This window comes from Nymphalis io, chromosome 8, assembly GCF_905147045.1.
Source record: "Nymphalis io chromosome 8, ilAglIoxx1.1, whole genome shotgun sequence".
NCBI lineage: Eukaryota > Metazoa > Arthropoda > Insecta > Lepidoptera > Nymphalidae > Nymphalis > Nymphalis io.
The window spans coordinates 5,809,476-6,061,341 of NC_065895.1; the positions used below are offsets into that span (position 1 = coordinate 5,809,476).

The 251,866-nt window shown below is 33.2% G+C and overlaps 11 protein-coding genes across 32 annotated transcripts in view; 6 read left to right on the forward strand and 5 right to left on the reverse strand.

Moving 5' to 3' along the window:
* LOC126770288 (serine/threonine-protein kinase tousled-like 2) overlaps nucleotides 1-18,729 on the reverse strand; it is a 22,698-nt gene extending 3,969 nt beyond the window's left edge. For 2 of the 6 annotated variants that reach the window (XM_050489620.1, XM_050489616.1), the window contains exons 1-7: nucleotides 18,257-18,729; nucleotides 11,510-11,595; nucleotides 9,846-9,899; nucleotides 1,930-2,020; nucleotides 1,262-1,414; nucleotides 839-999; nucleotides 14-103 (exon numbers count right to left, since the gene is read on the reverse strand). In XM_050489620.1, coding sequence (XP_050345577.1) covers nucleotides 14-103; nucleotides 839-999; nucleotides 1,262-1,414; nucleotides 1,930-2,020; nucleotides 9,846-9,899; nucleotides 11,510-11,595; nucleotides 18,257-18,329 — 708 coding nt within the window. In that variant the 5' untranslated portion in view covers nucleotides 18,330-18,729. The other 4 variants (XM_050489617.1, XM_050489618.1, XM_050489621.1 and 1 more) reach the window with 4 other exon arrangements.
* Nucleotides 18,730-26,287: 7,558 nt separating this feature from the next.
* LOC126770310 (uncharacterized) lies at nucleotides 26,288-31,230 on the reverse strand. Its single transcript, XM_050489670.1, has 4 exons — nucleotides 30,845-31,230; nucleotides 29,986-30,042; nucleotides 28,174-28,615; nucleotides 26,288-26,979 (listed from the first exon to the last, which is right to left on the reverse strand). The coding sequence occupies exons 3-4, from the start codon at nucleotides 28,519-28,521 to the stop codon at nucleotides 26,383-26,385; spliced, it is 945 nt and encodes a 314-aa protein (XP_050345627.1). The 5' UTR covers nucleotides 28,522-28,615; nucleotides 29,986-30,042; nucleotides 30,845-31,230; the 3' UTR covers nucleotides 26,288-26,382.
* Nucleotides 31,231-33,070: 1,840 nt separating this feature from the next.
* Nucleotides 33,071-38,082, forward strand: LOC126770294 (late secretory pathway protein AVL9 homolog). Its single transcript, XM_050489636.1, has 7 exons — nucleotides 33,071-33,290; nucleotides 33,491-33,688; nucleotides 33,775-33,991; nucleotides 34,088-34,277; nucleotides 35,755-36,473; nucleotides 36,551-36,734; nucleotides 37,014-38,082. Exons 1-7 carry the CDS (start codon nucleotides 33,222-33,224, stop codon nucleotides 37,357-37,359), a joined length of 1,923 nt encoding a protein of 640 aa, XP_050345593.1. The 5' UTR covers nucleotides 33,071-33,221; the 3' UTR covers nucleotides 37,360-38,082.
* A 2,067-nt stretch (nucleotides 38,083-40,149) lies between these two features.
* On the reverse strand, nucleotides 40,150-90,238 carry LOC126770279 (kinase D-interacting substrate of 220 kDa). Of its 12 annotated transcripts, XM_050489581.1 has the most exons (30): nucleotides 90,074-90,238; nucleotides 89,860-89,913; nucleotides 61,671-62,067; nucleotides 60,553-60,687; nucleotides 59,478-59,675; nucleotides 57,707-57,816; nucleotides 56,734-56,954; nucleotides 55,734-55,891; nucleotides 54,262-54,465; nucleotides 53,432-53,575; nucleotides 52,620-52,917; nucleotides 51,917-52,124; nucleotides 51,596-51,733; nucleotides 50,828-50,998; nucleotides 50,579-50,695; nucleotides 50,100-50,307; nucleotides 49,833-50,012; nucleotides 49,401-49,415; nucleotides 48,854-49,048; nucleotides 48,337-48,619; nucleotides 48,025-48,190; nucleotides 47,014-47,192; nucleotides 46,532-46,647; nucleotides 46,144-46,362; nucleotides 45,907-46,071; nucleotides 45,726-45,828; nucleotides 45,556-45,653; nucleotides 45,343-45,360; nucleotides 42,946-43,060; nucleotides 40,150-41,308 (listed from the first exon to the last, which is right to left on the reverse strand). In XM_050489581.1, exons 2-30 carry the CDS (start codon nucleotides 89,898-89,900, stop codon nucleotides 40,497-40,499), a joined length of 5,412 nt encoding a protein of 1,803 aa, XP_050345538.1. In that variant the 5' UTR covers nucleotides 89,901-89,913; nucleotides 90,074-90,238; the 3' UTR covers nucleotides 40,150-40,496. The 12 variants fall into 12 exon arrangements, with proteins under 12 accessions (XP_050345538.1, XP_050345545.1, XP_050345544.1 ...); XM_050489588.1 differs by lacking the exon at nucleotides 61,671-62,067 and having other exon boundaries at nucleotides 90,074-90,236; XM_050489587.1 differs by lacking the exons at nucleotides 61,671-62,067; nucleotides 89,860-89,913 and having other exon boundaries at nucleotides 90,074-90,236.
* A 493-nt stretch (nucleotides 90,239-90,731) lies between these two features.
* Nucleotides 90,732-92,535, forward strand: LOC126770317 (tRNA (guanine-N(7)-)-methyltransferase). Its single transcript, XM_050489683.1, has 6 exons — nucleotides 90,732-90,965; nucleotides 91,473-91,591; nucleotides 91,757-91,941; nucleotides 92,021-92,134; nucleotides 92,206-92,307; nucleotides 92,393-92,535. Exons 1-6 carry the CDS (start codon nucleotides 90,892-90,894, stop codon nucleotides 92,519-92,521), a joined length of 723 nt encoding a protein of 240 aa, XP_050345640.1. The 5' UTR covers nucleotides 90,732-90,891; the 3' UTR covers nucleotides 92,522-92,535.
* Nucleotides 92,536-95,676: 3,141 nt separating this feature from the next.
* LOC126770282 (tetratricopeptide repeat protein 37) lies at nucleotides 95,677-100,537 on the reverse strand. The gene is made up of 2 exons (XM_050489604.1): nucleotides 100,403-100,537; nucleotides 95,677-100,314 (listed from the first exon to the last, which is right to left on the reverse strand). Exon 2 carries the CDS (start codon nucleotides 100,312-100,314, stop codon nucleotides 96,496-96,498), a length of 3,819 nt encoding a protein of 1,272 aa, XP_050345561.1. The 5' UTR covers nucleotides 100,403-100,537; the 3' UTR covers nucleotides 95,677-96,495.
* A 1,204-nt stretch (nucleotides 100,538-101,741) lies between these two features.
* Nucleotides 101,742-132,426, forward strand: LOC126770276 (rotatin-like). The gene is made up of 33 exons (XM_050489575.1): nucleotides 101,742-101,823; nucleotides 101,897-102,084; nucleotides 102,162-102,358; nucleotides 102,443-102,553; nucleotides 102,639-102,834; nucleotides 102,989-103,126; nucleotides 103,204-103,419; nucleotides 103,708-103,877; nucleotides 104,485-104,692; nucleotides 104,833-105,297; nucleotides 105,934-106,078; nucleotides 106,887-107,036; nucleotides 107,487-107,611; nucleotides 107,891-108,108; nucleotides 108,329-108,465; nucleotides 109,182-109,394; nucleotides 109,562-109,802; nucleotides 109,919-110,091; nucleotides 110,552-110,821; nucleotides 112,053-112,273; nucleotides 113,036-113,180; nucleotides 113,756-113,886; nucleotides 125,262-125,370; nucleotides 126,155-126,377; nucleotides 127,401-127,597; nucleotides 128,015-128,179; nucleotides 128,644-128,913; nucleotides 129,708-129,886; nucleotides 129,997-130,195; nucleotides 130,428-130,597; nucleotides 130,811-131,009; nucleotides 131,254-131,357; nucleotides 132,173-132,426. The coding sequence occupies exons 1-33, from the start codon at nucleotides 101,781-101,783 to the stop codon at nucleotides 132,314-132,316; spliced, it is 6,060 nt and encodes a 2,019-aa protein (XP_050345532.1). The 5' UTR covers nucleotides 101,742-101,780; the 3' UTR covers nucleotides 132,317-132,426.
* Nucleotides 120,917-124,201, forward strand: LOC126770301 (cytochrome P450 6a2-like). The gene is made up of 2 exons (XM_050489655.1): nucleotides 120,917-122,420; nucleotides 123,366-124,201. The coding sequence occupies exons 1-2, from the start codon at nucleotides 121,106-121,108 to the stop codon at nucleotides 123,530-123,532; spliced, it is 1,482 nt and encodes a 493-aa protein (XP_050345612.1). The 5' UTR covers nucleotides 120,917-121,105; the 3' UTR covers nucleotides 123,533-124,201.
* Nucleotides 132,427-133,097: 671 nt separating the features above from the next.
* Nucleotides 133,098-198,726, forward strand: LOC126770304 (inositol-trisphosphate 3-kinase homolog). Of its 4 annotated transcripts, XM_050489658.1 has the most exons (5): nucleotides 133,098-133,580; nucleotides 135,395-135,496; nucleotides 135,846-135,899; nucleotides 197,241-197,402; nucleotides 197,594-198,726. In XM_050489658.1, the coding sequence occupies exons 1-5, from the start codon at nucleotides 133,506-133,508 to the stop codon at nucleotides 198,512-198,514; spliced, it is 1,314 nt and encodes a 437-aa protein (XP_050345615.1). In that variant the 5' UTR covers nucleotides 133,098-133,505; the 3' UTR covers nucleotides 198,515-198,726. The 4 variants fall into 4 exon arrangements, with proteins under 4 accessions (XP_050345615.1, XP_050345619.1, XP_050345616.1 ...); XM_050489662.1 differs by lacking the exons at nucleotides 133,098-133,580; nucleotides 135,395-135,496; nucleotides 135,846-135,899 and adding an exon at nucleotides 175,195-175,321; XM_050489659.1 differs by lacking the exons at nucleotides 133,098-133,580; nucleotides 135,395-135,496; nucleotides 135,846-135,899 and adding an exon at nucleotides 176,903-177,162.
* Nucleotides 198,727-200,468: 1,742 nt separating this feature from the next.
* Nucleotides 200,469-202,982, reverse strand: LOC126770295 (protein claret segregational). 3 transcript variants are annotated; one of them, XM_050489639.1, is made up of 2 exons: nucleotides 202,885-202,982; nucleotides 200,469-202,633 (listed from the first exon to the last, which is right to left on the reverse strand). In XM_050489639.1, the coding sequence occupies exon 2, from the start codon at nucleotides 202,631-202,633 to the stop codon at nucleotides 200,738-200,740; it is 1,896 nt and encodes a 631-aa protein (XP_050345596.1). In that variant the 5' UTR covers nucleotides 202,885-202,982; the 3' UTR covers nucleotides 200,469-200,737. The 3 variants fall into 3 exon arrangements, with proteins under 3 accessions (XP_050345596.1, XP_050345594.1, XP_050345597.1); XM_050489637.1 differs by having other exon boundaries at nucleotides 202,815-202,968; XM_050489640.1 differs by having other exon boundaries at nucleotides 202,873-202,966.
* Nucleotides 202,983-203,573: 591 nt separating this feature from the next.
* On the forward strand, nucleotides 203,574-207,603 carry LOC126770290 (7SK snRNA methylphosphate capping enzyme bin3-like). Its single transcript, XM_050489623.1, has 5 exons — nucleotides 203,574-204,924; nucleotides 205,088-205,278; nucleotides 205,590-205,945; nucleotides 206,081-206,305; nucleotides 206,984-207,603. Exons 1-5 carry the CDS (start codon nucleotides 203,879-203,881, stop codon nucleotides 207,527-207,529), a joined length of 2,364 nt encoding a protein of 787 aa, XP_050345580.1. The 5' UTR covers nucleotides 203,574-203,878; the 3' UTR covers nucleotides 207,530-207,603.
* The last annotated feature ends 44,263 nt before the right edge of the window (nucleotides 207,604-251,866 follow it).

Sequence of the window (251,866 nt, forward strand, 5' to 3'; positions counted from 1 at the left end):
CAAAAATACCTACCTGTTTTACAGAAGTGTGAGGTCGCTGTTGTGAGGCGGAACGTAAAAAGTCAGCTCCCGAAGGTAGTAACGATGAAGGTGACGGTGGGTACTACAAAATAAATTTATTTATATTATTATAATTTTATTTCTTATTTTAAAATGTTTTTAAACAACGAGTAAATTATAAAAATGATATTAAAGATGTGCAATTGTACATCAATCTATCAGAATCTAACAATATCATATATTCATTCAATGTTTAGCAACAAGTTCCACATAATTTAAGTAATTTTTATTTGCTCCTGACCAAATATTATGGTATCCAAAAATATAATGATAGGATTTCGGACACAGCAGACAATCTCAAGAGAGATTTGTCAACTTTGTAGTACATATTATGGTGTAAAGTGTGTGCAAACACAGGTGCACTCTATTCCCTAACTCATAATTCAATGGTACGGCAACCCTAAAACCCAATAACTTTATATTGGCCCAACCTTTGATTTTCACCCAGGACCTAAAGGTCTGTGTTCTTATATCTAGCCACTAGACCAACGAGGTAGGCAGGCAGTCAGCCAAAAATATAAGAACACTCTCATAATCCGACAATACCAGTAAAAAGGAAAACATGAATGATTTTATGTGCATTCTCAGACATGGACTCTAAACACAGATAACACAAAACTCTTGTCTTCTCTAAGAATTTCTAGAAGATACCCTCTAGTAACTAGACTGACAATGCAGTTAAACTACATGCAATATATTGTTTACTGATTATTAAATACTAACTGTTTTTAGTAACTTAATACTTGAGAATAATAAAATACAATAAATATTTTGTTACCATAGGATAATTAGCGCCCTGCGGTGAAGGTGACTTAGCTCCGGCATGCCGAACAGGACTGGATGAGGGGTGTTTAGAAAAATATTCTCGAATATTTTTATCTGATGAATTGTGCCTCTGTTTACCTCCACCTCCTCCACCACCGCCTACACCTTCTTCCCCTGGGAAAACATATTATTAAGGTAATTATGAATTCTATCATTTATATTTATCATAAATAAAAACTAAGTATAAACTCAAAATTTTGTATATATTATAGTTATAGTTTAGACTATATGCAGCTTGCTACTAAATGAGATTTTACCCTATAATATACTTTATATCTTATCTCAGATCAAATCAAATCAAAATATCTTTTATTCAAATAGACTTTTACAAGTACTTATGAATCCTCAAGCGCTAACAATATAATAAATACCACACCTTTTCGTTTCCTCTTTCTTTCTGGCATTGCTATAGTAGGTGTGGCACCACTCGGTGGCACAAGAGCACTGCCGGGGACTGCATTTGAACCTCGCATAGCGGCAGATTTTTCAGGAGTCAAGGCATCGACTTCTTTGTCACTATGCGAAGACCCTGAAAGGATGCGCAAGATATTGCTATAATTATAAAGAAATATTATTTTTGACAACATTAAAGGGTACTATAATTTATAAATAACAGTTTATTATTTTGTAAGAACTTAAGAAATAAATTTACCTACACATTCAAAATTAGGACATACAAGAAAATCTACTGGTCACAAGCTCAGTGTTCAGGGAAATAAACATTAACTCACTTTTCGACAAAGAGCTGAGCAGACCGATGTGGTTCACGTTAGTTCCACTTTTATAGTCATGCATTGTGTCACGCAATAGTTTTGGATCACAGAAGAAATAATTACACTTTCACAGTTCCTATCCGGCATTATACACGAAAAGTTGACGTCACAATCCTTTTTTCGATGGCAGTTATCCATAGAAGTTTTAGTCCTCAAAGTTCGTAAATAAGATTAGCTTCCAGCGAATTTGTGAGCGTTTAGTGGCAAACACTAACTTCACTGATCACATCACAAGGTTAAACTGCACTTCTACCACTTGTACACACTTTACCTGTGCTCATATTGGAGTCCTGATTATGTAGTGGCTGCCCCGTGTTGACAGTAGTTTGTGGTGCCATCTGAATTTGTGACCCAGCTGACATCTGTAAAGAAAGATGGCGTCTTTACATATGACTCGCCCAGTTTATTTCTGTTTTCACGTACAGTACGGGCATTTATAATCACAATTAACACTACTCACAAATTATTTACGCGTTAATAAGTTCATTTTTGATAATTTTCTTAAGTTTTCGCTTCAATAGTCCGTATAACCTAACTTGTTTGACAAGTCGTAAACGCCAGTCGTCGGCTCGCGACAATCGGATACGCATCCGCGGGGAGCGTTGAAGCGGGGGGCTGGAGAATGGAGATCGTCACGAAGTTCGCTTCGAATGTAATAATAATAACGACGGGCGAGGCGCCATTTTACAAGGATACAAGGCCAGAAGCATTGTTAATCCAATAAAACATAACACTGATATGGCCATAAATTGAAAGTTTTATATACATGTACTCTGCAAGTTTGGCGTGACCGGTGTAGATCGCATTAGAATTTAGAACGGCAGGTCAACAGCCTATAATTGCATTGTAGGATATCGCAATTTTTTTAAAATAGTTTTTGAAATTAATAAGAAACTTTAATTTTGGTTTGATGTAATACAGAAGATAAGTAGATATGGAATTTGCACAATAATATGCGGAAAGGTTCAGCAAAAAGATGAAATCAAGAATATGTAATGAAAATATACAAAATCAGTCGGAATGAAATCGACTTGACCGATTATTCCCGCAACGAGGTGCGGTGGCAACGGCGGGTGGCGGGCGGAGTGCCACCGACCTGCGGCGAACGAGTACGTGATATCGGCGCTCGTGCCCCACAACAAACTGCTTACTGGACGTGTTACGTAGGCGTCTGTGCCGCGATGTACCAACATAAACAGATATGAAGGTAGGTACGTACTATGTACGTACCTACCTAAATGTACATAGGTATGCCGTATGTGGCCAAGCACCACGCACGATAATCTTTTAACGTAACAAACATTGTAAATAATTATTATTTATAGAGATAAATAAACCGTAACCATAACATTGACTTCAGTTATTTTATTGCTCCTAGATTAAAAAATATAGCATTTCATGTTTTTATCAAATAATAATTAGATACATTTAGTAAATTACATGTAAAACGAAAACAATTATGATAACTATCATGATAATACGCAGGCCAAACTACAGACGTAGGAACTTGTAATGTTACGTACCATCCCGTTTTTATAATTCTTGTTATTACCACGTCTCAAATAACAATACTAATTTTTCACCTGCCTAGAAAAAATGTGATTCACCAAAATCAGGTAGAGCTAAATTTCTTTTGAATGGTAAACAATTTTACAAAAAAATACGGTTTGTTGAATGATTTTTATCTTATTTTAGTTACGAGAAAATATAATTCACAAAACAAAAATAAAATAACAACATCAAGCTTTCGTGCGATAAATAGTACGATCAAATATATTATGTTGCTAAATAAAAATAATGTTAGGAAATTGCTTGAGCTACATTCAATCAGTGTCTTTGTTCTATTGTTCTTTATGTTACTGGAAAGACCGAAGATAACGCATATTACCGCTTTTATATTAAGTCTCATTAAATTTAATTTCATTTTCAAAGTATATGCTGAGATGTGGTCATAAATAAATAATCCTATTAATAAAATTAATTGCAGTCACCAATAATAGTCATCTTGCAAACAAACACTAATTGTTTCAACGTTACAGAGCCTTAAGGTTATTATCATACAATACATTTGCAGTGATTTTTTAAATGAATTGAAAATCGAACCTGAGCTTGCTCATCGGATATTATACTAGAAAATAAAAGGCCGTGGGTTCAAAACGGGGCAAGCACCTTTGAGTTTTCGTGCGTTTAAATCGCATTTATAGCAGATTTCGTATCTGGCGGTGAAAGAAAACATCGTGAGGAAACCTACACAGGTCTGATGAAACTCTGACATATTTATCCACCACTCAAAGTTAGAGAAGCTTGGTGAAATAAGCACCAATCTATTAATCTTATTCTTATCGAAGTGTAGTTTCAATAATACAATAATGTAATAATTGTAGATTGAATTCATTTTAATCGATTACAAGGTAAGCGTTGCTAAAGAAAAGCAATTCGTTTAGATACTATTTCAATATGTATGTTAAAAGTTTTAGTCTAAAAACAAATACCAAATCAGATTTTACCAATATACAAAAGGAAATAAACAGTCGTAGTTAAGACTTTTGCAGCTGACACTCTACTCTGACCAAATAAAAACCGTAATAAATTCAAAGAATAATACCTTTTTTTATTCTTGCATTATTTAAAATTCTTATACATAAACATAGTTATGTTTTTATACCAGCTGCTTCAAAAGCTATGTAAATTTAATGTTTTCTGAACATTGCGACTTTAAAAAATTATAATTGAAATACAACATTAATATAATGTAATAAATATAAATTTAACCGACTATAATGCTTCACCTTATCTTCGCAGAAATACAAACAGCTTATTTCACGAGTCGCTATATAAAGTAAGGTTACGTAACATTTTATTGTAAACAATACACAGCTTCAGTTAGCTATGTTAAATTTCAAATGGAAAATACATAGATTTTATTGAATTCGTTATCGCAAACTTTTTGTAATACTATGTTATCTAATAAAGCGGAGTAGCTATCGATAATAATATTTATAAAATAAATAACGATCACAAAAACTTGTGAGTTTTGGACACAGCGTATCACGGTGAAAACATATCATACGGGCATATTAGTATTATCATCGTAACGTTGCCGCTCTGCACTCCCTCCGGTGCCTCCTGCCCCCGCCTCTTCAATTCAAAGCAACCCACCTCCTTGCTGAACTAACAACTGAGCAATATTTAAGCGAATGCAACGCATTTCGACTGAATCAAATTAACGATAAGAATAATAATGTATCACGTGATGTCGATATGAGTTAGAATATCGACGTCTCATTTTCTGGCAAGGCTAACTGACGTGTGTATCAGATAACAAGCGTTAGAATCAGTCAATTTACAAACAAATTAAAAACTAACATATAGAATAGTCACGTATGCAATTTCTATATTTAACACCAAAAAAATAAAGAAGTTTGTTTTTTTAATTTTTAGATATTATTTACGTAAACATTACTGTTCCGTATAACAGAATTTTCATATCACAATAAATCAAGTTTCAAGGCTTTTTATTATATATTTACATCGTATTATATTTTATGAGATATACTTTATTACTTCAATGCAGTCAAATAGAAAATCGCCGATGAGAGAGTTCGTCGCAAACTGGTTGAACTACATATAATGTATTAATATTTCTCAACTAGAAGTTATGGCCCTACAGAATTACTTTTTATTACATATAAAAAACCTATGAAAATATCAAGTCACTTGACCTTAATTTGTCTAAAAAAATCGAAAGAAAATGAGATTATAATTTTTAAACCTTTGACCGGGCGGTAATTACGTTAAATCATTGCATTTATGTGTTATGGCGTTTATGAGATGTTAAAGGATTCATGCAAGGAGTGTGAATGATATTTTTCCGTCGGTTGATATACTTATGTTTAGGCAAGGGATCACTAGAGAAGAGTATCAGAACTTAAAATACTGAATTTAAGTATAATAATAGCGAAGTTCGTGCGGGTCGTAACTATCAAATATTATATATTAATGTGTAATCATTTAGTTAATGTCTAAAACGTCGAATGATTTACCTCGTAGAACTTATTGTCGTGTCTATATTTAGCACACCTAGCACCAGGCGAATGGAAAGTTAGCGAGCTGGCAACAATATTTACGTACGTCGAAGCATAATATATTATTGGTCCACGTACCATATACCTCGAGCATTCGCATAATTAATTAATGTTAGATTAATTGACATCAAATTCTTCGAAGAAAAAAAGAGTAATAAAAAGTTTATAATAAAAATGCACAAGAGTTACGTAACTATTTCTTAATGTTAACGGTACATTTATAAACTTACAAAGACTGATATAAAATAGTGTTTATCATAAGAAATATTCTTTTTAATTTCCGTTAAAAGAAATTAAATTGTATTAAGGGGTAATGAACACTGCCTTGTCGCTGTATGTTCCAAAAAGTTGAATGTATTCTATTATGCAATTTAATCGATATTTAATAATTCTAGATTAATACATTCGGTCAAAGTGATAATAATAATAAAACAAAATGTGTGGTCAAGGATCAGAAAAACAAGAATTGTTTGGTCGTTTTATAAAATAGCAAGATTGTTAGGGGCGTGTGCATAAACTGCGCCGCAGGAAACTGCGTCTCGATGTTGAAGACAATCAATACTCAGTCACATCTCTGTCCCGCATTCATTGTGGAAGCGCAGTTCCACGGACCCCGAAATCCCCTCTTCCGGTGCGGTATTCAGCCGCGTGCTGTTTAACCCAATTTTCTAGTGCGAGGGGTGTGCAGGCCCCGAGGTGAGAGCGGGCGAGGGAGGGCAGGGCGCAATACCAGCCACAAGTGTGCAACGCCAACGAGGCGCCACAAGATTCGAATCCGACCCTGCACTATTGATTATTTATTGTGCTAGCATTCTATGCACTAACAGCTAACTTCTCATATTAACGTTTTATAGCTTACGAGTTAGTTAACGGTCTTTATTTTATTTTCGCCAAAAAGCTTTCACTTGAGTAAGTTTTTTTGAACATAAATCATTGTTTGATAGTTTAGTGACGTGACTTTATTAACAAACGTGACTTACATTATTACACCACTCTTTTTTTTAAATTTATCTGTTACAGATAAGTTTTATCATCATTTTAGCGATTTTTACATTTCGTAGATATTAAAAATAAACTTGTATCCGTTTTACAATATATATATATATATATATATATATATATATATATATATATATATATATATATATATATATATATATATATATATATATATATATTTTTATAGAATAGGAAGGCGGACGAGCATATGGGCCACCTGATGGTAAGTGGTCACCAACGCTCTTAGACATTAGCATTGTAAGAAATGTCAACCATCGCTTACATATCCAATGCGCCACCAACCTTGGGAACTAAGATTTTATGTCCCTTGTGCCTGTAATTACACTGGCTCACTCACCCTTCAAACCGGAACACAACAATATCAAGTATTGCTGTTTTGCGGTAGAATATCTGATGAGTGGGTGGTACCTACCCAGACGAGCTTGCACAAAGCCCTACCACCAGTAAATATATATATATATATATATATATATATATAGAATAAATGTAAGCCATGTTTCTTTACAAAACATTTTAAGTTAGTAAAGATTTATAATAAATATTTGTTTAAAAGTAACAAGTAGTTGATATTTAACCACAAAAGTAGTTATTTAGCAACTCGGTGATAACATAACTATTCACTTATCAATAAATGAGTAATATATTTTTTAAAGTAACGTGTATTTAAAATTGCGTTACTAAAAAGATTTAAAATGAGTCTGCACTTTGAGATAAAACTTAAAAAAAATTAAACAAGAACGAATCAAGACTTCCAAAAAATGATTTCTAGCTTAAGAATCTAAGAAAGTGAGATAGTTTCTTTCAAATTTACATGAGCGGCAGCATGAGTTTTACTGGTGGTAGAGCTTTGTGCAAGCTCGTCTGGGTAGGTACCACCCACTCATCAGATATTCTACCACAAAACAGCAGTACTTGGTATTGTTGTATTCAGGTTTGAAGGGTGAGTGAGCCAGTGTAATTAAATTACAGGCACAAAGGACATAACATCTTAGTTCCCAAGGTTGGTGGCGCATTGGTGATGTAAGCGATGGTTAACATTTCCTACAATGCTAATGTCTAAGGGCGTTTGGTGACCACTTACCATCAGGTGGCCCATATGCTCGTCCGCCTTCCTATTCTATAAAAAAAAAAAACAATTTTGTTTTACATTATGATTAACAACCGATAATCTTATATTTATTTAGCAAAAACGTGTCTATTATAAACTAAGTTCTATTTTTATAACTTGTTTGGCTAATAACAAGAGTATAAATATAAAATTCTACTACTAATATGATTACGCATTAGAAGCAGTATAGATAAAAGAGGTCACTAAAAGCTGAAATTTTTATTAATCGAAGATATTAATTGAATGTATACATGTATGTATATACCTATATATCTTATTGTCGAATACGATTCGAGTCGACAAAGCAAGTCAAGCGAGCGTAGCGAGCATGCGCGGCGCTCCATTCACAACAAATGACGTGTCGCCTTGGGGCGAACCGGCTGGCTAATGCGCTCTACTTATCGCAAGTTTTTACTACAATTGAAATAAGTAAAATTAAGGATTTGCCATATAAATTTACTTGAAATGTGGTAATCAATCATGTTATATTTGTCTTTATAAAACGGTTTGTATATAGTTATAAGAACCGGCGTTTCAAGCCGGCCGGTGCGGCGCAGTGGGTCAGGCGAGGCGGTACGGGCGGACCTTGCAATGTCGCGGCGTGACGCTCAGCTGACGCATGACAGACCGCCCGCCCGCCTCCGCTAGCCCCGCAGCGCGCGTTCATTGCCTCCGCGGCAGTCTGTACGAGCGGACGTTTCGTATGCAATGTACGTGACGTAAACATTACATTTAAACAATTACGATTTTACTTTCGAAAACACGTCCTATGATGGTAGCGATATATAGTACTGCTAAATTTAATATCCAATTTTCATAATTTGTGCCTCGTGCCTGAATAGTGAAATGTATACCAATTGTTAGTGAGTGCGATTTAGATAAATTATGCTGGAGTGCGGTGACGATCGGTGCGAAAGGTCGGGTTGTGTAAAAATAACTGCGGAACCGGGCGGCTAAGCGTTGGAATGAGGTTTGGCGGCACATTGTAGCCGAGGCGGGGCGAGGCCGAATGCGCCATGTTATAATTTCCCTTCGTGTTGAATGTGCAAACCGACCGATTGAACGCTGTTTTACGCCCACCTATTTTTCTCTATTTCCTTTTAAACGACTACAGAAATCAAATATAAACTTCGGTTTCAAATTTAGGTAACGTGCAACACCCAACATACTTTGTAATTCGATATATGTATTCATAACTGCAATTATGTGTATAGAAAAATATAAATAGATTATATTTGCCTAAAAGTGAAAATAAAAGTGTACACATAAAACAAATGTAAAGGTGTTGTTTACCAAAACAACGTGTGTAATAAGATATTTTGATGTTGCATGTGTATGTTTATGGGGTAGTTGGCTGGTGATAGACAGACGCGGGGCGCGGTGCAGTGTCGGTGACCCCGCGGCCCCGAGCCTAAGCCGCTTGCCATGCTCATCGAGGCCGTCCGCAAAACCGCCGACATATTCTAGCTCTCTTGCACACGCAAATATCTACATTCTCGACTTTAGTTGTCACTCTCGCCAACATTGTCCCCGTGTTGAGTCGACATGTTTTCAATTAATTATCTTTATTTTCATAAACATGTCCATTTTGTATTCAAAAGATAAGATAAATAAACGATAGCAATTAAATAACGTTGCGATGACTAATTTAATATAAGTACCAAATTACTGGACAGCCGTTCTTTTATATGTATATTTGAATACGTCTTAATAAAATACTAAAATATAATTTTACCGTTTTATAGATCCAGTTAAATCGATAAATCAATATTATTATCGGTCGTCGCACGAACCCAATAAAACCATCAAGGTGACTGGCGCCACGCAGTAAGTGTAGCACAGATACAATAATCTAAATTTAGCGTATGCCATCATGCAATAGATAGTCATACAATGCGAGCGGCGGCCAAAGCGATATGTGATAATATTATGAGACGTACGTTTGAAAGTAAAACCAAAAATGGCTAAACTCACCGTCCTGAACTCGGTGACTCGTTGGGTTTCTACTAGTATCGCCCCTGCGCTCACCTGCAAGCACGCGATCAATGCGCTCATGTAAACCATGCGTTTAGAAACCCCTCTATGCTTTAAGAGCGATTTATAATTAGAACTGTTTTGTATTACAATATTCTGAACAGCGTTCCGCATACGTAACAATTTCATTACATAGGTATAGTTCATTTTATTGAGATTTATATCATTTTCTTAAAATCAATTTCATTACAAGTTCCGATACTAAATTTATTGCATTTGAATAATGCAAAGAGTCCAACAGAGCAATGTTCTAAATGTATTACGTAGGCACTTTGCGCTCTGATTCCGCGCAGTCAGGCAGTGAGAGCACCAATCTGTTTGTAGGTTGATAAGTCACAAACGTACATTTACCGGCAAACTATTTATGTCCGTCCGCCATCTTGTTGTCGAATGACGAAATGGTAGTCTCATACCTACGACGCTCATTATAATAGACCGAGAACGGTACGCCATAACAACCAATATAGGTGTAGTACATACATTGCGATAAATAATTAAGAAAATGTGGGTCGACTTCAAATAATTGCAATTGTTAGTTACTCACATATAATGATGATGATGAGCGAATAATGGGCTTATTTGTTAAAAAGAGATCATTTGAATAACCCATAAAGCAAAACAACGTATAAAACCAATGCCCTGGCGCGGCAAAATGACGCGTCAATAGGTCCACGGAGGGGAACAGAAGAGAAGTGCGGGAAGGGGGGACGGACGGAGGCGAGACACATAATGGAATTACATATCTACATCACTTACTTGCCCGAGACCACAATATATGTGTATAAACTATCTATATATATAGATATAATATAAGCGGTGCGACACAGCACAATGATCTGCCGTGGCGTGTAAGCGCAACAGCGGGTCAGGTAATTAAGTTAACCGAAGCCGCCGTATTATCAGAAATCATGTGATTTCAAAATAAGATATCACCAACAATAAAACCAATTTTACACCTACTATTGGTTCATAGACGAAAGATTAACACAAATGATTATAGGAAATAATTAATAAATATTACGGCCGTTACATCGTAAGTAAAAGAATTAAATAAAGAAGTAATAACAAAATGAACGGATATTTAATGACATCATATCGAATATAAGTTGTTCGGGCCTGTTTCTTTCCATAATTGTAGCGATGCGGCCATTTTCTTTTGTACACGTAAGCGTGAGCTTGTGTGCTGACGTAGCCCAGTGATACATAGCAACGTCTCCGCGTTACCGATAAACTGAACTAACAACCTAACTGAGCCACACAGAAATCCGAGAGTCGAGAGAACAAAAGAATCGTCATAAAAACATCATTGTAACTGTGTTCGAAGGCTAATAGTAAATGCAATGATATAAATATTAATTATCTACCTGTACATCTAAAGTTTCCGTTTTATCTTGTAATTGATAGATTGCGGTAATTAAAAGAGAAAACGATACTGACAAAATATTTTAAAATTAAATACAAACTTAATAATTAGTAAATATAAATATAGAAATAGGCTAAAAGCTACCTAAGGTTTTTGTGTTATTTAACTGAAGAAAAGGTTGAAGTCTTATTATTATCAAAAATTGTAAAATAAAAGTTTTTGGAAAAAAATGGATGCTGACCTTGGCGCCCAGAAAGCGAGCTTCCAGCAACTCCTGCTTGCGAGGGTCCAGCGCCGCCTGGAAATGCTCCATCTTGACGCCAGCGCCTAACAACAACACACCATGAGTACACATTAATAGGCGCTGGATAATGTGTTCGAGAAATTTTCTTCGTCCAATAAAAAATATTTTTTTATTAAAAAAAAAATTCTAGACTTTTTGAGATATTTTGTATATATTAATCGTCGTGATATGTATAAAGTTTTACTTTAAATAACAATGATATTAAATGAAATATATTTTATATCCATTTTCTTATTGACGTATAGATTATATATATAGAGGTATACTATTAAAGATGAAAAGATTGAACAAATTACCACACACAAACCACATAGGACCACCGCCAGTGTTGCTACCATAAACAAATTATTTATTAAATTCTCACTTTCATTTCAATTTCTTACAATCGATTGAAAGTGTAGGATAATTCAACAGACGTCGATTAAGAGCTATTATGTGTCCATATGTATTTTAGTTGAGAGAACAATATATATAGAACGACCGCTACACAAATGTTTATTTAATCATACTCTCAGAAATAATTACTATAGAAATACAGGTATTACATATTTAATAATCTATAAAATGGATTCAATTGTAACAATCAATATGATAATTCAATTAACTTTTTGAATGTAATATAGAATTAATATTATAATATTCTTTCAAGTTCTTGAATCTGATAATAAATACAGTAACAGCCTACGAATGTCCTACTGCTGGGCTAACGCCTCCTCTCCCTTTTTGAGGAGAAGGTTAAGGTCGATAATAAATAGATTTTACTGGTGGTAGGGCTTTGTGCAAGCTCGTCTGGGTAGGTACCACCCACTCATCAGATATTCTACCGCAAAACAGCAATACTTGATATTGTTGTGTTCCGGTTTGAAGGGTGAGTGAGCCAGTGTAATTACAGGCACAAGGGACATAAAATCTTAGTTCCCAAGGTTGGTGGCGCATTGGATATGTAAGCGATGGTTGACATTTCTTACAATGCCAATGTCTAAGAGCGTTGGTGACCACTTACCATCAGGTGGCCCATATGCTCGTCCGCCTTCCTTTTCTATAAAAAAAAAAAAAAGATAAACAACAATTATTATAAATACCTCAGGCATGTCATATATATATTCATTTTGAAGTATCAAAAATCAATCACTGTCGATCATTTGGGCTATGAAGTTAGGTAAAAAAACTTGTTTATATAATAATTAAATATACATTTAATTTAAAGTATACAGGCGAAGAGTGTTCAAATAATATATACTATTGAATAAATATTTTCCAATTGCTTAGGTAAATGTATCATAATAAATGTTGTTAAAAATATCCATATCACGCTAATTCACTACAATATACACACATATAAATTATTTTCATACAATTATTTAAAATTACGAGTTAAATAGTGTGCCAATTATACACAATATATATAATTTGTAAGAATCTGATTTGTATCACGATTTTTTTTTTGTTATGAAATGCTCATTTGTAAGTAAGCTGATATTCCATTTCTCGTATGTTTTATTCGAAAGGATTGAAAACACCCAAAATATTTGTTTAATTAAACGATCAAACAATTTACTAAGATGGTTTAACAGGTTTCAATTTCGTAAATTTGAGTTTTTAGCATCGTTAATAGAACACAATAAATTAATTTGCAAATTAAATGCTTTGCACTCGTATCATTTTAAAAACTTTTAGTAGAAAATGGTTGCACACTAATATTCTCAAATCAAATCAAGTTAAGAATCGTTTCCAATATAAAGACAATATTTGCGTATTGATAGTTCAAATTCTACAACAGTTTAATTAAATTTATGAAGACACGGCAATTGCAAGTGAGCGAGTCGACATAAAATATATGTATTTAGAAAATTATTAAATTATTATTGTTTCATATAAAAATATATATTTATTTGAAATCTACCAGAAAGCTTTTTAACAGGTTTGTTATGATGTAAAAAATACTAGTGTATTAAAAAACGTTTATGCGACATTCCTTAACAATTTTTATGAACTGATAATTGTATTTTTATAATTATTTTCTTAGCTCCTGTCATAAAGACATTGGACCGCGAAAGAATTAGTTATCATGGCTAGTCAAGAAAGACAGTTACTAAGTTTATAAGTGGTCCTCCGTCCTCGTATTGATATTACGTCGCAATTTATAGAAAAAAAGGTTTATTTTTATTATAATATTTTATTTATATACGAGTCTACGTTTGGATTCTAAAATGTAGTTTAATGAAAGCATTTAATTAGGCATATAAACACAATTAATTGGATGTTTATGACCATCATGTACGTTCATAAAAATAAAATATTTTTCAAAAATCTACTAAAAAATGAAAAAATAATAATAATATAAATTTACATATTAAATAATTCACTAAAATATTAAAAAATAGACTAAATTTGTATTATTTAGACTTTTAGACTATTTATCTGACTTTCCTGAAGGCCCTGCAGTCCAGTCCAAATATGGATAACATAGGCTCTGTGTCCAGTAACAAAGAACCCTCGTCATGCATTATATTTGCATTTTATGTTTTTAAAATGTCCTATTAATCATTTAAAAATCTAAACTGTTATTATATTCCAGCTCTGAATTATGATAGTAAACAGTTTTCAACGAATTCTAATAATAGTGTATTATAATAGTCTGAAGAAATTACCTCTTAGATATAATTTTTTGTTTAGTAAGTATTGATTTTGATATTAGAAAATCCGAATACTAAACATGTTAACTAAGGTAGTAAAATGGTATTTCATATTAACCTTGTATCATTTTTTGAAAAACAAGTTAATAATAATATATGCAATACATATAAGAAACTATAATATATTTTTTATAAGTAATTAATTTTTTTTTGAGTTTTAAGTGCAAATAAATAAAAGATTGATTTTGGTAATAACTATTAAAATTATGTATCTTTTTTACTGTTTTTGAGAATTTATATAAAAATATAAAAAATATGTGGCTTAAGTTAAGCTCGTCGATGAAAAAAAATAGTTTTAAGTGACTTTGTATATGTGAGAAAATTACTGGAATCAAGACGGACGGATAAGACGTCACGCAAGATTTCGATACGAATATTCTTATATAACAACTGTGTTTATAAAAAAGAATCAGTAAAATAGCATGAGGGGAGGGGAGGACGGGGTTTTGGCGCAGTATCTGGAGCAGACAGTGAGTTGGGAGAAGTTAGGCACCGTTATTTATATAGGTATGTATGTATGTTCAATGTACATATTGATCGCCTCCCCGGGCCACTCGCCACTATGATCTCACCTCCATCCTCTGTGACTCCCTCCCCCGTCGCACCGCCTACCGCATAGCCTGTAAAGCCTACAACGAACTGACTGTCGAACATGGCCAACTTGACGAATGATTAAATATTCTTAAGTTACCTCAAATTTAAAAAACTAAACTGGACCTTTAATAACCATGTTTCAGTTTATATTTTATTATGTGGCTTTTTCTAGTTGCATAACTATTAAATAAATGGAATGAGATTTAATTTAACAAGTTTATTTTTTATTGATTACTTTCAAGTAGGTAGCTGTAGGTAGCAAAGCTGAAGCAGTAAAAGTCCTTACACAAAAAATTACTTCGCCAATTTCTTTCCGATGTTTTGAAAGTTATGGTTTCAGTTTATATAAAGCCTTTTGAAACATTGTACTTTTTTGTTTGACTTGAAATATAATCAAGACTTTAATATAACAGGTAATCTAGTTGACCACACACCTCTGATCAAATGTTAAAAAAACATTTACTTAGTTGTATGTGGAACGTGCTCCTTGCACCTTGCGAGTAATGTACATATGCATAGGTAGGAATTTTAAAATATTTAAAGACTAAGGTCAAAGCGTTTGTACACTTTGGAAATACGTAAAGCAGAATTGTCAATCTTAAAGTATGTAATGGTATAGAAATAAGTGTACCGATATTGTTTATGTATAAAATCGTCACTCAACAATTCAATCTTGCCATGCAACGTGCGTTATAGGCATTTGTTATTAAGTACATAACGGAACCAATGTTAGTATGTTATTAAATACTAGACGTTACCTAGATGGCCCAGTGGATTACGAATTCAAATCTTGACTTTTGACTCTTGCGTGAAATCTTTGTGACTTGTATTTATAATATATCTTGCCCAGCGGTGAAAGAAAAACCCATAAAAGAATCCTGTATCATGTCAAATGTAATTCTATCAATCCGCAAACTAGCAGATGGATGGAATAAGCTCTGAACTTCGATCAAATCCCGACGGGAGAGAGACCTTTATTTTGCAATGGGACAGTTAAGACTTGTTACTTTAAACGTTTCATACGTTACATACGATTCTCTCGAAATAATTATGAATAAGTTTTGTTGATACAGTAACAAGCATCGAACACACATAAACTTAGTATTTATAAGAAGGAAGATTACTATTTTTTATAGCTTAAATTTATCTTTATAATAAATAAATAAATTAAAATTTATCTTCAACAAAATTAAAGTACTTGAGTACGATTTGTTTAGTTTCAAACATTTATTCTATAGAATTACGGCTTTACTATTATAATAAATGTATAACGAGTGACCAGTTACATAACAACTGATTTCTTTCTTTCTGTCATCAGAAGTTTGACATTCGAAGGAGTAGAGCTAACACAACTCGTGCCATAGGTCTCATACGAGCCAACAAAAATACTGTCGAATCCCTGCGCCGAAGGAATGGAATATAAAATTAATGGGAAATAAGCAAGCCAATGATGGTGGAAACATTAGAAGAACGATACTAACGCTATAAGGTCTAAGTAAACGAAATGTAATGTGTATTTTGTTATTGTATGTTATATTTAAGTTTAAACGTCCATAATATAAAACGTTTTTTAAGATTTACTTAGTTTGTTTCAGTGCTATATGTAATTAATTATTATATACATGTATTAAAATAAAATAGTAATCGTTTCATTTGAAATTTACTAATAAATTTTAATGTCTCATGTAAAACTTTAAGCAGAATTTTACTTCCATAATTTACAATAAAAGCGACATATTAACAAGCTGTTTAATAACAATAGTAATTTAGCCTGAAATTAGATCGATAAGAAGTCATTTTTAAGTGAAAGGGATTGGGAGTATTCTATTTCAAGGTTACAATAACCTTTAACGTTTTATATTTTTTTAACCTTTTACCATTTAATATAAAGATTTTACAGAACTGTAAATGTTAAGTACATTGATACTCTCTCTATTGAAATAAATAAATAAAAATAAAACTATTTTATAGATTATACGTATGACTTATGTGGAAAATATTCCTTTACGTACTATTTTCAAAGATAAAGTTTTATTATTACCAGTATAAATGACAATTTTCTACAAATTTAGGTTACTGGTGAAGATAACAAGAAGCACGATTGAAACCTTGAAGGGCTTGAATCTTGATACGTGCGATTTTCGCATATGAGAAAATATTTAACCGGTTTTGATGATATTCACTTGGGCACAAGGAGTAAATAAATACGTGAAAACCTGTTCACGAAAGATGTAAAAATTTCGTTTTCACATCGTACACGAAAAGCTTTTTCGTTTCTTTAATTGTAATAAAAATCTATTTTTTTTTTAATGTAACTTGCGATGATTACCGCGAGAGATTAGGGAGTAAATGTCATAAGCATTGACGTGTTACACAGAACCGTTGTATTCATTTTAAAGTAATAATATTGGCATTAAATAAAAAAATATATTTAATATTAACAACCTAAAACAATTTAAGTCTGGTATTCATTAAGTACCGAATTTAAGAAAAAAAAAATATGATGAGTCTTGTGACCTTGAAAATAACTTCTTTTTACCTACATACTTTTTTTTTTTGTTTTAAGTACATTTTGCAATATTGCGATTATATAATAGATACAAAATAAAATTATAATAATCAATGTCTAAACATCTTTGTAAGAAGTATTTTAATGACAGATGAAGATACCACTGACACTATTGCATAACTCTCGCCTTTTTATGTCAGTAATGAAAACAAAACGTACTAAATAAATAATGTTATTACGTAGATACTAAATAGTTAGCTCTGCCAACAGATTATTTTATATTTTAATAAATATTTAAACAACTTAAACATTTGAACAAATTACTAAATAAGAACAACAATAATATAATTTTAATTTTCATTTACTGTTTAATTTTCTCCAAATTTTTAAGCCATATGCTTATTTAATGTTAATTTTTATGACAATTTGACGTTTTAACCTTACTTTTAAAAAATAGGTATGAAGGTATTTAATTATTATCAATTATTCAAGAACTCGGTAATTAATGTCTTGATTATATTCTCAGATTTACACGATAATTATTTTACGAAGTGTTATAGAATAGACCAAAACAAGTAATATTTATTTAAGTATTAGCAAATACATCTTTACAGTCGTTATGTGCATTATGATCTTTAATATGTAAAACAACAATATCAGAAACAGAATCTTTACGTAGACGTGCGCTTAACAAACGAATGATTGGCAGAAAATAGTGGCTGACAATTATGCTGTGTGTACAAAGTTACAAATAAATTCACCGCGTGAGCGATATGAGTGAGAAGCGAGCAGCTGTTATTGTATACGGACAGTCGTGAGTCGTCGAGAGTTAAGCGAGTGAGTGCAGAGCACTGGCGGCCGTCACCGCAGATAGTAGACACCCACCCTTGCAGCGGGAGTTGCGCCGGCCGCGCTCGTTCGGACGATCGCTCATCGCAAACGACTCCTTGAAATGCATCTTCCAACTCCGCTCCGTACCCCATTCACATTCACGTTTATCATCAGCACACAATCCGAACACTAAAACCGACTACCGTCGCACACTATTAGTTTCGTCTACTGTTAAGAGAAGCGCTTTGCGCTATATTACCGAATTAGATATATAATAGGGACCGATGTAGACGAGGTAACGAAACGCAAGTTTCATTAGGCGCGAACCTATACGACAATCGGCCCCGGGCGTGGACTGGCTCGTGATGCGAACGGCCGTCGCCGTCGCCTCTACCGCGAGACCGGACCTCGCGTCTCGGGGTGAGGATGCGGGAATCGGCTTCGGCGCAATACCCGTCACGAAAATAATAGGAACAGTGAGTGCACCTCAGAGGCGCGACGCGACGCGGTCGGTGCGAGCGAGACGCGGATAAACACCAGACTGTTTACTTACGGTGTTCGAGAGCGGGGCGCCGGGGCGCGGTGCGGGGGCGATTGCCTGCAATCCGCGCGGTGCAATTACGGGCTCGTACTCCACAATTTTATCCTAACATGGGCTCATATAAATATTTCAAGTAAAAGTAAAAAAAGCTATATACCAATGATTTCATAGTTACGGAAATTGCGAAATGAACCCTACTTTACCATTTATAAGATATTCTTAAAAGTACGAGTATAATAATATATAATAAGAAGGAACCCGTTTTTTAATAATCGTGAGAGATTTAGTTACAGAAAATTCACCCTTTATTTGTTATGTTAGAAATACAAATGGCTGGTGGAGTTTTAACAGTAGGTGTAATGGTTTAGTGGTAAGCAGTTAAACGATCAATCGGCGAGCCGTGCATCGAGCGGTGGTGACTGCATTCCGACGCCCCAGCCTCGTCCCGCGAGGCCTCACCCCCCATCCTTCCGGCGCTGGCCACGTGACGCGCCGATTAGCCGTCGAGTGTGCCACCGCGACCAAAATAGAGCGCACGCATACAAATCTCGCATCTCGTTCTACTTCACTAAGCTCTCACGCCTCTTTTCAGTCTCTTGTCTAACTTTTCCCGGCCGCTTGCCATAAACTAGCCTTATAGTTCAACTCGGTGACAAATGTTTGACTTCAACTTTTTATCGAATTAAATCATCCAAAAACTGTCTTTTCAATGTCAAGTCTATGTATATTAAAAACAAACCAAAATTGTGCAAGTAGCTTCGTCTACAAGAGAAGAGATTGGCATGATGGTAATAAATAAATAAACGTAGATTACCCGATACCTATACAGGTTTGTTTGACATATGTAAAATATAACAAGGAAATAATGGCACGCACCCAAACGGCAACACAGTTCAGCGGAGTGCCACGGCAAATCGCTTGGGACCACTCCTGTGACCTACACATTACACATACAATCTGTTCTCTACATACAATTAAATTAAAAATATATAAAACTGGTATTAAAAAATAATAAAAGAAATTCACATTTTGCTGCCATGTTATGTTTAATCGACACATTCACGATATTTTTGTTCGTAACTTGAGTGTTATTGGTACAGACAATTGAGGTTCGTTGTGTTCTTTTGATTAAAATAAAAAGTAATTAGTACTAAATAACCCTTGATTAAAGTAAGTAAATCGTTGGCAATCACGCAGTGTTACCGCATTTAACAAGAAAAAGACGACAGGATCAATACAGGCTGCAAAATGTACACGTGATCGCGTCACTATATAACAACTCCTACCACCGACCGCACCCCTAAACACCCACTGTTTCCCCTTCTACAAAAGTCGACACTAAAAGATTTTCTTTCCCTTCTCACTTATCTGAAGAGTCAGTGCAATCTATAATTGTTACTTTGCTGACATAGAAACCATTAAGAAATAATAATTACGCATTCTATTTCTTTTTATCGTATTTAAAAAAAAATTATTTACTTGCTTTTCAAAGTCAACCGCGGTGAAATCGCAAAAAGGTGGACGTAACCGCGAGATTTTTTTTGTAAACCGACATTAAAAATAAATACATTCTGCGCATAAAGAGTACATTCAAAAAAAAATAGTAGTAAGTTCTCAAAGCCTTACAAAGATGCTGAAAAATGCATGATAAAATTAACAGGATTCAAACAATCCTGAAAAACCATTCCAAATGTATGCGTAATAATGATTGTGTTTTGTAAAACATTGTTAAAATTTACGAATATATCTGAAGAAGACGATCGAGGTGTACCGATAATTTATGTGACCCGTAAATAAGTAGAGGGAGACCTCGGCTCAGTACAAAGAGTTCACTTGTAAATTGCGATCCGGCGGTTTGGGTCGATAAGCTTCGCGTCGGCGAAAGCCGCAGAATGTAACACTAAAATATAAAAATCCAGAAGGCATGCATAGAAAAAATTAAATTATACTAGTACGTTTTAGATTTCACAAAAATTACAACTTATTTCGACTTTATAGAAACCATTATAAAACAGATTTTTAAAAAATATCACTTTTATTTTGAGTTCTTAAAATAGGAGGTATAGTTTGGTTTAATTTCTATTTTCGACAGAAATAGACAGCATAGCTGCTAGTATGGAGCAAGAGCAAGCAATACGATACTATGATATATATATATATATATATCACCAATACATACATAATATTACATACGTACTTATTATTTACAATGGCCACGTCTTGTTTCTCTACTTTCTAGTCCCAACATAGAGTTAACAAGTAAAATATTATGTACATTTCAATATTAAACGCATTTTATACATCTAGATTTTTGAAATTGTCATTCAATAAATACACTGAAGCTGTAATTCAACATTTTGATGCACTATAAATAAATATAAGTTTAATTTCTTCTGATTTATGGGTTTCCCAAAGTTATCGTTCCTTTGTAACAAAATAAAGAGTACATCGGATCAGAACGAAAAGACTAGAACAAACAGAAACTGAACCGAATGCGTCGTCCAATTCAACAGTTCAAATTGTAAATTGCCACCTATTTATTAAACACAATTACTAAGAGTGAGCGCGGCATCAACTTTCTATTGCTAAGTCAACTCGCTAGTCGTTTCTTTTTAGCGTCGACTACTTTTTCACTTGGCTAAGCAGTGAAAAACTGGTATATTCATTCAACGGAATTGGTGGCAGGCAACAGCGATGCGCACAAGAGTATTTGCAACGGATGCAGCAAAATGAACGGTTCAATGACCTCGAGCGGGTTTCACTCGTGCTTGTAGAGCGGCACCCAGCCCAGTTCAGTGGCCCTATTATATGTTAGACTTAGAACTACAATTTTGCTATGTGTAAATAAAATTATGCATTTCGCTACTATGCATTCCTCTACAACGGCACGTCGCGAATCACAATTCGTAAGAATAGCTCGAACATTGGCTGTAATGCACATTTGCTACGACAATTTTTAATTCATATTCTTAAAATGTATCGATATTTAGTAAAACATGCCGTACAACTTTATAAGATATTATGCAAATAAGTATGTATATATGTACTTTATCGAAATTTTAGTTCCCTTAAATATACAAAAGAAATTCTACGCTCTTCCCCTAAGCTGTCACTGGACGTCAAGGTCACAGGGGTGCGCATGTGCCGTGCTTGATTTCAAAGAATAAAGATTTTCTTTGGCGTAATAGATATATCTAATCTTTTATATCACTTTTATGTTTGTAAGTAAAGGTTACTTAAAAACCATTTAAAAAAAACTGTAGTTTGAGGAAATATGTCTTTATTGTCTCTAATTAATCAATACAAATTAAATTAATAAACAGAATAAGAATTGTTTATTTTTTTGTATTTTGTTTGTATTTGAGTAAATATTCTAGAAAATAAAATTGGTCCAACGTTTTAATACATTTAATTTATAATAATTTATATTATTATTATTAAATAAAATTTGTAAAAATAATGGTTAACACTTTATTAAGAAAACGATGAGAGCTCAAAAGACAGATAGAATTGGGAACGAGTCTGCGGGTGTCGGTCCCCGGCATCGATCCATGTCTTATATACCCGTTTTACATACTTCCTCGGCCCTCGCGACTCGCGCTCTATGTAAAAGATCCGACCGCGATGCGTCAACTGATGCACATGCACCGCGTCATAGAGTAAACAAGACCGGTATACATAAGCAGTTGTTTCATGGCTTAAATTCCATATATTTTTCACGCGACCATTCGTATGTGTGTGTAATTGTGTATACAGTCGAACGAACTGTAGCTCCTTTCATTACGGATAATATGACAATTGAGCTTGTTTTCCGTGGCATTAATACGGAGATTATATATTGATAGTTATTTCTCAGGTAATTATAAGGCAACGGCCTTTTTAAAAATACATTGGACAATCGTTTTGTAGTATAATTTTAAAAAAGTATTTTGTTTTTAAATATCCATAGCTGGTCATGGATTTAATAGACCTTTTTACAATTCGTTTAAACGGATAAACTTATACGTTCGAATAATTAACAATTAAACGCTTTCGTAATTAAATACGACTTAGAATTTAAATTATCAGATGCATATAATATACTGTCTGCAACTGGTAGTTAATTAATCGCTTTTATAAACTATCTAAATACAAACATCGATATAACTTTTTCTTTTGTTATTTCTTCTACTTTATTGCTTTTAAAAATAGTGATTAAATAGCACCGATTTAGCAGTTAAATAATACGTATATAATTATAAGCATGTGATATAAAAAATATAAATGATAAATATTTTTAATTTGAATAATATAATTGCATAACTAATATTTAAATTGTCATAAGCTAAGTGAACATGCAAACATACCAAGAAGTGTAACAGACACATTAGATTTACTGCAATAGTAAATTAGTTTTTCGAAAAACACATACTTTAAATATAGCCAAGTTGGTATCCCCCAGCGAATCTTACATCTAGTCACACCATACGAATTGACACTAAGTTATTCTGAATAAGGAGAGACTATAGATCAATAGTCGAGTTGGAACAATCTAGAATCTTTATTGATTCGGGTGACGACTCATCCATGACGCTGTAACCACGTGACATTATGTTAAGGGGATATGTCGCGGTATTATTACCAATTTATAGTGAGGCGCAATTTACGGAGAAGGCGTCGTAGGGTAAATGATAATCGATACGCTGCTCGTTAACCTTGAATTTATCATGTTGCTTATTACAATTTTTAAACGCAATAATAGTAACATGTAAGTATATATACACAATCACTCGGGTGTTATATGATAACATCAATAGAATTCACATATTTCGTTTACACTGATATTACTGTTGGGTCTTTGTCACGTCTACCTACGTCCTACACCCACCCACTCACCTCAGCTTTTCTACTATCACAGTATTTTCAGGCACTAGGCGTAACAACGTATATTGACAATGTACAAACAAAACATTTCCGTATACTATTTCATAAGAAAATGTTATTATCTATGTGCAGAGATTACCAAATGCTAATATGTAGACAATGCTCGAAAGAAAAATTACGACAAATTGACGATTTTTTTATATAACGATATATAACGAAAAAGGTTAATATAATAATGTGCATTTTATAGTATTATAAAATGTTTATTTATTTCAGTCGTGTGGCATTATTATTCGGTTGTAATTAACAACAATATAATTTAATTGATAATTATTATGATAATTTAGTTCGTCCTACATTTAAAATCACCTGCTGAGATGTGAAACATTACAACAAATTAGTAATTTTTAATTACATGCCGATCTCGTTATTTATAAAAATATCTGAATATATATTAATACATTATTGTAAATTACATATGTACCTTTCTTTTAAAATTTCATAAGTTTTTTATAATTTTACCCGACGACAAGGTAATCAAAGAAGGGAAATACGTTTACCTCACTACTATTTATATTTTTTACCTCATTTGCTATATGCTACATAAGCATCTCTCCACTTAAGAGTAGATAGGTATATTAAGTAATAATGATTTAATAATAATTATTATTATTAACAACCAATTTTAATAAAAAAACACCTAAATTATAGAAATTTGTCAGTTTATTGAGCTACATCGTCTACTTGCTTTTCTTTAGTTAGGTTTATATCTTCATATCAAAATTATTGTAACAAGGTCCTGTCAGTATGTTCATTAGTTAAATATTGCTTCTGTACGTTTGCGGACACCACACGCGCATGTACATAGGCTTAACATAATATATAAATATATGCTCCGAGCGAATTCATCCGTGTTAAACGTTACTGTTTCGTTTCCGTGGTTATATATAATATATCTATAACCTTTTATAAATGGGATTTCTGACTAATATTGTTTTAAGTCGGAGTATTAACTCCTGAGAATAGTGTGTTCAAACAAACAAAATTTGCAGCTTTAGATATTTATATATATATATATATATATATATATATATATATATATATATATATATATATATATATATATATATATATATAATCTTAATAAGTATAGATAATGATAATTAATTGTATTATATAATATGTTACAAGTACGCGCAATTTGAAGACTCAAAAACGTCCGAATTGGGACGTTGTTTGACGTTTTGCTATTAATCGAGATCGGTGACAAAAAAAAAGAAAATGCCGTCGTGTCGTGAATACAGAAAGTGTACAAACTATGACGAGGCATCTCATACAACATTTAAACACCAACAATTATTTGTGTATTCTCTTCATCTTTTTAAAGACAGAAAATGTTTTTTTGTTTCGAGTTATTTATCCAAACATAGATCATAAAGTGCATATGCGACATCGTAGGTAAAAAAGAGGAAGTTAATACAAAACAAATATGTTTTCACGTCATGTTTTATTTATGTGTATAATATCTTCCAACATACTTGATTGCTGAAAAATATATTATATAATATCATTGAAAACCAACGTTTCAATTCGATGACGATGAGTACATGGAAATATTTCTCTAGATTTGACAAATTCAACAATCAAGACTACTAAAAAAATATCGCACTATGTTAGTCACCGCATCGCAGAACTAAAAATCGTGATGACACACATTAATTGTATTAGATTACTAAATAATTTTGATAGTTATGCAATAATTAAATTTTCCTATTTTTCGTCTTGGTTAGTCTATGCCAAGAGTGCACTGATTGGTTGGACTGCGTAATACGAATAAGTGACGAATACTAGCCTTATTCTCTTCTTTCTTATTCGTCCTAGTTCTAATACGCCATCTCTTTCTCACGACACGCAACGTAGTGAAATATTACTTACACTAACAAAATGCGCATGTGTGCTCGTGTCGTGGAATATTTCTTTCGTATGTTTTGTTCAGGTATCACATATATATACTTTTTGAAATCATTGTTAATAATGATTGTAATCGTATGTACATAATGTTAAAAGGGCACAAAAAAATCATAAAGTTATTTGTCTAAAATCCAATATTTCCATAGTACCTAGAGTACATTTATGCCATTATGATATAGGCTTTTTCAAAAACGTCGTTTCCGCAACAACAGTCACGTGACACTGATAAACATAAAGCGACAACTGCGTGATGGCAGAATTTAAGTTACACTGCTTTGTTAGGGTTCCGTAGATGAACTTTAAGCCTTACAACGCTACGTTCCAACAGAAATAGTTGGCAATTGTGTTTGCTATTGTTTTTATGTTTTCGTTTTGTTGACATCGAGACTTGTAGACGCAACGTTCATTATTTTTGAGTATGACCAAGTCTTAAAGAAAAAACACACGTGAAGGGATTGAGTTAATATAGTATATATGGATACTTTGAGAAAAGATTACTCGTAAGCTTTACTTCCTAAATGGTTTCTTCATATGACTGACTCCATTTTCTTTTTCACAGAAGTGGTATCACACCTCGAAATGAAATGAAATTTAGACATATGTGAAGAACCAGAAGGGCGCAATTTATTATTATAATTAACAATCATATTTTAACGACCTCATAGACATAAGTCCTAGATTCGATTCGTTGACAAAAATAACCAAAAACGTTTCTAGTAATAAATGTTTTATTTACTTAAAATAATATCAAACAAATCATCACATAGTACGCAATACGGTAAAACAAAAATAATATATTGTATTGTTATATATATTCTGATTTTGGTGATATTGCTGATGCAAATTTTGGCGTAAGTGGTTCATGCTCTATTTGAAGTACAGTGAGTGGTGTATTCTGAGTTTGTTCTGTTGCCTGTACTGGGTATTCTAACTGTGGTGAAGGTGGTGATGCGTATTGTGGCGATGGAGCAAGTGTATGCACAAGCGAGTAACTTGAATTTGATGAATTTGTTGAAAATGGACTCATTTGTCTAGTAGCAGGATAGTCATACTTTCCGATGCTTGCTTCGAATAAAATATTGGATATTAAATGCTCGACTACATTTTGAGCATAGCTTGATTTTAAAGCTTCTATTTTTGCTGCAACATGTTCCCCAAAAATAGTGAATCTATTGCGAGATTTCTTAGTTTTAAGTTCTTTTAATATGTCATAAGACCCTTCTTGTTGTAGTAGATCACAATTTGATACCTTTCTTTTTGAGCCTTTTATATTTTTTCTAACATCTGACACGCTTAAATAGCCTGGTTGCGGATCAGGTATATCATTTGCAATAACTTCATTTGGTAAAGGAGTTTGATTTTGAGAGCTTTCTTCGCCAGTGCTTCTTTCTATACCAGAATCCTAAAATAAATTAATAAATACTTTAAAACATTTCTTTTTGAAGATTCTCAAAAAATGCCGAAGAGGAAAAGTATTGACAACACAGTCAACAATTATAGACTTTTCCATAATGCGTAAGACTACAAGATGGGAAACATGTTATGGTTCGATCACCACAGCGAAAGCTATTTTTTATCTACATATGTTGGTGACGGTAAACGGTGGTGTGGCGATGCATTTTCTTTTCTATTGTTATCTTGGCTAAAATGGCGATAAATCATATGGGATTACTTGTGGTCTTGGAATTCCCCTTAAACTAAAGAAAAACATTTCTAAAACTGTCAAATGACCTTCTGTCTTGGATAGATTGGGAGTGATGTCTTAGATAGATAACATGTGGAATAAAAAGCAAATGCATTTTGCCGAGAAGAGAACGTTACAATTAGTGTGGGGAGAAACTTAATACGAAATAAGTACATAGGAAGTGCATGTAGCTACTGTGACAGAAAAGCTAAAAGGAAACAGATTATCATATGAATGAATAAATGTAATGAATAAGGGAAGCTATATAAATTTATTTAATCATATTGCATTTTTATAGGTTAATACAATTAATAAATTTAAATTATTAATTTTTATTATTTTAGTCAAATTTAAAATAGTACCTCCCGATTCCCACCCGACGCAAAGCTGCCCATAATGCGGAAATGGATGATGATGATGATGAAAATGCGGCCTGCATTTCCGCGCTGTATGGCAATGGACATAAGAGGAAGATCGAAATATATGGAAGAACTGTTTATGTAACATGTGCAAGAACGAAATGAAAATGAAAGAAAAAAAAATATACTGAATTTTAATAAAGAATAGACGAGAAAACACCAGGCTTTCAACCTCAAACAATAGGATAAGGCAGGCAAATATTGATCGTTAATGAATATCCAGTGTTCATGAAAATGATCAGAATAATTACTGAGGACTGCCAAGAGAACGAAGGGGATCAGGAAACATATTCATAGTTTTATAAACACCATAATATAATCTTCAGGAAAATATTGCCACTCGACTCATCAATAACTCAGGCATTTGTAAATGCATCAATTTCATACAAAAAAGCTTACAACTACACGTCACTAAGCATCATGCACTTATGCAAAATGCTTTATTCGGTTGTAGCGTATAAAATAAACAATAACAATATTGTTCCATACTTACATGTATTTCATTTAATCCTTTTTCAACCGATAACCTGGGTTCATTTCTGTCTGTTAAAAAAAGAAGCCGTTGGTAAGCAAACCATCGAGGAGTGTCGGAAGTCGAGGATCCAAATTTATTGTCCTCTTTTAATTTCTTTTTCTCTCTAAAAAACTGTGCCGTCAAATTCTTTATTTTCCTTTGAATTTCTAGTTCGTGTAGCCCCATAATATCGCTAATAGTTTTCCAAGCATCCTTTTTCTTATTTTTATTTTTATAATCTACGTCACTTGAATCCCATAGTAAAGTTTGTTTACGATATAAATCTATTAACGTTTCGGTTAATTCATTCGTCCACGTGATAGACATGTTTCTGTTTCCAACTGATATTCCCAACTGGGCAAGCGTACACACAGTAATTAAATATCTGCAGCAACACGCGTATTTCTTCGATGTTTACCGCCTAAAACGGAAACACGGTTTCTCGACATTTGTTTACTATTTATGTTGACAATTTATGGTAACTACAGAGATATGTCACCAACGCGTGATGATAAGAAAAGTTGCAAAAAGTCTTCACAAAAGTAAATTTGTCACGTGTTGGTGACAAATGTTTATGTAATTACGTTAATTTGTCAACAAAAATTGATAAAATTTTACGTAATTTTTGGAGGTTTGTTTTTTGAAAAATAGCAAACACAGATATTGCCAACTATTTAATTGGGAACGGTCCATAAATAGTCTTAGTTTTAAACAAAACGATATTATCCATATTATTTGTTTCCTATATCCACTATAGATTGGCTAAAGATTTGTAATGTTTCAATAAATAAAGTTTTACATTAATAAGTAATAATAATGAATCATTACAACGAATAGTTTAGTTATTTATATTTTTTGGTACTTATAACTGTTACTTCATTTTTATGAATCTCTCCCATGTAAAATAAATTCTATGAGGCAACAACATATAAGGCGATAAAATATATATATAAGTCGCCTGATAGTGAAATAAATAAATTCCTTGACATAAATAAAGAACTCAACCACACCTCAAATACCAAACAGTGTGGCAGTGCTCCATTAATGCCATAAAATGAAATAGAGATGCATTCGGCTTTAAAATTATTTATATAACATTGTTGTCGGAGTGCCTGCATTATGCAAGGATGAAATATTATTAATGAAAATTTTAAATATTATTAATTTTAAGAAAAACTCCTACTTTAAAATGTTTAAATTAAATGTTATAAATATAGCATAATAAATTTCTATTATTTTTTTCCGCTTAATAATAAAGAACAAATTAATGAATGTTATATAAGAACATAAGCTAAATGGCGCTTTATAGTGTATGAAATTTAAAGCTACACACATGTTATTTATAAAATATTATGTTATACATCACTTGAGATAACAAAACAAGCTGTATTTGGTTATCTCAATATAAATAGAAATTATCTTTACAAAATGCAACTTATACCATTGCTGGTGTTTTTTTTAAACAACTGAAAACTAACACTTATTTATATAGTTTAAAACAGTTACTTAAGGTGTTCATAACAAGAGATTGCATACAGTTAGAGCCGTCTTTTAAATGCTTTTAATATTAATGAAAATATCATCAACGATTCTTTTTTCAATACCATAAAAATTTAAAGAAATTGATATCCAAACAAACATTTCTTAAATATTTGAGAAAAATATTTTTTTAACAACTTGAAGGTATATGGGAAAAACAGATTACCAACATTCATTTAATAAGTGTATGACTAATATAAGTAATAATCACCTACTACATAAATAGATATACTAGTATTTTATTTTACTTACCTGGGTATAGCACCTTTTCAGTCATGCCGACAGATCTAATTTGTTATCCATTGAATCCTGCAAGTGGACAATATCAACTTAAATAATTTATTTAAAACTGGATTTTTTTTTAAATTTCAATATGATTACTGTGAGAATGGAGATGCTATTTAGATAAAACTTTCAATAATATAACATTTAAATTTTTTAACAAATTCAATTAAAATAAACATTTGCATTATTAAGTTTCATTTTATATAAATATGTTAAGTTCACTTTGAAAGCAATTATAAATATTATTTAAAAGAATTGTATTATGATAATTTTATTCACATGAAACCAGAAGTAATAAATGAACCGGTTGTCCTTCAATATGTTAGGGTTGCACTTGGACAGTTTCAAATTTCACATTACTTACAAAAATACAGAAAATGATACTCTATTATTATGTACATTTATTAATATATATCATTTATATAAGATAATTTTACCTAAAATGTGCAAAACTTCTTTTCTTAATGTAATGAAAATGAAAATGAAAAATGGTTGATAAGGTTTAGATAACAACAAAGGTACAAGAACATTTGAATATAAAAATATACTAAATTTTGTGTTAAATACAGAGGTATAAAGATTTCTACAAACAATAAAGAGTAAATTATAGACATACTTCGAAATTTAAATACAAACAAAAATAAATATAAACAGGTATTATAATTTTGACATTTAGGTAATCAACATGGGTAATGAGAAATGTTGACTACATTTCTCATGTGAATTACTTAAAATATATGCTACTTTTGGTTTAAAAGAGGCCTACAATAAAATATAAGTATTAATATCAGTAACTTCGTAATAAGTTTAAAATTAATTTTCTAACCTTTTCTAGGACGTGAGTAGTCAAGAAAAATCCTCGTAAAGGCACTGTGCTATCAAATTTAAATATATCAATCACACTGTCCATTTATTAAAGTATTCTAAACCACGACTTAATAAAATGTCACTGCAATAAGTGCGAAAATGGCGACGCATGGATTTTATTGTAAACAATAATAGTTCTCTAATTCACCATCAAAACACATTTATTTCTGTTAAGTAACAAAAACATAATTAATTTCTCAATAATTAATTAATAATTTAATATGTCTACACTAAGTAACAAAACACTAATATTTATTTGCAAATCAAAATTTGCAACCACAGTACAGATGTCGACAAAATGATATTGAGATAGATGGCCAATGACTATTAAATACAGATTACGAATGTTTTACGTTTCACTTTGAATGGCATTGTGTTATTTTGATGTTATATAATAATGGTAAATGGTAACACTTTTTAGAGAAAACTTTTTTCAAATTATAAAGCTGTTCTTAGACCTATGTTGAAGTAATCTATGGAAGATTATTTGAAAAACTGTAAAACTAAGCTACAACATATCATAGATTGTATGTTGTAAGTTGCCAACCTATAATTTAATGACAACAAGCACTAAAAACATTGAAATAAAATAGAATAGTTCCTGATGTATACATATTATAGAACAAGCATGTGATACTGAATATGTGAATAAGATCAAATGTAATTACTGTGATAAATTAATATTATTAATTTAAATAAAACTGTTTCACCTCAAGTTGTAGACTACATAGAGATTGCAAAAGTAATGATTATTTTATTATATATTTGGCAGTTTTGCTGTGTCTTTTAATTTTGAGTACAAGAAATCAGGATTTGTACAAGAAATCAGGAAATTATCCCGGAGATTATTAATTTTGTTTAAAAAAGTAAAATATTATTGTTTTCAATACTTTGGATAAAACGTAGATTATGAGCTCTACGAAATGGGGTATATATATATGTTATAATAATTAGTATCTATGCAATACTTAGGTATTAAACAATCTATACTAATATTATAAATGCAAAACTTCATATGATTTCTTGGCTAAAGCCGGTTAAAATTAAAATTCAGTTCGTAAGGCCACCATTATCACTAAATGTTAATAAAGCAGAGGAAGAATAATAATATGAGTTTTTATCATAGAATGGACAAGCTCTACGTATAAGAAAAGTTATGGATCGAATCATCGAAATTTAAATTTTTAACCAATATAAACTTTACTACATTAATTTAGGATACTTGATTTAACCTAGTTAGAAAAATGATGGTTTTGTTACTCCTTGGCTAATTACCTAATATCTTTTTTAAATATGTTAAAATTTCCCTATAATACTGATACATAAAAGACAAAACCAAGAAGAAACTTGGCTTTTATTAACTTAAAGAATTGTACATAATAAAGTGATAATATATAACATTTGACAAGATAAAAAGACTAGTATAATTTCTTCATAAATTATACGTCAGTCACCCCCTCTATCTTTTTCTAACACTTTTATTATTTTAAGTAAAGACACAGGCGGAACAGATGCATTCATAATATGTTCTTCAGAGGTAACGTTTCGAAAGATACAGTCTTAAGCCAAAAGTTTCAATACTCTTGAATATTCAGAAATGGATTCATCCGGACGCTGTTTTCTAGAAATTAGTACGTGACGTGCTAGAATTCCATTTTTAGGGTTTATGTGACATTATCAAGTATTTTTATTGCATCTTCGTAAAATTTAAAATCTCGAATATATGAAAAAATAGTTGGAGCTAAATGATTTACCAATAGCATCAGCTTCATAGAATCAGGAGTATTAATAGTAATTTCTTCAGATAAAAAATTTGTAAGCGTAAATCGCCAATGCGTCCATTTTAAATCAGAATTTTTAGAACTCGGTTCTATATCAAATCTGTCAGGTTGTAGATAGCGATATATTACGCTTGAGAAAAAGAATGTGTAGTATCGACAAAATGATCTTGAGACGTATTTTAAGTTAATAAAATTTATACATAAAAGACAAACCCAAAAGGAAACTTGGCTTTTATTAACTTAAAGAATTGTACATAATAAAGTGACAATATATAAAATTTGACAAGATAAAAAGAATAGTATAATTTCTTAATAAGTTATACGTCAAATATTATTTTGTATTATGTACGTACGGAACTCATCAATTCAGTAGACACAAATTAGTTGCCAACACTGATTCTTACGATGTCTCGTCTAACTAATGTCAATAACTAAAAGTCAAATGCAGTCGGTCTGTGACGCAAAGTTATTCACAATTGTGAATTTGTTCTTCAATTAAGTATATAGTAGCGAAACTATGGTTTGTTTAAGTTGGAAAGTTTTTATTTAAACAAAATGTCGATTATAAATGAACCTGTGTTGAACATTATAGTGGTGGGCTTCCATCATAAGAAAGGCTGTCAGGTAGGCGTCATGAATATTCTTTAATCAATACTGTTTTTGGGAAAAATAATAAATATTTCAGTAGCTATCACAATGTTTTTTTATATTTTATGGCAATTTTTTGCGAGGTATTAAATATATTTTTATCAAATTCGAAAAACGGCAAAATATTAACTGGTTACAATGTTTTTCTTGCTCTCTTAAACCTGATTGTTCTACAGGTGGAGCATTGTTACCCTGAGTTGGTTGCTGGTCGTCCATCGGAACTTCCAGCTGCTTGGCGTTATCTCCCAGCTTTGGCTTTGCCAGATGGATCCCACAACTATCTTTCTGACACAATATTTTTTAGTTTACCAGGTTTGACTGAACCAGCACATACGGTATACGGTATATCATGTTTTCGCCAAATTCCATTGGAGGTAAGAATAAAATAATAATACTTTACAATAATGAATTTTACAAATTTGACTTTACAAATTTGAATCTTAATTTTTTTCAATTATAGCAAGTGGCACAAAAAACAGAAGACATGACAAGAAGTTCAGTCCAAAAAAGTGTCTGTGTGATTTGTCGAGTGCCACTTTTTGGTCGGCTTGCTGTCAAAATGGAGTTAGTTGTAAGAGCATGGTTCTTGCAGGGTGATTTTTCACAAACAAAACTTCTAGAGGATGCTTTTAAACATCTCAATAGTTGTCCAGTTCAAATAGATCAAGCTTTTGAGGGTAAGCCAAAATCTAATAAAATGATTAATGTTAAATTTATGTATTTTTTGTAGTTATCCAGATTAGTAATATTGATTCTCATTAATTAATTTGCAGGTTTTTCAGTTCAAAAATTAGTGGAAAGTTGGCGACATAAAGCATTATTGCTATTTAAATTGTTACTATTAAGGAGGAAAGTTCTTATATATGGATCTCCAGCTGGTGCATTGTCAGCAGCATTGTTAACACTTATATCTCTCATGCCACGTTGCTTAGAGTTTGGATTATCTCAATCAGCAAATGTTGTGTAAGTAAAAATCTTATGAAAAGTTCAAAAACCTCACTGAAATTAAAATTATTATATGTAAAAATCATTTAATTTATTTATTATTACATAGATTTTATTATAACATAGGCCAGTGATTAAAATGTAAATTATTCATCATTTAAACATATTTGGTTAAATTATGTGCTTATTTAAACTAAGTCATAGCTCTTATATTTGAAATACATAATCTAAGTGGACAACATAGAAAGCTTATGCTTTCTTAAAGCTTATGCTTTCTATGTTGTCCACTTGTGATGAAATCTTTAAAATAACTGCTTATTTTTTTATTTAGTGTAACAGATCGAAAAGAATTAAACATATACTATTTTTGAACTTAATTCAAAAATGGGTTAATCATAATTAGTAGTGGCTGTTTTTACTTTGTATTTTGTAGATTTGACATTTGAAAAAGAAGACATGTCATTGTTTAACTTATCATTTATAAGTAAGGCCAATTATATTATGCTATACTTTAAACACTACTTTTTCTTTGATAGCAAATGCATTATGATGCTGTGTTGTAAATTTGGCACGAGCACGAGATGACCTAGTGGTTAGAACACTTGAATCTTAACCGATCATTGTGGGTTCTAACCTGATTCTTCTAATTTGAATTTGTGTATATAATTCATCTAGTGCTTGATGGTGAAGGAAAACATTGTGAGGAAACCTGCATGTGTCTAATTTCATTGAAATTATGCCACACTTATGTGAACCTGCATTAGAGCAGCGTGTTGGAATAAGCTCCAAACCTTCTCCTCAAAAAGGGAGAGGAGGCCTTAGCCCAGCAGTGGGACATTAACAGGCTGTTACTGATATAAATTTGTGCATATTGCTAAACTAACAAGCTCAGAAACTAGAGATTTGTTTTAAAACTATATATATATATATATACATAAACAATGTAACAATGGTTTATTATAAGAGGTTATTAGCTGTTGTTCAGTGTAGGTGGGAGCCATTGTAAAGGGATTATTATACTGTAAGGTTTTCTATGACAAACAACCTTGTTCAAAAGTAACTTGAAAATTGATAGTATAAAAGAAAATAATATGTGACTAATACAAGAGAACTTTAAATATCCCCACACAATGTTCTTATAATAAGTTAATTAGCAAATATGCCACCTGATGGTCACCACCGTTAGCACTGTAAGAAATATTAACAGTTCTTGACAATGATAATGATACCCTACTGACTCACTCATCTTTCAAACTGTAACATAAGAATGTTAAGTATGTGGTGGTATAATTTTTTATGAGTGATTGATATGAGATGTAATACCAACCCAGATGGGCTTGCACAAAGCCCTAACAACTAGTAAATACAATTTAAATATGGATAGGTGTAGCGCTGCCAAGACATCAGAATAATAATTTAATTATTTGTCTATCTGATGAGACATAACATTAAATATTTAAATTGAATAAATATAAGATGTTAAAATTTATTTCAGTCTTTCAAGACCATTGTCTCCAATTCCTCCTGTGATACAGGAGGATAAAAAACTGGATACTGCAGATACAGATTCTTTAAAAGAGGCTCTTGTAAACGGATCAAATCAATTAGATGAAGAACTCTCCCCAAAAGAGAGTGGAAACTTGATGGAGGAAAAAGATAGAGTAAGCAGACAGAGTTTTGATGAGTCGGTTTTATCAGATGTTGTTGATCGGCAGGAGTTATCAAGTGGCAGAGAAAAGTGTCACAGCATTGGTGAAAAATATAAAATACAGAAGTCAGTAGTGGAAGCTCAGCAAAGTCCTACAATGGCCAGGGATATGAGCGTAGATGGATTATACAACCTAACTGGACAGATTGACCAAACTGAATGTGGATTCCCATTACCATTGTTCGAGGATGGATATATTTGCTTACCTTATTTGTCTTTACAATATTTGGATTTATTATCCGATTCAGCTGTTCAAGGGTTCGTTGTTGGTGCATCTAATGTACTGTTTAAGCAGAAGAGGCAATTGTTTGATGTGTTAGTTGAGGTCAATGAAATGAGAATAGAAACAGCAGATATGAGCCTCAGGAGGCAGCTAACTCTTGGCACAGAAGATCTTCGATTTGCAGATCATGTAGTGCGCCATGCTTCCACTCAAGGTGACACTTGGATAAGAGATCAATTCGCTAGTTATTTAATTTACTTATTAAGAACATCACTCTTGCCAGGTAAACATTAAAATTTAAATATAAAATAATAATTTTTATAAATTATTAAATATCTAATTGATTTAATTTTTTTGCAGAGGGAAGTAGGGAAATCGAGTCTTATAATATACAATTTATGGCTGCTTTCAAATCAACACCAGCATATGAGAAATGGTTAACAGAAACAAACAATGCAGAAATTGAATCTTTTATAAATCTCACTCCAATGCATCCCTTCTCTGGACAGTTGTCGGTAGCCGATATGAAGCTCAAATTGGCACAGTAATTATTTTTGCTTTTTACCTAACATTTGTACTATAATTGAACCACCTCGCACATGGTGTAATAAACTGCAAACTTTATAGGCAAACAGAGGAGGCCCTATCTCAGCAGTGGGAAATTTACAGGCTGTTACTTATTTACCTTTTACCTAATTTTTACCCTGCGAAATTTAAAAATTGATAATAGATAAAAGTAATAATAGAATCGACTTAGCTACTCATATCAAGTAGAAACACTTTATAAATTTAAAGAAAGATAGTAATGAATTAGTATTCGCAGTACGATGTCGACGACGGAGGGCGGGCGCAAAGTGTCGGCGGCGGTGGCCAGCACGGGGCGCGCGGTGGCCAGCACGTCGCGCGCGGTGGGCGGCGCGCTGTCGCACGCGCGCGGCGCGCTGTCGGGCTGGTGGAGCGCGCTCACCGCGCCCGCGCCCGCCGCGCTGGACGGCGCCGACCCGGCCGACGCGGCCGACGCGGCCGACGCGTCCGACGCGTCCGACGCCGACGAGTACGACGGCGACCTCGAGGACAACAGGCGCCACCCCGACGCCGAGGCGGACCCGCCCGACAAGTTCATCGAGGACGATACGGCCACGAGTATTAGTAAAATACGAGTCATTTAAAGTGTGATACTTAAATTAGTCAATTGTTAAATCGTTCCCTGACGTCGTGTAATCGTAGCACTTTAGTTTAATGTCGCTTACGACTACTCCACAGTGTGATTATAAATCCTCATAATTTTTGTTTTTATTTTTTTTATAAATTTTAGAAATCACTTATCTAGTTAGTTGTACAGCCTGTTAGTAATGACAAAGTTTAATTTATATTTTTAAAAATTAAAGAAATTGAATCTTACACTTTTAAGTATAGTACTTTGTAAATATGAAATAGTGCGAATTTTTATAACTACTGTATTATGCGATGCATACTAGTAATCGTGCTCTGTACTTAAAAAGTATTTGGAAACAAAAAATTCAACACCATCATTAAAGTATTTGACTATTTTTTTGTCTATTGAACAATAAAATGGCTAGCCACTGATATTAAGTTATAATGTAAAGAGATTATGTTTTGTGTTAATTTAATTGTATTTTTTTTAGTTGAAAAATTGGTAAAAAATATTTACACATAATTTCCCGTACTTTTTAATATTGAATAATTTAAATACATGTATAGTGAGCATACCAGAAATTTTAAATATCTTAATTGGTCTGAAGTGTTATAACTGAACATCAAAATTATAATATTGTGTAATAAAATGTAATTGTTCTATTAGAATTGTCTTATTAGAAAGAAAAGGTAAGCATTAAAAAAATAAAAATAGCAAGATGTCTTAAATTAAACGATGTGCACATTTTGATTAGGGCAAGATATTAAGATCGCTAAAGAGCCATGAAATAATATGCTTAAACATAAAATATTTCGGCTTGTCAGTATTTCTAGCGATGTATTCGATCAATATCACTTTCTCTCTTGATAAGTCTTGTGGTCCATCTGATATGAAATTGGTGAAACAATAATAATTTGTTGCAACCTAACGTTACATAAATATGAAAGGAAATGTTTATATAACCGATGTATAGTTATAATATATTTATAACGGCCATTTTACAGGGAATAACTTAGCATTAAAGTTTTATTCAATGAAATTATACCTTTCACCGTGCGTGTACTCTTCCGTTCTGTATCTACAGAAAAAAATAAAATAAGTTTCGTTATTTATAATGTAGACAAGTAGTGATTCCGCTCGTATGTATAATTTGTGATCTCTAATACATAATTATTGTTGATATTTTATTTATAGTAAACAATAAATGTACTTTAATTTAAAAATATTGCATTTTTGTTTTTTTTTTTTACTTTACTATTCAAAACCTTCAATGTTTATGCAAATAGAAGTTGGGAAGGTATTTGTTTCTATGATGCTTCTAATCTTATATTTGCAAACTGTTTTTAGTCTTATTTAAAACCACCGGCCCACCCTGACGCGATGAACAATTATATTTTTCATGCCAATAATGACATTTATAGGATGAAAATTGATGCAATTTTTGTAGGGATCTATAATTGTCCTGAAAATAAAATATAGTCTATTACTAGCTGATAATGTATCTTTCTATTTATGAAAGAACACATACAAAAAATCTAATTCTCTTTTTCATTATAGTATGGATAATTCTAACAAGATATATTACTCAATACAAAACTTTCAATTTAATGTTATACTTGATAAACGTGAGATATGCGTGGAGTTAGTGTTCGTTGATTTCCATACAGGACATTAAGTTCATAATTATACATAGTTGAGTATGAAATTTTATTTGACACAAAGAACAACTACGGTGTTTCTTGCTAACCAGCATAAAAGTCCTTCTTGGTAGAATTTTTATAACGGGTATATACAACAATGGTTGTTAACTATCGCTTGAATCATTCAACATGACCATGATGATCCAAATGTGAGTTTTATGAGACTACCTATCTGCATAAAGTATCTTTTATTTTGATTTATCCAGACGATGTTCACATTCGCGCTGGTAAGACGTCTTCAATTTCCTTCGACAAGCCGAGCTTTTCTTATAGTGTCAGAAAGTCCAAAACTAAATACTGAAATTGACAAAATTTCAAACTAACTTTTTCTTGACAAAGAGAGGGTTATTTTTTTATAGTATAGGTTGGCGGACGAGCATATGGGCCACCTGATGGTAAGTGGTCACCAACGCCCATAGACATTGGCATTGTAAGAAATGTTTACCATCGCTTACATCGCCAATGCGCCACCAACCTTAGAAACTAATATGTTATGTCCCTTGTGCCTGTAATTACACTGGCTCACTCACCCATCAAACCGGAATACAAAAATAACAAGTACTGCTGTTTTCCGGTAGAATATCTGATGAGTGGGTGGTACCTACTCAGCGGGCTTAGACTCAGCCCTACCACCAGTAAAGGTTAGAGTAGTTAGCAAATGTGTGTAGATAATATTTAGCGGCTACCTCCAATATAGTATAACATACTGCACAATGGATAACAGGCTGCGCAATGGTGTTGTTTCCACACTCGGCCACTGGACAGATGAACGCAGCCCATGTTTATAGTTACATTTATTTACTATTTACAAATAAATACGATTTATTGGTTGGATTGTATTGGTTGTATTTGTATAATGCTTTAAAGGACGATTTATAATATAATAATGTGTTTTCTAGTTTCATAAATAGGAAATATTTTACTTACTATACGGATTTCGTCATAAGAGCTAAAACCCACTCTAATGAACATGTTTGAACTGAAATAATATTCTTCAATAGTAACTCATGAATGCGCTCCGCATCGATTCGAAATGATTGAAAAGCAATGAAGAATAGTAGTCATTGTTTTTTTATTGGTGTAGCCAAAATAAAAAGAAGAACGAGGTTACTAACATACATTTCATATGCTACATATTTATTTTTTGTAAACAGAATATTCGAAGAGCTAGTTATACTAGCACATTAAGTTTACGTAGTTCGCGTATGTCTACGCGATTATTTTCTAAGCGTTTTGATTTTATTAAATGTCAAATTAAGTACATGTAATTACTAACATTACAAATTTATGAGTAACGAAGACATTTTTTTAACGTCATAACAACAAAAATATGCGCAAGCATTTAATTTATTGATGACTGGAATCATGCTTTCGATGCACATCGCCGCGGCGGTTTCCACGAGAGCGCCTTTGCGGCGACTGGTAACTCAAACCAAGAAGCGATGCGTATTCATACGGCGGAATCCGGCTCGTGCCAAGGCGGGTCCGAGTCCATTGCGTCCTGCCGCCAAAGACCGCGTAGCCCTTCCGAAGCGCCGTGCGCCAGCAGCCTCATGTTGTAGGGCTCCACCATGTTGTACAGCGCCTCGCTCGGCTCCCCACCGAGACGCGTTCGCGAAGTCGCGCGTGCGCAGCCCTTGCTCTCCGGCAGCAGGTCGAAGTCTGCGGCGCTGCCTCGCGACGACTCCGCGTCAGTCGCGTCCGATCGCGGCGAGAAGTCCGTGCTGGCCGTCGCGTCTCGCGGACTGCCGCACTCCACCCCCACGGGTCGCACGCCGCTCGCATCGCCGTGTCGCGAGCTCGAGGGCGAGGCGCCAGCCGGCGACGGACTCGAGTCCACGGAGCCCTGGGGCGCGGCGCAGGGCGGGGATGCGACGAGGGGCGCCGACTCGTCGTCGCTGGCGGGCTCGTCTCGCGGGGGACTGCGGTCGCGGGAAGCGGGAGCGCGCGACACGATCTTGTCCTTGAGCCTAACGAGTCGCTCCGCGGAGCCTACCTTGCGGAGGACGTCAGCGGTCCGTCGCAGGCCACGCAGCTTGAGGTCGAGGATCGGGGAGCCGGTGCGCGTGGAGTCCTCGACGGAGAGCGAGCGCGCCGAGAGGCGGGCGTCGGGCGCGTCGTCGACGAGGCGCAGCGAGGAGGGCCGCGGGCGGGCCAGCGAGCGGCGCGGGCGCACCCGCACGCTCAGCGCGGCTCGCGCGCCCTCGTCCTCGTTCTCCACGTTGAAGCTGACGGTGGGCGGGCGCGACTCACGAGCCTCGTCTGAAAGCAAGGGGTCGTCAGGCGAGGACGCTCGAGGCGACGCCGAACGCTGCGACCGCGCGAGCATCGACCCTGGGAATCCTCGGGATGAGGTTACTTAAGCGATTGGTAAATAAAACAACCGTTGATTTTTTTAAATCGTTTATTTTTATAAATGTATAATTGAACTACCTACGGAATGATATAATTACTGGAAGTCTATATGGCGAGGAATCTAGCTATCTTATAACTCTTTCGATATTGCTACTGTTTGATATGTTCGTTAAGTTCAGATCTAATATACAATAAAAGTCAGTATACGAAATATCACTAGAACTCCTTTACATAAGTAAAAGAGTCGCACTATAAAACGTTAAAAATGTATTTAATAAGTACTTTGTATTAAATTAGTTAATATAATAGTAAGTACGACATTGGTTACATTCAGAAAACAATTCTATATTTAAATAACAATAACGAGAATATTTTGTTTCTACAAAATTAAAGAAAAGAAGGAACTTAAATGAATTCCTTAATTTAAACAGTTGATTAAGTTCACAATGTAAAGTATTGTGGACATAATAAATCGAAAACAGTAATCCGTTTGCGTTGACTGTTACTATACTGTGCACATATCACAACCGGAAGTTAAGGCGAGACAACCAAAAATATTAATAAAACTTACATTCTACATACTGCAAAATAATAGGAATGACAAATAAAAACTAACCTAAGCAAAACATCTATACAATAATATTTATATAGCCTCAAAATACATGCAAGTCGACTACAATTTGTAAAGAGGAATCTAAAAGTAGTATCATAACAGTGATAATGTATATATAAGAAGTTATCACGTACTTTTTAAATAACATATTAGCAAACATGTTCACACCTCTGAAAAGTTTCCATTTTAACATAATATAATTACATTAAAATTATGCTTAAAATAATATTGCAGTTAGACTGTGTTTAAAATTCTAGAGGAAGTTTACATAGTCATGCTAAATAATTATAATGGCGTAATGAGATCTTGTAAATAGTCTCCAATGTTTTATTATTAAAACTATAATAATAAATAAAACAATTTATTTAAGCTTTATTAATAAACAGCCAGATGCAAATGGAACACTCTCTTAATGTTTTGCTACAATTGTGTTGTGTGTGTTTTAGTGCAAATAATTATGCTGTTACTAAACGGTAAACTTATGTTTGGTATTTTTATGGGTTATCATAAAATTATTTTTAGATTGCCATCAATATGTAAAAAAATGGACAGACTACTTTACATTTAGTAAAACATTTGTAACAGTATATTGTATGAAATACAAAAAAATAGTTTCAATCAAAATATGGTAGTAATCGCAACGTATGTTTTCGAAAAAACGAAGTGGTTTTAAATTCTTATAATAATTAGACAAAATCGACACAAAAAGAACCGTGGCACTAATATCACAGAAATACGTCATCGGAAAGGTTGACTATCACATGTTCGGGGCGCTGCTCGCCCTCCTCCGAGGAGGTGTCGTTGTGCGAGGCCGTGGAGGCGGTGGAGGGGTCGGAGGGGTCAGAGGGTGATCCGGTGGGTGCAGGGGAGACGGAGAGGGCGCGCAGAGGAGTAGCGGGGGGTAACTCGCGGATGGTGCGCATAGCCTCACCTGAGGGCGCAGGGGCAGCAGGGAGGGCTGAGGACTCTGATTGTAGCACATCTTCCATGGCCTCTTCGTTGAGGGTTTGTAGCGCACCACATATCATTTGCTCCTCGAGAGTAACCTGTAACAACAACAACAAATAAGTTATAGGCGATTTTTGATTATAGATTTATTAACCTTACTTATTTAAATATTACTGAAATAGAAATAAAAGCTACTAAACAATTAATTTAATATATAAATAAAAACTTTTTTTAGTGTAACTACAGATACTTGCAAATATGCGATACATAAACAATACCAAAAATTAAAACAAATCACTAAACTAAACATTGTATACAAAAAATGATCAAACATCCATCCATCCAAACGTGACAACGTGATTTTAAAAGTAATACAACTACAGCCGCTACAATTCAAAATGACTCGAAATGTACACAATGGCGGCGATTGACAAATGCCATAGACTAAACCAAAGTTTATAGACGCATAAACATATTATTAATGCATGGTGTAGTACAAGTACTGAAAATTGTCTATGATCTCATCCCTTTGTCCCATGTCTTTCATACTGACAGTTAACTTAGCGACAACGAATACGTAAATAGTGTACAGATGAATAAACCAAGGCAATATACAAACAGTAACAATAATACACATAATGAACCATGTATTATAGTTTTCAATTATAGTTTTTATATCGCTTGTAAACTTTATTAGTTTTTGTTGAAATTTGACATGTTGGTTCAGTTTTGATGAAAATGCATTTTATGGTAAACATGATTTGATACCACGTCCACGATTGGCTCCAAACGAAGAAACAAATTTTGTATGTCAAAGGTTGTTCTTTGGTGATGAAATGTATGCAACATTTCGTTAACAAAAAATAGTAAAGAAAAATTAAAAGACGTTCACCATTCTCACTCTCTTCACTTTGAAATATATAAAATTACTAAAAATATATTCGATATGCAAAACAAAATTATCAGAAAATCTATAACTTTGTGTTTACGTAATGTACGGTTGGATTTTCATTTGAGCTGAAATTAACAACCGGATAGAAGGAAATTAAAATATTAGAGTTAATTGGTATGTAGGATTCTTTTTATAGAACCTGATGGTAAATTGAGAATCCGTTATCAAGACGGAAAAGTTTAAATACCTCGGGTCCGTACTGCACAAGTCTGGTACAGTCGACCACGACGTCAGAACTCGAATAAACGCAGCCTGAGCCAAATGGCTGAAGTCACCGGGGTAATCTGTGATCGCAGGATACCGGTGAAATTAAAGGGCCTTGTGTACAAATGCATCATCCGACCAGTCTTATTGTACGGCAGCGAGACGTGGCCAGCACTCGCGAGATACGTTCAGCAACTTCACGTCGCGGAAATGAAGATGCTGCGGTGGATGTGTGGCGTTACGAGACTTGATCGCATTCGTAACGAGCACATCCGTGGTAGCCTTGGAGTTTGCGATGTAGCGGATAAGTTGCAGGAAAGCCGTCTGCGTTGGTTTGGCCACATTAGCCGCAGACCACCAGACTATGTCGGGAACCGATGACTGGACTTTGTTGTCGAAGGCCCTAGATCCCGCAGCAAGCCCAAGAAGCGCTGGCTCGATGTTGAGGGACGATATGAGAGAGCACGATCTCACTAAGACGGACGCTTTAGATCGGGCAAAGTGGAGGCATAGATGCAGGAAAGCGGACCCTGGCGTTACTAGCCCGGGAAAACGCTAGGCAGAAGAAGAAGAACCTGATGGTAAGTGGTCACCACCGCACATTGACATTGAAATAAATTTTAACCATCGCTTACATCACCAATGCGCCACCAACCTTGAGAACTAAGATGTTATATCCCTTGTGCCTGTAATTATTGCACTGTGCACCACTCGCCCTTCAAACCGGAACACAACAATACTAAGTACTGCTGTTTTGCGGCAGAATATCTGATGAGTGGGTGGTACCTACCCAGACGAGCTGGCACATAGCCCTACCATTAGTAATTACTTTTAGAAATAACAATATATTTTTTTATCATTAAATATAAAACATTAAATGAGGATGGACGGCCCAAAATAACGTGTATAATCAATATATACCCTTAGCCGTAAAGTGAAAATATTGTCAAAAGTTTGTAATCTTTGGTTAAACTAAAGATACAAGTTTTTTTTTATTAAAATAATCTGTGTTTGTGTTTGTGTGTGTGTGTGTATTAATTACGTGCACATAATATTATTAAGTGTATCTTAAGCGCAGACCGTTAATTATAATTATAATTGACTATATACTTGTATAATTGACTATATACCATGCTTAACAAACAACTACTACGTAATATTGAAAAGTCATAATTAAATAAATGTAGTGCCAGTTCTATGTTAAATAAATATAACTCGTCTGACCTGATACTCCGCAAAAAGCTGCAAGTACAAAAATACAAACAATAAGTCAATATTTTTGAATAATCCATAATAAAAGTTTCAACATCCTCCCCTCCTATTTCATCCTTTATTTAACGTAAAAAATTAAAATCTTTGATTATTTAATTCGGCCACAAACGATATCGTCTGTTCCTTTGCACGTATATATTTATAATAATAATTCACTTCGAATACCTGTTTTTCAACATTAGACGGTCGACTTCTTTGTTGTTCCAATACCGGTCGGGGTTTGATGGCGTCAAGTTCCGATTCTACCGATTTATCTGCTACAACTAAAAATAAATACACTGCTTCAGCACTTTTTCTCCGCTACTTAAACATTTCTTTTGTAATATACAACGTACCCGTGACCGAGGGCGCTGTAATGGGCACGCACGCTTCCAGCTCGCGCAAGTTCATTATGAGCATTTTAAACAGCTCCCAGTCACCGAAAGGTAAATCTAATATCTGAAAAGTGAATACAAAGATAACGAACGAGGGTTTCGTAACCGAAAGCCGTGTCCCCCGGCGGGGTCGGCAACGCACCGGCTTGAGGTCGTGCAGGCGGCAGACGGCGAGCACGAGGCCGCACACGCGGTGCGCCTGCAGCGCCGCCGCCGCCGCGCCGCCGCCCGCGCCCAGCGCCGCGCGCGCCACCGCGCACACGCGCTCCACGCTCAGCGCCGACAGCCGCAGCGCCGACGTGTCGCCCTGACAGAGGTCCGACTTTTGGTTTAGTGGAACATTCGTCGACTAGTAGGAGACGCGGTAGGTTTCACTCACCAGTCCAGGGAAAGCAGTCCGGAGCAACGCACTGGGGTTCACTGCGACTGGGGGGACTATTTGTTGGGGCACCCCGTACTCGCCCTGCGTTTGTGAGTAGGGCTGCGCTTGCGCGGGAGGCCCAAATGTATTCGCCCATCCCACCCACAGGGGCGGCTGTGATGGTACCAATGTGCTCGGCGTCCCCGTTGTTGTGGCTTGCGCAATTGTTGTGACTTTCTGTTGTAACAAGAAAATTTCATCTATGTAGAAACTGTTAAGCCCTCTAATGAAAACTACTACAAATATTTCTTAACCTGTTATTTAAACAATATCTAGTGGTGATATTAACATTTATGAATTTGCTCGTTTTATGCGATATGATTATGCTCTTTTTTGGGATGGGTACCTGTTTCTTGTGGAACGGTTTTGAAAGCGGTGGTCGGTTGCCGTGCGGGCCCCACTGCACGGAAGCGGCGCCGCCTGCGCCTATGTCTTCCTCAGCGCCAGCCTGTACTTGCTCCTCTGCAAGTATAAATGCGACCTTTTAGCTTAATCCAACATCGAGCTAGTAGAAGTATAAATAAGCTTTTTTAAAAATTAATTTGTAATAAGAATCATTGGCAACATTAAGCTTCATATAATCGATTATTGATTTTAGTTGAATTGTGTTTTGACATTCCAACATTATACAGTTATCTTTCACTATGCTGCTCAATCAATTTAAGGGATATATTAAATATAGCGACAATCAATGAGAAGTACAATGTGCCGTGGTTTCCAGCAACGTTTTAAAAGCCGGCCGTCAACTAACCTGCTAAACATTGTCAAAGTAGTTTGGCGAGAGGCTAGATTTCTTTCAGTGTGATATATGATGGTAATTTAAAGTACCTTTAATGACTTTCTTAATGTACGGGTCGAGGTTGATTGTGAAGGGCAGAAATATCTTGAGGTCGGCGGCGGTGAGTGTTGAGCGGTGGAAGCTGAGGAATACTTCTAGTTTGCGCTCGTCGCGGTCCAACTCCATCAACGTGCTCGCCTCGCGCAGTCCACCTATTAGTGGTCTTACTCTGCGAATTAAGTTATTATTTTTTAGGTAACATTTGTTGTCTGTGGGTGAAATTTTTACGTTAACTATGTCCCTCCTGCTGAGTACTAAGATGTATGTATATATATATACACCTTGTAAGAGTCGTGATGGCCTAGTGGTTAGAACGCGTGAATCTTAACCGATGATCGTGGGTTCAAACCCAACAAAAGCAAGCACCACTGAATTTTCATGTGCTTATTTGTGTTTAAAATTCATCTCGTGCTTAACGGTGAAGGAAAACATCGTGAGGAAACCTTCAAGTGTCTAATTTCATTGAAATTCTTTCACATGTGTATTCTACCAACCCGCACCGGAGCAGCGTGGTGGAATAAGCTCCAAACCTTCTCCTCAAAAAAAAAAGACGAGAGGAGGCCTCCTCTTCTCCTCCTCTCCTCTTGGTTTGTGGGACATTCACAGGCTGTTACTGTATATACACCTTGCACCAGTCTTTACAGTACAGCTCATTTGTCTGGCAATAGTTACATAATATATACAAAGTATGTACGTGAGTGCATTTTCGGGAGGCACGTTAATATTCTGCTTTCACAAGTTATTACTAATCTATCGTTATTATTTATAACCATAGACTAGTAAGAAATCCTAGATACTACTTATTAAGAGATTCCTCTCCTAATAAGTAGTATCTAGGATTTCTTCTTGAACTATGAAATTATAGCTAATTTTTTATTTTTTTATAGCGATTTCATTGCGTTTTTTGAATTATTTAATGCATTTGCTTATCTATAGATTATAAGTGTGATATTGAGAGATTTCGTCATGAAATAGGTATATGGAATTATTTTTAATCTTACTTTTCGTAAATATGTTTCAGAGAAGTAGAATCATCAATGTGTTCCTCGTACGTTTCGTGATGGTAAATAATCCACGAGGTGCGGAATGGCCACTGCTCCGTCAGATTTACCCAAGACGCCAATTGGTACCAATTGAATTCAATTTGGAATGCTTTTAGAAGGCGACCTGAAATTTAACGAGAACCTAAAATCAATCACGAACTATTTTGATATATGGAGCAATATACGAGGAACAAATATAATATAATATTTATGTAGGAAAAAATCAATATCCGAGCCGAGGCTCATTATTATCGGGGGCCGCAACCGCACCGGTGACGTAGAGCACGTTCATGAGGCGGCGCATGCTGCGCGGGTTGACGTCGCTGAAGTAGTCGTCGGTGAGCAGCACGCGGCCCAGGTCGGCGGCGCCGGCGGCGGGCGCGGGCGCGCGGTGCAGGCCCGACGCCACGGACGACGCCACCGACTCCGACATGCGCAGGCGGCCCGCGCGCTCGCCGCGCTCCGCCCGCTCGCCGCGCTCCCCGCGCGCGCCCTTGATGCGCTCCTGGCTCGACATCAGCTCCGACGTGGACGACAGGCGCCGCGCCGACACCTGACGTCAGCGGCTCGTGTTAGTCGATGGTCCACAGACAAATAATAATTAATCTCTTTCTTTCGAACATTGTACGAATATATAGTACAGGTGGTACGCATCTTTTTTTGTAAATATTTTAATTAAAATTTCGATTTAAATATTTTACTCAAACTTTTAAAATGATTTACTATACTATTATTATTATTTTGTAAATTGTACGCAATGGGATCGAAAACTTTCTTATTATCTTACAGATCGCTGCAAAGAGGTGCTGAAGTCGTCCGAGGCCAGGGTCTGGAAGCGGCGCGTGGCAGTCTGTTGCGCTACCTTCACGCGTCGCAGGGCGGAGTTCTGCAGATAGAAGGGCAGCTGCACCATGTTTCGCAGGTAGTCCCATCCTCCGATGTTACTCTCGGACAACGCTCGACGGCTGTTTATCTCTACTGCCTGAGTGATGAGTTGGGGAGACATTGGATATAAACAATTTTGGGTCACCGAACAGATTATACAAGCTGCGTTGATCGTTTCATAGAGTCAAGTTTTATATAAGACCAGTTTTAAGTAACAGTTTTATGATAATGTATAACGGAAATATTTACATTCGGTAATTTGATAATTCTAATAAATGAAAACGTTTTCATGCAACATCAAAGGCAAAATAATATAAATTCACAAGTACGGGAACAAAATCTAAATAAGTCCGATCATGCAAGCACACGATAAGACATCGACATCGATGTCCGTGGGCACAACACTGGCGGTCGGACGGTCTAACGAACACACCCAACACTTAACTAACCTCCATCCAAGCAACCTGCGCATTTCAAATTTTTGATAAATTACCTATTTTAATGAAAACTATCAAAATTAATTGCATAATACTATATACATTACTTATAACATATTTTGTAAATATTTTGAATTGTCACTAGAATTCCTTTGTCTGTTTTAAAAAGAAATGAAAAATTCCTATACATATAGTGAAATAAACGGACGCTTATGTGTTTCAATTCAATTATGTCTATTGTGTATATTTGCCAATTTATCAATATATGTAAAAATATTTATATTGACAAATTCAATAAATGTTCTCTCTCAACTCAATATAATCATGAGATAATATAGTCGATATTACGTAAATATAATTTCCTACAAATAATTATTACTACAATTTCAGAGGAACGAGATACGTCCTTCAAAGATAAATATGATAGCTTAATTTTATATTTACCTTGCTGATAATATGCGGGTCAATGGCTAGCAGCAGGATGAAGGGGCTCTTAGGGTCCGAGCAGAGCGCGTGCACGGCATTGAGGAGCGCCAGCACCTTCTCCTGCTCGCAGCTGTCCAGCGCGTCCACCACCACCACCAGCCGCGTCTGCTGCCCGGTGAACGCGTCCAGGCACGACACCTAACGAGTACAACATAGTCAGCATCGAAGGGGCGTCCGGCGGAGGAGGCCAGGAGGAGGCCAGGAGCAGGTCGGCGAGCCACTGACCGTGTGCGTGAGCGCCTGCACCTCGGGGCGCAGCGCGGCGGCGTGCGCGCGGTCGCGGCGGATGCTGCGCGCCAGGCGGGCGAGGCGCGCGCGCGGCGGCAGCGCCAGCGCGGCCAGCGCGCGCGCGCCCGCGTACAGGTTGGCGAGCAGCACGGCGCCCGCCGCCGCGCTCGCGCCCACCATCAGCCCCTGTTGCACGTCACGCCGCCTGACACACCGCGGCCCGGCTCAGTCGCGGCGCTCGCACGCAGCGCCGCGAGCGCTGAGCCGGGCTTTTATGGGAAAAGGGACGAAGTCGCCGAGAATTTCATATTATTGTTTTTATTGAGAAAATCGTCGAGCAATGTAATCTTAATATTTTTACAATCGTTACATTCCAATTTTACCAGTGCTAGTATTAATAATATTATCTTGGAACTTATTAGGGAGACTTCAAAGTGTGCTCCTAAAATTATAAATAAAATAAATGTTTTTCTTACGAGGGGTCCGTCTCACTGTCCGTGAAGTATATAATAAGTACGCAAACTCCGACGAGCACGCAGGTAAAGCTCAATTCGAAAGTTATTATGTGCGGAATGCAACAAGCCCGGCGCCATCTGGAACGATAGCTTTATTATTTTTCTTTATTTCGATAATTATTAAATCTCAAGCATAACCACTATTTTCGTATATATATTTTAAAAGACGCGTTTTGCGATCGTCAAAGCGTCAGGGATGCGGTTACTAACTTCCAGCCCGACGTCGAGGACACGGGTCGCGGTCGGAAGGCGCGCGCGAGGCGGGTGCACACGCGGCCGTACTGACACTCGAGCGCCTCGGCCAGACTTCCGATCATCTGCACCACCATCGCCTCGCCCTCCTGTCCCGCGCCGCCCTTCATGCCTTCCGTGAAATGAAACCTGCCACAAGAATTGGTCTATAAATTACCTAATTCGACTTTGAATAATTATATTATCATAATGTATGCCTCTAAGAAGTCACTAAAAATCCTAATTTCAATATATATCTAAAAAAAGTGGTTTACTCTTCCGCCGAATGAGATATTAACCCAAGGGTCGCTTTTTTAGCTTAATACTTTAACAATACAAGAAATAAGTAAATACTTGCCATTACTTTAGTTATTTCGACAATAGGTAATATATATATATACATAATGCGACCTAATTTATTCCTTTTTTGTTATATAGAATGAGCAAATTTTTTTTAATTGAAATGTGTTTTTCTTTAAATATAAAATATCTTAAACGGTCCAAACGGTTAAAGACAGTATATTAGATATTGAAAAACAAATAAACAAAAACAAAAAATGATAGGCAAGTTTTTATGTGTCATGTGGCTGTAGTGACTAATTTGGCATGTATGAATAAATAGAGTGAAATAATAATGATGACTAATTCTATTCCGACAACGAGTTATGAAATAAATAGATTTATATGCCAATAAGCAAAAAGAATACTAATATGGGAATTACGTATATCGTATTGTTCATTCCTTACCTTATTGGCGTAGCGGGCAACGCACGAGGGTCGTCAGGACCAGGCGGGTGGCAAAACATCACCTGAAGCAGTAGCAGCAGAGAACTGAACCGACGTCCCAGTGCTCCCACCATCCCACCTGCCCACCACCATTCGTATCTAGTAATAAATAAAATTTACAACAGATTATTTTATTGTTGTAATTATACTACTACTTTACATTAAAAAATACAATCTTCTCTTTTTAACATTTGGAGATAAATAAAGTCTGTCAAAAAGTAATAATAATGAGTAACACAGGACACGAGTACTATAACAAGATTCATAGCCAACGCCACTCACCTATTACCGAGGTACCACAGCAGATAGAAGGTGAGGTAGAGCGCGGCGAAGAGTGCGAAGAGCACGCAGAGGGCGACGTAGGCCGGCGCGCCCGCCACCGCGGCCACGGCGGCCGCCGCCAGCGACACGTGCCACGCCGCCCACGACACCGCCCACGACCACGCCCAGCCCGTCTCGCTCCATTGCCGGGCGAAGTTCTTCATCTCCTCTGAGAGAACATTGTTTTTAGACCGAATAATCTTATTTTCCCTGTATAGCTGATTGGTGTAGGGATTGGCCTTTATAATCCCACACATAATTGATTTCATCATTCTATTTCCTTATTTAAATCATGCACAAAATATATAATATCTAAGGGGACTTGGCGGCGCATTGACGTTGTAATGAATGGTATATACTCTTCGCAGTGCCAATGTCTTCTAGATACGGTCAACAACTCATCACGAGCTCACCTATATTCACTATACCTACTAACTCGGATAGCAGTTAAGCCGCCGCTTCATATGGTCGCTCCTAGGTTAGATGTTTTATCATTTTAATGATGCACTATTTGGCAAGAATTCCACCCGTCACGAGTCGATTGAATCATTGAGCATACGACTGTGCACCTGTGATTGCATCAATCTATACGTTTTAGATTTATGATTTGAGTGTCTCGTCTGAAAATGCACTTATAGTTTGATGGGATTTTAATATTAATTACCTTTGAGTTTATTGAGCAAGAATGATTTTCCCGATCCCCATCTGGCGTAGAGACCCACAGTGATGGGGACGGAGAGACTCGGTTCAGAGAGCATATCAGCTAAAGCTGCGCTATACAACTCGTAGCCGAGCATGTTTTCATTGTCTTCGTTAGTGTTTAACTTCCGTGCACCGAATATTTGACCCAATATTGTTTTGTTGTAGCTCATGTCGATATTATATGGCGTTTCGTTCATTTTATTAGGTTTGTACAGAAGTTGGCTATTTTTTGGATTTCTCAGTAGAATTTCCACTATGTGCTAAAAGAAAAAAGAAAATTTATTAAGCACATATTTTTGTATATTAAGATATAACAATAATTCAGTAGTAATTATTTTACTGGTGGTAGGGCTTTGTGCAAGCTCGTCTGGGTAGGTACCACCCACTCATCAGATATTCTACCGCAAAACAGCAATACTTGATATTGTTGTGTTCCGGTTTGAAGGGTGAGTGAGCCAGTGTAATTACAGGCACAAGGGACATAAAATCTTAGTTCCCAAGGTTGGTGGCGCATTGGCTATAAGCGATGGTTGACATTTCTTACAATGCCAATGTCTAAGGGCGTTTGGTGACCACTTACCATCAGGTGGCCCATATGCTCGTCCACCTTCCTATTCTATAAAAAAAAAAAAAAAGTAATTATTTTATTCCGATATTTTATTAATTTGTAGGAGTTATAAAAATTGTTGAGGATTTTTAAATTGTATGTATATATTTAAAGATGTAACTTTAATACGTTGCTTTGTGGCATGTCTTGTAGTGTCTGAGACTGACCTTGGAGCGCGCCCGCATGGCGACGTGCAGCGCGGTATCGCCGCGGTTATCTGCGGCGGCCACACGTGCGCGGCGCTCCAGCAGCAGCGCCACCACCTCCGCGTTGCGCGAGCGAACCGCACGCAGCAGCGCCGTGTCGCCGCTCTGTGGACGATGTACACCGTGTTCATTGATATTGCTCTTAGATTTAAATGTGTATATTTGATAAACTTTTTTTTTCAATTTATTATTAACGACTGTTTAACACTTTTAACGACTGTTTGAATAGACATTAAATGAATTATAAAATTATAGAAATTATGATTACGACTATACCCTAAAAATTACATTTATTTTTATATAAATATTGTAACATTTATATATTTGTGAAAAATTATATCCATCATTTATTTATATATTTTTTGGCCTGGCTAGTTAATCTAATTAGCTAGATTTTGATGCTGATCGTTCCAATAAAAATTATAGATGAATATTTATTTTTCAAGACTCAATATTAGTCCGGAGTTTATTGGAAATTTTCATTTCGAAAAGCACTTAATTTTTTTTTTGAATCTGAGTTTTAACTCTCTCTGGTCGAGTCGAATTGCGGTCCCGTTAAATTTGAAAGTGAAGGGGATATAGAGTGCATATATGTTTTGCGTACACACTTGTGCACTATATATCACTATATATCTTCCGAATAGCTGGCAAAAATAATTTGGTAATTTCTGACCCCTTTGGGAATAGCCACATTTGTCAGGAGATCATCGTACGTTTTATTTACTTAATCTAAATTTTAATCACTGTTTTTTTAACAAAATAAATTTGTTTAATTTAAAAAAAGAACTTACGCTAGTACAATGTTCCAAATCAGGATTGGACGCCAGAAGTAGTTTCATTATGGCAACATGTCCTTTCTCCACGGCCGTATACACTGGGGTTTTCTTTTCTTTGCCGGGTAGATCGACGTCTACGTGCTTCTTTAGTAACGCCTCCACTATATTCTTATATCCTCCCTTCACTGCGTATATTAGAGGGGTGTCTTTTGAGTGATCCTGAAAATGACATATACCGATCATTCACCAAGTTTTAGAGGAGATGGAGCAGGGGCTAGCAACGTGAATCTGAAGAAAAAAATACAGATTAAAACTCGTCCAAGCACCACTGAATTTCTAAGCTTGCGTGTGTCTGAAAAAAAAACTGCCACATGTGCTGCTGTCGTATAGAGCAGCGCATTGGAATGAGCTTCAAACTCAAGGAGAAGAGGAGAACTTATTTCAGCTGTGGGCTATTAATAGTCTTATATGTACGTACATTATAGGCGTATATAGACACTTATGAGGAAATAGATTATGAAGTTCACATAATTTATTAGTTCAGAAGGGCAAGTGATATATGTTCAACATTGGATAGAAAATGATTTAATTCGCTTTTGAATTAATTATAGTATATTATTAATTAGACATAACGTATTTAAAAGATGAGTGTCAAGTTTTATAATTCATAACGTATTTGCCGGAAAATTTGTAACACGCAAATGTCACTAGTTTATCGAGCGAAGACTTGAATTTGGCATCGTCATTTATATTACAAGGTCATTGAAGTACTTTTTGACTATAACAACTCACGTATTTATTTATTTTAAGAGAAATTGTCTAATTAACTAGACAAAATAATTGCAATTGATTTTTAAAACAATTCAAAATAATTGATTTTGGAAAAAGTGGCATACCTATTGTTTTTAAAAATAATACTACAGTTATCGAGGAGCAATAATAATTGTATTGTAATCGGTCTGTGTAACAGTCATACGTGTATCACTATGAAATAATCGACTGCCTCGTTGTTTTAGTGGCTTCATGTAAGGCCGCAGACCCGGAGGTAAAGGGTTCAATTCCCAGGCCGGGCCAGTAAAAAGTTACTGGGTTTTCTGTCAGAAAATTCTCAGTAGCAGCCCGGAGTCTGGAAGTGTGTTCCCTTGTGCCTCGGAAAGCACGTAAAGCCGTTGGTCCTGCGCCTGAACTCTTTCCGGTCGTGTCGGATTGCCGTCCCATCGGATAATGAGACTGAGGCAATAGAGAGTGCACTTGTGTTTGCGCACACACTTGTGCACTATAATATGTCCCGTGCAGTTGGCTAATCTCTCTTGAGATTGGCCGCCGTGGCCGAAATCGGTCTGGAGGACATTACTATTATTAAAATAATACACAATTTACTAGTAAATTTTCAATTGATGATCTATCATTAAGTCAAGTCAAGAAATGTCTTTCCCTTGTCAAATAAGTCCAGCAGTAGCTTTGGTTTTTAGTATGAACAAAAATACCTGTACGTTAATATAAGCCCCTGAGTTTATCAAAGCGAGTGCGATATCGTAGAAGCCTTCCTTGCAAGCGATGGCCAACGCCGTGCAACCGTCCTTGTCCAACGCGTTTACATTAGGTTTATGCTCCAACAACATTTGGACAATTTCAAAATGGTTACCTGTAAAATTTAATTCATTATAATATTGAAATATTAAAAACCTACCAAAAATTAAACACGCGTTTGTACTGTATGAACTTTTTTAAAAGTTTCCTAATCTCCTTACACGAAATAAAAACGCTTATTTGGAATTGAAGTTATAGTAAAATATATGTTTAATTTAATTATGTCATATTATAAGAGCGTTGGCTAGTTCTCGTAGACCAAATGTAAATGAATTAATTCGTTTTACAAATATGTAATACGTACTTATAAGAGTACTATTCCTATCTAGATTATTATCATAATTATATTTATTATTTTAAAGATATGCATAAATAGGTGATTATGTAAAACTATAATAAATAAATAAAATGAATATAATTTGTAATATCATAATATATTATTATTATTGTTATTATTATTGTTATAAATATTGTTATTTTAGCTCGTTTTGTATATTTATATTATATAAGTTCTATGCTTTCAGTTTGGCTGACAACCAAGTCAGGCGTAAGTTTACCGCGGTGCTGTCAGAAGTTAATGTTTTCCTGGAGCTTCAGCGACAAAATCTTGTTAAATTGTGATTTTTGGCATTCGAACTCGTCTGTGACTAATACTATTTATATTAAAACAAAACAATATTCATCGCAGAGGGAAACAATTATAATTGCCAAATGGATTTAAACTAAATCATATGCTATTTTAGCATATATAAATAGCGTCTTACTAAATAATTATTTAGATTAATAATTTTATCATTATCTAATTGGAAATAAAAGAAAAATAAATTATCACGGCCGTGAATAACTAGATAAATCATCGATGTATCGAGGGCGTATAGAGGGACTTGTGACTCGGACCGTGGGTGGCCTGCAGCAGTGGCGTCCAGCAGTACATGCCGGTGGTGTTGGGGTCGGCACCGGCTCGCAGCAGCGCGGCGCAGGACGCCACGTCACCGGCGCGCGCGGCCCACGTGAGCGCGGACGTGGCGTACTTGTCGCACGAGTTGGGCCGCGCGCCCGCCGCCAGCAGGCGCGCCACCACGCCGCTGTGACGTCGCCCCGCCGCCCATACTAGTGAGCTACAACAACGACACCATGACCACACACCTCCATTGTAACTTATGTATAATCAGTTTCAAATTCGAGTTAATGTCCTAGATTTTGTAAAATATACATATGTACTTATGTGTAGTGGATATGGCAATGATTTCATTGCAATCAATAAGTGATACTGCCTTTCCTAATGTCTTCTATTCAAATGATTTATAACCCGGATCGTTAACATAACAATACTATAATAAATTCAACAGTAATACCATTGGAGGCTTGTTTACGACCTATATATTCTTCAGTTTTACATTGGATGGGCTGTAAAAGTATGTAATTTACTATAAAGACAGTTTGTTACTTGACCAATTAAATCTTAATATGACAACGATGTATAAATATTCCTTTTACTTTTTTTAAGTTGTGACTTTTTAGATGGTCACAGGGGTCATTCTTAAGGGCGATTAGAAAACTATGCAAGATATATTATAGTATATAAGTGTGTGCGCAAATAGAGTATACTCATTATTCCTTCCAATTTAAGTCCTATAAGCCGGCAAACCGACAAAAAAATCCGTAGAAAGTTCAAGCTCAGAAAAATATCTCTACGTGCTTTCCGAAACACGGAAGTGTAACTTTCTTATTACCGGGCTGCTACTGAGAATAACTTTACATAAATACCAAAAAAAATTTTGGCCCAACCTGGCATTTAATCTCAAGACGTCGAGATCTGCAGCCATGAGACATCAGCCATTAGAATAAGAAAGTAGTGAAAAATACGTACTTGATATTATAGTTTCCATGCGCATGTACATCGGCACCTTTTTCAAGGAGCAATGTAACAACTTCCTCGTGTCCTTTATAGGCGGCCCACATGAGAGGCGACCATCCACCCTGTAATAAAACCTTGATGCAATCCTTGTCAACTAAAGAACTCCATGAAGTTCTAATGTCAACATTAAATTAAAATCTAATGCTTTTTCTTTACGGATGACTTTAAAGAATCTCCAAATGGTAATTTGCTTAAAGTGGCGAGAGGACATGACATTGAGTTGATAAAACGTCGAATTATTATAGTTTTACAGAACTCTGAAATATATTGCAAAAAATTCATATTAAGTGATATAGCCTGAAATTTTATTCAAGAAATGACGTCATATTCATATATTCAAAACCAACCAGGTCGCGGGAGCAGTACAGTACACGATGTTAATCTGAACTTTATGTTTAGTTCGTTTAAATATCAAACAAATGAAACACCGGGTTCTCGTATGTTTACACATAGATCTGACGGACGTTTGTGTACATGAAAACAATTTATTAAATGGTTCGTGTATTTTCATTCCGATTGATTTATTTTTATAAATTCAAAAAAGATTTTATTTTCTTCAATCAATAATTTACAATATATTTACATATATTTATTTTTGAAATCGTGTTAATGAAATTAATTTAAAGTAAATAATGTTGCAGGAATTAAATGAGCGACACATTTCAGATGCAAGTCTGCTGAAGAACAAAGGAAACACTGTACGCAATGCACTTATTAGTCGCGGAAAAACATTCTATAAATACAATGTTATTGTTGAAAGGAGATATATGAATATATTATAAGTATACTTTAACCAGATTTAAGAATGTGGGGATGTCGCTGATTTCTTGGCAATGATCCACCTCAAGTATAAATATACAAATTTTTGGTGCACAGTCCAGAATACACATGGTCAATGCTCTATTATAGTTATCTGGGTCACAATCAGTCATAACATCTTTCAAACTGAACATAATTAAAGGGTTTCCGACTGGTATTATGTTAGATATACGAAAAAATATTATTTGTCGAATATTTACCAAATAAAGCGAATACGAAAACGTCAAAAGAGAAATAAGTATATGGCATGCTTATCCATTGTATAGGTATATTTCTTCTACCACACCCACAAGGAGAAAAAGTATTTAGAATGATAAATAAGAGGTAAACACTAAAAAATAAAAAATATTTCATTAAAAGACAAGTTAAAGTAACTTTATATGTATGTCGTTATGTATCTGTGTCGATTATGTATATCACATCTAGTAAATACATCGTCGTTTTAAGTAGTCAAGTGTAATATAAGTAAGTTATGTTTTATAATTGGATTCATAGAATTAGTTGAATGTGCATGTATTACATACCGTTTAAAATAGTTTATAATAGGTTTAACTTCATTGCAATGCATCAGCAATAGAAGAGATGTGACAAGTGAATGATCACGTATCAAGCTAGTATGCAGAAATTTAACTAATGCTAGTCAAGGTCTCAATACATTATAAAAATTTTTAATCTTGGACACCTGGATTAATCGAACATTCAGTTATCGAAACTATAAGAGTGTTATGTAATAATTGACTAATTTATGAACGTTTGTGGGTTTTAGTGTTTAACTATTGGAGGTTACTTTTAAATTTAAGTACCTACACTAAATAATGATAATAGTAATAAATTCTTGTATTGATGTTTTAATAGCTTGTGTGTGTAATCGGTAGACGTAATAGAATATATAACTATAACATACGCAATCTCTGGAATCAACTTGGGCCCCAGCGTCAAGAAGTTCTTGAACAATTGATATATGGCCCCCTCTAGCGGCAAAAGCAAGCGACGTCCACCCGTCGGTGTCGGCCGCGCAAGCGTCAGCTCCCGCTCCAAGCAACAACCGCGCGGCCGCAATGCGCCCGTTCTCGCTTGCGCACATGAGCGCTGTTGTACCATTCTAAGTCATTAATGATATTTGTTAGTTTATTCTATTATTTGAGTTCATATTTTGTCACATTTATAATTAAAAACTCATTAAGTGAATTTAGTAGAGGTATACTCAAATTTCACTAAAAATAATTATAATCAAATTAAAAACGTGTATCGAATGATTGACTTGGTCAAAGTGAAATCATCTCATGACTTGGTCAAAGTGAAGCCGAGATGGCCCAGTGGTAAGAACGCGTGAATCTTAACCAATGAACGTGGGTTCAAACCCGGGCAAGCACCTCTGAATTTACATGTGCTTAATTTCTGTTTATAATTCATCTCGTGCTTTTCGGTGAAGGAAAACATCGTGAGGAAACCTGCATGTGTCTAATTTCATCGAAATTCTGCCACATGTGTATTCCACCAACCCGCACTGGAGCAGCGTGGTGGAATAAGCTCCAAACCTCCTCCTCAAAAGGGAGAGGAGGCCTTAGCCCAGCAGTGGGACATTAACAGGCTGTTACTGTACTGTATCGAATGATTATATATTTAATAATTATATTTATTGAAACCCAAATGAATGAAAATTACTGTGTTTTCTTTTTTCAACAACAAAAATATATTTTATCAATGTAGTAGGTTAATTACAATTTTAACTTTGACAAATTGAAAAACAAAAATATAAATTGTAAAGGCTAAACAAGTTTTGATATTCAAATATTGCTAGCGATTTAGTTTAAGAACAACGTTATACCTTTTATATTCTTGGAATCATTCGAGTACCTTCGTTCGCATAACTGACAAAACCTTTTTGTACGTTTTACATTTGTTTTAATTTTTGTACGTTTCGATTTATCAAAGTTACTAAAACTAATAATTAAATCGTAGAGATAATAAATAAATACCTCATCCCTGTCGTCGACATTGATGTTTCTGTTGGATGATAGATAGGTTTGAAGCTCATTTCCGTCGCTGTTCACCAATTGAGAGAGCGTCTTGAAGCACGCCAGGGACACCATCGACTCGCTCCGATGGAGACTCTGTTGCCAAAGCAATTTCAATAAATATACAAAATAAATTGATATCTTTATTAAACTTCATATAAACTTTGATAGGATTACACTATCGCAGAACAAATACGCATTGCATTTTTTGCATGTTGTTAAAATAGAACGTAAGTAAAAAGAGAAAAGAAAAACTGTTTTAGTATGGAACTTTTATCACATTTTTTTTTCACAAATTAAAAAGTAAGCTTATCATTTTTTCTTCTATAGCTAAATTTATTAAAATTGTAGTTGTTGTATCAAATATACGAAGGTAAATCGTTACATCAGTAAATAATTATAAAATTTAGTAAATTTTATGTTACACGCAAGCCCAAAACGTCACAATCATGCAAGTAACATTGGGGAATCATTTTATTAAATGCATTGATTAATTATCGATTAAAATAACACCTCAGTCGCTTGCAAACTCCAACGTAACATGGCCACAACACTTATGAAATTCAGAAGTTAGTTAATTAATTTCAAGTAAAATACTCTCGGAGAACTTGTAAACGTTTGCACACTACAGCTCTGAATGTATGTAATGAATACAAATTATAGATATAATGATAAAGAGAGATATCACAAGGCAATTCCATAAACTACACAATAGTGTTTACTGGCTGAAATGACGTTTTATTAGTATTTATATCCTGATATTAATTATGTATTTCGACTGATATGCTAATCTACAGTTGATATTATAAATAATTTATTACAAATCCTTATATATCACCGCAAAATGCTTTTCAGATAAGTACCTACTTTTCTAAATTAAAAAAAAAAACAATTGTATGTTTCGTTATTACAGATTTGATTAGGGGATTAAATGCAATTTTTTTCAATTTTCATTGTGATATAAAACATGCATAAAGTTAGTAGATACAAGGATATTGTGTTTATCGAACACAGCCACTCAGTGTTGTTATTAATTACTAGGCACAACAAACACATTTATCAATGATTTCAGCGCAGACCGTATTTGAGTGACGACGGAGAGCGAAACCATGGAATGGGAACCCATGACTGAACCGGCGATGTTCTCCTGGCGGCGCCGTGACGGTAAACCGAGGCACGTTGAGGTACGGGCCTGCAGACAAGGGGCCTATGTGTTCGTTGCCACTGCCAAATTGCAGATGCATAAATGAGGGCCGTCGCAGCTTTTGCAGAAGCGGCGGCGCCAACATTGCACCCGCGAAGCTGTTACTTTTAGCTCGCTGTGTTGCGGGGCCCTCTTCTGGTTTGTCGAGTTCAGCTACATCGGGCTTGTCAAATTTATCTGATCGCATCAAATCTGATTGACTGCGATCAGTATCCGACGACGAGGCCGACTCTCGAGCCACCTCCTGGAGCGAATCTGGTAACGTTGGGGGCCTGGACACATTTCGCGGCTTGTGTATATTTGCAATGAGACATCGAATATGTACGTATTCATTGTTATCGTTATTTGATGGTTTAGGCAGTTCGGGCATACGGGACATATCGCGGCGGTACACATAATATCACGAGCGCGCTGCAAAACGTCCAGTGACAGATTTGCGAGCGTCGTGACTAAGCCGCGTGGGGAACTCGGACTGTCTCGCGCGATCACGATGGGCGGATACTATTTAGAGAGCCGCGTAGTGAGGGCGGGCGGAGGGCGGATGCGATGAATGAACGCGACAGATACGTACTAAAGAATAGGTACTGTAGGTTCTTAAAGAAAGACGTTTGAAGATCGCGGAGGCGGTGCGATGGACGACTCGCTCCGAGGGTAGCATGTCGCTCGGTGTCCGGACACACTGTGCCGGTGAGTCGACAGTCGACTATGAGATTGATACCAGTGCCAGAGTCAAAGCCCTCCCCACCGACGTTGTTGCCCTCTAGTTTTTTTTTATTTATATTAAGTACATATAGATTTTTTACAGGTACAGAGTATAATGTGAATGAAATGGCTTTTTTGTTATATACACTGTCATGTATAAAAAACCAAAACGAGTTAGGACTACGGTGAACTGCTGTAAGAGGAAAATGATTTTGATTGAAATGAAAGAGTTAATAAATTTTAAATGCGCGTGTTTGCGCGAAAAAACTCGTCAACTTTTTTTTTCAGTGAAATCAAATAAAAATACGTTCACAAAATAATGCTTATCAACATATGTATATATTAGGTAAAATAACAGTGTCCGGCATATCGTTCCGCATTCGTGAGTCACGAAACTTGTAAGACTAAGTTACGTGAGAGGTCAAATAATAATTATTGAAACATCAATTGAACTTGAATCAAATAAAAGTCAACGTACTTTATCACAACGATGCTGTAATAGTCATCGCTTACTTCATACTCATTGTGTTCGTAATAACCAGTTCGTAAGATCTAGTTAGTGGTATCAGAGAGCAAAAGCAAAAAGGTTTTAAGGTGAAGATCCGCAATGCATGCGAAGGTAAAAAGAATAACGGGGTTACAGGATTCCGCCCAGTCGAGCGCCATGCTGTGATCACTCGTCTGGAAATGTGTACCTATTACGTTTTTCATATAATCGTGTTGCATTAATAAATAAAATTATAAAAATAAGCAACAACAAAACTTATTTATATAAACCTCACATTACAAAAACGTGTAATCAATCAATCATTCATAAAAAAATATGAAATAAATAAAATATAAGGTAACTTATTTAATAAAATTCTACATAACAAGACATAATATAAATTTTGACCGACAAAGAGTTTTTTTTTCATTATGTATGTTAGTTTTAGTTTACAAAATACTAATTTATTTTAGTAAATATTTAATTTCAAAATAATTATCCTAAACAAGCAACTACAATTTGGTAGTAAGGTTAACCTTTGCAAATACGTAAAAGGAAGTAATTAATATTTCATAATTAACAATAATTAGGTACTAACCGAGTAACTGACAGAATGTTCTTCTTTATAACTCGGTTACTACTACAGTTACAAATAAAAAACATGTCTAATTTTTATTAATATTTATCTATTTTATATTAACTTCTGTTCATTATAGAATTTTGCTAGAATTTAATGGATGAATAAAGCATCTATTACGTCATAAATGAGCTATGCCGTTTTTTTTATTTAAATCATGATAGGCGGTCAACAAAAAGTACAAGGTAATTAGGAATAAAAGAAGATTAAATGAATTCAACATGTCTTTTTTATATTTATCTCTTAGGAAATTCTTTGTTGTTTAGTATCGTAATAAAAAATCAAAATAAGTACGTCTTTTTTTGTAATAGAATGACATTTGTTTTTTTCTCTAAAAAGGAACGGACACCTACTTGATGATCAAAAATACCCGTCAAAAGCGATACAATTGCAATATTTTCTTTTTTTCAATCGAATAACTTTTTACTTTACAAACTATTAACTACTAAGGAACAATTAAATGATTTCCTTAAAATAACTATGTTTTTTTTGAAAAATTTCAAGAAATAAGAAGAAATCTCCAGGGCATATTTGCATGGAGCCTGTGGCGTAAAATCTCAATCTTGATTCCTAAAACGCAAGAAATAATTTTCAGATAGGTTCCAATTTGACGGACTAACCACATAACTGTTTCCTTGGACAACCGATACCGTTACCTACACTAAAAATTATCGGCTTTCTCATTAAAACGTAAACCGCAAAAATATCATCGTCTGATGAACTTACCGCCATATTAATATCTAACTATGTTTAAATGAATTATAAACCATACAAAGAATATTAGAGTAATACGACGTTGAAAACAAGAAAACAAAACAGTTGTCGTGGTTGAGAGTTAACCATCCGCCATATTGTTAACTTTCCAACGTTGGGTGGTTAATTTTTTAAACATAATAGTTAATTATGTGACCATTGGTATTGATCAAAAAACATTTTGCCAAAATTTGACCATTCGATACTATTTCAACTATTGGTCGAGTTAAGTACGGATCCAAAAAAACGGCCCTAATTTTATTTGTTTTATAATGTCCCAGCTGGGAAGATAGACAGGGTCTGACAATAATTTATGTCATTGTTAATGGTGTCAGTTACTGTAAATATAACTGACACGATCGCTCAGATAAATATTTATATACACATTATATATAGGAGCCATCATTACTCATTTATGGCATTGTAACAGGCAACAGTGACGTTATCTTTAATACAAACTCATTTACCTATACTGAAACATTTTTTTTAATTCACAAACGAATCAACTTCTTCGTCGTTCGAGCGTGACTGAGTAACATACGTTTAAGAATAAAGCTTTTGCGTTTATAATATTAGTAAGATGGTTATCAATCAAAATAACATAAAGTAACAGAAGCTTCGTATTACAAAATTGTAATCATATGTGGCCTTACGTAATGCGTAATAACTGTACAAACATTTTTGTAACGCTGTTGATTACAAGTAAAAATAAATAAATAATAAAATATTTTCATTATACCTGTCCATAAGTCCGTATAAAGGAAGCCGCACGAAGCATTTCGTCCAAGTGTCATCAGACGTTTATCGCTTTAAGCGATGTTAAGGCGATATCTAATATATTTTCATTTCCTATTCGAAACTTATAGCAAAACACAATGAACATGCTACTGGATATTTCTTACTTTTATACGGTAGCTCGGTAAACTCGGATTGTTTATTGTCGGATAAAATCGTTTTCTTTAAACAGAAAGGTTTATCTGATAATCTGATGTTTTCTTGCACCATAATTTACACGTGGCCCATAAAATATAGTAAGATAATATCGTTTACCGTTAAACCTTGGTGAACTGATTACATACAGTGAGCTCTATTAATTTCAATGCCATTATCCGTTAAATTAAACGCTAGTAAGGATTCATGCGCGGCTACAATTACACGGGAGCGACAGATTATAGGCGATTATCCTGTTAACGAACTGGTACTCAGTTGCTTATTTTCTTCCTATCATCATGTGTTCATTTCAATATTTTAAATAATTTTATTTATTACCAAATAAAAAAGCCGAGATGGCCCTGTGGTAAGAACGCGTGAATCTTAACCGATGATCGTGGGTTCAAACCCGGGCAAGCACCACTGAATTTTCATGTGCTTAATTTGTGATTATAATTCATCTCGTACTTTACGGTGAAGGAAAACATCGTGAGGAAACCTGCATGTGTCTAATTTCACTGAAATTCTGCCACATGTGAATTCTACCAACCTGCATTGGAGCAGCGTGGTGGAATAAGCTCCAAACCTTCTCCTCAAAAAGAGGAGAGGAGGCCTTTGGCCCAGCAGTGGGACATTCACAGGCTGTTACGGAATTACGGAAACTACCAAATAATAATAATGTCGAGATTCAAGACCAGGAACGCATAGTAAAATTTTAAAAGGCAATAAATAATGTTGAGTGTTGTAGCAATGAAACCGACATAAAACGAAATAAAATTCACAGCGTGGTGGATAAGGTGGATTATTATTGACATAGATAGGCAGACTGGCAAATGGTCAACCTGATCACACACGGAAATCTCATCCTAAACTGAGCAGAGCTTGTACTATGGAAACCAGACAATTACACCCAAACTCATAACAAACAGACATGTTCATGTACACAAATGTCTGGCCAGGGTGGGAATCGAACCGACAACCTTCGGCGTGAAAGGCAAGTATCTACCAACCACGCCAACCGGCTCGTCAAAGTGATCATCGCCACCATAGATATGACAAATGCGCATAACCTTGGGAATTAAAATATTACGTGCCTGTAATTATACTGGCTCACTCACCCTTTAAACAGGAACACAGTAATACTAAGTATTGCTGTTTGACGGTAGAATAGGTGATGTGTTGGTTGTCCCTACTCAAATGGGATTGCACAAAGCCCTACCACCAAGTAAATGATTGCGAAGTGATTGTGATGTGATAATCAAACAGTAGAGGCATTATAGCTAACTAAACAAATATAAATATAAAACAAATATTAAAACATACCTTGCTTATTCAAGAAAAATTTAAAATTACAGTAGTAAACAAAAAACTGTCTTGAGCGACCTTAATTTTATTAGATTTACAAATTTAATGTACGCGTATATGTATTTTTTTTTTCTTATATAAAACTAGCAAAGCAAAGCGCAGCTCCATCCGTGGGTAATTACAAAATGTATTCAGTGAGATTTAAGCGACACCGGTCGAATCCCAATATGCAATATTTATTAATTTAAATATCTAATTTGTCTTATTAGATTAAGTTGCAGATGACGGGTTGCAATGCACATTGCATTAAAATAGAAAGAAAATACAAAATCTTTTTTTCATGCGGCTCTAAAATACTATAAAACGAAGGTCTACTGTAAATTTAAAGTCCCTATGTACTAAGTATAGTTACGCGTGTCTTAAACGTGCGTAATTGATACTGGATTATAAGAAAACATCAAAAATAGCTATAAGTAATAATACATTATTGGAAAACTATTTGTACGGGTACAATTATTGTTAGAAACGACTATTTCGGCGGTAAGGCATGAACATGATGTTCAAAATGTTTATCTTTAAATCTACGAATAAAATTAAAAAACATATCGTAATTATCGTTTGTAGAAAAAAAAAATTCAAATGTATTTCTTTCATAAAAATATATCTTTAATGTTTTTAAAGAATGTACTAATAATGAGTCTAAAAAAAACTACGTACCACAAACACAAACAACCTTCAAATATACCAATATATATATCAAAGTAGCCGACAAGACCCAATGAATAAACTAAGATGATCTATACGTCTATAATGTATTATTTAATATTTAATCGTACAAGTTGCCGATTATTTTTTATGTATTTATTTGTAGCAGTTTAATTTTTATGATATTTAAATTTGATAATTCGAAAAACTCAGTTTTAAAGTTCATTATTTTTGATTTTAAATAAGCAAATAATGCTATAATATAAATGTATTAGAATTTCTCACTTAAAATTTTACTAAAAAATATAATTAAAAATAGTGTAAATGTCACTAAGTTTAAAATACATAATATTAAGAAGACTGCTTACCGATGAACACTTAAAACACATATTTATAAATGAGAAAACAATTAAAAAGCACAATCACCTCATTGGCTAAAGTTTCGCTTAATGCATCTCTCATAAATCTGTAATATGGAAACACACTTCCATAGCTCCTCGGAACTTTAAACGGGAGGACGATAGGACGCCTCTCGGCAGAATCCGATGAAGAGGCCGCTGTTATATCCGTCCAAGCAGACATTTCACTTCAATTTTCTTTAAACAATTTTCATTTCCACTCTTCACTTTTTATCAACTTAATTAACAATATTAGGTTTTAAAATAATAAACTTATACATTTTTTTTAACGCGTGGGTAATCATAATAAAAAATATACGGCAAGTGATTCCGTCCTGCGGACACTGTCGTGCCACTTGTATTGATAAGAATTGATTGAAGTAATATTTTTAAATTAAACAGGAGTGCTTATCAGAGTTATCATTTTATTTACAGAGTCCTACACGTAGGCACTGGTAATGTTTATAAGTGCTTCATAATATTGCATTTTAACGTAGTATTTTTATAATATCACGTTTAAATCATCTTATAAATTAACATTATAAAAATGTTTAATACATTATTTTAATTTTATATTTATATGAAATTATAATTAATTAAGTATTCAAATTACTATATCACACTTTGTATTACAATTTTTTTAACTTAATCGTTTCGTTACAACCTTGTACGTTATACATAATAATAATTAATGTTATATGATATAATTCATTTTAAAATGATTTGGTCAATCATTATTTAAACGAGATCCTGTCACGTCACGAATAAGAAAAAATAACATAACGCCATCTATCGACGAATGTGTATACTATCTTAAATTATTCATTATCGAACGTTGTTTCGAGCAACTGTACGTTAAATATATTTTAATAAAGCATAACTCAAGCAGATGGCGTTACTAGGTACTAGATATTATCATTGTAAAATTAAGAAACCTAAGAAAATTCTTATGCCTTTGTGTTGTATGTTAGTGAAAGTGCAAGCATTTCACAGGTGACCCGTGACAGTTTCCATAATTAAATTAAGCTATCCCAATAAAAAAAATGATCAAGGGTTGTGAAAAATTGAAAAACGAATAGGAATTAAAAAGTTTCAAACTCAGTAGTTATCAACTATTAACCATTATATAGAAGGTAATTTTCTTTTTAATAAAAAATAATAAAAATACACATAATTTATTATATATAATAAATAATTTATTATATACTAATACATAAGTTTTTTTATTTTAATTTGAAGTGGTTTGATACAAATTCGTTAAATAATGTAAGTATAAGAAAATGGAGTTAAAAATGACGGAGTAATGAGCAACACTAGTGACACGAACCCTCCGATGTCTAGAAACAACAGGGGTCGTCAACATTGGTAAGGCTTGCGGTAAGACCGGCCAACAGAATGCTAAGTAAGGCGGTGTATGATGATGATAATGGTGTATTTTTATCTGTACCTATATTTTTTTTTTAATTTCAAGAATTTTTTAAAATTCCGAATCAAAGAAATAACAATTTAATAAATTTTCATTGTTAACATGTGAGTCACGATTTTCTCGATTGTATGTCAACACTAAACAATTGAAACAAAGCGAACAATTAAGGCTATCTTGCTGTATTCTTATAATTATATGTTATATAGTCTGAGAGGAGTCATAATTTAATAGGGAGAAATTGGGGTTTTGCAAATATTCTTTTCTGTAATGATCACCACATGCCACCGTCTTTACCAGCATGCTATCACCAATTTATGTTTTTTTTTTATATAGAATAGGAAGGCGGACGAGCACATGGGCCTGATGGTAAGTGGTCACCAAACACCCTTAGACATTGGCATTGTAAGAAATGTCAACCATCGCTTACATAGGCAATGCGCCACCAACATTGGGAACTAAGATTTTATGTCCCTTGTGCCTGTAATTACACTGGCTCACTCACCCTTCAAACCGGAACACAAAAATATCAAGTATTGCACGTATATCAATAGTATCATCTATAGTAGGGCTATGGTTGTGATTATTACTAAAATAAGTTTATATAATAAGTAAATATCTCAAAATCCGGCTCTTTCAAAGGATTTACATTAAGCAAATGAGTAGGTATCTAGAAATGATAATTCCTTTTTTTTAGTTAATGAACAGTTTATAAACCATACTAACATATAACCTTAAAATTACGCTTGAGTTGTTTATATTTTATTAACAAAAAACGTGTGGCCATCTATCTCGGATGATGAGAAGAGACGGCCATAATTGTTTGGTGTAAGATGGCCATAATATAAATTTGTAACACTAGGTACCACGTAAGTTGATTTTATTTAATTGATATTTGAATTAGAAATTCAATTCAATATTATATTTAATTTTTAAGTGACAATTTTAAAGTCATTATAACACTTCTTAGATTTGAACCAGCACGTCTTTAAATGTAAAATGTTATGAAGAAAATGACTATGAAACGCAACTTTTTGAAGGCTTAAGATGCGTTGTAAGTAACTGTGGGTGTATGAAAATTTAAAAGCTGACCACCTCACCTTTGCTACTATGGTCATCTCTACCAGGAACTCGGGGAGATATGGTCAAGTGTGATTTGAAGCAAAAAAGTAAATTATGAGAATAATTACGTTTTGATTCGATATTTTTTGTACAATTCATTAAAATAGCGAAAGTTTAATAAAAAGTCGATTTAAAAGAAAGATTGTATTGTTCGGAAAAAAAGTTTTTAAAATACGTATAATGAAAGAACATTTTATTACTAAATTAGCGTATTAAATAAAAAATATAGAGGCATTATTATAATATTTTTATTTATATTATATATATACATAATTAATTAGTAAATAAACTTAATCACTTAGATTTAAACATAGTTAAACTATCCAGAAGAAGGCCTATAGTTTGTACATCATTTTCTTGTCACGAAATTACTATAAGGCAACGTGCATTTTTTAATGAATAATTTAATTTTTCAACACTCATGCGTTGATCAATTCGTCTTACGATGAGACGATTATTAGATACAAAATAAGCAACTGTAATTTCAACGTATTTTATTTGTTTTTCTGGAACGTTTACGGAATAAGCTTGAGCGCCAATAAAGGCTACTTTTAAATGCTCACTCGCGGTGTTAAAATAGGAAATGAATATGCAAATTTTTTATTCATGAGTCGTATACAATGAATGTGAAGATAAATTAGCATCATCATGTGCAAATCATTGTAGCTGGGGAACGTAGACATTTTATTGCAGGGATATAAATAGAACTACAGAAAATATATGTGAGACGTGACATCTATTCATTCACATAATAAAATAATGTTCACATAATCATTGGCAATAAGTTGTCATATATAAACTAAAATAATCATTTTTAAGAAATACTTGTATGATATGTATACAATAATTATTTACATATCGCGGGTAATTCACGTCCAGTTATTAAAGAACAAAGTTACTTTGATATATAATAATCAACGGGTATTTTACAAATTACGGTCGACGGGTTTTTGTGGAATCAAGGCCAGTACTGAATAGTTTTAAAATTCTCAGCTCATTCTCTTAATAAAAAATATAGTGCTTGCAATCAAGTAATTGTCGTTATTTAGGTATTATTATCTAGAAATCCACCGATATGCAGTCTGATTCATGAAGCTTTAAGCCTTGTTTCTTTTCTTCTTCAATGAGAGAAAAGGTTTTGCCCAACAGAGGGACATTTATTTCATTTCATTTTAACTTTAGGTTAGCATACCTAAGCACACCAAACTTGAAATAATAATTTTTAATCAACAAAAGATTAGATCTTGTTGTTAAGTTTTTCCAAATAACGTCACAAGGTTACCAATTACTATCAACTGCGATAAGGAACGACCTATCGATATCAACGAGCATTGAAAGGCACTGATTTATGAGTCTATTAATAATAGACATGACATAGTATCAAAGCGTGATTAGATCGAAGTCTTTGTTTCACAGATAAGTATGTGATAAAAAAATATCGCGTTGGGTGAGATATTTTCTTTTTGCTATTCACGTGTTTATGAATGTGTGTTGTAAAATGTGTGTTATGTATATGTACATAGAATGTATAATGTATATTGTCGTGTGGCAAAAAAAGCCAGATAAGTATAGCTGTAGATGAGTCGAAACATAGCACAGCTAATTCCTTTACCTCGGAAATTACGGATGAAATCAATAAGCTATTATAATAATTAGATATTCAAACACTAACAGATAAATATGTTTATTTATAAGTTATTAAAATTAAATAGTTAAATTATCAAAAAAAAAAAAAAATAGGAGAAGAGTTTAGTGATTTTTTAAAATTAAAATAATATTTATCTTTATTTTATAAAGCTTACTTGTGAAAACAGTGAAAATCGAAGTCGGTTCATTCTTAAGTTACAATTTTATAATGAGATCATTTACAAAGTTATCTTGGCTCATGTTCAGCGATTGCAAGAGTTTGGAAGCCGTGCCCCTTAATTAAGAAACAACGCAACGAGGAATCCTCATTAACTCATAAATTATAATTGTTCTCATGACTATATCTAAGATAATAAAATATTGTTGTTTGATTAACCCAACAAACCCAACTGAATAGCGAAGTACACAGAAGACAATATTGTAGTAGAAGAACATGTATGTGCGCAAACACAGATGCAGCCTCATAATCCGATGACACGATAATGATACGACCTGAGAGATTTAAGCATAGGACTAACGGCGTTTACGTGTTTCTGATATATGGGAAGGTTAAAGTTGTCAACATAGATACATTACTAATAGTTTCTTGGGAGAAAAATTAATAACTTTATAAGAGCCCAATTCATTATTGAAATGAAGAACATCGAGATCTGCAGCTTTAACAAGCTTGACCAAGACCAATACAAAGCAGTTGTTACATTAAAATTATATAAATGGTTTCACGAATGTGTGTCAAACTCAAAGTGTATACATAAACTGCAACGTTTCTTCCTTGTATTTGTGCATACACTTGATTATATCATATTGAATGTTATTGCAACAACAATAAATAGCCGCAATTGTAACTCGTTTATTCCATGGTCATCTTTTTACAAGGGATTTATTTAAGTGCAACAGTAAATAGCGAAGGCAAAATGTAATATGTTTTTAAGGCTATTTCCACCTCAATATAACACTCATACAAAACTATGTCAATATAAATCAAGGAATCAGCGAGAATGCTATTGAATAATATTAACTGTTCATAAGAAACATTTATACTACCTGTAGGCAAATACGACCTCGTTTCTGATTCGTGGAAAATTCGTGTTTATCACCTAAAACAGCCATTAAAACAGGAAAGTTATAAACGTAGGTACAACATCAGCTATTAACCTTGAGAGGACACTGTTCGTATTCGGGACACAACATAAACTTATCTATCTCATGTTCTGCATTTGTAAAATCAATTTCTCCCCTCCCGATTTCAACGGCGTCCTAAGCCGAGGTCCGGCCTCACAGGAGGCACCCTTAGGACGTCCGTCTATCTTGAGCCCTGTGTGGCTCCCAACATCCGGCGGAGTTCAACTCGCCCATCCCGCCCGGTGACGCTGTAGAGGCCAGTAAGGCCAACAGTATTACACAATTCGAAAAAAAAAGTAAAATCAATCTTTTGTCATCGATTCATCGCAAGTGATAGGCACGTGAATGTAGGTATACCGTGAAACGTGTACGTGACGGCACTGCTATTATTTTCGTATAAAATATTTTTACTCATCCATTAAACTATTAGTTTTAAAGTTTATTTAAAGAAAATATTTTAAAATAATCATAAAACGATAATCATAAATCTTGACAAATGGATATTAAAATAATATCTCAACGGAATACCTCAATTTTTATGTGCATGATTCAATTTTAAACAAATCAAAGGGAAGATAGATAAGCAATTGACTGAGTACCCATTGTTGAACATTGCCATTACAAAAGGTATTACACTTGATAAATAAGATTAGTATTATAAAGCAAAAATTTAAACGATTAAAAATGGTTTACATTATGATAATAATAATAATATCCTGGGATATTTTTCACACACGGCCATCTGATCCCAAATTAAGCTTGTACAGAGCTTGTACTATGGAAACCAGACAACGGATATACTACATATACTATTTTTCTTTTGTAAATACATTCTTATATAGATAATTACATTAAGACTCAGGACAAACAGACATGTTCATGTACACAAATATTTGTCCTGGGTGGGAATCGAACCCACAACCTTCGGCGTGAAAGGCCCACAAGGCAAACCACGCCAACCGGCTCGTCGATATTAATTTTATTAATTTCAATTAACGGCCTTACTTAATACATTGTTAAGAGAGTCATTAGTCACACAACGTCGTGTCTTCTTCTTCTTCGCCTTTCGAATGTCAAATCAATAATGAAAGAAAAGGAGAAAGCAGTTTTTAACTAAACAGCTGCTAAGCAACGTGTGTATATGTAAGGCAGTAAATTTTTTCGACTTTAGCCCTTACTTAAATAATGTCTTATAACCTGTCACATGTACGTAAAAATTAAGATTAAGTTTTATTATTGCACGCAAAACGACGGTATTTCCGAATATCTACAAAGAATCAAGGATTTTTGAGTAATACTAAATGTAAAAAAAAAAAATTATAAACATCTTCTTGAAATAAACGTTTCAATATGAGAAGTTAATTTTAATTTATATATTACATAAACATATTTTAGCATTTGTAAACTCATAAAATATTAATCCGTTTTGCCGAGAATATTTTCCAAACACTGGTTACTTCTCGCACACATCGAACACATTGTAAATAACCCATCGCCACACACACTAACAAATACTAACAGCTTCATTTGTCTCGTTTGTTCTATACGCTCATATTAATTTTAAACATTTCTGTAAGTAAAAAATAACATACGTGAGACTTATAGCAAGATATACAAGAATGATTGACCCTCCCATTTATTGTATTGTGTTCTTGAGGTACTAATTATATCATATTTCTGTAAATTGTGTTTTTTTTCAAATAGATAATGGTGTGATTGAACCGGTTTTATTTTATTTTTTTCTATGCGAAGATGAGACGGATAACTGGCTTAAGTTGTAAGCATTGCAATGTATCCTCCCGAGTACATATTTGCTAGTTTATAATTAAGGAAAATGAAATATTCGAACGATATCATATCATGACGCAATTTATCTGTACATTAGGCGACATAAGATACTGTTAAGTATATTTTTTGTGTTACAACCACGAGTCACTGTATAGTCATACGTAAATTAAATAGGATTCATATTTTTACTATTCATAAAATAAATAATAAAAATATTTTTGTTTAATTCAATTTACATCTACTTTCTTATTTGCCAACGAAAGCTTTGTTTACTGTTCATGTAACACAGTGGTCGTAATAGTTATTTATTGCAGCTTCGTCTGGGTAATGGAATTAATTTACTCAGCACCGAACACAAAAAAATAAAATAAAAGTTCTATTCTATAGAACCGTTATTATTAATTTTTTATAAAACACTTGCTTGTAAGTTATCACTACCGCCAAGACATTAGTGCTGGAAACAATATTAATCATCCCTTACATCGCCAAAGACACCACCAAACTTTTTATGATTTTTTTTTTTCGCTAGAAAAAACGCCTTTAAGCGTTTCCCCCATATGAGGTACATACACCCCGTATGTGGGAATCGCCAGCGCTGAAGGCGCCGGCATACCCACTCAAAACCAGCGGTACCCACTCCTTCTTTTTGAAGGGGAGTCACGGGATCGCTTGCGCAACCTACCGTGACGCCCCGACTGTTGAACCGCCTCATCGGGCCTCCATTTCTAGGGGGCTTCACGGGGCACGGAGTACCCCCCTAGCCCCAGTGACGCTTATGGCAGGAGGAGAAGGTACGTGTAGCGTCGGCGCCTCCTCCCCAGTCTTCTTGGTTGGAGTGGGTCAGCGGAGGCACTCGCTTCACGCTCTTGTTCCGCGGCCTCCTTCTGCGACATGAGCAAGCAATGGCAAACTAGTGTGCCACTTCTAGTTACCCAGCGACTCAAATGGGGGCGGATCGCCTCCACTGTCGCCAAGCTGGGCTAGAGACCTAATTCACCCCACCTCTGCTAATCCTGGACGGTAGCCATTCCAGAGCACCAACAACCTTGGGAAATAATATGTTACGTCCCTGTTGCCTGTATCACACTGAATCATTCACCCTTCAAACCGGGCCATAACAATATGAAATATCGATGTTTAGAGATAGATTAAGTGATACGAGATGGGATGATTACCAAGAAGGAAAAATATACATTAAATGTAGTGTAATAGTATTATAATACTTTTAATACATTGAAAAATAATTGATAGGTTTTACATACCTACTTATTCTTTTATAATCAAAAGAGCGATTGGAGATGACTTTACGTTTAAATAATGTAGGTAACATTTTCGCTGACAATAACTATCTTATAATATACACAAGTATATTAGTTTAAATAAACACATATAGAGTTTAATTAATAAATAAATGACGTATTTGCTATGACTTCCCTGTGCCCTTCACCTAGCCCATTAGCCTTCTACCTAACTACCCTAGTGCCTTCCTTCCCTGCGGAGAAGCGAATAGGAAGCTCTTCGCTTCGCCGCATAGTACGTTTGTATATGTATGTATCCATAGATAACACTTTTTATCCTTTTAAGTATGTACAATTTATAAAATAATTTGAGTAATACATATAAGTTACCATTTATCACGTTGTAAATTATCCATTTTCCATATAAAATCGTGAACAGTGCGTGAACCTTTGATCCGCAATACTATCAAGTCGTATATTTTATCAGAAGTTTTATTATGACTGTAATTTATTCAAAAAAATTAAATTCAATTAAAAATAAAAGGCTAATGAACGCAATACAATCCTCATACAGCGTAACGTTATTCTTAAAATGTTATATAAATATTATGAATTAACATTTGTGAACAAAAAAATAACTTAAGCAAACTAATTGAGATTAGCTTGGCCGTTGGAAATCTTAAAATCATATAAAAATGTAATAAAACGGAACTCGCTCGGGTTATCGGTACACGACATCATTACCGAGCTAAAAGACTAAATAATAAAAAAAAAGAGAAAATCGTTTTAAATGGGCTGGCACTTATTCTACTTATGTATTTCAAATAAATTATATTTATTTACAATTATTGCTATTTCACAAAGTGTTATAACACAATTAGGCATTTGTGTGTTGTATTGTAGATTGTAGAGAAATGTTGACGTAAAAATATTTATTGTATTCGTGTAAATTAAAGTTGGTACATGTTCGTTTTTTATTATATTCGTTGGTAATAAATTACTTGATTATTTAATAGAAAGTAAACAAGTATTAACCGCCGGCCCTGTATATTTATGTGTTAGTCTTTAATTAAATTTTCTAATTACTTTCGTCATGAACTAACGCATTTGATAATCATAAAAATCAACAATAGTATTGAATGAATCGGTATACATACATATATATAGTCCTTTTAAGCGAGTGTTTATATCGTAAAACAATTCCCATGAAAATTAATGTATTACAAATAAGTTCACCTGTTTCATATTGTTTTTATAAATTGTGATTTTTACTCAGGTGAGTTTTTTTGTTTCACGTAATATTGTGGTTAGAGATCTGACGAACGAACGAAATTTCTGTATTATTTACTCATGTGGCAGACATTATTAATAATAATAGTACCAAAAGAATCATTAGCCGCGTCTGCCACCATATTACTGCTGCATTGACAATTGACCCCGCGATATTATTTACTCATGTCTGCCTTTGATGCTGAAGTTTAGACTCCTGAAAACGTCGAAAATCGGTGAAGCAGATATTTAGGGTTCGGATTTCTAGTAATCTATTATTTTAGTTTTTTATATATATATATATTTATATATATAATGTCGCACATGGCTTATAACTATAATATAACTGTTCGATTATTTATTGACATTGTGAAAGACCACAGAAAAATGTTATACTATGTATATGGTATACCAGCCAGTAAGTTATCTCTGCGTCGTCTATTTACAGCGCTTAAATATATTAAAAAAGTATGCTACAGGATTTGCTCATGTTTGCCTCTGGAGGGATGTTTACATTTCTTACAAAAACGAAGAAAATCGATGAGGCATCCAGGTCCCTGATATGCCAAAAGCATATGAATATATTTTTAAAGCTCAAAATTAGCGAACATAAAGTCTGCCATATATTTTACGGAAGTAATTACGAAACGAATGGACGCAACTAGAAATCTGAACAAATGAGTTAATAGAGCATATGTTTTTTTACATTTTCAAAACTACGTCTCGCGATAATGCTCTGAATGTCTGCCTCATGAGAGACGGGCGTAGCATGAAATAATTTAGTATCTTTTTATTGTTACAAATATGAAGCGCTGTAACTCAAAAACGATGTAGAACTTTAAAACAGGATTAAATCATGTTTATCTGTATCATAATGATCGCCAGCTACATATCGGTTTAAGACAACTTAGTAGGTTTTGATTAAGAATAGCATAAGTTGTTTATTATAATAACGTAAATTACACATAATTATGTGTTTGTTTTATTATGCCAGCATTATCTGAATACACTAGTATTAGTATCACTTGCAGTTAGCATCATATTTAGGTAGGTACTTGTGACTTATGTCAATATGCGTGGAACTCTATCAAGGCATTGCAATGAAAATAAATTTATATGTTATTACAGTTGCCGTTCTGTTTAACCTTAATTATTCCGATCAACTACTCATGTATGTAGGTTATATATATCATAAGTACGTAGCACTATTGAAGTAATGCGTAATTTATATAGGTAGGTCTCATTTTTAGCATGTATTAATACTTAATATAATGTTTATGAGAAAAAGTGCAAACAAACGACGCAAAAACAAAAATCTACAGGTTCAGACATCTGTTAGACTGATTTAATTCTATAAATTACGGCAAGACTGGGTATGTATTAGTGATCCGAGTTTTGTTATTATTAAAATTTAAACTCGTCACCATTCGTTTAGAGTCGGCGCTGTGTGTTTTTATCTTCTAATATATTCTTAGAAATTTCCTTTTTTATGTTATTAGTTGTATCTTCACAGACACGGACGTTAGTGCCATTTTTCAAGTGTGTTTGTGTTTTTTCGTTTCGATAGTTGCGAATTCAAATCTAAATCTTATCGCGCTTATCCTTTGTCGCGAAATAATAAGTTCCTTCTACATATCCTCCCATACAAAGTATTTATACAACATTTTAAGCTATACTTTATGTCCGTACCATAATATAAATCGGGGCGTACACACTACGCAGGCAGCCGGAGAGTGCTAAGAAATAAGCCCACGCTTTTATACAGGTGTTGCATTCTTTCAAACGTAGGTATTAGATTTTATATACTTACTTTATTACTTAGGTATTATTTTTTATTTAAAAATAATTTTGTGCTTTAGTCAACTCGAAGGAATCGAATTCCAATTATCTTGTGAATTTAACAATTAATTTGTGACTTTTAACAATTAAATAGCTGTATCACATAAAATCCGACTACTTTTAAATATAATTACAAAGTAACTCTGTCTGCTTGTCTTTTCAGGTATCTCAACACGTGTCACTAAACAAATAATTAAACCACTGATTGTAATGAACTTTGGCATAGACGAAGCCTAGGTCTTGGATCCTTACCTAGGTATGTGTTTTAGTTAAAGGCTTATCTTTATTAAAACTATTTTATTTTTAGTGAAACTAAACTATTATATCAATACATACCTACATACAATAATATAACATATTATATACATAGAATTATGTGTAAATATTTTATTTTAATAATAACTGGATATTTTTAAATGAAATGCTGCCCAAAAAATATATTTTTTAATTCTAAAAACTTGGATATTTATTAATTCACCATTTAATCGCTTAACCTTATATTATATGTATAAAATCTAGAAAATATAGATAAACATAAAATATTATTAAGTAATAACTCTAATAATATTGAAATGTGCGATATATTATAATATTTTGTTATCCAATAGAACAATATGAATTATGAAATGAATAAAGATTAAAAAAATGCATGTTATTATAACTCCATTCATTCCACGTTATCTTATCCTGCCCTGCGTCCTTGACATATGCCCGTGTAGTCACGTTACATTATTTACCGCAAGGCTACCCTAATAAAGCTTAGATGTTATTTTCACTAACATAATATATTGTATTACTTTTCCGTAACCGTAACCCGTAATCCGTGAATGTCCCACTGCTGGGCTAAAGGCCTCCTCTCCTCTTTTTGAGGAGGTTTGGAGCTTATTCCACCATGCTGCTCCAATGCGGGTTGGTGGAATTCACATGTGGCAGAATTTCAGTGAAATTAGACACATGCAGGTTTCCTCACGATGTTTTCCTTCACCGTAAAGCACGAGATGAATTATAATCACAAATTAAGCACATGAAAATTCAGTGGTGCTTGCCCGGGTTTGAACCCACGATCATCGGTTAAGATTCACGCGTTCTTACCACAGGGCCATCTCGGCTTTCGAATTGTATTACTTTTACTTTTATATAATTAAAAAAATAGTTTATTTTAAAATAACTTCTAAAAAAAATCATTAGTCTCACATAGTAGCTTATACTAACATAGTTTTTTTAATGTGGTTTTTATGTTTTCACGAGAGCCGCCTAAATATATTCCGCTATAGAAGTAGGTACTGTTATAGTTTTGTATCATTCATTATGTTTCTAAATATATAAAAGATATATTATAATTGGTATTTGGCTAAAGGAGCCGAGCTGAGAGATGGTACAGTGGTTAGAACGCGTTAAACTTAACTAATAATCGCGCGATTGCGATTTCTATGCGTTTAAATTGTAATATAGTAATTGTATCTTGAAGAAACATACCTAATATTACCCATATTACCTAAACACACATTTACCCCACAAAATAATTTAAAACGCAGGTGTTGAATTATATTGAATTAACTTTATTTAAAAAATACTGACGCTCACGTTTAAGCACTTCGAACCAAGTGCGCCTTTTATCAATTTATATTTATTTTTAATTTGTACATACATTAATGTATTTTTTTTAAATGTAAGTAATATTTATTTAATTGTGTAACAGTTTTTTATATATTCTATTAATTCAACTGTAATATTTAACTACCTCGTGAGGTAAGTAGTTACCTTTTTTATGAACATCCCAAACCCGGATTTAAATCCGAGTCGGGCCTATAAATTCAAGAGGTCAAGATATTCTTAGTACTAACTTGACGTTGACAAGTCGGTTTCTCGAGAGTACGTGAACGGAAACCAGTGTTTCTACGTAAACTTGTGCAAATATAATATTTCCTGTGCAGTTAGCCTTTGAGACCGGCGTGCCTGATATTGTTCAGGAGGACATTATTACTGTAATATATAATTAGACATTAGATACACTTTATACAATATTTAATGTAATAATTGCATGATTTTATTCGGTTTGACGTCATAATATATTTAAAAGTGCCAGTAACGCTTGCTTCATAATTATAATTGCAAAGTCAGTTTAACTATGTAGGCATAAAGATAAGACTGGAACAACAATAGAACCGTTGTTTGAGAGGTATAGTTACTTTAATGATCTATAATACATAACTAATTAATTATGTAGAAAATATAATTTAAATAATAGAGTAACTAAAAAATAAATCAACTTAATCCGTGTATTATTTAACTATTGTAGCACTTTAATATAACATACTTTTTAAATATAAATTTGATGCTGACTTGTTAACCAAAAATTTTAAATTAAAACTATTCCTATTATTTCCTTTTCAATTTAAATGCCCACAACTAACTAACTAACGACACTAGTTAGCAGAACAGATTGATAACTTTTCTATAATTAATATATTGACTTTACTCTCAAAATGAGACCCACTCCCCTCTTTTAAATTTGGAAACAAATAATAGTAGAGGATATACTGAACATATCACACATCGTATTTCTAAATTTTTCAATGATGTCTCATCATTGTTGTTTTTTTTTTAAATTATAGAAAAGTTATCAATCTGTTCTGCTTACTAGTGTCGTTAGTTAGGTGGCTTTAATAGGCCATCGATTTTCAATGTCAATTGTAAAACATGATTTTCAAATCAACATTGCTTTATCGACATAAACATACACCGCTTGACCTACAAGCATAACAGCTCAATTTTCTCCATTACTGCAGTTTTATTCCGTTGTTTGTTGAATGATTACTACTAAATGAATGACTGTCATGTGGTTAAAATGTGGTATGGATGTATATTTATATAGTGTTACGAGTTCTGTCCATCCCCTTGAACTTTTGGACCTTATTTTGTATCATGGTCAAGGTCGTAACTATCGATACCAATTCAAACACACACTTTTGGATAATCTAAATCTTAGATAAACACTTAATACATAAAATATTAAAAAAATAAGTTATTATTTTATAGGTTCAGTTATATGCCTCTTTAGTTCAGCTCATAATTATAATATCAACTATATAAAATTTTTATGGAATTAAATAGTATTTAGTAGCCAAAGTACATTATTAAATATTTAGTTTTTGTTGATTTTTGTTTGAGATATAGACCTACATTTTATTTAATATAATTCAATTAATGCAAAATTATTGGGTTCTATATTTCGATACGTTGCGGTGACAACCTAACCTAAAAATGACAATTTACGCGCTTTTACGAGCTACGAGCGTTATTACTATTTTGATTGATTTTGAACGACCAACCTGTATTTGTGCCCCAAAAAAAAAAGACAGATAACCTCGTTATAATATATTAAAAAAATTAATATATACTATAATAATACAAAATCGATTAACTACAATAATACAAGTTGGTTTGCAATGGCTGTCAACCCATAAACCCAAAACTACTAAGTCTAGAAGCTGTGGAACATAGATTTATTTTTTAAACGTAAGCAAAGATTTTTGAAAATTTGTAAGCGGGAGAAATTGGAAATACATTTTACAGGGTAGCTGCATATTATTATTTTAAAACATTGTCTTGTGTAATAGAGCGTCTGCAGTTTCAATTGTCGGGATTAAATTGAACGTACGCGACTTATTGCTAGTAATTGATCAGCGTTGTCATACGCATCACTCATTCCACGCAGCTGTGAAGAACATCACAGTTAGTAGATCATTTATAAAAGATTTATTATTGAAATAAAAAAATCGGTGGTGTGTTGATAATAAAGAATTATATAAATATATATTCATTGAGAGCTCAAATGTATTTACGAATATAGCATTTCAGTGTGATTCCTCTAGTTCAAACATTGCTTATATATTACTATAAAATCACTATTTTACATAGAACTGTATTAATTTTATATAATTATGTTTGCGATTCTATCATACAAATATTATAAAGATGTAAGTTTTGGTTGTTTGTTTTTCCGACAACCGGTTTTTACTAGGCTGATTGACATGGTGCTATCACGTTATGATAGTCAACAATGTAGCATATAATAAATATGTTGTATATATTGTATGTTATAGCTTTCAAAGTAGACAGAATGAAATGTCGGCCCGCGCACTTTCAAGCTTAGTCTGCCAAAACTATAATAGACTCAGAAAGCTTTGTTTATAAGATTTATAGATCTCAAAAAAGTCAACATGATTTTTCATTATCATCCTATTTATCTGAGTTTCACAAGCATTTCTTATATATATTATTATATCTATTAAAACAAACACCATACAATAATCCCCACAGTGTTTACAAATATAATTATTCTTATTTTAACTAATATTTATTCCTACTCTTGGGAACTCGGTGATCTAATTTGTAGTTATCGTCGTAATCACAGCGACATATAAAACGTTAGTAGAAAACTCTGTAAATTTACGCAATTTAATAAATATATCTACTGAAACTTGCACCTTAGGCTAGCCTTAGTAACGCGTTGCTTAACGATTTCGTAGATATTTTCCGAGTACATTTTCTGTGCTTCCTATAATTGGCCGCTTTACGTCAAACACCGTTCATCCAAACGCGAAACAAAGATCGGAGATATAATGTCAAAGTACGTTAATTGTTTCACATAATAAAACGTTATTTATCTATTGAATAAATAATATTATAACATGATTTTATCGTTTTTAGTATAAGTAATATTTAAAGCCAATTAAAAATCAATTTTTCGCTCGAAAAGTTTTACGACACCGGAAATTATCACAAAAGTGCATATTCCGATCAGACAAAATCTTTGTCATTATATAAATTTACCTTGTGAAAAACACTTGTAAAACTCTATTTATATACAATTTTGATTTGATTTGAATTGTTTTTTGTAACGATGCATAATAATTCCAAAAGTTAGATTTTTGTATAAATTACTTTCTTCCTAACGTCATTTTTAGTTGTCGGATGAGTGTGCATTGCTCAACGTAACGCCAAATAAAAATGGCCGCTTTAGTCTGAAATTTGCCGCGTTTCTGCACCATTAAAACGATCGTATTTTACGCTAGTCATAGTTCGCCCATCATTTGACGTCACCGCTATTCTAGAAAACCAAAGATGAAGTACTTATCGACCCGTCCCCGTAAATTGTGGTTTTCTTTTTTTTAAATATCAGCCTAGCAATCGTGCTTGTAGGTTGGCGGATGGGCTAATGGGCCGCCTGGGCTTGATGGTAAGTGGTTACGTGGTTACCAACGCCCAATACACATTGGCGCTGAGTGAAAATTTACTATTTCATACAACTATGCCAATGCGCCACCAACCTTTGAAGCCAAGTTATTATATCCTTTATATTTTTAAGTACGCCGGCTCACTTGCTATTCAAACTGAAAAATAATAATACATGCAATACAACAATACAATCATCATCGTCATCATTTTGTCAGCCGAAAGACGTCCACTGCTGGACATATGCCTCCCCCAAAGATTTTAAGGTTGGCCGGTTTTGCGCTGCCCGCATCCAACGGCTTCCCGTGACTCTTTTTATTTGCCGTGTGGTGACGGCGACGAATATCACCACCCCATTTCATCCCGTGCGGGGCGTTGAAGTCGACCCGAGGGAAAATACATCAGAGAACGGGCAGCAGCGTCTCTGTGAGTACTATGATCAACTTACTACGATCGCCAACCCGTCTGCCAAGCCTGGCGATTATGGCATATCCCCCAATGATTAGTACAACCAAACCTCGACCCCTAGTCCCCAGCAGCAATACGATAAGTATTGGTATTTGGCGGTATAATACATGTATATTTTTTAACTCATTGATTCATATCAATAAGTATAATTGCTTATGTTTACGTCGATGTAGATACCAAAAGTGTATTATGTAAGATATGTAATAAGCACGTAAATAAATATATTACAATAACAAGAAACAGTGAAATTACGTGATGATGATCAATCACATAGTTGTGTAATAAAGTTAATTAATTCATTAAATAAACAAATTTTATTGCATATAACAAATAAGACTATAAACTTTAATGTTTTAAACGAGGCTTTTTACTTTGTATACCAGTAAAGCCTTGCGCGACGTCATCGTACGTCTGAAAAAATTACACTTAGTGGTTTAGAAACTATTTAGTAAAAATGCCGTGCCGTATCTCTATCACTACATCTGTGGTTTCTATATAGCGGTTTTAGTTTTTTGTTTTTTTAAAGACTACTATCAAGGTCCGTTTTAAGGAATTACGAATATTTCTATTTACCTCTCCAATTAAGCGTACAGGTTGTGTTAGGACGACAATAGCCCCAGGGGTCAGAACGAACCTGCGACTTTTATAACGCTGAGCGGCCTGTGCGCTATTGACGTTTGTGTTATTATGACATTTAAATTTGATATATTATAAATAGACGCAAAAGTATTAGTAAAACCTAAAACTACATATATGTACCTAATACTCTTAAAGGTTAGTCATAACATGAGTAATCGAATCTAGCACACACTATTGTGAAACAATTCCGGATTTTGTGTATTTTTAGTCATATTGATTTGTTGAATTGGAAGTTTAAAATGAATATTTTCATATAATTAGATACTTAATACTATAGATTCTAAAATAACTTTGAGTAATGTATAAATGTTAAAGACATTTTAAGGCGTATAACAAAACCCATTACACCATTTTTATTTATTTCAAATTTTCAAAACAAACTAGCCCCAGAATTCTCTTTAGTTCACAAATTAAATTTCATAAGAAAAAAATGTAAAGTTTTCTATGTGATACGAGCGAACATTTTTATAACATCAAGTTATATTCATGCCATAGTTAATCAGCCGATAAACAATGGAGAAAAGTTTACTGACCTGTTTTGCCTTCGCCTATTAATATGTAGGTATTAATTTAGTAATCAAAGGATTTAAGGAACTTAAAATTGTACAAGCTACAGGTATCGTTCGAAATTCTCGGATCAAAATGGACCAGTTAATGCTTTTGATCATTTAACTATGAACGTTTATAACGCAACGGAATGTTCTCGATGAAATTACAATATAACTGAAATTAGAAGATGGAAAACTAATTGCAATTGTTATTTCATTAGTGAAATATTTATAATATCACGGTTTTTACAATAACAATACAAATCCTACTCTTAATCTTACATACCTACATAATATTGACTCTGAAAATGTTATTGTTGCTCAATATTATAATAATAGTTTATATATAATATCTTCGTATATATGTTTTAGTGATAACCTATATATAAGTAAATAACCTACGAATAAAGATAATATATTTGTTATAAGAAAGTAAAGTAACAGCTTGTAAATGTCCCACTGCTGGCCTGAGCTCGCCAGTGAGGTTAACTCCAATGCGGGTTTTATTCAACAGTGCAGTTTCCTTACGATGTTTTCCTTTACCATGAATTTGTGGAGCTTGCCCAGGTTTAAATGCACGATTATTATAAAAATTAATCAGTTAGTATGCAGTTGTTCTAATCTAAAGTTGTATGTGTGGTATCATTAAACTGTAAATAGGTGCGACTTATCTAAAAAATAGAGATAAGTTGTCGCAAACTTTGACAGGCTGTGTAAGTGGTTACGATTTAGTAAGCCATGTCAGCGCCCTTAATATTACACTATTTCTCTATTTGATAACAACAACATTAACATTTCTTTGCCTTTATATTATACACCTTACCTTTAATTTATGTAGATAACCACCATTCATTGAGCTACTTGTTATGCTTATTTTTCTTGTTTATTAAAATATTTCAGCTAAGGTTTTTAAATTCAGTATTAACAATAATTAATAGGCAACGGTTAAGCAATTAAATTTATAACGGAGTTAACCACAACAGATGTTTAACTGCCTCGTTCTATTTGCAGACTTATGTCTGCAATTTATGAGGTTCAAACATTAGGGTCGAGCCAAATAAAAAGTTTACTGGAGTTGTCCATCAAAAAATTCTCAGTACCATTCGAGTTTGTATATTTATATTGCTAACAACTCCGTGCCTCGCGAAAAGTATGTTCAAAGATTAGGTCCTGACGTTCTCTCCGGTCGCGTCGGATTGACGTCCGATCGGATTATTAGAGTAAATCTTGTGTTTGCGGGATGTTCTCAATAATTGTTTAACTAATTGTTTAATATATCCGGTTGTTGGCTAGAGCGGAAAAATGCCGCCGCAACGCGGAATAGGGTAATGTACTCGACATTGTATACACCTACCACCAGTGCTAGGGCTTTGTGCAAGACCGCCTGGGAAGGGAACACCCATTTATCACATCTCCATCGCCAAACCGCAATACTTAACGTTGTTGGTTGAGTGAGCCTGTATAACTCAAAGTACAAGGGATATGACATCCTAGTTCACAGGGTTTGTTGCATGTTGACGATGTAGAGGGTAGTTAATTATTCTTATGTCAGTGCCATTGTATGGGTGGCGGTGACCACTTAACATCTGGCCGACCATTATCCACCCTGCTTACATTTTTTGGATAAAAAAGAAATGAATTTTATAATAATATAAAGTTAAAAATATATTTCGAAATCTAATTCAAGCAAAAACAATTATCTTATCGTGTTTTGGTTTGTTTATCTTTGTTTAAGGTTAAAATCTTTTCAGATAAGTTAGATTTTCTACGATATATAACAAATAACATTTTTCTCTAATAATAATCGATTTAATTAGTTATTTTTTATGCGTTAACATTAAGTAAATAATAATAATTTAAAGAATAACAAATTAAAAAAAGTAAAAATTACGAATACTTTTAAGAATAACATTATCTCCAGAAAAATACTTGGAATCAAAAAACACTATGTAATGTATTTTAAGCACACTTAAAGCTATTAACCACGTAAATGAAAAACCTTTTCTTTGTTAAAGTAATATTTACCTGCATACATAAATATGAGGTCCTGTTTTAAAAGGTCATATATTCATGATATTCTCAGCATTTCTAATAATACATTTGCTATAAATAAATAAAATCACAAATTCAGTTATATTGATTGCTTCGAGATAATGACCTAGATTTTTTTATGGGTACGGTATTGTTAGATTAAAGAAAAAGGAGACCAAGGCTACAGAGACAAAGGGTCAGTTGCGTAAATATCAATTTGGTTAAAGCATCTCGTTTCCCAAATGTTTGATGAAAGTTCATCGCTTTGTTTTTAAATAAAATTAAACCAAGTCTGATATGAGTGTAAAGTTACAAATGACACAACGACATATAAAAACAGCCATCATGGGGGCAACCAGCAATACAACAGCTATTTACAATTTTGCAAAAGTTTTAAAGAAGAGATAGAAAGAAACATATTGTAGTTTAAAGTCTATACCTCGTTGGTTTTATGCGGTTCTCCGCCCCAAATATCTCTCCAATGAATAAGGTGATGAAGATGGTTCTTATAATTGTGATGGCGAGAGTCGCGTTTCTTGCGAAAATCGGTGGGGGACGGTGGTGCAGTAAGTGATTGCCTTCGTACACTGCCCATTGCTACGACGACCGGAGGCTGAGAATTCAGAAGCCTTTCAGTCTCTGGCTCATCAGACGAAATACTATCTGTGAGCAAACGAGCCGACCTCGAAGCGCCTCGGCTCAAGCTATATTGAGAGTCTTCCTTCTTCATTTTGTTACGCGGCACTAAGAAAACAAGCACTAATTAAGTAACAACAATCGCGGATCGGAGTACAACGTTATGAAGGCGTCGCAAACGTTGATAACATTCCGCGAAGTTTTGATAAGAGCGGGCTGTATGAGTGGGATGGCAGGCGTGTGGCGCGGGCGACGCCAACCTCAGACTGCGGCGCGGTGCGGCGCTGCCCAACGCACGTGGGTGCCGAAGTTCCAACGTCAAAACAACGCACTTTCGTATGCCACGAGTGTCAACTGCATGTTGCGAATATTCGAGTCAGATTTAATTTGGTGTTTGATATGATTTATTTCTTGATGACTAAACTTTATTTATAGATATTTCTTTTTTATTATTTTATATAAATTTCACTTTAATAGTTAAAATAAATATCTACTTTTTTATAATATTTTAATCTTTATAACGAAACAATTTTTAATTTGAACTCAAATTTTAATATATTGTTGTTGGAAAATTACAGCATTTCAATAACACAAAGAAACAATTGATAATTATGCACATATGAAATGTGTAAAATTGACATGGAATTTTATCAATAAATACCTAAAAGCCATTATATGAAAACATTACCGATGCTATGTGCCATTGATATATTATTAATATATATTTCGTTAGATAGCTTAAAGCATAATCTAAGTGAGATTACCTTCTCTCTTACTATTACTCTCTGATTTCCATATGTACAAACAATGTGTAAAAGAAACTATTTGCTATCAACTATCAAAGCAACTAAGGAATTATCATGATGAATTGATCCATTGGATTTTTTATGTGGTTTCCTATTAAATATTAATGAGCATAGAGCAACAGTGGCAATCATTTTTTGTATAAATTACAAACACAATTTTTTTGACTCAGATTAAAAATTACTGTTAGGGAGATAATGACTGGTAGAATAGATATGCTTAAAAGAATTCCAAATACATTTTATAAAATTAAATAATATGGCATGAAAAATTAATGTACATAAATAACCCTTAAAAGATGAGGTAAACCTATTAATATTGAGACTGTAGTTTACCTTAATGTGGTTTTAAATTTTTCTAATTTACTGTGATCCATGGACAGAAGAAACCTATTACAAAATAATATATTCATTAATTAAACAATGGAATTTCTTACAGATTCCATATTTAATTTAAGAAAAACTAAAACAATATGATATTCGTGGTTTCATACTATGAATGTATTAATAATTTCTATTTCTAATTATTATCAATAAAATTTTCACTTACTTGAATTACAGTCTCCTTTTAAAGAACAATGAGTATAAGAGCTTCTGCGACTTACATATCTCAAAATCACTACACTAACTAATTCTTTATTATATTTAGATTTTAAACCATTTTTTACTGTTTCGAGATCATCAATATCTATACATTAAAATTAAATAGGCATTAGGCAAACAGAAGACAAACAGTAAAATCTCAAACGTCAAATCAATTGAATTCGACATTGGCATTTGGCAATTATCAGCAGAAAAAAATTCAATAGATAGGTACACCTAATTGAAAATAAGCCAAAGTTCAATCAGTCGGAAGTTAGAACTAAAATCAAACAAAATTAACACGTAAAATCTATTGAAAGTTTTTGAAATTTATGTTAAATATTTTATATCTTTAGTACTTACAAAAAGTTACATCAAGTTAATTGTAGTTGAAATTATAAACAATCAATAAATCTAGTAAAACCAAAATTATGGATTCTATATTTATTTTCCTTTTATGAAGGCGCTAAAAAGAACATAATACAAAATCTAATTTTATTTAATTTTCATATAATAAACGGTATAATATAGTTTGAAAAACACGGATTGTAGTGAATACATAAAAATAATGTAAAATTAGTTTTATTTTTAATAAAATCGACTCATATGTGACAGTTATTATGTGACTTTTTAGAAGACGAAGATGTCAGATCATCCCCATAGTCTATACATGAGATCTTAAAATGTGATGTCAACAGTACCTACCACATGTGTTTTTCAAAAAACAATTTTGGTTATGATATACAAAATAATATAGATATATACGTATCGGACGCTTAAATAAAAATGTCTCTACCACAAAAGAAATACTACAGGCAACGGGCTCATTCCAATCCTATCGCTGATCATTGTTTTGAGTAGTGAGTAATTAAGATATATTTAAAGTTAAAGAGTTATTTAATGTAGCTGCTTATAGTATATAGATATTGCATAGGTAATCTCGGTAATATAAAGACTTCTTTAACTCAAAATGTGTGAGTTTTTATGTAAAATCAAATTAGATTTGACATTCTTCTTTTTTTTCATAAGTTAAATAAAAAACAATGTTATCAAGAAGTCTACTGTAAAATTATAATAAGAAAACAAAGTAGCAAACTATCAATGTTTCATTGGTATAGTTCTTTAAAGAAAACCTCCAGATCTCTTTGTCCATCACACTACTGTCCTAATAGTCATTTTTACTCAAGACACAAGACGCTCTCAATGTTTATTTTCACCTGAGCATGAGGTGATTTAAAAGTATTTGAATACTCAGGTATCATTCATATTCTCTAACCACAGGGCTATCTCGGCTATTTTATTAGACAATTTTTTATTTAATTATTGTAAATAGAAATGTGCTTTCTAAACTTACCTTTTTCTTATAGCCCTTCCCATCCAGATGATTACGATTGGTCAGAACTATATCCAGTTTTAAAGAGGGACATTGCTAAGGAGAAACAAGTTGAGTTTTTAGATGTTGGATGTGGATATGGTGGACTTTTAGGTAAATATTTATTTAGATATTTTATAAATAATCTCCCTAGTTTTAGAAACTACAGCTTTATAATATATGTAATACTATTAAAAAAAATTATAGCTTATAAAGCAGTACCTGTTTTTTTATAAATAAAGAGTGTTAAATATATAAACATTATTTTTTACTTTCCAGTGACTCTTTCACCAATGTTTCCGGAAAATCTAATGTTAGGTTTAGAAATACGTGTTAAAGTATCAGATTATGTGAATGACAAGATACAAGCATTACGAATTCAATGTGAAGATAAATATCAAAACATTGCAGTGCTAAGAACAAATGCTATGAAATATTTACCAAATTTTTTCCATAAGGGACAGGTAATTTGATATTAAAATGCATCTTAAATTAGATTAATAAATCGACATCAAAATTGACTAAATAAATGAATTGTTCCAGCTTAAAAAAATGTTCTTTTTGTATCCAGATCCGCATTTTAAAAAAGCTAAGCACAAATGGAGAATTATAAATAAATGGTTACTCTCTGAGTATGCTTATGTGCTGGCTGAGCAGGTAAGTTTATTTAGATAAAATAGATGATATATTGTTTCCTTAAAATATATAGCCTATATATTTTTTTCTAGGGTATTGTTTATACAATAACAGATGTTAAAGATTTACATGAATGGATGGTTACACATTTTGAAGAACATCCATTGTTTGAAAGGATTTCTGATGAAGAATTAGTAAGTTTGCTGATATTGTAATTTATTATTTGTTACTTTACAGGTTGTATATATACTTTGTAGTAATATGGCTTTTTTATTTTAGAAAAATGATAAAATCATTGATAAGCTCTATGAAAGCACGGAAGAAGGACAGAAGGTTTCAAGAAATAATGGAGATAAATTTCTAGCTGTCTTTAAAAGAATCCCTGATAATGTATTGGTAAAAAAATAAATTATTTATCACACCTACATTTTTTCCCTCAAAAACACCTTAAGTTTAAGCAATTATAATGTATTTTATATTTATTGAATACTACTGTCCACCTCTATTACTATCATAGGCATAGCATAGCATAGGTCTACACTAATGTCATTATATTATCCTTATTTAACAATAAAAATAGTTATTCTGAATTTCAATAAATTAGGAAGATAAGCTTATCTTTTTTATGATCTCAAAAAATTATATTTAAAATATAAAAAATACTGGCGATTTTTTTTACGATATCTGAAAAAATGAATTTTTTACAATATTTTAAAGTTACGAGTTCTTAAATTCTTTTAAGTCTCGTGACGTCACATCGCCTAACAATTTTGCCTGTATTTTCGCGTTGTTCTTGATTTTATTTATATTTCGGTTAGTATAAAAAATCTTTCATATATTCATTATACAGTACCATAGCATACTAATTCAACAAATAGAACAGGAAAAATACTTTTTCCATATATGTATTATCAACAAAAAAGTAGATATTTTCATGATGAGCATTTTAATATAAGTATCTTAGTAGTAAAATTTGTCGTATTTATAAGTTTTTAGTTTGAGGATCAAACATATAATTTTTAGGTATTTGTTTAATATAAACATAATTCAGAATGTTCGTAATACGGCTTTGATACGTTGAATACCGATAGTGTTGTCATAAGAGTTTGTATCGATGAAAAATGCATTTCAACGTTAATCTTAAGTTTATTATTAATCTTGAGGATAAATTGTGAACAACACCGTATCGCCAATGGTATATGTTGAAAAAATCCTTAATGACAGTGACCCATTGAAATTGATTTTTACCATATTATATTTCTTTAAAAGTCAAATATGTAGTATAATATAGTACGTATGATACAAATGTAATTAAATAATTCTTTACTCAAATAGGCTTATAAGGGCACTTTTGAATCACCATATTACAGTATTGAATTAAATGTAAAGCTACCACCGGTGATCTTGTTTACTTGACCGATGGGCTGAAGCAGTTATGTTTAAGAGGCCACCACTTGGACTCAACTACAACAAATTAGCAGTTAGTCTTGACATAGAAAAAGCCTTTGATTGGGCTTCCTAGGAAATAATACAACTGGATCAGAAATTTTTCCAGATTGGACCATCAAGGTCATTGTCGACGGAGCATGATCTTACTTAAAATTCGTCAATTCTGGTATTCCACAAGGCTTTGTGTTATCACATACTCTGCTTCTTCTGCATATTAATGACATGCGCAAATTAGCAATATTCAATGTTGGCAAACGACAGCACTGTAGACGCTTTATACACCGGCCGCGCTAATATTTCTCGGGAACTCGTCAATGAGTATAAACTTGTGTTTGAAATCAAAAGTGCTTATTAACCAAAATCTGAGATTGGGGCCAACCAAATTTGTTACACTCAACCCCAATACGATACAAGTTTGAGCTATGACTTTTAAAATGTCACCTTTTGTCATATACCCTCATTTTGAGAATACCACCTCGCTGCCAAATCCAGTATCGGGACGTTTGGTTCCGCGGTCGATTGGAAGATGAAGCCAAATTAGCCTCTAGAAGTTCTGTTTGCTCAACAAGTTAAGACAGTACTTCACGTCAGCTCCTCGCCTAAAAATGTACAAGGCGAAAATTCAGCCCCACATGGAGTACTGCTCTTATCTCTGGGCGAGAGAGATGGCACTTTGCATCTTCTATGGCATCTTTTATGCGCTGAGGAAGTTTTTAGATTAACCCCAGGCGCTGAATTTCACCACCGGACATCGCGTCTAAATTCCAGCCATACCATCTCGATGTCTGGAAATCCACTACTACAACGCTATTTTTAAAGCATTTCCTGCCTCGCACAGCCACTCTGCGGAACCATATTTCCCGACGACTTTTTCAAACCGTTATGACATAGAAACTTGCAAGAAAAGAGCTTACTCATTCCTTAAAGGCTGGCAACGCACCTGCAAGTACTTTGGTATTGCAGGTGCCCTTGGATAGTGGTAATCACTTTCCATCAGGTGAGCTTCCTGCTTGTTTGCTCCCCCTTTTACATAAAAAAGGTTTCTCCCAGTAACAGTTTATTTCATTACAAGTAGGCTCCTCACATCGCTATGTGACCAATGCCATAGTATGTTTTAATCCTTCACATTCGAGATTGTTAATTTTATTTGTTCTTTCATCACAAGCAAATTTACGGTAATATGCCGTGGCTCTGTATCGTAACTATCGCGCCTCGAATTGTATATGTAAAATAAAAATTAAGGATATTATCTTCTATCAAAAGCGAAAAGCACTAGTATCTCTACATGAAGAGTACGGACTTATTGCCGATCACAGTTATGATCAATCTGCTTTAACAAAAGATTAAAATAAACAATAATAATAAGCTCACTAATATATTTCGCGCGATTTGTGAAAGAATCCGCAATCATAAGTTCGACATTCGGTAGATTATTTGTTAGTCTTCGTGAAAATTGCTGTTATTTTAGCATAAAATATTATATATAATCGTTCTAATATTATTATAAGTAAAAGAACGTATGTAGGTCGTTAAATCACAAAGAGGGATAAAATAAATACGAAATTACTAACGCGCGTATCGCAAAAAAGTCGCCCGCAATAACGATTGGGCGAAGTGACGTCACAGTCAAAACTCGGACGGAGCAAGAATTATACGAGAGCGCCTAAATTAATTTATCTATGAAAAAAAAAGTTTACATGATATAATCATAATTTTTTTACACAGGTTATTATAATCCTTTAAAGATTATTTTATTATAATAATAATAAGCTATATTTAAAAAAAAAATTAAAATGTAAACATACTGTGTAGCCTATTTCTGTCCGGAAACGGATTTTTAGTTTTTTCATGATAAAAACAAACAAACCAAACTTAGTATGATTTTAAACTAAATTTAACTCCTACACTTGGCCCACAAAGTTTAATTATAGGAAACACAATTGAAGGAATAGAGGACAGGAAATACATGAAATTGATTTATTGTTTTGAAATTAATTAACTTAATTTATTAAGCCTTCTTGTAATTTAGTTATTAATTATTTAATTAAAATAAGTTATACATTCCATAAAAGATAACAATAATGTTTACATAAATGTAAAAAAGGCAAGTATATATTGCTTTCATTACAATCGTCACATACTGATTAATGTATTATTCTTAATAAAATTAAGTTTAGAAAAATCTAAATATTGTATATTTGTATAAGTAGTCATTACAACTGTGTAATTTAATGTGTACATGTTATATATACCACCGTAATAATGAAATGTGTTCCAGACCGATTTTGTCCACGGCAGCCAATCTCAAGAGAGATTAGCCAACTGCGCAGGACATATTACAGTGCAGAAGTGTGTGTGCAAACACATGTGCACTATATTCTCTAACTCTCACAACCCGATAGGGCGGCAATCAGACACGACTGGAAAAAGTTCAGACGAAAGACAAACGACTTTACGTGCTTTCCGAGGCATGGGAGTGCACGCACTTTCAGACTCCTATATTCAGAGAATTTTCTACAGAAAAACCCAATAACTTTTTATTTGCCCACCCTGGGATTTGAACCCAGGACCTTAGGGTCTGCAGCCTTATATCTAGCCACAAGACTAACGAGGCAGTCGAATGTACCACCACGACCACCATAATAATGGAGGTAGGTATAGGTTAGTTTATGATAAATCAAGATAGATTGCTATTTAAGAATTGAAAAACAATCAAATACTTGATTTCAGGACGAGCTGTCCTATAGCTATTCGGATGTGACAAAGATTCTAAATAATTTATAAATTATTAAACATATAGAGAAGACAAAATAAACCATGCTTAACATTGGTGCTAAAATAAAAATACAAATTAATTTTACGCATTAAACTTAAAACATTAATTAAACTTATAAATTAAAAATGTCAGAAATCGTTAATAAAAAAATGAGGTGTTAGGAAGATAATTGCTTATTTAATTTTTTTTCTAAAAGATTAACCCACCTACTAAGCACTCTAGTTGTTTCAAGATTTTTTCGCATATGACCTGCTCTATTTATAATCCAATTTGTTCTTGTTGACCACATTTTATTGCTTAAAACAGAGAAAAGCAATGCAGCCCAAATGTCTGACTGACATGGATACATGTGAAGACCTCCTTTAGCTAATAACATGGCTTTTTTTCTGTCTCCTGATATATGCTCTGCAATACTGGCAGTAGCGAGCATTTTTGCTGTGATTGCAAAGTTGTTGTTTTCACAATTATAGGCAGAACACAAAGCTCTCTGTGCACAACAACTAGCGATTTTAGCTTTTGTATTAGTAACATTAAGACAATATTGAGCCATACAAAACCATAGAAGTGTATTATCAGGATGATCATGAAGAGAATCACTCATTATTTTAATTGCTTGGTTCAAATCTTTATCAACTACAAGGTAAGATTTCAGAAATCCAATATCGTAACCATATCTACTATCTTTATCATACTTTTGCAGTTCACCCAATGCTAATTTTGACAAACCTTGATCTGCATGAATTATTCCTAAAGAGCATATAGCAAATAAACTATTTGCTGTTGGTTTCTTTTGCGATACTTGAATACTATGAAAGAGCAGTGTTTTGGCATCATCCATACCTTTATACATGTAGACTATTCCAGCCATTGCAACCAAAAGGTCAGCTTTGTCATCGTCAGTATTACTAAGCCATTGCAATGCTGTGTCATATGCGGAATATGCTTCTTCATAGAGTCCCTTTTTGAATAATCCGAATGCTAAGCCACACGCCGAATTCAAGCTAGCTTCTGTAACAGCTTTGTAAATTTTAATAGCTTCATCATACTTTTCTAATCGTAGCAAAATTCTCCCAATGTTCAATAGAATTATATTATGGTGGTCTTCTTCTGCATGCTGTAACGCTTTTTGATATGATACTAAAGCTGTAGATAGAAGCCCACTTCTTTCTTGTAGAATACCAAGAATATTACTAGAGCATGCATTGTTTGGTTCATAAGTAGAAAACCACATTACTAAATCCATGGCATATGGTATAGCATCAAGACTGTCTATTACATATTTTAATTCAGAATTATTTTTGTAATCATCACGTTTTATAGTGCGACATACCCAATCAGCATATCCAAGAGCACTCTCAGGATGGTAGCCTAACCGAGATGCATGTCTAAAAAGATCCATTGCTTCTTCTTCCCGAATGACTTCTGCTATTAATCCTTGACCAATCCAGCTTAAAGGATAAGAAGGCGAAGTCGATTGGCCACGCCAGAAACAGTAATTAGCAAGTTTATGTTGATTCATCTTAATATAGAGAATTCCAAGATTACACCATACTTCTGCCACAGACCATTTTCGAGTAACTAACAATGCCTTAATAAAACAATGTTGAGCAAGGGCATACTTTTTCATAAAAATACATATTCTACCCAGCAAGTTCCAATTTCGCCATGCGGAAGGTTTTAATTTAAGGCAAGCCACTGTTAATTGATAGGCAATCTGACAGTGCATCATATTATTAGATACAAGATAATAATCAAGGTATGTGGAGGCTAGCTCATATGATGTAAACTGATGTTTCTGTTTTGCAATCATTGAGTAACATGCTAAAGCTTCGGGATAAATGTCTAGTTCTCCTTTTCTTGATAATTCCATGTTGTCATCAGTTTTAAGCCATACAAAACAAAATTCTTTAGGTAATTTAGTTAAAAATATTAATGCATACCCTAACAAATTCCAGAAACATAAAAACTTTTTCTCTTTAGATAAAGCTTTAATTATATAATCAATAGCATTTTGTGCTGTATCTCGAGCACTGCCATAAAGCTTAGCATTAAATTTTTTCATTGCAATTCTCATATATGTTTCTGTTAGTCCTTTTAAAGCTAACATTGAGTATGGTTCAGTTTCGAGAACTTTTTTGAAGGTTGAAATTGCCTCTTCATATTGTGTTAAAATAGAATGTATATAACCAATTCTAGTAAGGCAGTGTATTTTATTGGAATTCATCTTAATAACTTTAGTATACGCTTTTAGTGCAGATGTAAATGATCCTCTCGAAAAGTAGGCATCTGCTAAACACTCAAAAGCAACTATATCATTGTGATTGCTTTTAATTACATTTCTAAACTGTATAATAGCATTTTCCCATTCTCTATTGTTTATATAATGAAGTCCTAAACGAAAGCTTATCCATGACTGATTTACCATGGCATTCTGGCTAGCCTTATATAGTAAATCATAATTATTTTCCTTAAGTTGTAGTTTTATATAGACATCACTTAATTTTTTTATAACATTGCTATCTGAATTGTTTAGACTGTAGGCTTTCTCGTAACATTTTTTTGCTTTTGCAAAATCTGTTTTGTAGTTATGATAATACATGCCCAAGTACAAAAAAGTTTCAGCATGTTCAGAATCAAGTTTGGCTGCTTTAAGTAAATTTAAATAAGATTTATCATATTGTTGCAGCTCCCAATATGCTTTGCTAATGTAAAATAATTTTAATGGGGTGTCTATAATTTTTTCTAACAAGCTAATTGCTTCAGTGTATTTTTCTTGCTTCAAAAGGGAAAGAGCTTTAAGCTGAAGATAATATTCTGTGGTTTGTAGGTTTTTCATGATATGATCAGCATGTTCATTTATCTCTATATAACATTTTGCTAGAGTAGCCTGTTCATTTATATTGAAAATTTCAGTAGGCATTTCCTTTGCAACTGTTATTGCTTGTTTCCATTTGTGTTGTTCAGCTAGTGATAAGAATAAAAACTTCTTCAAAGTTATTGCGAAATTGTTATCTCTGACTTTAATTAAAAAGTTTGTTGCAAGTTTTTGTGCAACTGACCACTTTTTCAACATAAATGAACATTTTATTATAAAGGTGGCCTCAGTTACATCTGCTTCTTGGTAATTAACCAGTGGAACACACTGTTTATAAGCATCTAAATATAATCCATTATTGTAACAAATCATACTATTTAGAAGAGCAGGATATTTAGAATTTTCAATTCCTAGAATTATTTTATCTTTATATTTCTCTATATCAAGTCCACAGAAAGATTCATGTTTTATAAAACTTATACACAAGTATTTACAAAGCCATTCACGAAATACAACACTAGATTCAAAATAACATAATTGCAGTATTTCTTCTACTGCCTCAACAAAATTATTTTTTTGTACAATAACTTTTCCTAGCAATATGTATGTTGAGTTATTACATTCTTTTGAAATTATAACTTTCAGACAGTCAATTAGTTTCAAAATATATTCTTCTTCACATGTTATATCTGATTTTAAAAGTTCAAGCAGTGACTTTTCAGCAATGTCATTTAGTTTCACATCAGGTTTTTTATCCATATAATTTAAAAGAATACTAATTGCTTTACTACTTTTGAGAAAGCAACCTAGCTCACCAATCTTACTTAGAATTTCCAATGTTTTTTCCTCATCTATTTGTAACTTTAACATCTCATCATAAACAGTTAAAAGTTTAGTTTTAGATGCAGTGTCATCTTTCTTTTCATAATAATTAGCAAGACCTTGCCACGCTAATGGCAAATCTGGTTTACTTGCTATTGCGTTTTGATAAGCTAATGGAGCTTGATCAGATTCCTGTAAAGATTTTCCGAGTAAAACAAGCCCTAAATAATTCTGCTTATCTTTTCGTAATATGTTCTTGCAGCATTCTTGTGCTTCTTTGAAGTTCTTATCGTCAATTAATTTTCTCGCTTCTTTAAGAAGCGTTTTTAAATCGGCCATCTGAAATAAATATATTTGATATCAACATTTACAGCTGTCGAAGTTATAGAATACATTGTTAATTTTAGTTGACAACTTTCGTTCTTACTTTAGCAAAAGATATAATGTAACTATTTTATAAATGCATTTGAGTAATTTATTTTTATGATTTATGCTAAAAATCGGCGGATACTATTTTTCAATATTCACTTTTATATGAAAATACTAGGACTAGTATGCGCCTACTGAGTTTCTTCCGATCGATTTTGACATTTGTCAGTTTGACATTGAGATTGACCGCCCTACACATTGTCACCAATACTATTCAATATTAAGTAGGTATTATAATGATGAACATTCCTATAAAATTATATAAATACTAAATCCTCTACCAACCAGCAGAAGAACCTGTAAGATGTAGAGATCAGTTATGGATGGACATCAGTTATATGGAATAGGTAACCCGAGGCAATGCGAGCAATCAAAAGAAGTCAAGTCGCTTGATGATGGCGTGGTGATGGTAAAGTGCACAAGATATTGTCAGCTGCTGATCATGTTTCAAACTATTCGTAAATACAGTCTTTCAGCAATTTTTCCTTTTCCTTTTTTTATTTTGCTGTGGAAAAGCGGTAAAAATAATATATTTAATGTTAATATATTTACCAAGAAAAACTAATTTTACGATTTTATTACCGACTTTTCATCTTTACACCTTTATCTACACTGGATTGGCTGGCTTATACGGTTAATGATGCATTGTCTTGTAAGCGAAAGCTCTATAAATCTGCCTCCGAATTCAGTATAGACATTAAATTTAGAATCATTATAAGCCACTGTGTTTAAAACTTTTCTCGTTATAATTCATGAGAAACTTTTACCATCCTTTTGCTCTGCCTTTTATTTAATTTTGTATTAAGATACCGTTTTGTGATAATCGTTTTTATCCATTCTAAATAATTAACGCAATATTAAAAAATCATTCTATTCTATACTGTCAGGATTTCTACAGTAGATTATTCAATCTGACTTATAGTATTATAGTTTATTTAAATCATCAATGTAAATAACTGATTTCTAAATGAATTTATTATCATTCTAAAACTTTGAAACCATAAGCTAATTATTATTATGATAATTGAAACGAAATATATATAATCTGTGGACATTGCTATTCAAACATAAAAAAATATAATGTCAAACTTTGAAATTTGAATCTTCTGTACTCCGTAGCTTATTTAGGTACTCTTTATTGGTAAACAATAATTATTGTAATAAATATTAAATATATTTAACAATTATTTTTTCATTGTTTATTGTAGTAATTATGAAGCATTAGATATATTTCTAAATGTTATTGAAAATACAAATGCAATCATTTTATATATGCCGTAATTAGCCATAATAATATTATATACGAACATTTAACAGTATATGTGACTAAAGTATAAACTATTTATAAATTACAACTAAATAGTAATTTATATACTATGTCGCCGGTAGAATTATCATCGGCTTATATTCGAAAATTAAGTAAGTATTTCATTTTATACATAACTATCTCTTTTAAATATTAACAAATTATATATTTAATATTTTTATATAGATCATCCTATAAAAGAAATACGTGAAAGAACATTACAATTATTAGTGACGAAACTTCGCCTAGGATGGAAACTAGAAGATGAGTTAGGTGGAACGAGAGATTTACTTGAAGCCTTACTGGCTTGGTTCCACGTCCAAGAACCTTCGTTGCAATGTGAAGCTCTGGAACTATTAATTACTGTTGTTAAAGTATGTTAGTCATATTTTTCTCTAACATAAAGAAATATAAAATTAATATAAAACTTATATATTTTTTTTTTTTTCAGACTAAAGCAGGGACATATATAGCTAAAGAAATTGGTATAGATAACATTTTGCTGACTTTAAATAAAATAAAACATAAATTATTACCTAATGCCATTGAAGTATTTGATGATATAATAGAAACTCTTAATTTTTTGGACACTGTCGATTCTCAAACAAATATTACTATTCCTCGTCTCAAACTAACTCCAGAGATAAGGTTTGTGCAGTAAACCCTCTATTATAACTACCTTCTCAAAATATATCTTGCTGTTGCAATTTAATAGTAGATTTGTTTTCATAGTTCAGCCAGCAATGGATCAAGTAGCAGTTATTACACTATAGGCTTAAATAAGATTTCTTCTAATGGGACTCCAGATTCAAATGAAGACATAGATATGTATAAAACAGATAAGTAAGTGGTTTTTTGTGCATGAATAAAACTGTTATGTAAAATTATGTTAAAGATTAAATTTTATAATAAATTTTGTCATTTCTAGATGTTATCCTGATGGCGTTAATATACTACTTTTACCTTGGGTTAATTTGAGTCCTTCTGATTTTAAAACAATTGTTCTGATCGGGGATTCATTAAAAGCTTTGAAATCAACTCGTAGGTGCTGTCGATTCATCAGGGATGTCTTTTTAAGAGATTTTCCTGTTGAGATATTCTTAAATCGACCTGTTATAATCAAGGTATTTTAAGATTTCTTTTATTTAAGGTGGTAATTCATTTTATTTAAAGAAAATCAAAGTTAAACAATTAAATATAAATTTCTTCTATAATTAAAAAAGTTTAGTATTTATTTAATAATAAATGAATTATTACTGACTTTATTATTTATTTTAGACATTATTAGCTATATCTGATGGAGAAAGTGGAGGACATCCAGGTGAAGCCTTACATGCACTTTTATGCATAACCCAATCATTACATACAAGAATCGCGACTTTATTCTCTTTGGACTTTGTATCTCAACCAACTAAGGTATCTAACTTTTTTTATCAAAAAGTTTTTTAAACAATTTCAAAATAAACTGACCCTTTAAAATAATTCTTTATTAGGTTTCAGATGACAACAAAGAGTGTAATGATGATATAAATGCAGAGCTGGAACAATTTGCAGGAAACTTTTCACTACCAGTAGATGATGCTTTAGTTACATTGAGACAGCTGCCAGTTCCGATATACACATTGGATACATTACACACTGTACTGACAATTATGACACGTAGTGTCGTCTTAGTTGACTCCAATGACGATAATGATGTCATTGATATGGTAATTTCATTATTCGTTTTCTATCGGCTAACTTATATGCCAGCAGCTTCTAAGGTCCTGGGTTCAAACCCTGGGCCGGGCAAATAAAAATCTAATGGGTTTTTAGATGAGAAATTCTCATTAATAAGATATTTGTGACGGTACATCATCAATTAAAACTATAATTTCATTGAGTTATTATAATTTAGTTTAAGATAACATTTATTTATTAAATGCAATACTACAATAGCCCTACTTAATATGTAAATGAGTGATATTCAGTGACAACATAATATTTTTTTAATACAGAATGATTTTAACACATGTTTGTGCCTTATTGAAAGTCTGATTGAGCTACTGTTGAGATGTGTCGGTGAGACCTTTTGGGTTCAAGATCACTCGTCAAAAATACACAGAGATATTGCTCATAAAGCTTGTATGATTATGCGGATGTTGGGTGAATTAATGACAAAATTCAAGTAAGTATAATAAAGATACTTTATTGGGAATTATAAAAATATCTTTTCATATTTGTCCAAAACCTCTTTCCAGTTCAGCTGGGGTTGAGTCACCGTGTACATTTGCAAGCTCAGAGCTGACTTGTGTGTGTACTCAGGTTGTCTTTTTGCATGTTTGACCACCAGGTTCCGGGTGGTTGTTCGATTCGTCACGGCCGATCAGGGCTTTTTTGGTGGGATGGTCATCCTCACGACTCAGAATATGGCCGTTCTGGCGCAGTCGTCTTTATTTTAAATTTTTGGGCAATCAGTGTTATCTTGAATGATCCTCTTACATGCTTATTCCTCACATTGTCCATGCGGGTTAGTCCTGCTGTCCAGCTTAGCATTCTTATCTCGTGTTGTGGTCCACAACTCTGCTACGTAAACGATGGCTGGGTGTACTAACGTTGTGTACACTTTTCCCTTGATTCGATTAGGCATTGCAGTTACAGATAATCATAAAAATATAAATATACAATTTTGCATAAACTAATTTCTTATATTGATTTTTTTATAATTAAACATAAATAAAAATAAGGTCTATTATATAAGTGCTTGCACTTACTCTACTTTATGAATGTTTTAGATCTTCATGTCACAGAGATCCAGAGCGCTTGCATCATAGAGTGGCGTGGCTGCGTGCAGTGTCATGTGGCGAACTGCTTCTGAATTGGACTAGAAACTCAGCTTTGGCGCCCTCTTCGCTAATAGTAGCTTTACAAGCAGCTCTTATTGATCCTGCTTTAGAACTTCTGTACCCAACACTTGCCAAAAACTTGGCCACAGTTATATTTGTACGTGTTTTTACTAATATATTGCACAATATACAGACACACACAAAAACAATGACATATACACACAAACAAAATATCTCATTTATTGTATATACCTGTAACTTCCTCCTTTGCTTAACCTACGTTGTTTATAATTACAGAATTCGAAGTCATTAGTGGATCAAGAGTACAAAAGTAGATATAGAGAGTTGAATAAATTATTCGTCAGTATGGACTACGCCGTTCAGTTCATGAAGCAAAAAGACACAAGCCGAATATCTAAGAATATCCTAAACTGTATTAAAAATGCGCTTCCAATATTATATTTAAATGTTGGTGATAATTTTTTAAAAGACATTGCAGTCGTAATACTAAGAAAGTCGAAAGATCTGGATCTCTGTGACAGTGATTGGTCCGTGGCACGAAGTATTGCGTTAAATCTGATGGCACATAGCTCACAATGGGTGCAGGTCAGCTTCTACAAAATGTTAAGCGAAATGGTGAAATCGGTTCTGATGGGAGAAGACGAATGTCAATCCGAGAATGAGAAATGTCTGACATTAATATGCGATGTTGGAATTTTGACTGAAATATGCTGTCATGGATTATCTTCAACCACGGAGGAGGTAACTTATTTATATACTAATGAAATATAATAGGAACAAGCTTTTGTGTATATCTGGTAGAAGCATTCGCGTGTAATGAATCAAATAGGAGAAGTATTTCTGCTACGAGGATTACATTACACATAATAGCTACAAGTACTTGAAAAGTTGCTGAACATTTGTATCGGTTGATTCTGCTGAGTCGTGTTACATTACCGAGCGGTGCGTAGTGTTATGTTCGGATGTTTAAAATAACGATTGTGCTTTCTGTAATGTTATTGACGTATTCACAGCTCTAATGCGTTCTTTACGGATGTGCTTAGTTAAGAAAATTACTCATATGACTTCACTATCGCGTTAAGATGAGTGGTCGAGAAAACCCACTTCATATCATCATACACTAAGTGCTAGCATTAGGCTTTGGGCAATGTGCCTGGGTAGGTAGGTACCTGAACCAGTGTACATACTGGCACAAGCATCATCACACCTTAGTTCCCAAGGTTGGTGGCGCATTAACGGTGTATATATTCTGTGGATGGTTCACATTTCTTACAACCATTTCGTTCACCATCACCCTCTTGCCAGTCTGCCTACCTAACACGAATAAATGAATCGAGGCCAAAATAATTATGTTGAATAGCTGTAATATGTGTGTAGGTGGAGAGTAGCGCGAGTGAGATAGTGCTGTATGTGCTGCGCGGGCGCCTGGTGCTGTCGGCCGGCTGCTGGTGGCGTCTGCTGGCTAGTCTGCTGCCGGTGTTGCCGCTGCTGCATGTGTACGCGGCACACGATACACAGTTAGGTAATTTGGTTTCGTCCAAGTATTAGTATGCAATGACAATTGCAGTGCTGACTGTTGTATAATGACATCTTGGTACTATGACAAAATACTAAACATTTATACAAATACATTCATTGGAATATTTTCAAACATACTATCCTCTGTGAGTCTGTGATGTGATACGGGTCAATGTGATCGATCTATCTATTTATTGATTTCTAGATAGATACATAGATAATAATTTATATATGATTTCTTTGTCTACCGTGACCGAACATAATAATCTACTTGTATAATAAATAAGATAAACAATGTTCTGCTAGGTAGTTATCTTGATAAAAATACCAAAATAATATCTACTTCTGTCTAAGACGTTGTTTTTTTTTTTTTTTATAGAATAGGAAGGTGGACGAGCATATGGGCCACCTGATGGTAAGTGGTCACCAAACGCCCTTAGACATTGGCATTGTAAGAAATGTCAACCATCGCTTATAGCCAATGCGCCACCAACCTTGGGAACTAAGATTTTATGTCCCTTGTGCCTGTAATTACACTGGCTCACTCACCCTTCAAACCGGAACACAACAATATCAAGTACTGCTGTTTTGCGGCAGAATATCTGATGAGTGGGTGGTACCTACCCAGACGAGCTTGCACAAAGCCCAACCAGTAAAATATGTATGTTTATACATACAGAAGTAATTATATAATTTATTATCTGTATGTATTTCTCTAAATAATTCCATGTGAAATGTTCGACAGGGACACGTGACGGAAATTGCGCGTGCTGCATATTAACAATTATTTATTATAGATGTTTGATTTTTAGGAAAAGCAATCTGCAAATCTTTGGAGCCCGATATAGTTGATTGCATGGGAATTTCGAAGGCAGAAATGATCGCGGGCCTCATTAGACTGTTGTTTGTGAACTGCGCTCCGGTACAGCTGGACGCTGCATACGCTCTCTGTAGGCAATTAGGTGAGATTACATCTAAAAGAAATCAAACTTTATACTTTTATCCGATATGATATAATATCCATTTGGTTGTCCAATAGTATACGTTTGCAATTACACTACACTACTTAATGATTTATATTAAACTTCCTAGATGATTTAGTCGCCAGCTTATTAGGTTGCGCATCCCGTGATACTGGGTTAAAATTCAGGGTCAATTAAAGGTATTAGATTTTTCTGTTAGTTGGCAGCTGATATCTCTCCTGCTGAGTTCTATTAGATTATGTGAGTGAGAAAATGGAGAGTGCACTTACGCTTGCCCATACCCCTGTGCCCTCAATATCCCTTGGACCATAGCGTAGACATAAGACTTCGTGTATATGACGGCACAGCTGCACCGATGCCAGACAACAACTTTGTATGTGTGTCCATAGGTAGGTACTTGCGAACATTGAAAATTAATTTGTTTTACAGATGACGATAGATTTTTGCCACCTCGAGATTCCCTGCGTTCTGATATAATACTCAATGCTCTGAGACGCATCGAACGACAAGATTTCAATATCGACCAATCCAGCTCGCCGTCGAAGAATCCACAGGTTTTTATTTCTTAAACATTTAAATATTGCTTATATAATATTAATATATAATTAATATAGATATTTTCTTTTAAATAATACAATATGAAATCTTTCTTAACGACTTGAAAACTTTTTTTTAAATTTTTTAGGTTGAAGTTATAGAAATTTTATGGACGAATTCGAGTGACTTTCGGCTCAAAAGGGTTTTAATTCCGTCTCGCTTACAAATTTGCGCTCTAATTTTTTGTATACTAAAGTATAAACAATATTGTATAATAAAGTATAATACAATTTCAGACGGCTGGTCTACTTCAAATCATTGAAGTATTAAAACAAGACTTGGTGCTGAATGAAGAGACATTGGAGTATACGGCTCAAAGTAACAGTCGGCCGGCACTCGAGCCATCCTTACGTCGCAGCACATTGCAGCAACTGGCCGTGATGATGCGTCAGCAGGAATTGCACGAAACGTTTCTTCAAAGTGATGGGCTCAATCTCGTTGTTTCTCTTCTGAGGTACAAAGATTTGTGAATTTGTTTATGAAACGATCGTCAAATTAGACGAAAATATTTTTGTTAGGTTTATGTTATCGTTCCATCATTACTCAAAAAAGTTGCAAGATTTTTTTTCATCAAAATAAATCTGAGTTAAAATATATATATGTCTTTATTCAGTATGTAAAAATAAAATTATTAGTAAATATATTTTATTAATTCGAATAATTTATTGTCCTAGATTATCGTTAATGGTAGATGATTATTTGGCGTTTCCTGAATGCGCCATCAGCTGCGTGTCGGTTCTGAATAGTATCTGTTTTATGAGCCGACATAGTTTAGTGAAAATATCGGATTTACCCTTACTATTGATCAGAGGTATGTATAAAAACTATTCTTTTTACTGGCCGTAATATTAATAGTTATATAGCAGAGGTCAACGGATTGTTAGACATCTACCGATTTGAAAGTTGCAAGTTCGATCGCTTCTTTTTAACTATTTTCCCGTCCGCTCATAAAACAAGCTGTGCGCTTAATTCCAGGTGGTAATGAATATCTACATTTTTTTTTACAATTAATAAACCAGCGTTTGACCGTTGCATTCCACAGTTTCGCAGTGCGAATGATGAATGTGGATTCAAAGCACTTACATATAACCTATTCCAACCACAACAGGAATAAACCCCAATAAACAACTTTGACACCTATATAATCGGTAACCAATATCAATTTACACGATAATATTGAACGAGATCTTTAATAATCTATGATATTCACTATGGATTCGCGAAAAAATGGCGTTCTTAATGTTCGCGAAGTCGTAATCGGAACTTCGAAAGTTAAATTATTGTGGTTATAACTAGTTAAGTGGACTTGTATTATGAATAAAGGTAAATTTAATCAAGAACTGTTTATAGTGCGTAATATAACAGACAATTAGAAAATCGCATGCTATTTGTAAATCTAAGGTTTGTTTACCTTTATTTCTTAGAATAGGATGTATACATTTATACTGTTTTATTAAAACTTATAGTTTTCAAAACCAATATATAAAGAATTATTAACAACGATATTAATAAGATACATTTTTCCAGTGATTCTGGTATTTCCCGCAAACGATAGCAGCGTGCTGACATGCGCGCAGGTGCTGTCGCTGGTGGCGTGGGCGGGGTTCGCTCTTCAGGAGCTGGACGCCGCTCGCCGACGCGTCCCGGCCTTACCCCTGAATGTCACTCAGCGGACATCCCTGCCCTTTACCGCCAATAGCTACTGGAGTACCAGTCCCAACACTGAACATTCATCTGTCGGTGAGACATTGTACTAGAGAAGTATAATAGACAGTCCTTTCAACACTAGTAAAGCTTTTAAAAAAAGCAAATAAAAAATACCATAATAATTCTTCTTCTAGGATAAATGTTATTCATAAGGTTATGTTTTCCGAAAACTTCATTTTAATATAAACAATGTTGCTCAGAATGGTTGCTGACGGAGGACTCGTGGCGGAGCGCTATACAGGTTCGTTGGTGGTGGTTGCGCCGTGGTAGCGCTTCGTTGCTCCGCGGCACTTCGCCCCTCGGGCCGGAGGCTCCGCCCCCGCGAGAAGTGCGCTCGCTGCGGTCGGCCAGCGTCCCGCACTCCTGCGCTGGCCTCCTGCTGGCGCTGGAAAATGCGACGTCGCATGCACAAGTCATCGATGCCTTAAATATGTTACAAAGGTAAATTCAGCCGAGTCGTGGCGCTGCTTAATTTTTCTATAGCAGAATTGCAGCAGCACTATACTTTACGTTACTATCCGTTCGTTTGAGACGTTTAATCGTTTATTTTTTTGTAGCTATACATACCTCGTCCCAGCGTCTCCGACCTGCGCCACCGAACTGGCCGACCTGCCGTGGCACCACACGCGCAGGTTCCTGAGCGCTCCGCCAGCTTCTTCCCGAGACACGACGCTGTTGATCTCGTTACTGCAATTTATTGTTGCCTATATGGATAATATGCCAAAAGAAGGTTAGATATTCAAGCAAGATTAACATATTGTCTTTTCAGTATCAATATAAAATAGTTTTAATGAGTTTTTTATCTTAAATGTTATCTTTTACAATTTATTAGATGTATATTTTGTTCAATAATAAACATTTTTTTCTTTCTTACTTAATTTAGGTGGTAGATAGGCAAATTGATCACTTAATTGTAAGTGGTATTATAAGTAGTATTTTGTGGCTTTAATTACACTGCATCAGGCAGTTAGTCTCAGGCGGTAGAATTTATGAATGGGTGGTACCGTCCGACTCTTTGTTGGCTTGGGAAATTTCATCAAGTAAAGTAACAATAAACTATATAGTTAGAGCCTGTAAATGTCCCACTGCTGGGCAAAGGCCTCCACTCCGGTCGAGTGCGTGTTGATGAACACATGCGGATTTCGGTTAACGTTCACGTGCTTACTTCGCTTTTTTTGCAATTCTACTAGACGTCTCATTATCCTGGATAAAGACTTCGTTCATCGGAAGCGACGCCGTCATAATATCCCTGCTGAGTCGAGAACGGCTGTATCCTCAGCAAACTGCTCAAGAGGATATTGAGCTGATTCAGTTACGCATTCACATCGTCAAAGTATTGCTGAGATGTGTCCTACTCGTGGAGCAGCAAGGCGACTACAGCTGCAGCAGGATGGAGAGCCTCCTGAAGATTTTGCTTAGTTGCCTGGAGAGGATCGATTTGAAAAATTTTCATATGCTCGGTAAGTTTGTTTGAAGATATTACATTCGATCTGCCATACGTTTCTTACATTTAGTGAGTGTTGGCTAGTTCAAAGTCGCTACGTGAAATTCTAATCGTACTTGAAAAAAATTTTTTTTTCAATTTATTGCGACGTATATTTTTTTAGTCTTTATTTCTGCAATACATTTAATTCAAAAGGAATATTCTGGAAAGATAACGTTTTAGAATCAATGGGCTGATGGTTATTTATGTTACCCACTATTATTTAACCTCACGTGTTAATATGTCTAATGTTTGTATTAAATTTTTAACAACTTTTATCTAACCGATTAAGTTGAAATTTTGCTACTGCGTGCTGGTAATCATACAATAAATTATACTAATATTTTATTCGTTTTAGTTAATGTAGTAAATTAAAGCTTGATTGTAATTATAATATTTTAGAAATACCTTTCAACAGTTTTATTACATCTACAAATATTGTAATAGATAATTATAATATAATAATAATATCCTGGGACATTTTTCACACACGGCCATCTGATCCCAAAATAAGCTTGTACAGAGCTTGTACTATGGAAACCAGACAACTGATATACTACTTATACTATTTTTCTTTTTGTAAATACATACTTATTTACACTCAAACTCAGGACAAACAGACATGTTCATGCACACAAATATCTGTCCTGGGTGGGAATCGAACCCACAACCTTCGGCGTGAAAGGCAAGCATCCACCAACCACGCCAACCGGTTCGACAATTGAACATAAAATATAAAACGAAACGGATAAAAAAGCATATGTTACAAATTTCTCACAAACAATGACTTCATTTTACGTATCTTTCGCCACATGTGCTGCAGTGTCGGACAGGAAATATTAAATTGCGTCCGATCACTAATCATATTAGCGGCGTGTAAATACAAAACAGTAATCTATGTCATGGAAATTATTTGTTTATTAAATACCATATTAAATACAATTTAATATACATATTAAAATATTACAAAAAGTATACCCTTTATACTTTTGAAACCAACAAATACACTTAATACAAATAACTAGCTGTTTCTAGTAGTTTTTTCTTAATGTTTTTAATAACAATCTATATCTACATATGCATCTTCCTTTGCTTCATCAGTTGTTAGTTATCTTTATCAAAGTACATTATCACTGTCATAAGTTAAAATAGTTGCAGTTCTAAGAACGTCGATTACGACATCCGTCTGTAACGTGCGAGTGTTCCAGGATATCTCAACGAGCTGATACGCTGCGTAAGATACGCGACGCATTCTCGGTACTGCGAGTTATCGGAGGAGACTCTACTGCAAAGCTTGAAAATAATGACGAATGCCTTGAGCGGATGCGCGTCCGGCGCCGGTCGCAAGGGGCGCGCCAGTCGCCGCGACGCGCTGCTGGCGCTGCTCGCCCTGCTGCGCCGCGCGCGCCGCCGCCGCCTGGCGCCGCAGGTACGCGACACGACAAAAGTCCTCCTATAAAACTGTAATTTTTATTTTTTTTATAGAATAGGTAGGCGGACGAGCAAATACCTGATGGTAAGTGCCCATAGACGTTGACATTATAAGAAATGTTAACCATCGCTTACATTGCCAATGCGCCACTAACCTTGGGAACGAAAATGTACGTCCCTTTTGCCTGTAATTACACTGACTTACTCACCCTTCAAACCGGAACACAACAATAATAAGTACTGCTGTTTTGCGGTGGAATAGCTGATGAGGGGGACTACCCAGACGAGCTTGCACAAAGCCCTACCACCATTAAAAATACATTAAAAACACAATTTGAGCACATGAATAAAACGATGAATATTTTCGATATGACATTAGTCTCGATGTTTAAGATCATAGATATGTGTGAGTAAATTGTGTAGATAATATATTGTTTATCAGATTATCAGATATATGTCAGATAATCATAGAAAATGATAAAATCGTGACTATTACAATATTCGATACTACACTGGTTTCCGCTAAAGTATGATTTAATTATAGTAAAATGTAGTAGATTAATTATTCGCTTAATATGTAGAAGATTGTAAACGTTTCAATAGGAAAAAAATTAAAACCTTTGTAAAGTTAGTTTATAACGTTACATAAGCCAAATTGGACTGAATCTCGCAATCGATTTCGCCTTCATAAATTACGAGCTTCACTGGACGAGTTTAAAAACTCTATTGTGTGGTGCTCGATTTGCTGGTCTGTACGTAGAGGTGGAGCGAGTCCTGGGAAGAGGCGGCGCTGCGCGCGACGCTGAGCGCGGCGGGCGCGGGCGGCGCGGAGCTGCGCGGCGCCGCGCTGCACGTGCTGGCGGCGCTCGCGCACCACGCGCCGCTGCACACGCAGATACTGCAGTGTGAGCACCATTAGTCTCCTACCACATATGATGACCTGAAATCTAAATAACTGACTGCACTGTTTGTGTGTACATTTATCTTTAAGGTTGTGCTCAGTGGACTTTATTACAGATAACGAGAGCCATTTTTAAATCAATTTAGTATCCTGGGACATATTTTTCACACACGGCCATCTGATCCCAAATTAAGCTTGTACGAAGCTTGTGCTATGGAAACCAGACAATTGTTATACTACATATACTACTTTTCTTTTGAAAATACATACTTATAAAGATTAAAGTTAGATAAGTATGTATTTACAAAATGTTTTGTATGTCCATTCGTGCACAGAGTCATAGGTTGTCTCTTAGTAATATGATATATGTATCAAAAACAAAGTTTCGCAATCGCTGCTACTTTACCACATAAACTTTGCTCAGTGAAGCGACGCTAATGCGTAAAATGAAACTAAATATATTGTTTTATTAAACTTTATATTTTCATTCTACACATATTTTCAGGTTATTTTTCTTGGTAGTCAAGGATACGACTTTAATAAAACTAAGATGGTAATAATACTTGTGAATTTTGGCAGACATTGAAAAAGAATCGCTGTGCCAGTACGCTATAGAGATGTTCTCTCGACCCAGCGAAGCGAACCTCGTGCGAGCAGCTGCGGCCGCGTTACTCACCACTCTCACCTCGAGAACATCCTCTCACACTCAGGTTAGTGAAGTGATTCTTTGCTAATACATATGATTTAAAATGTATTTTAGTACCTAAATTTGGCCATCAGATGGAACCTAAATATGCGTTTTGTATGCCTTGTAAACCGCTTTATCGTTCGGATTTTATAAAGTATGGCATAATCACTAACGGTATCTCGCGTCGAAGACGACATAAGTTGGCCTAGTAGGAGCCACCTTTACGATATGCATATTCTGAGCCTATAAGTGGACTCCCGACGCTGACTTGAGTCTTAGAAATCAATAGGGGGGGGGGGCAGCAAAAAACTAATAGCAAATCATTATATTTTGGCTATTTTTGTGTAGCTATATAAAATATTCAGATTTGCTTATTTTATTTGTATTATTCTAGTTTAGACATTTTACACTGCGACTTCATTAATTCTCGATGCAATGTGATTGAGTTAGGTCCGACCGCTGCGAGAATGCGTACCTCACGTCCGTCAGTTAGTGACGTCATACAATCAATCAATCAACAGCCAATCGTTGTCCACTGCTGAACATAGGCCTCTCCCAAGGTGCGCCAAAGCTCCCTGTCCTCCGCCTTCCGCATCCAGTTGGTGCCCGCCACCTTCTTAAGGTCGTCGGTCCACCTGGCTGGTGGGCGCCCTACGCTGCGCTTGCCGATTCGCGGTCTCCACTCTAGGACTCGTCTGCTCCAACGGCCATCGTTCCTACGACATACGTGACCAGCCCACTGCCACTTAAGCCTGCTAATTTTGCAAGCTATGTCGGTGACTCCGGTTCTTTTCCGTATAATCTCATTTCTGATCTTATCCTTCAAAGATACTCCGAGCATAGCTCTCTCCATAGCACGCTGAGCGACTTTGAATTTGTGAACTAGTCCCGCAGTTAGTGTCCACGTTTCGGCACCGTATGTCATGGCAGGTAAGACGCATTGGTTGAAGACTTTCGTCTTCAAACATTGCGGTATAGACGACTTGAGGACTTGACGAAGGTTGCCAAATGCTGCCCATCCCAAGCGAATTCTTCGATCGGCTTCCTTCTCGAAGTTGTTCCTACCGACTTGTATTATCTGTCCTAGGTAGGTATATTCACTAACAACTTCGAGAGGTTTCCCCTCGACGTATATCGGTCCCGGCACGACATGCCTATTGAACATGACCTTGGTCTTGTCCAAGTTCATACCGAGACCGACACACCGGGAAGACTCGCCTAGGCTACGCAGCATTTCGGTGAGTTGTTCCAGCGACTCTGCTATGATGACGATATCGTCGGCAAATCGAAGGTGTGAGATGTACTCGCCGTTTACATTGACTCCATACCTAGTCCAATCCAGCGTTTTGAAAACGTCTTCCAACGCGTTGGTGAACAGTTTCGGGGATATTACATCCCCCTGTCTCACCCCTCTGCGCAGTTGGATCGCCTTCGTCTTACAGTCCTGGATGTGGACAGTCATTGTAGCGGCGTTGTACAGACATCTCAGTACCTCGATATATCTCCAATCGATATGACATCTCTGCAATGAGTCGAGCACTGCCCAGGTTTCGATGGAGTCGAAGGCTTTCTCGTAGTCCACAAATGCCATACACAGCGGCTGATTGTACTCTTCGGTCTTCTGCACAATCTGCCGAACAGTATGGATGTGGTCCACGGTGCTGTAGCCTGATCGAAAGCCGGCTTGCTCTGGGGGCTGGAACTCGTCAAGTCGTCTGGCGAGACGGTTCGTGACGACTCTTGAGAACAGCTTATACACGTGACTCAGGAGGGAGATTGGTCTGTAGTTTTTCAAGAGGGTTTTATCACCTTTCTTGAAAAACAGTACCACCTCACTCCCGCTCCACGTTTCCGGGGTCTTGCCATGTTGGATGACGGAATTAAAGAGGCTTGCTAGCTCTTTCAGGACCGGGGTCCCGCCTGCCTTAAGCAACTCTGTTGTGATTCCGTCATCTCCCGGAGCTTTGTTGTTTTTAAGCTGTTCTAGAGCCGCCCTAATCTCTCCTTGGTCAACGACCGGGAGCTCCTCGGAGTAATGGCGCATAAGAGGGGCGCGCTGGTCATCAATACTGATTCCCACGGGTTTATCCGATCTTGAAGAGAACAACTGCCCATAAAACCTCTCTACTTCTCCGATAATCTCAGGCCTAGAGGTAACGACCCCACCATTTTCAGTTTTAAGTTTTGTCAGACGCGGCCTCCCAAACTTGCGAGCGAACACTTTCGATCCCCGATTCTGCTCAATCGCAGCCTTGATGGCACGGGTATTGGAGCGTCGGAGATCGCGTCGCGTCAGCGTTTTTATTGTTCGGTTTAAGGCCTTATCTGACAAAAACGATGGTAGTTCTCGTCGTTTTCTCATGAGCTCGAGTGTCTTAGCAGAGAGTTTTGGTGCGTTGTCTCGTCTCTGTGGCGGCAGTATTTTGACCAGCGTGTCGGTTCTCTCATCAATGCTGCTTATGGGTTCCAACGCGGTGAATTGATTTTGAAGTTCCATTTGGAACTTTTCGGAGCCTTGAGCAGCTTGGAGCATGGTAGGTCGGAGAGTAGACCTCATCATTCTCGATACACTAAAAAATAAACAGTTGAGAATATTGTTTTTGTATATATTTAAAATTAAATTTAGCTCAAAATTATAAAACTGGTTTTGAATTGAAATAATGACATTGTTTTTAATTATATTATCCGTGAGGCTGTGATCATATTTTGATATTTAAATCTTCAATCATCAAGTGACATCGACCTCGAGTGAAGAACCCTTACAGGGCCGCGATGATGCTCAGTAGCCGGTCTTTTGGCGTTAAGCTTATATGATAGTAACCTGTGTTAAGGAACGATCTAATGATAGTCTACCTCGCTGAGAAACTTTTATTGTTAAGCAATTGACGGCTCCGAAAAAAACTGACGGCCTTATATCTATTTACGAAAAGGCAGAATATATTACGCCGCGAGAACTCGATGGATTTTATTAAAAGGCGCTGTAATAATAATATTAATATCTTGGGTTTGTAACAGACAAAATCTGTATCTCGACTAGATTATATTGCAATTTATTACGCTGAAACTATTTATGAGAACAAATTTTGCATATAAAAAGACGGGTTTGTATAGATTCTAATGAATTATTATGTATTTGTGCCATGGGTTAATTAAAAGAATCGAATTTTCTACATTTAAGTTAAACTATTTACATTTTAAAAATAAATTAAAATTTATATACTCAGACTATATTTATGTGTCAAGTTTCGTCATTGTCAAATATCATGAATGATTCTGCGCTTTTTATTTCCAATATGTAGCAGTTTGGTAAATAAATTTATGTATTTTACCGCATCATTTTCCTGTTATTCGTCGGTTTGTCACATATATAATTTATTAACTATTTCTAACAGTTAAAGATTTGCAACGCGAACGTGATTTAAATACAATTTAACATTATTTTGTTTAATTTTGGTAATTATTTATTCGCTGGTAGGATTTTTTGCAGTCGGAGCCAGTAGGTTCCACTCACACACATCTACCGCCAAACATTGCTATTTTGCTATATGTCGGGTATTAAGGGTGAGACTAGCTAACTGCGCTGGCCATATGGTAGCAAATGTTTATACAGATGCAAGTGCACCCTCTATTCCCATTCTTATAATTCGAGGGGAAGAAAAATTGGACATTATCAAAAGAGATCAGGCATAGGATCAATGGACTTACTTGCTTTCCGAGGCTCGTATATAACTGTAAATAAACATGCTGCTACTGAGAATTTTTCGAGAGAAACTTAGTTTAGCCCGATCCAGGTTTTGGACCTCGGGATCTATGGTTCTGATAAGATAGCCAGTAGATCAACGAAGCAGTATTTATAGGTACAAGTAACAAGGGATAAAATATATTAATTACTCTGCTTGGTAGAGCAATGAAAATATAATGAATGGCTTACACTTCTATTAATGTCAATATAAGCAGACATGATCAGGACCCAGGCTGACAATTAACGTCGTCAGAGCGTCGCGGTAGCATGCGAAAGCGATCCCGTGGTGCTCATCGTTAAGACGGAAAGGGTACCGCTGGTTGTTTAGTGGGTATTCCGATGTTCGGGGCGCACTCGGCGCCTTGGACACCGGCGAGCCCCACATACCCCTCCACTGTTCCCGTGGGGGAAACGCGTAATGCGTTTTTTTAAAAAAGGCTGACAATTAACCTGTCGGTCCTGTTATGAACATAAAAAGTAATAACCTTCGTCTAGTTTCGACACGCTTGAATTGATTTAATATTTAAATTATATGTTTTTTTCTAAATAATACTTCAACAACGTGTGTTTCGTTTTCTACGATGCACGTTTTAAATAAATTATTAATATTTCTATATTTGCCTCCAATTAATTTGTTTGCGTTGTTAGGGAGTACGATTAAAGGTTATGTAAATAACTCGCTATTTTATTTTTTCGTCTCCACATTATGTCTGGTAACAAAAAGTGAATACACTGACAATAACAAAATAACTTTTATCGCTATGTGTTTACGTATGCTAGCTGTATTTTATCGACAGCTATTTTTAGATGCTTAGAGAACAAAAGGCGAAAATATTTATTAGTACTCTTAAATAGAACGTTCTATAATTATCTATAAACTATAGTAACCGCAGTTGTACGCGCACGGAATATTGAGGACCACCTACGTCGGTGATGTGAGATAGCACTTTATAGGACCGGGTGCGTCAGTTAAAATGACAAAAGTATGACCGTATCCATGTTTATTTCGTTACTAAAAATGGTCTTGACCGTTTACATTGAATAATCATTGTTTTTCTGTCTGTTCTTATTAGATCTTTATATATTAGGCTTTTATATTGCTACAACGCATCGGATGAAATTTGGTTTGTAGTCTATGATTTTATTAATTCATTTGTTCTTAAGATATTGAGTAGAAAAAAATCATTAAAAATCACGAACATATGTACATACGTAAATCTCAACCACAATATCGAATACTAGGTACTTCAAAACGTAGAAATTTGTCAATATTTAGACTTACGAAAATTGGATCCATTGCAACACGTTTAAAAAAAAACTACTTCAAAAGAATGATCTCGGCGTATTGCGATTTATTTATAAGTATGAAAAAGCAACGATGTTTACATTTCCATGTGCTAAGTATTTTTGTTTAAGTATACCTAGACTTTATGCATTTTAAATATTACACACTCGTATAATGAACATTGTTACATTGTTTGTGACTATTCCGATGGGTAAATCCCAGTGAAAACAAATAATGTTAATATAAAAAACTAAAACAACAACCGCCGGCTCCCATAAATACCTCACCTCATTATTGTTCAGTAAGTTCAAAGTGGTCTTAAAATATTAAATATATCAATACAATGTGTGAAATATAAAATATTTATTATTATCGTCCATTGTTTCCGATTGAGAACAGATTATATCTGAGATAAACGTGTTTCTGTACTTACGTTTCGCTACAATCAACTTTCATGTTTTGATATTTTTATCTTAAAAATATCATATTGTTACTTTTGTTGTGAGGAGGCTCCTAACCCATAAAATATTTTCTTAATGATAATGAAAGAAACATTGTAACGTAATCGTGTTTTAACGTGTAATGATTTTGGTTTAATTTAGTGAACAGCGTTTATTATTATTGCAAATTACACTTATTGTAAATATTGGTTAGGGATATATAAGCTAAGTAAGCAAGCAACATACTACAAGGTACAAGTTCACGAAGGCAATGCTGTTATTGTTATTGGGTTTGCTCATTTAGTAGATTAAATTTCGTTGAATACATCTTTTCAATTTTTTTAAATAAGTAATTATTGTGAATCTACTAGAATTCCATGCGCAAACCCCCTACGCTGTAATATATAGACGGAAATAATTTATATGAAATGAGCAAAACGTCTTCACTTTAATATATATAAATGCGTAAAGTAGTGACACAAATGGTTATGACACGAAAACTAATTAAACAGATGAAAAAAATGCGAACACGATAAACTGTCCGGCATCTGGAATGCGTAATTTGTTTCTTATTACTTATTCTTGTTTTGGAATACAATGGATGTTATAAGAACGTGTAGGTATACATTATTATAGATATAAAACTGGTGGTAAGTAAGTAGGACGTGAAATGAGCCTAAAATTAACGTTCAAAATTTTAGGATATTTGTAATTTACAAAATATCTTCATCTTACTTGTATACCTATATATTAATGGTTTGAGACTTGTTTCAAAGAAAATTGTTACAGTTTCTTATAAAAGAATTATCATATTTAAAATCGTAATAAGTAGATTTATTGATGGATTTAATCTCTTGATAGTTATGTCAATTGATGGAATTTTAAATATTTATATCAATTTGATGCAACAATGAACGCCTAATTACGACACTCAAACATAGATACAATTTTATTGAATCCGTGGCTTTGATGGTGGCCTGTTGGATAACGAAATAAACTAAAAGTTTATTTAAAAGTCATAATAAGCCGGGACTGCTAGATATATTTACTAACTTATACTATATAATATATATATACATATATATCTTATAAAATCAGCTTTCTAATTTTGAATTTAGTGTATTTGGGGATAAATAAGGAATGCTCAAGCTTTCACGTGCACGGGGTTTCCCACTTAGGGTCACGCCAGGTTATTAATATTGATTGCATAAGGTAGTACGCGGAAATTCAGGTTATATAGTTGCAGTCTTTGAATATTAGCATGCAAATGTATAACATTTTCAGCAGTTGTTTCGTTAGTGACGTCTAATAAATAATTCTTGTAAATAAAATATGCACGTATTTTTTGCTTTCAATTACTGAATGAAAAAAAAAAAATATTGCGATTACATCACATTTATGCGTATAAAAATCAGGCTTATTAGTAAGTCTTTTAATTAATTCGGAGGTGACGATTGAACTCATTCATAATGTAAAAAAACGACCTAGGCATGCGGGTATATGCAAGTCACGGACATGATTCGTCAACATATGTGTCCTTGAAGCTGCTCGTTGAGCTTATCTTGACGCTCACTAACGATAAATGCTCATTCGATTTCTGTCCGCGGCCGCCGCAAGCGCCGCGCATTGCCACATACATTGAATAGTGCACGCGTACTTTTTGTTTACTTCACAAATACCAGCAAATACTTAGTTCTCTGCAGCATGATAGGTATATTGCACTGAGTGTATTACGAATTTTAATTGTTTATAGACTCTTGTTTATGAAGTTAAAATGTCTGTTAGTGCTTTTCTATTTGGGATTGTAATTTTATTGTTGATTGCACTTGCAATATTTCATTATGGCACAAACGGAAGAAAGTATTGGTACACCAGAAATGTTCCATATAGAGAGCCATGTCCAATTTTCGGAAATTTTGGTGCAACGTTAACAATGCGTCGGAGTTATACGAAAATGCTTCAGCTATTTTATGATCAATTTCGAGACAACAGATATGTCGGCATTTTCCAAGCGAGAAGACCTGCTTTATTTTTGATTGACTTAGATTTAGTGAAGACAGTACTTTCCAAGGAATTTCAAAATTTTAGTGATCGAATTTCAGTCGCAACAGATACACGTCGAGAACCACTTTTGCGGAATGTAGCCAACATGAGCGGCTCTGAATGGCAAAAAATGCGTCATATTATTACACCCACATTTTCCTCTGCTAAAATGAAAGCTATGTTCCCTTTAGTGGCCGATTGTGCAAAAACATTGAAAGCCACTCTTGCTTTCGAGTCATTTGAGGATATTGAGGTTCCGAAGTTAATGTGTCGCTTCACTACTGACGTTATTGGAAGCTGTGCATTTGGAGTTGATCCTGGAGCCCTCAAAGACAGCCAATCACCATTTTTAATTATGTCACAAAAGATGTTCAAAGCTGACCGTACAACTATATTGAAACGGTACTGTCGCACATTTTTTCCGCGAATATTTAAACTTTTAAATCTCAAAACGTACTCATTGGACGTTGAAATATTTTTTACGAATATAATCAAACGAGTTCTAACAGAAAGACGGAAGACTGGCGAGCAGCGAAGTGATTTTCTTCAACTTATGCTAAATGTGCAAAAAACGGAAACAGGATTTAATATGACTGATGAATTAATAACCTCAAATTCTTTTATATTTATGTTAGCTGGCCTAGAAACGTCGGCAACAACTTTATCTTTCTGTTTATACCAGCTAGCGCAAGATCAAAATCTGCAAAACAAGTTACGAAATGAAATAGTTGAATGTTTAGATCGTTATAATGGCTTAAATTATGAAGCTGTTTGTGGGATGCGTTTAGTCACTCAAACATATCTAGAAACATTACGAATGCACCCACCGACACCGCTCACCACCCGACTGTGTACAGCTCCTTGCACATTGCCTGGTACCGATTTGAAAATGAAAACACGAGATGCGCTTCTTGTCCCAATATATTGTATACAAAGAGATCTGAAGTATTTTTCCAATCCAGATAAATTTGATCCAGAACGGTTTCAAGATGATTTGAATCCGACGGGCTTCATAGCATTTGGTGAAGGACCAAGGAGCTGTCCAGGTATGTGTATATATTTTTTTTACTAAATGTTTTATTTGGTTAGGCCACAAGAGTTATAATATTACAAATGTTGATAATCTTTAAACAGTTGCGACGCATTAAACAATCGAAATTCACATTAGAATTAGTGAATGTTCAGGATATTTAAATGACGGTAGAGAATGTATAAATTAATATGTAAATAATAAATCTTGTGAATAATATTTAACTTTGGAATTGCGTTAAATTTTTTAAACGTTTTTGATAATAATAGTTTTATATTCGTATTCTACAATTTTTTATAGTTATTTGTAGATTTCAAGTGACGTTTTGACGTCCACTTGTTTGATAACATATCTAACCCAAATTCTTTGGATGACATGAAAGTAGTTTTGTCGAATAAATGAAATTGATTAAGTTTAATGACAGAAATGCGTGATCAGTTGTACTATGTATTAGAAGTTAAGAGAGGTCACTATGTAATAGACATAGAGATTGTTTTGTTAGTTAACCTTTATCCATCTAATAAAGCCGGTCTAATGTCTACAGCTATTATAATAATTTACTCTACGTAAGCCAACGAAGTCATAAATATCACCGTATAAAATAATGTAAGTAACTAGGTGTGATTATTTGCGCATATAGTGATTATAACTGACGTTTCTACAAAATTAATAAAATACGTACGAGTGTGTTAGCGACGTAATAAATATATAATACATACTTAAATTAGTTTCCAAATTAAAAAAATGACCTTTATTTATTCCATGTACTAAAACGAATAAAATCTAGTATACTTCAATGTATGGTCGCTAGGTTCAAAAACTGGATGGAACTGGTTTAAAATTCTAGTTACAATATTTGAGCCGCAAAGGTTAAGTTATAAAAATATACAACAATGTTCGATGTTCACGTATTAATATGTAGATAATCATTAGGATTTAAAACAAATAATTTCGATTTCAGGTGCCCGTTTCGCTCAGTTGATGGTGACAGCTGGTCTAGCAACAGTTCTCGAAAATTTTATAGTAGAGCCATGCGCAAAAACTACGCCCGACATTGACTATGATACAAGAAGTGTCATGTTAAAAAATAAAGGTAGCATTTGGCTAAGATTTAGACCTCGTGAATAATTATATGCAATGAGAAAATCTGTATTTACTATCACTTATAACCAAAAACTTTAATGAACATGGTAATTTGAGTGTAGTAAGGAAACGGAGACGAAAATAAAACATACGGATAACCAAAGATATCGTAAAGATTTAGACAAGAAAGAAACAATGGACCCGATACATAAAAAGTACGAAGAATAAATAATTGAGACGAATTATATACCTACATTAAATATGTAACGATCATTTACAAAAGGAAATGTGGACAAATGGTAGCTCACCATGTTATTTAAATTTACAGCGGATAAATAACTTCACGTATTTATTATTTTTTCAGTATTATTGCTCTAATAAACCTCGATAATGTATAACGGCAGTAGGTACAAAGATAAATCTTATCTGACATTTCTGAAACAATGTGTTTATTTAGAACTCAATCGATCGATGATGAATATTTATGATTTATATAAATTAATTACGTTTGTTATCAGTTATGCAATTTAAAAAGTGTTATCTTGAATAGAATACTAAATGAATAGAAGTTTATTAATTTGTAAGTAAAAGTATGAATAATATTAGGACTGAATACGTACTAAGTAATTATAAGCTATGTTTATACTTTGTAAATTATTGTTATATATTTAAAGGGCGACTTTATTTAATAATAAGAATAATAATCAATCTCAATTTTTGTTTTATTCACCGCTTAGTTGTGGCCGGTGACATTAAACATCTCGTACAATATCCTCTTAAGCTCAAATTACTTATGTTCAACGTTAATATTTGCTTATATCTACGCGGAAATGGCTTTTTATACTTTTTCTCTGCTTAAATGTTTAATCACATGTTCATATCACAAATTGATTATGATTAAAATTAACGTATTTGCTTGACTTAATTTTAACTTTAAATATTTCAATAAAATATTCGTATAATACGATTTTGTTTGAAAGTGACAAGTCTCTGCTGCTTATAGTGTTCGGCTGCTATCAGTTCATTGGGATAAGTTTTCCAAAGATTACTTATCAGTACAATTGTTATTAGTAACAAGTTGAAAACATCAGCTTATTAAATTATTTTATACTCAAGTCATCGTAATGCTTATGTAATGGCAAATATGACTAAAGAATTTGTTGATTTTTTTGGCGAAAAGTAAATTGAATTAAATTAAGTTATAGTAAGATTAAACTTATTATTATCGTTTAGAATTTAATTAAGTGCTATTTTATATTTAGTTTAAATATTTATATGATCAGTATATAGTTTTTTTTTACATATATACCAGCGTCCGCCTATGCCTACGTCCACCTGTAAAAAGTAGGCTGGTGTTATATTTATGTTTTAAGCTAGTGTATATGCTATCACTATTCCAAATTTGGTTTAAATCTGTTCAGTGGTTTTTGTGTGAAATAGTAATTAACGATAAGATCCATCCATCCTCACAAACTTTTTCGCGTTTAATGCATATTTGTAAAATGAATGTTGAATCATTTAAATCTCTTGGTAAGTCTTGTCAAGGAGGTATCTACAATTTAGATTGTATTTTTTTTAATGAACTTAGGTTCATTAAAAAAACGCCGACCTTTGTGGTCTATCTATAAACTATCATGGACTAGAAAACCACACACATACACACACAAACAAACACGATGCGAACACGCACATACGTGTAATGTGCTGAGATTGTGTTTTAAATCCAACGTAAAGAAAATCGATAACTCGAAGTGCTTTTTAACGTTTTTTTCAGATATTAGAAAATGATATTTTGCGATCTATGGAGGAAGGCTATTTCTTAGAAGATTGTACGAACATACTAGTGGAATTCCTTAATGATAAGGAGTATAAAAGTTATCTAGGTGAGTCATAAAATTTGTCAAAATTACAAATGATATGCTGATACTTTCGGATTAAATAGATTATCTTGAATTCCATATGAACAGATAGTTTTCCTATGCGGTTGTGTTTCATTCAACACCTGCTATAATATCAAATGACAGTTTTTATAAGTATAATCGTGACAGTACGTAATTGATACGAGTGTATGAAGCGTTCGTTTATAATTTAAGCATTTTTTTTTATAAAATAGGTGGGCCGAATTGGCCACTTAATGGTAAATGGTCAGCATGGCCCATTAACATTGGCGTTGTTTAACATTGGCCTTGAGAACTAAAATGTAATATTCCTTCTCTCTGTAATAACACTGGCTCAGTCACCGTACAAACCGATACACAACAATACTAAGTATTGCTGTTTGTTGGTAAAATTTGTAATGAGCGGCACCCAGACGGACTTGCGCAAAGCCGAGTGAAGCATATATGTATCTTTTAATACACTTAAATATTTACCGTGTTTAAATTTTCTTTAAAAATTAAAATCTATTTTAAAGTATCTTTATGAAAATATCCCGTTAGAAGGATTTGGAACATATTGTGTCAAAAGTTCTTACGACATATGTTGCTTACGTTTCAAATACGTAAAAAAGGTCAGATCTATCTCTAAAAATGAAGTAATTATTGGCAATTTGAACGATTTAGTGTTAAGTCTTTAGATTCGTGTTTTAACGGAATATTCAAGTTGAACAGGTTAATTTATGAAAAGTCTTTTTTATAAAAATTAACTGGATATTTTTTGCTATTCCAGAGCCAAATGTACCGTTATCGGTGTTGGAACGTGGATCAGAATTGGAGGTGCGTGCACAAAAAACTAACGAAATACATTTCTCACCTTTGCTGACATTTCAAAAGCCTCCACCCACTGCGGGATTGGTCGTTGCAATAGCTGACGTCATCCACAATATTACGATTTATAAATCTGCTCCAGTAAAAGCGTGGAATGAACAAGGTCTTTATAGGGTATTGTTCAGGTAAATTATTTTGTGCGGTTTGTTTGACTTCATTTTTATGCATGTGTACATGTGGGTGGATGATGATGGATGAGATTGGATAGAATGCGAAATTATTGCGTACGAGGAATTTTGAAAATGCGTTCATGACAAATCAAGAATAGTTAAGAATATCATAATTCAAGAATTCATTTAGATGGGTACAACATTATTTAAAATTGATATATATATAAAAAACTAACGTACCCAAGTAAATTGAATGAGGACAAGCGAATGATGATTATGATATTTGATATATATAAAAAAATACGGATGTTGATTTCAAATTATGTCTGTTGTATTGCGTCAAACCGAGGTGGGTGGTATCACCCTCCTCCGCCACGAGTGTGGTGCGCCACTGGACACGGCGCACCATACCCTGACGAAGTGTGCTACGTGGCGGCCTCAAAGGCCTGAAAGGCCAAACGTCCTGGCGGTGATAATCGGCGGAGATCTCTCTATGCCGAGCGTGATTAACGCCATGCTTAGGTGCTACGGGGAGGAGGCGTCGGCGCTATGCGCGTTTTCTCCTCCCGCCGTGATAGTCGCCGGGGTTAGGTATCTGGGATTCCTCTAGAAACAGAGGCCCGCACATGCGCATGCGCAAGCGATCCCGTGGCGCCCCCCGGTCAGACGGAGAGGATACAGCTGGTTTTTAAGTGGGTATTCCGGCGCCTTCAGCGCCGGCGAGCATACCAATACCCCCCATTTCGCGTAAAGGCTTCATGAAAACGCGTAAACACGTTTTTCCAGCGAGAAAATATAAATAAATTGCGTCCAAACATTATTAAGCAACGGATGTTGTTATGTTAATTATTTTTGTGAACGATTTTAATGAACAACTGTTATCGCGATGTTTTTTTTATAAATTCATTTCAAAAATACAAATATATGTTTTAAAACTACGTCAACTACGCTATTTCGAATTGCTGGTTGTTATGTCTCTGTTAGGTATATGTAGTTTGCAGTTTTTTTTAGGTAATAATGAGTGTCGTATACTTGCAGATGCGCGTCGTGGGGCGGCGGTGCGGGCGGCGGTGCGGGCGGCGGTGCGGGCGGCGGTGCGGGCGGGGAGCGCGTGCGCGGCGCGGCGTGCGGCGCGCTGGCGGCGGCGGGCGCGCACAAGTGCGTGCGCAGCTCGCTCGCCGCCGCCAAGGACTGTCTCTATAACTTGCTGACCACGCTTACACCTATACAAGACGGTACTTTTTTGAATTAAAATATTTTAAACTGTTATAGACGCAGAGATAAATAGATAAAAAAATGTTTTACTGAACTGCAAAAATATAAAGTTTGCAGATAAATATGTATATAATATTGTGTTATTTGTTATTGTGCACTTTGTGAAAAATATCATCAGGAAACCGTAACAAAAAATTTCACCAGTTCACTTTTTTTTAACTCTGGAAAAACGCGTTACGCGTTTACCAAAACAGGAATAGTGGGGGCGTATGTGGGGCTCGCCGGAGTCCAAATCCAGTTAACCTAGTGCAATCTATATTTTCAAAATGATGCTTCAATCAATAATTATTATGTGTTAATAAAATATTTTATCGTTAATACTCTTTATGATAATTATAGACACCTTTTGTGTGTGTTTCTTATTTAATATTTTTCAGGGGAAGCAGACGTAGAATGTATATCTGCGCGTACGCAAGCGTTGCGTTTACTTGCCGCCTTGTTGAGTGAGCGTTCGGCCAGCGAAACCGTGTGGTGGGAATTGAAGAAGAACAACTTGATGCTCTTCCACCTGTTACTTCAAGCTTTGGAAAGTGAAGATCATGGTACATGATTAGTTTATTTTAAAATTAAATTAAATTAAAAAGACTAACAATATACCTCCAATGAGATTAACATCATATACTTATTAATTTAATATTTACTTGGTAAAAAAAATTATGTACATACATAATTCTACTACATAGCTGATTGAATTACATGTATTTAACGCTATTTCGGCTAAAAGACTGAAACCCTAGTGATTTTGACACACTTAAAACTAATCCTATATAACTTTTAAAAATCATTGAATGTAGGTAAAACGAAATATAAATGTATAAAATATCTTAACGCAAGCTTTATATTGTTATGTTAAAGAAGATTTATAATATTTTACTATAAAAATTATAAATATACATATAATATATTAATTATAATAATGATTTTGGAAAGTTCTGTTAGATATATCTATTATAATATTAAGCTTAATGAATTATTAATACCAAATTTACTATTATATAATTTACAGAGTTACAAGAAGCAGCAATGCACTGTATAGCTCAGCTGGCTCGGTCGTTATGCCAAAAAAATTGTAACGACACATCCAAAGATCATTCTTACGTAGATTTCTTCAACAATTTTCGATCACCACACATACAGGAAACAAATGACATACTGTGTGCCGGCGACAGTGCAAGGAACGATTGTCAGCCGGAGTTCATTGTTGAGGAGTTTTGTAAGATTTTGATGAATATGTATCGAGATCTCACCGATAAAAACAAGTGTCTTTCTAGTCAAGGTATGAATAACCTTTAATTAGTACGTTGAAATTAGCAAAATATAATAATGATTGTATGTATTATAATACAGTACCGTAACAGCGTAATGTCACACTGCTGGGCTAAAGGCCTCCTCTCCCTTTGTTGAGGAGAAGGTTTGGAGCTTATTCCACCACGCTGCTCTAGTGCGGGTTGGTGGAATACACATGTGGCAGAATTTCAATGAAATTAGAAACATGCAGGTTTCCTCACGATGTTTTCCTTCACCGTAAAGCACGAGATGAATTATAATCACAAATTAAGCACATGAAATTTCAGTGGTGCTTGCCCGGGTTTGAACCCACGATCATCGGTTAAGATTTACGCGTTCTTACTACTGGGCCATCTCGGCTTGTATTATAATATTATTTTGTTATTATATACGTCAAAGATATGCTGGCGATTTTAACCAATAAATACGATATTCCTTTATTAATATTATGTATACTTAATGGATACGTGCATGTTTTATGTAAACTATTAATATCATTCTAAGATTATGTTTTGTCATCAATAATCTCGGACATATCAGTTATAAGTATGTGCGGCGTTTATTTACATTTCATGAAAACATTATAATATTATGAGAAAACATTTTCGTAGGAAGCCAGTGTCTCGATGCACTTTAGACAAAGATTGAGAGAGAACTTTATTTGTATTTTGTAATTTGTCCGCAAAAGACATTTTTTTTATCAGAACATCGAGTCAAGAATGGCTAGGATATAAATGACAATGGTGTCCAGAGTCCAGACCAGACATATAGCGACAATTTCAGACGAGACGTGGTCGCTGGTGTGCTGCAGCCTGTGCTCGCTGCAGCGCGCGTGCGGGCGCGCCCGCGTGTACTGCGTGCACAGGCTGCTCCCGCGCGCGCTCGTCGCCACGCTGCAGACCCTTCGGGACGCGCTCTCGCTGCGAGGAAAACCTATCGACGTTATTAAAAATGCTGATCATGTTCGTATTTTATTTGTGTACTCATTTATATATATATATATATATATATATATATATATATATATATATATATATATATATATATATATATTTTTGATTACATTTTTCAGGAACCAACCCTCAACACTTTAAACTGGGTTTTGACTCTTATCACCTGCTCGATGTACGAATGTCCACCCGCGAAAGAGCTTTTTGCGGAAGACTTGGCCCTCTCCCTAATCAGACTCTGGCCCTGGTGTATGATGACCGAAGCTTTGAGGGAATCGCTTATGAGTTTGCTGGTTACCTTCACAAATGATTGTTCTAGAGGTAAAAAAAAATTGACACTAATAATACTAAACCCCATTTTCATCTTTATTAATTATTAAATACTTTATTTCGCCGTTTGGTTTCTGGCAGAATAGAATATAGCTAACCCTATTTGAATTCGAGGGCGTCGTGAGAGCCGATTAGAGGATTTTTTGTTTAGCTCCTCCATAAATAAGGAGTTTCTCCATTAGCATTTAGTGCCCCAAAAACTGAGTGATGAATATAATTTTAGCCTGGTCCAGCATGTGTAGCTGTGTGGGTGGACGTAGTCTACTCAACGAAGTGTGCTCGCTCGTCAATCGTGAAGCCGCACGTCCCCGCCCTACTTCCCTCTTGCAGCGCGCACTGCGAATATTGAGGCACTGTGCACCCCACCAGCATTGTAGAACTGTAATAATTAAGGTACGAGCTACTAGCTATTTAAATGGTATCGTAATAAGATATACACACATATAAGCCGAACTCATAAATATTACGAGATCGTTTAATATTTATATGCATTTTATACGTTATATTCTAGTTACGAATAAAATTATTAAATCAAAAAATATATATATATATATTTCTAGCAATTTTAAAAGGGTACGGATGCTACAAACATGGTTTTTATTTCAGAACGACATCCTGTCTCGCATGAACAAGGTCGGCGGGCGGCGCGGCTCGCCCGACGAGTGGTGCCGGCTGGGCGAGGCGCTGGCGCGGCACGCGGACGGCGCGGCGGCGCTGCTGGCGGCCGCGCGCGGGGCGCCGGCGCGACTGCTGCCCGCGCTGGCGCACGCCGCGCACCATCAGCGACTGGCGTTCCTGCAGTCGCGTGAGTGTAACCCCGACATTACGACAATGCATTGTTACAAATTTTTGATAGTTATGTTCAATTAAAAAATCAAAACAGTTTGATTTTTTTTTTAATATATCAGTACTGTTGGGAGTTTTGCATATATAAAAAATTACTATAAAATATAAGTATCTAATGCATTCTTAAAATTACAATCATATTATTTTAAAAATATTAGTTTACTGCTATAAGTGCTAAATAGCTTCATCTTTCTCTGTAACAGCTGATCTTTTGGAGCTGTTGTCGAGTAGCCTCCTGACCGGCGACACTGCGGAGGTCGTGTCGGCGGCGAGAGCGGCGTGGGCGCTGGCGGCTAACAACCACAGGGTATTTTTTATAGTAATAGAGTTACATTTTATTGCAAAGAAATTAAATAAAACTCCCAAAATGTGATAACATTCTTAGTATCCGTGCCGATCTGTATATGTGCCTATGAGGAAGCCGTTCAATGGTTCTGGTGGTGTCTCAATTTCTGGTACTTTTCTTGATGGACAACACATCTCGGCTGAGTCATGTCTGAATTTGTGTGCATGACAATGCAGACATTCTTTGTCCATAGCACCAATCATCACTTTCGGGTGAGCGGAATATTTGATAGGTATTCGAATGCGAAACGAAGGAACGAAGCGAATGTAAAAGCGAAATTGCGCGACGCTTCTCGTGAATGACTTGCGCATAATCTACATATAAAAAATTATTTAAATAGTACACACACACTTTAAATAGTTTCGTTCCGTTTGAGATACAAATGATATTTAAATAATGTGGATCAGATCGCAATTTTAGTATTTTTGTATGTACAAATAAATACATACAAAAAAGTGTGAAATATTGGGATTATAAGTATTTTTTGATGCCAAATCAAAAAAATAATACAAAAAAAGAAATTTTGACAAAAGTTTCATATAGGGACATCCTAATCACCCAGTGGTATGAAACATACTTTTCGACCTATTTTCATACAATATATAATCGGTCGAGCCGTTTCGGAGGAGTGCGATCACAAACACCGTGACACGAGATTTTTATATATAAGATATATTATTTATTGTTTTACACTATTTTGGTGTGTCAATTTTGTTGATTGATTATTAGGTAACAATAATGTGTGTGAAATTTATATCTTTTGTTTCTGTTGTCAGGCTAAACTAGTGCTTCGTAGCGCCGGTATACCAGTAGCTGTGCAGTCGTCCTTACAACGTTTACAAAAGAACGCTACAGACGAGGCTACAAAGCGCGCCATCCAGCTCCTAAGATATACACAAACCGTCCTACAAGCTACGTGACTAACATTAAGCAAATTATTTCGTCAATTATATACGAAGTTAAATTCAATATCGTTTTGTATATTTTTTTTATGAATTTAATATAAAATATACAATTTTACTTTTATTTATTAGTACTGTAATTTAAAAAACCAATATTGTAACGAATATTTTACCATTTCATAAAGATATAAAAAATAATTTTTAATAAAATATAAACTTGCTGTTTTATTTAACCATTACTACGACGGAATTATAATATATTTATATACATAAAATGCGTTATCTTATTATGTAATGCATATTCTTAAATAAATTCTTTGTTTAGAAATCTAAATTTATTTCCTAATCTTGGGCTACTAATTAGGGCAGATAACTTATCGCCCTCGTCCTGAAATATGTTTTTATTTGGTCCAAAAGTGGTTACGTTTATCGTTTTTGCCAAGAACAATAAAAATAAGAATTAATTCTTTTTTATCAGACAAATCGGTGAAAATTAGTTTTTCCAATTTTACTAACTTTTTATAAAAGTCAAAAGTTAGATAAATATATTTTTTTTAGATTTATGATATAACATAAAACAGGATAACTTAATGCTGCCTGGATTATAATATGATTTACAATCGTGATAAAAGATCGATTATAATAGATCAGACATATCTATCATATTGCAGACGAATGACGCAGTTTTTAAGTAGATTTATTAGTTAATTTTAAAACATAATGACTGAAATTAAACCAACTGGCTATAAGTTTTAAATAAAGAAGGTAGACGCAACATAAGTAATGTTAGGAAGTGCGTCTTGGGTGGCCGTGACGGTTAATCGTTAACTTTGGCATGTTTCGATTATCTTGCCTTGTAAGATTCGATAAGCCAAACGACGTTAGCGTTCATACCGGTTCGTACGACGATCGACGCGATTTTTACGAAGGGAAGCTTACATTACTCATTATCGCCATAAAGCGTGATAATTCGCGTTTGTCCGGCCGCCGGGCGAGCGTCAGTAAGATCGCGCCCCTGCCGCGGCACCCGCGCGCTGTCCTAGTGCAGTGTAGTACGCGTCCACAAAGTTGATCAATAAGGAACAATGAATCCGCGAGACGGTCGCGATCGGCCGTTTGCCATCTGACCCTATAAGTCGTGGGATTACGACGAATCGGTTTTGCGCCCTTCCTCGGTGACGGCTTATTGTGTTTTGAATTAGAGATAATGTCGTCTCCGAGATTTCAATTTCCGCCAGAGAGTTATTCAGCCGTTTACACCAGCGATGTAACGAGTGTAAATGTGAGTATGTTTGTAGGCGAGAGTGGCGAGTGGCGACGTTATCGATACGCGACATGCGTGTGCGCGCCGTCAAGGCCACGACGATACACAGCAGTGCATTCAACTCCATTTGTCAAATATGTCAATAATTAAAAAGTTCCTATGTGCATCGATCAATCTTAACATTGAATATTTTGACAAATTAAAAGAAAATAGTGAATAATTTCAATAGCGTGCTCATCACATGTACCTCTATAATTATGTTTATTACTGTTTTCTTATATAAAACATTGATAATGATAAGAAATGTTAGTAGTTTGTAGAAACAGTGAGTGCACGACTTTGGAGCTACATATGCTTTGTTCTTTTGTTCATTCAAGGTTAATGAGACGTAGATTGTGCCCATAAAGCCGGAATAGGGTGTAGATGTTTACATTATCGTATTTTGACTTGACTACTGTTTACATAACATTACATCAGCTTATAAATATCAGTTTTAACTAAACCATATAATTATTTTCGTAATCATATAGCAAATAAGTATAGTATAGTAAAAAAGCTATGATTGTAAAAGATGAGATATATATATAAAAAAAACCGCTAAGTTTCTTTCGCCAGTTCTTCTCAGGTCTGAGGTGTTTATTTCCGTACCGGTGGTAGATTTATAATAATCAATAAGTGAATGTAACGCTTCTATATTGAATAAAGGTTTTTGACTTTGAAGTAACTTTAATTAATAACAATACTTTATCTGTTATGTACAATAGATACATGTCACACATATACATACACGTATTATACCAGCGGCCCGGACTTTTGTGGTTGGCCCATCTGGTGTTACTTTATTTTCAAATATTTTAAAATTCAAAAGTTTTTATTAACACCTAAATAATTTAAATTATACAATTGCCTGTGTCCACGGACACTGCAGTGCTTGAAAAGTCATGAAATGTTGAAATATACGCGACAAATCCGTTCATAATGGCTTAATAGAATTTGTAACCTAAGAAATCATTACCTAAATATTGAGTATATCTGTATTATACAATTGATAATGTACGCTAGGCGAATACAGGATAAATTTTTATTGCAATCATTTGTTTTATGTTATTTCTATATTATTGCCACGTTTTGAAAGTACACTTCTACTATATTAAATTATTTAATCATGTTGACACAATGTAAAATACTATACATGAATTATTCAAATTAAAAATATCATTTTAACAAAATATGAAGCTAATTGCGATTTTAATTTTACCGAAGATCGCATATCGCAATTTCCATCGAACTTAACTTACGTAGTTGATATCAGAAGCTATTCTTAGTATTATTCTCGAATACAATGTAGAATATTTTAGCTAAATTTTTGCTGCAAATCGATTTTAAACATTAAGTTTATTGTAAGTCATCAATATCTACACTACAAAACCTTTATATTATTCTGATGAAGAGCTTTTGGGAACATTACATAACATACATTTTTAAGTTCTTACTAAGCAGTACCGGAAATTTTCGTAATAGAAATGGACAAACATACAAAAGCTTATGATTCGTATCATTCCTATCATAAAAAAATCTAATATTAAAATAGACAATTGTAAAAGTGTTCAACTCACTTTGAAGTCGTCTTTGTTGTTTGATTTAGATATTGCGGTATGTGTATCTTCAAGTAGCAGTTTTTCCTGTAAACATTTATTATTAAGTAAACATATTATTGTATTTAAAATCTCTTTAAATTGCCCATATATATATTAGACAATTTTAATAGACAGTAGGTACATAAAGTTACTTCTTATTATAATTTTCATAAAATTCATATTTTTTCTGAACAGGTGAACTACAAATCAGCGAAAAATGAACCTGAAGAGGCAGTATCACCGGTTACTGGTGCGAGCACACCTCCGGTTTCACTTTTTAGCTGCTTTCATTGCGCTGTAAGTTGCTTAATAATTTTCTTATCTTATTATATTATATAGATTATAATATACCCTAATTCATTTATATTATAATAGAAATGAGTACGTAATAGAAGAGAGTTACGCAGCGTAAAGGTCTTTAAATAACAACATAATAGTAACATTAATATAGTTTATATATTTTTGGCTTTCATGTAAATAATTCTGTAATAAATTATATATAATACATACTATAAAAAAATAATATCATTAATATTAATAAAAGTAACAACGAAAAGCTCATTATAATTTATCCATTATTGATAATTATCTTTATACGAGTACGTACTTTTAAAAAAAAAGAATAACACAATCAATTTCTTTTCAGTTTTCCAATAGCTTAAAAGTGATCGAAAAAGAGAAGAAAGCCCGAAAAATCAAGGTAAGAACTGGTAATTATTTTGTTTTATCATAAGTATTATAATCGAATCAAAGAGTTATTTGTTATACGATGACGCAAAACTTGAGTATAGAATTATTCAAACGTTCTTTTTATGACGTTGAACTATTTAAATTTAGTTGCTAATTTGGAAACGGATACTACTAAAATACTAAAACTTAATAAATGCTGACTACTCGTCTTAAATAAACAATATTTTTAAGGGGAAACTTCAAGTAAAGAACTACGTTTAATACATTGTAACAAAAAACTGTTCAGTTATTGTTGCTATCTACTTTAATTTGTCTGATGTAAAAGCTTCACAATGTAAACTCATACTTCTCTGATTTTAAACAAACTTTACGTAATAATTTAAGTTATTTTAGTGTTTTTTATAAAAACAACAATTTTAAATATTTAAAGAGTTTAAAAGATTGATTTTTGGTTTAGTAGTAGCATGCACTTTTAAATTCGTGTTAAGATATTAAAAGATGTAACATTGTATATATATACTATGCATTATGAAGTTTTAACCTCGAGATAAATAAAATTAACATTAAAAATAATTCTGATGGTACAAAATGATTTACTTTACTCATAAAATAAGATTATTGGGAATGTTATGGAAATAATTCAATTATTTTAACAAATGTGGAGGCATTATAATTAACGTTCATAAATTTTTGTTTTTTTTTTTTAATGACCAATTGTTCATAGTATGAAAATTGGTACCATGATACGAGAATACAATACAAAAAATACAAGAACTTGATATAAAAATGAATTCTATCGAGTTATAGATAGCTAAAATAATAGTCCTCCTATATGAAATTTGGCCACAACGGCCAATCTCGAAGACTAAATATCCGCGCAACATATCTCTTCTCCATATATATTGCATATCTGCACTATATATTACCTAGTATAGTAAGTGCATATGCATGCGAATAGATGCAGTCTTTATTCCCTCACTCCCTCAAATAATGTAAGTGGAGATGATCAGGCAAAGAAACAGACAGTGAGCACATAAAGTGCATTCCGAGCCATCGGAGTGTATCACTGCCAACATTCAAACTCCCGTAACAACCTGTGAATGTCCCACTGCTGGGCTAAAGGCCTCCTCTCCTCTTTTTGAGGAGAAGGTTTGGAGCTTATTCCACCACGCTGCTCCAATGCGGATTGGCGGAATACACATGTGGCAGAATTTCAGTGAAATTAGACACATGCAGGTTTTCTCACGATGTTTTCCTTCACCGTAAAGCACGAGATGAATTATAATCACAAATTAAGCACATGAATATTATTCAGTGGTGCTTGCCCGGGTTTGAACCCACGATCATCGGTTAAGATTCACGCGTTCTTACCACTGGGCCATCTCGGACTCAAACTCCCGTCCACTATTAAAGATTTCTTGGCAGAAAACCGCAATAACTTTTATTGATCTCGGACCTCGGGATCTGCATTCTTTTAAACAACCCCTAGTGAATTACCAACGAGGAACTTACCCTTTAGCATAATATAATGTTTCTAAAAATAATAAAAGTACTGTTTTATAAAAAAATAAAGAAAATGAAATAATCCAATTTATTTCGTATATAGTTTTTAATTGTCAACCATAGTTTCAAAACGTGATCGAAATGACGTGGAACACTGATTCATAAATAAATAACAAAATGGAATCAGAAAGCCTGATATTTTCTTCCATTTACAAAAGAAAAGAAAAACAATATTTAAATTTAAAAAGTAGACGTCAACAAATCAATTGTAAATCGAGTAGGTAGAGTGTTCTAGTATCGAAGCTTTGCTATCCTTTTGACTTTAAGGTAAAAAATATATCAATATGTAAGAACTTCATATTATACTTTTGACGGAAAATGTATGACTTATTTATTAGAATTAATTCTGGAATAATCCAGGATTATACATACGTGTGCGAGCGGTGAGTGACCGGGCGACCGGCGACCGGCTACCAACGCCGGCTGATCACGTTTTTTTTAACGATCTCCTGAGTTCGCTTTCTTTCTTTCATCTCCTCTGTTTGGCAAAGCACGTGATTGCATATGTTGATGATATTTCAAAAAAAGTTTACCGTAGTAGTGTCGTGATATTGAATAATTTATATTATATAAAGGAAGGTGAAATGTTACATATGTAACAACATTTTATGTTAATATTTAGCTAACAAGTTAGGAAAGTCTATTATTAAGTGCACAAAATACTAGGAATTTTATTAATACCATTTGGCAAACAAAGTGCATAAATTTTGTTTAATTATTAAGCATACAAGTCATAAATTACAAACATAATATACGGAATTTGGTCCTTATCGACTATCGGTATAAATCAAGGCATAAAGGCATAGGCATTGACATTTCATCGAAATCTTGCTATTTGCAAAATACTTATAAGTACGTATACGTAGTTAAAAAAATTGCTAAAAATTTACAAACTTCAGACAATTTGTAAATTCGTTGTATAAGAACGGATCGTCATTGAAAAAACAAAGTGGTCCATACTTTATTTATTAGTGCGGCGTAGTCTACTTTTTTTTAAATAAAATAGGTAGGTCGACTAGCATATGGACGGAGAAGAAAATACCATAGTTACGTTTTATTTTTACAATTATTTATAAAACATCAAATTTAATTCATGCCATTCAAGTTTTTTGTTTTTAGTTTTACGAGATTTTTGATACACGAGTGTAAACACTGCAAACTTCCTATCTCGGGCTGATAGGGAAAATATCTTGACAGTGAAGCCTAATAAATTTAATTGCGAGACAAATTAAATTAAATTAAAACCCGGAAATTAAAACCAGGACCTCGAGGTCCGCATTTAATGGACCAATGAGCCAATTACAAAAAAATACCATTCAAGTTATTAAAACATTCCTTTTTGCATATATATTGCATTGCATATATAATAATACCATAGTAGGATTAGAATCGGAAAAAACAAAAACATATCTATCTTATTATAATTGTCAATGACTTGCGTCGATTTAAAAAGAAAACGAAATGTTCAAAAACATTAATACTAAGTGGGCACAGAGTCACGTGTATTTAGCTACTTTTTTTTAAAAATTAGTTTAGTCGGTGTTTTAATTTGCTATCATTTGTCGCGAACACGTGTTTTAGAACTCTATATCAGAATCACGTACAGCATTTTGTTTGTTACTTAGTTTTTTCTGGATTCACCAAAAACTACTAATCCGGTTGAAATGAAACTTTCACATTATTTTACTTTATAGTTTCGGAACCGACATAGTATAATATATACTACATATATATAAGAAATCTATATCTACAAGGAGTTTAATATTATAAAAATATAGGATTTTAAAATATTCAAAGTTTTTTCTGTTATTCCCTTAAACTGTTTTACCTTTTGAAATTTTGATCAGTAGTTTCAAGATATTACAAATTTGAATAACACATAAAAATACAAAGCACAGTACGAGCTAAAAAATAGCTTGGCACAATTGTTTTATCAGATTCCTATACTATCTATCCGACCTGACTTCGTACGGGTTAAATTCAAACCAAACCTCATTGCCCCGCCCCCCCCCCTCTTTAAGTTAAAATTTAATTTTTTTTTTAAAAAGTACTTCTTAACGGATATTTTCTAATAATATATATTGCAAATTTCTGTTTTCTAGACTCAGCATTTTTGGCTGATTGTTTATAGTCAATTAAAACAAATAATTTTATAATAAACTAGATTAGATTCGCAATGAAACAAAAATAATATATATTTTTTACTTTTTGTAGATGAAGGTGATTAAGCGTTTCGTAGCTAGATGTTAATATTTCACGAGGCATATCCGCTGGAGATTTCCGCATTTCAGCGACGTAAACGTATTTCGTGATATCTAATTAGGCTCCACGTGCAAGATTACTTAGAAATTTTAAGTAGTATTTGCACAGACAGTGTAATATTAGGTCCTTACATATGAAATTAGCGTTCTGTACGGGAGGAATATAAAGTCATATATTTTTGTAAAATATATTTAATTAATCAAAGTATGCACCGTTGTTATCTATGCACTTTTGCCATCACATAGGTAGTTCATTGATCCCTTTATTAAAAAAACCATGGGGGCGAGAATCAATAAACTCTTTGAAGGTGGTTTGGACTTCCGCATCGGAGTTGATTTTTTTCCTTGTAAGAAGTTGTCCAATTTCGGAATAAATGGTAATCTGTTGGAGCAAGGTCCGGGTAGTACGGTGGATGTCGCAAACATTCCAATTATAGCTCATCTAAATATTTTTAGTCATTATTTTAACAAATCTGTTATCATTATGTTCTTATTTAAAGAATCAGGCCTATACGACACGAAAATATATGTATGAATTGATTATGACGATATTGATGTGATATAATGCTATTATGTATCTGTACGGTGGGCATTATGTCACCATGATACATAAATTTTGTATTCATATTCCATTATCTCTACATTAATGAAAAACATAAAAAACCATGAATTTATTCGACTATAAATTTTGTTGTAGTGTGATAATCCTGTTGTGTCACTTTGCTATTTTTATGTAATTTTTTTTACATATGATATAATGTTGGTATAAGTTCAAGAAACTATCGTAATTTTTGAAAAAGCGGAGAATTTACTAAATATTTTTGACAATTACTTAAAACAAAGCGAAATGTATTAAAATAAATTGAGAATTTCAGACTTTATAAAAAAAGGCCTAATTGCGGCTACGCTCTTGTATGGTTTTAAAAAATACCAATAAATAACACAGTAAAGTGGTAAAATATAGACATATAGATAATATATAGACAAAATAACAAAAAGACAGACGAGAAAGCGTAACTAGTTAATATAAAAATATAAAATAGCGTTAAAAATATACTAAAGATATATTATTAATATTTAAGTTTTTAAAATTTATTATAAAATATTAAACAAATACCAGTTATGAGCCAAATTATGAGGAATACTCACGTCTCTCATAGACAAAGGTAGTGCAAGGAAATTAACTGGTTTGTTTTCCATTTACAACAGTAATTTATTAAAAAAGATATAGCCAGCCTTTCAATGTTTACCTTTATCTTGTTACTGATCTACATTAACTGTAAAAAAATGTTTGTATTCAAAGAGTGAACTTCAAAAGTAATATAATTCTACCTGGAAAGTCACGTTGTGATAGATACTTTCAAAAACGTGATTTTCTAAATCTGAATGATCATCAATATGAATGAATGAAAGGTATTGTCTGACATTTGAATAATTACAAGTATAGGTTTACTGGTTTTGGTTGGAGTTCATTTTAAACAACGATAAATAATCTTCATGCTATGCGATTTTATTTTTAATTATTCGGTTTGTTGTTGAACCATAAAAAATTTGTAACTTAATTTTACCTCATTATACTATTTAATGTTATTAAAATTTAAATTAAATTTTAAGATGCTTTGTGCAGAATCATTAAAGTGCGTATTACTTACTAACCTATAAATTCCTGACAAATAGACTTTGCCACTCTAAGAAATATTAACCAGTAAGAGTAAGCTTACATTGTCAATGCGTCACTTACCTTCGGTACTAAGATATTATGTCCCTTGTGCCTGTAGTTACACTGGCTCATTAACTCTGCGAACCAAAAAGTACCAAATTTTACCTTTTCATTCTGTGTTGTGAAATACCAGAAAACGAAAAAAAAAATTGTTATTTTATCGCAGAGGTCTCAAATCTTTTTTAGTGTTTAGTGGAAGGAATGTACCTGGTGCTTTGATAATAAATTTTCAATAGTTGGCATCAATTTAGTGATGATTAGAAACGGATCAACTATTATGGTTATGAAATGCATTCATTCGTTACTAATATTATAAAACCGCGAAAAGAATTTTGCTTACAAATCCTCCAATTAAGGATGCGAATTATTTAATATATCGCATATTTTAAATTTACATTTTTTTTAGTTAAAATAGAATAAATACATATAATTATTTAATTAATGGAAATTCAAATTAAAATCTTGACCTACTTGAAAGAGATGATATATAGTGGATCATTTTTTTTTTTTTTTTATAGAATAGGAAGGCGGACGAGCATATGGGCCACCTGATGGTAAGTGGTCACCAACGCTCTTAGACATTGGCATTGTAAGAAATGTCAACCATCGCTTATAGCCAATGCGCCACCAACCTTGGGAACTAAGATTTTATGTCCCTTGTGCCTGTAATTACACTGGCTCACTCACCCTTCAAACCGGAACACAACAATATCAAGTATTGCTGTTTTGCGGTAGAATATCTGATGAGTGGGTGGTACCTACCTAGACGAGCTTGCACAAAGCTCTACCACCAATTTTTTACATCCTACAGACTCCTAATTAAGGGGTCGATGACCCCTTGTAGTTGTGACCCCCTTCGACACTTGGGGGTCGATGAAGACCACGAGAAGTGGTCTTCATCGACCCCCAATCATCGTTTTATCGGATCTACGAGGCTCTAAAAGTAGCAAAATTTTGTAATAAATCATCAACAATAATTTATTAGTTCTACCCTACAGAGGGCTGAAGTTAGAAAAGAAGTTATTTATAGTATACAGTAAGTAATTAAATCAATTTTCAAGTTCAAACTAACTGAATTATTTAACGTTAAAATAAATCTTACTTATGATAAATTAAAAATCAAAAGATATTTTAATTAAGTTGGATTGTAGTCATTATACTGTGATAGTAAGTTTCACGGACAGATAGTGAATTTAAATAAGATTACATCCTTTTTTAATTTTTTTGTTTGATATTCCAAATTTAGTTATATATAACATATATTAACTCTATTCTTAATAAAATAACTTGAATAATAAAGCAGGAAAACAAGCTTTAAAATGTATTAATATCGTCTACGGAAAAACCAAACGATGGTAAATTTACCCGCCGTAAAAATATTGGCATCCCAATTTTTGCTGTTGTAGACCCGGGTTTCATCGACCTTAGCCGATTTTAATGGAATATAAGTATATATTTGTACCAACTAAGATTAAATTAAAATATTCTTCACACAAATTAAGCTTAAACAATTCCACGTGTTTTGCATGTTTCTAAACTGCCGACCCCTGTGTCAGTCCTTCATAATTATTTATTTATAAATTCTCGACGTTACAGTCTCGAGCTCCAAGGTCATAAATAGAACGAAAGCTTTTTAAAGAATGATTATTAAGTCTTAATTTTTTTGTATGTAAAAACAATAATAGTTTAGTTATTAATGGCATCATTATTTGTATGTTTTTTAATTATTATGTGTTTAAGTAATCATTTTATTATTGAAATTGATCTGAGCTACTTCATCTCATATTTTGTTTTGTATTTATTCGTAATGTATTTAATTTTAACAAGACATACAGTGTTTAAATTTAAAAACACAACTACTTACTGCTTAATTTATATTCGATTTATAGGTTTTAAATATCATAAGAATGATGTGAGACTTATCGATACTTATGGAAAGTATAAGATACTAAGTTTATGTCATTTCAATGTAAATATATTCATTTTAAAAACTTTTTTTTTAGTTTTAATATAACTTTTTTTAACACACTACTAAGTATGATTAATATATTACGTGGTACTTAACCGATAGACAAAGCAAACATTATCAGGGAACTTGCATGTGTCGAATAAAATTCTGCGACACGTGTATCCCACATTGTAGTTCGTGGAATAAGCGCCAAACCTCCCGTTAAGAGAAGAGTCCTGTGCCCTGCAGGGGGACTTACTTACTGTTACTTTATTTAAACTGCGGATTAATGTAATATTTTTTGGGTAAGATGCCGCCATGCGAGATAAACTGACTTTATTATTGTACCGATAAAATAATCATAGACAACCATTAAGGTACCTAAGTTTCTAGTCTAGTCTTATAATTTACTAGCCATTCAAATAATTTTAATTATAACCAGTATTATGTTAGTTTTTATTTGTATTCATACATATCTCTACGTTTATGAACATAACAACACTATTGACGTATTTTATGTAAATGTTTAAATCGATACGTTTTTGAAGACCTCGCTTTTTGGCACAACGAATAACTTAAACCTTGTAATATGAGTGCGCTACGAACAGCGAGGAAGCAGACGGATCGGCTATGTAGGGCTATTTCGGCTCAGATAAGCAGGCAGGAGGCGAGCCGATGCTGGCAGAGGTCAGTATTGACGTCAATGAGTCACGTGGTCGTGTACCGATACCTACGAGCGCGGAATCGCTGATGCCTTGAGCGGTGATCGCAGACAATGCTATGCGATGCGCGGTCGCGCCGCACACCGCCTCGTACTTCGCGCCTCTATACTGGCGTTTGCGGCCTGCGAAGATCTACTCGATATATATAAACTAAGCGCCATATATGATAATTATATTAAATCAAAACAAAGATAACTCCTCATTAGTTAAATAGACGATTAAAAAATTTATGCATACAAGTAATTAACTTATAATATTATTTTGTATTAAAGTTCCACACGTTAAATAATTATTTTTTTCAGTTTCATTTACTTTATTAGAATAATATAATATATAGTTGTCAATGATAATTAAAGTTTTCCTATGGTATCATCGGTCGGAATCCAAAACCTAATATTTCTAGGCAAGATTAAAAAAAGCTGTTGCCAATTTCTATTTCTTTATATCACCTGCTAAATATTTGAAAATATAAATAGTATTCAGTCAATAGTTAAAGTTTTAAATTTGTATTTAGGAGGATTTTAAAATATTTTCTTTAAATAAACAATAAATAAAACACACACGGCTTACGTTCTTCTTAACACTCTCTACAAATACTCATAAACATTTTGTACACCTCGAACGCGAATCTATTATTGCTCTATTATCGGTATAAAATAAAATTCACGGTTCATTCAACTTAAGTAGAGACTGTCTTACTTACAATATGCCTTAAAATATTTTGAACATAGTTAATAACGAAGCAAATCATTCTTAAAATAGCGAAAATACAGCCTTTTTGATATCGTTGGGCTGTGGTCTGCAACACATGAATTGTTTAAGATCCAAATAAATGTCAGTAGTTATAGAAATGTAAAATAATACAGGATATAATTAATAAAACTTCAAATGCAATATTTCACTTTATGTAAGTAAATTTTGTTGCAATAGTTCATACAGCTTCCAGTAAGATATAACAATCCGTCAGGCGCTTGCTATAATGTAGGTAGTAAGCTATTTGAATTGATTGATTATAAAAAAGTTTTGAGTTTCTTTTTTAAATGTCATATGATATATTTATTCTAAACACGCGATTTTTTAAAACCCAAGAGAAGGTAAGAGACATCTTTTTCAATGTTTACTTAGTCATAACTTTCTAAAATTGTTGTTGAATTATTTAAAGCATGTACAAGTATAATGTATTCATTCTATGACAATAAACAAACAGTTATCGGAAAATACGTCTTTTCGGAATAAAAATGTGGGTTTTTCTGTACAAACAAATGGTATTGTTATCAAATAATAATAAATAATTTGTTGTGCGTAGTTTTTGTTTACATAATTAACAAAAAAATTCAAATAAATAAATAAAATAGCCATTTATACATATAAGTGTTTAGTATGCATGTATGTTTTTCTAGGCTATATTTATATAAGAAATATTAACCATTCCTACAGCGCCGATGCGCCATCAACCCTGGGAAGTAAGAAGTTATGTCTCACGTGCCTGTAATTTCACTCACTCACTCACACTTCAAATCGGAAAACAATATAAGTAGTTTAGCGGCAGAAAAACTATTATTTTATGATTACTAGACTGATTTGCACAGAGCACTACCACCACGAGATTGTGGTATTTCTGTCAAACCGTTAATACAAAAATTAACTTATTAATCGAAATATTTATAAGTACTTTACTAATAGTAATTTTAGGATAAATACCACAGATCTACCGGCTTTTAAGAGCCTCGTGGAATTTAAGTGCTTAAGATTGGTGACGTCGTCTCGTAAATATGAGTTGCCACTTATAACTTTTCTTACGTTACGTTATGAATAAAATAAAGCTTATAATTTTTTTTGTTACAAAATAAGAAAGTAAATACTGAAAGTACTGGGATACTATAAATTTTAGCTAGTAGTCAATATTTTACTTTTAACTTAAATGTTAGAAACACGTTACAAATAGGTATTAAGAATAATAGAATGGCGAGACGTAGGTCATCTCTTATATATTAAAACAATATGATTAAATGAATTTGAAGAGCTATATTTTCTACCGTACTTATATAAAATTATTATCTATTATTTGTGTGAGTAAAACATGTTAAATGCATTTTGGTACTGCCATTTTTTGGTTTATTTCAAATTATCAGTGGGCTTCGTTTACCCGCGGTTGCCTACCCAGTTTACTGTACTATATACAACCAATACTGTCTGTCAATCAGTAAATACCAAAACTGATTTTGTTACATAAATAAATATTCACCACGGCTTACGAAGGGTCAGCGATTGTTTCAATGAGTAGTTAGGTATGTGTTTACAATAATTATGTGAGCTAATACTCATTGTGTGTTTTATATTACGACCTTTATGATAAGCTGAGAAAGGCGTTTCGAATTTGCATTGGTTTTAAAAATAGTTCGTACGTCATTTTATGAAATAAAATTACAATAATTTATTTAATGGGTAAAATGAATATCAACGATACTTAAGAAATATTGTATATATTTCTTTCTTTTATTGTTTAATATTACTGCGACGAAACCGTTTACAGAAGTACCTATATAACATAATCATTCTTACTTATAAATGATGTGTCTTCTTCTTTTAATGTGAAATAAATAATTACAGAAAGAGATTAATTAGTGTTTAGCTAAACAGCCGCTAAGAAACAATTATAAGTAAGGCCGATAGTAACTAACGATATTACTTAAATTATACAATAATTGTTCAAGGGGCTACACAATGTGTAACGACAATTATAGAAGCGATACCGAACTTCGCTTTTGTCTGAATAAATGAATTCTATACGTCAATTGTTATCACGTGATAAATCGAATCCTCTTTAAAACCCTTTTGGTAAACCTTCTAAATAACATAAGTACAAGGGCTGTGAGCAGTAAGTCCTATTTACTAGCTACTAGTTACAAATAGAAACAATTACTCGACTTATGTTTTAATTAAATACAATTACGATTATGTGAATTGAAGTTTCTATATAAATAAAAGTAATTTATATAATAGAATCTGCTGGAAATATTTAAAAGATTGAATAATCTAAAACATTTGCTTAGATTCTAATGAAATTCAATGAAAAAATGAAATTCAACTCGTTTCAATATACATAAGTTTATATTTACATAATTTAATGTTGTTATATTTATTGGTTTAAAGTGCCTTCGCGATGCCGCTTAAATCATCTGTCAAAGATGCAGAGGCCTATATATAAATGGTCAGTGTAAAAATTTTGGATGTCGTACATTAGATTTGGATGTAGAACATTGATTGTTTTTGCGAATTATTTTATTTTATCGAAATTTCGTTAAGCTGCATTCCTAAATTAAATTAAAAAAGAACACTAAAGTGCTAACATAAAATCTGCTTTCACCTTTTCCATTACATCTTAAAAGTAGATGTTCCACGATTGCTTTCACTTCCTTGGTAATATTGAAGTAATGTTTTACCTTAAAAAGGTATTTATTTCTGTTTTATTACAACATAATTACACCGAGCTCTGACGATTCTATCGGCTCGCTTAATCCGTAATGGATTTTACGTATGTGCTTGCTAATAGCATAAGTTCTTTGAACGCATAAATGTCCTCTAAAATAGATTAAATTAAGAATAGTCATTAAGAAGACGGCCATCAAATTGGTTAATTATTATAAACGATTAAAATGTGTAATCGTTCCCTGCCTGCAGTCACGTAGGCTTTCGGCGTAGAAAAGGCACGTGCCCTACGTTAATTGTCGAAGGTTATACATTCAATTAAGTTGATGTGCTTCTAATGTTATACGGTACATATTGCAACCAATATTATTATGCTTAGGAAATGCGCTTAGATTTTTTTTACCCAAGTTTATTTAGTTTATTATGGTTTCAGCAGGCTATATATGTATGTTCATTTGTCATTTTATTTTATAAAGTAACTTTGACCTATCATTATATGACAAATGAGGTGTTGGTATCGTTAGAGGCGTCCGCTGGTACATGGTGCCCTCTAATGGCCAGCATTTCATTAGTTTTCTGAACACCAAACACATATCATTTACGATTAAAATAAAAGCATTTGCTATATAATATTTACAATTTTCTATCAGTTAAAGAAATATGCCGCATTGCTGATTGACCATGCTATTGTATAATTTATTTTTAAAGATATACGGTTAAATATAAAATGGTACGAGTATATTTATTTTTAGAATCAATTTATTTCATCTAAACTATGGATAATATTCTTCATAATCTAATGTCAGACTTGGTACAGTACGCTAATAAATGGATGGACTTAAGTAAAACTTTGCATGGTTTTAATACTTTTCTTTTTTTTTACTTTTCAAAAAATAAAACTAACCTTAAATAATATGCAGTCCATAAAAACACTCATAGCATAGGGGACTTTTTCATCCTTAGGGATAGTATTGTTGTTTTCCGGTTGGAATAATGAATGCGCATAAGGGACATAACATTTTAGTTTCTAACGTTGGTAGCGCATTGGCGATGAAAGGAATAGTTAATATATTCTACGGTGCCAATGTTTATGGGGGGTGACTGAATACTTACCATAAGATCGCCCATTTGCCAGTCTCCCTAGCTATTTTATGAAAAAATAACATACGTGCTGTGTATAAATTGAATCTACAAAATAAAATTACTTAAATCAATTTATGGAAATAGACATACTGGTTGTGTAGGGCTTCGTGCAAGCTCGTCTGGGTAGGTGACCCATATGCACGTCCGCCTACCATAAAACAGTCTTAAAACTGTAGCTGTAACAAATACGTTCGAAAAAGGTCTTACAATAAAAAGGATTTATTTATACTTTATTGGACATAAGACTGTTCTATATTTCCAGAACGTCATTATTAATTACATAAATATTATTATTTTGGTATAAATACTTACCATGTGTGAAGAATGAGGCAGGTATTCCATTATTTTTGTCATTGTTACATTGATTCAAATTATTATTTTTATTTAAATAACGAGAATATCGAGTGGCTTACGTATCACAGCTTTAATTAAAAAACTACAGCCTGGTCGTGTGCAACAAAATGAAATTAACTGTGTTAAAAAATGACTGATGCTTTAAGTTTTTAATTTGATCTGTATCAATTATCGCTCTGCTCACACTGGGTTACGCAGTAATATGTATAAGAATTGTATTTATAATTCACACTTTGTGTTCGGCGGTGAAAGCGGACATTGTGAGGAAAGCTTCGTGTGTCGAATCAAATTCTACCCCATGTGTATTCGAGAGACCCGCATTAGAACAGCTTTGTGGGTAAGCTACAAATATTCCTTCAAGAGGAGGGAAGCCTTTGCCCAGCAGTGGGATATTTACTAACTGTAATTTTATATTTTATGTATTAGTATGAAATAGGCTGGTTGGTTACAGTCGACCGCTGTGAACAAATTTGTCATGTTTCAATAATATTCGTTTATTTCATATATTTATAATACTTACTTATATTTGTTGAAGTCAATGCTACTTGTAAAAAAGAACGAATAATTTCACGAGACCTAAAACTACTACGTCAATACATGATGATTAATACAATCGCGGCTGTTAATTATAATTATTGCAGAATGCCATTAGGGGCAGTGTGATTTTTTTATGATTGGTGTTCCAATTAAGAAGTGATAGTACTATTTATATAAACCGATTAATGCATAGCGTACGTGACTGAATCCAACTGTGTCAACGATTAATGGTTGCATTGTACACCTTTTAATCGCGATTTAATTCTTTTTTAATATCCAATTCTTAAATTCAGTCAGTTTTTCCTTGTATACACTGCGAGGAGAGCAAAGGGGAAGGGAAAGGAAAAGCATCTTGGGCACGTGTTAATAGATTTGTTACTTTGAGGAATCATTCTTCGTCAGGCGCCACTCACTGTAGTAACTTACTAGTTTCTCTTTTTTTTTAAATAAATTCTTAGCCGGCTTCAATATAAAGGTTATTAATATCGTTTTTTTTTGCGTGTATATTTTTAGATAGCTTTGTGAATTATGAATTTAAAACCATTTTATGGGTTCCTTTAAATTAATTATAATTTATAATAGATTCTCGAGAATAAATCAAATAAAATTATTTAGATTATGCTTTAAGGGCTTAAACGAGAAGAACAAGTTCCACCACTAACTTTGGAAAACTATGTTCTCTAAACGGTGTCATCTCATTTGAGCATAGGCTAGTAGCAAGAGGGTACAAGGGCAGCACCCATACTTAATGTAAAAGAAATAACACTCACACACTTATTAACAATTAAATGTTAAAAATATTTAAATTAAGCCGACTGAAAAATATAGCTGTATGATCTACTGTCAGATAATCTTTTTAATTATGAACATCGACTAAAAATAACCGATTAGATATTCAAAATATTATTTTTAAGCAAAATATTAAGAAGTCGGTTTCTTTGAAATTAAAGTTATCAAACACAATTATTAAAATAAAGAATATTCTACAATAATAAAAAAAAATATCAACTTAGGGAAGAAAATATGTTTTTTGTGCATTTTACGATTGTTTATTTTTGCGACAATTATTTTTCACTGAAGAAATACGAATGCTTTTATCAAAATTGGTACGCTTTTAGCTCCATATTCAAAAAGAAAACACTATAACATCTAGGCATTTGTATTGGTGCAAGAGAGTTTTTTAAAGGAAATAATATTATTAACATAACAAATGTATTTATTAACACTAATTTTGTTAATTTAAGATATATTTTCTTACTTCTATATATTTTTACACATAGGTACAGTTTCAAAACTTATTTACGTATAAAGATCATATAAAGTTACCGATTAAGGATATATTAAGATAATGCTATTATTAGAATAAATTTATAAAATAGACAAAATGGTTTAATATAATTTTCTTTACATTTAGAAATAGTTAAATAATGTCTTTGAAATTACGTTTAGTAAATAATATCAATTAGCTATACACAAAGGCAATGATTTATTTTTATCGTACTTTATACTTTAATAAAAAGTACATATAACAGGAGGCTATTTCGAAATCGGAATTAAGTGTCATCATGTTTTTTAACATTTCCGGAAAGTGGTCTCAGATCGATAAATTATACGGGAATAATAAGAAGCCTCCGTCTGAGCGTATACACTCAAGAGTTTATTTATTATAAACGATACACTATAAATTTTGATGTCGCATTGTTTGAGTATTGCCAGTGTAGGGTAAAGGGCAACGCTCAGGACCTCGGACCGAGCTAAGAATGCAGACGTTCGGGGTAAACGGACTTTATCCCGTAGATGCATAATTCAGAAGGTGTATCATTGACCCCTTCTATCTGACTTCGTTTAGTGCAACCGATGTTTTATCCAATTAATACATAAGTCCTTTTTGCGAACTTGAATATTATATAATACTTTAAGACATTCAATGATCATAGATGTTTGATGTATAGTATATAGTATTGAACTTTATTTATAAGTACTAAATCTCAAGGCTTTGCACTATTAACTTTCCTTGTTTGCAAAATGATTGATAGGAATTGAATACTGTGGAGGCATAAAAATATTTAACATGATAAATAAGTAATATTTTAATCCTTTAATATTTTGATTGGTCTACAATGTCATTAAGTTATCTTTATAATTAATTCTAAGTAAAAAATGGTTATTAATATTTATTCAGAACTGGTATAGTATACTAATATGTAGCAAAAATAAAAATAAAACGTCAATTGTGAGCTGAGATGGACCGGCCCAGCGGTAAGACAGCTTAGATCATAACTCAAAATGGATTCAAACCCGGCCGAATAACACTGAATTTCCATTTATCCATCTCATACTCAGCAATGAAGCAAATCATTTAGAAGCAACATGATTGAATAAGCTTCAAATAGTGTAATAAAGAGAAAAAAGAAAGATTTGTTAGAAAATTATTTGATTCGAATTAAAAAATCAACATCTTACTGTTACGTCATAGATTATGTTATTATGTTAAGATTGCGAATTTAAAAACGGTCTAAACTTAATAAAACAATATTTGCAGAATATCTGTACATGAATTCTTCATTTATTTAAATCTTACCTTTACGAGGCAAGAAAACCATTATTCATCAACACTAACGTCAGCATGTTATATATAAACGACAGTACCCCGTATAAGTACTCTTTTTACTTTGAAAAAGGAAATAAAACGACATTGTTCATACACGTTCTGTACATACATAGATATCACTGATACCTAACGTTTATTTATCATTTTCAGAAATATAAAAATGTCGTATAAATTCTCTGCCTTTTTCATATTCAGAAATTGTACTCTTCTGTTGCTTATTTCTTAAATAAAAGCGTAATTTTTCTTAAAAAAATATATTGGATAATGTGTCATTCAAATTAGTTTAATATTATAGATGTCACTATATTGTATCGTGTTATAGTATTAATTATACAATATGATTACTTTAATGAGAATCGTCACACTTACATATACATACATATAATCAACTAGTATAACTTTTGACTAATAAACCGTATTGACATAATTCGGTTAATTTCAGTTGTATTTTGCAAATATATTGAAATCATCGTTTATTGTTAACTACAATAAAAAAAAAACCTTTTTTACTAAGTATTCTACACTATATTTATCCAAGATACGTAATCCAAGATATTCGTTATCATTACGCCTCATGATTTGGATGAACTGACAAAATCATCAAAAATACGAGCCTTACTATTAAGATCCATAAAATACTAGCTACCCGTCCCGGTTTCGAGCCAGGATCCTTCGCGGAAGTACGCAGAATAACTCACCAAAGTTTTAGTACAATCGGATGAACGTCTTAGCAACGCTTAGGGGACAAACATTCCTTTTTATTTATTATGATTTGATATAAATATTTGACAAATTTAAGCATCATACATATTTAGAGTTTAAATCACTATTTTCAACTCGTAACATTTACAATATTTAATACATATCAAATTATATTATATAATCTAGAAAAAATGTAGCCTTTGCGTTCGAACAGGTTTGGTGTACGAAAAAAAGAGTGATCGGTGAGTGATTGGGGTTAAACGTAGGTTAGATCATAATTGGGTGCGACAGCAGTCAGCGGGCAGTTTAAATATAAAATGATGTGCGTCCGACTCACGACTCCTGCGCGTGCCACGAAGGCGTACTGCGCACTGTTCACTGTCTTAATATTTTTTAAGACAAACTTAAGTAACGGTTTTAATTATCCTTTTAAACATTATCATAAAAGATAGACATTTGTTCATATATAGCACCGAAAATCTCGTAACGAATTTTAATTTAATATCTTATAATATTGTAAGAGCCATTATTGTATAACAAATGTATGTATATAAAGGTGTTTTAGATGAAGTATTAGACTTCATCTAAAACACCACAAGTCAGTCAAACAACAGTCAAGTCAAAAAATTGATCGCCCAGGTACTATTTATAAATAAATTTACATTAATAAAGTTTAGATTAATAATCATAATTATTAATTCGGATTAAAACTTCATTTTCGAAAGGCCTTAAGTAATTTGGCTATTCCAATTTATAATAACGATGTCTTAGTTCGAAAAAACTTGTATTATTATTTATATTTAAGGATAAATAGTACGTGGGAAGTGAGTCTGTGGGCGCCAAGTGGACGGACAATCAGTCACAACGAGAGCGCGTGCTAACGACGCCCTCGAGTCGCCTGCGCACTGTTCGCCCCAATCACAACCACAGTGGTCACTTGTAAAGTCATTAATAGTTTGTGTAACATATTATCTATTTATATTATATCACAGATAAACTGGCCATAAAGGTTTGATGTTAATGATGTCAATATATCCATAATCGACTGTCTACTAACTGTTACTAAACAAATTATCCGAAACACGCACCCTGCGTGCTATTCCACGATGTTTTTGTGGGCGTATTCCTATTATACATTTATTTCCCTTTAAATTTCATATTATAATTTTAAAAACACTAACACCGTTTTATGTAATTAATTGTTTTGTGGTATTTTTGCAATATTAATAGATGTGATTAACAATAATTAGCATTGTGGTCTTAATAATACCGTTAATTTGGTTCAGTTCTGCAACACGAACGTACAAAAAATTACTTGAGTTAATAAATGATTAAAATTATCTATAAATATTTAATATGTCAATCATGACTTCACAAAATTTAAATGTCTTATTGAACATATAACAAAAATATGTCTTCATAATGTACCTAAATATCAAAAATTATAATTTTTAATTTTGTAATGGTAAATTCAAATATTGACATTTGCATTTTTGGGTAGCATTATGGAAATTACCCATTTGAAATTAATATAAGAACAAATATTTTCTATGCAAAGGATACGGCTTTATTTGCAAATAAAAAATTCGATTAAAAATTCCTATCTTTGACGCATTTGAGCATAGGTAGTCAAAGAATAATTCATTTTGAGCAAGGTACACACATACTGACATCTTAACAAAGAAATTGATTCTCATATGACTTTCAGCAAAATTAAATATCATATTAAAAATTATAGGCTCTTTTTATTGTAGCTTATGATTGTTTGATATAGGTACGTGAAGAGACGGACAATAAAATAGTGAAAACAATACCACAGAGCTGATATAACAATATGATGTTTTGTTTATTCAAAGTGAATGATAAAGTACAGATGGTTAATACAAATAAAGTACAGGTCATACTTTAAAAATTCGAAATGTCTAAGTTGGAATCCTGTGTGAGCGCGGTCGGGTACGCGGAGGTCAAGCGTCCCAGTAATCATCTACATTTGATTATCACAGTGATTGTCCGCGGGTAGTATTTTAAGAAGCATCTATATTAATATTAAAGAGGTGGTTGCTGCATATTCAGCGCGACCTCGGCCATGGACCGGTCATCCGGCGAGTCACTCACGACGACGGTCGGTATCAAAGCGAACACTCGAAATTTTTGGACAACCCCTCAGACTTGTGACCAAAGACCAAATATTAATCTGAAATAAATTTTAAGCCATCCTTTGTCAAATACATTAATTTTATTATTTACTTATTTTTTTTAGTAAACTATAAATATTATGTATTTATGGTATATATAAATGACGTTACTTTCAATCTTTGCCTCTTGGTGGAGCACGTTGGGTTCAATGCTCGGTGAAAAAACTAAGCGACGCTTTTGAATTATTCCATCACATAAATAATAATAAATATTAACACTGACCACACAAGAATTCTTGTTACAGAGTAAAATTTTATACGAAAACCCTAGAATAACAATTCCCTTTGAATAAATTGTCGGAAATAAATTACTGCAAAGGTTAAAATTTTACAATATATAACAAAATTTAATTGCGAGTATAAAAAAGTTATTAAAAAATGTTTTATTCAATTCTGAAATGTTATCATTGACGTAATCCTCGCGTTAACTACAAATATTAAGTTTATTATAAATACATATGGTGTTGATATCGCGATATAATCTTTCGTAACTTGCGTTATGATAATATACTCGTAGTGTAGTGTATAATAATTAATTCGCATGTATTATGTGAACCGCCTTTTAATAGACATGACGTATCCATTATAAAAAATAATACCTAGCAACATTAATAGTATAATTATATTTTAAATTAATTTATAAAATCAGATCTTAAATATGTTTATTGTTATGATAATAATATATCAAGAAGAACGTGAGCGTGGAATGGCTGCCTTTTTGCATTAAGAACTGATAGCGCAACTGTGTTTAATTATATTAATCGTGGTACGCATTACATTAACGTAACATATACATGATATTTTCTTACAGAAAATACTGACTTTTTATTAAAAAAATTAATAGTCTGTAAATGTTCCACTGCTGGGCTATGGCCTTCTTTTCGTTCGAGAAGGTGAGGAGGTAATTCTACCACGCTGCTTCAATACGAATTAAATCGTTACACATTGCGATATATTGTGTAACGATCGATTTTTATCCAACACACAGGTTTTTTCACGATATTTTCCGACACCACCGAGCTCGAGATGAATTATATATTTACTCAAATTAGCATGTAAAAATTATGTGGTTTTAATTAATGTATAAATTGTAACAGGCATTCGCTTTATTTTAAAAAATATGCGTTGTCTTTGCTAATTTTAAAATATAACATAGACTTTGATTCTACGTAGGATATAAATGATGGGAAAATCTAAATATTTTTCTTACATCACGCGGATTAGCGGACCTACCTGTTGTCTACCACAATACGCCACCTCATGCATACAGATTGCTTTATTACTGAACTCAATATAAACAATTGTCTCTCGAGCCCACCCATGTTGACGCTTTATACAAAAGACTTAGATTCATCGCGAAATTCAATGCTAAAATTATTTGAAAAATACATTACCATTTATGTTGTAACTTAATAAAACCTGCCTAAATTGGTTTCTCCTAAAGTAGTGGTTCGCAGTGGTATTCACAGACACCATCTCTTACGCCTATGTAATATCTCCTTGGTAGTTAATATCTAAGAGATTGATCGTCGTAGCCGCAATTCAGTCAGAATACAAGAGAATATATATATATATATATATAATATAGGCAGGACGGGCAGACAAGCCACCTGATGGTAAGTGGTCACCATTGGCCATAGAATTTGTCGCAGAAAGAAATATTAACCATCTCTTACGCCACCAACCTTGGGAACCAAAATATTATGTCCCTCGTGTCTGTAGTTACACTGATTCACTCACCCTAGTAAGAATTACTGTTTAGTGGTAGAATGTTTGAAGAGTGGGTGGTACCTACACAGACGGGCTGGTATAAAAGGTACCCTACGCAATATATAACGAATTTAAATATTGAGATCGGTTGAAATATATTTAATCGGGTCGTTGACATTGCAATTCAATCTTAAATAATGGGTTTAGTTAGAGTATACATAGATATATCTTGTTTAAATGTTTACAAAGAATACAAGCCGAATGAACGAACTTTTTATAAATGTTATTTTCCATCTTGGAATTTTCCAAAAGGTCGTTTCTAATATCTATGAAAATCTTAAAGCAGGGAAAATTGTTTGGTTAAAAATATTATTATACAGTTATATTATCGTTTTTTTATATTCTTATATATTATGTAAGTAAATTATTAAATGACTTGTTCAGAATACAAAAACAAAATGTATATTAAAAAATATAAATCGGGTATTATGCGGAACGTGCTAAAACATCAATCCGCGTCAAGTGGCGTCACCCGTGTCGTTTATCTGAGGGGTCACGTTAGGCGAGTCATACGAGTTTATTTTTTACATCAAGGTCATTGATGATCTAGATTCATTTTAACTTTCCGACGATATAAATCTTAAAAATTAATTTTTACGTATTAACGTAACATATAAATCACAAATGTAAAGTGAAGTAACAGCCTGTGAATGTTCCACTGCTGGGCTTAGGCCTCCTCTCCTTTTTTGAGAGGTTTGGAGCTTAGTCCACCACGCTGTTCCAATGCGGGTTGGTGGAATTGTACAGAAGAGCTTTTTTATTTGGTTTTTAATTATATTTCTTTATTTAATTTCAGTAACAAAGGTTATGACTATTATTTAAGGGGCTTAACTAATAATTTTATAAATTTCAATATTTTGTATTTTGTAAGCAACTATTATTTCACAAAAAAAATATTGTAAATAACATATGACTTTTATTAAATTACTAAAAACTTTGTATTACGTATAGATATATAAGAATACAGTTCATCAACTTACTTGAAAAAAATATTTTCCTGCTTTTTAATAGCTGCCTAAACAAGTAATACAAGTAACAATAAAACTAAGACAACAACTCCAAAAAATATATAACCGTTAATCAGTTGTGTAAGGAATGTGTTTTTCATTACATTATTTCGATAATAAATACAGTTATAAATTCTATTTGATTCGCCTAAGATACTCATGTGTCATAAATAGCCATATATAAAAAGGCTGACATGGCCAGTCGTTAGAATTTGTGCAACATGGGCAAAATGGGCAAGCACTATTGAATTTTCTTTTGTTTAATTTGGGTCTATAATTAATTTTGTATTCTTTGATGAAATGAATGAAGGAAAACATCGAGAGCCTGTGTGCCGAGTGAAAATCTACTTCATGTGTATCCACCAACTGGCATTGGAGTATCGTGGTGGTATAAGCTCTACTCTTTTTAAGAGAAGCCTTAGCCTAGTAGTGCTAGGCCTGTTACGAGCCGACGATACACGACTATCTTACAAATGACATGAAATTGATACAGCAGTATAGAGACGTATAAATATGGAAAAGTAATCAAATATATATTTATATACTTTTAATAATATATACAATTAAATAGTACGTTTAAATTCTAAGTTACTATTGTTTTATTTAAAAATATAATTAAGTTTATAGTTTAATAACACAATCACTGTTTTTTTGTCAGCTGGTAATAGAGCGCCACATCTCCGCTTCGTGTTCGAGGTTTAAAAAAAATTATGATTAATTATAATAGGTTGGACAATTCCTCTCATAAATCAGTTAAGATATGTTTTTATAGTTGAAATCTGATAAGTAGCGGAGAAACATTATGCTAAATGAATATCTATCACGTGATGACGATAAAATATGGTTGTTGAAATATGTATATAATCTAATTTACATATAATTACCTAATTTCCATTACACATTTGTTATATTGTACTGGCCATTGACGTCATGTAAATATATTAAGCAAGAATGTCAGTAAAACAGGTTCCGCTGGTTATATTTATGTCGTTTTAATTGATTATATTTAAAAAAAATATTAAAACAAAAAAATATCTGTTTCTTTGATCTGTTTTCTCTTCTTTGCCACAAATTTTAAATGAATTTATCTGGTTAATTTATTTTTACTTTGTTATTTCAATAAACTTCTTATAATACAAATTCAAACTTTTGTAGAAGATTACTTGCATTACTAATGAAGTTATAGACTTAACAACAACATTATTTTATATTTATTTCGTACTGGTACTTCTCGTTTTCCAATTTGCAATAAACAATATATAATTATTGTTTTCTATCGTAAGTTTTTTTCTAATAGCCTTACATTTAGTTGTTTATTTTTTGCTAACATTAAATATGTTGAAACCAATACTTGTATATAGATGGAAAAATTCTATATGATTCGATCGTTTGATTATTTGTGTCATAACATAGCATTGTGGCGACATAGTCGTAAACAAACTTTAAGGATCAACTACCTACCTTACCTACCATAGAAAGCTATGATGTCAATTAATAGTACATAATTTTTATTATGTGCTATTAATTATATATAGAAAATATATAATTATATATATAAAGCTATGATGTCAATTAATAGCACATAATTAAATAAGGGGTTTATTTGTATTGGTAGCTGGGTTGATCGAAATCTAATAGGTAATAATATATATATTTTTATTAAATAAAAAGTGTATAAAATTGAGAGATTATCGTTGTTTGAATAAAATCAACATAAAACAAATCTTCATGATCATAAAAAATCTCTACTAAGCTGAATTTGGACGATGTGCAGTTTTTTTTTTTTTGTTTATTGAAAATAAAATTAAAATCCAAACAGAAAATCCGGATTAACAGCTGAAAACCAACTTCTTCCTTTCACCAGTAATGTGATATTTGAAAGAAGGAGATATTGTACAGCTGTACAATGTTTATAAGTAAAGGTCTGTATATAAATAGTTTACATTTATAATAATGAGATGTGACCCGAAGGTGAATCTCTTACTTACATGTATTTATACAAAACTATATTGATAATTAATTATCTACTTAAATTGCAGGTAATATATATTACGTTCGCTGGTTTGTATCATTATAAATATTAAATAAATAATATATATAATTTTTTAATTAAACACGTTTTTTATCTCATCTTTTTCGCAGCGACTGTGTTTTACAAAAACTTTATATTAATTAAAATAATATTAAATAAATTTCACAGTAATTTTGTACGTTTCTTTTCTTTAAAACTATAGATGATAGTCATCTCATAAATTAAATATCAACGTACATCATACACCGTAGACCGTTTTATTGTTGAGAACTGTAAATGTAACTATAGTAGTTACCTCTATTGTACTACAGTATTATTTAAAAAAATCCTAACGATTTTTTTATTATAAGATTTTTGTTGGGAAAGTATAGTACCGGCAGCGGTTGGCATTGACGTCAATGAGTCCGTTTCATAATTCTCCAACGCATTGCGCCTGCGCATCATAATGAAAATCGCTGGTTTAGCACATTGTCATAACATGTCTCGATATTTGACACAACATTTCAATGACGCGTGTTCGGTAATGTTACATAACATATTATGTATTTTGATATTTCTGTTTTATAAAATACTAGCCAATTGTCCCGGCTTCGCACGGGTAGACAAGAAGTAAAATTTATTTTGAAGAGGATAGATCTACGTCGGGGAAGGCGTAATTGTGACAAATTACTAGTCAATCTGGTGGATAGTTTAAGAGATCTTGTGATGAGTGTTATTTCGCTTATATATTTCGACCTTTTTGTTTATTATAATGAAATCGGTCAAATGGTACTTATTATTTATTGTTTTTAATTTTGGATTATAATTGTATGTATAATTTTATATTGTTTCCTTGAACCTGTTAAACCTTTTTTTTTCGATACAAAAGTATATTGTAAAAAAACAGATACAGAATTTTAATTAAGTGAGCCACTTATTTGGATCTAATTAAAATAATGCTCTATTTTTGTCGCTAGTAAAACTAATAGGTTGAAAATTTAATTAATAAACTAGTTAGGTTGGCAGGTTGGTTAGGTTTTCAATCAACGTCAATGTTTTTAATGAAACCAAATTTATGAGAATGGATAGAAGAATTTGCAAGAAATTCTTCCTTCTTGGCAAACAATATGTAGATAAGTTATGGGTTGCGTAATGAACTGTCTGCGCAAGCGCGGAGGTAGGCGAATCACGTATAGTGCGCGCTTCGACACGAGATGCGCACCAGCAAACTAATGTAGCGGGCTCAAAGCTTGCCTCTAGTAATGACGTTAATCTCTACACACATCCAGCATATTAAATCGTTACTAATTGATTTATTAATATCTAACTTATAAATAATGAAAATAAGGACAATATTTTTTATCTAGTAATCAGTAATATCCTGGGACATTTTTCTAATAATATCCTGGGACATTTTTCACACACGGCCATCTGATCCCAAATTAAGCTTGTACAAAGCTTGTGCTATGGAAACCAGACAACTGATATACTACATATACTACTTTTTTTTTGTAAATACATACTTATATAGATAATTACACCCAGACTCAGGACAAACATTCATGTTCATGCACACAAACGTCTGTCCTGGGTGGGAATCGAACCCACAACCTTCGGCGTGAAAGGCAAGTGTTCTACCAACCACGCCAACCGGCTCGTCAAATCAGTAACATTACAAAAATATTTATTAAACCATAAACTAATAAAAGTTAACAATTTTGTAAGGTAAAGTAAAATTTTGAACACAATACGAAAATACACATTAAAAGTAATATTCAAAATAAAAAGGAAGGAGAATGAATATAGGTATATCAGAGCTTAATTATTTATGATTTAATAAATTTCGCTTTAAAGTTGGTAGTAATGCAGGATATAATAGCGACTTATTCGTATAGACACCGCACACATATGAATATATATATATATATATATATATATATATAATATACAGGTATTAGAAATGTCATATAAGGCACAACATACAGGTAACAAAGAGTATATTAGATAGCTATATCATTTAGATTTTCAAGTACCCTCAGTTGTGATATTTGAAAATTATTTTACTTCAAGGAGAATAAATTTAATAATGTATTTTTTTGTTACTTTTATAATGATTAACCATAATTACACAATTATGTTAGACAATAATTTTAACGAAGATACGCCGTGAAAAATAAATTTCACAACTAAACCCAAAAAAGGAATTTTGCCAAAATGTTGACTTAATCGAAAATGAATAAACCAATTAATCGAATTGGTATCGCGTTTTATATTTTCATGTATTATTTTCTAAGCTTACGATAAATTAAAGGTTAGTATTATGTTAACAAACATACATTATTAGTATATTTTTATTGTAAAACTGCCCAGGCGCCAGCTGCGTGCATTCAGTGACCCGGCGCTTACGACAGACTTATATACGTGGGTTATCAGGTTGGTCTGGGCTCTTTTCAATGTAACGTCTCAGAAATCTATCATTGCAACTGATCTTAGTAGCCTGCCCTATTTATATATTAAATATTATATGCCTGGGCTTACTAGAGAGATTTAGTTTTTTATAATATTATATATGCCTTTTCCGCAGATATATAATTATATTACTTAGTCATTTGTTTGCATATTCGTATTAAAGGATTGTGGCGATTGATTGAGACATACATAATAAAAACGTTGTTTTTTTAAAAAAAATTTTTTCGCAGGTAACTATTATTTATAAATAAATTACAAACACTCGTCAAAAATCAGTTACCTAGTCGTAAATATGTCCCTATATTATTCGAGTTAAGAGAATATTTTATTTTATACATAATTTAATTTTCCATTGAATTTTACGGGATTTACGGATTCTACGGGAATTATCACTACCTAGTATCTAAACACAACTTAGTTACGTTTACCGCCGTCATTAATTCCAAGTGAAATAAAATACCGTCAGATATAAAAATTAAATTGGTAGAAGAGTTTTGTACCCCATCTGGGTAGGTACTCATCACATATCCTACAAACGAAATGTTTCAATAGGACTTGTGGTTGTCGACATACAACAACTGTAGCTTAATAGAAAATAAATCACGCGATATTTTATAATTTTACTAGTAACTTTATAATGTGAAGTAATGTACTAGTTTTCATTATTAAGATCATTCAGTGCAATATGCGACAACCAGTGTCACTCATATTCTAAAATTAAAGACTTCGTAAGATCTAACCTCTTTAAAGAATACATGAATTTAACCCTTGTATTCCCGACATGTAAAACAGGATGCGCAAATGTTTCCTGCGTCTGTAACTTTGTTGCTATAGTCACCGTTGAGTGTAGATTAATTTTGTTAATAGTTATTTTCTGCAAATTTATCTTGTTAAAAATATATGTTGCCATAGATCCATTGTTGCAATGTCAATTTTGCTCTTTGGTTTACTCACTAAGACGGCGTGGCTGCAGCGCGGTTTTAATGTGTGTACACATAAAAATGCCCTCCAGACCGATTTCGGCTTCGGTGGCCAATCTCAAGAGACATTAGCCAACTGCGCAGGATCTCTCATAATCCGATGGGACGGTAATCTGACACGACCGGAAAGAGATAAGACGCAGGACCAACGGCTTTACGTTCTTTCCGCGGCACGATAGTGTACACATGTTCAACTTCCAGACTCCGGGCTGCTACTAAGAATTTTTGACAGAAAAACCCAATAACTTTTTATTGGCCCGACCTGGGATTTGAACTCAACGAACTAGTGAGGACGCTGTGCATGCCTCTGTAGTATCGCCGTATTTCTTGATTGGCTTCGTTGAGGCATGAACACGAAGCCTACAACCTACGACTCTATACTAACTAATCATAATCATCAACAGTCATTTGAGTGTTACTGATATATTAAATTCTGACTTTACTGACGTGACTGAAGTTTGTATCAACAGTAAACATTCGCACGCTTTACTGTGGGCATCTTCCGTTTGTACGTTGCATGTTTACGTACGACGCGGACGTATTAATAGCTTGTGACCACCGATGCTGCAACAATATTGCCGTTTATACCCAATAAATATTATATAATATTATGTCATCCATATTATATCGGAATGTATCTGTTTAATTGATGTCTTTAGTCATTATATTACCTTAGCGTAAAATTTATATTTTTAGTCCGTTACTATCTTCCAGCACAAATTAACTTCACCCGTACAAACAAAAATATAGAAAGTAAGTATCATACGTAAGAAAACTACTAGGAAATATGAGATGTTTGGTCCATCACACACAATGCGTTCAAAACGTGATAAATTCAGGCTATCGACTCGATAATCAGTAATAGCAAGCGAACGTTTCTATTAAACTGTCGATTCACGTGGAATAAAATGCGACCAGAATGACAAAAGGAAATATATTTTTAATACCTAAACGAAAAAGTATATTATATGATGAAGTCAATAAAATCAAATCATATCCTTAAATATTTATATCTCATTATGTAATTATCGTCCGCGGCGTCAGCGTGTTAGGGCGAAGCGGGGATGACATAGCTGGCGTTAAGGTATAAAAAAGTACCCTATGTCCTTCCTTGAGCGTTTGCGGTGATAGCGTAACAGACATATAGACAGACAGTTATTTTGCATTTCAATATTAGTATAGAAGTTACTACTGCTTTACGGTGAAGGAAAACATCGTGAGGAAACCTGCATGTGTCTAATTTCACTGAAATTCTGCCACATGTGTATTCCACCAACCCGCATTGGAGCAGCGTGGTGGAATAAGCTCCAAACCTTCTCCTCAAAAAGAGGAGAGGAGGCCTTTAGCCCAGCAGTGGGACATTCACAGGCTGTTACGGTTACGGTTATTATCAATATATCACATTAATTGTAAAGTCACAAGTTACCCAGTACATCTGAATTAATTAATTATAAAATAAGTCATAAAAGATATATCGAATATTATTCTAGAATACACTACGATATTATTTTGACTGAGTAGGTTATTTAAAAAATTCAACACTAATAAAGCCTGAGCCTATTTTAGACTTATGTCTAACTTTTTTTTCATAGTAAACTTATGACTGTATTTTAATTACCTCTGCTCTATATATTTCTTTTTCTAAGTCATAGTTATAAAAAGAACAAACATTTTTTTAAAGTATTTGTATTACAAACAAGCTACGACGTAATTTTTTAAAAAAGAGATTGTTATCTATATCGCATTAGTGATTGTAGTTAAACGGTCTCAACACAGGACGCGTTTATCAGGTCCACTTCGAAAGCCAACACAAAGAATTACAATATAATAAGTTAAGAATGACATAATATATAGTCGGCGCACTTTATAACATAAAATGTAAACATGTTTATCGGGTTTGTTTATATTTCGAATTATTTCTTCTCTAATTTTATTGTAATAGGGAGGCAGGCAAATTGACAAGTGTGTCACCTAGTAGTCACCACCGCCCAACGACATTGGCATTGTAAGAAATATTAATCGTTCATTACATCGCCAATGCGCCACCAACTTCGGTAAAGCTTAGTTCTAATCGTCACTAATTTTTATTTATATTTATTCATTCGATGAAACTATTTGTTTAGAAAAAAATCATAACTTCGTCTGTAATCTTAATATAGTTTAAAATCTTTATATATGTAACGATAAGTAACAGTGAAACGTAGTAAATTATATAATCAAACGTATTATAAATCAAACAGCAGTATAAGATTCCAGAAATAACATTAAAATTATATAATTCACAATACATTATCTTTTATTACTTTAATCATCAAACTTGTTTTAATCACATCGAAACTTTACTTATAATGCAATTTTAAAAATGCCATTATTAATAAGTAGTAGTCATTTATTACATGCGTAAATTATGCAAAAGCAGGCATTACGCTGAAAGGCATTCATTCAACGGTTCTATTACTATTCAAATTGTCGATTTTTTTAAAGGCAGGCCTGAGTTTTGTAGTTAGCAGTGTACTGCTACTGGTGGTAGGACTTTGTACAAGCTCATCTGGGTAGGTACCACCCACTCATCAGATATCGCGTCGACGCAAAGCAGCAGTACTTGGTCTTGCTGTGCTCCGGTTTCAAGGGTGAGTGAGCCAGTGTAATTACAGGCACAAGGGACATAACATCTTAGTTCCTGAGGTTAGTGGCGTATTGGCGATGAAAACGATGGCTAATATTTCTTACAATGCCAATTTCTATGGGCGTTGGTGACCACTTACCATCAGATGACCCATATGCTCGTCCGCTTATCTATACTATAAAAAAACATTCTTGCGCCTAAGAAAGCACAAGTCCTGCGCCTTAACTTTTTTATGGTCGCGGCGAATCATATGTGCGTGTATATCATATGTTCTGCGTAGTTAGCGGGTTTCCTTTGAGAACAGCTATCGTGGTTTAATTAGGTGAAAAGAATATTAAAATAATATAAATCTAAATGTCTATTATAATAATTAAACTATATTTTTATTGTTCTACGACGGCACTTTTAATTTAAGGTTTTTTTTTTTCTTTTTAAAAAAGGTTAAACATTGAAATATGATGAGCTTTTCTATTTAACTCACTACCGTTAAGACTTTTTATTTTACAATATATACATATACATATCGTAGCATATTAAGAGGTCAGAATTTAAATAGAAACATAATAAGTGATAACAAAAAATAAATAAAACGCTATTATCTAAATGGCCATTTTGCATAAATGACTTATTAGTATACTTCGTGAGTATTCAAAGTGGCACATGTAATGAGTAAATTGTTTTATCTTGATCTGCTAAAACAATGAACACTCACCAGTACAAATAATATGTTCAACATTTTGTCATTCGGTTGGACGAAACTGGCTTAAAATTGAGCTAGAGATTTAACCTGGCTTAGAGATTTTACTGGTGGTAGAGCTTTGTGCAAGCTCGTCTGGGTAGGTACCACCCACTCATCAGATATTCAACCGCAAAACAGCAGTACTTAGTATTGTTGTGTTCCGGTTTGAAGGGTGAGTGAGCCAGTGTAATTACAGGCACAAGGACATAACATCTTAGTTCCCAAGGTTGGCGCATTAGTGATGTAAGCGATGGTTAACATTTCTTACAATGCCAATGTCTAAGGGCGTTTGGTGACCACTTAGCATCAGGTGGCCCATATGCTCGTCCGCCTTCCTATTCTATAAAAAAAAAACCACAAATAAATTAAATAAAAACTCGGAAAAAATAAAACTGTATTAGAAACGTACTCTGTAGAATCAACAAAATTGCTTTTTTAAGAAAAGACATAATGAATGTATATCTGCAAACATTACTATCGACTACGATATTATTCATAGATATAGTCGAAAATTCAATGTTCAATTCAATCAAAAAAAAACACGAAATGAATTTGTCTATACAAGTTGCATGCTATGTAAATTTACCTGTCACATAGAGCTCCGCGACATATATTTAGGAAGCCAAAACGAATAATTACGTGCTCTTTGATAAATATGTATAGCGAGGTGACCGATTGACGTCAACGGCCTTAACGTGGCGCGCTCGAAGTTTGTGCGGTTGCTCCGCGTCCGAGTACGAGGCAAGCTGCGCACTTGCCGCATCCGTTCCCGACTGCCCGCTTGATGTCGTCACGCTACGCCATGCAAAACAGGGTGGCTGTTTTAAGCGGACATTTACCTCACATTTTGGATCGTTCTTGGACTCTATCGTAAAATTAGTCAAATGATGTATTCATATATGATAAAATCTATCTCCCTCGTTTTTTAATAATAATAAGTAGAAGGAATTATTTAAGAGTTTTTACGATAACATTTTATTGACGATTCAAAATATTTTATCGGATGGAAAATAACTGTGTAACATTAAAAATTAAAATAATACTGCATTGCTCAATTCAAATGTAAAATTATAAATAATTACAACCATTAAAAAAGTGTATGCATTTATATATTTAACAATTGTTGTTTACGCTAATTCGTAAGCTAATTGTACGCTAATTTGTTTATTAATGAGAAGTATTACGAGTAAGGTTCAATTTTCTATTAACTTTTTGTAGCTTTCATCTGCAATGACAACTTTAACTGACAATTGCAGGATATATTATAAAGTACTTGTGCAAACACAGATGTCAATGTTTATGGTAAACTAACGCGACCGGAAAAGGCTGTTACTCAGACTTTCATAATGAAAACCAAATAAATTTAAAGTTGTAAAATTTAAATTTATATTCATCCGACCCTAACCGAGGGTGACCTGAATAAAGGAACTCTGGTTCTACTGGTAGCCACAAGATCATCGCGGTCATCTTGTCCGTAATCCGTAACAGTCTGTGAATATCCCACTGCTGGGCTGAAGGCCTCCTCTCCTGTTTTGAGGAGAAGGCTTTGAGCTTATTATTATTATTATCCACCACGCTGTTCCAGTGCGGGTTTCCTCACGATGTTTTCCTTCACCGTAAAGCACGAGATGAATCACAAATTAAGCACATGAAAATTCGGTGGTGCTTGCCCGGGAATTGGAACCCACGATCATCGGTTAAGATTCACGCGTTCTTACCACTGGGCCATCTCGGCTTTTAATCGGTCATGTTGTAGAGACAATAAATATAACATTTACTATCTCTACAAGTTAATTAAACAAATGTTCAAAGTAACGACAAGTATCGTTAACGCTAGATAAGGTAGAATATAATATATTTAATTTTTTAAGAACGATATTGACAGATGTTTGTCTCACATGGAAATCTGACTATACCTTCAATTTGTTCTCAGAAATATGAAACGTGGAAAAAAAAATGGGAATTCTTAACTGTTTTACGCAAATTACTTTAAGGAAAACATATTTATAGTATAAACATGTGCAATTGTTTATTACATAGTTCGAGTTTCGTTAGTTTCTATCATTTATAATATATAATAACAAAAGCTTAATAATTGTAAGATTTATGTATCTTATCTTATATTTGTAGAGCATTATTTTTTATGTACGTAAAACCTGCCACTACTGTTTTCAAATGGGGAATTAAACATTTATTTATGTTAAGTAATTTAATTAAAGGGTAATTACATAGGGATATATATTAGTAGATGTTCATAATAGTGTCAACATTAAGATTTGAACCCCAGATTGTGCGATCACTTATATGCAGTAATAACTGATGAGAACCGGTTTTATCCACTTTGTAGAAATGCTTTTATTTATTTAATATTTATAATAATATCAATTTTAAATATGTACAACGATGTATACAACTATGTGATTTTTTTATACTACTGAGTTAATAACTCACATTGATTTTTAAATATTTTGTAATTATTTTACGATTCTAATGCTTTAATACTTTAAATTAAATTTAAATTTACTTTCTTCGTGAATTCTGTACATAATATCCCTAAGTTCTTATTATGTTCCAACGCTAATTCTGTTAAGTGGTATTATAATGTGAAAAGGTAACAAAGAGGCAATTGCTTTCGCATCTATAATATTAGGATGAAAATATAATACGCAGACAAAACAATTTGCTGCCTGAAAGATACAGTTTCTGAACAATAAACAACAACATTTTTAATTGTTGTTTTCCGTTTCTGATCAATATTACACAGGCCATTGTTATTGCGTACATAAAATTAGATAACGCGATTACGTTCATGGAGATTAAAAAATAATTTAGTAATACACCAACACACATATCGATTGCGTTAAAATAAGGTGTAGCCAACTCTTAAGGCGTTAATTTGTGAACGATATTAGACAGTATAACGATAGCATTAGACTTAGAGATGGTCACATTAAAGCGTTCTCATTCTAAGCGCCGCCGTCGCTGTACCTATTTAAATTTAATTTTGGAAATAAATCCAGTATTTCTATACTATACTATAAACATTTACACAAATGCATGTAACAATTGAAAGCACTAATGCACTAATACAGTGCAGTCGCTACTTTTTACAATGCTTCAATATTTAATGTCGAAATAACTAGACGGAGCAAGTAACGAACTTGAAGGTAATTTTGAGTCAGTAATTTACATTAACCGCACCTGTATCAGCAGCATAAGAATATCAAAATTTTGTGACAGATTTTAGAATAAATACCAAGCTTATTAAAAAATCATTGATTTGATATTTTTATCGTTATTAATTTTTATAATTATATCATTCGTCTACTGCAAAAAATCATCAACAATTACACAAAAAAGCTTAAGTATATTAATTTTTAATAATGATTTATTTATAAAATGTATATTACTAAAACACTACACTTATTTATGTGAAAAGGTTTTTCAAAATATCAATATAATCAATTAATTATATTATTATATTAAAAGAAAAATATCATCTGTCATAAACGCATTTTTTATTATTGAATTGTGCAGTGAGCGTAAATGCTCAATTTTCAATATTTTTAATGAAGTGATACTTAATCTTTTCTTTAACGACCACGTAAATGATTACCGCAACGTCGTTGATATGAATAAGTATGTGAGTCTATTGCTTGAACGTAAAAGATAGACCACGAAACGTTTTCTAAAAATATAGCTGCAACGACAATATTAAATTATTTTGCAATTTTTTATGATAGCCCTTAACGCTTGACGGTACGTGACAAAAATACGAAACGTACGCCAACGTACGTACGACGGTACGTTCGTCAAAGATACGAAAGGGTTTTGTAGACTGTACTTATAACAATTGGTAGCTCAGAATGAATATTGTGAAATAATTAAATTATGTACTTGACTATGACTATTTTATGATTGACTCGTTGGGCTTGTGGCTAGCCTATAAGGCTGCAGGTCTTGAGGTCCTGCGTATAAATCCCGGGAAGATCCAATAAAAACAAGGTATGCATAGAAACTTGAAAGTAAACAAAAAAAAAATCTTTTACTTTTATTTAGAAATAAAGTATATAATAATTATATAAAAATATCTCTAAACTTGTTAGTTCAGACACCTCTACAGATCTTCAGAACCTAAATCTTCATTAGTGATATTTATTTAAAATTGCTAAATTGAAGTGGCAGTGAGCGAGGCACATTGCTCGCAGAAACGACGGCCGCTGGGGCAGAAAGGTTCTCGAGTGGCGACCACGAACCGGAAGACGCAGCGTGGGCAGTGGGTGGGCAGCCGAAAGACGTCCAGCAGTGGACTTTTTTCGGCTGATATGATGATGATGATGATATTTATTAATAATTATTTATATCTAGCGAAACACATAAAAATAGGATTGGAAAAAAACCTAATTCTGTAAAAATCAAAAATCAAAGCTTGGTCTTTGGGCCAAACCTAACTCATCATATATTCTACCGCCAAACAGCAATACTTAGTATTGTTGTGTCTCGGTTTGGAGGGCGAGTGAGCCAGTTTAAATACATGCCACAGTGACCGTTTACCATCAGGTGGCCTATTTGCTTGCCAAATTATTTTCAATAATAATAAAAAGTAAAATAAAATGAGCATTATCATATACCTGCTTTCTTATTACAAATAATTTACGCCCTTAAAAATTTTCGTTGTTAATAATGTTGATAATAATTTTTGATAATGTATACACGTTAGGCACACAGTAAGGTTATCAACTTAACAAAGTAATGTTTGTAATGTATTTTTTTAAACATTAGATACGATTTCAACGACCTTTCACTGAGGCAATTACAATGATTATACCTGTACACATTAGCCTATTGCAAAAGGGTACAGAGATAAAATAGCATATAAAAAAGCTCTTTATTTAAAAATAAAAACCATAAAAGAAATTATTGAATAAAAACTGACGCAACTTTTTTGGAGATAAAAATCAAAAATTTTGTTTTATTATAGTATAGATTTAAAATGAAGAATATGTCACAGAATGGTAGTTTAAGTATAATATTCTATAAATTGGAATTTCAAATATGGTTTTGTAACTGGCTTGGCGTTTTGAGTCAATTAAGGGAAGTAAGTGCTCCTCGTTTTCTTGAAACCAGTCTTAAGATTTTGCCTTTTGATACCCAAAAACCTTGCCTGCAGTGTCAGTGAGAAGAGACTTGACTTTTTCCCATTCGACTCGCGCTGATGCCGTACTGTCCCAAGTTGCAACTTCTTCGCGGACGAGTTCCCCAAATGACTCCAATACTTCCATGTCACGAGTCTTGAAAAGATTTATCTTTTTTCGACCGAGTGGCTTGGAAGAATGGACTCTCCTAGGGACAAGTCAGACTTTAGTAGCAACGAGGCTATGATCGGTGTCGAAATTGGCACTGTGAAACGCCTGCGTGTGGAGCGTTTCCCGTAGGTTCCTCCTTCTTGTAAGAGCAAGGTCTAATTGGTGCCAGTGTTTAGATCGGGGATACATCCACGAGACTTTCCGCATAATTTTGCCTTTAAAAAAGGTGTTGGTAACACACAGCTGGTGCCTTGAGCAAAACTCCAACAATCGTTGTTCGTTGTCCTTAAGCTTGCCGTGTGCACCGAGGCATTCAGGCCAGGCTGATGTGCCCTGAAAAACGCGGGCATTAAAGTCACCCAAAATGTGCAGTCTGTCAGTTGGATTCACCCTGCGCACTGTCTCATCGAGCTGGCCGTAGAATTGATCCTTGGTCTCAGGTTTTGAACTAAGCGTCGGTGCGTAAGCGGAAATTAGCGCGACAAAGCCGCTTTTTGTGTTTAGACGCAAGACCATAATCCGCTCGGAAACATCTACGGGTGCCTCTATGGCGTTGATGAGATGGTTTCGAACTGCGAAACCTACACCATGCTTTCGTGTTTCCAAGGAACTTCGTTCGTTTCGGGAAGACCCTTCGTCTTCAGTTTTGGTCTCTTGTAAGGCTACAATATCAATATTGAGCCTTTTAAGCTCCACGTCGATACTGTAAGTTTTGCGCAGTTCTTGGGCGCAATCGGAGCTTCCGTAGGTGTTAAGCCTGTTCTCATAGTTGGGACATTCCATGTCGCAAAGCGCATGCAAGCAGCGTTGGTGTGGGTTTTGGGATTTTTGTTCCTTTGAGCAAGTGGTTAATGTCACAGCGTCAACGTCTAGCTGTAAGGCTTGTGTTCCGTTCACCCAGGCGGAACAAGTTAACGCTGAGGCGGATCAGTACCTTATTGATCGGAGGCTGCCCGACTTAAAACAGGCGGTAGCTGATCAATGGATCTACGATGGATGGATCCTCCTACTGTCAAGAGTGGCCCCCGGCGTCCGCACTTACGCCTTTTCGTGCTGACTTATAACCGGTGACTGCCACTCTCCGTGTTGTTTTCCACCTGCAAGACAGGTGAGCGAAGTGTCCTCTCCATGGATGCTGCTACGCGTGGGCCAGGCGACTTTATGGCAACACGGGCTTGCCCAGTACCCATGCCACCCTCTCCTCCTCCCCAGCAGGATCCGCAGAAATGACGAGTCAATACGTGTGGTGCTGGAGGCACCGCTCCGCGTTTAATATTAGTTTTCCTTCTTTTTTAGAGACTCGGTGTTGACGTCTCTGCCGTTGTGGGGTCACAGCCCTCCCCTCATCAGGTTTTATTTCACGAGCCAACGTGAAGAAGAAGAACGTAGCCGCTGTGATGTTATTACAGCTTCTTGTAGCTACTGATGAGAGTTTTTAGGGAACAACGATTTTAACGACAATCTGCTACTTTCAAAATAGAAAGTCGGCTAGCAGAGAGCGACGCTGTTACTCTACTACGTCCAATAAGCCGAAAGGTAAGGAAACAGGAAGGGAGTGACATGATAGCAAGGGCGTGACGCACCCGTAGTGATTCCAACCAGCTATCGGACAGATAACTGGTAGATCCACCCTCTGGACTCAAAAACAAAACGTTCTATACCATATGTATATATTAATTAACTTTTAAATTATTTCATACCGACATTGAGAAACATGGATAAATAAACAAATAATATAATTTACCATAACCCGGATGTTGATGGATGGATGAACCCTGTTCATGGTCGGCATGGGCCATATTCTATTTAATGTGTTTATTAATTGAAATAAAAATACAAAAGGACTGAAGCCATTGGCCGTAAGGTCTCTTGTGATTGTTTTCGCTAACAAAGCAACAGCTGTATATAGTTTCAAATAATTTGATACTAGCGACCGTGCTTATGTCATAGGAGGATCACGAGCTATTGACGTAAGCAACTACAGGGTCGCTGTATACAGTGTAGAAGCAAGTACGCAACTATCGGTCACATAACACACCCATTAATACTTGTATTGTCCGCGCTATGCAATAAAAGTTATTTGTATTCCACATTGTCTTTCTGCTCATGAAATTCCACGTTTAATGTGATTTTGTCATAGATTAATATTCATCCATTAAAGTGTTAAAGAAAATTATAAAAAAACTATATATTATATATATATATATATATATTATATATATAGTTTTATTTTTAAACTTTTTGTAGCGACTGTAAAATAGTTTTGCGTAGGCAAATCAAGACTAAAAGACCAAAAAACTTCCACGTTACTAATTATAAAAATTACGATGTTTCGTCAAATATGGTTAATGGTGTACATAATTACTGATAATAAGACTTAATTTTAATATGAAAACTGACAAAAGAGACGAAACAAATTAGTAAGCAATCAGCCCCCATAGATATTTGCAATTTAAGAAATAAATATTATTACTTGAGTCAAGTTACTTTAGTCATAAATGGTCGGTACATTTATAATGTGTTATTTTGTCTAACTTCTTGCTGTTTAAACCGGTACATAAACATTACAATATAATAATAAAATTGTTTTTTTAGCGCCAAAATAGCTATTTAGAACCTCGTGCCAGACGCTTGCCATGTGCTTAAATTACAATTTCTACAATAATTCGATATTATTTCTGTTCGGTACTACCTAGATAGGTATGTATGTATGTAAACAAATATTTATCATATTCAAATATAATTAGATGAAGTATTATGTACTTGCTTTTTCATTTCCTTTTGAGTACTTATCTTAATGGTCTGTTTGTCACTTTCCCGTAACGGCCATTAAACCTGTGACGTAAGCAGCCATGACCTACCAAACGCTCATTATGTTAACCGAGACGAGATAAGATAAAACGTTTGAAAAATTAAACATGAATTCATCCTATAATTTCTCCCTCTTGAAATTTGACCGACAGAATTCAGAATGCATTATTGGATGTATACACGCAAAATTAGCCCTTCCTGTTTTGAGGATACAGATTAGTTTCGTTGAATTTGTATAGCTGGCAAGTCTCACCCGCAGAGCATTCGTATCTCTATAATAAGAATTACCGCCATAGTACGCAGGACGCTTCCGATCAGCGGGGGAGGGATAAACGGGTTATATAGACGTTATAGAGGTTTTCGTCGTTTCTAGAATAATCTACAAATGCTATATATGATTCTTAAAATCATCAAATGTTAATCTTAGTGATACTTTTTATGTAATTGTGTTGTTTACAAAACATAAACGCTTTCAGCGTCGAACGTGGTTCACAAGAGGTTATGTTGACAAAGGATCTGTGTGTGACAGTAAGTTAATTCATTTTATGATTTTTCTATTAAAATATATAGTTTTAAAAGAACGATATTAGTCACAATGAGTAATGTTGATTCTTTGTGATTTCTGGAACTCTCAATACTCAAAAACTCAACGTTTATTACTCAATATAATGAGAAGTCCGCCACGAATCATTGTTTTTGTGACAAATTTAGAGTAATTGACTTTTAAAAAACATTTAAGAAATAGCCTTTTATTTTAAAGTTTGTTATTTGTTTAAACTGTTTGCTATTTTTGAAACGATTGTTTTAGAATTTCCGTTTGTAATAGGGTACTATTCTAGAAAGAGTAATAATTTAACAAATAAAGGAACATTTATCTATTTAAAATTACACTCCAGCTATATCTTCCTCTTAATAAACAAAATTTAAGATATAGGTATTTTATAATAAGTGTTTCATAATAGGAATTAGACTTATTTTTGCCAAATTTTATTAGAATTCAGTCCAACCACACGAACGTGATTGAAGGACAAAATCAGCAAACGCCCATGCAAACTAACTTTCACATTTATATGTATGTAATATAACACACTAAATAAATTAAAATTGAAACACATTTTAATTTAACATCGATTACTGAATATTATTTAACTTTTAAGTATATACCTATTTTTTGTAATTTAATTTGATTTCAGCTCGTATGAATAAAAACCAGTCTTATTCTATTGTATAAACGTTAACGTATTTATGTGATACGTAAAGTTCTAGAAGTTATTCTAATATAATATAGAATGTTATTTGCAATCTGATTGTAAAGTTTTACAACATCTACATTTTTTTGAATTTGAAACTAATATTTAAGTTTATTAGCGTCTCATATATTGGCGTATATACATACATAAATGTTAATTTATTATTTTATATGTTTTCCTCCGTACAGTTATGATGTCATTACTTTAAATTCTTTAATTATATGTGCAGTGAGAAACTATAAATCTTACACGAAGACTTTTATGATAAATAATGTTTTATTTAACTTTTCATAAGAAATTTATTACTGTTTTTATCCTGTCAGTTTCTACTCTTGTATTAAAAGAAACGTTAATTTTTAAAGTAATTATGTTTTATCTATTCCTTGTGAGCGTTAAATAAGCACTCATTAAATACAGTAGGTATTTATTAATTGTCAAACTACATCTCATAATCATTGTCTACATAAAACATTTACAGTAAAATCTCATAATTGCTTAGTAATTAGTATACAATTTTTTGTTACTATACCGAGGTTTGCATTAATAAAATACTTCTTATAGTTTTTAAACAGCAGCTGCTATGGTTTTATCCTATAAACCATGCTATGGTTTTTAAACTGTGCTTATGAAACGTGGGTACCGTATGAAAGATTTTCTATTTGCAGGCAAAAATTTATGAATTAAGCTACTAATCGTTGTGAGTAGGTATACATAGTATTCCATTACAACATTTATTTATAGTAAAAGCGGGTCAGGTCGGTGGCCTGTTGGACGGACAGGGAAAGTCACTCGAGCGTGGGTAAATAATTGTATAGTTTCTTTTTGCAAACGCGGCATATCGGGTACGCATGCGCGGGGCGTACGATACGTCAGTGTTGCGTGGAACCTACGTTCACTTCGGACGCGCAAATAGCGCTGGGGATCCATGTTAGCGCTATTGGATGTACTTATGGATAAAAAGTGTTTGTGTGCGTGTTGTTGACAATGAGTGGTACGGGTGTGAAGTCCCGGGGCGCAGAGACAGTCTCCCTGCCGACCGATCTCCCCGTCCGGCTGTACATGCGCGCGCTTCGTCAATATCAGAAGTTGATCGACTTAAAGCGATTCTCCCAAGAAAAAGTAAGCGGAAATGTCGTTGCATATTATAAGTTGCATCGCTTATACATTTGGAGTCAGGACGTGCCTGATTTAATGGAATTTCATCGGTAGTTCAGTAACCTCGTATTCATAAGTAATTTAGGTTGAACCTATTCAAATAAGCCTCGGTTGCAGTATATTTAAGTACTTCTCCCATGTTATTTGATTAGCTTAGTGCTTTATCATTTTGTATTGCTATAATGTTTTCATTTTTATCACTTTTAAATGTTTTTATTACACGAATGATACTAATATTAATATAGCATTACAAATTCTGGTATAATTATGACAACACAGTCACAATATACAAATTAATATTTATTATATAGCACACTATATGATTATTTTATGTATTTTAATCGATTTAATGTTTACATTTTAATATATGAATGGCAAAACAATTGTGCATGTATATATGTGTTATTTATTATTAGCCTAATAAGATTGTATTGTATAATTGTACTTTCAATCGAAAAGAATAAGTTTATTAATTTAAACGTTCATTATGTCAAAATAATTAATATTTAATATCGAACCCTATCATTGTACCACACAGCTTAATGCAAATACTTTGATATTTATACTTGCATATATAAATTAGCATAATCAAACGACACTATGAACGCAAGTTTTCAGTAAAATATTCATATTTAAATATATACATTACGTTGATAAGTATTTTAAACTTTGCAGAAATATAATGAGTGAAGTTTAATGACTTATAAGCTCATTAAATATTAATGTTAGACTGTTTCTCTCTCTCTCTATATATATAGCTCTTATGCGTGATAAAAAGGAAAAATACAAAGTTATTAAAATATATATTTTATAAATTTTAGGTTTTAAAACTTCAAAAATCAGTATGTTATCAAGGAGGATTACCACACAGCTTTGCCTCATATCACTATTGATAAATTAAATTTAACTCTTATAACTTTAGGGGTTAGGTCCACATTGCAATGAGAGTCAAGCACTCGACTGAGCCGCACATAGTCAAGGTTGTAAGCGTCGGCGGGTAGACGCCTCTGAGGCTCCATAAGCTTACGATAACAGATGACCTTATATCGAAGGAACAATATTATGCGTAGTTTTTTTTTCTCTTCAAATGATTTTAGGGAAATTGTACCAATATATATATCTCTATCCATCCGTCCCGGCTTCGCTCAGTATAAGACAATCACAATAAGAATCTACATAAAAGGCTTATATCGTATTACATGTAACTCTTTTTTTTTACGCAGCGTACGTCAGTAAAGTCGGTGTAATTTATCTGCCAATTTAATCAAAATTAATGAATTATACACGTTAGGAAGTTAATGAGTTTATCGGTTTTAGACAAACTGTCACTACATATTTTAAAACAAACTGACCCGGCGGGGACACTTTAAAAATATGTAAAAAATATTACAAAAGAATGCAAGGTTCATTAAAAAAAGGAATTATTGTTTTATTCTTGTAAGGAACAACTTTAGTAAACTATGACAATAGCTAAAGTAATCAAAACGTTAACTTTTTTTAATGAAAAGTTTCCTTATATTAAATTTGAAATTATAGTTAAACAGGTGAAATCATTGGACATAGTTAGTGCATTAAGTGAACATTTATTTATAAATCGCATACAAGCCGATGTCAACGACAGGTTATATATTAAAGAGCTTTGTACTTTAAACTTTCAATGATGCATCGCGGAATCTTTACACTTTCTTATTCAATAATTCCGTAAATTTCATCATTGTTTTAATGATAAATATTATATTTTATTGTCATTAATTAAAGAGTACACACCCGCCTTCGCACGTTTGGAATAAGGGTTTAATAAAAACATAGAACGTTTATATCGTAATGTATATAATTTTATTTTATTATTCGGCGCACGCTAGTAAAGCTTCCAGTCGGCATGGTTTTTTTCGACATCTTTAAAACTCATCTTGCTCATGAATCACTTATTTTATTGGTGAAAAAAAACCTTATATAGTTTTTGAGTTTATCGTTCAAACAGACAGGTATGTATATATTTATGTACTGTTGTTTTTCTATGTGTTTATTTAAGCGCATAAATTCTCTTGGATATAATTATAAGTCTGGACATATCTCCCAGATAAGAATACATACTAATTTTATTTATTATAGTAGCTTTTGCCCGGGGCTTCGCCTGTATAGTTTGGAGCAGCCCACATTTCGTACCTATTATCCGATAGGTTTTTACTAATTGGTTTCTATTAAGTAAAAAAAGCCGAGATGGCCCTGTGGTAAGAACGCGTGAATCTTAACCGATGATCGTGGGTTCAAACCCGGGCAAGCACCACTGAATTTTCATGTGCTTAATTTGTGATTATAATTCATCTCGTGCTTTCCGGTGAAGGAAAACATCGTGAGGAAACCTGCATGTGTCTAATTTCACTGAAGTTCTGCTACATGTGAATTCTACCAACCCGCATTGGAGCAGCGTGGTGGAATAAGCTCCAAACCCTCTCCTCAAAAAGAGGAGAGGAGGCCTTTAGCCCAGCAGTGGGACATTCACAGGCTATTACGGTTACGGAAGTAAACATTATTATTATTTATTTATCATTTTCTCAATCCCCATTCAAGCGCCTTCATTTTTATATTACAACAAATAGCAATACGTTCTTTAGGTATACCAAGCCATTGCTAACATCACGTTCGTAACCCGCATCCTCCAGTCTATCGATCTACCCATTCACTATCTTATCCTCATCAACCTTCCTTCGTCGACTCTCTGACCCTTTCTCACTCCACACATCCTATATACCTATCTAATAAAGGCAATAATATATTTTAAAGATACGTGATAAAATATAACAAACTACAATAAACTAATCGTTAACAGATTGCTAGGAAAAAAGACGTCAATGGAATATGTATACAATATATATATAATGAATGAATTTCAACAAGTTTTTAACGTAAGTTTATATATATCGCCATTCAGAAATCGATCATGTATTATTCATTATCATAATTATTAAAGTTAGCGAAATCATTTAGTAAATGAACGAGGCAAGGTGATAAGTACTGGCGCGAGAGGCACGTTCACCAGTCACGATTGCTGTCTCTGTCCCGCAACTTTCGACTTCTCGTATTCTTACCGTTTAGAAAGTGGAGTACACGTGGCTATTTTCACTTATGACGAAAACGTAAAACAAAAGTACGCTCTTTTCTTTTAAACATGTTTATAACTACAATGTTTTTTTTTTATAAGATTAAAACATATATTTCGGAAAGTCAACGCTCGACAATTCAAAGGTAAATGTAAAAGGCTAAAAAATATTTTGGTTTTATTTGGTTCGTAGGTAGATATAATTTCTAAGTCTAAGTATCATATCTGTGTAGAGTAACTATATAGTACCTTAGAATCGATATTTATTTTACATAGTAAATAATCTTGTACTTTGGTATTATTTGGCAAGTTGTCAACGATAAAAGATTCTGAAGATGTCGCCTCTTTATTTAAGTTTGATTGATCAATTTAGGCATTTGCATGTTCTTTTCTTATGTTTAAAGTTAGACAATAATACAAATACTTTAACAACTTAATTTTATAGTAAAGACGAATTCTTATTTCTAAATATTTCTTTGAGTAAATAAAGATCTTTAAACTGAAATATGTAATTTTAGTTAAATGAGTTTATGTCTATCGGAATAGTAATCGCAGTAGTAGAGGTTTATTTGTGTTTAAAAATACAAAATCTTAACATAATATTAAATAAGCATTTAAGTATATTACATAATATAACCGGATAATCCTACTTATCTTGTCACAGAAACATTGGTTACTGGACTTAATTTATAAAAATGTTTACCGCCATTTTACTGTTTAGTTATTTTTTTAAATAATTTAACATTATTTTCGACCACGCGAATAAAAATAATTTTAAAAATTAGAAATAAATTGATTTGGGACAGGATTACTGATGTGAATGTGAATGTACAAATTAAAATCAGTCATTTTACATGTTTTTTTAAACTCCATATTATCAGTGGAATAAATGTGAGTTCAAACTTATGTTTTATTATTTTACAAGACTGTTATATATGATAGATAAATAAAAATTATTTAAACGACTGTACGCCTAAGGCTTATAGAGCAGTAGAAACTAACCTTTTCAAAACATATAAATATAGACTTTGGCAATGCTTTCGTGACTTGGTCAGTGATTGTGCCTTAAAATTGAATACACTACAGAATGGCGTCGCCAATATACCAATTATCTAAAATATTGTCAAGTTTAGGACTCATTTTGAATAAGCAGTCTTTATCAGATCCGATGTTATTCCAACGTATTGTACAAGAAAAACATATTTGTTACCAAATAGTATTCATTGAATAATACTAAAATAAATATTGGTACACATTCGTCACTATTAATATGGTGAAACAAACTTTATTATCAAAATGTACTTATTTCTGGAGGTAATTAATATTTTTATATTATTTAAATAAACTAAAGATATTCATAGCTGATTTGATAATACTTTTTTCGTGCGATGGTTATTTTTAATTATTTTTTTTAGGAAAAACTAAAAATAATTTTGATTTTATTAAAATTGGCAACACGTGTTTGGTTTCTGTAATTAACTTAAATTGTCAATTAAAAATGATACAACGCTGCGTAATTTTAACGGGCGCCTTAAATAAATTGCAAAATTTGAAAACATTTTGTCATCTTATTAATAAACATTAGCTTGTAAAAATATTAGGTTATAATTTATTTAAATAAAGATGCATTCGTCTTTTGACATTTTTTATTATTTGGTTAAAACAAGGTCAGCAGAACATCCAGCTTGTTTAACAACTTAAAATAGTTGACAGGATTCAGCAATAATGATTTTAATAGGCACTGTTCATATTTTTTTACAATTAATTGTAAAACAATTTCTTAGAATAGAGTAACTTACGTTAAATGTTTATGAATTTGATCGTTACATTTCAAAAAGAATCATAAAAGGCTCATAAAAAACCGGTTTTTTTTTTGTGTGATAGGTATTAGACTCGTTTTAAATACAAAGAAAAATTAACATTTGTTCCACTTCCCATTTAACTTCAAAACCATCTTTGTCTCTTGTGAATAGCAAGTTGTCGACGTGAATACAAACACACATCTGTTGTTTACTTTTAAAGTGAAACCACTTCTGATTAAACATGTTCAGAAATTAATTATGAGTGTACCCTTTAAAAATGATAAACAAGATATAAGTGAATACATCATATACTTTATTATCTAACAACTTGTTTAATATTTATATATACTCCGAGTATAACCGTTATTTTTCCTGTCATATTATTTTGCAAATCCTTATTTTGTCTCATTATTCGTATTATATGAATATTTTTTAAAGATATATAACTGAAAATGTTATCAAGGATTATTGTTACAATGAAAATAATTAATTTCATCAGCCAGAAATGTTAAAGAACTTTTCTGTTTATGTAATAAAAAATCACGCGATAATTTGAAGAGTTGTGATATAACTTTATCGACTAAAATAGACAAGTTACATACTTTAAAAACGAATTAAAAATGTAAGATAACCCCTGATATTTACTAAATATAAAACGCGATGACGTCAATTCATTACCATTGTTTGATTACTATAGCTTTAATTGTATTATATTCTGTAATTGTGTTCATCACATTAAAATATATTTATCCGGTTCACGAGTTAAATTGTAATAAAGATATTTTTAAAATTGTTTTTAACTTGCGATTTAGATAAAGATTTTTTATATCGTTATAATGCAATTCGATGACGTACGGTTTTGATTATATACAAAGAAGTGGTTTTAAATCATGCGGTGAGACAATAAAATATATTGTGGACAGTATACGGTTCTAGTTTCTTCATACTCGGTTTACTTAATGTACATATTTTAGGGAGAATAGCGAGCTAATATTTATTACAATTTTAATTAATTATATTTTGAATCCAAAGACATTACAAACTTAGACAATACATTTTTAGTCATAGTTTTTTTTCTATTAACTAATGTGTTGCCCCTGCCTTTACTGTATCTCTTATTTTAATTGACCTTATATTCGAGGAGTCTATATTTTTTTATTCCAAGCATGATAGTCAATTTTTTTTTGCCTACTAACAAAAAATAAAACTAAAGAAGGTAACGTTTGAAAAATTGAAAATAGCTTAACGTATTTTACTGACTATCGTCATAATAGGGAAGGGATAAGAGGACGGTGCGGGCGTTTCCTATTTCATTAATTATTATTATCGTTTTGTAACATTACCCATGCGATGTCGAGGTCACCAGTTAATTAAATGAAAATAAAATTCTTAGTATAATTAATACTAGTTAAATTGTGCTTTAAAAGAAAAAACAAAATTATTACTGTACTCATTAATAAACAAATGTCAATGAACAATATTAAAATTAGATCTTTATTCTATACTATCTTACTTTGATCCGTTATAATTCAGTTACTTGCATATTACAAAAGAGTTACGTATGTAACTATGAGTTACATGACATATATTAATACGAGTGAGACTGCATTACCTAGCGTAAATAATTGACAATTTAAACTACACGTGTAAATCATTTAAAAACATATTTATCTCGGCGACTTCAACCGGAAGTCATGTTACCAATACTTCCCGGGTTATATCATGACGTTATCTAACTGCAACATATGATATACATACATATATGAATCCATCCGATGGATAACAAAGTTTGTCGTTAATATTTAATATTATAAAAATCAACATATTCATTGTACACCGTTGATATGATAAGTATTCAAAAAATTATATACTTATCATATTATCCAAAGGCAAAGATATAATGCCAAAAGGTTTGTCTTGTCAACCTTCATATAAGTTACTATACAACGGAAAAATATAAAAAACGTGTGCAGTTTGCACTTCGGTATATATTTGTCGGACAGGCTTTAAAATATATCATCATTATCTATTTAGCAATAAAAATGTTTGTGACCGTAAAGTTTTATGCGTCAATACAGTTCGGTTGCCAAAACTCCTATATAGTGGCACTCTACGCTAAAAGTTATCACTTTTTTTTTTCATTTTATAAGTTGCTGTGCCAGGATTTCTAAATATATTGTTAGGTACATTTTTTAAGATACTACCTATAAATCTTTCACAAAGCTTAGTTACGCCAGAAATTGTAAAACAAAACATTAATAATAAGTATTTACTAATTATATACTACATAATATACACCGATGTAAAAATTATACGTATGTGAATCTCAAAAAATATTTAAAACGAATTAAACAATAGTGCATTTTCTATTATACAAAATCGCTAAATTGTATATTACTTGTATCTTTTACCCAAGCGTGGAACTTAAATAATAGAATTGGTGACAAAATCGTTCATACAGTTAGACAGACAAAATAGCTCTTGTGCTATCTATCTATTGTCTAACATATGACTTTCACATTGCAAGGTGAGCCATGTATAGTTTTTGTCGATGCTTTGTTTTTGTTTTAATCGTTAAATACATACCTACGTCACTGATTAATCCCAGATATAAGTCACGACTTTTGTGATAAGATTTGATTATAATCTCGATAAGTAGATGGTTTACAAGACAAACGACGTCGATAAGTTATCATTTTAGTTTACATCTGCGGTTTATCTGGTGCGTCGTGTTTGCTTCTCTCAGACGTGTTAGAGACTCACGTAATACGATGTCAGTTATTATATAGTTTTATTCATCATTCATGTTCTGCAATAAACGTATCTAAAGTACACTCGTTTCTAGGCTTATTCCTTCTTTTTGACTTTTCTTCTATTTCTACTCAATCATAATACTCTTTTTTATTTATAAGTTAAAATATTCTTAATGTAAATATTATAACTTTTTTCATTTCCGTTCATTTCGGCAGCACAAACAAATAAAAGCGTTTGTTATTAAATCACGGAATCCATTTTATGTTAACTAACAAGTCACTCAATGAAATTATAAAATGGGTCAACGATTCAAGAAATAGTAAGCTCGTGGACGTTGTGTGCCGTTGAATTAGATGAATTCATTTAAGTAATTTACTACACGTCATATCTGCTGTTTTTTTATAGCACGGACCATCATTATAACGGTAAAAGTTAAATAAAATCTAGTACTTACTTGTTAGAATAACATATATACTTCAAAAATAAATATAGAATGCACAAGTGTAGTATATGAAAAAAGTATAATTAAATGAAGTATAAAACAGTTTGTAGTCGGTTGGCATTGTAGAGTTTAAAACAATTTAAAAAAAATAAGATCAGTCTAAAATTTAGTCAGTCACATGTGTAGAAGATTTGTAGGTATTAAGCATGTCAGTGGCACCCATGGGTTGTGCAATCACATTTGTAGGACGCGACAAGTGTACCCATTACACAATCAAAATAACATAAGCTATACAGCAAAACGGTTTTACCGATCAATTGAATTTCTTATGATTTTGAAGAAAAACAACAAAAAAAAAAGGTTACGAAATATCACATTCCAAAAATATAAAACATATTACACAATGCAACAGAATTATATTATTTTTATATTTATATCATCTTCGTTTCGAAAAATTAAATGAATATGTTATATATACAATTTTTTATTAAGTTCCCTCTATTATTATGCCTTACTTTTTGATTAGATTTTTTTTGCACTATGACATATTATAATATATCATAATTGTGATAATAATGCCGGTTTTATAAGAATACTTTAAAATTGTAAAATAACAGCAATTTATTCTTAAAATAATTAATTTATAAATAATTTCTCACTTAAGCAAACTTACGATAATTGAAAATAAGTATAATTAAACACACTGCGAGCTCAAATTCACATAATGATGCTATGTTTATACTAATTGACAAGATATAATTTATTGTATAAAAATCCTTTAAATATACAGGATTGTTAAATTCATCAATGGTAAAATATATATACACATATGTATCTATAAAATGACCATTATTCATTCATTGGTCATTTTACGCAGTTCTTTGAGCGCGATGGGAGTAAAACTACTGGATACTACTACATCGAATTTGATTATAGCATTTCGTGTTTAAAATTTAGTTTAATTTTACCAAATAGCTTTTTTTAACAAACAAACTGAAATCATTATAAAGTTCCATTAAATTTCATATAAAACTTTAATATTAAATTGACATTATGGATAAGCCTTTAGGGATAAAAAAACAAATAAATATTTATAACCTGTATATGAGCCCAGCCAATAAATTTAAGTCTGAAAATGTCGAAACAAGTTTTGAATTATTGAAAAGTGACGCACTTTATAGCCTTGTGGAGATGCGCTCTATTTCATAACAAGCTATTGTACAAAGACAAAGGAAAACCTTTACACATGCATTTATTTAAGAACGAATTTGGTTATGTAGATATTACTATATTACGTCATATATTACGTTTAGGAATTTTATTTCCTTCTAGTATAGGTATGTAGGGTAGAACTTGGACTACGTCTTCGTCTTAAAACCATTCTAATTATTATATGCGTAATAAGGTTCGTAAAGATGTAGAATGAGATTTTTTCCGAGACAAACCATATAAGGAAGACCGGATCCAGTGTCATAAAATGATAATTATCATCAAGCGAAATCCAAGTTTCCACGTGATCATCGACACATAGCCACATACATTACTTCTCTAATAGTAAATTGTACATTCTTATATGGAACGGTTATTGACTAAGCAGTTTACCTGTTACACACTGACATTTATAACGTCTTATATATTGACGGTCTTACTATAATTGTTGTTTAGCGGCTGTTTACTTAAACACTGTTTTGTCCCTGACATCATTTATTTTACATTCGAAAGAAGAAAACAGCTTATTTAAGTAATCGTCTCCCCTAAAATGAATATTTCTGGTAAGTGAATATAAATTTTACTAAAATGATTTAGGTAAAGGAATTCATTACGCGTTTTATTTTTGTTTAAATTATCAAAATAAAATTACCAAAAACTTAATACAAATCATTTATGTCACATTTCATTCTATCAGTTAAATACCTAATTATACTTAATATTAATAATAAATAAAATCAATAGCAATGTCAATATATACTACTTACTACAATTATTTAATATTTACTGTTAAAGAAGTAAAGAAAATATTGTATAATTATCTATGTTTTGAATATTAATATAAATACAACAATTATTGCGGAAAAATAGATAATGCTGAATGAGCTAATGTTAGAAAAACTTACCAACAGATCGTAAGATCAAACTAGACTAGACCTGATTAGACCCGACCAAGCCAGATAAAAGTGTCTCCCGCTGTTTATTTCTTACATCACGTTATTTTTTTTGTTATTAATCCGCTTAGTGCAGAAAGGAATAAACTCGAAACTTACCATGGAACACAATGGCCAAAGGACGAAAAATGATATGGGACATTTACTCTAATAATAATTATAACATTTAAAGGATCAGAATAACGAATCACCGTAAGTCGATTTTCAACATTTCACGAGTGAGATACGATGTTTATTCTTTCAGAATAATATAGTGTGAAGAGAACCCTACATAGTTATTAATTTGCCATAATCGAATAACTTATATCGTATACAGACTGAGTTACAATTGGCACAAAACAAAACTTTTAAATATGATGCGACTTCTTCAAGCTATAATCGTTCGTTAAACATAAAAATAATGCATTATTCACTTTAAAACTTACGCGTTTATCATCATAATATAAACTTTAGAATTTTTTTGTTGTGTCGTGTAAAGGTTTGATCACGCAATGAGCTAGGAGGTAAACTGTTTCTTTATATATGATGGAGGCGATTAACAGGACACATAGGATAAACATGAACATTGCTTCCGCTTCCGCGACGTATCCTGAATTTTGATTGAATTATTTTGTTTCGTTGTATACATGCCAATTATGAGTTGCCAATTTTGATAGATTTAAATTATATTTTTCCTTTAAATCTTTTAAAAAACTTATTTTTCTTCATGCTTCAATTTAATGCTTCAAAAATGATTTATTTTTACCTTGTACCTAAATGTAATGAGTCTATTGACAAATTTAGTGAAACGTGGTTTCGTATTAAGACTTTAAAGATATTGTTTCATTATAGATGGAATTAATTAACGATGCAAACATTTTTTATGCATACTCCAATCAACAAGATCCTTCGTATCGTTTATTTGTGACTTGTATTGGGAATTTATAAGGTAACATTGCAACTGTCCCCAGTGCCTTGACTTGGTTAGTGGTGCGTGCGGCATGTCCTCAAGCCAAAGCCATGGTACTGTAGAGTTCCGCTTTGGACAGCAGTTGGTTTGTTATTTTGTATTCGCTAGTGCGGGTTTCCGCTTGCCGATATCATTAACATTTGACCCCGAATTGAATGAGCTGACAAACCAAGTCGTGATGGTTATCCTCGAACGATAAGAGATCAATCTCGCTTGTTGATATAATGAAATAAATAAAATAAAGATGTTGTAGGCTGTATTTATTAACTTTAACGATATTAAGTTACGTTGTTATCTTTTAAGGGTGCGATAAAATAGTTATAAACACCAAACATAGCAAACACATCGAAAATGTAGTTCATATTATGTTAAATATTTGGAATTATATTATCTAACCTTCACGTACTCCGGGTTACAAATATATACTTACTTCGAAATTAAGAATTATTATTTATCGCTCGCTAGTGTCAAAGGAGGAAAATGTTGTGAGGAAACTTAAAAATTTCATAAGAAAATCCAACAGGTGTATATCCGATTACACGAGGGTAACAACGTCGTGGTATATCCTCTAATAGTTTTCCTTATTCGTTAGAGGACTTCATTAAGCAATAAAAAATAAGGTTCTGGTGGTAGGGCTTTGTGCAAGCTCATCTGGGTAGGTACCACCCACTCATCAGATATTCTACCGCAAAACAGCAGTACTTAGTATTGTTGTGTTCCGGTTTGAAGGGTGAGTGAGCCAGTGTAATTACAGGCACAAGGGACATAACATCTTAGTTCCCAAGGTTGGTGGCGCATTGGATATGTAAGCGATAGTTGACATTTCTTACAATGCCAATGTCTAAGGGCGTTTGGTGACCACTTAGCATCAGGTGGCCCATATGCTCGTCCGCCTTCCTATTCTATAAAAAAAAGGTTCCCTGTTTAACTTTTCTTGCAGAGAACTATCGCTTTAAAACATGATAATGATTGATGTTATAATACGAATGTAATAACGATATTGGTATTGTTTATTTGTTATTTTCTATTACGGATTCACGCAAAAGCTACTAATCCGATGACTTTTTCGGAGATATTAAATGACGTATAAAATAATATTTCTTAATTTCAAAACGAGTGAAATCGGGACTAGTTAATTAATAAAACAGATTCAGCAAACCACAAATGCAGTTTTCTTTAAATAAACACAGATTACCTTTAATATATTTCTGTTTCTGCATTCTTGCACGCTCGCTTCCTGTCGGCTAAATGCTCATTATTCAAAATTTTCGTCCTTTTGTTGTTGCTTTAAATTTGTCGTATTTAAATATTGCCTCATAGCGTCCATTATTTTTATTATCCTATTATTTTCTAAATCATTTTAGTCTCTCAATTGAATAATATGTTTAATTTTATAACTAAATAGATATTAGAAGATAGTGATAGCATAGTTCAAAGTTCCGTTATTTATTGATAATAATACATATAAAAATATTTATCTTTTATCATTATTTTTGTTTTTAGTAATGCAGTTAAATATAATTATTTCAATATTATCTTTGAACATTATTTCATTGTGTTATTACAAAATGAGTCATATCAGAAGACTAAATGCTTATAAATGTTTATTAATATCGTTGTTGGGAAGATTGTACAGCTGTACCAACACGGACCACCTGCGTACTCGGATTGTCCTGCGTCATATTTCGACACTTACAACAGTCCCATTCAATATAAGCCTCTTAGTATATCAATATATTATTGTAAGGAGTTTTCGACAAAACAATCGGTTTGACGTTATCGATAGTTTTATTTGTTAACGAAATTAGCTTATGAATGCGCAAGTATAATTTTCTTAAATAATAACTTTTTTTTTATTTGAAACATATTGTGTTATGATCTGTTTAAAATATACAATATTCATACACTAGCTTTCAAAAGTGTATTTGTCTTCATAATATTAACACTTTATATTCCGCTGCAGTAAGTCTTGTAAATACTTTGTCGATATACATCTTGATCTAGAGCTGTCGATATTCATAGGTTCATAGATTTTGACAAAGATAGATACGACGACGCGGCGCGACGCTCGACTTCTCGCCATGAAGGGCGATTCGTATGATGCGGTTACAAATATTGTGACGTGGGTTTATCGAACGGGTTTAATATGATCATATTTATTATATTCAAAATAGCTTTGTATTTATAAAATTAATATCGACCAACGGTGACGCTTTAGAGTATGTAAGAAACATCCACACACTGCTGGACAAAGGTCTTTCTGAAGAGGGTCTGGATCATATTCTACTTATTTAGTCTTAAATTATAATAATTATAATATAAAAACATGAACGTTTCAATCGTTATAATTCATACAAATACCAAAAAGTTTATGTGAGAACAATTAACGGTTTTCTTTAAAATATTGTTATCTTTAAAAAGTCACGCATTAATTAGCAGGAAATAATATAATTAATCTGCTGCTGCTGTCGTCATAATATAATCAGCGGCTTACAACGACTGTATATGTACATATATATTTATGTTATAGTATAAAAATAGCTGTTTCGGATTTATTAATTAAATAAGTGAAATAAGAGTACAGGGCCGTATTGGTGTAGTGTGGCTTCTATTTCTCATATTCAATACTACGTGTTCGTAATCTATATTCAAGTCGTTAGGTATTATTTTAACCTTACAATATTATTAACTTATATATATATGTGACCATGAACAGTGACTGGTAAAAATATGTGCTATAATGAATTAATGCCTACGTCATATAATCGTTCAAGATTGTTATCACATCTCGTAATAATAACTCATAAAATTCTTAACTATCTAAAAATAATAATTAGCACAAAAGTAATTAAATATTACTGACGCCTTTTGGATGTTTGTGACATTTTGAGATTTAATATATTATAACATCTCATATGTGTTGCGAGAGCAAACTGGCATAATCTATTAGCTGGTGCTAAACATATTTGATTTGAACGTACCGACACGAACACATCTGTAACATTATAAACATCGGAAAAGTACGGGGGCATTATGACAATGCATTCGCGCGTCTTTTGTTCCCCAATCCTTTTGTCGAATAGGAGGGCATCGTGCATTCATTTTGTTCTAGTTTAGAACGTCGTCTGACAAACGCTAGAAATATGCAGTTGAGGTTGTAGGCGAATAATAATACTATGTGTTTTAATTTTTACATTTGTGTGCGTTCAGTAGTTTAATTTATCGTAAAGAGAAATTTATGCTTTTATTTTTAAGTTATCGATTATTGTTTATTTTATTATGATTAAACTTATATACTATCCAAGAATATGGTAGGGGAAAGTGGCCTGAAGCGGGTAAGTTAACATTAAAGCCCATTATTTTTTTCGTTTGATTATAGTATTTTTTTCTGTTTGATAAAAGAGGTTTCAAACTTACAATTAAAACAGCCCAATGGTGTAAATTTGTATTAAATAATTATTTATTGCGAAATTTTAAAGGCCCTTCAGAAACTCGCTTTGTCCGAATCAACTGTAAACGTTTTATAATAAATAAAATAAACTCTATCGTATGTATCAAGGCAAAGTATGTACCCAACGTATTTGCTTTGCCCTACTTGCTTTGCCCACGAGCAAAACAAAAATACCAGTATTCTTACCGGTTGTTGTCCTTTTTCTAAGTTACAGACTACAAAAATCATATTATATAATATTATTAACAATATGATATATGTCGAAGTTATTGATCAATCGAAAGATAAATACTTAGTTTTTTTTGTAAATTTTTATTTTTTTATATTACAAACGTTAAATCACAATTCTTGCGCCCGATCGGAGCTGCATGAAACTCGGGGATGTTTTGATACTGTCGGCATACTCACACATTGACATTCATAATTTCATCATCCGCTTTAGGCTACTCTCCCCTATCCATGTTTTATTTGACCTACTAGCCGATAAAACTCGATAAGCATATCAAATGTATGGACGTGAATTTATATAGTACAGCGAAATCGATATGCAATCTTGGCCTTCAGAAGTGCATTAAATCCACGCGCTGTCTGTGCATAATGCACTGCGCAAAGGCAATATATGCATACTGCAGCTATGTAACTTTCTTGTAGTGACCCTGACCTGACTAAGCTGTTCAAAGGGGGACGTATTAAGTAAACAACTTTGTCATTGTTCCTCGTTTTACATAAGTAGATGTTGCGGTTACTTACAGTTTAGTACTTAATATTTTTTTAGACTATTTTACTATTGATTGACTAAACTATTTCTATAAATAATTAAATCATATAATTGTCAGTTTAAAAGGCTTAACATAAAGTTAAAATTCTAATTAAAATTTTTATTACGGTACCATAAAAAAAGACTTATTGTTGCCATATTATAAAATATCAAAATAAAAAATGTTTTCGTTCTACACATAGAAATGGTCGAAGTCAATTTAATATCATATCTAAATTACTGTATGGATGGCTAAAATATTTTATACTCGAGTTAATTAAACAGCATAAGGTTAGGAAATAATCTTATGCTACTCGTATTTAATACCCTATTTATATTTAAAACCCTATTCCTAAAATTTTATCTTTTTAAACATTAAATTTTAAACGAATCCAGTCAATGCCTGTTGTACGTTTTGCCTGCCTTGTTTATTAAGAATCTTAAATTACATGGAATGATATATCCGTGTAGGTGTATGATCATAACGTCTACAAAGCATGATATCATTTGTCTCAATTATTATCATGCTTAAATTATAAAGAGGCCCGCTTTGTTTTTTTCTGATTCTTCAAGATTCACGGCAAAATTACTATTTTATATTAGCATAGACAACAGTGTACAGACTACAGTGTATGGTAATTATTATAATGTTACCATTACTATTGTGTTTGTTACATATAGAGCGTATTATATGTAAACGTAGACAGAGATATAAGATATAAACAAAGATATTAAGACAACAATAGCAAAACTTTATTTGATGGAAAAATAAATTACACAGCGATTTTTTTGTTTTTTGTTTTTTTAAATTAGTTAGACATGTTTGCCTTATGTTAAAAAACATTGATTCGTAAGGCTTTAAGAAGATAAGAATACAGATTATAATAAAAAATAGGGTTCGGATTTCCATACATGACATGTATATATAAATATTTTACATAATTTTAGAATAAGAGTAATTACTGAGCTTATAAATACGGTTGTAGGTTTAAATTGTATTTAATCATGTTACATGACGATTTAGAGGTAATTGTAAGAGACTTATGTGACTCAAAAATATTTTGATTCTCTTTCATCACAGTGTATGTCGACTTGTTACAGAAGTCTTATTTGTTATCGGTGATCGGTAAATGGTCATCGCTATTATTTTGCTTCTGTACGTTTGAGTGTAAGTACAATTAATAGGTACAACGTAGTTCTATCCTATTTACGTCTACTATTTACATTTTTATCGATATTTACTCAGCACGATTTAAATGTGCAAGATTACCTGTGTTTTGATTGTTTCAAACGTTAAATATCCTCAAATAGCTGTCATTTAACATATTCATATTTATTTAATTACCTTGACGCGTCGCATAAATACATAACAGTTGTATATACTATATTATTATTTATGTGATTAGGATGGTATTTTAAAATAATGGTCATAATTGTCCATAGACAATTGTAATTGTACCCATTCTTTATTTTTGCTGTACTGTACTTGCTGCCTGTAATTGTCCTGTCATTGACCATTCAAACTGTAATACAAAACAACAACAATAAAAATAATTGCCGTTTGGCAAGTAGAAAGGTTATCAAACCCTCTTACACTGATGAACAATGATAATATTTTCGTTTTTTATACAATATTATAAAAATATATATATATTTTTTTTTTATAGAATAGGAAGGTGGACGAGCATGTGGGCCACCTGATGGTAAGTGGTCACCAAACGCCCTTAGACATTGGCATTGTAAGAAATGTCAACCATCGCTTATAGCCAATGCGCCACCAACCTTGGGAACTAAGATTTTATGTCCCTTGTGCCTGTAATTACACTGGCTCCCTCACCCTTCAAACCGGAACACAACAATATCAAGTATTGCAGTTTTGCGGTAGAATATCTGATGAGTGGGTGGTACCTACCCAGACGAGCTTGCACAAAGCCCTACCACCAGTGAGATATAATAAATCATTTGGTAATAAATAAAAACTTTAAATGTTATATTATACTATCTTTATTTATATGTTATGAATATGTTTATTATCTACCCGTTACCTACCGTTTTATCTATGTGTTATATGTAATATGCACGTTATTATAAATAATTCAGGGGGAGGGCTAGGCGACCGAAAGTAAAACTCTGCTAGATAATTTTTCTTGTACACAATATTCAATAAATGGAATAGAGGACAACGAATAAAGATCATGTGTTAATATTTAATGAGTAAAGTGTGCACTTAAAAATGAGTATATGAGTGGTAAAAATAAATATTAAAAAAGAAAATAAGGCCAAATGTTATTTTAATAAGTAGAGACCGTTCAAACCATAAACATTTACAAAGTTATTGAAATTTGCCTTCAAACGAATAGTTTCAAAGACCAGACACGTTTTAGGCAGCGGTATGACAATCAAAAATACGTCATGAGCCCGAAAAATATATTCATCAGACTAAGTGTCGATTTTAATACAAGCTTGTGTCCAAACGTGAGTGAGGTACGTCATACGTGGACGCAAAGTCGAGCCTCAAGAAGTTAGGGCGTCACGTTTGGATGCGAGCGAACTATTATCTTCCCTTTACGTCATATTATTATTCTAAGGACACGGTCTTACGTCACATTTTCATGCTCCGTTTCAATTACTTTAATACGTAATGTTTACCAGAAGACATCTTAAAATTTAAAGTCGAAAAAAAATCATGTGTTTCATTATTGTAGATTTTAAGTATTGGTTGTTCCGCCTAAAAAAATAATAACAAGTTATTATTAAAATAATAAGACTGCGAATTCGTAATACTGTATATCATACCATATATACTAGTACCATAATCTCAAAGCGGAGGCTATGTTCGTTTTGTAATACGTATCTGTTTTAACGGGTCTGATAAATTGATATAAATATTGTTATTTCACATGTTAATATTTGAAATTAGTCTATTGATGTACCATCTCGATCAATAAATAAAACCTAACTAAACATCATGTAGTACTTAAATCATGATAAATTATTTTATGATTTATTAAATATCTAGCACAAATAGTAAGTAGAAGTATATATATATGACTGCCTCGTTGGTGCAGTGACTTGTTTTAAGGCCGCAGACCCGGCGGTCCTGGGTTCAATTCACAGGTCGGGCCACTAAAAAGTTATTGTGTTTTTCTGTCAAAGAATTCTCAGTAGCAGCCCGGAGTCTGGAAGTTAGAAGTGTGTACTTCCCGTGCCTCGGTAAGCACGAAAAGCCGTTGGTCCTCCGCCTGAACTCTTTCCGGTCGTGTCGGATTACCGTCCCATAGGATTATGAGAGTTATGGAATAGAGAGTGCACCTGTGTTTGCGCACACACTTGTGCACTATAATATCGCCTGCGTTGGCTAATCTCTCTTGAGATTGACCGCCGTGGCCGAAATCGGTCTGGATGACCTTAGAAGTATATATACCAAATAATTCCTATTTGTCATGTTATACTTATGTATGTTATGATTTAGTTGAAAATTAATAATACAAATGAATCGATATTCTTGATTAAATCATTAAGTAACTATCTTGAGTTTATGAATAATTTGTTTTAGAGGGATAATACAGAGATAAATAACAATTCAGATTATTAGATAAATATAGAACGTAAATATTGGTACAAAATGTTTAAGCAACGTTAATTTACATAATATATTATTTTGTCAAATAAGAAAAACGTGTAGATAGACGTTACTTTATTTTTTAGGATATTGTACAAAACAGTATCTATCACAATTAAAATTGTTAGTATTATTAAAAAAATCTTTAAAAATATTTAAATACGCAGTTCTGTTACTTTTTATAGTTACTAATTAGTAATTGTAACTTTCTATTATCCTCAATTATATTTAAATACTTACCTGTTATTTTTTAGACTATTATTTTCTCATGACGGCTAAAAAATATACATTTTTAGCTTACGCGATGAAAATAATGGCTCGTTGATATTTACAATTATTATTCTATAGCTGTATTATGGAATTAATATGTACCCTTAATGTTTAATCTTACAATTATACATACTTTCACTTTCGATTAGTATTATGCGGCACCTTTGCTAAACAGAAACAAATAAGTTTCGAAATAATTCTCTCTATTAATAAATCGGACACGAGTTGCTGTACTGATCACCGAACGACAAATGTTGTCATTTCTTGAATTTAGGCATAGTGAAAAACGGCGTCAAGAAAACTTAATGTATTGGCCTGAGGACGGAAAGCGGAGAGGGCGCGGGTGCGGCGCCGACGTCACGAGAAAGCCGAGGTCTCTATATAAGCACGCATGACCCTCCCGCTGGCACTACTCGCAAGCTAGCAATAGACGTTAAGTCACGCACGTTGATCGCTTCTCGCGCGTTACTCACTATCGCTCATTCGTGTTAGTACTTCCACCGCAAGCACTCGTACATCATGACCGTCACCAGCAAGATGAACACTGTTTCCCGCCAGTCGGTGCTGAGCCGGCTCGGCCCTGGCGGGCTACTCTATGCCGCAAATAAAATCCTAGCGGTACGTCATCGCATTGTGTGGTGTTTTTTTAACTTATATGGAGTGAACAATATTTTATAGTGATAATATGTGTGTGTAAATGGTGTTTTCAACTTGTGTTTTCCATTATTCTCAGGTTGCTGCAGGCAAAGATGAGGATCGTTGGCGTAGTAAGAACGAAGGAGCTTTGTTCAAGCGCTGGAAGCGCACTACGACTACTGTGGACAGCACTCCTGCCGCTCCTGCACCAACTACTCCATCGTCGCAACCTTCAGATTTGCTTAAATTTTTAGCCATTGTAAGTAACATTTATTTAATAAAAATATTGTTTTAGCAAAAAAATACATATAATTATCTTAATATTTATTATAAAACTCAATTTTTTATCGAAAAACAAAAAATACTCAGAATAATACAAAATATTAAAATATTTACATTACTTCATTATTTATTTGTTTCATATTCTTATTTGATTGAACTTTGTTACAGAATGCATTAGAGCTGTCAGCGCCAGCATCCGACGCTCTACTTAAGTCGCGGTCATCGGAATGGTTTCAGTTGTCCGGCCACCCCGGATCCTTGGCACCCGCAGGTCCTGGTACGGTTTGGAAGCGAAGGGCAGCTGGCGATCATCCTGCACACAACCCTGAGCGCGACGCTTATGAAGCACTGGCGGCTTGTCCACATATGCGCTCTGCTATTCCTCGCTTCTACAGAGAACTAGAATATGGCGGTGAACATTTTATTGAGTTGCAAGATCTTCTCCATGGTTTCCGCGACCCTCATGTAATGGATATTAAAATGGGCACCCGTACGTTCTTAGAAGACGAAGTCAGTAACGCCCGTGCCAGATCGGACCTTTATGAGAAAATGGTTCGCTTAGATCCTAATGCACCCACCGAAGCTGAAAACGTTGCACGCGCAGTCACAAAGTTACGTTATATGCAATTCCGTGAACAATGTTCATCATCCGCAGAACAAGGCTTTCGTATTGAAGCTGTGAAACTTCCTGGACAGCCACCACTCACAGATCTCCAAAAAGTGAAGGAACCAAAACAACTTACTGCTGCAGTCGCTCGTTTCTTTGGCAACGATGAACGCGCTCGTCGCTCTATAGCTACTCGTCTTCGAGAGATCAGAAGTTTGTTTGAAAAGTCTGAGTTCTTTCGAACACATGAAATTGTTGGTAGTAGCATTTTTATTATTTACGACGACGAGCGAGTTGGCGCATGGCTTATCGATTTCGCAAAGACTCGACGCGTGCCAAATGAAATAAAAGTGACCCACAGGGAGCCCTGGCAACAGGGCAATCATGAAGAAGGTTTTTTATATGGATTAGATAGGCTAATAAATACGATAGAAACAGCGAGACTTTCTGAAGCAAATACAGAACCAGATGTGTCACGTTGAACATTCAGCGAGAAGAAGTTGGACTCGCCCTGCATTGACTGCACCATTTGCTTGGCCTTAGTGCCCCGTGCCACTCCCTTAGCGCCAAAGTTGAAGCTTGGAGATGTACAGAAAAACTACGGTTGTGTTTGTTCATATGAAAGAGAATGCGATGTATTATTTATTAATTTGATCTAGTCCTTAAACATTTAATTATACATTTTTGATTTAAACGTTGTTGTTTTTAAATTTTCCTAAAGCATTATACATTATAATAATTGAATATAAGTACTTAGGAATTTTAGCTAATTGATACTACAATTTTACGCTCATAATCTTAGTAAGTGATATTCAATGCATAAATAATATGATTTCATTTTTATAATAAAAAATAATTATTATCTTAACGTTTCATTGATTTACGGTTAGAGTTATTAACGCCATCTAGTATTAAGGTCCTCCAGACCGATTTTGGCCACGGCGGCCAATCTAAATATAGATTAGCCATCTAGTATACTTAATAAAGAACAATGGCTTTTAATAATAGCATAAGATGAATTGTTAGTCGACCTAATAATTATTTTTTTGTCATTATTCTTATTTATTTTTATTAATGATAATTATTTAGTAATTACTTCGAATTGGTATCTAAGTTGTCTGGATTTATACATTCATCTAAATATCAATATTAATTGATTATGTAAATGATTTTAGAATTCAAAATATTTCAAGTACGTTACTAATATCATTAGAGAAAAGTAAAATTCGAGCAAACCATCTAAAGTCAATTTTTATCAAATTATTTTAGCCTTTAATAGATATTAATAATTTTTAAGAAAGATTTAAATTTAATAGACAAAAATTAAAAATCTGCTGAATCTTATTGCAGAAACGAATTCCCTTAAGCCTAAGGAAGGATGTATTGATTTTGGGGAAACGAAAATTTGGTGTTATATCTAACTTAACTTCTCGTGTTTACACAATGATTGTTGCTGATTTTATTAAAATATCAATCTATGTGTTCACGTATCGTACTTCTGTTCGAGTTGAACTTTTTTATTGGCACCGTCAATCGTCGGTCGACGTACAATGCGTTGAAAAGTATTGAATAATCCCAACAAAAATAGAGGTAGTGTAACAAATGCTGGTCATGTAGACAGTTTTAAGTAAATAGGGATATTATGGTTGTATTTTCAGATCGATTTTGCAAGAGTTCGTTGGAATAGAAAATAATGACAAGATTAAAATGAAACGTATATTCATTGAAATTTGTTATAATTACAAATTAAATTAACAAACTACATTATTATTACATTAAATTTCTTAATTCTTACACGTATAAGTAAAAAAATTAAAAATAACACCTCACTCAACAAAAAGCTTGAAGATATTTAACTTTTTATATTTATAATTCAATTGAATTTAATAGGAATTTGAGACGAAAAGTACTTAATAAGGTACCTAATAGATATTCTATAGAAGCTGATTTGATTATTATTTTATTTTGTCTACCCAATATTGGGAATTTTCAAAATGTCAATTTTTAACAACAAATAATAGAAAAACGAAAATATTACAATTTACTCATTTAGTAAGTCAATTAGGCGTTTTATAAGCATGAATTTGAAGCAAGTTCATTTCGACTAATACATCTTTTCATGTATTCGGCGCCCCGAGACCCGCCCATAGAGGAGCGAATTGAAATTGGGATAAGTGTTTGTGACAATTTATATTGTTTTATTGCCAAATTATATGATATGATATTACATTATTTTAATTGAATTAAGACGAAGAGTTATAAAAATGATTTCAATATCAATTTACAAAGTTCTATAGAAAATATATGAACATTCACATTATTTGTCATTCTTGTTTAATAATAAAAACAAATTCTACATTTATAGTTAAACAAATCTAACAAGTAACTTCTGAAATAACTTACGTATAGAATATATTGAGTACTTGTTATTTCTTAATCATTGTTTAAGGACATTTGATTAATTAAAACTATAAGAGCTGTTTCATTTCTCGGTGGAACATTCAGTGGGAAGTTAGTTAGTACTACATGTAAAAATTAACTATAAAACAAAATAGTAAAGGACATTTAGTTAAACCACTTATTAATAGTATTCAATACAAATATGTATGTTAAAGCAGAATACTGATAATATTAAATTCAGAGTAGATGGTATAACTATAAGTGTTCATGTGTCATTCTAATGCAAAATATTGTCATAGTAAAAATTATAATGTGTCAACCATTGTTATATTTTTCTTAGCTTTTACAGTTCGGCAGCTGTTAACTTTTGTGGCAAATCTTAAGGAGTTAAGAGTCTCATTGAAACTTTCATCAAATTGATTAACATTAACCAACATAAGAGTTTTTGAATTGCCGCCAAGACTTGGCATTAATAAATGAGTAAGTTTCGAATTTCTGTACGGGATATGGGACTGGTTAGTCTGAAGAGATAATATAACCTTAGAAAGTTCCGAAAGTGATCTATTAATGTGTTTTGTTTCATCCATTCTTTGAGTTGTTTTCCCACTCTCAGACCCTGCTAAGTCCACCAAATTTAAATTACTAGTAAATTTTTCCTTACGTTTTTCGTTTATTGCAGATATTTTTATTTGTGCAACTGAATGAGATCTGGAGCTCCGCTCATTGTTCAATGTAGCTGCAGTTTGTCTGTTACGTTGAGCAAATATCAACAATCTGATGAAATCATGAGAGCTCTTTACTTCTTCTTCTTTTAAGTTGGATACATATAAATCTGTGCCTTTCGAGTTAACCATCTTTATGTCATGACTTTCTTGTTCCTTACTCGAGTTTAACAGATCATAAATTATTTCATTGTAAATTTCTAAAAAGGATGCTTTAATGGTCAGTTCCCATCCCATTCTTTTAAGGTCTTCCATACATGTGAATATCATATTAATTGCACGTGGTATAATACCATATTGTTCAACTCCACAACCACCTTCCATAGTATAAGTTTTTCCAGAACCAGTTTGGCCATATGCAAAAATACATACATTATAACCATCCAATGCAGATTGAACCATTGGAGAAACTTCAGCAAAAACATCCTCTTGAGAGGAATGTGGAGTGAATATTCCATCAAATGAGAAAGAGTGTTGTGATTTTCCTTTTCTAGCAGAATTAAGAAGTTCAATCTTCTCAACTTCTATAGAACATGCATCAAGGACATTAAGATTGTACAAAGGCTTTGATGCTTCTGACTCGAGTGGAGGCCGTACTCTGCAGTAGACCCGAATATTACCCTTCAAATCTTGCACAGTGTTCCGTAAAACTCTCTGATCTCTAAACATAGTAGCTAAAATGTTCTGCAAAGCTTCAGAGTCTGTTCTATTTTTTGTTATTGTGGAAACTGCATCCTTATAGTCTAATTGCAATTTGTCATATTCTACAGATATTTTCTTCAGGTGATCAGTCAAAACCCTTAAAGCTTCAGTTTCCTCATTTAGACTTTTATGACGTCGAGTCAAGTCATCAAAATCTATCTTAAGTTTATCAAACTCCATTATTTTCAATTTCAAGCTCTTAGTGACATCATCTAAAAGTTTACTTTTATTATTTAATTCCTCATTCTCTCGTTTCTGTATTTCATAATCCAGCTTTAAACTTTCATATTCAGTTGACTTCTGCCTCAAGTCTTTAAGAGTGTTTAATAATTTTTCCTTTAACATATCTCTTTCAGAAATACTTCCTTCAACTGTTTCTTTAACTTTTTCATATTCGTCTGATACTTCCAAATGTTTGTCCTTTAAATCACTTAATTCACTTTTAATGGCTTTATGTTTTTCTACCAAATCATTGAATCTAGCTTTGTAATCATAAGGAGCAATCCTAGGTGCTACAGTAGTAGCCTTTTTTTCGACTTTTGCAGTTTTATTAGGTACCGTAGCAGAGGAAGGTGCTGTAGCTGATCTTTTAAGGCGGGGCGCTGCTATAGTAGCGGATGTAGTACTTCGCATAGGTTTAGTATGATTTAATAGCAAGCTTTTCTTATCAGCCTCACTGAGCCCCATGCCTAATGTTCGCGTTATATTACGACCATTTGTAAATGTGGGCTTATTTTCTTTTGTAGCAGTTGAAGGAAACTTCGGAATGCGAGACATCTGTAAAATAAAAGAAAGCAATCAAAGTACTGAAAATAGTAGATGTATTTACTATCACGATCTGTTGCGTATGACAATTAATTGTTTATTCATAATGTCTTCTTTTTTCTATTAATAGCTACAAATGATTATTATTAAACATAAATTAATGATAATTAAAATGTAAAATACTAAGGCATACCATAAAAGTAATCACATATAGGATTCACAGCACAATAGAAACTACTACATAAACTTACACTTGAACGTACCTTATTTTTTATTTCAAGATTACATTAAAACAATATTCACTTTAAACACGAACAATTGTTTCGTTTGTCAGATTAGTAAACGGACGCATCAATTTAAATTTCGAATATTTACGCTTGCTCGGAAATGTGCTGCCATTATAAAAATAAGTAGGTATTCATATTTTACTAAAATTTTATGTTTTATTTTATGTCGTTTAATATTTTTATAGTATTAGTAGTAAATATTTATAACTTATTTAAACTTGCAAGTTATAATTAGTCATAATTTGGAAGAAATTAATTCCTATAAAAATTATAAAAATCTCAGTAGTGTTTAACAAATATTATTTAACCACTACCTACATCTTATTAACTTCAAACAAACTTTAAAACAAAACAATAGTAATTCAATACTCTGAAATTAGTATAACAATTATTTTACTATACTACTCTTTGACAAAAGACAACAGCTTACATAATATTAGCTCATAAAACTAATATATAATATATAAAACTATAAAATTTCTTACAAAACATCGTAAAATATCGTAGACATAAAATTTAAATGACTTTTTAGTTATGTTTCTAACACGTGTTCTAAAACTTGTCTATTTCTTATTATGCAAATTAATTTTATCTGTGGGTACTGCATAATCAGATATGTTATCTATGTAAACATGAGATTATTTAACTTAGCAACACTATACGAATGTCAAATTGCCATTTTCCTATTTGTTTCGGTGTGTGCAGTGTGGCGAATAACTGATGAAATCACATTGTTTTTATATTTTGTCTAATAGGAAAAAAAGATTGTCAGGTAAAGTTTAAGCATATGATATTTGTGATGTATCAATCTTTTATTATATTTTACATCAAGCATATATACATTCGTTAGACCTGTTTATCACCATTGACGGATGTCCTTGTACATTTTGCAAGAAACGAAGTGGCGGTAAATTTAAGTTTTACTTTTTATCTAGATTTAACATGTAATTTTTTTTAATTGTGAATAAAAATGGGTAGCTCAGAAGAAAATGTTATTACTAGTGAAAATAAAAGTGAGTGTGAAATCGTCGAAAATGATGCTGGTGATATTTCGGAAAATGATAATTCAGAAATTACGGAACAATCCCTAAATATGAGTACATTATCAAATGTACCTCAAAATGACGCTAATACTTCCAAGGAGGTCGATAACTCTGGTGCTGGAAGTTCAAAGAAAACGAAAAAGAAATTCAGGCACGGGAAAAAAGGTCACGTTCTTTCTAAGGACAATCAGGAGAGATGTACCGTACGAAGGGTTCATCATTCTGGCACAAAATTTAAACAAAGTAAGAAACGAGCACAAAGTTTTCCTTCTATATCAAAATTCTTTCTACCTTACAAAAGGCCGCGCAAGGAAGCTTTTATTCCTCCTACTAAATTTCTACTTGGTGGTAACATATCTGATCCTCTAAATCTTAATAGCCTGCAAGATGAAGACGTGAATAGAGCAATGAATGCTGTAACACCAGAATCTTCACCACTTCCAACACCACCAAGGCACAAGGCTAAGATTGATGTTATTATACCACCTAATATTAGAGATCCTCTTAACCTAATGGAACCCTTAGATAATGAAGAATATGAGAAAAGACTGGAAATGCAGCAACGGAAGCCTCGTAAAAAACCAAGAATAAGACGACGTACAACAGAGACAACCGCACCAACAGTAGAAGTTGTTACAGAAAAAGAAGAAGGCATTAAGGAGCCACTACCACCTGAACCATCTACATCTATTTCAAAGTCACGCAAGAGATCATGCAGTGAAAGTGAAAATAGTATACAGAAGGGTAAAGATGGCAAAAAGTTACGACGAATGGACTCTTTGGATAAAATTGTTAGTCCTGTAGTTCCACAGCCTGGTGCTTGGATGAGGGCTCGACCTCAACAGAGAGCAGGTACACAAGAACGACCTGCTTCACCACATAGAACTAAGCTAAAAAGTGTATCGGAAGAAGAGCAAAAAATGCCAACATTTCATCCAAAAAATTCACGATATCAATATGGAAATTATGATAGGTAATAAAAGACAGTTATTTTCATTTTAAGTTGTAAAATGTAATGATATATATAAATCAACATATTATAATATATATACAAAACAATTAAATTAAAATTTATTCAAGTATAAACAATAATAGTCACAAAGCAATGTTTTTATAATGTGAATTGTTTTTTACAGGTATTATGGATATCGTAACTTGAATGCCATGATGGATATAAGACTGCAAGTGTTTGAAATGCACCGGCATCTATTCCAAAACAAGGATGTACTTGACATTGGGTGTAATGTTGGACATATCTCTATAGCAGTAGCACGCACGCTCGGTGCTAAGTCAGTTGTTGGAATGGATATTGACCCAGTTCTTATTGGTGTGTATGATTTATATCATAATAGTTGAAATTTTAAGTTGTCACTGTTACCAAGTGTGTCATTATTATCACTTGAAAAAAAGGATGTTTGTAATAATGATTGCTTTGCCAGCTTCTAAAAAGAAGGTTATCTATTTGGCCTTATTTTTATTTTGTTTTAAAGTTAGGGACCAGTGATTTTTATAATATAAATTGTTGTAAGTTCATTAGTTGCTATGAGTGTGCAATATTTAATTTTTTTTATGTATTGACTATAATATGTTTGAAATAAAATATAAATCTATAAATATCATTTATAAATCTCATTACAGGGAGAGCAAGGAAAAACCTGAGATCTTTTATACCTGTTCCATCAGAACAACCAAAGATAGAAGATGAGAAGAAAACTGAAGTGGATGAAAAAAAGATTGATTGTGATAAATGTGAAGAAAAAAAATGTGATGATTGTATTTCTACAGATCAGAAACATGATAAGGAAGATGATCCTAAGAAGGCTTTAACCGGGAGAAAATTAAAAAAACCAAGAAAGAACAGAAAGTCAATTCATAAACAAGAACTTGGGCAATGCTTTTTCCCTATGTCAATGTCCATGATGTTTGGTCCACTTGGTGATCCAAAGGCTGAAGATTCAATGCCTGGGTTTCCCTATAATGTCACATTCAAACAGGTATGTTATATATTTTATTATCACAAATAAGTTTTAAAGAAACCAATAAAAAAGCCAAATTCATTTGTATTTTTTTTTAACATAAAAAATTTAAGTTCCAAACTCTTTTAACAAATTAATTTCTTTAATTTGCAGGGTAACTATGTTCCTCGTGAGGATGTAGCAATAGGATCTGGAATGGAGAGTCCACAGTTCGATTTGATTTTATGCCTGTCAACAACAAAATGGCTTCACCTCAACTGGGGTGATGCGGGCCTAAAACTTGCGTTTCGACGGATGTTTGCTGACCTTCGACCCGGAGGTAAACTTGTATTAGAAGCTCAGAATTGGGCAAGCTATAAGAAGAAAAAGCGCTTAACTGTAAGTAATCCTTTAATATTGGTTACTTTATGATAGTTTTTTTAAAAGAGATTTGTTTATTAACATGAAGAATTAAAGTAACGAAAAGATAACCTAACCTGCTAATATTATATGTAAATGCATAAACACACAATGTCTGTCAATGAATAGCCGTTTCATTTTACCAAATACAAGTGTAAGTGTTAGTGTTGAAAAGATGGTTCTGATGAGTACTAAGGCTGACTATACTATTCAGACCTTAAAGAAATTTTATATTATCCTTTCAATCATATGGTTAACGATGATGGTAGTTTAACATCTAAATATATTAATAATGTCCTCCAGACCGATTTCGGCCACGGCGGCCAATTTCAAGAGAGATTAGCCACAGGAGGATATACAGGAGATATTATAGGGCACAAATGTGTGCGCAAACACAGGGGCACTCCCTATTCCCTAACTCTCATAATACGATTTGACGGCAATCCGACACGACCGGAAAGAGTTCAGGCGCAGGACCAACTGCTTTACGTGCTTTCCGAGGCACGGAAGGGTACACAAACACTGCCTCATTGGTCTAGTGTGCACTATAATATGTCCTGCGCAGTTGGCTAATCGCTCTTGAGATTGGTCGCCGTGGCCGAAATCGGTCTGCAGGACCTTTGTCGAAATATATTAATGCTATTTTAATTTTTACAGCCAACTATTTATGAAAATTTCAATTCGATCGAGCTGTTCCCCAACAAATTTCGGGAATATCTCCTGTCGCCGGAAGTCGGATTCAGCAAATGCTGTATTTTGGGAGTGCCACAACACGCGAGTAAAGGATTCCGGAGGCCCATACAACTGTACATCAAGGGGGACTTCACCCCGAGCAAGGCGCGGTGGTCGGACGCGTACGCGCCGTCGTCGCATCACCGGCCCGAGGCTGAGCCGCCGCGCCGAACCGTGTACGCGCCGGTCTCGCCCGCTTACCGGCCCAGCGACGACGCGCCTTCCTGCGGGGCCGTGACTCCCTACTCGCCTAATCTGGACTGCTGCGCGGACGACTCCCCATTCTACAACCCCCGCAGCGACTCGTACGCGCCGTCGTATCAGCCACAGCGGCCGACGGTGTACGCCACGCTGCCGTCGCCGCTGGGCAGCGCGTCGCCCGCCGCGTCGCCGGCCGCGTCCCCCGCGCCGCACGCGTCGCCCGCGCCCGACCCGCTGTCGGCGCGCGGCTTCCCGACGCACGACGACTGAACGTCCGCCTCTCGTTTATGTAAATAACTGTAGATCCCCTAAGATTATGTTTCGATAGGCTGAAAATATTTTATAATATTATATTCGTAACGTATTAAGCTAATGCTGTGTTTTATTTCTTATCTATCCGAAAATATAAAATATATATTTTTCGTAATGAAGTCGACGTTAAATATTATAGCAATATTAATTAACAGTTATTTTCTCATAATTACCGATAGATCTCTATTCAATAGAAAAAAAATTTAGACCACCGTCTTAACTGTTTCTATAAATGAATTATCATCCAATATTCTGAAACGCACGAGAAGTTAATCGGAGTTAAGCAAAATTGTTTACTGAAGCATTGTTTTGCGTGTAATAGAATTCGCAAAGACTAAAAATACCTAATGTTCGGCCAGTGGTCAAAGTTCGACCATAATCATTATTAAAAATTTGTAACATTAAATGCCCCAACCACAAAAGATTAGCGGGCCGCAGGTTGAGTACCGCTGCTTTAATGAAATAAGTGTAATAACGATGACAATTGTTTTTGTAGATAATAATGTACCTACATATTAAAAAATTTGCAACTCGAAGGCAAATATTATAAATGTTATGAATAAAAATGGTTTTCATATTTTTTCTTACCATCGACGAACATACATTTCGTTTAAATAGATATATCTAATAAAGTATGTCTATTTTATATCCATAGTATAAAATAATATGAGAGATTAATTTGAATTACTATAATATTAATTTACGAGCGTGTCTCCCAAGTCTATGAAAATGATTTATAGTGTAAATTGTACAAAAAAGGTATCTTCGTGGGAGAGTTCACGGGAGGGATAGTGATGGATTATTGTGTATCTTTGATGTATTTTCTGAGAATAATATTATTATAACATTTCTAAATAGTCTAAAAGGAATAAACATCGAAATATCAGAAAGAAATACTATTTTTAAAGATATAAAAAATTACAGGCATTGGTATTTTTAGCAAGCTTTACAACTTTTTTTTTTTTATAGAATAGGAAGGCTGACGAGCATATGGGCCACCTGATGGTAAGTGGTCACCAACGCTCTTAGACATTGGCATTGTAAGAAATGTCAACCATCGCTTACATATCCAATGCGCCACCAACCTTGGGAACTAAGATTTTATGTCCCTTGTGCCTGTAATTACACTGGCTCACTCACCCTTCAAACCGGAACACAACAATATCAAGTATTGCTGTTTTGCGGTAGAATATCTGATGAGTGGGTGGTACCTACCCAGACGAGCTTGCACAAAGCCCTACCACTTCCCTTTTAAATTGCATAATTACATTTAGTAAAATATTATTACTTATTCGTTTAAGATTCGTTTGGCCTTGTTTAATACGTCGTTCTCATTTCAAAAGGAAATCCGGTCCTTAAATCTTATTACCATAAAACGGTCGCTTTACTTTAACCCTTTCAAGAAACAAACTATATTATGACTGGTTAAATGGTTTCATTTTAGGCACGCGAGTCGTCTTCAAAAGTTATTTATATATAGCTTTCAAGGCCTACAGGTTTCTTACGCATAACAATAAAATGAGTATTGTATACCAGTATGTGCATAGTATTTTTTTCCCTTTCAAAAAACGACAAAGAGGCATGTGTATGAAAGTTCATACACATGATTCTTATATTTTATATACGGTTATACGTGTAAGTACACGTGCGGAATGTAAGGACTGATATAAAGACCAATTTTTATTTTTCAAATAAGTAATATATGTACTACGACTGCCTCGTTGGTCTAGTGGCTAGATGTAAAGCCGCAGACCCAGAGGTCCTGATTTCAATTCCCAGGTCAGTATAGTAAAACGTTATTGTGTTATTCTGTCAGAAAATTCTCAGTAACAGCCCGGACTAGAAGTTGGAAAGTGTGTAGTGTACACCCGCGCCTCGGATAGCTTGCCGTTGTTCCTGCGTCTCAACTCTTTCCGGTCGTGTCGGATTGCCGTTCCATCGGATTAGATTAGCTAGGGAATAGAGAGTGCACCTGTGTTTGCGCACACACTTGTGCACTATAATATCTCTTACGCAGTTAGCTAATCTCTCTTGAGATTGGCCGCCGTGGCCGAAATCGGTCTGGAGGACATTATATATACTACAATATTAATGTACCTAATAAATAATGTTTAAAAAATCACACGCAGATGCAGATCCTTTTTTTTATTTACATCAATTTTACCATGTGCCTTTTTATTAAAATATAACGAAATGTTCGAAATTACGTTAAAGTTAATTTTAAAATGCGTAATAAAATTGCTTAATCTTATTTATTTATCTTATTTTATTATTATTTGTGATTTTTTATTTACATTACAATACCGAAAATATATCAGTTTTTTTGTACAGGATAAATGTGCCTCATTAATATATGTAGTAACAATATGAGTGTGACAATAACAGTAACAATAAAAGAGACGGGATCGAATGTATTCGCTGCAAATTAATAAGTCAAAAATACTCGTTTTCTACATAGGATATAAATTAAAAAATCATTAATAGATACCTATATATTTTGAAAAGAAGCTAACGGCTTTAAATTGTAGGGTTTGTATATCAAAAATTTAACCAACTGGATAGAGTACATACCTATATAAGGTATGTACTGTTCCATTACTTTAGTCGGGTTCAGTAATAACATACATTTTGAAACAGTTTTTATTAAAAGTTCATTGCCTTTGTTTGGCGGTTCTTTCAGAAACAATAGCATGCATTTAAATGAAATTACATATTTTGTAAATTTTAATTTCTTACTGTAATTTATCTACATATTTAATTACCTAGCACCGATCTAGTTTCTATAAGAAACATATACACTTATTTTAAAAATAATTGATAATATTTTATTTACTTTTTATAAATTGATTCTTTTACATTAATTTAGTCGTAATAATCTTCGTGTCTTAATAATTGTTTTAATATGTTGTTTACTGTATTAATTGTTATTTTTCTGAAAGTCTAGTTGATCTCTGTTGTCATCAACTCATAACCAAATACCGTTCCGGAAACTAATGCATAAGATATTCGAAAATCACATAGTTATGCATGAAATGAATTTTCTGTTATGTATTATACCAGCTGTTTCATATCGTTCATGAAGTCAGGGAACGCTCAGTCAGGAAGTGTATGCTCTCAATATCGTACGTGTTTTTAAACCTTTTCAGTTTTTGAACATACAAATCTTTAATACATATTGATGCCTAAGGATTAAATCATAGTTCTTAAAAATGTTTCGTATCAGCGTTTCGGAGATTTTATATAAACATCGCTGCTTTCCTAACCCAATATAATTTCCTGTTTGGATTATAAACGTTTTTTTTTAAATTACTAGCGACAGACGTACATTAAACTTGGTATGTTGATATCCTTTGAATAGAGAGTGTATTTGTAGATTGCCATAATTTTCTAATATAAATTCTAAACCAATAATTTAGACTACGATAATGTCTATTGCAGTCGTGCAATATATAAACGTATTTTGTCTCTTTTTCTTCACAAATAGTTTTATATGTTATTGTGTTTTAAAAGCAATGTCGTGTTCCTTACAATAGAATCATATTAAAATAACAAACGATTTCCAAATTTGCTAGAAATACCTATTTGGCTGAACTCACAGCTCTTTCATTTTCTTACGTGTAATACAAAACTAATATGATTTCGCCGAAGCGATTCCAGTAAATATCAGTCAAATGGATTCGAAAGCGAATATGATATTTCGTTTTTTCCAAATGTTTGCTAGCAGGTGGGTTTTGTGATGAGTAAATTAACTTAATGAATGCATGGATTGCGAGGCCGTAGGCGGCCCACGTCGCACACGTTTTGCCTCGTCTCATCTGGTTTCGTCACCTTACGCTTATTGTAGGTAAGACACAAATTAAGATTGAAGTATGATAAGACAATCACCTATGAATATTGAAGTTTGATTTTAAAAACGTTACATTTGTTTTGTATTGTTTATTGTTCTTAATTTTGTTGATAAATTGTCTCACGTTTTTTAATGGTAAATATCTATCGGCACTCCTTGGAGGCTGGGGATTCAACGCTACAGCCCCGGGGCCATCCATAGTAGAGATGTTTAAAAAAAAACATCACAATTTCAACGATAATTTTAATATAAATCAGCGAACTTATGATAACGAAAAGAAGGTAATTTTTTTATCTCTTCAAAAAGTACATTTTTCACTTTACGTATTGTTTATTTATTAAGCATGATATATCATCGAAATATCATCGAAAAATCATCGAAAGCTTCTATTTTGTACTCTATTCTCAGTATACTTAGGTATATATGGTATGGTATTCGAGGCTAAAATAAATACCTTGGCCCCCAATTAATTATGTACCTCAGACATTGGCCAATTTTGGAGGAAAAATACCTTTCTAAAGAAAGAGTATAAAACTTTTTGATATCGTTTTGTTTGTTTTTAATGGAAATAAATATATATATATTTTTTTTTTTTTTTTTTTTTTTTTTTACCGCCGGGAGGGCAAATGACTCTACTCCACCTGATGGTAAGTGGTAGTAGAGTCCAAACGCGACGACGGCCAGTACAGACGGGAAAAACGTTCTGCACTAGCCGCCTTCGCCTTGCCGGCCCGCAAGATGCCTCTTCACGCCTCGTTTGAAGGAACCCGGGTTGTAAGAGGAGGGGAATACGTGAGCTGGTAAGGAATTCCATTTTTTGGAAGTGCGACAAAGAAAGGAGTTGCCAAATTTCTTTGTTCGCGATGGAATTGATGTCACAGTTAGGCGGTGACATCGAGAACCAGCTCGCGTGGACTTAAGAAGGAAGGGGGAAGCAGGAATTAGAGAGAATAATTCCTCAGAGCACTCGCCGTGATACAGTCGATAGAAAGCGCTCAGTGCTGCTATCTCACGACGCAATTGTAAAGGTTCAAGGGTGTTTGAGACCTTTACGTCGCCAATAATGCGTACGGCACGTCGCTGCAACCGGTCCAAGGCCTCAAGTAGGTACTTAGCGGAGCCATCCCAAAGGTGCGAGCAATATTCCACGCAAGACCGTACCTGTGTTTTGTACAGCAGGCACAGTTGTTGTGGCGTGAAAAAGCGCCGCACCTTGTTCAGAACTCCGAGTTTCCGTGAAGCTGTTTTTATAACAGCCTCGATGTAATCCCTTGGACTAAGGTCGCAGCGAACGTCAATCCCCAGCATGGCGATTTTGCTTTGCATCACCAGCGGAGTACCACAGAGGGAGGGAAGAGGGGAAAATGTTGACTTTTTCGCCGTGAGAGCGCATACCTGTGTTTTCTTGGCATTAAACTCAACAAGATTGTCAGAGCCCCATTTGGCGATGAGATCTAACGTCCTATCGAGTTCAATGACAAGATTCTCCCGCCTCTCCTCAGTTTCCGCCCGCCCAGCCACTGCGCGTCCGTGGTATCCACCATGCACTGTACTATCATCTGCATAGCAATGTATGTTCCCAAGGGAGAGCATATCATTGATATGCAAAAGAAAGAGTGTGGGAGATAGCACAGATCCCTGGGGGACCCCAGCATTCACTACATAGAATTGTGAAGCGCAACCATCTACTAAAACACGAAGGCTACGCTTGTGTAGGAAGCTGGCAATCCAGGTGCATAGCTGAGCAGGCAGACCATATGCCGGTAGCTTGGAGAGAAGACTTCTGTGCCAGACCCTGTCGAAAGCCTTGGAGATATCGAGGCTGACAGCCAACGATTCTCCATGCTTGTCGATAGCTTCACCCCAGAGGTGTGTTACGTACGCTAGAAGATCACCTGTGGACCGTTTTGGTCGAAACCCGTACTGACGATCATTAATTAGACAGTGATCTTCTAGGCAATGGATCAGTTGGTTGTTTAAAATCCGTTCCATCACCTTACAAAGTACTGAGGTGATAGCTATTGGCCGATAATTTGCCGGGTCAGACCGATCCCCTTTTTTGGGAACCGCTTGCACATTAGCTCTTCTCCAAGCCTCCGGCACACTTCCCGAATAGAGAGAAAGTTGGAACAGGCGCGTTAACACAGGAGACAGCTCCGCTGCGCACTTCTTCAGCACTATGGCTGGTATTCCATCGGTACCGCTAGCTTTCCGTACATCAAGTGATTGCAGCTCCGCACGCACATCACGTTGCCTGATTTTAATGTCAGGCATCGTATGGCCACATGCAGGTATTGTAGGTGGCAGTGCACTACAATCATCGATGACGGAATTGTCGGCAAAGAGTTTAGCCAGGAGATCAGCTTGCTCTTGCGGACTGTGAGCTAGCGATCCGTCCGGATTTCTGAGCGGTGGCAGCGAAGGTTGGCAGAAATTGTTTTGCACAGACTTGGTCAGACGCCAGAAGCTACGGGAGCCCCTAGGATGCGAAACAAGGTCATGACCAATCTGTACAATGCGCTGTGCATCCGCTCTCGTGTATGCCTTTCTACAGGACTTGGAATTTTTATTATAGTTTGCTTTCAGTGAGTCAATGTTAGATGCCCCGCTAATGCAGCCGTTGATCCACTTGCGATATGCCGCCTGCTTAGCTGATACAGCATCGGCACATTCACGAGTGAACCAACGGTTACGCGTACTCCTACTGACGAGATCTGAGCTAGGAATGTAGTATTCCATTCCCAGCATGATCTCGCCAGCAACAGCAGCGGCACTAGCTGTCGGGTTATTCCCACTGAAGCAACGTTCCTTCCAAGGGACCGACGCATAGTAATCGCGCATACCGTCCCAATCCGCCGACTTATAGTGCCAAACGCGACGTTTGCATACCGCTAGTGGCGGCAGCTTGGCCTGTGGCACTCTGGTAGAAATAAGGCTGTGATCCGAAGAGCCAAGAGGAGCCTGAACCACAACCTGATATTCCACCGGGTGAGAAGTCAGCAGAAGGTCCAGTAGAGAAGGTGCTTGCCCATCAATGTCTGGGATCCTGGTGGGCTGATCAACCAGTTGGGTCAAGTCATATATATGGATTTAAGGCTTAAAATAGGTTTAGATGATTTGAAATCATCAGTTTTGTATTTTTTTCTTCAAACGAGGCGTGAAGAGGCATCTTGCGGACCAGCAAGGCGGGGTAGTGCAGAACATTCTTTCTGACTGTACCAGCCGTCGTCGCGTTTGGACTCTACTACCACTTACCAAGAGGTGGAGTAGAGTCATTTGCCTTCCCAGCAAATATAAAAAAACAAAAAACGAATACAACATCACGCGAACTCAGATATGCTTAGCACAGCTCCATTGTTTTCTAAGCACCCAGTGTATTCCCAAATATGGAACATACTATGAAAACAAACTTTATCTTAATACATTTCAAGCACACTTATACCCAATTATGACCTATTGTAATATATTTGACAACACATATTAAATAGTGAACCTATTATTGTTATTATTAGTCTTTAGTCTTTGTTTATTCAACTACATACTATTAAGTTAATAGACCTCACACGTAACTTTGAGGCGGACTTTCATGATCTTATGAAAGATATCATTTATATCATAGACAATTTTAGTACTTTTTTAGTTTTATTATATTTACTTCTATTTCTAAGGAATATATCAATCCTAAGAAATAGAAGTAAATAAAATAAAATAAATCAATAATTTAATTATTACATATTTTACTTGTTAAGTATTTGGATTACGTATTTCAGCAATTAGGTACACGGCCTTGATCTTGATCATAAATGTTTTACGTTCGTTTCTCCTTTAAACAAAAATGAATAATAATTGAATAATGACAGTAGCAGTGTGTTTTATTTCACTCATTGTTTCTAAAATCGTATTCTAAGCGACATTTACGCTACTCTATCTCTTAAGAATAATTAAAAGTGTTTGTTAAGAAAAACTTTGCTGAATATAAAATTTATAAATTATATTTTATATATAGTCGTCTTTACTACTTTATTTCACCTTTTATGTTTCTGACGTCTAGCGTTAGTTGCTTTGTTGAAGGCAAGCAGCAGCTTTAGCTGTTCCAATATATTTTTTTTCTTAGATTTATTTTTAAATTGCAAATAAAAAATACTCTGTACAATTTTTTATAGATGGTATATACTTTAAATTAATATGAACTAATATAACTGAAAATATACCTACTTATTTATTGTGTAAAACATTTGGATTTCGAATCCACGCGATACTATAGTATGGAGCTGCCCTGTGAGCTGTTTAAAATTGATTAATATTGCAATACATAACAATATAGTGAATTTCATATTAAACAATTTTATACTGGAACTTAACGTCTGAAAAAGTAATGATAAGTAAATCTTCCAATTTCTCAGGTGATCCGTCTTAATCTCGAATTTGCATAGCGACGACCAAAATGAGGTTTTCATTAGGAAGTAGCCTTCTTATTTTATTTTTCTAAATTGTTTCATCAACTTTTAAATATAAATAGAATGTAAAAAAACTGACGTTATGGAAAGGCAGTAGGAAATATGAATAACATGTATATTTTTTTTCCATCTGGACAAAATCCTCATCTGTTAATTAGGTTTCTAGGTCTCAACAAGGTTTTCCATACACGTTCCACACACACACACACAGTCGTAATTTCTTTGGAATAAATATGCAGGTTTCTCAGCTGTTTTTGTTAAAAAAAATATAAATGGTTTTGGCTTCATATCCCGAGTGAAAAAAATGTTGGGTTACGAAATTATTAGTGACTCTGATTCTTAGTAGGTAAGGTTAGTCACCTTTCTGGTGAAAGTCATGACTACTAGCACGAGTTCATGGAGTGGTTCAGTTCTGTGAGAACGTCATGAGGTTAAAAGAGGAAGTAGAACGGCTGAGAGAGGCTGATGTGGCGGCTAGCGTGACTCGCCGTAAGAGAGCAGGACGGGACAGGCGGCGTGAAAACGCCACTTACCTGCTTCCATAATGAGGATATTTGGGCAATGAATTCGGGGAGTTCATTGCTTAAACATCGTAAGGTCCTCGAGATTGAACCGCGTGTCTTGTGTCCCTGGGACGTAGAAATGAAAAAAGAATACAGCTTGCGCAGAGTTAATTAACCTCGCCATTAGCGGAGCGAAGGAACGCCATGGTGAAATTAGTCGGTAAGAGGCCGACATAAGCCTCCATCATCTCCGAGACCGCGAGGTATCCATGAGTGTCCCCACGAAAAAATAAAAAAAAGGTTAGTCACCTTCAGACCGACGCAGGTAATGAGCGGTCACGATTGTTTTGAAGAATACCTGGGTAAGATTGGATGCGATTCGACGGCGCTCGCGTATTTTATTTCAGACGGCCCTGAGGAGGAGGACGGCAGCTGGGATGGCCTTGCGCTGTTGTAGGCCGAGGAGTGCGTAGAGGTAGGTTACCTTCGCCCTCCTGAGGAGAACTCCGCCGAGCCACGAGCGGACCACAAGACGGGAGAGGTTGTGGATACGTTTTATCAACATGATCTCGCACCCTCTCTGATCCGTGCCGAGGACGGCCATCGCAGGGGTTTTAGTGGGTAAGAATTCCAAATAAGTGGGTTATGTACCCCACTATACCATTATGCTCCCTCCCAAGGGAGCCGGGTACCTTTCTGAAGGTTTCCACTGGGTGAAAAAAGGCTAGGTTAGAAATTTTGAAGTAAGGAGTTAGGAATTTTGAAGTATTGCACTCCCGTGGCTCAGTGTATACGTACTTATAGCTTTGAACATTTGTGTATTGCCCGTAAAGAATGGTCGCTGCCAACTCCAATAAACTCTGTACTGATAATCTGTTACCCTAGAGGTTTATAGTAATTGAAATTTAAGTATAAAAGATTCTCATTAACTGATGGAACACTTGTTACTTACCTACCAGTATTATTCAAAAGGGATAGAGACTCATCGTTTAGATTATTAAGCGATGAATACAATCCTTTTAAGTCTGAGATTTACATATATATTTTTATTTGGAGGAGGCATAATTTTTATGTCTGTTATATTGATAATATTTTCATTTTTTTTTATTATATTATATACATATATGTTTGAGATTGGATTGTGAGATGAGTCCATTGCGCAGGATATATTATTGCGGAAACACAAGTGCATTCTTTATACCCTAACACTCATAATCCGATGGGACGTCAATCCGACACGAGCGGAAAGTGTCCAGGCGTAGGACCAACGGCTTTATCGTGCTTTCCGGGTGAACGGGAGTGTACACATTTCCAACTTCCAGATTCCGGCTGCTATTTAGAATTTTCATCAGAAAAACCCAATAACTTTTTATTGGCCCGACCTGAGATTTGAACACAGGGCCTGCGCGTCTGAGGCCCTACATCTAACATGTTCCTTATAAAAAAAATAACTAAAAATGAACACTGTTCTAACAGTGACAAAGGTACGGGCAGCAATTGGTGTTTTATACTAAAACTAAAAACAAGTATTTATAATTCCGGGAATATAGTTTAAAAATTTTGCACGAGAATGTATGCTGATTATATGTGAAATGTTATAAGAAATCTTCTAGAGACATGATATAAAGGTAGATAGAGGTTACCAAAAATACCTTTGTGTCAAACAATAACCTTAACAGGCTTTAAGTGGATATTTGTAATAAAGAATTTTCTGAAATAGATTGACGGATGGGCATGTAGGTAAGTGGTCACTACCACCCATAGGCAATGGTGATAAATGAAATATTAACCGTTACTTACCTACATCGCCATGCGCCGTTAATATTGAAGATCTTTAAAAAGAATTCAACAATACTATGTATTGGCTTAGCGGTAGAATATCTGATTAGTTGGTCGTAAATACCCAGACAGGCTCTAATCAAAGTAATAAGAGATAAGTTAAAACACAAATAATTATTAATAATGATATGTAGTATTTTATTAAACGAATATTTGAATAATGTTAAACAGCTGACTGATTAAATTTCCAACCAAACTATAACGATAGAATTTTCATCAAAAGGTTTCTTCTTTTATTGTTTTTTTTTTGTGTCTCGTATGAACAATATTTTCAAGGCAATAAGTTGTGATGTTTTATGTTTATGTAAACAGACAAAAAAAGGTAATTACAGGGAGCTTTCATGTATTATGATAAAATAATATTGTAATTTTTGTCTTTTTACTATTTATTTGTATTTATGATACCTGTTTGGTCGAAATAAATGATTTTATTATTATTATATTATTATTATTAATATTGACTTATTAAAGAGTAAAAATGCCCAAGGCACATTCAGATTTCCGTTAATCTTGTTGCATATATAAAATGATAGGGTCCAATATATATACTTTCGTTATTTCCCGATACAGTTTTCAGAATGTTTTGTTGTTTTTGAAAAATAAATTTCATTTATTTTCATTAAAAAGAGGTGAATTATTTTTATTATATAACGCTGGAAAACGGAGAGAGCCAGCAAAATACTTGCAAGGCATAATATGACGCCTGTAAGCATATTACAGTTAAGCACTGATGTACATTTTTTTATATTATAGGTCACCAACGCCTATATACATTGGCATTGCCACAAACGGCTGTAATTACACTGGCTCACTCACCCTTCAAACCGGAACACAACAATACCAAGTACTGGTGGTTTGCGGTAGAATATCTGATGAGTGGGTGGTACCTACCAAGACGAGCTTACCAAAAGCTCTACCACCAGTACATTTGTGGTTATTAGTTTTCTAAAACTAACTTAAAACCAATTTTACTTCATGCTGTCATTATTTTGAAACGTGCTTGCTGAATAATTATCGCCGGTCTTTTTGTCTTTATACTTCCCTCGCAAATGATAGTTTATATATATTGTACCTCTGCTCGTCACTCACACTGTTATTAATAACTCTCCTTCTCTAATAGACAGTGGGGGCTTGGGGGATTTGCGGTCCGGGCGATATAATAGTGCGGCAAATTTCTAATCCGTATCGGGTGCTTGTGACCTTTGCTATGCCAGTGCTCATGGATTTAATATTTTCCATCAATTGTGTTGCGAAGCCTTGTCAATGCTCTGTTAATGCTGGTATTATACAAGGCGTATTTTCGTCTTTTTTTAGTGTTAGTTACTCATGTCTGTAATGTTTTTGGTAATTACTTATCATTTATCTCCAGATGAATCTTCAGTACGCTATTATCTAACTGTTTTTAGCTTTCCTCGCATATATAGAGATCTAATACGCCTATAGCTGTGGCAAGTAGGAGTATATAAAACTTTAGCCTTCATAGCGCGCTTAATGACAGCAAAATTCCAGATATCACCCGCGCGGCCTATACTCCCCTCACAGCGCTTTTTCTTTGTGCTTTTATTTCTCTTTTTTAAGAAAATTTATCTCTTTGGTGAGACACAACCATTGAATGTAGTTTACATACAATGTTTTGTTTTTAAGGTTCAAATCGATTTATCCAAATATAAGACATAATAAATAAAAGATTAACAATTTTGCTTTATACCACCATTAAACGTTAACTTCAGGTAATAATAATTATATAAAGCTTTAAATTACTTGCTTGCACTGCTGTATTGAAGATGCAATCTAAAAAAGTAAAATTGTTTTTTATTATTATACAGTACCAAAATGCAATAGACTAATTTTCACGTTTTCATTTTAAAACGCTTGTTTTTATTTTAAAATATAATATTATTTCCTAATATAACGCTTGTTTTTAAAATAAAAAGTTTTAAAATAAAGTGCTGTAAATATTTAGAATATTTTTAACTTTAGAAATGTAACAAGCGCGAGTAATTTCTCGTCGGACAACGCATGTATCCGTTCATGCTATATCCGTTTCCATCTTCGTGAATAGGGTGCGATATAACCATACTAATATACTAAGTACAGCGATACCGCCTCTTATAAATCTTCTTTGTCTTTTATTTTTTAGAGTAATTGCTTTATAATAAAGAGGATTATATTTTGTACGGTGATATATGTGAAACGATTGCTTAATTAATATAAAAAAAACAGGCAGTCATAGGAACTGCCGATAGAAGTGAAAATTTGAAACTGTTAAATATATTTAATAATACTATCCCTTTTTATTCTATAGCTTTTTATTCATCAAAATACACAGTATGTCGCTAACTTAGTACAAAATATTAATACAGCTTAATTCAAATAAATAATAGTTAAAAAACAATTACATTATTTGTGTATACTGTTAGTATTTACATAAATTTCAAATACTTAAATAATTTGTACTTTCAACAATTTAATTATGTTAAAATTAGCATAGCATGTCGGAGACGCAAAGCCACGAGTCAACTCCCTTTTTTTTATTTCGCTGGAAAAAAAGTATTTACGCGTTACTCCACATGAAGTGGGTATGTGAGACTCGCCAGCGTCTGGAACTCTAGTGCACCGAAATACCCACTAAAGAATCAGCAGTACCCTCACCGTCTCTTCGGGGGGCGTCACGGGATCGCTTATGCATACTACCGCGACGCTAAGACGGTTGGCCCGGTTCTGCAGGCCTTCTATTCTAGTTGGGTTCCCGGGATACGGAGAACCCAACTAGCGACTTGTTGACTAGGTCCGTAGTATGGCCATAACGAGCGACGAGTGTATCCCCTACGATAAACTATTGCAAGACGCCAAAAGAAGTTTTCAAAAATGTTAATAAAAAATAAAATGAAATTTAAAAATGTTAATCTAATAATTATGAAACTGCAAACCATGATTTCAGTTTGGAATTGAACTCGGTCCAGTCAAATAATTGTAGTATTTCAGACCTTTAGGCCAACTAATCGTTGCACGGGTTAATGAAAGTGAAATCAATCTTTCATTATATTAACATTATCATGTCGAACGCGAAGCCACGAGTTTATATTCTATTATTATATATTAGTCTATATAGTATATCTAAGTCAAATAAATTACTAAAAAATAATTGCGTTTATTACAATTATTGCGTTATTTCATATACTGTATCCCTTACTGTAAAAAATATATGTTCATTTTATATGAAATCAATGGTACGTCATTTGATACGTCATAAATGATACGTCATAAATAAATTAATAGATAACCGATAAATTAAATTAAACGGGCCTGTATAAAGCCCTACCATCAGATGAAACCTTTTACTAATATTAAAGTCAGTAATTTTTTTTTGTAATAGCTACCAGAATGTTTTTAGTTATTTACGTTATAAGTAAACACAAAATAGTTAGTAAATATTTATACATAATATGTTGCGTAAATATATAGGAATTGGAAATATAAACTTCAAATACTTTATGCACTTTAATTACTTTTATGAAATTGTAAAAACAATATTGGTTAAAAATAAATCTTGTACTCTCAATGAAACGTAGTTTTAATTTGACGGTCCACCGACACGCCGGCGGTGCACGATGCACGTGGCTTTGCCTTTTTCCAGCAGTTTGCGATTTTAATCATTTTATTGCGTTCCTTTTATTCCTTCGCGGAATTGCATATTTTATTAAATACTCAAGTAATTGTTACTTCAATAAAAATACTAACTTAATACTAACGGTTATTATTGAAGTTAAAGTGACTATGATTTTGAAAAGAAATTATGTAAACATTATAAAACAGTTTTGAAAGTTATTTTAACTTTTATAAAATTTCGTAGTGTAACGAACATTGTAATCACTGTATCAGTGACTGTAATAATTATACAATATTCTGTCTTTAGAATGCAGAAGAATTCGCGTTTTCTTCATAAGTTAATTGATTTCATTAAAAGGGAAAGTCTATTTGACAAGCGCTATATAAAAAAAAAGCTGAGATGATAACCGATGATCGTGGGTTCAAGCCCGGGCAAGCACCACTGAATTTTCATGTGCTTAATTTGTGATTATATTTCATCTCGTGTTTTACGGTGAAGAAAAACATCGTGAGGAAGCATGCATGTGTCTAATTTCACTGAAATTTTGCCAAATGTGTATTCCACCAAACCTGTAATCTCTAAACCTTCTCCTCAAAAAAGGGCCTTTAGCCCAGCAGTGGGACATTCACAGGCTGTTACGGTATATAAAAAAAAGTTAGAGAGATAGAGATGAAATGAGTGTGAGAAATAAATAATATATATGTATATATATATATATATATATAGTATATATATATATATATAAAGTAACAGCCTGTAAATGTCCCACTGCTGGGCTAAGGCCTCCTCTCCCTATTTGAGGAGAAGGTTTGGAGCTTATTCCACCACGCTGCTCCAATGCGGGTTGGTGGTTGGCTCCAAATATATATAGTTTATACCGAAATTATCAAATTCAATTTGCATAAACTGTTTCTCGTTATTCAAACATAAATAGATAGAACGCAAATTAATTTGCAAATTAAGGGCCAGGTCAGCCTTATCTAACTAATCTAATAACTTACCCATTATTCCTGCTGAAGAAGTTCAGAGCGGTATTTAATGTTAAACATGAACTCAAAACAAGGAAACCACCACATGAGTAAATATACAAACAGTAGTTTACATAAGCTTGCCAAGCGGCAAGGTGTTAATATATTATAAAAATATATAATTATAATATTTTGACACAGTGTTAATCCTTATAAAAATATAAAACATTAATTTCAAGAACTTGTTTTTCCAAGTTGTCTTGTAATTTGGTCCAGTATTTGTGAACGGTTTAAGATAGTCTTTGATTACGAGATATTTGAACAAATGCACGAAAAAAAGAGGCGAGCAGATAAAAGATATTAATTCTACAATACAATTTCTCATTATTAAAAAAAAAGTGTCACGGAGTAATTACTTTATTTTACCCGTGCGAAGACGGGAAGGATATCTGATGATTCTATGTAACTTATTTGTAGAGTTTTTGTACCTGGGCTATGTTTTGCTATTTTTACGGATTTTTTAAGAGATTGTTATTCATTTAGGATAAATTTAATTAAGAATACCGATTTGTATAATATGATTAGTACTACTAACCATTATAGGTTTTTAAAATGTAAAATTTCAACTGTACCAAAACTTGTAGTATTCCTTGGTGATATATCTCATTGCGTGGTTTTCGAGGCACAGGATAGTAATACTGAAAATTTTCTAGCTATTCTAAGACCTACTGAAAATAATCCTGGATTTGAATCCAGAACCTCAAGCTCTGTCTTATAAGCTAGCCACTAGTACAACGAGGTAATTATCACGAGAATAGCTTGTAATAATAAAACAACTTTTTTAAAATTGTAAGTTGATACTTTAATAGTTGTTATATAAAAGAAAGTTGGAAACTTCGCCAACACTAAGTATAACGATGATATAACGTTTAGTTTAAACGTACCTAAGTATACTTACGCGTTTATTCCTGTTTGATATATATTTTAAAGTGGTATATTTTTCTTAACACAAGATTCGTAAAACGAGATGTGTTGTAATACCGTTGTGTTCTTTGACAAGTATAATTATTTCGAAGTGGGCTCTCGAGCAACGAATGCTTCAATGAAAATGCGCGTTCGCTGTTTCGATAAAAGTAGAGCGCGGCTTCAGACCCTTTCGAGTGTTCGCTCTAAGTTTTCAACGTCTTCACTTTTTAAAGTCACCTGATTTATTTTTTAATGTTATGGTTTCGGTCGTAATTAAAACAGAATGGTTCATTTGAGATGTAATTTACATGTAAATCCCGGGCGGGTTCAATTTCTACCAGGGGAAAATATTTTATATTTGTGTTCAAGTAAAAACCAGATGTTGCTTACATCTGGTTTTCACTTGACCGTAATAACGATTTTATTGTAGTATTTATCACATTCATGTATCGACATCTTTCACATGTTAAAGCTTATAAATAGATAATATTTTATTCTATGGACTTAAGAGTTACTGTTGCCTATAAATGCACACAAATTCTATTTACTCTAGTATACCTAAGGTATTTATTCATAATTTATTAGTATTTTTACTAATTATTTTAGTACAAATATTATTATAGTGTAATATAATATTATATTTTAAAGTCTCGCTCAGCCTATCGCCGTCTACTGCTGGACGAAAACCTGTCACTTAGAAGACCAACCATCGCGATCTTGGGCAGCCCGTATCCATCCCGTACCTGCCACCTTTTTCAAATCGTCGGTCCACCTTGCCGCAGGGCGTCCTACACTACGTTAGCCTAAACGTGGTCTCCGCTCTAACATGTGTCGGCACCGGCCATCAATTAGCCTGGAAACATGAACAACCTATTTCCACTTCAACGCGCTAATTCTACGCGCGATGTCAGTTTTAGTTAGGACTTTAGTTCTCTGGCGAACTTACTCATTTCGGATTCTATCTGCCAGAGAAACCCCAAGCATCGCGCGTTCCATAGCTCGCTGAGTGACCTTAAACTTGTGTACCAGTCCTATGGTATGTCCACGTTTCAACACCGTAAGTCATTACAGGCAGGACGCACTGATTAAATACCCTGGTCTTAAGCGACTAAAAAATAATTAAAAATTATATTTTAATATACCTAAAATATTGTCAAATAGATATCAGATTATTTCGAAATATACGAGTACATACGGGCAACATATGATATGACATACACCATATTCTTCCGTAATGCATCTCAGTGCAATCGTTTGCCACAAATATGACTGACCGACTGACCTAATAGTCTAATTTCAATGTTGCCTACTGGCATCGTCATTTTCAAATCGGATCAGCTCAGATACCTTAAAATAGTATGAAAATTAATCATGAGATTCGTAAAACAAAACATGTATATTAATTAAACTAGCTATGTAATATGTAGACTCAAAATTATATTGAAAATAATGGTCTCCTTTCTTGTTATCAGTGACCTAGGTATCTATGTCACCAATTTGGCATCGAGGCAGTAGGAGTAAATGTATAGCGTACCTGTTTTTTTATAATAATTTGAAGAGTGGGATACTACAGTTTTGGAGTGGCCTGAAAGTTGAAGATATACCTACGCACAACCAAACATGTCCGGGGTATAGTAATAGAGAGAAAAATTCAAGATTTTTAATTGGGTGAAAAGCACACACCGTAATCAAGAAATATCAAACATTATCTTAGAAGATATAATGTAATTGTCGGTAGGAAATTTTGTAAACAATTTATAAAAATGTCAATGTAAGGTATATTAGATCAGTTTTGTTGCATGTCTTAATACCCTTTAACAGAAAACCCCCTTTATGTTAATTTTCACTTTTCTGTGAATATTTTGAATTTTGTTTCATTTTGTTTAAAGCTACTTTTTAGTACATTAAATAGAAGCGATAGCTTTACAAATTCATCGCACCGCTCCAAATTCGAATTGCTTTATAATCTGAATACGAAAGGCATTCATATTATTTTACATTTGGACGTTGTTGAAATGAGTTTCATTATTGGAAATTTCATTTTAGGAAAAAGGATCCTTTTTAGAAATTTAGGAATTCAAACACCCGGAGTTTGATTTCCTAAATTTCTAAACGATCGTTTTTTGAAATTATTTATTTTTCGTTCAGTATCATTATCGTATGAAAACGATATGATAACATATAACCTTCTTATTGTTGTTATATAACATAGCATTTATTGTTTTACAATCACTTACACGTTTCAATTGTTGAATTTTACTATTTCTTTTTCTTGTTTTGCCCGATTCTGTTTTATTTCTTTTATATTTAACATATACTAAATATTGCGTCAAATTTTTTGATAATTGTACTTATGCCTCCTATATTTTCTTTGAAAAACATATCAATCGCCAGTCCAAATTAGACGGAACTTATTATGTAGAATGATGATTAATTTTACCGAATTTAAAGTTTAAAATTACACAGAGCTGAAGCAAGTCCTCTAAAATTCAAAATGACTACAAACGCTACGGCAGTCAGCTAATCTAGTCGACATTGTTAATTTAAACGCCAGGTAACTTCCATAAAAAATAGTACAATAAAGTTTTCGAAAAGAGTTTTTGTAAATTTAATATAATGCATATAATTACTGGGATTACACCCCGTTATTTCTTATAAAAAACAATGCTTAAATTGTAGTAAAGTTACTTTTTAGAATACAATAATTCCATTAAAACTGAAAAAACAAGTAGTTGCAGAGTTTTTTTTAAATCTATAAATTCGTATTTTTTTAGTTTTTAAAGTAAATAGGTTTCAATGCTCTAATAGAGTTATAGAAAAAAATATATATATTTTGCTATATATTTAAAGAAATGATATTTAGTAGTATTTATTTGAACAGTAAAAGTTTACCAAATAAATTCAGATAACATTCGAAGGGAACGATACGAAATGGATGGATGTCCTAAAACTTGTTAAAAGTACTTAAAAAAATTTAAACACGAAGTGTCTCATAAATTATCCAAAACAGTCCAAATCACAAATATTCTTTATTTTATTTTTAATTTTGATTCAACGAAATAATTTCTTAAAATTCGGATTAAAAATGAAACAACGTTTCGAAAATAATTGCATTACTAGAGTAATTGAAAGCGATTGCATCGGATTGTTTGTCGATCTTGTTGTGAATGCGGTTGAAAATTATTATAGTACTTAAATGGTAAATCATCCTAATTCATCGGGAGCCCAAGATGCTAAATGGTCATTTACGTGTGATGAATGAACTTTGAAGATTTGGTAGTAGAAAGAATAAAAGGTTAATGTATAGTATTTCATGGGTGGGAGGTTTCAAAATTGTAAAAAAAACAACAGACATGAAAACACCAGAGCGCGTCAGATATTGATAGTGTAGTTAGACGATAGTGTAGACGAAGGTGTGTTAATCTTCCGGTTAGCACTATGAAGGTGGCTATATAGTAAGGTGGCTGTGGCTGTATAGAAAGGTGAAAATTGGGATAAAAAAAAATATTCGAGCGCTTCTGATTTTCAGAGGGGATTTTAAGTGAACCCAAAGAAGCTCACGCTCAAAAGACTATTGATTCGGATTCGTAGCGGTTTTTTGAAAATGCAAAAAAACAACGCTGTTTCGAAATAATGGAGCGCACGACAGATTAAAACACGGACGGTTCAGCTTGATGTCATAGTCAGCTAGATTATTAATAATTTTATATAAAATATTATAATATATAAGAATAGGAAATTAATTTAATTCCTAGAATATTTTATATACATACTTTATGATGCCGTTCACTATAGTCATGTACTGCAGTTATAATAATTTCAGATGTATAAATAAGCTCTTTAATGAATCATTATTATAAGAAAAATACACGTTAAAAATATGTAACGTCCATAAAAATGGATTTCAGCAGGATATGCAAGACTAATAACAAGGAAGACAGATGGGACATAAAATAAATAAAGAAGTCGCAAGTATAAAAAATACTAGAACACAGTTAAAATTTTATCATTAATTCTAAAATTTTGATACTGGCTAGAAATAAAAACAAAGACAAACTTAAAATAATTGGAAAAATACATCAAAGGCACGGACAACACGTTTGTGGAGATTTGATTTTTGTAAAGAAAGAAGAACTAATATCCGGACCCAAACCAATGATGGTGATGTGATAACACAGTAAACATTCCATTATGTTATTTTGCGTATATATTTTTTAACACAATGGTGAAAAGCTTTCGAGAAAAATAACTTTGAAATTTAAATTATATGGAAACCATGTGTGCTCATAGAACATCAGGATTTTAAAAAAAACAATCGCATATATGCTTTCCAAAACCACTTTGAGATATACGAAGATCACGGTGTTTAATCAAAAATGCACTAAAAAGTATTCCTTATTAATTAATACTACTTTTAACTAGACAAAATTCTAAAACCATTTACACCCGGCTTATGTATGTAACATTCATTAAACTTAGGTTATTCTTTATATAATTTATTATTCAACAGATTTAAAATTATTACAATAACGTTGATATTTTACAACCAATATACACATACCTTCTCAGTTTAAGCGCAAAGTCGATTTATCTTCAACGTATCGCTAGTGCAGCCTCATAATATCTTATGACGTACGGGCTTATGTCGGCGTTATTTATAAGATCTGTAAATGCATGATGTACGTCAGTGTGATAAGAGTCTGAAATTTGATAAGTGCAGCTATGAGAAATTGTTTAATGAAAATACACGAAAGTGAAAAGTCTAACCTTCTTAATTAGAATAACAATACAATGAGAATATATCAAAGTTAAGGCTAATGTGGTAATCCAATATAAATAAGAATGTGATTATAATATTTAGTTTGTCAGTTAAATTAGCTTTGTTTAGATTATAATGCTGATTGATATGTAATAAACTGTAAGCTAAACTTATTTAATAGAACTAAAAAAGTTGCTATGCTTTTAGCCCTACATGTGAGAAAAAGATAGCAATATCTATTGTCCTCTGAAATAAGTTTCATAATAATAAATAACTAATATCACAATAGCACTAAGAAAATTTAGGAATTATATTTGCAAAAGCTAATAGTGTTCGCTTTATAATAAATATAGAGATTGTTTGCAACAGAATCGACACTCCTTGTTTATTAATTAAGAATTGTAAAATCTCAGCAGAAATTAATGATAGGAAAGATTAGGCAAAAAGGCGTTGTTCAAATTTATTAAACATTACCACAACCTAAGAAACGAGATTTTAAGAAAATAATTCAAAGTTTAGAAGTAACGTATTAAAACGCTTCACATATGGTGTATTAATTTAAAACAAAAATTATTCTCTACACAAAATCTTATTTTTAAACTATGATATACGAGCTAATATTTCTTTGATGTTCATAGCTTGATTTAATCTGAAACTGAAGCATTTCATCTACTGTATAAATAAATTGAAGTTATTTTTGATGCGAAACTTAAATCGTATTGCAAGAAAGCAATACAAGTATAACAATTTCATTTCAAGTCAGTAGTTGCTCGAATAATATTTCAATTGCACTGTTTGTTTACAGACGTGTGATTTTACAAGGTGGAAATTGGGAATGGAGCTGCGAAGCTAGCTATCTTACGGCAATATAGTAACAGGAAAATGTCATTAAAATATTGCTTATGAATTTTGAAGATGTTTCAGTTATATATAACTCAAAGGGTTTTTTTACTAATAAATTGTATTTGTATTGCATTACTTTTCAAAGTTAGTGCCAATAATTCGGTTTTTATATTTAATTAAGTATGTAACGAATTTAACAATTATGCCTTATTCATATTCAATACTTTTTTTTTTTTTTTTTATAGAATAGGTAGGCGGACGAGCATAAGGGCCACCTGATGGGAAGTGGTCACCAAACGCCCTTAGACATTGGCATTGTAAGAAATGTCAACCATCTCTTATACAGCCAATGCGCCACCAACCTTGGGAACTAAGATTTTATGTCCCTTGTGCCTGTAATTACACTGGCTCACTCACCCTTCAAACCGGAACACAACAATAACAAGTACTGCTGTTTTGCGGTAGAATATCTGATGAGTGGGTGGTACCTACCCAGACGAGCTTGCACAAAGCTCTACCACCAGTAGAATACTTGCATATACGACCTATATTTCATATTTGTAATGATTAAGAGTGATAAAATGAAACGTTGAATAACATAATATTACGTCCGTAACCGTACCGTAACAGCCTGTGAATGTCCCACTGCTGGGCTAAAGGCCTCCTCTCCTCTTTTTGAGGAGAAGGTTTGGAGCTTATTCCACCACGCTGCTCCAATGCGGGTTGGTAGAATTCACATGTGGCAGAATTTCAGTGAAATTAGACACATGCAGGTTTCCTCACGATGTTTTTCCTTCACCGTAAAGCACGAGATGAATTATAATCACAATATTACGTCAATAAGAGTAATATAAAAAAAAAATTCGTAAGAAGAAATAAAGTATCACAGTTTTTTATGATTTTTAGAATAAAACACCTATAGTCTTACCCATTCTATTGTGTCGAGATTGATAAGAATAATATATTTAAATATTTAGCATCTGATACAGTCATGATAGTAATATATGATTCTATCTTAGGAATTACGCGAACAATAATTTATTAATACCATTGCTCAAATTTGGCACGTTTCCAAGCTTTTAAGTGCCAATGCTGAACTATTTTTTTAAATAAATTCTTAATGTGTAATAACAAGCTAAGATACTAAACGAAACTTACCGTAACAGCCTGTGAATGTCCCACTGCTGGGCTAAAGGCGTGCTCTTCCTTTTTTGAGAAGGTTTGGAGTTTATTTCACCACGCTGCTCCAGTGTGGGTTGGTAGAATACACATGTGGCAGAATTTCAGTGAAATAAGACACATGCAGGTTTCCTCACGATGTTTTCCTTTATCGTAAAGCATGAGATGAATTATAATCACAAATTAAGCACATGAAAATTCCGTGGTGCTTGCCCGGGTTTGAACCCACGATCATCGGTTAAGATTCACGTTACCACTGGACTATCTGGGATTATATAAGTCTCATAATCTTAACGAAACTTGCGTTAATATAATTACTATAATCCTTCTCATGTATATTTACAAATTCACCATATATATTTTATTATATAAAAATATATATAGCAACTTTTTGTTTTATATTCTGCTACGAATGCTAGTCCTAATTTATGCTGAAGTAGTTCAAATAAGATTTCATAGGTGATTTCTTTCGATTTTTGTTTTTCATAATATTTTTCTGTTATTGGTGGTAAACTAAAAGGGAAATGTAAGCGAATAGTGAATCATCATCTTGGTTTCTAGACTTATAGAGTAGAGTAGTTTAGTTAACAATAGGATCAGAGAAAAGATTAAAATAATTTCAATTCATAAAAAAAACAAGGATTTTTAATATACTAAAGATACTAAAAAACTACAGATTTTATTGATGATTATACACTTCGAGAATGAAACGATCGCCTCCGGCACTTTTCAGGTAAAAATATTATTACATTTATTGAGATCTTAAATTGTTAAAAAATAATACAGGTAAGTTTCTTTTGCCAAGTCGCCTGTGACGACCAACCTGGCATATCTTTCCGAACTGGCGCTGCATTTTCTACAAAGAAAGTATTAAAAAATATATACCATAATGTGGTTGGCCTTTGAGCGTATTTCGACGATATTATAGTAAGCCTCTTAAAATAAAATGTGTTAGGTAGCCTAATCTATCTACCTATGTATCTGTTAACTTAGAGTATAATCTATCTCTATTCATGTATATCATATTTTTTTCCGAACCTATGATAACAAGTAAGAGTAATGCTTTTATATTCAATTTTTTTTTTATTATGTATTCTAAATTTCACCCAAATCCGTCCAGCTATTTTGAAGTGCTCGAATAACAAATGCCCAAACATACTAATTTTCACATTTATAATATTATATAAGTCAATTTGTCAATTCCATTTATGGTCTACATAACATTCCAATATTGCAACATTGAATTTGGAATCGTGCCAAAGAGAAAATATATTATAATACAAAATAATATAATTAGTAGAAACGAGTATAAGCGTTACCTGTCAAACCGTTATTTAACAGAAACATATTTATAAAATATACATACTTTTTTTAACATTATTTACAATGTTACCCCTGGCCTTTGTAAATATGTTTCAAGGGTTGCTTTATTAAAAGAAGACGCGGCGCTAACGACGAATAAAGTGAAAAAAAATGTGTGCTCACATTTCGACTCATTTTTTTACAACAAAAATGTGTTAGTAAACTCGTTCTCTCAGATGTATCGAGAATATGTTGCTATCATCATCACTACACATTATAACATAAAGTTTTTTATAAGAACTTTTTCTATACATTTGTAATTTATATAAGTCCAAAACATTCTCTTGTATTAAGTGGATAAAATTGTTGATAATAAATGTAAAACATGTATCGTATGTCCTATAAATAATTTTGTGTTGGACTTTAAGCGGTAAAAGGAAACGTCATTTTATTTCCCACAGAAATTAACATTAAATCATTATTTCTAAATTTAAATATTCGATACAAATATTATTTTTGTTTAGTCCTTCGTTTTTAAGACTAGCTTTATTCTCTGTAGTATTATGTCAAGATATGATTAAGAGTGATTACATTTTTCCCGAGTGAAATAATATGGCTTTGTTTTATACATTAAAGCTTATTAGACAAAGAGAATAATGGACCGTAATGAACTATCTAATAATCTAATAACAGAGATTGTATAAATTTATTCTTTTCATTATTTATTATTTTTACATCAGTCCTTATATAAAAGTACAAAACTTATTATCTATATTTTTTGTTTGCTTAAATTTTTAGCAAATCATTTTTTTTTATTATATTTGATTGTTTAGAATAAGTAATAAAAATACTCAAAATAATATATTTTATATAGTATGAAGATGTAGGACGTTAATTGTGTCGTTAAATTGTATTGATAGGCACGTATAGTCCCCGTCAATAAATATTGTACATCGACCTTTGAAAAGAGACAGTCGGCTAATTTCGGCTTCGTAGAGCGTTATCTGTGTCGCACACTACCTATGTGACGTTTCTTAGTCATTGTTCAATAAAGCTCCTAGGGCCCCTCCGCTGGTGGGGCCTTAGGAGCCCGAGGAGGCCATTGTAGGCCCAAGCATAAATACAGATTTATCATTGGGTTGATAGCTTTCTAAAGAGTAAGAAGTTTCAAATGTATTTTCATCATTATCTTTCCTTGAAAACATCTGTTATTTGTTATACCCTCCCTTCGAATAGTCACGAAACCAACATCAATCTTTTAAATGACTTCAAGTTACGGCGGTTGAATTTTTGCGACATAAATGCTAAACATTATTAAGACAAAGAATTCTCATTTCCATACTACTTGAAAGAGCGTAGCTTATATTAAAGTTTATGGAACTTGTGATTTTAAATTCAATTTTATAAATTGCCATAAGTATTCCACAAACTTGTTGTGGATACGAGCTGCGAAAAGGTTGATACAAATTATATTCAATCTATTGTGATGTAGCGTTGGCAAGGCTGTAACATTTAATTATAAACTTTGGACAACCTTGTGAATATCCCGATACAAAATTTAACCTAAAGTTACCATCTAATTGATAACAGGTCTTGGCATGAATATTAATTAGAGTTTAGGTCCTAGTTTTGTGTACGATAGTTTTGGATAAATATGTCAATAGAAATAAACAATCATGGTCAATTTTCTGATTTATTTTTATTTTGATTATTCTGATTAAGCCTCAAATAAAAAATATTTAATATCAATATTATCAATATTATAGAAAAGATAATTATTATTTGTCATGCGATGTTGCTGACTTTTGTAGACATTTTGGAGACTTATAAATCAATTATATAATTTTCTATTGTACATGTTACAGATTTTGCAGCGTTCGCTTCGAAAGCGTTTATCCAACATTTTTTCTTCGCTATATCTCAAAAAATATGCAACTACAAATATGATATAGTTCTTACGTGAAACGGAGAAAAACAAATAACACTTTATACATTACAAATATTCATTACACTAATAAATATTTGAAGCAGGCGAAGGATTACACATCGCCAGGGGTGACAAGGTATGTACGACGCGGCGACGAGTCCAGCAAGCTTATCCTAGCCGAATCTAGCAAGAATGATTGATACCAAACTAGTTTCAGTAGGCACTAAATACCACAAGGCGGAAACCATATGAGCCAGATCGAGTCGCTTTCATTTTTTCTGTCGCAGGGAACCTCTACACGAGGTTCTCTACATACAGAATGGAGATATTAAGCTTGTTTGAATCGTCTTGCTCGAATTGACAGACAGAACGGTCTCAATACGTTATCATCGCGCTCGAGTACAGGCACATGTGTGGACTAATAATACGAAAACCTTTCATCCTCGAGTTCACACTTTAAAGCGAGCTCCTTATTACTATCGTAAGATAAAAAATATACTAATAATAATTATAGCTACCTACTCCTTATTTATAAATTTCTGTACTTGAAACAAAATTAAGGTATTAATATATGTATGTAAATAATAAGTTTTGCAAAATATGAGAGCTAAAAACGTAAACATTAGTCAACGTAGTATATATTATACGAGTATAAATGTTTTGTAATAAATATAAGCAAGGCAAAATAAACTTAAAGATCGCTTTGTATTTTAGTAAGCTGACCTTTTGCAAAAGCCACTGAGAAATTCAATACTTTTCCTTGAGTAGTTGTTTCCGTTGCATTCAAGTTATAAGCTTGCATAAAAGTAAAACTAATAATATAGAAGGATTAGAAGCAATAATACTTAAATAAAAGATTTTAAATTGGTTTGATTTGTTGTTTGCTTGATTAAAAGCGATCATATCATGATTCACCATTCCCGTCAAAATAATCTTTTTGCAACATTTAGATTCTTTATTGAGAAAGGTTATAGGCAAGTTAACAATTAACAACACGACCCACTGGGGAGCTACTAGTAATAATAGAATACAGGTCATTCTTAATATAAAAAAATCATCGAAAAGAAAAATCATATTCAATGACAGTTATTTTATTAATGTATTATGATCACTATGACTATATGTATGCTATCAACGTTCAAAAGTCGATATTTATCGCTAAAACTAAAATGAAATAAGTATTTTAAAGAAGACAGAGAGTTCTAAAATACTCTCGCCATCACAGCCACACAACTGTTTCGCTTCTTTTTGTTTGCTGATATTTTAAGCGTTTCTATTATTTTCTCTTTTTAACAAATCATTTTTGAAATTAATAACGATCATTTTCGTTTATCATATAAGATATACCTTATTTCACGCAGTAAACGTTTTCATAGTTACATAATATGTCTATTAATTTTTAAAAACAATATTCTAGTTACTTACCTTCATGCCCATCTGCCGCTTTGCTTGCTTCTAGCTATTTGTAAAAAGGAATGAAAAACACTCTCTTAGATAACGTGAATGTATGTGCTAAGTCTGGGTCGTAAATCGACCAATTTTTAGGAGTGGCGCACTAAAGGTGTGAGCTAGTTGATTTATGTAACGATTTATCTCAGATCAATGGAATTTAATGCTTAATAAAAGAGTCAGATTTACATATAGAAGTATATTTAATCGTAATAATCCCGTTCTAGTCTAATCATTTTTTAATATACTCGGAAACATTTTACAAGTGCGATTGATTTTAACATTTAATATTCTATATTGCTTTTCTTTATTATACGGGCAGTTTCTTAATTTAAAATTCTGAAATATAACTTTAGCAGTAAAATAAGAATACTGTTCATATTTAACACGTTTTTACTAATGCTTTGTTCTTCTACCTTCAGGTATAATTTTGTAATAGAGACTTAAAATTTTGAATGTATGTACAGTACAGTAACAGCCTGTATATGTCCCACTGCTGGGCTAAGGCCTCCTCTCCCTTTTTTTTTTGAGGAGAAGGTTTGGAGCTTATTCCACCACGCTGCTCCAGTGCGGGTTGGTAGAATACACATGTGGCAGAATTTCGATGAAATTAGACACATGCAGGTTTCCTCACGATGTTTTCCTTCACCGAAAAGCACGAGATGAATTTTAAACAGAAATTAAGCACATGTAAATTCAGAGGTGCTTGCCCGGGTTTGAACCCACGTTCATCGGTTAAGATTCACGCGTTCTTACCACTGGGCCATCTCGACTTTGAATGTATGGGGATGTAGAAAAAATAATGAAAAACATGGTGTACTAAAACATATATTATGAATATTTTATAACAAAATATATACATATTTTATCATCTTATGGTACTCGTAGCGATACTATTCTAATTTGATTACTGCTGCTTAAGGTTCAAAACCAATATATGTTCTTATATATTATATATTGGATTCGTGTTTTTTTTATTACTGATAACAATCATCCTGTTTAAAATAGTAATAGGAGACATGTCTTAGAGAAACAGAGTCTTGGCAAAACAATAAACAACATAAAATAATTAAATATCCCCAATTTGTGTGGGTTTATTGTTGATATCCAAAATGTGTAAGAACATATCTAACTATATAAGTTCTTTCGAAGAATGGTTGCATTTAAGAGTTTAATAAATTAAAAAGCTTTACGGTGCGATGTCGATTTATTTGTTGCACAGTACTTACTTATTGTTATAAACGACTGGTTGGTTACGAAGGGAATCGCTCGCTGTGATACAAACTGTATTATATTAATTATTGTTATTTAAAAAAACGTTACATTTATTAAATGTACTTATTTGAGCGTGCGAACGATTACTTAAACGCAAATTTAGATATTCGAAGCATAAAATGTTCACACGCCTTCATTGCGATATATATTAAACTAAATATTGAGTGGTGAATTGGTTGACCATAGAACTAAAGCGAGCTACGTATCAAAGACGTAAAAAGTTAACTGTAATAATAAAAAGGCTGAATATTCGCATAAACTTTCCTTCAAAAAAGTGAGTATCGGGTAAAGAAACTTCTCAAACCCGCCCTGGGTTGATCTCGTTTGCGGTACGGAAACAGATACGATTATATAAATTACATGATAAATAAATGTATAGCTTATTTGTCATAAGCATTTGAATGATCATAGTAGCAATCAGACCGTTGCTCTATTGTTGTGGAAATTATTTTTTATTTATATTTAAAAAAAATTAAGCTTTAAGACAGAGCAATTGGGTTTTGTAGATAAATACAAGGTAGGAAAAGCAAAGAGAAAGAAATAGAGATAAAATAGCGTTACAGTGCCTTTAAGTTATCAGTGTGCGAAGTCTTCCTGTAGCTTAATATATGCTAGTGTTCAGGGCAAGCTAATTTATAGTGATGGCTGACCCTTGATTTGTGGCTTGATCAACTTCACCCAGACAACCGACGAAAGGATTTACTCCTCCGTATCTTGTACAGAAGCTATAAATAATGTGTCATGTCCGCTGCTTTATAAAGTGTTCTTTCCGTAGAATTGCTTAGTGATAAATCCCATATAGTAAAATTAAGTAAAGTAAAGTAACAGCCTGTGAATGTCCCACTGCTGGGCTAAAGCCTTCTCCCTTCCGAGGAGAAGGTGAAGAATCTCATATAGTGCAATACTTTAAATAGAACTCTTTTAAATTGAAACATGAGATCTCATTAAAGCGAATATCCCTAGTTTTTTTACTGAAGCCAATATTGCAATCTACAAATATTTTTTACAATCATCAGTATCTAATCGTAAAAGAAATCAGGTATTGATAATATATTTCGAAACATTTTTTTGACCCCGATTTCTTTTTATATTGAATATGGATTTATAGTTTTTGAATATCCTCTTGGTATCCTATTTCCCGTCCTAAACAGTTTCATATATTGGGTATGACCCATTACATAAAATATTTGTCAGTCGAGTGTCATTCAATTCCATTCAGCAGTTCATATGATTCGAAATTCACGTTCATCGTTTCATGTCGTCAATAAAATTATTACTAACTATATTTTAATCTAAAAATAAACATAATATTATATTATTTGTATGAAAATACAAATGCCCTTCATCGGAAATGTATATGTAATTCTTATGAAAATTTATAACAATAAGAACATGTCTTTAAAGAACGTACCTAGAGTCAGGTCACATGCGTAATAACCATGTATGCACAAGTGAATATTTTCTTATCGGTCATAAAAGTATATAAAATAAAGAACTTGGTACAGTGGAATAAATTTAGGTCGATGTATTTTTTTTCAATAACAAATATTTACATAGTATAAAGATGTGTAATGTGTACGTTTTGGTTTTATTTTCCTAATAAAAGCAATTGCAGTTGACCACTTAAATCCTAAAATCTTATCTGAAGCTATTACCGTAGGGTAATATCTGCAACATGCGTTAAAAGTAAGGTACGTGAAGTGCTCGTTGCGCTCATGGTGTTTAGCGTGCTTCAGTTTCCAGCGTTGTAAATATGTCAGATAATAGTATAGATAGAAATTCAAAGCGATATGTGCATGACCTTACAAAAATATACTTGTACGTGTTGTACTTGTATTGACTTGCAACGTAGAATACAAAGGAATTCGTCAAAAACCGGACAATTGGTTGGAACATGCAGAGTTCGCTGTGAGAGCCTCGGCTCGTAGTTTTTAATACATAAAACTGCTTTGAGCAAGACTCTCTTGATATGGTACCTTTGGATGCTCTTCGTTTATTCTACCGCTAAACAATAATAATATGTGTTGCCGTTCAAAGGTCAACCAATGTAATGACAATGAAAGCTTCGTTCCGATGATTAGAAACGCATTGGCAATTTAAAAACCGATTAACTTTTCTTACACTGAGTGCTCGCATTTCACATCACGTAAATTAAATAATACCGGTCAGTCGTAAGCTTAAATAGACAATTTAAAAACTGTGTCTTGCCTTTGTCAAACAAGAAATGTTAGTCTTCTTTCTTGAACACTCCCGCTTTTAATTGGTTTTAGTCTGTGTAAACGTTGAATACAAATAAAGAGAAAATTAATTATCGACGGCTAAAATAGATACCTTTAATTTTTATTATTTTAGATATCAACTTCAAAAGACAGTTATTCAAAGTAAAATTCACTGAGCACATTTGCTATATTTTCAATATTGTTTTTTTTGTGCATTTCATAAATTTCTTGTAAAATCCATTTTCATCATATTTCAGCATATTTACATGACAACGATATACGTATTGATTAATTACGGTCGTTTTTGATCTTGCTTTTATATTTGCTTTTTAGATGTTTAACTCAAAACAAACACAGATAGTGCATGCGCTTGTAATCTGATTGCTGTACTAGACATGCAAGCATCGTCATGCAATCTTACGATTCTCGAGAACCAAATAAAATTTTTTTTTTGTTATCATGATTATAAAAACATAACGATATCACACGAAATGAATACCAACACATGTATTTCTAATTATGTTCCGTTTGAGTTCTATTTTATAAGGTTAAGGTAATTAATATGTTAATTGATAAGTGTGTTAAGCATAGACAAGACAAAGTAGAAATTCCTCTCATTCTTAATGTAAAAAATGATCAGATAATGGATCCAAATATATTGTATTTTACTTTTTTGTAATTTCTACTTTACATTTTAGTGTTTCACTTTTATAGTTAGGCGTATCATCGCTCGCTAACTTTTAAAGGTCGCACAAATGCTAACACAAACTTAACATTAGACCGGTCATACATTTCCAGCAGAAATTCATGAAACCCTTATTGATTGTATGATTCTTTTCATCTATACTGTAAATGATTTGAATACGAGCCTTTATAGGTCAGTCAATTTATAATTTTAATTTAATTAATTATATCAATACCATTTTTAAACTTATACACCTCAATGCTCTCGATTACAGCAGATAACTGTTTGAATCCAGATGATAAGTCGTTTTTATTTAAAATAAAACATAATTTATGCTTAAGTGGGAGTGTAAATACTGGTTCCTTAAAAAAGGGGCATTGCTAATAGTCTAAAAAAATATATGATTGTTTTATTTTAACAAAATATATAAAAATTGAATTGGTCGGCCGCTTGTCAGTTTCCAACCCTCTATGGGAATGCTTTTGGTAGTGGAATGGGTCTCCTCTATACGGGTGAGACGCTTAAGTGCTCGACTGTTAAATGCACTTAAGAAAATTTTAGTCGGTGGTTATGATACTTACTTGTTGAGAGGTAACTCTATTTTACGCTGTCAGATACACACTGGCTTTATTCAATACCGTTTGGAATAAATGTTTTTTTTTTTATTAAAATGCTAAACCCAGAATTGGGTCTCTGAGCTATATACCCGCGTGGGAGCGATCATGCGTTTGACGTATACGTATATTAAAATGTTTGATTTGAAAGGGCGTTCAAATTATCACGATAAAGTATCCGCGAATAAATCGATGAGTTTACGTCAATATATAAATAGTGTTTGACTTGATTATTATGTGATATGGGATAAATGGGACCCGAAAATTGTAAACTCATCGGCACAAGATAGTTGGCCAACATAGTCTTACCTGATATATACTAAACTATAATAATAATAATTGATTTATTCAAGTAACAGGGCTCATATACAAAAAAAAACGTTTTAACTTAACAAAAAAAAACATCAAATATACTACTTATATAATTACTGATACAGCTGAAACTTTACAACAGCGGTTTATAAATATACAGTCTAGTCTGTCAGCAATCATGCTTAGAATTTTTGTATTAAATACTTTGAGTGTTGAAATATTTTATAGCATTATACATTTTTATAAATTTTCTCATACAAAAAAACAAGTCACTTACACAAATATAAACCACCATATCCGTATATATACACCGATCTACAAATCGCTTAACGTTGCGTCTTATTTTTACCCATGGTGTCAAGAGGTACATTTTTCATCTGAATTTCGATTCATCGAGAAAATGTTGCTATCATTCTTTCTTACTACCATTCCATGTTATCATTATTTTTATAAAATTATTGAAGTACGAAATAATAATTGTTTACACTTTTTATCTTCGGTAGTTGTTATAGTTTTTGTATTTTCATTGTTATATTTCTTTAGGTTTTATTAAATATATGTTTAACTTTGTGTTCTAAAATTATTATCGCTGTTGATATTTCGGTTTACTAAAGTTTTACAGTAAAAGCTGTTAAAATCCCACGTTCACTCGGTGTACATTTCATGATAAATATGCTTTTAATGTCGTCTAAAAAGTGCAAACAAAATGCGCACGTATTACAAGACTGTCTCAGTGATTATTTTTGTTAGTGATTTTAATATTTTGCAATTATTTTGAACAAAAAAGAGAAAAATCATTTCAAAAATTATAAACGTTCCAAACTAAATTCGGTACATTTCGAATTGCGAATTGATAAATATATATATTAGATGTTGGTTAAAGACGCTGGCCTCTTCACGTTTTCTTTGTAAAAGATTATTTAAGTATAAGATAAATTGTAAAGCTTTGCTTTTTTAGTTTGCTTTAAGTTTCAAAATCACGTAATTTGTTTTTGGTACAAGTTTTAGTATCCAACGCGCCATCATGACTGTTAAATACAAAGCAATTTGTTTTTATATAAATTCTGTTACGTAACGGTTCTTGAGAAACGATTCGTTTGGCCCCCTGTAGACTACAAAAGGACGATGGCTCATACGACACGTGTTGAAAACGGCTACCGTTACACGTTATATTAGAGCTTTTTGAGCGGACAAACTGGTTTTAGGGCAATATAAAGACGGTAAATCAAGTTCTAGTTATTATGTATCTATAGTTGTAATAATGACACCATTATGACTGTCACGCTGGTCTCTTGGCTAACTTTTATATTCTTGCCGTCAATTTATTTATTTATACAAAGGATTTATTCATGGCCTCGAATTTTGTTCGTTCAGAAAAATCAATGTGTGTGTTTTTAAACAAATAAATATACATGCCGTATGATAAGTATTCTAAGTTTTATTCGAAAACTAAATGATATATAGTATATCTATCAATATACTGGTATAACATATTAATACAACTATTTAGTGATTAAACATACGTATGTATTTCAAGTTTATTAAAAACATCAAGATGGCAGTCGGTTTGCAAAAATCCTCTTTTTTGAAGGTTGAGTACAGTTTAATGTCTGAAGCGTTTGTTGTATATTCGTAAAAACATGAAAGATTTTTTAGACATTGTAACGTACCTACCTATTATTAATACCAGAAAGTAGCATAAGCTTGTTACGTACCCGACTACACCTGGTTACTAAATATTTTGTAGACAGTTAGTTTTTAAAGCATGATCACGATATTAATAAATAATGTATATTTTTTTACGTATATACTATAACGATTGATAGTTTAAAATTACGTGATCGCGGTGAGTTTCTTTGACTGCTTCTTTTTAGTTCTGAGCTATTTTAAATTTTTAGGACTTAATTTCTTCAGAAAATAATTATACTTTGATTTGAATAGAGATTATAGATCATTAATTGTTAATAAAATACCTGGTATTGACTTTAAAATGATTTTTTATTTAATCGAATTTTGATTTAATTCTACTAACAAAATATTTGCATTATATACTTTTCACACAATATTAATTCAATACAATAACGTATTTGTCTGACACTTGATTTTAATGTAAAATGTATTTCATATAAATTCTTAATTAAAAAGAGTACAAATATAATCACGAATACAATATCGAATGAACGTCGTTGAATGAAACAGCTGGAAGTTGTTTCGCGATTCAGTTGACCTGTTTCTGCCTTTTATAAGTTTATTCTGTAATAGCTCTTGTTTTATGTTTATACCCTCAACAAAGTATGTATATTAGTTGTATCTCTGTCTAGTTTTATTCAAAACCAGTAATTATTATAATTAAAGGCGTTGCTGAGACGGGAGGACTACGGGAAAATAAGGTTGATTAGTGTTGGTACAATACATACATAAGTGGAATAGTACATATTAGTAAATAAAGTATATATGATCACCGCTATGATGCGTATGGAATGGACGACTGTGCTAACAAATCTATTGTAATTCCAATAAACATGCATGTCGATATATACATATACTTTATGAAGGCAATTCGTTTATTTTAAAACACAGTTTCCATCAAACAATCGATGCGTATGCTTCACGTCTTTTTTTAAACATAAGTGTTTTTCTTAAGTGGAGCATGTTCAAAACTAAGTATATTTTAATAATTTTAATAAGGATGAATACTACAGTATTTCAATAATAAAATTATAGCTCCTACAAATAACTAACTAACTATATGTTAAAATTATAAGGAAGTGGGGGAACGTTAGTAAGTGAGCTGTATTATTATTTAACTTGGAAATCATTTCAAATATTTAAGCAATAAAAAGATCAACTTTGCCTAAATTTCTATAATTATGATATGCTTATTTATAATATAAACAACAGTAGTATTAATTTATAATATAATACGTATTATGTATGTGATGCAGTTACGTTTATTGTAATTAGGCATTGTTTCACACAGGCAAAAAACTGTCACGAAACGTAATAAAAGCTACTTCCGCATTTTGAAAGGTCAGTATAGGTTAAAACATCTAACAAGGGTTTACCTCTTTTTAACTAATATTTTTCATATTTACAAGATAAATATATAAAGTATATCATCCGTCCTAAAAACATTTACATATTATTTATATTCAATTGTAGGTATACCACAATTGTTGTTAGAACAACATAACTTGTCTGTAAACAAAATTCTATCGGTGGATTCTACGATATTTGAATGACCTATTCATTCCACTTCTAACGCAATCGTTTAGTGCTTGGAAATCGGATATTGCACCTAGCAGTTACACTCTGAAAGCTATTTAATTAGCTTGTTCTAACAAATCCCAACATCTTAACCCATATAATTACAGAGATTTTTTTTATTATTCCACATATTTTGCTTAAAAGAAACCTTAAACTGAGACTGTAATAGTAATCTGTAGCTCTTTAGGTGTTTATTAGTGAGGTGAAAAATATCCCACGGGCAGATGAGGGTTAAATGTAAAGTTTTTTGTTGTTATAGTTTTTGTATTTTCATTGTTATATTTCTTTAGGTTTTATTAAATATATGTTTAACTTTGTGTTCTAAAATTATTATCGCTGTTGATATTTCGGTTTACTAAAGTTTTACAGTAAAAGCTGTTAAAATCCCACGTTCACTCGGTGTACATTTCATGATAAATATGCTTTTAATGTCGTCTAAAAAGTGCAAACAAAATGCGCACGTATTACAAGACTGTCTCAGTGATTATTTTTGTTAGTGATTTTAATATTTTGCAATTATTTTGAACAAAAAAGAGAAAAATCATTTCAAAAATTATAAACGTTCCAAACTAAATTCGGTACATTTCGAATTGCGAATTGATAAATATATATATTAGATGTTGGTTAAAGACGCTGGCCTCTTCACGTTTTCTTTGTAAAAGATTATTTAAGTATAAGATAAATTGTAAAGCTTTGCTTTTTTAGTTTGCTTTAAGTTTCAAAATCACGTAATTTGTTTTTGGTACAAGTTTTAGTATCCAACGCGCCATCATGACTGTTAAATACAAAGCAATTTGTTTTTATATAAATTCTGTTACGTAACGGTTCTTGAGAAACGATTCGTTTGGCCCCCTGTAGACTACAAAAGGACGATGGCTCATACGACACGTGTTGAAAACGGCTACCGTTACACGTTATATTAGAGCTTTTTGAGCGGACAAACTGGTTTTAGGGCAATATAAAGACGGTAAATCAAGTTCTAGTTATTATGTATCTATAGTTGTAATAATGACACCATTATGACTGTCACGCTGGTCTCTTGGCTAACTTTTATATTCTTGCCGTCAATTTATTTATTTATACAAAGGATTTATTCATGGCCTCGAATTTTGTTCGTTCAGAAAAATCAATGTGTGTGTTTTTAAACAAATAAATATACATGCCGTATGATAAGTATTCTAAGTTTTATTCGAAAACTAAATGATATATAGTATATCTATCAATATACTGGTATAACATATTAATACAACTATTTAGTGATTAAACATACGTATGTATTTCAAGTTTATTAAAAACATCAAGATGGCAGTCGGTTTGCAAAAATCCTCTTTTTTGAAGGTTGAGTACAGTTTAATGTCTGAAGCGTTTGTTGTATATTCGTAAAAACATGAAAGATTTTTTAGACATTGTAACGTACCTACCTATTATTAATACCAGAAAGTAGCATAAGCTTGTTACGTACCCGACTACACCTGGTTACTAAATATTTTGTAGACAGTTAGTTTTTAAAGCATGATCACGATATTAATAAATAATGTATATTTTTTTACGTATATACTATAACGATTGATAGTTTAAAATTACGTGATCGCGGTGAGTTTCTTTGACTGCTTCTTTTTAGTTCTGAGCTATTTTAAATTTTTAGGACTTAATTTCTTCAGAAAATAATTATACTTTGATTTGAATAGAGATTATAGATCATTAATTGTTAATAAAATACCTGGTATTGACTTTAAAATGATTTTTTATTTAATCGAATTTTGATTTAATTCTACTAACAAAATATTTGCATTATATACTTTTCACACAATATTAATTCAATACAATAACGTATTTGTCTGACACTTGATTTTAATGTAAAATGTATTTCATATAAATTCTTAATTAAAAAGAGTACAAATATAATCACGAATACAATATCGAATGAACGTCGTTGAATGAAACAGCTGGAAGTTGTTTCGCGATTCAGTTGACCTGTTTCTGCCTTTTATAAGTTTATTCTGTAATAGCTCTTGTTTTATGTTTATACCCTCAACAAAGTATGTATATTAGTTGTATCTCTGTCTAGTTTTATTCAAAACCAGTAATTATTATAATTAAAGGCGTTGCTGAGACGGGAGGACTACGGGAAAATAAGGTTGATTAGTGTTGGTACAATACATACATAAGTGGAATAGTACATATTAGTAAATAAAGTATATATGATCACCGCTATGATGCGTATGGAATGGACGACTGTGCTAACAAATCTATTGTAATTCCAATAAACATGCATGTCGATATATACATATACTTTATGAAGGCAATTCGTTTATTTTAAAACACAGTTTCCATCAAACAATCGATGCGTATGCTTCACGTCTTTTTTTAAACATAAGTGTTTTTCTTAAGTGGAGCATGTTCAAAACTAAGTATATTTTAATAATTTTAATAAGGATGAATACTACAGTATTTCAATAATAAAATTATAGCTCCTACAAATAACTAACTAACTATATGTTAAAATTATAAGGAAGTGGGGGAACGTTAGTAAGTGAGCTGTATTATTATTTAACTTGGAAATCATTTCAAATATTTAAGCAATAAAAAGATCAACTTTGCCTAAATTTCTATAATTATGATATGCTTATTTATAATATAAACAACAGTAGTATTAATTTATAATATAATACGTATTATGTATGTGATGCAGTTACGTTTATTGTAATTAGGCATTGTTTCACACAGGCAAAAAACTGTCACGAAACGTAATAAAAGCTACTTCCGCATTTTGAAAGGTCAGTATAGGTTAAAACATCTAACAAGGGTTTACCTCTTTTTAACTAATATTTTTCATATTTACAAGATAAATATATAAAGTATATCATCCGTCCTAAAAACATTTACATATTATTTATATTCAATTGTAGGTATACCACAATTGTTGTTAGAACAACATAACTTGTCTGTAAACAAAATTCTATCGGTGGATTCTACGATATTTGAATGACCTATTCATTCCACTTCTAACGCAATCGTTTAGTGCTTGGAAATCGGATATTGCACCTAGCAGTTACACTCTGAAAGCTATTTAATTAGCTTGTTCTAACAAATCCCAACATCTTAACCCATATAATTACAGAGATTTTTTTTATTATTACACATATTTTGCTTAAAAGAAACCATAAACATAGACTGTAATAGTAATCTGTAGCTCTTTAGGTGTTTATTAGTGAGGTGAAAAATATCCCACGGGCAGATGAGGGTTAAATGTAAAGTTTTAAGTTAGTTAAAAATGTAATTATTCACTAATGCCAGTAGGATGGATTTTACCCTTCCGTATAGTTAATTGAACAATTACGAAAACAATTAGTAACACATAAAACGTAAGAAGGTTGTATAATTATAAAGTTGATTAGTCCTTTAGCATAATGGCTGTCAGTTCTGTAAATGAGTAAAGTTTAAATAATGATTGGAACAAGAAGACGTTTAAACGTTTTCCTGGTCAATTTGATATGATGATAATCTTCTGTGAATTAACGACTCACTTTGATATGAAAATGCGTAATTTCACTATGCTTGTTAATAAGACGTAACAGACGGTGAGACTGGAACTATATTAAGTAATAAAAAAAGGTTCTGTATATTAGATATAAAATCAAATGAGAGTCTGCAAGAAAATGGAACTTAACGAAATTTATTTCTCTTCCCGTTCTCTTATATAATATATAATTATAAAAAAATATAGTAAAACATTGGTTTGAACTTACATTCTGTTTATGCATTTAGGAAGAACGAGAGGTGCTGGTGGAAACCAGTGAAATAAAAAAATCGACTAATAAATTGTCAGCCATTTTTATTAACACGTGCGAACTAAGCAACAGCAAAACATTGCGGTGCATCGTACACGGCACTGTGCTGAGGCACGACGCCATGCCGTTACACGACGGCCGGCGCGGTGCCGTAGATATGGAGCCACGCCCTATCGGAAACGTCAAGCAGTTCATAACTGCTTGGGTGCGGTAGTTGCGATGGTGATGTTTTATAGTTTGAGTGATAGTTAAAAAACAAAGGAAAGGACGTTGAAAAACTTCGAACTAGAAAATCAACGGGGGTTGGGCAACACCACGCGACATCGAACACACCGCGTTTCCGATCCGATTAATTCCGTAAAGTTCATTTGCAATCTGCGTACGTTGTCGATTAAACGAACAATTATATCAAGTGCCAACAGTTATTTTGTATCTTCACCATGTCCTATCAATCGAATATCGAGCCACCAAATCAACTTCCGAGATGGCCCTGTGGTAAGAACGCGTGAATCTTAACCGATGATCGTGGGTTCAAACCCGGGCAAGCACCACTGAATTTTCATGTGCTTAATTTGTGATTATAATTCATCTCGTGCTTTACGGTGAAGGAAAACATCGCGAGGAAACCTGCATGTGTCTAATTTCACTGAAATTCTGCCACATGTGAATTCTACCAACCCGCATTGGAGCAGCGTGGTGGAATAAGCTCCAAACCTTCTCCTCAAAAAGAGGAGAGGAGGCCTGTAGCCCAGCAGTGGGACATTAACAGGCTGTTACGGAAATCAACTTCCGTCATATATATATATATATATATATATATATATATTATTTTGAGATATAGATTATTATATCACGTATTCGCAAAGAAAAGTGTCAGTCTGGGCGCTTTTCTAGGAAAGGCTGCCAAACAGGTACAAAAAACATTGTAATTATATAAGATTTCAAATTTATAAAATAGAAGAGTCTACGACAGTATTCATCCGTTTTTAATAAATACGTCACAGAAACCGATAAATAAGATATTTATATTCAATATTTTCTGAAAATAAAAAATATCGTTTACATTTTACGTTAACGCTTTTGGAGATAATAACATTTTTAGATAAACGAATGAGAAACAAAAGGCGTGAGTTCGTTTGGCATGACAGTGATTATAGATATATGTGTGTGTGATAATATTTGTATCTCATAATGTAAAAAAAATATCATGGAATATATCTGAATTTTTATCGTGTGAAGTTGGGTAGAAACAAAATTCTGTAATGTATTTCAGTTACTTACTGTAAGCTGACTTATAAGCTTGTCTGCTATCTTGACTGACTTGACTGACTTGAATAATGTATGCTGTACGCCCTTAAGTTTATACATACGATGCAATTCCGGTGAGACGTAATCCTATTTACGTGGAAACTGAAAAAAACTATCTTTATTTACAGTATGTAAATAGTCCACACTAAAAGTATGTTGTAGTGAAATACAAATTGTTACTTTCTAACATATTAACACTTCAATCCAATTCTTTGTGCAATTATTTAATAATTGAAATATATATTTATCAATATCGACTTTGTTACAAAATTTTAACTTTGTTTTTAATAAGTATATTATTTTAAGCCAGCTTTTATTCTATACAAATACAAAAATAAAATGAATCTACTAGTACAGTATCTAGTGCACTCTGCATTGTCACTAAACGGATAATTCAATCGATTAAACGGAACTGGTTTAAAATTCAGTTGCAAGATTTTACCCACACGTACAGACAGAAAACAGTCATTTCTTTCAATGTTAAAGTGAGATTGTATGTAGCATTAATTATTACATAACTCAACTTTTCGGTGATATATTTATAGAAAAGGTAATACAAAAAACAGATGATAACGAAATCGGGAAATACCCTACTGGGGTATCTCTACCTATCATTTATATCCAAAATATTAGTCCCGGAGTCTGGAAGTTGGAAATGTGTACCCTCCGGTGCCTCGGAAAGCACGTAAAGCCGTTGGTTCTGCGCCTGAACTTTTTTCGGTCGTCGGATTGCCGTCCCATAGGATTATGAGGATATCATTATGGTATTCACGATTCCTCATCCCGATTTTTTTTTCTGAGTGATTTGGTTGTTAAATTTAAGAATTTTCGTACATAGTTTTAAGCAACCAGTATATTTAAAATAAATATTTATGTATAATGTACCTGCGTAGATATGTTAATGATATCACACATACATAGCACGTTTTGTAAATCCAGCGGCTGAAACTGCTGAAGTGCTCAAGCGCCACGAATGCTCACTTTTATTAAGGAAATAGAAATTCAAGGAGTTTTTAAACTTAAGTACATGCTCATAATATATATATATATATATATATATATATATATATATATATATATATATATATATATATAAAATCGAATAACAAAATCTAACTGATCTAAGCTTATCGTGATCCTTTGATGTGTGCATTTTTAATTATAAGAATAATGAACCACGTGGGTGCAATAAATTGCTACAAATACAATACAATACAAATGCTCTTTATTGACTTCCACCTATAGCAATGAAACTAAAAATAAAATACAGACAAGGAAGATTCACAAGAGGTGGTTTTATCGCTGTGACAGCGACACTTAATATTATAAAGAAAGGTAGAGTGTAGTAATGTACATATTATAAATAAAATGTATATAAATACAGTAATCATATATTTTTAACATCAAACAGACGTATTTTTTATTTTCGTCCTTTATTCTTCGTTTTCTCAATAATGAGCAAAATTACGTTACATTCCCTTTTTTATGGAATATCTAAGAGGCCAATCCTTTTACTAAAAATAAATCATATTGCAAAAATAAAATTGAACACTGAGATTTTTAAATGCAGAGTTAACAAATGATCAAACAAAGGTAAATGTTTTAAACATTTCAAATTTAATTTTTTTATTTATATTGTAAAGCGCTATCGCGTAGTCTAAATAAATACATAAAATAAATATAATTTCCATAAGAAAATTATTGTCTCTGTCATCATTCATACATTCACTTAAAGCTTTTTAAATTTTGCTAATTAGTAAAATGTATTTGTTGATTTAAGTTATTATTGTGAAATATTATTTTATAAATATAGACATAACGTTCGATTGTTATACGTCCAATTAATGGGTTACAAATTACATACAAATAAAAGGCTTAATTGTCTTAAGAGACCCGTAAAAATCTAAAATATCAAAGTAGGTGCCTACAAACCCAGTTAGGTGGTTCACCATACTGCATAGAACAAACATGGTTGGCTTGCCCATAACTTTAATTTCTCATGAATCATGGAAAGAGATTACAAAGGCCATTGCTCAGCAATATTCTACCAAAAACTTACTTGATATTGTTGTGTTCCAGTTTGAAGGGTGAGTGAGCCAGTGTAATTACAGGCACAAGGGACATAAAATCTTAGTTCCCAATGTTGGTGGCGCATTGGCTATGTAAGCGATGGTTGACATTTCTTACAATGACAATGTCTAAGGGCGTTGGTGACTACTTACCATCAGGTGGGCTATATGCTCGTCCGCCTTCCTATTCTATATAAAAAAAAATATTTATAAAAATCCCATTTGCCCGTCCGCCTACCTAAAGCGGAAGGACAAAAGGGCCATCTGATGATAAGTGGTTACCACCTACCTTCTACTGTAATTACACTGGCATAAAACACATCTATTCTGAATCAGTGAGCCCTTTTAAACTGTATCATAGAAATACAAAGTATTGCTGTTTGGTGCTAGAATGAATGAAAAGAATAAATATACTCTTTCACTGGCTAAAAGTTTAAGCGAGAATCGTGTTCAATTTAATAGATTTAATTACACGGTAATCTGTCAAACCTATTCCATATTAGATTCCAATTTTACGGCATGACAGTTTGAATAACAAAAGTAAATACGTATCATGAACAATAAAATAGGGAAATTGGGACCATCCATCAATCGTCGACCTTCCGATGATCAAAATATATATTTTATTTTTGAAATTGATAAAATGAGAGTAAGAAATGACGACTTACATCACTTATTCTACCGCTAAATAGCATTGTGATGCTATCAACTTAAAATGACTTGGTCATTTGGCCGTCATCTTTTCAGTTACAGTTTATACTTTATACTATACTGGACTTAGATGTTGTATACGATCAAACTTCTACCCTTCATGTACAAAAGGACGCAATAAATTTTAGTATTGACAGATCGATGACATGTAATTCATTTTTCGTTGAAGACGACTCTATACGTCGCCTCTTTTGTATAAAAACATCGATCATACTCATAGAGAAAAATATTATTATTTTAAACGAATAATTGTCTATGTACATAACTATAATATATGTACCTATTATTCCACTTGATCATTTTGTATTTTGAATTCGATTTATATTATGTAGTCTCTAAGCTTCTAATTTGGAAATTACTTGATTATATAGCTTCGATAAATTAGGATATTATGC

Coding starts and splice junctions, on each gene's coding strand:
- LOC126770310 (XM_050489670.1), bottom strand. CDS start 28,521: ATGTCTATCACGTGGACGAATGAATTAACCGAAACGTTAATAGATTTA. Junction 26,980..28,173: donor AAGGATTAAATGAAATACAT/GTAAGTATGGAA, acceptor AATTTATTTTAG/GATTCTGGTATAGAAAGAAG.
- LOC126770294 (XM_050489636.1), top strand. CDS start 33,222: ATGTCGATTATAAATGAACCTGTGTTGAACATTATAGTGGTGGGCTTC. Junction 34,278..35,754: donor TCTCAATCAGCAAATGTTGT/GTAAGTAAAAAT, acceptor AATTTATTTCAG/TCTTTCAAGACCATTGTCTC. Junction 36,474..36,550: donor AAGAACATCACTCTTGCCAG/GTAAACATTAAA, acceptor ATTTTTTTGCAG/AGGGAAGTAGGGAAATCGAG.
- LOC126770279 (XM_050489577.1), bottom strand. CDS start 62,174: ATGTCCCGTATGCCCGAACTGCCTAAACCATCAAATAACGATAACAAT. Junction 56,955..57,706: donor CATGGAAACTATAATATCAA/GTACGTATTTTT, acceptor TCGTTGTTGTAG/CTCACTAGTATGGGCGGCGG. Junction 45,829..45,906: donor GCCTGCACGACCTCAAGCCG/GTGCGTTGCCGA, acceptor TTCACTTTTCAG/ATATTAGATTTACCTTTCGG.
- LOC126770317 (XM_050489683.1), top strand. CDS start 90,892: ATGTCTCTACCACAAAAGAAATACTACAGGCAACGGGCTCATTCCAAT. Junction 90,966..91,472: donor GCTGATCATTGTTTTGAGTA/GTGAGTAATTAA, acceptor TTTTTCTTATAG/CCCTTCCCATCCAGATGATT. Junction 92,135..92,205: donor CTTATGTGCTGGCTGAGCAG/GTAAGTTTATTT, acceptor ATTTTTTTCTAG/GGTATTGTTTATACAATAAC.
- LOC126770282 (XM_050489604.1), bottom strand. CDS start 100,314: ATGGCCGATTTAAAAACGCTTCTTAAAGAAGCGAGAAAATTAATTGAC.
- LOC126770276 (XM_050489575.1), top strand. CDS start 101,781: ATGTCGCCGGTAGAATTATCATCGGCTTATATTCGAAAATTAA. Junction 102,554..102,638: donor GATATGTATAAAACAGATAA/GTAAGTGGTTTT, acceptor TGTCATTTCTAG/ATGTTATCCTGATGGCGTTA. Junction 112,274..113,035: donor GCCGCCGCCTGGCGCCGCAG/GTACGCGACACG, acceptor GTCTGTACGTAG/AGGTGGAGCGAGTCCTGGGA.
- LOC126770301 (XM_050489655.1), top strand. CDS start 121,106: ATGTCTGTTAGTGCTTTTCTATTTGGGATTGTAATTTTATTGTTGATT. Junction 122,421..123,365: donor AGGACCAAGGAGCTGTCCAG/GTATGTGTATAT, acceptor TTTCGATTTCAG/GTGCCCGTTTCGCTCAGTTG.
- LOC126770304 (XM_050489658.1), top strand. CDS start 133,506: ATGTCGTCTCCGAGATTTCAATTTCCGCCAGAGAGTTATTCAGCCGTT. Junction 133,581..135,394: donor GCGATGTAACGAGTGTAAAT/GTGAGTATGTTT, acceptor TTTTCTGAACAG/GTGAACTACAAATCAGCGAA. Junction 135,900..197,240: donor AGAAAGCCCGAAAAATCAAG/GTAAGAACTGGT, acceptor CATTATTCTCAG/GTTGCTGCAGGCAAAGATGA.
- LOC126770290 (XM_050489623.1), top strand. CDS start 203,879: ATGGGTAGCTCAGAAGAAAATGTTATTACTAGTGAAAATAAAAGTGAG. Junction 204,925..205,087: donor CAATATGGAAATTATGATAG/GTAATAAAAGAC, acceptor TGTTTTTTACAG/GTATTATGGATATCGTAACT. Junction 205,946..206,080: donor ATAATGTCACATTCAAACAG/GTATGTTATATA, acceptor TTTAATTTGCAG/GGTAACTATGTTCCTCGTGA.